The following is a 247,514-nucleotide window of genomic DNA, read 5'->3' on the forward strand; positions in this document are numbered from 1 at the left end:
AAATGCATCCCTTCCCATCCCTCTGCGACCACTGTAACCGAAGATCGCTTAACATTGTCGTGGTTCGCCTCTTTAAAGAGGCAAGAGTGTGCCTCCTTGACTTCTCTTTCATTGATCTCAGGTTGGTTTTGTTTTTGATTCAGTGTCATTTCTCCTCTTGTAGAGTTCACTTCAGAAAGTTAGATTTTGTTGTTGTTTTTTTTTTTCTCTCTTTCTTTTTTTTGAGCACTGAGGACGACTTGGCGGAAGTCCTAGTCGAAATATTTGCTTGATATTGTCAAACAAGCCAGTATCCAGGAGGAGTAGGATTTGAACTCCCCATATGTTTTCAAACTCGTAAGAACATAACAAAAATGCATATAAACAAGTTTATAATGCAGCTTTTAAAGTTTTCACCCCCCCCCCCCCCCCCCCGCGAGTGAAAGTCAAGGGTAGGACCCTTGGGTCCTACCCTTGACCCAAGATTTTATTTTATTTTTATTTGAGAAAAATGACAGAAACCCTTTTTTTTCTGCCACGCCTACAGGTCACAGCCGACATCGGATCTAGGTGTACGAAGACTCATTCGACGTGGAATTCTCCGAGTAATTTTCCTGGAGAGTTTCGTCGGAAAATCTTAACCCCCCGATTTTCTAGCTTAGAAAAACCCATTTCCCCATAAGAGCCCATGTTAATTTTTAAAATTCTTAAAAGTTATTTAAAAGTTATATTTATACACATGCAGGTATTTCGACTTCAAACATGCCCGGTTAGCTCAGTCGGTAGAGCGTGGGACTTTTAATCCTAAGGTCAAGGGTTCAAGTCAATTCTCATGAAAGACCTATGTGATTGTATGGATGAGTAGCGTTAAGGCCTCATTTAAGCACTGATCTATATTAATTACTAATGTAGGAAAACAATCTTCCTTTTCTCCTTGTCTTTTTTTTTGTGTGTGTGTGTTTTTGTGCTGTTGCATTGGTGATTTCTTTATATATATATATATATATATATATATATATATATATATATATATATATATATATATATATATATATATATATATACATACATATATATATATAATGAAAAGAGAAATCACCAATGCTACAGCACAAAAAAAAAAAAAAAAAAAAAAAAAAAAAAAAAAAAAAAAAAAAAAAAAAAAAAAAAGAGACAGAAGGAGAAAAGGAAGACTGTTTTCCTAAATTAGTGATTAATATAGACCAGCACTTGAATGAGGCCTTAACCCTACTCATCCATACAATCACATAGGTCAAACAGCATAACCACACACAATCAACCGTAAAGAATAATCCATGGACAGGCAGTCATGTCGTCAATAAGTATAAGTCGTCATTTACCAAACAATAGAAAAAATAACATAGACAAATAATTCAGAGGCAACACCCAACACAAGGGCTCATCAGGAGAATACACTGGCCTATATAGGGTTTCGCCACTCTAAATTCTCTACCCAGCATATATTGGGGGCCCAACCATATGGGCCTACCATAATATAAAGAAAGAAAACGATCAAAATGGTTTTTTTTAAGGCCAAACGAGAATACTGGAAACACACACAAAGCGAATATTTCGAGAGGACAACCACCTCTCTTCTTCAGCGTGAAAAAAAGGAAAATGCAGAGTATCCGCCGAATAGGCCGAATATCCAAGGAAATGCCCAAAATCCGCGACTTGGCGAATGACTTGCTTTATGGTTGTTAGGTATTTGGTTTTAAATCTTATAATTTTGTTTTTTATTTAATTTTACTTATCTTTTAGTTTTTATGGTACTTGGTATTAACCAAGTGACATATAGCGATCGCAAATTCTGTCGGTCTGTCTGTCGGTCTGTCTGTCCCGGTTTTGCTACTTTAGGCACTTCCAGGTAAGCTAGGACGATGAAATTTAGCAGGCGTATCAGGGAACGGACCAGATTAAATTAGAAATAGTCTTTTCCTCGATTTGACCATCTGAGGGGGAGGGGGGCTGGGGTCGGATAATTCGGAAAAAATAGAAAAAAGGAGTAGTTTTAACTTACGAACGGGTGATGGGATCTTAATGAAATTTGATGTTTGGAAGGATATCATGTCTCAGAGCTCTTATTTTAGATCCCGATACGGGGACATTGGGGGGAGTTGCGGGGAGGGAACCCAAAATTTTGGAAAACGCTTAGAGTGGAGGGTTAGGGATGAAACTCTGTGGGAAAAATAAGGACAAGTCCTAGATAAATGATTGACATAACTGGAACGGACCCGCTCTCTTTGGGGGAGTTGGAGGGAAGGGTTAATTCTAAGAAATTTGAAAAATTAGGTATTTTTAACTTACGAAGGAGTGATCGGATCTTAATGAAATTCGATGTTTGGAAGGATATCGTGTCTCAGAGCCCTAACTTGAAATCCCGACCGGATCCGGTGACATTGGGGGAGTTGGCGGAGAGAACCTAAAATTTTGGAAAGCGCTTAGAGTGGAGAGATAGGGATGAAACTTGGTGGGAAGAATAAGCACAAGTCCATGATACATGACTTGCATAACCGGACCAGATCCGCTCTCTTTGGTGGAGTTGGCGGGGGGGGGGTAATTCGGAAAAAATTGGTATTTGGAACTTACGTACGGGTGATCAGATCTTAATGAAATTTGATATTTAGAAGAATCTTGTGCTTTAGAACTCTCATTTTAAATCCCGACCAGATTCAGTGACATTTGGGGAGTTGTAGGGGCAAACCGGAGTTCTTGGAAAACGTGAAAATCGAGGTATTTTACGACTGGGTGATCGGATCTTAATGAAACTTGATACATAGAAAAATCTTATATATCAGATGCTCCATTTTCAATTTGAATCTGATCCGGGGACATAGAGGATTGGGGGAGGGGGCAAAAATCTTGGAAACCAGAAATCTTGGAAAACGCTTGGAGTAGAGGATCGGGATGAAACTTGATGGGAAGAATAAACACAAGTTATAGATACGAAATTGACGTAATTGGAACGGATCCGTTCTCTTTGGAGGAGCTGGGGGTTGTCAATTTGGAAAAATTAGAAAAATTGAGGTATTTTTAACTTAAGAACGGGTGACCAAATCTTAATGAAATTTGATATTTAGAAGGAACTTATGTTTTAGAGCTCTTTTTTCAAATCCTGACCAGATCTGTTGACATTGGGGAGAGTTGGAGGGGGAAACCGGAAATCTTGGAACACGCTGATAAACGTCGCAGATACGTGATTGACATAACCGAACTGGATCCTCTCTCTTTGGAGGAGTTAGGGGGTGGGGTTCAGTGCTTTGGCGAGTTTGGTCCTTTTGGACGTGCTAGGACGATGAAAATTCGTAGGCGTGTCAGGAAACTGCACAAATTGACTTTATAAAGTAGTTTTCCCCGATTCGTCCATGTGAGGGGCTGAAGGGAGAGTAAAAACTAGAAAAACTGAGGTATCTTTAACTTACTAGTGGGTGATCGGATCATAATGAATTTTGATATTTAGAAGCACCTTGTGACTCAGAGCTCTTATTTTAAATCCTGAACGGCATTAAGCCTCTGATTTTCCTTTTAAAGCAATCTATTGATTCTTAGAATTTTGCTAGAGCTCATACCATATGAGCTCTTGGCCCTTGGCTCTTCTGACCTCGTCACAAGTGCCATATTAGCTCTTAGCTCTTGTTTATTTTTGACATTGTCTTTCCGCGTTTGTTTTGTTTGTTTTTTCTTTGGCATTTTCCTTGAATAGAATATTTTGTTCGCGCTGATGAAAAGTGGCGGTTTCCCTCTCAAAATATTTGCTTTGTGTGTGTTTTTTTTAGTATTCTCGTTTGGCTTTAAGACACCTTATTTTTGATTGTTTTGTTTCTATATATATATCATATATATATATATATATATATATATATATATATATATATATATATATATATATATATATATATATATATATATATATATATATATATATATATATATATATATATATATATATATATATATATATATATATATATATATATATATATATATATATATATATATATATATATATATATATATATATATATATATATATATATATATATATAATAACAATATGAACAGAAGATTTATTGTTTTATTTTTGCAAATAAGAACTTTTATTTGGCGAATTCAGACTAAAAAAGAGGAACATGAAAGAATTATCTCCGAGTATATTTTATTTACAAATCAGTGTATATACATATAAATAAATTAGTGACACAGCAGTTTGGTCACAAATGTACTGTTCCATTCTGCTTCTCAAACTTTGTTCTTTCTTTTTCGTAGATCAAGGAGGATAAAGATTCTTTGCTGTCAATAACTGAAAAGGAAGGACATTATTTTCATATGTTCATATGGAATCAATACAAGGAAAAGACAGAAATTAATGTTCTCTTATGAACATAGACCAAAACCAAACCAAAGTTTCCCGGAGATAAAATTCCCCCCCCCACATAAAATTCCAGAAAATTAATTTCCTAGACTAAATATACTTTAATATTGAACTCTTCAAATGTTTGACCTCCCAACTTTAATGCAAATAACTGTGTTGTTTTTTCAAGAACAAAGTCAAATTTCGAAAAAAAACGCTAAATGTCGAGACAGGGCCACGACAACAACAAACATGATACATTCACAGATGAAACAAATTTTTATATAAATTTTCTTTCATTCGCGTTGTGCTGACTCATGTTCCAATCCACGTGTTAATATGTTTTATGCATTTGAATTTTGTAGTATTGTTAATATTAAGCAGTCTGAAGTATACGATAAAATTAATGTTTTACAGAACCACCAGGTCAAGATATTAAAAAGTTAACAATATTTAATAATTAAATTAAACATTTAAATTTAAATTAATTAAAACATTTAAATTAATAATTTAATTAAACATTTGTCATCAACATACTTCGTTTAACTTGCAAAAGAAACGTCTTACAATTTTTTAACAGATTCCACGCTTGCTCCGAGGATCTTCCCCAGCTGTGCACCATATTTCTCACAGTCTAATACCCACTGCGTATCCCTTATAAATAGCCTCATAAGGCCCGGGGTAGTGGTATCAATTGCAGGAAGATAAGGGGAATGCCCCCCCCTAAATTTTGAAAACTATGTTTTGGGTATGTTTGCTTAATGTGTTCTTTTTTTGTTGCTTCGAAATATAGATCGAAAAGATCTTCCCCACGCTATGTTTTTATGAATTGACGCCAATTATAGATGCAGAGATATCATTAAGATATCAGGGATCAAGGAGGACACAACGGAGATTCACAAGGAACGGCATAGACCCGAATCACTATCACACATGAGAAAAGCGAAATTATCTCTAGGTAAACTGAACCCTTTGTCAACCATTTACGTCTTATCTGCAAGAGTAATTTGAAATGCTTTACGTGACTTTTTTGGCATTAACTTAAGGATTTTTTTGTTTAAATTTGAAAGGAAGCGGTAGCATTAGAACTTAAAACGGACATAAACTATTTTGTAAATGAGGGATTTACCCCCTCCTCGATACGTCGCTCATCACGTTTAATCTTTTTAATTCTTCTAAAAAAGCCTCTCATTCTAATTAAACTATGCGTCAGAAGTCGTTCTTAAAAGATGGGGATATAAAGTTAAATTACAGCGTAAAGAACGAGGCATTGATCGAAATATTCTCTCATACGGAGTAATTTCTGTTCGTTTTAAGTTAAGCGTTGCAAAAAAATAGTTTTTTTTTTATGTCACTTTCTGATTGTTTTTCAAATAATGATGTGAAATCCTGCTCTGTCCTTATGGAAAACTCCCTCCCCCACGGAAAAAATTTCTTATGGAAAGTTTCTCCCTCCCCGGGAAAAATCCATCCTCGCTGAAAAGTCCCACGGAAAATTTCATGCGGAGGGTTCTGCCTGAGGAATTTTTCTTACCATACTTTTGGTTGAGAAGGACTTTAGTTTCTGACCGTTTTTCAAGCCATGCCGCAAACCCCCACCCCATGGCAAGTTTTTCCTGAAAATCTCCCCTCCCCAGTGAAAAGTTGATCTGGTGGAAAATTCCCACATGGAGAATTATTTCAGCAGAAAATTTTCCCCCCGTGGAAAATTCTCCAGACATTTCCAAACCTGCTGAAATTTTACCTGGACAGTTCCCGCTGAACGTCTCCACACACAAAATTGAGCCGGCAAAGAGAAATTAAGACAAATAAAAACAATTTTGTATATCAATTCTGGCAAATCCCCCCCCCCAGTTCAAAATTTCCCGTGGACAGTTTGCCTCCAGAAACTACCTTTCCCACGGAAAATTCTCCTCGTGAAAAATCCCCTAGCAGAAAATCCCCCCTAAAATTGTATAGCCTACTTCCAAGTCACAAATACTATGCATAAACTATGGGAGAATCTCATAACTTACAGCTCCTTCTCCAGGGGTGTTGGGGGGGGGGTCATGTTGTGTATGAAAGCAGAGTTATTGGGCGTTTCAAGAATGCTAAACAAAATGTCTATCGCAACTTTTTGATCAGAACACTTTGGAGAAAAAGGAGGTGGGAGGAGGCTAGCTGTCGACCAATCTTTTTGGTCACTGAAAAAGGGCACTAGAGCTTTTATTTTCCGTTTGAATGAGCCTTCTCCTGATATTCTAGGACCATACATGCCAAAATCCATTGTAACCTTTCTCCTCCACCTAATCGACTCAAAGCTTCACGAAGCTCCAATTTTCATTGTTATGGTCACCGACTGAGGACGTCTCTTCTTCGCTTGACCCCTGATAGATGACGAAAACGAAAAGCGTTATTTTTGGCAATCTATCATCCTTCATCCGTTAAACGTAACCTAGCCATATTAAACTAATCAAACTAAATTTTTGCACACTTTATTGTTTGATGGATCGGGGCTTCAAATACCTTAACCTTAGTTCGAAGACTCATTTCCCACTTTTCCAAACTTTTTGCTGCACATATAATCTGTCATCCACAGCTAAACTTCATTGAAGTTTAGCTTGGACAGAAAAAATTAAACTGTTCATTCATCGTCGCTTTAGGGCACTGCTCTCTATTTTGGTATTATGCCAAGCAATTCTTAATGACAGATTTAGGGACACTTTTAATGATTACCCTCCTAAAGGTCTAACTACTAATCCTACTACTATTATTAACAAACCACTGCAACACCGAGTCGTCTGAAGTCAACACAACTGCGCACGCTCCTCCTTTGCCGACTTTTGGACTTTCAGTTGAATTGATTGAGCTCTATACTACTATACTTAAAAAATTATGGATATCATTTTTTTTTACAGATACTCATAGTCAAAACAAGCCATCAATCTTTTTTATGACTGATAATAGACCAATGTTTAATCAGTTATCCTCCCTCTAAAAAACAACAACTTATTAACGATATTTTGTTCCAGAAATCGTGAGAGCTGACCCATTGCCTTGCCCTCCTTCCATGGTCTACCCCCCTCCAAAAAAAGACTTATTAACGATATTTATTCCAAAAATCATGGATAAGTTCTCTTCCCCAATTTAATCAAAACTTCCCTCTTTACCCCTCGCAACAAATTCAAATTTCCTTTAAATTCTCTTCCCAGTCATTCGGGAAGAATCCTTGTTTTCGTTTAGCCCCAGATAAACAGCCAAAAAATAACGATCTTTGATCCCAAAAACGTATTCAAGCAAGCTCAACCAGCATTTCATTATAGCCTTATAAAGCGGGATAAAACCAAATCTCCGCGCAACCACAAAACATTTCCATGTCCTAACCAACATTTTGTTATAGCCCTAAAAAGTGGAATAATACCAAATCTTCGTGAAGCTTGTTGTTTAATATATTATTAGTCAAATAGTTGCCTAAGACCATTCGTAGACTATTCCTCTTGAAAGCATATAAAAAATCTTCCTCTGCCATTCAAAGCGCCCACGTTTCCGAACCATGATTTGCCACAATCATTACCACAGCTTCCAGTATTCTGATCTTGCTTTGCAGACACGTCTTCCCATTCTTTTGAACTTTTTTCAGCTGTGAAATACCACCCTGGGCCTTGGCTATTCTGCTTTTAACATCTTCAGTGCATTCATTATGTTTATTAATCAAACAGTTCGTGGTAACAAACTGTAGTAAGGAGCGACCCGGCTCAATAGTAGCCAAAACTCTAAAAAATGGAATTTTGATACCAATAGTTAGATCAAAAGAATCGCATTTCAATGCTGATTTTAAATATATAAGTTTCATCAAGGTCAGTTATACCCATCAAAAGCTACGAGCCTGAGAAACTTTGCCTCCTTTTAGAAAATAGGGGGAAACACCCCCTAAAAGTCATACAATCTTAACGAAAATCACATCATTAGATTCAGCGGATTATAGAACCTTATTGTAGAAGTTTCAAGCTCTTATCTACAAAAATGTTGAGTTTGGCATTTTTTTCCAGAAGACAGATCACGGATGCGTGTTTATTTGTGTTTTTTTGTTTGTTTTTTTGTTTGTTTTTTGTTGTTTTTTTCCCAGGGGTGATCGTACCGACTGAGTAGTCCTAGAATGTCACGAGAGGGCTCACTCTAACGGAAATTAAAAGTTCTAGTGCCCTTTTTAAGTGATCAAAAAATTGGAGGGCACCTAGGCCCCCTCCCACGATCAATTTTTCCCAAAAGTCACCGGATCAAAATTCGGAGATAGCCATTTTATTCATCATAGTCCAAAAACCTAATAACCATGTCTTTAGGAACGACTTATTCCCCCGCAGTCCCCATGGGAGGGGCTGCAAGTTACAAACTTTGACCTGTGTTTACATATAGTAATGGTTACTAGGAAGTGTACAGACGTATTCAAGGTTTTTTCGTTTAGGGGGAGATTTGAAGGGGGGTTACGTGGGAGGATATTTCCATGGAGAAACTTGTCATGGGGGAAGAGAATTTTAATGAAGGGGGCGCAGAATTTTCTCGCATTATTTGAAAAAACAATTAAAAAATAAGTAAGAAAAGTTTTTTCTACTGAAAGTAAGGAGCAGCATTAAAACTTAAAACGAACAAAATCTATTACGCATATGAGGGGCTTACCTCCTCGTTATACCTTTACGCTAAAGTATTTTTTAGTAATTTCAACTATTTATTCTATGGCCTTTGTGATTCAGAGCTAATTCTTAGGGAATTGGGACAAAATTTAAGCTTTAGGGTAAAGAGCGAGGTATCGACGAGGGTTGAACCCCTTCATACACGCAATAAAAACATACGAATATAGAAGTTCGTTACGTAAATTAATTCGTAAGTTACGTATATTTTTTTACCAATGAAAACGTTTGTAAAAAATTAAAAGTTGTAGTTGCTTTTTTAAGTAATCAAAAAATTGGAGGGCAACTAGGCCTCCTCCCTCGCTCCTTTTTTCTCAAAATCTCCCGATTAATTGCAATTAATTAATATGCAAATTTCGTTTAAATTATTTATGTGCTGAGAGCCAAGATCGAAACATGCATTAATTCAAAACATCCAGAAATTAAATAAAAAAAACGTTTTTTTTAAATGAAAGTAAGGAGCAACATTAAAACTTAAAACGAACAGAAATTACTCCGTATATGAAAGGGGCTTTTCCTCCTCAACGCCCCGCTCTTTACGCTAAAGTTTCTTACTGTTTTAAAAATAGAGTTAAGAGAAAGAGTCAAACTTTAGCGTAAAGAGCGGGGCGTTGAGGAGGAAAAGCCCCTTTCATATACAGAGTAATTTCTGTTCGTTTTAAGTTTTAATGTTGCTTCTTACTCTCATTTAACAATCTTCTCGTTAAAAAGTGCGGTTCAATCCCGCTTTCTAGGGCTATAATGAAAGAAAGGTTGAGATGGTTAGAGCACGTTCTGCGGATGAAAAATGACAGATTGCCAAAGATTGTCGTTTTTCGCCAACCGCCTAGGGCTAAGCAGAAACCAGCTCGTTCTCGTCTGGGGTGGGTGGATGTCATAAAGAAAGATTTAAAGGAGACGGGAACTTCTTGGGAGCTTGTAAAGAGGGAAGCTTGGAATAGATTGGGACGGAGGAGGAGCGTGCGTAGCTGTGTTGGCCTCAGGTGGCTTGGTGCTGCGGTGAGTTGTTAGTAGTAGTAGTAGTAGATCTTCTCGTTACCTAACATCACCTCTTCACCTTCATTTATCACTGGTCTAAACAAGTTAGTCTCTTAAAGTCTCTAAGCCTCTTCAAGCCTATTTTTTCACTCTGAACTCTCAAATTTTAAAAATTGGCTTTTTTCCTAACATTTTTATCCAGGACACTCAAGTCATCTGCATAACCTAAGTCTAGAAAAGTTTCGCCTTCCTATTTGATTGCATACTCTCCCATAGCCTTTGTCGTGTTCCTTTGTACAAAGTCCATCAAAATACAACCCTGCTTAACTCTTGATTAGCTGAAATATCTCATGGACAATACTCTTAGTAGATAATAGCTGACTTTTTTCCGAATTGGGATTTTTCCAAATTTTTCCGAATTGGGATTTTTCCAAATTTTTCCGAATTGGGATTTTCCAAATTTTTCTGAATTGGGATTTTTCCAAATTTTTCCGAATTGGGATTTTTCCAAATTTTTCCGAATTGGGATTTCTTCAAATTTTTCCCAGTTGGGATTTTTCCAAATTTTTCTGAAATGGGGAGTGTTCATAAACACCAACTGTAATTCCCGATGACTTAGAAAAAACTTCTAAAACCTTGGTTTGAGCTAAAAGACAAAGCTTTGTTACTTCAGAATGATCGATCATCATCTGAAAAGGTGTTATTTTCTATTTAAGGGTCGATGGGGGGGAAAAAGCCCCTCTCCTCATGCGTGATTTGTCTAGCCACTTCTAAAAGTACTAGTTTTGAATCAAGAGCATCTTTCCAAGCTATAAATAGTTTTTTCTATTGGAATTAAAACGAAAGAAATATTTTATTTTAACGAACAAAAAGTTGTTGATTTAGCAAAAGTTTCTCGTGGCATTGATCAGAAAAAATGTTTAAAACTTAGAACAACTAAGATAGATAAAACTCAATCAAAAGACAACAAATGAAACTGCGGCCAGTAGAGTGAAAAGATGAAAGACTAAAACAACGAAGGTATTTCACTTGTATGTAAACTAGGTGTCCTCAGCACAAAAGAAACAAAGATAAAACAAAAATAAACTAAAAACAAGTAAAACCACGACCAATATCAATAAAATACAATTGTCGCAATCGATCCATGTGTGGAATAGAAGCTATTAGAGTCATCTCGATGATAACACCAAAGCAACTAAGTAAAAAAATGAAAAATTGAAATGAATAAAATTATTCTATTGCGGAATAATCCGTTTATTAGTTATTCTTGAAGCAATTCTTGTTGGTCTAGTAAGTAATCTCTTCCCCTGATGATTATGCGAAATATTAATTCCCTTATTGACTATTGGTTTATTTTAAATTGGGTCAATATTTAAACTACTCGAGTCTCTATTTATTGAAAGATTAGCAAACATATGTTTAAAACTTTACTAAATTTGTTTAGAACTTATTATTTTTTACCTTACTCGTCTTACTAGATTTACTTTAAAACTTACTGGTTTACCACTTACTAGTTTTTGGCTGCACAGTCAAAAGGAGTATTCAAGTGGAAACGAAAAAAAACATACGATTTTAATGCCTTTTGTTATATTTTTTGTAATGTAAAAAAGTAAGTAGTTGGATTAACGACACTTTGTTACTACTAAGGTCTTTGCACTGGCCATGTAGGTCCTTCGCCGGGTTCAATGTCAAGGTCCCGCTTTATCAAGCTAAGGTGAAACCTACAGGGCCACCACAGAACTTTTTTTTATAATCAAGTTCAATTGTTAAACTTTTTAACAATTTTTAAACGTTAGCTAAAAAAGCTTATATTTTACTATTTTTTTATTGCTAGTTTCCTAAAAATCACACAAAATATCGCATGACACTTACTTAAAGACAGGTTACACAAATCGGGCCTTAAATTTAATTGTCAACAGTGACATTATCTGGGTAGGTGCCGTCTGTCAGTATTTATACGTGAGAAACAGGATTCTCAACCATGATGCCCTTAACAAATAAGCATCAAAAAGACAAGATGTCGAGCTTAATTTGAGAATAGAATTAAAGTTTTAATTAATTAAATTTTAATTAAAATTAAAATTTTCAAATGATCACAAATAACTTCATCCTCGGCACTAAGGGCAAAATACGTGGACAGCAAGTTTGTTTTTCTTACTTCAAGTTTAAGCGAATGTAATTATTAATTTTTTAGTCACATATATAAGTATTATTCAATTACTTTAAATTATTTTAGCTTAAAATAAGAAAAAAATAGCTGAACATGTATTAAAAGCACAATTGGCTTTTTAAATAAGCGTTCTTTTTTCATAAGCTGGGTTGTGAACAATTTAATAACTTATTACAGAACTGTGGTCAAAAAAGGTAAGTAAACGCTCCACTTCGGTGTAAATACGTAATATCCATGATTAAAATTTTTGGTCTTCATAATGCCCTGCAACATACAGGTATTGATAATAAAGTGTCGATATTGAAAGAAAATATCGCATCGAGGGCCACGCCTAACTTTTTTAATGCTGATTTCATTTAGGCTTTACGTATGATGTCACGTTACGTAAGTTTATGTTACGCTATGAAAAAATCAAAATAGGAAATTGGAATTTATGGATGAGAAACTAATAAATTTTGAAAATGAATTACAAAAATTTCCCAAGAAAGCCTTTCACGCTTCATCTTGAATCACCATCTCAATTCTATATTTTGAATTTTTGAATAGTTTGCTAATGATCATTGTGGTGATTTAACAATACTACTACTACTAACAACTCACCACAGCACAAAACTGCCTGAAGCCAACCCATCCTCGCGTGCTCCTCCTCCATCCTAATCTATTCAAAGCTTCCCTCTTTACATCCTCCCAGGAAGTTCTCATTTCCCTTAAATCTTTTTTAACGAGATCCTCCCACCCCAAACGTGGACAATGTGCTTTCCCTTTAGCCTTGGGTGGTTGGCAGTAAAGGACAATATTTGGCAACCTGTCATTATTTCGCAGAACATGCCCTAGCCGTCTCAATTTTTCCATCATTATAGCCCTAGAAAGCAGGATTGAACATTCTGATTGATATTGGTATATTTATTTTGACATTAAACTAACATGAAAAAAGACCTATTAAAGTGTGAAAAGCTATAGTTGGCGTAATTTAACTACTTATCTTTGAATTTTACATATGTAGTGTGAAAGCAACTTCAGTGTTGCCGAGCTTAATGCATATTTTAACTTACTTGTGGTTATAGTGCTGCCATCTTTGTAATTATACATATTTTCAGACGAATTGAACCCAACTAAGCTGGTTGTTGAGACGGGATAAACCTCATTGAAGACTTTGTAATCCACCACATGACACTTCTTGTCCTTGCTCCAAGTAACCATATTTTTGAATTTATATCCCCACAAAATTTCTGAAGGGATATATGAGGATTTTGCTTGCGTTGCTGATCCTGTCGCCTCTGCAGTTCCCTCTAAAATTACGACGACCTCGAATTCTTCTTTTTCAAGATCTTTGGGAGAAATACGATAGAGTGGTGATGAGGGGGTTATTTTGTGAAATACTTGAATAGGCCAAACGAAGAAAAATGAGTTCCGTCCGTTTTCTGAGACTACCTCCAGGTCCTAAAAACATTCAGAATAATGAAGAATAAATGGTGATTCTGTAGAAAACTGAACTCACATTGGAGTACGCTTCTTAATAACCCTAGCATACACTTAGTCGTACATAGTTAAGCATGCATAAGCATATAAAAAATAAACATGTAATTACATACATCAAATCATGTTGATGCGTGTATGCCTTTTCTTGTGCAATGAAGAATAGGCTAAATAACTTTGAAACTTGGGAGCATATTTTCATTTACACATTTTTTTTTATTTTTACTTTTATCTCATTTTATTTACTAATTGATTTAACAAAACGAGATAACAAATGTGTGACCGAGTTCTCGTGCGTTGGAATGAAGTAAATAGAGGCACGTGAAACCAGGCAGCATAAGCGGGGGCTAAAGGACCCCGGGCTAAAGGAGGCTAAAGGCTTGAGTTCGTCATTGGTGAAGGTCAAAGGTGAGAGAGTGAAAACTTTTGTCTTTATGGTTTCGTTTGTATTTATACTGAATTATTTACACTGGAAATGAGATAATTTTTTTCTTCAAAAACAAGAAAAAAAAATATGCGCGCTGATTTTGGAATCTTGAGAATGGACATAAGGTATATAAATCCAAAAGGCCCTTAATAAAATGAAGTGAAAAAGCAAGGAATTCAATTATGACACCATGATACCAAAATTCAAGGACCAGAGGCCTTAGTTTAGACATCGGAAGGAGGCGACAAAACCTTAAAATGTAGGCCTTTTTCTAGAAAAAAGCTGGAAAAACCAGATTTTGCTAATGTTCATAGTCGCTGATAAGCCTAAAAGTCATATATATAATTTTTACACTTCTGGCGTAACAGCCAAAAACTGTTTTCTAAGCTGTTGAAAAAGGGAGGATCTGGGGAGCTCAGGAATTATCACGGCACGGCACGGCATGAAGGGTAGCTCTCAAGCTACCCTTCCCTTGAGAGCAGCTCAGTAAACGGTTTTGGCAAATATTTCAGAAGCTTGAAAATGTCAAAGGCGATTTTAGGCGTAATAGTTAGGATATGTATATAACTGCAAAAATTTATTCTTGGGCTACTTAAATTAATTATGAATAGAATATAAATAACTCTAATATAATATTAACCTATGACTAATATTAAAATTAATATATAATCATTAAAACCGTGATTTAAAATGTAATAGCTACTCAAATAGATTGGTAAGTAATAGAGTTCTCTTTTTTTACATCTTACGTATCTTACGCTACTTAAAATATAGATGGACCGTTTACTTTCTTGTCTGTTTCTTGTAATTTTTCTTGCACTTTTTACTAGTCTTGTACTTTTCACATATCTGGTTCATAATGACCAGGAATCATGTATCCCCATTTATTTTCTACGTTCTGATTCTGAGTTTATTCATTTAGGTAAGAAGAATGCAAAACACCCTTCGTGGTACTGTGCAGAAGTCTTTGATTCTGCTGCACCAATATAGTATAGAAATGGTCTATTATATCGTTAATAAGTAACACAGTAGTATTAGACAGGGATATTGTTTTTATTAAGTAATAAATAGTAAAAGAAAGATAGTTGCAAGGATTGGGAATATATTGTCTAGTGATGACACCGTAAACCAGAAAAAAGCTGGTGCTCCATTATGCTTAATGCTCTAATGCTATATTAAATCGTCAATACAGAACATAGTAATATTAGAACGTAATATTGAGTTGATTAAGTAATGAATAGTAAAAACAACATAGTTGCAAGGATTAGGAATATATTGTCTGGTGATGACACCGTAAACCTGAAAAAATATGGTGCTCTATTATACTTAATGCTCTATTATATCGTCAATAAACAACAGAGTAGTTTTAGACAGTGATCTTGAGCTGATTAAGTAATGAATAGAAAAAAAAGATAGTTGCAAGGATTAGAAATATATTGTCTGGTGATGACACCGTAAACCTGAAAAAATATGGTGCTCTATTATACTTAATGCTCTAATGCTCTATTATATCGTCAATAAACAACAGAGTAGTTTTAGACAGTGATCTTGAGTTGATTAAGTAATGAATAGTAAAAAAAAGATAGTTGCAAGGATTAGGAATATATTGTCTGGTGATGACACCGTAAACATGAAAAAAGCTGGTGCTCTATTATGCTTAATGCTCTATTATATCGTCAATAGGTAACATAGTAGTATTAGACAGTGATTTTGAGCTGATAAAGTGACGAATAGTAAAAAAACAATAGTTGCAACTATCAACAATATCCCAAGCACGATTGACAACTTCTGCTATTATTTTATTATTTTGAATTTTCGATTATTTTCGAATTATTTTTGGGAAAAATCTATGGCTTTCTGCAGTTCTGTTAAAATAACTAAATCAAAACCCAAGGTAGTTTTTTCTGGAGGCAACCTTGATCTAATTTTGTGCAGAGACGTATATAGGATTTTTAGCACCGGATGACATGTTGTTTTTATGCCCCCTCCCCATAATCACTACCAAAATAAAATAGGTCTTAGTACTAAAAAAAAAAATCTTTTCGGAATCCCTTAAAGGCTCCACCCGGGAACAGCCGTCCTTGCTTACTAGCTATGGTACTGTTTTAGTGGGTATAACTCAATAATGAGGGAGTTTAATTTTACATTTATATAATATGAAAAATTTAAAATATTTACTAATCCATTGATTTTTATTGAGATTAAAATTTATCTCAGTATTTGTTGCATTTTACCTAATTATCTGACTTAATTTTACCTAGTTTTAAACTACCCTAGCAATAGGAGTAAACAGCCAAAGACAGTGAAATTCAATTCAGTGGATATTTCGGGCCTATGTCCAACGGCTGTTTACAGCACAACACCAGAAATATATATATATATATATATATATATATATATATATATATATATATATATATATATATATATATATATATATATATATATATATATATATAGGGCCGAAATATCCACTGAATTGAATTCCACTTTCTTGGAAAAAAAAATCCCGTATTGTTTCTACTTTGTGTTTGTTTGATACGGAAGGGCAGTGTGGTCTTCGTCGCTATTTTTGTTGCTTAATTTGGTATTAAAGTATAATTTTTGTACCCACAACAAAAAGTATGTTTTCTTTTGTTATTCCTGGTCTACGTATAAGTGCTGAAGAGCATAATATCGACTATTGGTCGACTTTGTATTGCTAGCCCCAACAGGGCTTGGAATTTTGCTTGCTGCTGCCGTCTATTTCTAAATCAAACTAACGCTTATGTAGCACTTAAGTAGCAATAAAATACTGCGAATATTTGATGTTTTCATCAAATATTCAAATATTTTGATTAATAATGTTGCTCGTTAAATCATTCTTGTATAGAAAAGATGCGACCAAACTTCTGTTTCTTTTTCCTGCTGTGAATATTTCACAGAATAATAATTTGCGGTTAGTAGGAATAAAAAATCTCGGTTCAACTCTTTAGATTTTACTTTTTTACTTTAACTTTGCATCTTATTTCCGTTTTCACCTCTCAACCTTTCTTTTAAATAACATAAAAAAAAAAAATTTTTTAACTGAAAGTAGGGAGCGACATTAAAGCTTAAAACGAACAGAAATTACTCCGTATATGAAATGGGTTGTCCCCTCCGCAATCCCTCGCTCTTTACGCTAAAGCTTTTAATTGTTTTAAAAATCAGAATTGTGGCAAAGAGTCAAAATTTAACGTAAACAGCGAGGGATTGCGGAGGGGACAACCCATTTCATATACGGAGTAATTTCTGTCCGTTTTAAGTTTTAATGTCGCTCCTTACTTTCAGTTAAAAAAACTCGTTTTTTAAATGTAATTTCTGAACGTTTTTGAATTAATACATGTTTGATTTTGGCTCTCCACACATAAATTATTAAAATGAAATTTGCATATTAATTCCTTTTTTGGCTAAATGGCTTTCTCTTAGTTTTGATCAGACGATTTTGAGAAATAGGGGATGGGGAAGGAGGCCTAGTTGCCATGCAATTTTTCGGTTACATAAAAAGGCAACTATAAATTTTAATTTTTAACGATTCTTTTTATTAGTAAAAAATATACGTAACTTAAGAATTAACTTACATAACAAACTTTTATATTCTTTAATTTTTATTATGTATATGAGGGGGTTTGTACCCTCGTTAATACCTCGTTCTTTACACTGAATCGTAAGTTTTGTCCCAAATCTTTAAGAATGACCCCTGAATCAGAAAGGCCGTAGAATAAATAGTTGAAATTCCTAAAAATACTATAGCATAAAGAGCGAGGTATTTATCTCCTCCTAAATACCTTGCTCTTTATGCTAAAGTATTTTTAGAGCCCCTCATATGCGTAATAATCTCTGTTCGTTTTAAGTTTCAATGTTACTCTTTACTTTCAATTGAAAAAACTTTTACATATTTATTTTTCATTATTTTTTTTATAGTAATTTTAGAAAATCCTGCGCCCTTTTCATTGAATTTCAGTTCCCGATGACTTATTTCTCCAAGGGAAGGTCCACCCACATAGCCCGCTCCCCTCAGCCCCACCCCCAAAACCAAAAAAAAACCTGAAAAGGACTGTACACTTCCCAATAACCATTATTATATGTAAACACTTGTCGAAGTTTGTAACTTGCAGCCCCTCCCCCAGGGACTGTGGGGGAGTAAGTCATTCCCAAAGACATAGCTATTATGGTTTTTGACTATGCGGAACATAATGGTTATCTCAAAATTTTGATCCGTTGACTTTGGGAAAAAAATGAGCGTGGGAGGGGGCCTAGATGCCCTCCAATTTTTTGGTCACTTAAAAAGGGCACTAGAACTTTTCATTTCCGTTAGAATTAGTCCTCTTGTGACATTCTAGGACCCCTTGGTCGATACGACGACCCCTGGGGAAAAAAACAAACAAATAAACACGCACCCGTGATTTGTCTTCTGGCAAATAATACAAAATTCCATATTTTTTTTTAGACAGGAGCTTGAAAATTTTGCTATAGGGTTCTCTGATGCACCAAATGCGATGGTGTCAACTTTTGATGACAAAGACTAAATTTGATGAAACTTATACATTTAAAATCAGCATGAAAATCTGATTCTTTTGATGTATATTTTAGCAGCGAAATTCTGTTTTTTAGAGTTTCGTTTACTATTGAGCCGGGTCGCTCCTTACTACAGTTCGTTACCACGAACTGGTTGATATTTTACTTTACCCCTCTTTCTTTTAGATAAAGAAATCTAAATAAAAATAAAATTGAAAGCTCACCATTTATTTGTGACTACGATATGCATACAGACACGAAATTTTAATTTTTTAGCTCTTGTTATAAATGGTTCTTGAAGAATTTGTTCAGTATGCCCTCGACAGACATGCATAAAAGAGGAAAGGGAGGAGGGGAGCTTGGGACACCTCCCAAAATCCTAAATTTTACCCATGACCCTGAGTTTAGCCTTGACTAGATTTTGCCCTTAATTCTTGACACTGCAAGCGTTAACCCTTGTCCGTACGCAAGAAGATGGGGAAGGTGTGGTTGGGACCACTCCTAAAATCCTGAATTTTACCCTTGACATTGATTTTGTCCTTGAATGCATTTTGCTATTGACCTTTGACACTACTACGTAACACCCATTAGTGGTGAAATACGAATTACTGATCTATTCAATAAATTCCCTAATCCTATATTTTGGATTTACTGTTATCGTTATTGCTTCTGCAGCTACCGCTGCAATAATAATCCAAGACTTTTAATATCCCCAAATCCGAATACAAGGCAGAATACCGTACATGCCTGACCATTGAAACCAATATTTAACACCATATAGAACGGTGCATTTAGCACACTATACTTCTGTAGCACGATGCCCTTACCTCTTGAATAAATTCCATAGCCCCATTTTCTGGATTTACTTTTTTCCTAATTATCTCTGCAGTCACTGTTGCGTTGATAATCCGAGATTTTTTAATGTCACCAATTCTGAATACGAGGCAAAGGAAGCCATTTCTTTCACAAATGACAGCTTTTTTACTGAATCTTACTGTCTGGGCTCTATTCTTTGGTCTGGTAAGCTTTGCGAAGAAGACACCAACCATAATTGCCTGCAATAAAATTAAATAAAGTTAGTCAGAACTTCTGATATAGCCCTAATCATGCAGCTATTTTCTGGCAACTGAAGTCTCCTTGTTTTTATTCTCGTTTTACTCATTAAATTTTAACTGATGATAAATATTTATATATTCCCAATATATATATATATATATATATATATATATATATATATATATATATATATATATATATATATATATATATATATATATATATATATAAGAAAAAATAAGTTGTTTGTTTGTGTGTCTGTCTGTTGACTGACGTCATTATAAGGATTGAGCTGTATGTTGTCATGAAGTTGTTTGTTGACTGACGAAATTACAGACTGGGACACAAATGACGACCGGGACACTCAAAGAGAAATTACAGAGTGGGACACCGGGACACAAATAACAACCGGGACACAGGTAATATAAATGACGACTGGACACAGGGACACAACTACAACGGGGACGCCGGGGGCACAGAGGGGATATATACATGGCGACGGGGACACAGGGAATGTTTGATTAGCAATCACCATCAACAAAGCTCAAGGGCAATCATTAGAATAATGAGGTATAGATATGAATACGGATTGTTTTTCCCATGGACAATTATATGTTGCATGTTCAAGAGTCGGTAAACCTGACAATCTATTTATATGTACAGACAATGGGACAGCGAAGAATGTTGTATATTCGCAAGTTTTACGTAGTTAAAAACATATAGATATATCTATCTATATTCACAGGTGGGACACAGGGACACAACTACAATAGCGCGTAACTAATAAAGCTCGTAATGACTTACGCACGTGGGGGGGTGGCTTGGGGGCGCAAAGTGCCCCCGCCAACTAGGTGTTGGGGTGGTGTGAAGCGCCACCCCAACAGCTAGTATATATATATATATATATATATATATATATATATATATATATATATATATATATATATATATATATATATATATATATATATATATATATATATATATTATATACCCGGGTGATATCACCCGGGTGAGTAAAAAAGAAGTCCATTACCTCAACAAGAAGACCAGTCATTGCTTGACATGAAAGTATTATTATTGATGTCATACACTCATTTGTTGGGTATCTGAAACCGTAGCCAATTGTATGTTGTGTGGCAATGCTGTACAGCATAGCAGATCCAAAGTGATACATGTTCGCAACGCATGGTGTAAAATTCCCACTAATTTGATTCACTGAAAGAAAATAATCTCATATAATAATTACTGTAGAATGTAGCAAGTTTTAGAATAATAATAAAAATAAAAATCTACTTATGTGCATACTAATCATAATACAATTAGATATACCTTAATTAAAATTTAATTATAAAGATATAAGCTCTTATAAAAAAAATATAATTCTATAATCTGTTGGGTAAAATATAGCAAATTCTATAATAACAGAGTTATAATAATAGCAAAAATCTAAGTATATGCTCTAATTATAATCTAATTGCATAGCTTCTAAACAAAATCTAATCATAAAAAGCTTAAATATCTATAATATTACCAATACAAATCTATAATCTATAGATTATAGAAAATTCTGTAACAGCATAGCTATAATAGTGACTAAAATCTAATTATAAATTCTAAGAACAATCTAATAAAATATATTCTCTTAAAAATATAACTAAAAACACCTAAAAATTTTGTAATAAGAATAGTAACAATATGAGTCTATAGCCTATAGAATATAGCAAATTCTATAATAATTTAGCTAATAATAATAACAGCAATCTAATTACATATTTTAATTACAGCCTAATTAGAAATATCCTTAAAAAATTTAATCAAAATTCTATAATACTAATAATATAACTTTTACTTTATAAGCACCAGGAACTTTTTTGTTATACCCTACACACTATCTCAGATATGGTTTTAGGTGTGTTTTGGCTTTAAGTTGAAACAAACGATATTTTTTAGTAAAAACCATGAGAATTATATAATTTGGGCATAAATTTGTACATCAGGGGGAGGGGAGGCCATGTAAAGTTAAGTACTTAAAAAAATCATGTAAGTAAGAATTTTAGGATTTAAGACTACTTATATAATTCCTAAAAGCGCTTCATATTGCTTTACCCCTAAGCCCTCCTAATTTGTAAATATATAATCTTTTAAAGGCAATAGGATTACATTATTATTCAAATATATAATATAAAATTATATTATTATTCTTATCATAAAATCTAGATTATATATTTGAAAAGAAATTCAAATATATAGCCCAAGTTATATATTTCCCATGCCCCCATCCCATCAAATACATAAATTATAAAACTATATTATTATTCTTATCATAAAATTTAGATTTACCATTTTTTGGTAAAAAGCATAATAATTATACAACTTGGGCATAAATTTGTACATCACGGGGAGGGGAGGCGAAGTAAAGTTAAGTACTTTAGCAAATGATGTAAGTAAGGATTTTAGGATCTAAGACTACTTGTATAATTGCTAAAAGCACTTCATTTTGCTTTACCCCTAAGGCTCCCTAATTTGTAAATATATAGTCTTTTAAAGGCAATAGGATTACATTGAAATATATGAATAATAAAATTATGTTATTATTCTTGTCATAAAATTTAGATTATATATTTGAAAAGAAATTCAAATATATGCCCAAGTTATATATTTCCCGTGCATTTTACCAAATGTTATTCATTTGTTTTAACAGAATACCTGTAAACTGAAGTAGCCTAGTGCATCAGCTAAGAGCAATAGAGTATAACAGAAAAAATATATATAGAGTATAACAGAGTATAACAGAAAAAATCTGAAGACATCAAACTCTATACCAATTCTGCAATCCTATAAAAAAAAATAACATGTTAAATATAGCTCTGTCATGATGCCACGTCAGATTCCGGAGATCTGAAGTTATTAGAGAGTTATTCTTTTCTTAAAGTATAGTAGTTCCCAAGGCTGTATCCCCAAAGGGTTTGGGGTCATTATAGCCATAGAAAGGGAGATTGAATAATATTTTTTGTCCGGCCTACTTTTTGAGATACGGTCAATCAGCTGGGTAACCAAAACAATTCGTAAGCCATTTTTTGGGAGAACATCTAGGGAATCCCCCTCCATATTTTGAAGGGCCCATAATAAATAAGTAATATTTATTTATTACTGCTAAATTTTATTATTGAACAAACAAAAAGTCATAACACATTCAATTTTTCTTAAGTACAAATAATCAGAATAGCCAAGTAGGACTTTAGCCCCGTGTAAGCTTGTTTTTCTCCTTCTGAACGCCACAATAGCCCTTGATAGAGAACCAGGGATGTTTCTGGGTAATTTTCACAGATAGGAAAGGTGAGTTTCATTGTACCCCTTTACCCATTTTTACCCCTTTATAAAAGAAAGACAAAAACCCAGTTTTTAAGGTTTTTATCCGGTCTCCCACACTACTGTAATCTTAAAATTATAAAAAGGATCTTTGATGATTTGCTAAATGAATAATTTTTAACTCTTATTGATCAGTGACATTTTCAAATCGACGTCAATTCAACAATCCCTTGCTAATTTTGTTGACCACATTAAGGAAATACTGGACAAGCTTAATACTTAGCGGTGGTTTGAGTCTTGGGCACGGGGCAGCAGCCCCCCTCCCAGTTTCTCTGACATTTGACATTAAATTCATTTTATGTTGTATTTTTACACTCCTGTGGTATACCATCCCTGTCCCTGATTGTGGAACCTAATAATGCAACGATTTATCTAAGCTAGATTTAAATCCGTCTAAAAAAATCATTTGACCTTTTAATCACAATGCTTTTGTTGAGGAATTTATACATTGTTATACATAAGCATGTTATGTATTATGTAATTGTATAGAAACTTGACTTTTTGTGGGTTACCTCTTTATTATCAAATAGATCACAGGTAGTCAAATATCTGAATTCTTATTCGATCCCATCCCAGTCTAAAATGGATGGCCGAAGGTATTCTCCTAAGTCCCCACCTTTTTTTCAGCTATTACTAGAAACATCGACAAAAAACTTCCTGACAGATGGAATTTTGTATATGACCTGTTTGTTGCAGAAACATACTATGAAAAACTAAAAGAGCGACTCTTTCAATTATTATACAATTCCCTTGCAGTCCACAATGGAGTACCCCAAGGTACTCCCCTACATAATTCAGGCATCCTCAGAAACAGATCAGTTTCCTAACGATGTCTTTGCTTTTATGGTGCTTCTTTGCTCATTTTTCCTTTTTCACTGCCATTTCACTTGACTTGGGAAAATCGGCTCCAAATTGTCCCCCCGCCCCTGAGGATTTTGACGAAATGACGCCCTGACAGTCATCCTTTGCTTCGCATTCCACGCCTGTTCAACTTCCCCAGATTTCTCCATGTACCCATTTAGAGCTGAATTGACTTTGGCTGAGCCTACAGACTCACGCTACTGACCCTCGTTATAAACCCAATAACCAGCAACGCCAGGACTCAAACCCAGGTCCTCACGGACAAAATATTTCAAATCTAGTGTGTTAACCACTCAGCTGGGACGGCTCAAAAAAGAGGCCTTGGAGAGACAAGGTAGGGCATCCAAACCATACGTGCTAAACACCCTGGGGGAACGGATTTCCTTAAATCCCCACCTCTTTTTCTTCATCATATCCCTCCTGAGATTTCTGCGTCCTCTTTAAAATTACTTTCCGTTACAATTTGTTCTAATTTAAAGTGAGATATCCGTGTAAAAACCATCATCTAAAATGACAAATTCATTACTCAAGCTCCTTAATGAATTTAGCGTTATGTTATAATTTCATTATAATCTCAAATTATTTTTCATCCTTCTGAATTTATTGGCCGTTTTGCCATTTTTTTTAAGTTTTTCACAACAAAATGTTTTAAATCTTAATGTTTTTTTGCAACTTATAAGTTTCAGGCGTTTTAATCTGCAATATCCTTGATGGTTGGTTGAGATATGGCATAGCCCTTGGGGCGCTCACTTTTCAGAAATTATGTAGAAATTATGTTTTCATTACCACATAGTGCGTGGCAAGCGTCGCGAAAATGTGCCAAGTGTGCCGGAAACTGTGTCAACTTTAGTATAGGCTTCTTTAACCTTGGTAGAAATTATGCAGTATGGTGGAACTTTGTGGCATATGTGGTACTCTGAGATTTACACCAAAGTTGGAAGTATGCACCCCCTCAGCAGAGCCTAGAAAGGAGTAAATTTTTCATTGATTACAATTCTATGTTCGATAATTTGATTGCTAGATGTTATTATTGCTAAACCAGGGCTGCCAATTGGAAGGGCCATTGGACGTTCACCCTTCTGTATTTTTACTTCCCGTAATTTGGAACCTACCTTTTTTGGTATTTTCATTCAAAAATCGAAAACAACTAAATTCTCTTCATTTAAAAAAATTTAAAATTCCTGCCCCCTGTATTTTCGTGAATTAGTGTCCCTGTGTGCTATTTTTTGCTTTTCAATTGACAAAAACATATTAAAATTACAAAAGAAGCTTGTGTAAACATTTAGGATTGTAGAGTATGACTTATCTTAATTAGTTTATTGATGATACGTGTTCTAATCCAAGCAAACTTGTTCTTATCCTTCTGAAAGCCACAATAATTCCTAACAGAACATCTAGAGATGTCGTAACAAAAAGACAAACAATATGTTTACAATGGTTACTCTCCGATTATAAAGAATTTGATTGCGAAATTTTGCTTGAAATCAATTTTTATTCACTCAAATAAAAAAAAATAGAAGTACAATTAATTAGTTTATGACATGCTTTCAACTTTGCAAATTGTGTAAATAGTTAACATTTGGTAGATCAATGTAAAGCTAAGACCTGAGCACAACCTGTCAAACCTGTCAAAGTAAGAAAACCTGTCAAACCTGTCAAAGTAAGAAAACCTGTCAAACCTGTCAAAGTAAGAAAACCTGTCAAACCTGTCAAAGTAAGATAACCTGTCAAACTTGTCAAGAATTTAAAGCTCGGTCAGTCAAAGTAAGATTGTAATCCTTCTAAGTAACCAACCTTAGGAGGGAGAAACTGCCGTTCCCCTATGTGCAAGTAGATAGTTCCACCACCTGGTGTACATCTCGGGACGCCATGTGTGCTGCACGATTCTACCATAATTGGTACAGTTCCGCTGCGACTGTCACACTGCCCAAAACGCTTGGCATAGTTTTGCCACACTTGGCACATGCCATCTAGTGTACTTGATTTCTGTATAGGAAGCCAATTCGATAAAAATCACGTTGACGAATTCAATTAGGGAAAAAGTTTTGCCGATTGCAACAATTATATCACTACTTTTACTATTATTGGGTTATTCATAAAATATAATTTAAAATATAATGTAGCTAATAGCAGCAACTTATTTTGAATAAAACAGCCACCCCCCTGCAAACAGATTACAATATCTCAATAAGACGATGTAAGCTGGTCTAACATGTAAAACTTTTTTGGGTACCTTATATACCCATGCCTTGTATGCCTGAAGTACCAAAGAAATTAGAATAAACATAGTTTTACCTCCTGGACTGATCTTAGGGCAATTCCTACCTGATAAACGTGATTTTCAAAGGGATTTGTCTTGGTTGTTACAAAAGTATGCAATTTTTAGGTTAGTTTCATGTTTCTGTCAGTGTTGCCATGTTGAACCGTCTAAATTAATAAGAAATTAAGTAGTTAAATTTGGCAATGCTTTTCCTCTGCAAAAACTGAAACATTAGCTCTGTATTGATTCCCGAAGGTAAATACACCTTCAAGGGAAGGGAACACTTTCTTAAGGTGTTTGGTGCCATTATATTTTTAGTTTTTTTTTGCTGATTTTTAACCCACATTTATTTGTTTTTTAAATATGGCATCCGCTGCTACTAAAAATTACTTAGCTGCATATGGAGGTCTTTTTTATTCATAATTGATTTTTTTTTCCAAAAGTTTGTTTAAGATATAGATAGTAGCCAAGCTTTCCACTTAACCAATTAAAATTTTTATTGTCCTTTGTACTTTAAGAATAAAATACTTCTTATCCTGCTACGGCAAATTCAGGACAAATTTTGAAGAATTATGGCCTTTTGAAGTCTAAGCGAAAACCTATGGTTAATGCAAATTCATTGGGCATAGCCTTTCTAAAACAAAATTTTTTTTTATGACGATCCATATAGCAAAAGATTTTATACAAACAACATTAATATAAAATAATTAAAAATATAAAATAATTTAAAATAATATAAATATTATTTTAATTAATATTAAATATAAATATCAAATATAAAATATTAAATTATATTTCCTATATTAAATATAAATATTAATATAAAATAATTAATATAAAATAATTAAAAAGATTAATACATATATAATATATAAAGATTTATAAAAGTCTACAGAAAGATCTATATATAAAATGTTTCCCGTATTATTTATACAACTTGTTACCAAATATTTTACCACATATAAAAAACTTATACCATATAACAAAAAGATTTTACGACAAATTTGTATATATACTTCGTATAATCTTAAAAGGATTTAATACTTTAAATACTTTCGCGAGTCTCAGTGTCGGCGAAGAAAAAAGGCCCATTAGCATGTTTTCCCATAACCACTGGAACCTCCTAAAGTGTTTTTAGTAAATGGATTTTAAATATATAAACAGTTCAAAAAACTAATGAGTGGTTAGTTTAAAATAAAGAGAAAGTATACTCTTTTACTAATTGTTAATCAAAGCGCTGTCTATTCAATGTACATATAGCATAGATAATGGTATGCGTAATTTTGGTCCTGTCATTGCATATAACTTTGATTATACCAACAAGTGTGACTGTAATGTGTCCCGAGCATTGCACTTGTACTATTGACTGACTATCCCGGAGAAGCTACCAAGTCTGTTCTTTTTCATTTACCCTTTACACAGTATTTACTAATTAGTATAAACTAAAACAAGTATAAATTAGTATAAACTAAAACACAATTAGTATAAACACAATTAATTGTGTTAGTATAAACACAATTTTATATTTTCAATTTATAAAACTAATTGTGTTAGTATGAACACAATTAGTATAAACTAAAACACAGTACTTACTAATATATTCGTACTTCCCCTCTCGAAGTAAACTAATTCGAATAAAACTATATATTCGTACATACGTCTTTGAACGATTTGTCTGAGAGGCGACCCACGACAATGTTAAGCGATCTTCGGTTCCAGTGGTCGCAGAGGGATGGGGAGGGATGCATTTCGTAGCCCGAGCTCCAACTAAGAAACCTGCCAAATTTCATTCCCCTCCAACTTTTCCTTCATGGGGAAAATCTGGCCGAAAGTTTCAACCCGTCAACCCCAGCCCCCCTTTAACGTTGTCCGATCGGACTGAAATTCACAAATTAAGGTCCCCTAGGGCCCAGGAGCTTATCCACGAAATTTCAGCTCGATCCGATAACTCCTTCCCTGTTTTCCAGAAACCACGCATAGCCACTTAAAATTCATTTTTTTTTCCTACACGCCTACAGGTCACAGCCGACATCGGATCTGGGTGTACGAAGACTCATTCGATTCGCAATTCTCCGAGTAATTTTCCTGGAAAGTTTCGTAGGAAAATCTTAACCCTCCGAAAGTTTCGACCCCCCAACCCCCCCCCCCCCCCCCTTCTAACGTTGTCCGATCGGGCTGAAATTCACAAGTTAAGGTCCCCTATGGCCCAGGAGCTTATCTGCGAAATTTCAGCTCGATCCGATAACTCCTTCCCTGTTTTCCAGAAACCACGCATTAGCTACTTAATTACCGCATTTCTCTCCATAAGAGCCCATAAGAGCAAATTTTAGATTTTGCAGACCGTAAATACTTTTTATACTCTAATTTAGTTTTCTGTTTAAGCTGAAATACTACACCGCTACGTGGTCGTTCGCAAGAAACCCAAATACGTAGCCAAAATTTGGCTTTATTTTTAACTGATTTTAGACCCGGATCGCAAGACCATTCAGGCTTCCGCGTATTAAATTTAACACGTTCTTCGGGAAGAGCCACCCTCTCAGCTTCCTTCATGCAAGATATAATATCAAAATAATATTTATTCAGAAAATTCTTTTCATTTACAAATTTAGATCCAACCTGAAGTAGCTGAAAAGGAACTTTTATCCTAGACAAAAAAGCTGCAAGTGTAGAAATATAAAGAGCCCAATTAGCCTTATTCCAATTTCGTCTGGTAAACCATCTACGATTCCCACGTCTATTAGAACTATCTTGCGACAGAGAAATACCAAGCATGAAGGAAATTGGTAGGTGGTCCATATCGCTTTCTATTTCATGTACAGAAACAGTCGAAACAGATAAGTTAGGAGAGCAAAGAACATGATCCTTATTAGTAAGGCTCCCGGAATGATGGATGTAAGAAAACAGACGATTCTTATCCACTAGCTTAAACTCAGATAAAGACTCGAAAACATATCAGACCGAATATTTGAATTCAGTAAATCAGCATTAAAATCCCCGGCAACAACAAATTGATAACCGAGAGATGATGCAGATTCTGTCACTCTTTTCAAAACACTACAGGTCTTGGCAAACTTGTTCAGTGATTGAACCGACTTACGATCACAAGGAAAATACACATTTATAAGTATTAAATCGGCAATTTATACAGCCAAAAGGTTTTTGTCACTATGGAACAGCATAGGCGTCGTGGATGAAAGGGAGCTACGTCTCAGTATACATGCGAGGCCTCCGGAAGGTCTACCAAACGTAGATCTTGCAGCACTCACAAAAGTAATATGGTTTGCACTCCGTTTCAACAAGCTGGCATTATTTGAAGATAAAAGATGCTCTTGAAGACAAACGATGTCATAGTTGCTCGAAAGTTCGTCAATGATGTGCTCTTTTTGACGTTACTAATATATTCGTACTTCCCCTCTCGAAGTAAACTAATTCGAATAAAACTATATATTCGTACATACGTCTTTGAACGATTTGTCTGAGAGGCGACCCACGACAATGTTCAGCGATCTTCGGTTCAAGTGGTCGCAGAGGGATGGGGAGGGATGCATTTCGTAGCCCGAGCTCCAACTAAGAAACCTGCCAAATTTCATCCCCCTCCAATCTTTCCTTCATGGGGAAACTCTGGCCGAAAGTTTCGACCCGTCAACCCCAGCCCCCCTTTAACGTTGTCCGATCGGACTGAAATTCACAAATTAAGGTCCCCTAAGGCCCAGGAGCTTATCCACGAAATTTCAGCTCGATCCGATAACTCATTCCCTGTTTTCCAGAAACCACGCATAGCCACTTAAAATCCATTTTCTTTTTTTTCCTAGACGCCTACAGGTCACAGCCGACATCGGATCTGGGTGTACGAAGACTCATTCGATGCGGAATTCTCCGAGTAATTTTCCTGGAAAGTTTCGTAGGAAAATCTTAACCCCCCGAAAGTTTCGACCCCCCAACCCCACCCCCCCTTCTAACGTTGTCCGATCGGGCTGAAATTCACAAGTTAAGGTCCCCTACGGCCCAGGAGCTTATCCGCGAAATTTCAGCTCGATCCGATAACTCCTTCCCTGTTTTCCAGAAACCACGCATTAGCTACTTAATTAACGCATTTCTCTCCATAAGAGCCCATGTTCATTTGAAATTTTTAAAAGTTAATGAGAAGTTATATTTACACAAATGCAAGTGATTAGCTCGGTAAGTAGAGCGTGGGACTTTTAATCCTCGGGTCAAGGGTTCAAGTCCCTTACGGGCGGTTTTTTTTAACAACATCAAAATAAAAGTGTATAATTTTGATAACACCCGGACAGCTTATCAATTGAGAGATAAAAGAATATTAGCTTCTTATGAGCAAAAGAAACATTTCGGTCATTTTATCTATTTTTTTTCTATTTTATACAATGATTTAAAAGCGGGGGGGGGCGGCAGCCACCCAAGTTCCCCTCCTAATTCCTGTACGAGGAGTACAGGAATTATTAAATTACATCCACCATGGATTGTAGAAAAACGTACAGAAATAATATAAAAAAACTTCGTTTTCTTAAAGAGTTAAAGAGGCTGCGTCCCAAAGTAGAACGTTAAAACGTACAGGAATTAGAAGAGGCAGTTGGGGGGCTGCCGCCCCCCAAACCCCCAGCTTTTAAAGACTCTTTTGTACAGGTTTTTCTTTGTGGGGGGACTTCATTGTTACTAATTACTAGTTTCGGCGCAATTGTTCTCCTGTCCTCTTGTGTTTAACATTTTTCGAAGTTATCCCATTATTCATTCATTTCAATTTTTTGTTAATTAAAAGAGGGCCTTTCCGAAGCCAAGAGCGGGGGGTTAGCAAAAAACAAAAAACCTGTACAAAAGAGTCTTTAAAAGTTGGGGGTTTGGGGGGCGGCAACCCCCCAACTGCCTCTTCTAATTCCTGTACGTTTTAAGGTTCGACTTTGGGACGCAGCCTCTTTAACTCTTTAAGAAAACGAAGTTTTTTTTATATTATATTCAGTATAAAACGACCTATATTACTTACGACACGACTGCTTGTACATGGATTATTCTTTATGGTTGATTACATAAAAAAAAAATAGTTTTTTTTAACTGAAAGTAAGGAAAGACATTAAAACTTAAAACGAAAAGAAATTACTCCGTATATGAAATGGGTTGTCCCCTCCGCAATCCCTCGCTCTTTACGCTAAAGCTTTTAATTGTTTTAAAAAGCAGAATTGTAACAGAGTCAAACTTTAGCGTAAAGAGCGAAGGATTGCAGAGGGGATAACCCATTTCATATACGGAGTAATTTCTGTTCGTTTTAAGTTTTAATGTCGCTCCTTACTTTCAGTTTAAAAAACTAGTTTTTTATGTAATTTCTGAACGTTTTTCAATCAAGGCATGTTTGATTTTGGCTCTCCACACATAAATTATTAAAATAAAATTTGAATATTAATTCTTTTTTGGCTAAATGGCTTTCTCATAGTTTTGATCAGACGATTTTGAGAAATAAGGGGGTAGGGAAAGCCTAGTTTTCCTGCAATTTTTCGGTTACATAAAAAGGCAATTATAAATATTAATTTTTAACGAATGTTTTCATTAGTAAAAAATAAACGTAACTTAAAAATTAGCTTACGTAACAAACTTTTATATTCTTAAATTTTTATTATGTATATGAGGGGGTTTGTACCCTCGTTAATACCTTGCTCTTTACACTGGATTTCTCCAAGTCAAGATACCCCCCAATAGCTTCCTCCCCTCAACCCCACCCCCAAAACTAAAAAAATCCCACGAAAACGCTGTACACTTCCCAGTAACCATTATATAATAATAATAATAATAATAATAATTTATTTTTGACCCGCTACAAAAATTAAAGTCAATAAAAGAAACAAAACAAACACTAGACAAAACAGAAAAAACAAGAAACTAAAGCAAACGAGTAAGGCCTCCGTGGGCGGGCAGATACTTATAAGTAAAATGGGGTATTTTGCCAGCAAGCTCTGTAAGCTTCGACCTAATGTCCGGGAAAATATAAATAGATATGAGGCTCCTATTCCTATACCATGGAGGCAGAAACAATAGAAAACGGGAAAACCGGAAATAATAAGAACGAATTGAACTGATATCTTTTTTATGAAAAATAGGGTAAATACCAGAAAGAAACAAAACCGAATGATCTGTAAAAACCGAGTATAATTTAGCAAGAGACTTTCTATTGTATCTACCTCGGTTAGCAACAATTTTAGAGTAACTTAATTGGATTTTCTTCTTGCAATCAGCAACAGTGAGCGTCCGTGAGGATTTTAGAGTTTTACTAACGTTAATTCCCAGCCACCGAAATGAAGAAACCGACGGGATAAAAAAAGATCCACAGATTAGAGGAGTAGTGATATTGCTATTAAATGAAAGATATTCACACTTTGAAAGATTAAGAGAAAGTCCAATCGCATGAAGTTTAGATGCTACTGTTGAAACAGCGAAAGAGAGCCCTTTCTTAGTCCTACTGATCAAAAGAATATCATCCGCATAGGCAAGATAAGAAATATTTACAGAATTAAGGATGCAAGTAGGTGGGATAGAGGAAAGGACAGATGATATACAAAGTTTGAAAATAGAGGGGGAGAGTACAGCAGCTTGCCTGACCCAACGTCGTACTGGAGTTTTACTATCTGATACTCTCATATCCGTTTTAATCCGCAAAAAGGAATTTGAATACCAATATCTAAGAAGAAAATTACTGATATGTTGATACTGTGACTAAAAAGGGAAAAGATAGCTTGAGAATGCGTAACAGTGTCAAAGGCTTTGGAGAGATCCAAAGTACATCAATGTAACTCAAATCCCTTTTAAGTAGCCTCAGTAAGAACATTAGCCAAAACTCGATGAGGCAGCTGGCAACTTACCCCAGCTGAAAACCCAATCTGATTTTCACCAAAATATGCGGATGAAGTAACTAATGGGAGGAGAAGATACTTAAAAATTTTGCTTATATTGCAGGAAACCGTTATTGGCCTGTTAGATGCACAATCAGTCGGAATCTTTCCTCTTTTCAGGATCGAAGTAACTGTTCCACACAAAAAATTTTCAGGCACAACCGAGGTGCATAAGCACATTTGAAACAGAAGTTGTAAATGTTGCACTAGAGCTGGACAATCAACGTTTGGGGGTTTGACACTTATACCATCACAATCAATAGAGCTAGACTTAAGCTTTTTTATAGCTTGTGCCACCGAAACTAAATTAACTGGGAGGATCTGATTCTGGCGGAGTGATATGGGAAGCGCAGAAATAAGCAACCTCATAAAAGTAGCATGAACAAAATGGTTTATAGTGTTGAAAATCTGGTCGTAATATTTGCACCAAGCAGCAGGACTAATTGAGCTACTTGTTGATGAAGAGTCATCGATTTTATTTGAATTTACCACATTTTTCCAATCGAAATTACTTGACGGGAATTTGCAAATTTTAGATTTTGCAGACCGTAAATACTTTTTATACTCTAATTTAGTTTTCTGTTTAAGCTGAAATACTACACCGCTACGTGGTCGTTCGCAAGAAACCCAAATACGTAGCCAAAATTTGGCTTTATTTTTAACTGATTTTAGACCCGGATCCCAAGACCATTCAGGCTTCCGCGTATTAAATTTAACACGTTCTTCGGGAACAGCCACCCTCTCAGCTTCCTTCATGCAAGATATAATATCAAAATAATATTTATTCAGAAAATTCTTATCATTTACAAATTTAGATCCAACCTGAAGTAGCTGAAAAGGAACTTTTATCCTAGACAAAAAAGCTGCAAGTGTAGAAATATAAAGAGCCCAATTAGCCTTATTCCAATTTCGTCTGGTAAACCATCTACGATTCCCACGTCTATTAGAACTATCTTGCGACAGAGAAATACCAAGCATGAAGGAAATTGGTAGGTGGTCCATATCGCTTTCTATTTCATGTACAGAAACAGTCGAAACAGATAAGTTAGGAGAGCAAAGAACATGATCAATATTAGTAAGGCTCCCGGAATGATGGATGTAAGAAAACAGACGATTCTTATCCACTAGCTTAAACTCAGATAAAGACTCGAAAACATATCAGACCGAATATTTGAATTCAGTAAATCAGCATTAAAATCCCCGGCAACAACAAATTGATAACCGAGAGATGATGCAGATTCTGTCACTCTTTTCAAAACACTACAGGTCTTGGCAAACTTGTTCAGTGATTGAACCGACTTACGATCACAAGGAAAATACACATTTATAAGTATTAAATCGGCAATTTATACAGCCAAAAGGTTTTTGTCACTATGGAACAGCATAGGCGTCGTGGATGAAAGGGAGCTACGTCTCAGTATACATGCGAGGCCTCCGGAAGGTCTACCAAACGTAGATCTTGCAGCACTCACAAAAGTAATATGGTTTGCACTCCGTTTCAACAAGCTGGCATTATTTGAAGATAAAAGATGCTCTTGAAGACAAACGATGTCATAGTTGCTCGAAAGTTCGTCAATGATGTGCTCTTTTTGACGTGTTCCATTTATATTGTACGAAATAACCGATAATTTTTGTGACATCATTTTTTCATAGCGGTTGCAATACGAGACTTGAGCACTGGACATAATAAACTATATGAAGTATGAGAATCGCCGCAGTTTGCACATTTAGGTCTATTTAAACAGGGCGCATCTTTCGAAAAATGTGATTTTCGGCGCAGCGCGCACATTTTTCCACCTGACTGGTACAATCGTTGATAAAGTGATCAGGAGACCTGCACTTAAAGCAACATCGCGGTACACTTACGAAATCATAAATTCTGAAAATTTTGTAACCTATTTTTACTCCATTCTTCATAGCGTCACGTTTTGCAAACGAATCTGAAAAGTCTAGCTTGACAGTTTGGGACAAACCAATTCGGTTTGCGTCAACGACTCCTGAGTGCATTTTGAATTCGGAAGCATTAAATGACAGCGGGATTCCTTTTATTATTTCAAGGTAACATTTCTGCAGAATCTTCGTGCCAATACCCGAGACTACAGACTTCACAGACTCACAGAAATCAGAAGCTACCGATTTTTCAATGTTCACGAACAGTTTATCTCCCACCGGCCGAATACTAACAACCGAATCATGACCACTTAATTGATTGATAATGTCTTTGCGGCTTGTCGGATCTCTAGTAGATGGTGGCAATTTAGAGACAACAATAGTAGAGTGGTTATCGGCAGGTTTCGAGGTTCCAGGCTGTGGTAATGGCGGGAAATGGTTGGAAAACACATCAAACTGACTAGAAATAGTCTTTAGCTGGATACGCAGCTTGTTTACTCCGGAAAAGAGAGCAGAATAAGCAGTATCTGGTATCAATGGGACTTCACTAGGGTTTAATATACAAAATACCGGGATGTCGAAATCATCTGTATTGCCCTTCTTGATGAAATCCAGTATATCTCCTAAATGACTTAGTGGCGCTTTCAATCCAGTTCGCTTCTGAAATAAAGCATCTGGATACAGCTTGGACCCAAGCCACTTATTCGCATTCACAATATCATCGACGTCAAAAAATTCTGTACCAAACTTCTGAATCATCTCATCATCAATTCCTTTTTCAACATTTTGCTGAACAAAATTTAACACCGGAGAATAATGCAAATTGTCCTCATCACCTCCGTGTATGTTAACTAATTATAGCGCGCTCACAGTGAAATGCGTGAAATGCGCAGTGAAATAACTTGAATGCGGCTCACAGTGATTGCAATCTTGAATGCAAATTAAATCATGAGCGATGGAAATTAAATAATAAGCGAGGGAAGCGCAGTTTCTTGCTACCTGATCCCCGCAGTTTAAGGGAGAATCGACTCCCGGCAGGTACAACGGCCCTTGCGACAAGAAAACTCTCCTCTTCTGCTCGCTGATTATCGCATAATACGGCGCTACTACCGTTCCCAAAGTTAAAACCTTTTTCTCTCTTTTTCCTTCAGAAATATCGATCAATCAAAGTTCTAATTAATTCCTTTTTTATCTTTTTATCCAGCCATGGAATTGGTATAAACCAGTCAGACAAGTTTTAATTAAAACCAATCTTTTGCCAAATTTTTCAAAATCCTACTAGCTTCACTGGGATTAAAATTCAATATCCATAAGATCACTGAGAAAGCTTACTCGTTTGATTTCGTTCATAAATATCCGGTTTTGAGATAGTGTTAAATTGACCAGTGTTAAATTGTAGATCCTGCCAGTGTTAAATTGAAACTTCGGCCAGTGTTAAATATGTAAACACTGGCCGAAGTTTGTAACTTGCAGCCCCTCCCCCAGGGACTGTGGGGGAGTAAGTCATTCCCAAAGATATAGTTATTATGGTTTTTGACTATGTGGAACAAAATAGCTATCTCAAAATTTTGATCCGTTGACTTTGGAGAAAAAATGAGCGTGGGAGGGGGCCTACATGCCCTCCAATTTTTTTGGTCACTTAAAAAGGGCACTATAATTTTTCATTTCCGTTAGAATGAGCCCTCTTACGACATTCTAGGACCACTTGATCGATACAATGGCCCCTGAAGAAAACAAAAAACAAATAAACACGCACCCGTGATTTGCCTTCTGGCAAAAAATACGAAATTCCACATTTTTGTAGATAGGAGCTTGAAACTTCTACAGTAGGTTTCTCTGATACGCTGAATCTGATGGTGTCATTTTCGTTATTCTATTACTTTTAATGGTTGTTTTCCCCTATTTTTTAAAATAAGTAAAATGTTCTCAGGCTTTTAACTTTTGATGGGTAAGACTAAACTTGATTAAAGTTATATATTTAAAATTAGCATTAAAATGCAATTCTTTTGATGTAGCTATTGATATCAAAGCCGGGTCGCTCCTTACTACAGTTCGTTACCATGAACTGTTTGATTGTGTATTGCTATGCTGTTTGACCTATGTGATTGGATGCACGTGTAGGCTTGTGACCTCGTTCAAGTACTTATCTCTATTAATTACTAAAGCAGGAAAACAGTTACCCTTTCTCCTTCTGTCTTTTATACTTTGTATAGTATCTATTATTTATTACTCATTATATTTTATATATTATCTATTATGTATTATTCATTGTTTATTATTTATTATTATTTGTTATAGTTTACATTTTTTATGTTTGATTTTATGGTGTGCTTTTTTTTTGCGTTAGTGGTGTTCCACGTGTGATTTCTTTTTTCACTCTAAACATTTTTTTGCTCATAATTGTTTAGTATGGTTTCTAGAATATAATTCGGAATATAGATGCTATTGAAATAACTGAGCATTTTAGTCGCTAAGATTTCGAACTTTTTAGGAATGTTTGTCGATTGCCTCTTGTTTATCCAAAATGTAAAAACAAATATTGATTTAGGCTTAATTGAAATATGGGTAATATTTGCCATTTTAAATCGTGGTGTTAGTGACCTTTGCAGATGAGTACTATGTCGTAATGTAGACTTTAATTAAGATTACAGTATTTATAATCAATTTTGGACATGTGATTGCATGAAAATTGTGGGCTGTAATATTATAATCCTTCCAAGTATATATCAGTTTCGAAAAATAACACCTTGATATGTACAATTATGAAATGCACTAATGCCTGTTTGTAAGCTAAAGTAAAGAATTTAATTTAATTCAGTGAAAACTTTTATTGTGCTTAGAGCTTAGAAAAAGGGCCAGCGATTAAAGTTAATCAGTAAAACATTTTCCTCTCTTTTTAACATATTACAGGATATCAACAGCATAATCAACGCCCTGTATACTGCTGCTCTTCTACCCATTTAATGGCCAGGGTTGAATGAATCAGCAAAAGGTATTGATGGGACAACCCCATCAGTGACACGGTTCCACGTGAATGTGCTGAGAAGTTCCGAACAAGAATCGTTTTGGGTATGGGGCACCAGCATATATCCAAAGTATAAAATGCGGAACGCAAGTAACTTTATTCTCTACGATATCATTTTTTGATTCCATGAAGCTTTTTTTTAATTCGAAAAAGGAAAGAAAGCGACCGCAGACAGAACTAAAAAAAGACAAAAAAATTCAGTTTAGTTTGTTGCATGTGACCAAGGCTGTATCCAGGATTTCGTTTGAGGTTTTGTTCGGGGGTCGGTTACGCAAAAACTTCATAACACGCAGAAAAAATTTGGTTTTAAGCTTTTTTTTTAATTTCTGTTACTTTTTGTTACTTTACGAGTCAGAATTTTTTCGAGGGCCTGTAATCCCCCTCCTAGGTACGGCTTTGAATTTGGCTGATTTCATACCAAATATTTTTGTTAAAGTTCAGAATCCTCTCATATGATTTGTTAAGAAAGGGATGCTTACAAAAATTCATTAAATATTTCATAGATACAATTTTGACAAACTTATAATATCCCAACAATTTTAATTTTATTAACAGAAAATCCTTTTACTAATAATTACCACAAGAGTTTTATAATTTCATTTTTCCGTTTGATTTGTGTCATGATCTTATTTACCAAGGTACCTCTGCCCAAGGTATCTTTTAAGGAATATGTTTGTGTGTTTGTGTATATAGGGGAGGGGAAGGACTCATATTGCTGGTTTCCTGCTCTTCAACCTTACGACTCCCACAAACAAAATATTTATAAAATGAATACAAAGGAAAGAGCTTTGCCTACATGTCTATCCTCCACTTATGGGTGCCCATAAGCTGAATTTTAGGGGGGAGGGGCTTACCATGTTTAATCGGCACTTCCAATGCTGTATAACAGAAATGCAAAATAAAATATAAAATATAAGGCAGCGTCAAATAGCTAGGGGGGAGCCTCCCTGGCCGCCTTATGGGTGTCCGTGCCTAGATTTACTTTTTGTTTCTGGAAATGTTGATAGAACACTTGCTAATATGTATATATATATATATATATATATATATATATATATATATATATATATATATATATATATATATTTCTATTCGTTTCGTGTTTCATTTATTCTAGTTGTATGCTTGGTAGATTAGTTCATTCTTTTTTTTTCTTTTTTGGTTTAATCGAGTTCTTTACTTTTTTTTGAAAAAACTTATTTTACGAAAAAACGTCTTATTAATTAATATCATCAAGAGAATAGGCTTATTATGGTGATTACAAAGATGAAAAGATCCAATAAGTTTAGCATTACCCATCAAAGGCTACGAACCTGAGAAAATTTACTGGATTTTGAAAAAGATGCACCCCTAAAGATAAAAATCTTAATGATACAATTATACTATCAGATTTAACTTATCAGAGAGTCCTACTGTAGAAGTTTCAAGCTCCAAGCTGTTAAAATATGGAATTTTGTATATATTTTTTACCAGAAGAAAGATCATGGATGTGTTTTTATTTGCTGTTTTTCCTTCAAGGGTGATTGCAGCAATCCAATGATCCTATTATATCAACAGAGGAATCATTCGAACAGAAATCTAAAGTTCTAGCGCTCTTTTTGAATAACCATAAGGATTGGAGGGCAACGAGGCCCCCTCCCACGTCCTTTTTTCCCAAACCATCCTATCAATACTTTGAGATAGCAATCTTATTCAGCATGGCCGAAAGGCCCAATAACTATGTCTTCGGAGATAACATGACCCCCGACGGCCCCTGGGAAAAGGTCTTTGAGTTATAAAATTTGCAGACTATTTATGTATAGCAGCTTATTTTTTATTGGGGAGTATGCATACATTTTTCGGTTTTGAATTGTGTAAACTTTTTGCAAGGGAAATTTTCCAAGAGGAGTCTACTCCCTTCCATGGGAAGGGAGGCTTTTGGTGGTGAGATTTCGGGGGAATTTCGCAATGTCGGATTTTGCCAGAATTCTTATACGAATTTTTCTTTTTATTCGTCTTACTTTCTCTTTGCCAACTCAATTTTATGCGTGTAGATGTTAAAGGTAAATGGTTAATTTCCACCGGAATTGAATCGTCGACAAGATCTTTTCATGGAGGTAGAGCCGAATTTTTTAGAATCATTCGACAAACCATCAAAGGTAAAATAAAAAAGAAGTTTTTTGAACTGAAATTAAGGAGCAACATAAAATCTTAAATCAAACAGAAATCATTTCGCATGTGAGGGGGTTAGCTCCTCTAAAACACTTTAGTCTTTAGGCTAAGGTTTAAATTTTGTCACAATTCTTTAAGACCGGCACCTCAAAAGCAATGGTCATTTGATCAGAACAATAAGAAGCTTTTTAAAAGTACTGAAAAACCTTAGCATAAGTACCAATTGACCGACGTAAGTCTTACAGCAGTAGACTTAACGCTGTAAGACTTAACTGTAACGCTGTAAGACTAACTGTAAGTCTTACAGTTAAGCAAGGCTTCAGTCTTGAGCTCCTTAGTTGGGCGACTAGAACGCCGAAAATCATTAAAAATCTTATCACAACTAGATTCAATGTGGGATTGATGAGAATTTTTCTTAATATTTCGGTAAATCAAAAAGATTAAAGCCATTAAACTTTGTTACAAAAGTCTTCTAACCTTCAAAAAAATACGGTAATACTTGAGACAAAAGACACATTTTAAAGGAAACACTAAAAAAATTTTGAATATTAAAAAAAAAAAAAAAAAACAATCGTATATACTTACTTATCTCATCCCTAAGGTTGCAGTGCCTCACTTTACTTCTTTTCCTCTCCTGATTGATAGATATACCGCTTACTTTATACATTGCCATTATTTAGGAGGGTTGCTTGGGACCTGGGCCCCCCAAAATCAAAAATTCTATTTTTTTTTGTTTCGCAGTATTTCCTCTTCAAGTTATCGCATGATTTTTTAGATTGTTGGCCGTTATCCTAGTTTTTGCTATTGTTGAACCTCCTCCACCAAATAATACTGCATAAGTACTTACATTTGCACTCTCTATAGTTAATGGATTTTGAATTGATGGCTAGGTAGACCAAATCTTACAAACCAACCACCAGAGAAAAAAGAAGACCAATAGCTATCAATACAGCCGCTCGTCTCAAAGTCATCAGATGACACGTGAATTGGCGACTGATTGCAATCTACAGTTGATTAGTTGTGAGATTAGGCCAATGTGTGAAGGAAGCTAAAGCGACCAGTACGCACATCTAGTTATACTTATGTTTTAAGAAAATGATTAGACTTACCACCATCAGGGAGATTATCTGGTTCAAGGTCTCCATGCAAAAAGCACTGTAGCCACCAAAAAAACGCAAATGTGGTCCAAGAGAGAAAAAAGGAGAAAGCAAAAGCTCCCAGGGACCATCTCCACTTGGCGTCTACAAGGGTTGTAAATAAATCTGTAAATCTTCTTGTTGACAAATGGACTGACTCGACATTACAATCACCATTCTTGGATACGACGCGCATTGTGCTCGTTCTGAAACACAAACAATTATATTAAAAGAGGAAAAAGACAAAAATTGGCTCTCGATAAAAAGAGGGGCAATGAAATCAAACAGAAAAATTAGGGAAGAAAATCCAAGTTTTAATTGAAATTATCCTGAAATGAATGTGAAATAAGGCTATTAGGCAAAAGCCAAGAACCCTCGACTTAAAGTAGAAGGTACAGAGCGGATTTGAAGCGGATACAGCGGATTGAATGAGGAAAAATTGGTGGCACGTTTGAAGGTATATGAGATAGAGCAGTGGTTGAATTGGAGGTATGGAATATGGAGCCGTAGGCATGCGTGCATAATGGGTTAGGTTTGCCGTCGAATACCCAGAAAACCTAAGACGGCGAAGAGTCTGATCAAGATCTGATCAGGAAATCAAGGAACGGAGACAGAAACATATAAGTAGAATATATCAACGCACTACGAAAAGTGGAACATTTCTGAAAATTTTCAGTTTTCTGAAAATTGGGTATCTGAAGGTCACCCAACTCCTCTATTTAAATTCAAAATATTAAATAAAGTTTGCTGAGAAAGGGATTTTTGTCTTAAATTGCCGGGGCTAGACCAGTAAGTAATTACAAGACTAAATTCTATTAGAAATACACTATTTTTCTGGTAAAAGGTAAGAAAAATAAACAAAAATAGAACCAAACTGATTTAGTTCATTTTTCTTCTTAAACGAAATCGCATACTGTCAAAATACTACTCTGACTGATGAAAAATATTTTTTTAATAGATAAACCAAAATATCGCTTATTCTTTTCGATGTAAAGCGATAGACAGGACCTCCACACCTCCAGAAAACGTGTATTAAATAGTCAAACATCTTGTGACATTTGGTAAAAAAAAATTAGAAACTTTCCTTGAAGAAAAACATTTTTCAATCCTTTTTCCTCCTACTTATGAAAATTATGAATAATTTTACAGAATATCTGCCGGGGCCAAAGCAAGACCCTTGTCAGGATTTTTTTTTTGGGGGGGAGGAACAAAAAAAACCTTAAAGACGCATCACAAATCTGTTAATATGTATTTTCTGATAAAATTTGAGTCGGACAAAAAATTCAGGGGGAGGGGTAACCTCTTGTTATAGCCTTGGGCCTAAGGGATGCTGAAATAGAAACATTAAGCAAAAGTTGTACAAATTTTGGATTTGGAGGAAAATATTTGACATGTGTTTTTAGACTAAACGTTTTTGTTTTGTATTAAAATTTTTCACGTTTTTGAACTATACCATTTTACGTTTTAGAAGCATAATTTCAAATATTTAGAATTTATAATAAATCCCACTGAAAGCCTACGATAGTGATTAAAAAAAGATAGTCGCTCACGTGTCATTCAACTGAAATGAGAGTTACTGAATAACTGACTGAATAAGACAAGAGATGTTTTAAATTTTTATCGTTATCTCATTTTCTTGAATAAAAGCGTCGCAACATTTTTTTTAGCAAAAAGAACTTCAAACAAGAAGCAAAATATTTGCAGATCCATAAAGATATAAAATTCTAGATTGAAATTTGGGTTTTGGCTTAGTTAGTGGTAGTAAAAATTGCCCAATTCACTCTTTTATTTAATATTACCTAACTTTATTTGATAGCATGATTAATTAAGTGTTTATCAAATAGCATTAGATTGTAAAATTATTTCATCAGTTATTTGTGAAGAAAGGCTAAGGGAAAGCTTGTAAATATTTTCACTTTCAGGGTCCTCGTAAACACATTAATTGGCGAAGTATTTTCGCAACTACTTTTAATTTGTTTAGATCAAAGACTTTCGGCAATTTATACGAGTTGGAACTGGCGCTAGTGTTGACAATAAAACCGCCAGAGTCATCTAATATTTGGCATTTCTTGACATTTTTCCAAACTTCAGAATTGTGTTTTTTCGTAAACAGAGATTATATACTTATTACCACACTAATTTTGCCAATCGCTTTATTTAAACCATTTTTACCCAATATTTAAGCTGAAAAAATAAAAAAAAAACACTAGATGGTATTGGTGTTTTGTCCATACCAGTCTCCACTATTATAAGTGACCCGTACTCTTTGTCTGCATTAGGATTTTGCTACCCTTCTTGTATCTACCCGTATGTACTCAAGATGGTTGAGAATGAATCTCCCACTTTTCTGAATCAATTCGAAGGACCCACCGAGGATATTTAGAAATTCCTGTGTGAAAACACACGTTTTCGGCTGGACTCTCCTTCAAGAAAAAGTTCTAATGATTGGACTTATCTAAATGTTTAATGGGTGGGACTTAGCCTTGTCGATACTTAATCTATAGTCGATATTTAATCTCTGTCGATACTTAAAGGACTTAGCCTTAATCTCTGGTTGAATTAACGTTCTTTATTGGACAGGATGGATTCAGTTACATATTATTTTTCTGATCAGTTACATATTTATTTTGCAGATTTTTAGATTTTTTTTTATTTTGTTCTCTTGAATTTTTAATTTTAAGTCTACATTTCTTTTGATGTTTTCTGTTTTCCTTATCCTTTTTTCAGAGGCACCATTGGGGGGGGGGCCCACCCCAGATTTTCCAGGGGGCCCAAGCTTCCACCACAAAGGGTCCTTTGCCGGCCATAATAATCCAATATGTCCAACATAATCCATTCTGTCCAACTGATTTGAAATTATTGCACGCCTATTAACCAAAGAGCGTAATTACTTGACGACCCTTGGGGTAATTACGCTATTTGCTATTAATTATTGTAAACTTTGAAAGTAGGTCATTCAGCGTTTTTCTCACAGTTACTTCGTTATGCAAGGATTTGTAGTAATTATATTGATTTTAAAAATAGATGTAAAATCTTAAGCCAAAAATTGATATCAAGAGGTTTTTCTGCAAATAAATTAACTTGGCAATTTAAAAAATTTAGTTTTCATTATAACGAACTTTTAAATAAATATCAAAAGAATTATCTAGAAATACTTAAAGAAATTTTTAACTAATTTCGGAGGTTCGAGAAATGTTGTCACAGCGCCATTTATTTTGAATTGTGTTTCTAATTGAGCGGATTTTTGTAAAAAATTAGCGACATGGTAAAGATGAATTCTATAATTGTTTAATTCATTCAGGTTTTTTGCAATGTGTTAATATTTGTGATTTGGTAAAATTTATAATATTTAGTTTACCTATTGTTGCTAAAGGGAGGGATATATTAATAGGATAAGCTTGTTTTGGTTTTACTTGGTTGTTTTACATTTGCTGTTTTTTTTTCATAGGCATGTATTTTGGGGGTGATACCTGACGCGGGGATGCCATGGATATTCTGTGGTAGCCACAACACTGTGCTGGGTAGAGAATTTAGAGTGGCGAAACCCTATATAGGCCAGTGTATTCTCCTGATGAGCCCTTGTGTTGGGTGTTGCCTCTGAATTATTTGTCTATATTATTTTTTCTATTGTTCGGTAAATGACGACTTATACTTATTGACGACATGACTGCCTGTCCATGGATTATTCTTTATGGTTGATTGTGTGTGGCTATGCTGTTTGACCTATGTGATTGTATGGATGAGTAGGGTTAAGGCCTCATTCAAGTGCTGGTCTATATTAATCACTAATTTAGGAAAACAGTCTTCCTTTTCTCCTTCTGTCTCTTTTTTTTTTTTTTTTTTTTTTTTTTTTTTTTTTTTTTGTGCTGTAGCATTAGTGATTTCTCTTTTCATGATACATAATAAAATTTTCGATTTCTGTCAAATGCCCATTTCCTAGATGATTACGCGACACAAAGTGAGTCGGGGGGGGCCAAGATGGAGTTTATGCCCACCCCAGGTCCAAATGGCACCCCTGCCTTTTTTATTGCACTGAGGAACGTCTTTTTAATCAAGCAACGTGATTAGAGGGCTTAAATTGCATTAATCCAATTCTTGATTGTTGTAATATATGTTCGTTTTTGGTCTCATTTATCAATTGATAGTGATTTCTCTTTGTTTTAAGTTTGAATTATTTTTTTGAATTATTTCTGCAACGTCTATGGCAAAATTTTGTTCTTTTGCTTTTCTTTGAAGTAAATTTCTGTAGATTTTTTTTTTCTAATTAATTAATATGAAACCACTATTTTAGATCTATTTGTTAACAGGCCAGAAGCAAGCTAAATTTAAGCCATTCGAAATCATAAACAACAGATTGGTCGAAGTCCATTCTTCAAATGTTAGATGGTTTGTCAGTATTTATAAGAGCCATCCTCTTTTGGGTAAAACTAAATTTGAGAAGTTTTTCTATCCCTGAACTAGCTTCCGGAGGTCTATGGGATATAATTGATCAGGTTAAAGGCTGACCTATAGAGATCAAGTCGAAGTTCGCTTACAATTAATATATGTTCAACGCACTATTGGGCGATAGCCTAATTCGAATAAACAATATATTGATATATCGATATTTTTACTTTTGATAATCGATATATCGATTTTGATATTTCTGATCAGTTTCATGCTCATTTTAACTTAAGATTCTGCCAAAATTTTTCCAAATTTTGAATAAAATACAAAAAAAGTCCGTTAAGTGAATGAATATTCCGAAAACTCTGCTTTGGAATTACTCGGACTCAGGGTAAAGAAAAATGAGATACTGGCTATTTTTGGCTATTCAAAATCAGCCGTACATTAGCAGTTTCCCCTGAGAGTTGGTTCTGCCTTATAGCATTCAATTATTTTTGTTTCCACTCAAAGTATGGAGCATTATTAAAACTAAAAATACAGAAATTTTTCCGTACACGAGGGAGATAACCCCTCCTCAATACTTCGCTCTTCACACCAAAATTTGCATCTATATTTTAAAAATGTCCTTACTCTTTTTAAACGGCTCTTTTTTTCAGAAATGATTTGGGGATAAAGTTACAATTAGCATAAAAACGAGGTATTCAGGAGAGGGGCCCACTCTTCATACACAAGAAAATTTCGGTTCGTTTTATCTTTGGATCTTGCTCCTTACTGTTAATTGGAAAATGCCATTTTTTTATTTAATTGTTTTTCAAATCATGCCGGAAATTCTTCCTCCGTAGAGAATGTTTCCTGGAAATTCTCCTCACTCAATATCTCAATGGAAAGTTTCTCCTGAGTAACATTCGACCATAGAGAATCTCTTCCGTAAAAAACACCCCCCCCCACGCAAAAATCCCCTAGTCAATTTCAACTCCTTTGAAAATTTACAACACATGAAAAATTCAATTTGAAAAGAGAAAGTAAGTCAAATAAAAAGAAATTAATATAAGAATTCTGGGATATTCCCCCGTTTAATGATTTTCGTTTGAAAGTTCATTCTGGAAATTCCCTCCCCATGGATGTATCTCCTCTTGAAAAATCACCACTGAAGAAAATTCGCCCCATAGAAAACTCACCATTCAAAAAAATGTCTTTTTACTTCCCATGTAATCCATACAAACTATATATATATATATATATATATATATATATATATATATATATATATATATATATATATATATATATATATATATATATATATATATATATATACCTCAACTTTATATATATAAATTTACCTCAACTCTCCTAATTTTTGTCTACGAAAACATCGAAGAGAACATATTTGCCTTACCAACATAAGGCACATATGCCTTATGAAATATCTATTACCTATGAAATATCTGAATGGGAATCATAGCTCCTGATTTGTGAGATTTTGCAAGGAAATTTCCCATTTTAGCTTACAAATTAATCACAAACAAACCAAAAAAGATACCTGTCATAAAATATGTTCAAATGTCTTCCATATCTTGTTTTGATAATCAAATTCTTATTTCATAATTTCTTGGAAAGTATGTAAATACTGGAAGAATTGAACTGTTTACTTATAGGAGGACAGTCCAGCCACTTTTTTTTAGAAAGCAACCAAAGAACTTTTTTTTAATAATCAGACTTTCTATTCTGGTTCTTTCTTTTGTTATTGCGGTTTTTTGGGGGGTTGATGTCTTGGGGTATTAATATTGTATATAGATATAATTGTTTTATTCGTAATGCTTGTGGTGTCGAAGGGAAAATATTAGCCGTCTAGTTACGATGGTTTTATTGCAACAGTGTGTGTAATTTACATTCCTTTCTGACTAGCTTTTATTCTTCAGGTGGGGGGATGGCTAATCAGATGTTGCATTCTTTTTTTTATAATTGATTTATCTTTCTCCTACATTTCCAAAAATTCCGATGCCATACAAGGTATAATTTATAACTCTTATTCCGATACTTTGTTAATGCAACTATTTTAATAGCACAAACAACTCTAATGATAATACAAGTATACTTGCATATTAGTCTTCTATTTGAAAGTTCGATCTATATGAAAGAATGCGGTTTTTAACTTTCCCAGGATCAATGCCATGCCTGCATTATTGCCTTAGTGATGAAATTTCAGTGTCGGAAATGTTAGTTCCTAAACTGTGATGTTTCGCTGGGGCTGATTCGTCTTCCCTAAAGACCCAGTGTAGTTGACTTTCCAATGAAGTGAAGCCTCTGGGATTTCCCAGAAGTGGAAATTCTAGTATTTAAATTAGAAGAGTCTTATAAGCTAGAATCCACTTTAAAGATAGTCGGTTTGTAACTTACCTATGCCTTGCCTCGCTGAATTAATTATGTAAGGAATTTCAGAAGTAATAATCCTAGTTCCATATGATATTTTCTTAGCTATTCACAACTTAAAGAATGATCAGTTTGTAAGCCTCCTTATGTCTTACCCCGATCATTATCTTACCGGTGAAAATTCAATAGTAAAAATTCTTTGAAATTATAAAATTTTGTCAAACTATTTGCCACTTTAAAGATGGTTAGTTTGTATACCTGCTTACAGCTTATCTAGATTATTGCCTCTCCTAAGAAATATCAGAAGCTTAGATCATTTTTCTTAAATTTTTAGCTTAAAATAGAAATCCGCCGCTTTAAGGATTATCAGTTTGCAAACTTAAATGTTCCTCACCTGAACATTACCCTACCTAACAAATTTTATCAGTACAAATTTTGAGGGATTGTAATATTTTACTAAACTATTTGCCACTTGTAGGACAGTCAGTACTTACTCTCAGAGTAAGAACCAAAATGATAGAAGAGCCAAAGAAGAACCAAATGATAGTGCAATAAGCTTTACTTGGTCTTTATAAACTTCGAGAAAGTTTTTGACTCGGTAGATCACCAAACACTTTCTCAATACTACGGTATTCCTAATGAGCTCATTCGAATCATTGAAACCTTCTACAAAGACACATAATGCTGCATTCAGACAAGTGATGGGAGTACCCGTTGTTTTCGTATCATGACAGGAGTAGAGCAGGGCTTTGTGCTATCATCACTGTTCTTTAATCTTACCATCGATTATATTATCCAGATCTGGGACGGACATGGGATCCAATTGGGATCCAATAAGAGACTCACAGATTTTGATTCCACTGACGATATCAGTCTCCTAGAGTCTTGTAAACAGAAGCTCCAGCATTACTTTAGCCAATTCAGGACGCTGCCAAACCTTTTAGCCTTAAGATAAATGGCAATAAAACAAAAGTATGGCGAACACTGGATCTCCACTCGACTTACGATGCAACCAGACGGTATAGAAAGCAGTAGAATTCAAGTGCTCAGGAAAAACCCTCCACAACTCAGGATCGTGTCAGCGGGATGTCAAAATAAGGCCAGGCTATTGCGTCTCTCAGGAAACCGTCTCCAATTCGGTGCAGCCAGAAGTACTCTCTCTGACTCAAGCTGAAGCCGTTCAACAGCAACATCCTCTCTATGTTTACTATGGCTTTGAAACTTTGAAACATGTGTTTTGAAGCTTTGAAACATGTGTTTAAGGCGTATACTAAATATTCGTTGATCCCGAAAAGTAAAAAAACGCTACTATACGACAGAAAACTGTAACCACTGGTAACCAAAATGATCAAATATAAGAAGTGGAGATACCTCAGTCATATGATCCACCTGCTCGATACTGGACCACAGAAGGTCGTCGTTCCGTAGTAGGCACGTGGTACCAGAAAAAGGGGACGCCTCAAAACACCTTACTACGCAGCTACCAGGCTGACCTTACAATCCTTAAAGCCTCAATCCAACCTGTATGGCAGGATGTCTGGGCGGCCGCAGGGATGAGAGATGACTGGCAACTCCTCAAGGATAACCTTAGTGCCTCTGAAGGAACAGGAGGATCTATGGTCTAAGGTAAGGTCTAATTTATTTACCACCTAATAACAGTCTGATTGCAAACTTACCTATGCCTTACATTGAATATAACCTATGACATTTTCTTAGCTATTCACTAGCTTAAGGATGACCAGTTTGCAAAATCGCCTATACCTTTCCTGGGGAATTATCCTACCTATGAGACTTCAATAGTGAAAATTCTACGAGAGTGTAGCATTTTCTGAGGTTATTTGCCACTTTAAGAACGATTAGTTTGCAAACATATTCTTGCCTTACCTGAATCATCGCCATCGCCTTCCCTGAGAAATTTCGGAAGCCTAATTCACAGTTCCTAAATTTTAATTTCCTTTGAAATTCCCCGCTTTAAGGATTATCAGTTTGCAAAGTACCTTAACTGAACATTTACCTTACCTCTTAATTTTCATCGATGATAATGTTGTGAGAGTTTAAATTCTTTCTAAACTGCTTTCCACTTTAAGAACATTCAACTTGCAAACCTACTCCTGCCTTACCCGGGTGGTTGCCTTATCTATGAAGTTTCAGTAGTGGAAATCCAAGTTCTTAGAATTTTGAGTTTTCTTAGTTGTTTGTCATATCGAAGACAGTCAGTTTGAGAATTTCCTTATGACTTACCTGGTTCATTTCCTTACCTAAGAGATTTTAGGGGCATAAATTTGAATTCCTAAATTGTAACGTTTCCTTGACAATTCGCCACTTTAAGGATGATTAGGTTGTAAAGTTGTAAACTAGGTTGTAAACTCATGCCTTGCCTGGAGTTTTATCTTACCGATGAAATTTTGTCAGTGAAATTTTTGTGAGATTGTAACATTTTCCAAGGTTATCTGCAACTTTAAGAACGGTCAGTTTGCAAACCTACTCATGCCTTACCAGAATATTTGCCTTACCTATGGAACTTTTGTAATGGGAATCCTATGTCCTTATACGAAATATTTTTCTAAGCTATTTGCCACTTTAAGAATGATCAGTTCACGAACTAAAAACAAATAAATCAAAGAAGACGCAATTCAAAGTAAATGTTGAAGTGTCTTTCGTATCTTTTTGATAATTCACTCATTATTTCATAATTTCTGGGAAAGAAGGTAAATATTGAAATATTTGAATTGTTTACTCACAGGAGCACAGTCTAATCAATCATATTTCAAAATTTTTTGACGATATCAAAAATCTAAAACAAATAGTTTCTGGTAGAAGTAAAGAACTAAAACTAAGAAGTGGATTATTCTAATAGTAACCAAAACGCTAAAAAAGCAGCTTTGACAACAATACATACATTAAAGGAATGGATTTCCATGGTAACTCTAAATCTGTGAAGTTGATTGAATTTAATGTTACCTTCCAAAGTTTTCGCCTATGAAGATTTGCTTGATTTTCAATAAAGAAGGAAAACATCTCCAAACAGGCAAGTAATTTTGACAAAAAAAGGAAAAATACCATCAAATATATCGTATCACAGAATAATTCTAGAAAGGGGTTAAGCCCCTATTGATAAAATTGCCGAAATATTCCACATTCCCACCCCTCCCCGACAAAGATGATCACAAATGCGTATATGTTTTTTACTACCCCAGGAGGAATCATGTCGAATGACTGGTCCTAAGATTATTCAAACGGAAATTAAACTTTTAGCCTACTCATTAGGCAACAAAAAAGATTTGATTAAAATTATTGAAAAACTCTGTATCAAAAGTTCCATTTTTGGTGGCGGTATTGCGACACTGGGATGTACTCTTCGTACAGAGGTGTATAAGGGCCAGCTATTATAGAACAGGGTCGTAGATCTTTTTGTAAGTGGGGGGGAAAGTGTACCTGAAATCTCAATAACTGCCTTCTCCAAAATGTTTTAACTTTTTGTAAGCCTACAGGTAAACTTGGAAGGTGGTTTGTGGGTTCTGGAGGAGGGAATTCAATTCTAATCGCCCTTCACTACGGCAGTATTTTTGGAATAAGCCTGTAATATGTTTGCTATTGGGTGATAGCTCCCCTGTAATTCAAAAGAAATCTTTTGTCTAACGGAAAAGATAGAAACCATGTTCTTACCACCACAAAAGTTTGAGGGGTTGGCACATCGCTAGTGCCGCCAGGCCACTTCCCAGGAAGAGGAAGGGTGTGCTACCAGTAGCTTTGTTTTTACCGACATTTATATTGGAATTTTCCTATTTTATTGTGTTTTTCACGTCTTTCCTGTTTCCAACGACTATTTCCCCCTGATATGATTTTTGGCTTCGATTAAGAGGTCCCAACGAAAAGATTTCTTTTAACAACTCACCTGTAAAACTGTGGAAGTTAAGACCCAATAATACATGTTTGATATTGCAAAACGCCTACTAACAAACATTTTAAAGGATACCTTTTTTGGTGGGATGATTATCGTCAAAGTATTGTTACACGAGTATACGAATATTAAACCTGGATGTTGAAAAAGAACAGCGATATACATAGGGGGTAGTAAAAACGCTCACATCTGAGATATTCTGAGATCGAACAGATTTGGTCCAGTAAAAATATGGTTTTAAGCCAACATTTGAGCAATAGAATAGTTTTTGACAAAACGATGCTCAGACAAATTTTCTTAATAACATATCCAAAACCGGTCAACATCAACCGTACAGAAATATCCCCTTTTCAGTGAAAAGAGGAGAAAGGAGGGAGAGGAATCACGTGTTTAAAGTTTTGCAGTATTTTCTGGATTGAAATGTCGTTTCCTATTAACTCAAGTCATAGCTTAGTACCTCATTTCCACCCAAGCAAGGGTGCACTTGCTGATTTGATTTGTACTCTGTAAATCAATTGCAGGGGAAAGGGGAATCAAAACATAAGTTTGTGGAGTATTTGGCGGATTGAAATGTCGTTCATTATTAATCAATAGCTGGGGATACCAAAAATAATATCAGAATTGAAAAATTCCCTCACCTAGTGCAGAAAAAGTGCCAGAAGGGGTAAAAATAACATTTGTGGCACTAGAATAATACTATACACAATAAAAAAAATGGGGAAACGTGATACTAATTGGCATAAATTTCTGATTCTGATGTTATTTTTGGTATTCCCAGACTTGAATTAATAGCAAATGACCTTTCCAAAAAATATTGCAGAAAGTTAAATCCGAGATTTAATCCCCATCCCAGAAAAAAGGAGCATTTCTTCATGTTCGACTTTAGCTTATTTAACATATGCTATTAAGAAAATTTGTCTGAACAATTGTGTGCCAAAACATTTCTCTTGTTCAAATGCTGAGGTTAGGCCATTTTTTTTCTTGTAGTTTTACCGGATTAATTACAGTAACAAAGTGCAAGTAGATTGACCCTTGTCAAAAGAGAAACAATTTATTTCGTCTATAAGAGGGGCAGACCCCACCCTCTCCTTAACATATTTACTCTCCGTGCTAAATTTTGACTTTTTGCCCTCAGTTCCTTAAGAACAACTGCTCAAACACGAGGGCTGTTGAAATGGGATAAAAAGTACTTTTAAAGCATAGTGAAAGTTCGGCGGGGAGTTGAGGAGGGCACAGCTCTGCTTTTATATGAACAATCTCTATTCATTTCAAGTTTTAATGCCGTTCTTTACTTTCATTCGAAAAACTTATTTTTGTATATTTCTGTTTGGTTTTAATATAGTGCCCTAAGTTACTCTAAATATAAAGAGGACGACCGCCCCCTCAAATATCATTCCTAACGTCACTGTTCATTTTTTTAAAACACTGCTTCAAGAAATTATTGTATTGTATTTAGTGTATTTATTAGGGTGTTTTTTTATTTAGTGTATAGAAATTAGTGTATTTATTTAGTGTATTTTATTTTCGGACAAAAAGGTCGATTCTCCAAAATAAACTATCATCTGTATGTAAAAGTTTTTTTTTTGGGGGGGGGAGGTGCAAGGAGCGCACCAAAATTGTTTTCTATTCGTTTTTTACGTTTTTACGAGTCGAACAAATATTTCTGGGGGGGATCAAACTCCCTAAGCCCCCTGTTTGTGTGTCCCCCATCTAAGGAGGTCAAAAATTGTATTGATTACAGGGGTGGGGGAGAGAAGAGTCAATAAAAAAGCCCACACCTCGTTCCTGCCCACCCCCCCCAACATCAACTATGTACCTACCCCTGTCCCTAATCAAAGTCTCTGAATTTTACCTGTTAATCCTAAAAATCCTAGGAAAAAGAGCACTTTAGCTGAAATATTACTTTTTTGGCATAAAATTTAGGACTAGCCTCAATGCCAAGATTCTACAAAAAGTGCATATTTTTTAAACTGCTTGGATAAAAGTGGTTAAGAAATAATTGCTTTCCATTATAATCCGAAACGATGACGCAAGCTGTAAACAATCGGTCAGTATGCAATTAGGTATTTTGTTTTCTTTATGGCCTTTGTATTCAATTTAATCTTTTTTATTCCCTGTCTCTCTTCGTTTCGGTGCATAAAAAAACGTCTAAAGTAAACCCATCAATGTCTATAATATCTCGTAACATATTTGCTAAATACTTTATGTTTAGTAATTAATTTAATATTAATTACAGTAATGAAATGCTTTGTTGCATTTTTTAAGTCTTTAGTTACGAGACAATATTATTAAAAGAGCTAGAAAAAAAAAAAAAAAAACAGAAAAGGAAATTGACAAGCACGCTTTTGATCTTAACATGATTGTTCATTTGCATTTTTTTCACTTTTTGCACTTTTTTATTAAGTGCCAAAGATGTAAAAAAAAATAAAAAATAAAAGTTCCCATTTCTGGTCTCAAAAATTTAAAACCAGAAATGTTAGTCAGAACTCTCAGCGAACAACTAGTTATGGTCATCCATGGCCAACGGGATCACCTTTCCAAGGCATACCCTTTAACAACAGGGGCTCCTGAGGGAAACCCTTTCCGTTTCCAGTTAGTAGACACCCCTCCCCTCCCAGAGACCTCTAACTTTTACCCGTTTCTCGCTGCTAAAATTCAACTGCTTTTGAAAACTATTATCTGCCTGACTGTCCCATTGGCTGGGATCCACATGAAGTTGTTCATATCCCCTCAAAACCGTGTCTCGTACCTTCTTGCCCCAGTTAATCCTGAGATACTTAGTACTAATTGCCCTTGGAAAAATATCGCGGCTATTCGCAGTTGAAAACTGTCATTTTCAAAAAGATTTTCTTATATTTTTTTAAGTTCTGAAGTTTTGAGAGCAATACTATATTTTTGCCAATGTCACCACAATGAACCCTGAAAGTAAAAACCGCAACAAAGTCACCAAGTTTTCCCAAAATCTCATTCCCAAAAGTCAAAAATACTCCCAAAAGTCATTCCCAAAAAATACTACACATTTTTAAGTTGTTTGGTGCTGTAATTTGTAGCTATTTTTTGCAACACATATTTCTCTCTTCTAAATTTGGCACCCGCTATTAGTATATATGAAGTATATTTCGCCCCATAACTATATATGGAGTATTCTTTTTCATTAGGAGTAGAACTCCCAATTCTCCCTACGTTTTTAGATATATATAGTTGGGTAGGTTCTATCATAACCAATTAAAAAACGAGATTTGGTTATCACTATTCTTGGTACTTTAGACTTACTTTTTCGGAAATGGAAAGCAATTAGAGCCCAGCGAGGTTTCAATTTTTACTGCTACTGCTAATAACTCATTGCAGCGCAAAGTGGCCTCAGGACATTTTTAATCGTCTGATAAGGACGATTTTTAGCAATCTGTCATCCTTCATCCGCAGAACATGTCCTAGCCATCTCAACCTTTCTTTTGTTATAGTACTAGAAAGCAGGACTGAACCGCGTTTTTGTATAGCTTACTATTTGAAATATGGTTCGTCAGACGGGTGCTCAAATAAATTCGTAGACAAATTATCTGGGAAACACCAAAAAAATTCTCCTCCGTCTTTTGGGGCGCCCAAGCTACACAACCATACCCCACATCTGTCATCTGTAGCTTCCAACGTTCCAATCTTGGTTTGTTATTGTGGACCTCTAGTAGGCAGCCACTACCGCAGCAACCTATGAATTGTACCTATCAATTGAAGCTATCAACCTGATCGATCTCATTACTAACTGAACATCACCACTTCACCTTCACTTACTCCCAGTCTTAGAGACTTAGTTTTCTTAACATTAAGTGCCAGACCTGTTCTTGCCCCCTTATGTCTAAAAACCTAAAAAAATTCATTTAGCTAACATTTTCATCTAGCATAATATTTCATCTAGCTGTAATCATCAGCATGATCAATGTCTAGGATAGATTCACTTTCCCATTTGATTTTGAGCTCTCCCATAGCCTTTGCTGTGCTCATTCACAGAGTCCATCCCAAAAGAGGATAGAATGCAACCCTCCTTAACTCCTGATTCAATAGGAAACGTGCTTCTAACCTCATTTCCTACTCTAACTGCAGCAGGGATATTCTCGTATATAGCACTTATCACTTTAACGGATTTATGTGGCATATCCTACTAGGGCAGGACCTTTGCTAAAGCTCTTCAATCACCTGAATCAGACGCAGGATCTATAAAATTGAGGACTAAAAGTGTTTGAGAACTCAGGCAAAATATGAAAAAGACTTAAGTCCATCAAAACTATCAACACAAAACGGGATAGTTTAACTCCTGATTCAAGAGGAAACCAGCTATTAACCTCATATCCTACCTACTAAAAAACCTACCAGCTATTAACCTACCTTAACTGCAGTTGTGATATTCCCCTACATAGCTCTAATCACTTTAATGTATTTATCTGGTGTGCCATACAAGGATAGGACTCTCACTAAAGCTCTTCTATTCGCTTAAGGAAGTTTGAAAGCGAAACAAACCCATTATTCCATGAATTTTACTTTTGTTTTTAGTGTGTTTACACCATGAATTTGTGTTTGTGTTATGTTACACATTATACCGTGAATTCATCAACCAACATGAAGTTTACTTTTTTTCAAGATATGTTATGGATTTTGAAACAAAAGCTCATTAGGGGACACCATTTTATTTGAAAAACAAAGTACCAGGGGCGAACCCAGTGATAAATTTTGGAGGGAAATAGATATTTTGAATGAGGGATCGTAATATTGGCTAAAAAGGGGGTAGGAAAAAATAAAGTTTTTAGAATATAAGGTACATTCTTTATTGAGATAGCACTGTAAATATGCAATTATAAAATAAATAAATAAAATATTTAAAATAAATAAAATAAAATAAAATCAAGCTGTCTTTTTTTGATGCGGGCTAGTCTCTCCAAAATGTCTTCTGCATTGACTGGAACATCCGTGTGTATGGATAATAAGGCAAATTCATTACGCTCGCACGCAGCCGTAGTGACGAAAATTGTTGAACCAATGTTCAAAAATTGATGTTGAGTGGAGAAAATCATCACATTCTTTTAGCAAAGTATGACATATTTTGGTGCCAAGCTTCCCTACTGTATCCACATTCTCTTCCACATAGCTAACTCAGGTTGCAAGCTTCCCCTATAGCTGTCTGCATCAAGATAACAAAAAGTAAGTCAGAGTATCGGATAAATCCTTTCTTTTTATTTGTCAAGTGAAATACAGTGCTGAGGAAATAGGTATTACAGTGACTCCAGCAACTTCCTGTGACTAAGGAATTGCTGATGCAGCTGGGGCAAAAAGTGATCCATAAATAGGATAAATACAGAAAGCAAGTAATATGTTTTAGAATCATCTCACACTGCTGCGTAATTATTCCTATATGTTTTTTGGAGCTCATCTGGGCCCTCCAGTGCTGACTTTATCATCTTGACACAGTTCAACCCTTTCAGTAAAAAGTGGATGAAACATAGCTTCACTCCTCTCTCTCATGCCTCTAACTTTACTCCTAAGATCGTCTGAATGTTTGAGAAAGTATGCAAGGTCTATGGTTTGTGATTGCAAAGATGTCGAAAAATTATGTGACAGACTATACACTTTACTCATACTAACCATAGCTGCAACAAAACTGTATCTATCAATAGCAGATAGAAAAGAATAAACTTTGCTTGAAGATTCAGAATCTGAATCAAGATGTTCTTGAATTTCCTTCATAGGCTTACTGATAATAATAAACATCTCTTTAAACACAATGATTGCTTTTAAGTGCTCCATCCATCTATTCTCACAAATTTGTTTAATCCTATTCTTTTGGTCCCTGTGATGAGATTATTTGCTTGAATAAATTGTTTTGAAAATTACAGAGCGTTTTGGTGAAATTCTAAAGAAATTAATTACTTCTTTCAAAGTTCCAAGAAAATTTGTTATAACAGGTATGTTGTATAAATGACTCTGTGCTAAATTTAAGGAGGGACTTTCACAGTGAATATAGACTACCCGGGGAAAAAATTGACGGAGCATAGAAGCCCAACCTGGAAACTGGCTGCTCATAGATGGCGCTCTATCTTAACCTTACTCCTTGAGTATTTAAATTGATTCCTATTCCAATTAAGGTTTGTATCAACCAACCAAGGTCTGCCATGAAATAATTGTTTCTTTTTGAAAAAGTTAAAAAAATTTATTTCCGTTTTAAAATAATGGACATCTAATTAACAAGCAGGGGCGTAGAATAAAAAGCACTCGCGTGATTTAAATGAAATTCAACGATCTTAGGGACCTGAGGTTATAAAAGCACATGGCTTACTTGGCAGCAGCCTGGCATTGTTCCCAACTGCATTTTCACATAAACAAAAATTTTCGTATGGAGATCGTCACACATTGCCTAGGCCTACTTGTTGTGCATACATTTCTCTACGTCAATGGGAATAAAACTCGTAATGAATTTGGTTAGCTTTTAAGACAGTTATGTTTGAATTTATTTTATAAAATGAATAAATCATTTAGTTAATATCCTCATCACAACAAGATTTACAGCGTATATTATCCTTTTGATTTATAAGATTACTCAAGTTCCATAGGAACTTTGACCCTATAGGACAAATTTCCCAAATTTCAAGGGGATGTATTCCCGTTATCCACCCTGGGTTCGCCCCTGCAAAAGAACTGAATTTTTAAGGAATGAATAGACCTAAGATAATTTCAGGGGTAAAAAATGTTACACTACGATGTCATTTGATTATTTATTATGCTGTAATTTTTTCGTTTATTATGATGTCATTTGAGTTTTTGCTTATTGATTTTCACGGTTTAACCTGATAGCACTGACCAAAAGTTTGGTAAAAACTTTGGCCCAAAAGAATTTTTTAAGCGAAATTGTAGTTTTTAGGACTGAATAGACGTAAGATTTCAGGGGAAAAAAAATATTACATTGTGATGTCATTTGTAGTTCAAGATGTTATGCTGCAGTTTCTTATTTATATATTAAATTCAAGTTATAGCAAGCCAATATGCTAATAATTAGTACAATAATCTAATATGTTAAATAGGAAACCCCTCGATTACTATTTTTGAGGCTGTTTATCTCACACACTAAGTTCTTGGTTGTAACTCTTCCCCTCTTTAGTGCTTAAATGTGGGTTCTGGGTGGGTACGGCGTTCTGTTGAACCTCCTGGGAAATCAGAGTTTTGTTTCGCCTCTTGAGGCTCATAAGCCTAATTGACCTATTGGTGTATAAATTATATGCACAAAAATTAATATAATTTTTTTTTAATGTCTTCTGAAAATTACACCTGATATGTTTTTGCATTTATTCTACCGACGCTGGTCAGCCAATCAGATCATGATTCAGATCTGACGTATTAATATTCACAAAGTTGTTTCAGGAGGTGGGGGGAAGAGAGAAAAGCCTATTTTCTACATTTTCAAGAATTTTTGAAGTCTTAATTTTTCTGTTCATTTTACTATTCTAAGGTGGGTGGAGGTAAAAGCATATCTCAAAGAATAAAATGAAATGAAATGGGGAATGGCTAAGCCAAACGTGATAAGAAATATTATATATTTGAATTTTTCTTTTTAAGAAACCAGGTTGTTACCTATGACATAACCGGCATGAAACCCTATAAGGTAAATTTTTGTAATAATGATTTACAACATTTCGAATGACTATAGCATTGTAAGATTAAATATTTTAAATGCCACAACATGAGTGGTCATACTCTCAAACGTTAAAATTTTTGGAAAAACCGAATGATAATTAGCGCATTCTGATGATTCTAATATTAACAAAAAGAGCCTTTCGGGGAAGAAATGTAAATTTTAGACGTAAATAAATTCTAAGATTCACAAGGGCTAATAGTAGGGTCACGGGAAAAAACAGGGCAAATAAGGATAAAACTAACCTTATTCTGCTTATTGGTGATTATAGAGAATCCTGTTCATGAGGTTCTTCTATGTTGGAAGGGCATATCGACAATTATGAGAGAAGTCATTGGAACACAAACATTCAATCGACAAACCCATGAAGTCATCCGAGAGGCCCAAAAATGTTTACTCTGCCTTGGTTCAACACGTTAATGACAACTCAAACCGTTTCACCTTATTTATTACTTCCCCCCGTTATAGCCTTCTTCAAAGGCTTCACGTAGGTTGTCTGAGAGGAGGTTGAAATTAAGAAGTGAATCTGTAATTGAGTAGGGTGTAATTTCTTCAAAAACCTGGAGGGAGGGTTGGAGCCAATTTTGCCAAATCACAGGATAGTTTAATTTAATAAATAGGCCATAAATTAGCCATAAAATACAAAGGCAAAAGCATAAATTTAGCACAAATTTAGCACATAAATTAGCGCAAAGACAAAAATATACTAAAGAAAACTGTTTTGTTTCTGTGGATGCTTAAATTATGTAGGCCCATCTTAGTTTTGAAAATATTTCGGAAGACGCTAAATTTCAGCTGGTGGGGCACACTGGGGTCTGGGGAGTTGCCCCCCTCCTCCGTAGGAAATTACACCCATACCAAAGAGTTGCTCTTAATACAGATGCTGGGGAAATTTATCTTAACCTTATTTACGTTACTCATATTATTTTTTTTTTGTATTTTTCGCATTACCGTATTTTGTAACTTAGTAGAGATTCTGATACTTCATACCCGGACAAAGAGTACTATTCAAAAAATTCTTAAAATATATTCTTAAACGAAAGTTTGTTCTGTCATTTGACATCTGGGCTTATTATCTATTCCCCTTTTTACCGTTCATTAAGGGATGCCAATTCATAAGATATTACATAAAAAACTAGTTTTTTTTAACTGAAACAAGGAGCGACATTACAACTTAAAAAGAACAGAAATTACTCCGTATATGAAATGGGTTGTCCCCTCCGCAATCCCTCGCACTTTACGCTAAAGCTTTTAATTGTTTTAAAAAGTAGAATTGTGGCAGAGAGTCAAACTTTAGCGTAAAGAGCGAGGGATTGCGGAGGGGACAACCCATTTCATATACGGAGTAATTTCTGTTCGTTTTAAGTTTATTGTCGCTCCTTACTTTCAGTTAAAAAAAACTAGTTTTTTTATGTAATTTCTGAACGTTTTTGAATTAATGCATGTTTGATTTTGGCTCTCCACAAATAAATTATGAAAATGAAATTTCCATATTAATTCCTTTTTGGCTAAATGGCTTTCTCTTAGTTTTGATCAGACGATTTTGAGAAATAAGGGGTGGGGAAGGAGGCCTAGTTGCCCTGCAATTTTTCGGTTACATAAAAAGGCAACTATGAATTTTTATTTTTAACGAATGTTTTTATTAGTAAAAAATATACGTAACTTAAGAATTAACTTACGTAACAAACTTTTATATTCTTAAATTTTTATTATGTATATAAGGGGGTCTGTACCCTCGTTAATACCTCGCTCGTTACACTAAATCGTAAGTTTTGTCCCAATTCTTTAAGAATGACCCCTGAATCAGAAAGGCCGTAGAATAAATAGTTGAAATTACTAAAAATACTATAGCATAAAGAGCGAGGTATTTATCTCCTCCTAAATACCTCGCTCTTTATGCTGAAGTATTTTTAGAACCCCTCATATGCGTAATAATCTATGTTCGTTTTAAGTTTCAATGCTACTCCTTACTTTCAATTGAAAAAACTTTTCCATGTTTATTTTTTCATTGTTTTTTATAGTAATTTTAGAAAATCCTGCGCCCTTTTCATTGAATTTCTGTTCCCCCCATGGTATATTTCTCCAAGGAAAGATCCTCCCAAATAGCCCCCTCCCCTCAACCCCACCCCCAAAACCAAAAAAATCCCCTGAAAACGTCTGTACACTTCCCAATAACCATTATTGTATGTAAACACTGGTCGAAGTTTGTAACTTGTAGCCCCTCCTCCAGGGACTGTGGGGGAGTAAGTTATTCCCAAAGACATAGTTATTATGATTTTTGACTATGCGGAACAAAATGGCTATCTCAAAATTTTAATCCGTTGACTTTGGAGAAAAAATGAGCGTGGGAGGGGGCCTAGGTGCCCTCCAATTTTTTGGTCACTTAAAAAGGGCACTAGAACTTTTCATTTCCGTTAGAATGAGCCCTCTTGTGACATTCTAGGATCACTTGGTCGATACGATGACCCCTGGAAAAAAAAAAAAAAACAAAAAACAAACAAATAAACCACCAATTTGTCTTCTGGCAAAAAACACGAAATTCCACATTTTTGTAGATAGGAGCTTAAAATTTTGCTACAGGGTTCTCTGATACGCCAAATGCGATGGTGTGATTTTTATTAAGATTCTATGACTTTTAGGGGGTGTTTCCCCCTATTTTCCAAAATAAGGCAAATTTTCTCAGGCTCGTAACTTTTGATGACAAAGACTAATTTTGATGAAACTTATATATTTAAAGTCAGCATGAAAATCCGATTCTTTGATGTATATTTTAGCATTAAAATTCCGTTTTTTAGAGTTTCGTTTAATATTGAGCCGGGTCGCTTCTTACTACAGTTCGTTACCAAACTGTTTGATAAAACTGTTTGATAAGAAGAGGGCCAAGAACTAAATAAATATGTAAAAAAGTCATTTTTCAAAATACAAGGGAGGTGTAATAAATCGGAGGGGCGAGGGGTACTCCCACCCCCGATTGGTACCCCTGAGGTTCACTGTCGTTTATTATTGTCTTTTATCTACTTCAGTATTCTTCTTTTTTTATTGGGGACAAGGGCCAGAGATCTCATCGCAAGTATTTGCATTTATTTTTTTTTTCACGAGCTGCGAATTGTATAGTATTTCTGGTTGTCCTATTTTTAAGAAGTAGATAATTATATCTTCACAATCGAAATTTAGTTATATTTGTCACTCTTGCCATCTGAATACTAAGGTTGAGGCGGAAGTTATCCTTCTTCTTCACAGTCTAAGATTGTTTGTGTGACCCCGTTAGGTTGCACCACAGCTTGTAGTATCACGAATATAACTAATAGTATACAATATTTTGCTGTCCAAAAACCAAAACTTGAAGACTAAAAAAATTAAAAGTGTATACATTTTTATCAATTAATAGTGCAACAGAAAATCTTTAAACATCTTAAAATAAAACCGTGTATAAAGAGATCCTTGCTGGAATATTGATTTGTAATGTAATTCTTTTTTAATGCGATTATTTTCCAAAATGCTTGGAATTTAACAAAAGAAAACTCACTTCTTACTTACTTTTACGCATGTAGACAACGATTCACGTAGCACAGGTACCAACCTCCTGATTCTCTGCCTTCGGGAAAGGATACTTTTCGTGGTGGGGGGGGGGGAAATCATCTGACTCTTCCGACGTTTTTGTCCCAGATTTCTCCAAGCTATCATTGGAGCTGGGTTGACTCTGGTTGACTTAGAGACTTAAACCTTTGACCCCGTTCCAAATAAAGAAATCAGCGACACCAGGACTTGAACTCCAGCCATTACGGAGACAGTATTGCAAGTCTAGCGCCCCAACTGCAAGGTTCGGCTAGCCACTCCGATTGTAAACAAATTGAAATTGAAACTGAAACAACACAGTGAGAATTAGTTATAAATGACAGTGTTGCTGAGTCGAAGAGAAGATTATTATTACTGAACATTTTTGCAACTATTTTTCTAATATTAGTTCATATATTACACCGTCTGAATATTATAGAATCTCCTAATGAATTTCAGAGTGTAATAGAGAAGTTAAAAAGTGAAATTCCTTAGATCTAGGCGAGAGTTCCAATTCATCTGTTTTCAAGGGAAATTTTTAGTTCTTGTCTCCCTCTCCCTCCACCCTAAAAGAAATGTGTTTTCTTTGACAGGAGCAGATCCGAGTAATATTTCAACCATTGAACGCTCGGGCATGCAAGAAACACAGATATACAAATCGATTCGTTGTTCTAATATCGAAGAAGTGCCAGTTTTTTTTTACTATAGTTTTGTTTTCGAATGTCTGCTAATGGTAAGTGATGACCTGCTGTGACCTGCAGTGATGAACACTTTAAAACCCTTTTCACTACATTTACATAAATAAAATAAGATTTTTTTTCTTTTAATAAATCACAATTCAACACATCCTAACTCTCGCTGGGCCTTGCGTTATGGGTAGCTACAACAGTCCTTAAAAAAAAATCCCAAAATCAAATATTTCGCAATCCAGGTGAGTCGTATCCCCCTCTACATATAAAATAAACTTCACTAATTAAATTAAATTTCAAACAATCATAAGGAATTGACTTCAAATCTAAACTCTATAATTTAAAAATTCATAGAAAAACCTATGATATTTCTACATTCCCTAAATATATTCAATCTTAAACCCTATGTAAAAATTCTAATCAAATGTCGAACTCTAAATTCAAACACCTCATTAAAAGTTAGAAATATTTAACTTATATTTTACAAGGGTATTAAGGGAAATTTCTCCTTAATACTCCTAGTCGTTGTAGTAGTAATAGTAGTAGCAGTCAGAAATAGTAATAGTAGCATACATATAGTATCTTATAGTTGGTTAAACATATCCTTCAACATGCACTGAAAGTTTCAATTTTATGCTTTAAACTGTTCCTGGAATAAAGCTGTAATGCCCTTTCAACAATCTGCTTCAACATTCTGTGCTTCGATTTTCTTCAAAATCTTTCTCAACATTCCCCAAATTTTCACCGCAATGCGATTAGCTTCAGTAATACTAGATGCAGTACTCGTAATAGTGCTACTACAACAGCTTGTAGTAGCAGTAACAGTAGTGATAGTAGTAGTCTTAGTGGTAGTAGTAGTAGTAGTAGTCGTAGTAGTAGTAGTAGTAGTAGTAGTAGTAGTAGTAGTAGTAGTAGTAGTAGTAGTAGTAGTAGTAGTAGTAGTAGTAGTAGTAGAAGTAGTAGCAGTTGTAGTAGTAGTAGCAGTAGTAGTAAGCACATTGTGCCGTTAGATTGGTTCAAAATCCCCCTAAATATTCCCTGAGAGTTTCATCTTCATACTCTTAGCCTCGGTAGTTGTAGTAGTGATATTAGTAGTTGAATTAGCAGCAATAGTACTAGTAGTAGTATATAAAGAGTGTCTTTTGGTTTGTTCTGATAAAAAATTCCAAGTTAAAAAAAAAACATGTATAAGCCCCCAAAAAATTCTCAGTCCCAAAATAATTTTATGTTCCGAAAATTCTGATTCCAAAAAACATTCAAGTTCAAAACAATTGGGGGGGGGGGCAGTGAAGTGGGATATGGGTCTCTGGATTAGCTATATGGGGACTCAAACTCATGCGCAAGCCCGGTAATGGAAAACCACTGCGCTCAGGACTATTACATTAGGAGAAGTGCTTATGGGCGTGGTCGGACGTTTGAATAGGATGCAATTCATTTCACTTAATTGTTAATTCATATGGTGATATCTGAGGGTTTTTGTCGAGTACAGATAAGGCTCATAAAACCTGGTCTAGGAAGTGCTTATAGATTTGGTGGCCTTTAAAAAGGTCATTGAGTAGGAATGGGGGGATGGGAGACTTAAAAACATCTGCTTCTTATCATCAGTCATTACTCACTTAGTTTGGTCCCAATTAATACCACTGGTTTCGTTCATCTTCTTCCTAGAACATCTTTTGCACATTCCGAGAAGGAATTTGTGTAGGAATCCATGTCCTAAAAAATCGTATCTTATCTTCGGTGCTATGTATTCTATACGGATATACAGGACAGATGAAATCTTCCAAATTGAATATGGGAATGTTTGACATGCACTTTTCAATTAAAAGTTTATTAGTGTTTACGTTACCCTTTACATATAGGACTACCACTCCAAAAAAACTGCATATTTCTTTTACTTCCTCCTAAGCAACATTTAGTTCCTTTCCCCCTTCATAGAATGGGGGAACCACTCGGTCATAGAATCCCAGTCAGTCCATATGGCGTAATGTAGTACCACACGGGTCTCTCTATTGTAGACATGCATATTGTGACTGACTTACCATTTATAGCAGGAAACTTAACAATAAAAGTCCATATCAGCAATAAAAATGCAGAGTAAAATATTACACCACACGAGGATTTCTTTAAACCAATGTATTCACGATCGGAAATACCAAGCATCTTTGAAACTTCTGTGATACCTTGATCGAACTCAGTTTACCAATTGATAATAATTTGCCCAAATTCCCATTCTTCTCTGTCAAATATATTGGCATTCAAATTTATCCATCACAGGAGGCCTTATGTAAGGTATCGAGTACATGGCCGCTTATATTCGTTGCATTGTTTCAGCAAGAAATGAGAACTGGCAATTAATGTTTCCAGTAAATATTCTCATTACCGGAAGGTGAGATAACGCCATGTGTGTCGCAGGAATGGTGAATATAGTGACTGGTAATATTTGTTGAGGCCCAATGGGAGAAGTGGCCGGTAATATTCGCTAAATTCCCAGGGGTACTGGACAGTATTATTCGTTGGCCCCATACTAATAATGTGTCATAGCAAATAATTAGTTCTATTATCCAGACTAACCTGAAACTCAGGATCTATTAATTAATAGTTAGGCTATAGAACTATTAGTTCTATAGCCTAACAATGGTTTAGTTTAATCATTCTGTATTAAGATTATTTCTCAGAACTGTTTTAATGATAGTTTGTCATTCCAAAATCATGAAACTCATTTTGCTGGAAATCTTGTTGTCCCGCATATGAGTGCAACCCTGACTGGTTTTTGCGGTTTCCCTACCAAGCTTTCTGGGCCTGGTATATGGAACCTTATCCCAGAAAGTATTAGGGTGGCTGATCACCCAGGGTTGTTTAAAAGTAAATTAAAGAGGCGTTTGTTTGGTTGGCGCTCATAGTTTTTTTTTTAGTTTTTATTATAGAATGGCTGAAAGGGAAATTAGTCATATTTTCGGTGTTTTTCTCTCTTTAATTTTGTTTTTTACTCATTTTGTTTAATAGCTAAGGGTTTTGTGGTCACAGCACTACAAGTGCTTTGAAGTTTTTTTTTCGGAGTGGGGGCTATTTGTGATTTAGTTTATGTTTTTTTCGTTTGTAATAAATCAGATTAAACTAAAAATAGGTTCTGAAAAAAAGCGTCAGTATTTGTTGGATAGGTGAAACCACCTCCAGTGGGCAGTCGCAGACTTGTCAGAATCTCCTAGTGCAGAACTGAAATTTGTACCTGCAATTCAGCTGGTAAAGTAGCTGGCAGAGGTATATTGGTAATTCCATAAATTCCACGGAATTAGAGTTTCAAAAGGTCCTTGGACTGTATTTTTATGGTAATCGTATATCTAGGTGATTCACATCAACTAAATACCTTTGATGACGAAGTTAACAAACGGATATTTGCGTGAGTGGTGAGTAAACAATGGTATTTTGCCTTCGCTTCCTTTCAATACTATTGACTTTTTAACATGCAAGGACAGATATTAAGGACAAACCCTATAAAAACTAAATGCAATATCCAATTTGTATTTGCAGTTCTTAAAATCTCTGCGGGATAATGATCACCATTGCGTAAGTAAAATCACTTAGTTAAATCCTAGCTTTCATTCAGTAAATTTAGCGTCAAAATTATCAATGGGGGAGGGGAATAGGGCAAGGGGAATATGGAATCTCTCAAAATATAGGGAGGCAGTTGCCGTCCCTCCAATTGGAACTCCAGGTTGACCTCCCTTGAATATCAAAAGGGATTGGAAGCTCAAAATTTATTATGATTGAAAAACTTGTATTTGAGAGAATATATATCTTCTGATATCAGAAGATATCAGATATATCAGATATATCTGACATATCTGATATAATCAGACACATCTGATTTCTCTGATTTCAGCTGCAGTACTTCAAGATGTTTTATGTGTAATTGTTTGTAAACTTCATCCCCTGCAAATCAATTTGCAGGGAAAATTTTGCGATCAATTTTCCAGGGAAAATTTTACACTGGAGGGATTTGATAGAGATCCTATACGAAATTCTTTTCAATTGTCTTACATTCTCTTTGCCAACTCAATTTTGCATGTGGAGATGCTCCGGGGGAATTGTCCGGGGACTATTTTCCGCGTATTTTGATTCCCGTGATAACATATCCACGGAAGGAGGCATTTTTAAGTGATTGAGAAACTGATTAGAAATTAAAGTTTTTTTAAATGAAAGTAAGCCAAGGAGGATTTTTCAGGCTGAATCGTACGCAAGAGATTTTACAGAGGGGGGGATTTTTGGCGAGGATGGAATTTCCTGGAGGAAAATTTGACACAAGGGATGCACTTTACGTTGGATGGAATTTTAACGGTGGAGCTTTCCGTGAGGAAGGGGGGGTGGGAAATTTCATAGAGGGCGATTCATATTTACCGGCATTTTTTTAAATGATCAAAAATTAAATAAAAAAAGCAAGTATTTCTTAACTAAAAGTAAGGAACAGCCTTAAAACTCAAAACGGACAGAAATTATTCCGTATATGAAATTTCACCCTCTTCTCAATACCTTGCTATTTACGCTAAAGTTTGACTGTTTATCCCAATTTCTTAAGAACGGCTACAAAATTTAGGGGCCCTTTAATTAGAATAGAAAGCTTTTCAAAAAGAGCTAACAACTTTAACGTAAACAGCAAGGTACTGAGGAGGGGGCAACTCTTCATATTCGGAATAATTTCTGTTGGTTTTGAGGTTTAATGTTGCTTCTTTGTTTTTTTAAATTCCTTCCCGATCTCCGTGAGGCAATGTTTTCTTTTTTCTCTTTCTTTCTTTGTTTCTTTCTTCCTCTGTGAGAGTTATTGAAGTGCAATTTATTTTTGATTTATTATTAAAGGAGACGTACGAGTTGCCTCTGTGTCTCCTTTGTACCAATTTTGTTTTTTGGTTAACAAAGTTAAAGTCAACAATTCAACCTTTTTTTATTTAATCAGAAGAAACATCATGGATGCGTGTTATTTTCCCTTAGGAGTATTTGTATCAAAACAATGATTCTAGAATCTCGGGAGAGGGATGATTTGGATGTAAATGAAAAGTTTTCATGCCCCTTTAAAGTGATCAAAAAGATTGAATAGTAACCATCCCACTTCCCAAACCCAATTTTTCCCAAAATCATCCGATTAAAATTTTGAGTTACACTGATTTACGATTAAACTCCGATTAAGAATTTCCAGTTAAAGATTGGAGGACAACTAACCCCACCCCCTCCCATTTCTATTTTCCCCAAAAATCATCCATTAAAATTTTAATATACCCATTTTGTTCAAAATAGTTGAAAAGTACCAAAACTATGCCTTCGGAGATAACATGACCCCCTAGTCCCTAGGGATAGGTCTTCAAATTGCAAAATTTGCCCAATTTTTATGTATTTTATTTGTTATTGTGAGTTTAGAGGCATTTATCAAGGGGAGACTTTGTGCTTCAGGTGGGTTTTCGAGGGGATAATTTCCCGTGTGTAGGGAATTTTCTGGGGATTAACTTTCCAGGGGAAATTTTATACTGGGGGAATTAGACAGACTTCCCGTACAAAGTTCCTTTCATTTGTCTTACTTTCTCTTTGTTAACTCGATTTTGCAAGTGGAAAGTTCCGGGGAAATTATCCATAGGAAATTTTTAACGTGTTTAGATTTTCGGGACCACGGAAGGGGGATCTTGGGAGTGACCGGGAAAACGATTAGAATTGAAATTATTTTTGAAATGAAAGTATGCTAAGGAGAATTTTTCAGGCTGAATCTTCTGCAAGAGATTTTACAGAGGGAAGGAGAGGGATTTTCAGCAAGGATGAAACTGTCCGGAAGAAATTTTACGAAGATAGGTGTATTTCACGTAAGATTAACTTTCTACTGAGGAGTTTCGTGTGGGGAAGGATTTTTCATGGAGAGTGAATCAGATTTACTGGCTTTATTCGTAAAATGACCACAAATTAAATAAAAAAAAATTCAACTAAAACATAAAGCAACATGGAAACTCAAAATGAACTGAAATTATACTGTATATGAAGGGTTCCCCCTCCTCAATACATTGCTCTTTACGCTAAAGTTTGACTGTTTGTTCAAATTTTTTAAGAGCGACTCCTGAAACACAAAGGCCGTTTAATTGGAATAGGAAGCTTTTTTAAAACTGCTAAGAATTTTAGCATAAAGAGCAAGGTATTGAGGATGGGGGCAAACCCTTCTTATACGGAATAATTTCCGAATGTTTTGAGTTTTAATGTTTCTCATTACTTTTAGTTGGAAAAGTTTGTTTTGTTTTTATCTCTAATAAAAATCACGTTATCGAAGGGTATTTAGTTATGAATTTCAAAAGAGCACAATTTCAAAAATGTGTTTAACCACTAAAATTATTTCAAAATCGCAATCTTTGCGTTCTAAACACAAAGCTTGGCAGCCCATAAGGAGGGACGGGAGGAAAACTGGACACCCAAATCCCGCATCAGAGGCTGGATTGAGGTAAGATAACTTATCTTAGAGATGTTTTGGGAGCTACCGAATAAGAGCTTACGTAGAGAGAAGGGTGCATTTATTTCGCTGTACCCATAATATGTTGAATTTAAAGATGGTATCTGTAATTTATATTTTGCATAAAATTCCTCTAGTTTTCGGGAGTCTTTCCTCTCCCCCCTCTTCCGAGAGAAGTCCCTTGGCACATGCTGGTCTTCGGTTCACAGGTCTTCCCCTAAATTTTGGAACTCTGTAGTTACTATGGAGATGGTACACAATCCTCTTTTAGGTATTTTCAAGTAGGGTCTTTTGTTGTTAGATTCACCTTAAAGGAGATTAACCTTAAGCCTCTCAAACACTTTAGAACCACTTTGAACAAAATTGAGGAGAGTGTTTTCTTCTTAGATTCGTTAACTTGAACAAATAGGCTGAAATTAATAGTAGTCTGTCTGGTGCATTGACAGAAAATTTTTTTCAACTTTTAGAATCAATTTCCCTTGTTTTTGTATTCGTGGGGGCTCGGGGCTATAGTTCCCTTTTCTTTCTTCCTGTCTAAGATTAGAATACAGTTGTAAATATCTTTATATCAGCATTATATTATTCTCTGAGTGCAAATCACGTAGGTTAGTGATTTTGAAATTATTTTAGAAATAAAAGGAAATTCGTAATTCTACCAAAGTTTTATTTCCCAATAACTTTTTTTCAATTGTACCAAATGTATATAAATATCGCGCTTACCGCGGTCGTTTTCAAAGGGATTAATTACTACGAAGAAACCGAAGAGGGGCTAAGATAAAGAAAATATTGCCAAGAAAATGGCAAGATCGTAAAACTTCTAAATTTTTTCAACCTCCTCATAGATTTAATTGATTTGTTCAAGGCTCTATTGAAACTACAGATTACGGCTTAAATATTAGTGAGCCCCCATTGGGAAAGGAGCATGGTAAAGAGTGGAAGGCATTTTCTATAAAAGGGATGATCAGAGAGATTAGGAGGAGGCTCAATCGGTTGGAATTATCCCATTATTATTCTCCAAGGGGGAATATTCCGGGGAGAAATTTATAAGGAGGGATTCTCGAGAAGGATTTTCAGAGGGATTTTAAGAGCAATTTCTGAGGCAATTTAAAACGGAGAGGGGCTAATTGTTTTTCGATGGAGGTTTTTTGGGGATGGGGGTGAATTTTTCAGAGAAAATACACTGAACCTCGACTAGAAATTGAAACTGATACTCTCTTTTGTATGGTAGAAAATTATTGGATCAAAGTAAAAGGTGTGCTTCTTTTTAAACTGTATTTTTAGGCAGCAAAGTCAAAATGCCAGGGGCCACTTGAACGGTTGCCATAGTTGCCAGGGGCCAACTATCATAGGCCACTTGAACGATAACATAAAAGAAACAGACAAGCGTTTCCATTTATGTTACAAGCACGGAAGATGAAATAGCACATATGGATCCTGAAAAGAAAAAAAATTGAATATACTACCCACAAGGTTATCAAATTCGTCAGGCTCATCCAAAAAATTATTTATGGTAGGTGGGAGGCTGTTATCTACGGTCAACTCTAAAACATAGATGTGTAATAGAATTGGCTATATCATGGTCACAGTGACACTTCCAACCCCGCGAACGAACCACGGCCCATAGTAACCAAACATTTAAAATAAGGTTTAAAAAAAATACTAGTTAGAAAAAATATGTCATTTGTAGCTGATTCAGGAATAATTTTAATAGCTTTTAATACTTAAGTGACATTTTGAAAACAAATATAAAACAAAAGAAATGTATATAAAGAAAAAGAAATAATTAATATTATACAAATAAATAATATTATAATATTAATAATATAAATAATATTATAAAGAAAATAATATTATAAAGAAAAAGAAAAATAACTTCCTTGCATCTCTATTTTCTTGTTTTTTGTTTTTTTTTGTTTTTTTTAATGCTAGGGGTCGCTAGAACGTCAAAGAGAGATTATTCAGGACTTATTTGAAAGAAAATTGCAATATATAATGCCTTTTGTAGTTCAAGTTCTTCAAATAATTTATCCGTTTACTGGCTGTTCAAGTTCAAGTTCATTTATTTATTAATCGCACATACATGTATATATATATATATGACATAGGCCCATGGGGAGACAAGCTCGAAAAAGTAAATTCCACCTCAAAATGTAAATTCCAGAATTACCGTTGAAAACTCCCTCAGAGTTCACCGAACAATTCCTAAGCTTTGGGAAGAAATTGCGGGAAAGCTCGGGTTCCATATGTATTATATGATATAAAATGTATATTTTAATGTACACTGCAGTACAAAGCTGCCTGAGGCTAGCTAGGCTATGCAGCTCCTCCTACTTCGATCTGTTCCAAGCCTCCTTCTTTACACCCTCTCAAGAAGTTCCCCTTTCCCATAAACCTTTCCTTACGACTCCAGCCCATCTATTAGGGAGCAACCTGCTTTTTGTTAAATTTTAAATGGTTGACATGTATGGACAAGATTTGACAATCTCATCCGCAGTTCGTGCCCTAGCCATCTCGACCTTTCTCTCATTATCGCCCAAAATATAGGGATTGAACCACCTTTTTTAGAGTTTAATGTTTGAGCTACGGTCAGGCAGTTGGGCACCCAAAACAATCCCTAGGCAATTTCACTGGAAAACATCTGGCAAATCTTCCTACTTTTTTTTGTAGCGCCCACACCTCAGAGCTATACTCTACCACTGTCACCACTGTAACTTCCAATTTTCTAATCTTAGTTCACAGACTTGTTACCCAGCCTCACCTTTTTACACCTTTAACATTTTCATAGCTCATTTTTTTCTTTGTTTTAACTGGAAACTTACAATGATTGAATTCATGTGGCTGTTTGACGTGACGAATTCTAATTATTCAGTTTTCAGTTGTATAGGTTTCTTCCAAATAAATCAGTTTGAAGGTTTTCCGGAGAATTTCCTCTTCAACAGATCTATCAAAACCTTGTGGCAAATTCTCAGCTCACCAAATCTGTAATAAGACAGTTAGTACGTTAAGCTGTTTAACATTGTTTCAGTTGCTTCTTTTTCAATTTTGTATTGGTCTTTATCCCTTTAATATTATTTGGGAATTCCTTTTCGCCAACCTACACCATCCAAGGAAATTTATCAGAACCAGAAAAACTTCAGAACATCAAACAAACTTCGGACAAAATTTTTAGCTTTGGACTTTTTTAACAAAAAAAAACTAATTTTTTTTTTAATTTTTAACAAGACTTTGGACAAATTTTCAAAATCTGGTATTGATTTCAACGTCAAAAACTCCAACCTAATCGTTTTTAACAAGAAAGGCCTACTTTGTGATGAAATTGTATTTGGAGATTGAACGATCAGCCCATCTGCCCAAATCGCTTATATCGGCATTCCCATTAGAAATCTCCCACTCACCATCTCCTAAAAAATACATAAGACGCCGCATAGCTGCTTTTATGCTCCAACAATCTGAATTTTTTGTCTTTTAATTTTTTTTACGTTACTACCGCTTCCATTGATACTATCCTGTATTGATAGTTTCTGTACAATTGATAATATTTTCCATTGATAATCACTTTATAGGGCAGTGTTTAGACTGTTGCTAATTCTAGGACCCGAAATCTTATACACAAAATTTTCCTAAGTGAATCGATTCTAGGGACTACATAGCCCATCGAATTTATCATCTGACGATGATACGCCCATCCAGTTTTGTTATTCTTATGAATTCAGGACTTTGGCTATTGAGGGGTTAGAGGCATTGAAAGAGCGGAGATTTAATTCTATTTTTCTTAGGTACAATTCGATCTTCCTTCCATGTATAGAGGAATATTGCTTTGGTGCCATCTACACGTAGCCTAATCACCTTTATTACTTTTTGTCAGCATCGAAATATAAGCAAGTAATAGTACAGGCAGTATTTTTGTCTCGTGTCACAGCATGCTGTCTATATTACCTTATTGACTTTCTTGAGCTTTTTCTTTTGAAAAAAAAACTACCTGGAATCCATAATAGACTCCTTTCGGCTTCTAGAGGGTTTCTTCTAAATACACAGTTAATAAATCAAAAACACATACAATTATCAAATAAACAAGAAGGTTCTTTTTTTATTTTTATTTTATTGTTTTTTTGCTATGTCAATGGTAAGGAACATAATACTCTTGGTTGACATCAAGCAAACACAATGACACAAAACAAAAGGATATTAAGAAACAATGGAGATGGAGGGATTGTGGGAAGGAGTGTGAGTGATTTACTCCCTTCCCTCCCCTTTATAAGGCCTCCCCATACAAAAATAAGTTTATGTCTCGGTGTCTCACTGTATGAACTAATTTTGTTACTATTTTTTTTAGCTTTCTGATATTGACTGTTTCATTTACAAATTCTGCTCTACCTCCACCTCGAGACCCTGAGCCAGATGCCGTAACCATTGATGCTGGCCTACTGACAAGTATTACCAAAGTTAAAGAAGGTCCTAAAAGGGAAGAAGCAGGCCCAAAAACACAAAACCAGCAAAACCCAGCTTTTAACCCTAATTTCAATTCCATTGGAACTTTTCCTACCGGACAAGGAAACTTTGGAGTCCCGACGCAAATTGGACCTCAACCAGGATATGGAGGATTTCCTGCTACTGGGGGGCCAACTGGTAATGATTTTCACTGTATTTAGTATATAAGTTAATTGAATCGAAACAATTTACTTTAATATATATTCAACGGTATAAAACACTATTTACACTATCTTAATTTACCGTGTACAGCTACACTGGTCGTGGCACTTACAGTTTTTAGTTCCTATTAAAGCCAATACGATGAGATGGACCTAAAAATACTTTTTAATTCCATTTTTAACTTTCTGTTTATTAGCCTAACTACTATGGACGCGTGAAAAGGATAAACCGCGGTATAATTAATGGCTCTTGGAAATTCACATAAATTTTACTTAGCTCCCATGATGGAATTTATATTTAAAAACTAAATAAAAAAGGGTATCCTTTCAAAAAATACAACAAATTATAATGAATACAAAATAATTTATATTGTATATATAAATTTATACATAATAATTTTATATTTTTAATAAAATGTGAAAACACTAAAAATATTCTTTCAATAAGTAATAAATAATAATATAATAATAATAAATATATAATAATAATACATATATAATAATAATAATAATAATAATAAAATAATAAATAATAAATAATAATAATCAATAAAACAAACAATCAGTCGTTGATGTAATCAGCCTGATGTTATTTGGTGTTTGGTATTGGCTGATGTAATTATATTTAGCTTACCATATCTAATTTGGATTTGAGGATACGCAATACGGATACAGATTTTGGGATATGCTCACTCAAGTGATTTTTGGTGTTATCAAAGGAAGTTCCTATCCAACTCTTTATTTATATAAATTGTATATTTTTGCATATTTTTTTAGATATACAATACATGATTTATTTGTTAAATACTGTTATTTTATAAAGTTTTTCGATATTTTTTAGAATTTCTTGAAATCTTCACAGCATGGGCGCCATTTTATAAGTGGCAACACCTATAGACATGTATGTCTGTAGTGTTCACGTAAAATGTAGTGTACATATTAAATTTAAACATAAAGTGTATATATGTGTACATATATTGTGTACATGTAGAATATAAATAAATCGAAGCGTATATCAAAGCAATAATAAAGAACAGGATTCAAACTAGAAACAGTTTCAGGTGCAGCCCAGATTATCGTCAAACCCACCAATAAAATCAAAGTTAAGCTTGACTACAGCGCCAATTATGTATGCTTTTCGCAATCTCTCGAGTTGAAATTCGATCATTTTTTATATATAAGATTCTTGTTTGACCATTCAGATTCAAGATTTAAGACAAACTTTTGATAGACTAAAAAAACAGAAGCTTAGAATAGCAATCTCTATCTGTAACAAAAATATGATAAAATTATAAAAATAGTTCTGAAAAAAATGCACAAATCATGCTAGAAGACTAATTACTTCGGCTTTATGTCGGCAAAATTTTACACTTTTTGTGAAGATAGGAAAGAAAGCTATTTTTCAAGATTTAGCGGGATTTTCTTGGACTTTTTTCAATGAAAATGCTACCATTACTAATAATTGAAGTACATGTAAATCTCAGTATTTGTCCATTTGCAATTGAAATAAAATGCTAATATTGAAAAAGAGGTAAACCTTTTAATTAGACAGTGAACTTCGGGAAAAAAAATACAAACAGTTGAAAAAAGAAAGAAGGATGAGCCACTTTTACTCCCAAAAAATTCCCAAAAATTGTTTGAATCTGAACAGTCCGACCACATACGCAAATCCGAGTCTTAGCACATACGAGTCCAAATGCACCCGAGTTCGAGCACATTCGTCAATATCTAAATAGATAAGATAAGAGCTAAGACTTATTCACGTGAATAACTCAATATTAGAATTTATTCACCAATACAACTTGGAATCAAAATACTCGTTTCCCCCTTTGAAATGCTCCATTGCCAGGAACATTAGGCGAAGATAAAAAAGAAGAAAAAAAGATCAATCGCCAAACAAAAATTAAGATTAATAAAAGACCAGGCCATGCCTAAAGTCTGAGAGCCAAAGCGCCGAAAAAGCCAGCATAAGTAATAAAATTAACAGTCAGGGTACATCAATTCTACAGAGGAAGAAAAAAATAATAAACCTATTGAGTTTGATTCTTAACTAAACGATCCTTAAGAATATTTTTAAAAGTCCCAAACGAGTGTCGCCCCTCTGTACTGAAAAAGGTAGGGAATCCCAAACCTGTTGACAAGCAATGGGGGGATTAAAATCTGACCGTACGGTAGGGGTAGAAGGAATGCAGATGCAGATATTATGTGAAGAACGAAGGGTATATGGAGCTGAATCAGAAGTAAACTGAAGAGTTCTTGAAGAAATTTTTGAAGATTGCCATGAAGTTGATAAAAGACAAAAGAAGCACAAGGAAGAATATAGATAGACTGTATGTTCGGTAAAATCTTCAATAATTAAGTAAAATCTTCAATTGTGTGTTGGAAAACCACTTTCATTATTTATATGTTCTTGCTATATTGAATACTAGATACTTTTGGCTGAGCCATTAAAGCTCAAAAACAATGAAAACGAATAATTTTTGGCCCTTGATACTTTAAGCCAATGATTTAATAACTAGTGGGAACTGAAAAGAATGGGCTTAAAAGTAGATATCCAAAGCCAGGTTCAATGTCTCTCTTTCTTCTTTCTCTTCTGGTTTTAATTTCATTTTCATTGCCCCTGGTACTTTAAAGGATTAATAGGTTATATGCAACATTACAAGTGTGCAAAAAAGTTCAGATAAATTGCTGCACAGAAAAGTAGAGCTAAAAGTTCTTAACTCCTTGAATACTGCTTGATCAGCCTTAACCATTCGACGCTGTGACGTAAAAACAAAATTTTTTCTTTGCTTCTTTGACATCCGGATATTTCAGTATGAATGGGTGATCTTTAAGTGTATCCCTTAAGAAATTCCATCTGGCGTCAAATGAAAATCACGACACTCCTCGACTGGCGTGGGAAGATGAAGTCAGAAAAGACTGGCTTTATTGTTTGGGATTGGGTCGAATATGTTTTTCATGTTTTCTTACCGAAGATCACTTTTGGCTCTTAAAAAGGGAACTAGAACTTTCAATTTCCGATCAAAATAGACCCCTCTAAAGATTATACAACCACCCTTTCCATAAAAACCTCATAAACCCTCGAGGCATTACTTAAAACACATGCTTCCGGGCTCTGGGGGGGTTCGTCAACCCCAGAATTTTTGTTATCTGATCTTTGAACTATTTTTTATCAAAATCCCACCTCAAAATTTTTATCAGATGCATTTGGTGAAAAAAGGGTGTCAGGGAAGTCAAAAAATGAACTTTTTAATACCAAAAACAACCTTTTTTAGTCTTCAAGGTATACAACAGGGTTTTTGCTATGTATTAGCTGTATGGTAATTTCGAAACCCCAAATTCCTTTTTCAGTTGTTTATTTTGCTTTATTAGTTTTTAGAGGAAATATGACTTTCAAGAAGTGTGACCATGACACCTATGGCATAAGCATGTATGACCGGTATGGTCAGGACAAGTATGACCTTGACATGAGCTATCGTGAAGGGCAGTATAAATATTTAGTGGCAGTGTTATGAAAGGGTATAAGCAACCTGTTTGCATTTGATAATTCTGAATTAACTTTCAGCAACTTTTTCAATTTCGGGATTCAAGTTTCAAAGTGATTAGCAACCATGTCCTTACAGCAAGAGGCACTGGGAGCAACAATTCATCAATTAAGATGAGTTAATTTAGATAAATATAATAATAACACATTTTCACAAAATAATCAACAGCATAAACTCTAAATAACTAAGACAGATATCGTTTCGGAAAACCGAAACAAAAAGCTTATCTCAACTTATTTTATGATGACATAAAAGCTCCATTCGAAGAATTTTGAAAAATTCCAGTATCTAAAAATCATGTGTTCATCTTGAAGCTCCAAGTCTTTTTCAGGCTTTTTATCGCTTCCTAAGATTTTGTGTTCTGTATTCACAAGATTTTTAAGATAACATTGGCAAGTTTGTGTATAGATGGCTCGTGCTATAAGGGGTCTATCGAAATACAATTGAATGAAAATATTTTCTTTGACAACACTGCCTTTTCGATTATAATTAATAGGAAGCAAAATTTTTAAAAGCGGTTAAAAATTTTTTATTTTATTTTTATGAACCCTCAAAATTTCTGCTTCATATCCTGAAGCCTTTATAAATGGGAAAAAAAGTAAAGAAAAAAGTTTTCTCCGTATTTTTTCCCTTATCATTTTTTTATTCATAAAGGCTGCCGTGTGTGAAACCAAAGTATATGTTTCATTATCATTTGTAAAAATAAAAAAGCCATACAAAGTTAAAAATTCTATCTTTTTTCAATATTAATTGCTTTTTAATTCCAATTTCTTTTAGTTTTGAGCTTTGGGGAAATTCCGTATTAACGATGGTTTTTAATGCCCTTATTAAGAATTTTGGGCACTTTAGGGTTGAGTAACATGAATTAACTTCCCAATTCCTCTTTGACGGGCACATTTTTTTATATTTCCATTTAACATCAATGTTATTATCAAACGTAAATATATTTATGTTAACTTCCAAGAAAACCTAATTCTAAAGAACTGACAGGATATAAAGAAGTCTTTACCGTCATTCTCCTCAAAATATTTCCATAAAATTTGTCATCCATTTCAGTGAGTTAATTAAACTTTAGAAAGAACATAAATTCTTAGTTTTAGTATACTATCAAACAGTTCGTGGTAACGAACTGTAGTAAGGAGCGACACGGCTCAATAGTAACCAAAACTATAAAAAATGGAACTTTGATACCAATATCTACATCAAAATAATCGCATTTTAATGCTGATTTTAAATATATAAGTTTCATCAAGTTTAGTCTTACCCATCAAAAGTTACGAGCTTGAGAAATTTTGCCTTATTTTAGAAAATGGGGGGAAACACCCCCTAAAAGTCACAGAATCTTAATGAAAATCACATCATCAGATTCAGCGTATCAGAGAACCCTGTTGTAGAAGTTTCAAGCTCCTATCTACAAAAATGTGGAGTTTTGTATTTTTTGCCAGAAGGCAGATCACGGATTCGTGTTTATTTGTTTGTTTGTTTGTTTTTTGTTTTTTTCCCCAGGGGTGATCGTATTGTCCGAGTGATCCTAGAATCTTGCGAGAGGACTCTTTCTAACGGAAATGAAAAGTTCTTGTTCGCTTTTTTAAGTGACAAAAAAATTGGAGGGCACCTAGGCCCCCTCCCACGCTAATTATTTTCCCAAAGCCAACGGATAAAAATTTTGAGATAGCCATTTTACTCAGCGTAGTTGGAAAACCTTATAACTATGTCTTTGGGGACGACTTACTCCCCCACAGTCCCCGTGGGAGGGGCTACAAGTTACAAACTTTGACCAGTGCTTACATATAGAAATGGTTATTGGGAAGTGTACAGACGTTTTCAGGGGGATTTTTTGGTTGGGGGAGGGGTTGACAAGAGGGGGATATGTTGGGGGAACTTTCCATCGAGGAATTTGTGATGGGGGAAGAAAATTTCCATGAAGGCAGCGCAGAATTTTCTAGCATTATTTAAAACAAAAACAATGAAAAATAAATATGAAAAGTTTTTTCAACTGGAAGTAAGGAGCAGCATTAAAACTTAAAACGAACAGATATCATTACGCATATAAGGGGGTCACCTCCTCCTAATACCTCACTCTTTACGCTAAATTATTTTTAGTGATTTAAACTATTTATTCTACGGCTTTTGTGATTCAGGGGTCATTCTTAATGAATTGGGACGAAATTTAATCTTTAGTGTAAAGAGCGAGGTACTGACGAGGGGGTGAACCCCTCATATATGTAATAAAACATGAGATTACAAAAGTTCGTTACGTAAGCTAATTTATAAGTTACGTTTATCTTTTACTAATAAAAACATTCGTAAAAAATAAAAAGTTCTAGTTGCCTTTTTAAGTAACCAAAAAATTGCAGGGCAACTAGGCTTCCTCAACCGTTCCCTTTTTTCTCAAAATCATTCGATCAAAACTATGAGAAAGCCATTTAGCCAAAAAAATAAACTTATGTTAATTATTCCTCTGCGGAGAGCCAAAATCAAAACATGCATTGATTCAAAAACGTTCAGAAATTGAATAAGAAAACAAGCTTTTTAGCTGAAAGTAAGGAGCGACATTAAAGCTTAAAACGAACAGAAGTTACTTCGTATATGAAATTGGCTGCTTCCTTATCAACGCCCCGCTCTTTACTCTAAAGTTTTTTACTGTTTTAAAAAGCAGAGTTGAGAGAAAGAGTCAAACTTTAGCGTAAAGAGCGGGGCGTTGATGAGGAAGCAGCCCCTTTCATATACGAAGTAATTTCTGTTCGTTTTAAGTTTTAATGTTGCTCCTTATTTTCAGCTAATAAAACTTGTTTTCTTATTTAATTAATTTAAGGACGAATGCAATGAATGAGAACAGCTAAAGCAAAGGGTAGGAAAAAAAATGTCTGAGGTAATGAAGAACTAAAATGAAGCACAAGAAGAGCTGTGGCTGGAAGAAATTCAGTAACAAGCATCAAAACGAATAGCAAACAAAAATAATGGACAAGAAATGAAATATTATATACACATACACATACACACTATTATACTATTTATATATTTATATATTATATACTATTTTACTACTATACATTATTTTTTTATTATATATTATTTTTTTATTTTATTATATATTATTTTATTATTATATATACTATTTTATTATATTATTATATACTTTATATATTATATATTATATACTATTATATTATATTATATACACATATAAGTAAATATTATATACACACTAAAAATTCAGGAGATGATACTTTCTGCTCATATGAATTCATATGAAGAATTCATATAAAGAGCCAAATAATGTCAATTTTTTAAGACTCGGCAGGCTTTAAGACAGAAGGCTATTTTAAATTATTATGTTCAATAAGATGTTATCAAACAGTCCATGAGGACAAACTAATAGTAAAGAACCACATTAAACTCAAAAAAAAAAAAAATTAACAGTAACAAATATATCAAAAGAATCTCCTTTTTATAGTAATTCCGAATCTACAAAACTATTCGAATATAATCTCCTAACCGAGTCGTTAGAACACTGGACTTGAAATCCTGAGAAAAGAGCCTCGAATCAAGGTCTCGCTGGTTATTTGGTTTGGGACAGGGGCCATTGGTGTGACTCTATAAGCTCAGGCCGAGACGAACCAGCTCTAAATGGGTACCTGGAGAAATCTGGGGGAAAACACGGGAAGTGTCGGGTGATTTACCCTCAACCAGGCGTTGCACTACCGGCCGAAGGGGGTGAATCAGGAGATCAGTACCTGCGCAACATTTACCATTGGTCATAACGCGAATAAGTTTTAAGTTTTCAATAGATATAATATGAATTTTATATTTATGATAAATATAATTAAATATTTTTATTAAATTATAATTGAATATAATTATAACAAAGCATAGTTAGATTATAATTAAATATAATTAAATAAAATAAATATAAGGGATGGCGTCTTGGTGAAAACTGCAGCATCATATTAAGCACTTCTATAAATACTATTGTGGAGATCCTAAGTACCTATGTAGAACTTTCAACATTTTTGTCCTATGTGACTAAATTATTACAATAATTTATTTGTAACCCACGAATAAAAACAGGAGACAAGCGGAGTACAAAGAAAAAAGAAAGAAAAAAACGCAAATACAAAAACTCTGCAAATAACCGAAAAGCGGGGTGATCCCGTGGTGTACCCCGAGCTTGCCAGGGCTGACTTTAGCAACTTAACTTGAAGTAACTCAAGATTATTTGTTACATCAGGTGCGATATAACTATGAATATGTTTTTAGTTCTGAGTACGTGAAGGCAAATAAAGAAGGAACTTAAGATAACGAATCTAATATGAGCATAGGCGCCTAACGTCCTGGAATTTTAGCAGACTAAAAACACCAAGAGGAAAAAGCCCAACATGATAACAAAAAGTTGAGTACAACTTAAATAACGCTTTCCACTTTTTAAGCGTTTTTTCTTTCTAAATACTTTCTCATGACACTTTTGAACTTCACCCTAGAAAAAAACATTTGTTACAATGCCTAATCAAAAAGTTTTTGAGGTCCAAAAAGTCATTAAAAGTCCATCATGTTAAAAACAGAAAAAAAAAATTCTTCCTGAACTTAGACTAGATTTTTAGGATATGTCACCGATGTCTGTTCGGGAAAATATTATAAGGGATCATATCTAGTAAAAAGCCTAACATTGAAGCGATGTATTCAAAAGACCAGAAATACTAAAATAGTAATGCCTGAAAAATAAAATAAAAAACTAATATATAAACTTGAGTATAAAGTAGGTGAAAATTTTTTTGTTACGATGACTATTCATAAATTTTGGACTTCACTACATGATACTAAATAGCAAAAAAAGAAAATATTGTTTCTGAATCTAGGCCAGTTTCTTAAGATGTTTAACGGACGTGTTCGAAGGAAAATGTCGTTAAAAGGGATTTTACCATCATGTTCTTCTTCTTCTTGTTGGATCTTTTGGAGATACTAATGGGTAATTTCAACCTAATTCCAAGTTCCTATGGCAGGTAGAACTAAACCCTGGGCCCTTTTATTGCCAATCAGAGACCAATCAACTCCGTCACCACATGACAAGGGATTCAATTTAGTAAGAGGCTTAATATTCAAAAAATTCACCAAGACTAGTAATATTTAAAAACAATATATATATAAATAAATAAAAAAGCAAATATGTGTCCAAATTCTCTATAAAATAAAAAATAATTCTTTTCCTCCCTACCGGAAACACTAAAAACGATCCTGCGAACAAAAATAGGAGAAAAACTTGAGCTGCAAATATGCCTCTCTAAAGGGGTATAGGGGTAAGACTCCGGCGGTGGCAATTCACGATAATTAAGAAAGGAAAAAAATTTTCAAGATCTAGGGTGTGGCATAAATTTGCCATTTTTTCCAATTTTTCAGTGAAAATAAAAAAAAACCTCAATGAAAATAATCAAAAAACATATTTTTCAAAATTGAGGAGAAAGGGGAGGAGAACACATCTGTCCAAACCCTGGGACTTAGATGAGATTCTTGGGATGCTAGTAAATTCTTAGTGGTAGAACTGATTCTGTATAAATTGAGGGATGAATATATTCTTTTATCAAACAGTTGCCTCTTAGAATTTAAAATCTGTCAAAGAATCCCTTTAATTCCGTTTTTTTTATAATCTAAAATTTACAAGTTAATCATAAGATACTAGTACAATTTATAATTCTTTTTAAAAGGGTTGTCTCAATGAGTTTTTGACCCTCAACATTTTTTGGTTCACTGAACCAAAGAATAGTCGCCAGTAACCCATTAACCCAAGTGCTTTACAATTTGGTAAAATCATGCACATGAATCTGGGAGGATCTTTATTAGTATTTTCATTGAAAAATACCTCTTGTTTTGTCTTTTCACTGTAAAAATCAAGACAACAAAAAATTAATCCACCTAATTCTGAAAAAAAATACTTCCCCCCCATTCCTGTAAATTTTCGTGAATTATCAACCCTTTTAGAAATTGTCTTTAATACATGGGAACATGAAGAACGGGAATGTTACTAATGGGTTAGTGGTTACTGGTTAATGGGAACACGAGAATGTTCCCATCTACAAACATTTAAAAGTTAATGGGTTACTGTTTAATGGGAACATGTGAATGTTCCCATTTACTAACGTCTGCGATCCTGCCCTATTTTAAATCACAGAGCAATAAATATGATATGATATTCAAAATGTTAGTATATTTACGAATTTAATGACTGTAAATTGAAATATGTATAATAAAATTTCCCTCCAGGTCAATTCCCTCAACAACCAGGCCAGTTCCCACAACAGCCAGGCCAGTTCCCAAACGACCTTGCTCCAGACGTCGTGGCTTTTACCGCTGTCAGGGCTTCAGATTTTACGAGGAATGCCATATCTCAAGTCCGCTTCGATGTCACCGTAACTGACATCGGCTATGGATGGCTTCCAGATCGAAGTGAATTCGTGTGCTATTACCCTGGACTTTATTTTTTCACATTCTCTGCTCTGTCACCAATCGGAAGGCAGTTCAAGTAAGTTGATTCTTAATGCTATATATATATATATATATATATATATATATATATATATATATATATATATATATATATATATATATATATATATATATTTAGGCAAAGGTTTATATTAAGGTTAATCTCCCTAAACACATTGCATTCTTAATATTTGTATACTATGAAAAGAGATCCTGCTCTCTAAACCGACACGTCAGCAAACAATTTTTTGCTCAAAAGGTCTTTGAAAAAAATCCAAAATTTGGCCGGTTTATTTTTTCGGATTTAATTCCCAGGAAAGAGAAAGTTCGTCCAGAATGAGGCAGACTCCGATCAGGACGGCCGTAACCTCATGTGGCGAGTGGAGCCAATCCCGGGAAAATGAGTACCTAGGTTTAACCTAGCTCTAATCTGATTCAAGGCCTAGAGTCAGTTGGGCTAGCGAACCTCTACCCGAAAATTAAATGCTACGAAAAGTGACAACATAGTTTCGGACCCGGATTCCCTTTTAAGATCTCGACCACCGCACGACAACGGACATGCTGACGAACTCAGAAGGACCGACAGACTAAACCTTATGGACAAATGGGGATACGAACAGCCACCTGGAATGTCTTGACTCTGAATGCACCTGCGTCAAAGAACCTACTCTCCAAAGAACTTTGAACTCTGCGTCAAAGAACGCAAGAACAAAGTGTCAATTGCGAGTCTTACAGAAAACCTGTCTTACCGGAAGCGGAGAAGAGTGAATAGGTAGCAGTGACTCATTGCTCTGATCAGGAGGAAGCACGAGAAGGAATGGCGTTGGCTTTGCACTAAATAGCCTTACAATGACGGCCTTACTTTTACACGAAGCTGTATCTGACAAATTAATGAAGGCCCACTCGACACAAGCATGGCAATTTTTTACTGTTTTAAAAAGTAGAGTTAAGAGAAAGAGTCAAACTTTAGCGTAAAGAGCGGGGGGTTGATGAGGAAGCAACCCCTTTCATATACGAAGTAATTTCTAGTCGTTTTAATTTTTAATGTCGCTCCTTATTTTCCGTTAAAAAAACTTGTGTTTTTATTTAATTACAATTAAGACTCCTGCAGGGCCTGGATAAAAGCGACGGAGTCGAAATTAAATTTAAATTGCAGCTTTTTTTATTTAGTATATCCCAAGCTTTTCAGATTTTTTATTGGAGTCGTTAAAGTTATAAAGCAAAGTATCTATTTATAAAACAAATTAGTTTTTTTTTTACTTTGTTTCTGCTGCTCTACGTAACCCCACTTTACACCCCCTGGCTGGAAACATACCCGAGGCTCAGACGGATCAGACACACTTTAGATTGACTGCTGAGAGAATCATATAATAATGACTAGGATAAAAAAAAGCAAGAAAGGATGGCTTACTCTAAAACAAGTCCCTTAATTACTTATAAATTATAAGTAATTTAATTGGATTAATTGGATTATTTAATTTGGATTAAGAATTTAGTTTAGTATTTAATAAGTAGCTGTCTTAAGCTTCATAATCAGGAGGGGGAGGTACACCACAGAAGTGTAAAAATTTAGAATATAAGTATTACCCGCCTCCTACCAAGGTCTAGAACCGACAATATATCTGATTAAAGCAATGAGGTGAATAACCATTGCGTAAAATAAAATAAAAAATCATGAAATTATTTTTATTTGTCTTCATTTCTCCTTGCCGACTCAATGTTATATGTGGAGGTGTTCTGGGAATATTGTCCAGGGAAATTTTCAGCAGGGTTAGAATTGTCTGGAAGATTTTTCCGTCGGAGGGAGGATTATCCGTGGAAAATTTTATGGTGAAATTGTCCACAGAAGCCGTTGTCAACTGGGAGGGGGAGATTCCTGTTTTGTTTAGATTAAGAATTTAACTTAGTATTTCATCAGTAATGGTTTTAGGCCTCATAATAGGGAGGGGGCAGCGTACACCACAATAGAGTACTAAATAAAATAAAATCGACCCCCCCCCCCTGCCAAGACTTGGAACCGTTAATATATTTGATTAAAGCAATAAATCTAACCATAATGTAAATTTGGGAAAAGTTATATGTTGAAAAGTGGAAGCTACAGTGATGACAGTGGTCAAATATGGCTCTGAAGCATGGACACTCCGAAAAGCAGATGAAAATTTACTAGATGTTTTCCAGAGAAATTGCCTACGGATTGTTCTGGGTACCCGGCTGACTGACCGTATTTCAAACAGTAGGTTGTACGAAAAGTGTGGTTCAATCCCGCTTTCTGGGGCTGTAATGAAAGAAAGGTTGAGATGGCTGGGCCACGTTCTACGGATGAAGGATGACAGATTACCGAAGATTGTCCTTTTTGGCCAACCGTCTGGGGCTACACGGAAAGCAGGTCGTCCTTGTCTGGGTTGGGAGGATGTCATAAATAAGGATTTAAAGGAAATGGGAACTTCCTGGGAGGGTGTAAAGAGGGAGGCTTTAAATAGATTAGGTTGGAGGAGGAGCGTGCGTAGCTGTGTTGGCCTCAGGCGGCTTGGTGCTGCAGTGAGTTATTAGTAGTAGTAGTAGTAGTTATATGTTCCTAAATACAACTCTTTTAATTTGTCTTACTTTCTCTTTGCTGACTCAATTTTATATGTGGAGGTGTTCCGGGGACATCACCCGGGGGAATTTTCACCTGGGATTGTGTTGAAGATTATCGGAATTGTATGGAAGATTTTCACTTGGGAGGGGGGGATTATTCATTGGAAAAATTCTTCATGGGGAAATTGTCCGTGAAAGTAGTTTTCAACTGGAAGGGAGGATTTCTTTTTTGTTCGAAATATGAACTAAGTTTACTATTTGACCAACAGTGGCTTTAGACCTCATAATCTGGGAGGGAGGGGGGAAAGGTATATCAAAGAAGTATAAAGATATAAAATACAAGTGCTTTCCCTCCCCCTACCCTGACCTACAGTGTCAACGTATTGGATTAAAACAATGAGGGTACCCATGGCTTAAATTAAATACGAAGTCCTAGGGGACGAGATAGGAGTAGTTATTTTGCAAAGAGCAGCCTGTAATGGAAGGAAACAACCAAAATCTAATTTAAGGGTAAACTAGGCTTATTTGGGTGGTATGCATCGTGTACTGTATGGGTAGCAAAGTATGTAAATTGAAAAATAGTAGAATCATCCTCCTAAACATAATTATCTTTGAAACAGTTGAAGGGGACAAACAGTAACCGAGGAGAGTGGGAGAGAGATAATAGACCCGAAAAAAAATAAGTTCTCACACCGTCCCATACCAACTGAAAACTCTTGAGGCCAATTAGGCCAGAGCAACCAAATACATAAAAGTCCAAAGGATTATATCCGATCCTGCATCAAACAGTTCTTGGTAACAAACTGTAGGTAAAGAGCGACTCAGTCCGACAGTAATAGAAGCTCTGAAATACAAACTTTTTATAGCGATATATATAAGAAAAAGTGGAGTTTTTATGCTGATTCCATATATATATAATACTATTTAAGTTTAATATGACTTGTTTTTCAATTTTTTCCCCAATTTTTTTTATTCTAAGGCGTAAGCGCCATTTTATGGAGGACACACCCACAAGGTGGCAGGGGAACCGGCGGTTCAGTCTGCCTCTGAACAAAAGTGAATTATATTTACAACCCGGGTGGCCTAGATAAGAAAAAAATGAATATTTCATTTTTTTTTCAAGAAGAGAAAGGCTATCTTCTAGTTATTTTTCTTCTTTTTGCTTCAGATTATATGATTTTATCTATTGTCAGATAAAATTCAGATATATTCAGGTTTGCGGTGCTCTATTTTACTGCTGTGTTATATTTTAGACATTTGCATTTTATATTGGACTTCATATTCAGAGTGCCTGATCTCACGTGGTATACCCCTCATATGAACAAATAAAATTTGATAAGAACGCAATTGACAACCATGATTTGAAAAAGCAAGAATTTACTCATGAACTCAGTTGCTTTTTCAGCCCCCCCCTTCCCTTCTTTACACATAAATGGTTCTTGATAATTATACTATTCTGAATACCGTCGTTTTATTGAAGGCTGAGACTCAAGTGTTTTATACAAATTGAAACAGAACTGTTTCAATTTGAAATTAAATAAAAAAAACTAATTTTTTTAAGCTGAAAGTAAGGAGCGACATTAAAACTTAAAACGTACAGAAACTACTCCGTATATGAAATGGATTGTCCCCTCCTCAATCCCTCGCTCTTTACGCTAAAGTTTGACTCTTTGCCACAATTCTACTTTTTAAAACAATTAAAAGCTTTAGCGTAAAGAGCGAGGGATTGCGGAGGGGACAACTCATTTCATATACGGAGTAATTTCTGTTCGTTTTAAGTTTTAATGTCGCTCCTTACTTTTAGCTAAAAAAATTAGTTTTTTTTTATTTAATTTCTGAACGTTTTTGAATTAATGCATGTTTGGTTTTGGCTCTCCGCACATAAATTATTAAAATGAAACTTGTATATTATCTCTTTTTTTGGCTAAATGGCTTTCTTTTAGTTTTGATCAGACAATTTTGAGAAATAAGGGGCGGAGAAGGAGGCCTAGTTGCCCTCCAATTTTTCGGTTACTTAAAAAGGCAACTAGAACTTTTAATTTTTAATGAACGTTTTTATTAGTAAAAAATACACGTAACTTAAGAATTAACTTACGTAACAAACTTTCGTAACCTTATATTTTTATTATGTATACGAGGGGGTTTGTACCCTCGTTAATACCTCGCTCTTTACACTAAATCGTAAGTTTTGTCCCAATTCTTTAAGAATGACCCCTGAATCAGAAAGGCCGTAGAATAAATAGTTGAAGTTACTAAAAATACTTTAGCATAAAGAGCAAGGTATTTATCTCCTCCTAAGTACCTCGCTCTTTATGCTAAAGTATTTTTAGAACCCCTCATACGCGTAATTATCTCTGTTCGTTTTAAGTTTCAATGCTACTTCTTCCTTTCATTTGAAAAAACTTTTCATGTTTATTTTTCATTGTTTTCTTATAGTAATGCTTGAGAACCCTGCGCCCTTTTCATTGAATTTTTCTTCCCCCATGACAGATTCCTCCAAGGAAAGATCCTCCAACATAGCCCCCTCTCCTCATCCCCACCCCCAAACAAAATAAAATCCCCCTGAAAACGTCTGTACACTTCCCAATAACCATTACTATATGTAAACACTGGTCAAAGTTTGTAACTTGCAGCCCCTCCCCCAGGGATTGTGGGGGAGTATGTCATCCCCAAAGACATAGTTATTATGGTTTTCGACTATGCTGAACAAAATGGCTATCTCAAAATTGTGATCCGTTGACATTGGGAAAAAAATGAGCGTGGGAGGGGGCCTAGATACCCTCCAATTTTTTTGGTCACTTAAAAAGGGCACTAGAACTTTTCATTTCCGTCAGAATGAGCCCTCTTGCGACATTCTAGGACCACTTGGTCGATACGATGACCCCTTGGAAAAAAAAAATAAAATAAACACGCACCCGTGATTTGTCTTCTGACAAAAAATACAAAATTCCACATTTTTGTAGATAGGAGCTTGAAACTTCTATAGTAGGGTTCTCTGATACGCTGAATCTGATGGTGTCATTTTCGTTAAGATCCTACGACTTTTAGGGGCTGTTTCTCCCTATTTTCCTAAATAAGGCAAATTTTCTCAGGCTCGTAACATTTGATGGGTAAGACTAAACTTGATGAAACTTACATATTTAAAATCAGCATTAAAATGCGATTCTTTTGATGTAGCTATTGATATCAGAATTCAATTTTTTAGAGTTTTGGTTACTATTGAGCCGGGTCGCTCCTTACTACAGTTCGTTACCACGAACTGTTTGACAAATTGTTTCAAATTGTTTCAATTTTTGTTCAATTTTTTGTTCAATTTTTGAACAAATTGAAACAAATTGAAAAAGAAGAGTGGGTAAACCATGTTAATAAAAACTATACATCGCATCTATAATCTAGTGAATCTATCGCATCTATAATATATATAATCTGAAGAAAGTGAAGAAAATGAAAATGTGAAAATGAAGAAAGATGCACATGTAAAGCCTCTAAAAATAGAGCATACAAATATTTCTTTACATGGGGCTGAAAAATAACTGAAGAGGAGTGTAAGGCCGATAATTTGAAATGTTTGTTCCACAAAGGTCCCGATCACATCTTTGTAAATTATGTAAAGCGCAATGATACTTGCCCCTAAAGAAGTCAGTTACCCAAAAGCTTTGTTGAAGATCATTGATACAGCTTACCAGAACAGGTTCTCCAGGATGTGAGAGATGGGGTGTAGAATGTGTGCAAGAAAGGAGATTTACCAGAACAGGTTCTCCAGGATGTGAGAGATGGGGTGTAGAATGTGTGCAAGAAAGGAGATTTGCTCCTTGACGATGTAATACTTCAGCTACTTGAACATCTTGAAAAAAGAAAAGAATTGTTACTTAGTAATATGCAGAATAACTGTAGAAAACACACTTTGCATGCAGACCCGCTATAACAATCATCTACCTTGCCGAAAACTGCCACTCAACCTTGCCGAAAACTACATGTTAGTAGCTACCAAGTTTTGTGGAGACAAGCAAATTAGCAGGTCAATGCGAGGATCATATCATGCCAGAATCGATGGTGCATCCTCGTCCTACGCACTTTGTCCAAATTGACAAACCTATACGTGAAAAAAGGTATTTAACCACACTCAAAAAATATAATATATAAATTCTGTAGTAAAACTGAAAACCACCGAGCGAAATACAGGCAAAATCTGATACGGTACAACATTAATACTGGAGGTAGATTCAAGGCTAAAAGGAAATGCAACCAAAAACTCTCTCTGGGTAACTTTGATTATGGACCAAGATACAATAGGCCTGTGTCTAAAGAGTAGTGAAACCTCTTTGAAAGATCTGTACAAGAGAATCAAAGGTCAATTTTCCTATGAAAACTGGATATATTAAAGAAGCAATGGAATAACAAGCACAAGTAACAAGTAACAAAGAGTAACTTGTTAAAGTAACAAGTACAAAGTAACAAGTACTCTCACAAAATAGCTCCGCACAAACAATCATCTAAAACTGCACCGATTGTGAAAGATATTAGAAATGGCGGTTCTGGTTACCACTCAACTACCATGCTGACAGGTTGTCGGTTAGAATCTGTTGCTTTAACAGCAGACGAGAAAAAAGTTGGCGCACAAATTATGAAAGGTGAAGATATTGGTCTTTTGGCTCAGTTGACATGCCAGTTTTTTGGTGGTTCATTAGATGGGATTTTACCAGATGGAACACCAATAAACGTCAAGACCGTCCACAACCTTCGAGAAAACAAAGCCATAATTGATGCAGCCCGTAGGTAAGGTCTTGTCACAGACGTGTTTCTGCAGAGCATCGGCTTGGATATTAAACTCAAAACCACTCCAAGCCGAATTTAAGGATAGCTTCAAATTTCAAATGAAGAAGAGTGTTGCCTGCTTTTCATAGCAACGAGAAGGACTGGGAAGTCCTTACAGTTGAATGCAATAGAGAGCATTGGGCCCAAGTATTTCCGAGCCTTCTAAGCTTTTGGAAAGAGTGTCTTCTACCAGAAACTGTTGATTCACACCTTATTAGAAATCTAGAGCCCAGGAAACCAATTTCTGTTGGAACGACTATGAATAAGGTGGGCTATAGTAGCGGTAAGAGGCAGATTTGAATCCAAACAATACAGACCGTAAAAAAACAGAGGGAAGAAGATTTAGGAGATAAAAAAATTTCAGGTTATAGTATGGCTCTATAATTTTTGTTTAAAAACCTGGATAATTTTTTTTATTACTTTGTATTGACATTAATTGAAAGAGTTTCAGTGATTGTCCAAGCGTTGGCAGAGTTTTCCACTGCTAGATCGTCAGTTTTTTTTAAAAAATATTGGAATGCAACATAGATTTTTAAAATCTTAAAATTAAAACATAATGTCATAATTTTCCAATCATCCGTAGTTTATGTAATGCCTTTGAACCGAAAATTTTTGTACGGAGTGGATGTGGAGGTGGATTTTCAATTATAAGGATTGAATATTATAATTTTCAGTCTAGCACTGAGGCCATTTCGACCTTTCAAACAGTTCGTGGTAACGAATTTTTTTTAACAATTTTTATAACAATATTTACATCAAAAGAATCGCATTTTAATGCTAATTTTAAATATATAAGTTTCTTTAAGTTTAGACCTACCCATTAAAAGTTACGATCCTGAGAAAATTTCCCTTATTTTATAAAATAGGGAAAAGGCCCTTAAAAGTCATAGAATCTTAACAAAAATCACACCATCAGATTCAGCGTATCAGAGAACTTAACAGTAGAACCTTCAAGCATGAAGCTACAAAATGTGGAATTTTAGAGGCTACAAAAATGTGGAATTTTAGAAGCTAAAATTTTAGAAGCTACAAAAAAAATTTAGAAGCTACAAAAATGTGGAATTTTGTAATTTTTGCAACATGACAGATCACAGATGCGTGCTTGTTTGTTTGTTTTTTGTTTGTTTTTTTCCCCAGGGGTGATCGTATCGACCCATTGGTCCTAGAATGTCGTGTGAGGGCTCATTCTAACGGAAATTAAAAGTTGTAGTGCCCTTTTAAAGTGACCAAATTGGAGGGCGCTTAGGCCCCCACGCTCATTTTTTCCCAAAGTTACCGGATCAAAATTCTGAGATAGCCATTTTATTCAGCATAGTCGTAAAACCTAATAACTATGTCTTTTTGGACGACTTATTCCTCCACAGTTCCAGTGGGAGGGGCTGCGAGTTACAAACTTCGACCAGTGTTTACACATAGTAATGGTTATTGGGAAGCGTACAGACGCTTTCAGGGTGATTTTTTTGGTTGGGGGAGGGGTTGAGGGGAGGTGGTTATGCGGGGGATCTTTCCATGGAGGAATTTTTTACGAGGGAAGAAAATTTCCATGAAAGGGGTGCAGGATTGCTTAGCATTTTTTTTAAAGAACAAGGAAAAAAATATGAAAAAGTTTTTTCAACTGAAAGTAAGGAGCAGCATTAAAACTTAAAACGAAAATAGATTATTACGCATATGAGGGGTTCTTCTCCTCTTACATACCTCGCTCTTTATGCTAGAGTCTTTATGCTAGATCTTTAGTAATTTCAACTATTTATTATACGACCTTTCTGATTCAGAGGTCATTCTTAAAGAATTGGGACAAAACTTAAGCTTTAGTGTAAAGAGCGAAGTATTGAAGACGGGGTGAACCCCCTGATATACGTAATAAAAAAAATACGAATGTAGAAGTTCATTACATAATCTTAATTCGTAAGTTACGTATATTTTTACTAATAAAAATGTTCGTAAAAAATTTAAAGTTCTAGTTGCTTTTTTAAATAACAAAAAAATTGGAGGGTAACTATGCCTATTCCCCCGCTCCTTTTTTCTCAAATTCGTCCGATCGAAACTATGAGAAAGCCATTTAGCCATAAAAATAAGTTTATATGCAAATTTCGTTTTAATTATTCATGTGCAGAGAGCCAAAATCAAAACATGGCTTGATTTAAAAACTTTCAGAAATTAAATAAAAAAACAATTTTTTTTTAGTTGATAGTAAGGAGCGATATTAAAACTTATATAAGGGGCTGTTCCCTCCTCAACACCCCTCTCTTTACGCTAAAGTTTTTTACTATTTTAAAAAACAGAGTTGAGAGAAAGAGTCAAACAAAGAGTCAAAAAATTAAACGCTGATCTACAAGGGTTTCAAACCCCCTCCCCAGGAAACTTGACAGACTTGCAAATTGGTCTTTAAAATGCAGGTAAAAAAATTTATTTGCGACCGTTAGCTAAATTCCACTGGAGGAAAACCCCCCGATTCTTCATTCTTTTGGTACCCTGTCAACAAAATTCTCTTAGCATCCCCCCTCCCGAAAAGAAATCCCAGGTACGGCTCTGATTTAAGGTCAAATCTGATTAAGAATAATCAGAACGAACTATCAGCATCTCATTCTGTTCTTGTCAGATTATATTTATTTGATTATATTTTCTGATATATTTAAGAATCATGATTTATTTTATTCTGAAGGTTTAATCTATCTAGATTTTACAATTGTTCAACTGTTTTCTTGGATAAGTCTAGCAAAATTAATAGAGATATATCGTCGGCTTGCGGTGACAGTGAAGGGTACTAAACTAAAGCCTTTTCTTGTTCCTGATTTTCTGATTCCTGACGGGTCAGATTCCTCATTTTCAGCAAATTCATTTTATTTAGATGACGTAATTGTTTATCTATTTCATAGGATGAATCTGTACAAAATAGTCAGGATATGGCATCGGATCGTACGACAGTAATGGCTACCAAACTGGAGCCAACACGTCTGTTCTTATTTCTGGTTTTGTACACATTTATCCTGGTATTAAATAATCAGGATACACTGTCAGCTTTTTCAGAACAATTATTTTAGCAGTTTTCATCACATTTTTGATTTTAAGCACATTTATTTTATTTACACATTTATTTATTTATTGCTGCACATTTTTCGCTGAAATTTTTGCTGCATATTTATTTATTTTTTTTATTGCTGTACTTATCAATTTCAGTAAATAAATGGTCTATTCTGACCATATATTCAATCAATAATTTTATAGGCTGAACCTGGTAAAAAATAATCAGGATATACTTTCAACTTTTTTTAGCACATTTATTTTAGCAGTTTTCAGCACATTTTTTATTTTAAGCACATTTATTTTATTTACACATTTATTTATTTATTGCTGCATATCGATTGCTGAAATTTTTGCTGCATACTTATTTATTTTGTTGATTGCTGTCATTATCAATTTCAGTAAATTGATTAAATAAATGGTCTATTCTGACCATATATTCAATCAATAATTTTATAGGCTGAGCCTGGTAAAAAATAATCAGGATATACTTTCAACTTTTTTAGCACAATATTTTAGCAGTTTCTGCACATTTTTGATTTTCAGCACATTTATTTTATTTACACATTCATTTATTTATTACTGCACATTTATTGCTGAAATTTTTGCTGCACATTTATTTATTTTGTTTATTGCTGAAATCATCGATTTCAGCAAATTGATTAAAAATATGATCTATTCTGACCATATACTTAATCAATAATTTTATAGGCTGAGCCTGGTAAAAATAATCAGGATATATTCTCAATTTTTTTTAACGCATTTATTTTAGCAGTTTTCAGCACATTTCTGATTTTCAGCACATTTATTTTATTGAAATACTGTAATTATTTAACTATTTCATAGGATAAATCTATGAAAAATAATCAGGATATGACATAGGGCTGGATGACAGTGAAAGCTACCAAATTGGAGCCAACACGTCTATAATTATTTCTGGTGTTTAGCACATTTATTCTATTCTGACCATATATTTAATCAATTATTTTATAGGCTGAGCCTGGTAAAAAATAATCAGGATATACTGTCAGCTTGGGGTGACAGTGCAGGCTACCAAACTGGAAGCAACACAGCTATTTTGTACCTGCAACAAAATGATCGTGTCTCATTGGTGTTGCAAGAAGGGTCAATTCATGAATCGACAGTTTTTGGCAGAGGTTATACAAGTTTCAGCGGTTTTAGGATAAAATGAGGCCTATCACCTCCAGTGCATTCACGATCTCGAATTGCTATTAATGTATTTTTTATAAACTGCTATTTAAGAGTTAGATATCAATAAAAAATATTTTGGGAATTTTGTTGCTAGTTTGTTGTACTTATTGAACTAATGCTCGGAGAATAAAAAAAAATCTTATAATACATCCACTGTGTGTGTCTTTGTGTTTGGCAAATTCTAAATAACGGTCCAGAAACATATACAAACTATAAAATATTATAAACATGAAAAGGCAAAAGATAAAAAATAACCACAGAAGAAATCGCCTTCCCTCTACCCAACGCTAATCTAAAGGAACCACCAACGAGAACAGGAGCTATGAGCTCATATGGCACTTGCGACGAGACAAGAAGAGCTAAGAGCCAAGAGCTCATATGGTATGAGCTCTAACAAAATTCTAAGAATCAATAGATTGATTTAAAAGGAAAATCAAAGGCTTAATGCCGGTCAGGATTTAAAATAAGAGCTCTGAGTCACGATGTCCTTCTAAATATCAAAATTCATTAAGATCCGATCACCCACTCGTAAGTTATAAATACCTCATTTTTTCTAATTTTTCCTCTCCCTTTAGCCCCCCAGATGGTCGAATCTGGGAACCGACTTTATCAGGTCAGTTTGTGCAGGTCACGGACAAGCCTACCAATTTTCATCGTCCTAGCACGTCCAAAAGCACCAAACTCGCCAAATCACTGAGCCCCTCCCCCAACTCCTCCAAAGAGAGCGAATCCAGTACGGTTACGTCAATCACGTATCAAGGACATTTGCTTATTCTATCCACCAAGCTTCATCCCGATTCCTCCACTCCAAGTGTTTTCTAAGATTTCCCCTCCAACTCCCTCCAATTTTCAAAAGATCTGGTCGGAATTTGAAGTAAGAGCTCTGAGACACGAACTCCTTCTAAATATCAAATTTCATTAAGATCCGATAACCTATTCGTAAGATAAAAATACCCCGATTTTCACGTTTTCCAAGAATTCCGGTTTTCCCCTTCAACTCCCCCCAATGTCACAGGATCTGGTCGGAATTTAAAATTAGTGCTTTAAAGCACAAGATCTTTCTAAATATCAAATTTCATTAAAATCTGGTAACCCTTTCGTAAGTTAAAAATACCTCAATTTTCAAAATTACCCTCACAACTTCACCAAAGACAGCAGATCTGGTCCGGTTATGTCAGCCACGTATCTTAGACAGGTTTTTATTCTTTCCATCCAGTTTCATCCTGATCTCTCCGCTTTAAGTATTTTCTAAGATTTCCGGTCCACCCCCCACACCCCAATGACGCTGGATCCAGTTGAGATTTAAAATAAGAGATTTGAGTTACGAGGTACTTCTGAATAGGAAGTTTCATGAAGATCCGATCACTCCTTCGTAAGTTAAAAATACGTTACTTTTTCTAATTTTTCAGAATTAACCCCCCCCCAATAGAGCGGATCCGTTCTAATTATGTAAATCACGTATCTAAGACTTCCGCTTATTTTTCCCACCAAGTTTCATCCCGATCCCTCCAATCAAAGCGTTTTCCATGATTTTAGGTTCCCCCAGCCCAAACTCCCCTCAATGTCACCAGATCCGATCGGGATTCAAAATAAGAGCTTTGAGACACAATATCCTTCTAAATGTCAAATTTCATTGAGATCCGATCACCCGTTCGTAAGTTAAAAATAGCTCATTTTTTCTAATTTTTCAGAATTCACCCCCCCCCCAGCTACCCCAAAACGAGCAGATCCATTCCGGTTTTTTCAATCATGTGTCTAGGACTTGTGCTTATTTTTCCCACCAAGTATCATCCCGATCCCTCCACTCTAAGTATTTTCCAAGATTTTAGGTTTCCCCCTGCCAACTCCTTCTCCAATGTCACCAGATCCGTTCGGGATTTAAAATAAGAGCTCTTAGTTACGAGGTCCTTCTAAATATCAGATTTCATTGAGATCCGATCACCTGTTCGTAAGTTAAAAATACCTCATTTTTTCTAATTTTTCAGAATTACCCCCCCCCCCCTCCCCCAACTACCCCAAAGAGAGCGGATCCGTTCCAGTTATGTCAATCATGTATCTAGGACTTGTGCTTATTTTTCCCACCAAGTTTCATCCCGATCCCTTCACTCGTCTTTTCCAAGATTTTAGGTCTCCCCTCCCACCCACCCCCCCTCCCCAATGACACCAGATCCGGTCTGGATTTAAAATAACAGCTCTGAGACACAATATCCTTCCAAATATAAAATTTAATTAAGATCTGATCAACCGTTCGTAAGTTAAAAATAATTCAATTTTTCTATTTTTTTCCGAATTAACAGGCCTTCCAATCCCCCCAGATGGTCAAATCGGGAAAACGACTATTTTGAATTTAATCTGGTCCGGTCCCTGTGACGCCTGCCAAATTTCATCGTCCTAGCTTACCTGGAAGTGCCTAAAGCAGCAAAACAGGGACCGACAGACGGACAAAATTTGCGATTGCTATATGTACCATAAAAAATAACAAATATTAGCCTAAAAATGCGCTGTTTTTTGCTTTATCAATAAAATTTCATGAGTTTTTACACATGAAATTCATAAAAAAAAATTACTACTGTAAATTAAATTGTGTTCACGACACAAATTTTCCAGAAGAAAAGATGGACCTAAGGAAAAGCTTTGGAATTTTTGGGTTTAGGCACAACCTTTAAGAGGAAGAGAAAGAGAGGGAGAGGAAGGAAGTGGGGGGGGGATTAGAATATTTTTCCTCCAGGTAAGTATTAGGAAAAGCATGCTTTGGACACTATTTTCAAAATTTCTGGAGAAGAAGGGGTCTTCAAAATAACCTCAGCTCATACAACAAATACCTACACTCAGCCAGCGTTGCCAAAGCGGTGCGATTAGAAATTATTGGTGACATACAAATTTCTTGGTACATTTGGGTTTTCTGACTCAGATATTTGTTCAAGTTTTAGCTTATTGAAAATTTTCTTCTTGCTAAGGCAAGTTTTCAACCTACTGTTTAGATGATATACGTTAATTTTTCGTTGTACAGTTTCATTCGGAAAACTGGCACAGTTTATTTAAAAGCGTTGGCAACACTGCACTCTACATCTGTTGCTAAAAGCAAAATATATTATACAAATATATTAGCAAGACTATGGAATGTCTCATTAATATATATTTAGCAATTTTAAATAATTGATCTAAATAGCTGGTCTCTAAAAAGGCTTACTGCCTAAATAAATGAAATGAAATGATAAAATATCCCCAGTTTAAAAGTATTTCATGTTTTAAGTTTTTTATGCAACGAATATGTATTGACATACAAGTTTCAAATTCCAGTTATTGCCACAAGCGAAAAATGGAGTCGTACTAGGGCGCCACATTACAAAAGTAAAAAAAAATGAAAAGAAGTAGATAAGTTTCATTCTGTTTTTGATTTCCCTTAAAATACAAATGGCTGTGGTAATTGTGGTAAATTTTAAATAAGATTGGAAAAAATTATAAAAGTAGTTATTTTACTTAACTATTTAAGCCAACCAAACACAAAAACTGTAGAAAAAAACACGGAGCACAGGAAGAAAAAATAAGCTTGAAGAAACTTTTAAAAAAGACAAAAAAACATTCTTACTAGAAGACATAATTATTGTTCTTTTCTGTTTATTTTACAATTTATATTACGTTTTGTTATGATGTTATAATGTGGGTTATAAATAAATTATTATTATTATTATTATTATTATTATTATTATTATTATTATTATTATTATTATTATTATTATTATTATTATTATTATTATTATTATTATTATTATTATTATTATTGTTATTATTATTATTTGTTTTTTACTCCTACCTTCCCTGCTTCCCTGGCCATGGATCCTATGGGGGATATGCTGTTCTTCGTGTAATCTGTGGTAATTTATTGTTGAATAAATTAATTCTTAACTCCGATGGGTTTGTCCAAGTCAGTCTGGTTGACCAGGGGGAAGCTTTTGCAAAAATGGCTGGTGGACTGGTTCTAACTGTGGTTCCTAATTGTATTGATCATCTCGCGACAGAAAATTGTGAACTCCAGAGTTGTGACTGGCAACTCTGAAAAGATAAACCACATCCCATTATATACGTCCTGAGACCGTACTGGTTATGCATCACGTATGAAAACAAGAAAGGAAATAATAAATGAAAAGAGAAAAATCAAATAGGTGAAAAACGAGAATTTTGTCAGCCAGTAGCAAAATATGAAAAACAAGCAAATATTTCGACAAAGACCTCCGCCAATTCGTCCTCAGTGCTCAAAAATAATAAAGAAGAAAAAGAAAAAAAAGAAACAAAGAAGAAACAAACAACAAAATCTAACCTTCTTAAGGTCATTCTCCCAGGTTGAAAGCCAATGCCATTTTCTTATAGCAGTGAAATGTGTATTACCAACAGACACAAGCAGATTCTTTGATGAAAAAATTACTGTGGCTTCACTGAAAGCTTCAACATGAATAGGCCGAACAAATTTGCATTTTTTATCTTTAGAGCTTCATAAAAAATTAATTAGTGGGGACACCTCTGATTTTTAAAATTTATTAGCCTCTCGATTTGCCACAAGATTCCAAAATTTTTGGCCGTGAATTTTTTTTTATTATCATCAGTTTCCTTTAAAATTGGCCATTTAAGATATTGTTTCTTTACTATTTAAAAGGGTTGTACTAATCATACAGCCTTGATTTTTGTGTCGTTTTGTAGATCTTATACCGATAAATAATCCCAAAGATTCTTAAGTTTTAGTTATGAGAGATGATTTTTAAGCAATAATTCTTAACATTCAAGATTTCCTCCTTTCTTATTGGCTTAAGCACTCCTTGAGGGGTTTGCCAGAATATCATTAAGAATGTTGACATCTCCCTAGCATTACGACCAGATTTGAAAGGAAGTTGAAAACATGTATAATTGGTAACAAGACCCTTCTTGTTACCAATTGGTAACAAGGTATCTTGTTATCAATTGGTAACATTTTTACCCTTCATATGAATAGGAATTTGTTAGGTTACAAAGCAGATAACATTTAGGCTTTAAAAGTAAAGAAACACCGATTGTAGGCCTATAAAATGTATGAGCATTATTTTAAAAAGAACAATATTCTTAAAAACACATTATTTTAAACACTATTGGCCTTTAAAAGTAAAGAAACACCGATTGTAAGCCTATAAAATGTATGAATATTATTTTTTTTAAACGGTATTCTTAAAAAAACATTATTTTAAACATTATTGGTCTTTAAAAGTAAAGAAGCACCGATTGTACGCCTATAAAATGTATGAATATTATTTAAAAAAAAAATATTATTTTTTAAAAAACGTAATTTTAAACATTATTAGCCTTTAAAAGTAAAGAAACACCGATTGTAGGCCTATAAAATGTATGAATATTATTTGAAAAAAAAAACATTATTCTTAAATACACATTATTTTAAACATTATTGGCCTTTAAAAGTAAAGAAACACCGATTGTACGCCTATTAAATGTGTGAATACTATTAAAAAAAACGTTATTCTTAAAAAACATTATTTTAAACATTATTGGCCTTTAAAAGTAAAGAAACACCGATTGTAGGCCTATAAAATGTATGAGCATTATTTTAAAAAGAACAATATTCTCAAAAACACATTATTTTAAACATTATTGGCCTTTAAAAGTAAAGAAACACCGATTGTACGCCTATAAAATGTATGAATATTTTTTTTTTTTAAACGGTGTTCTTAAAAAAACATTATTTTAAACATTATTGGTCTTTAAAAGTATTAAATAAAAAAAACAAGTTTTTTTAACTGAAAATAAGGAGCGACATTAAAACTTAAAACGAACAGAAATTACTTCGTATATAAAAGAGGCTGCTTCCTCATCAACGCCCCGCTCTTTACGCTAAAGTTTGACTCTGTCTCTCAGTTCTTCTTTTTAAAACAGTAAAAACCTTTTTTAAGGTTTTGGGGAGTTGGGGGGGGGGGTTAATTCTGAAAATTAGAAAAAATGAGGTATTTTGAACTTACGAAGGAATGATAGGATGTTAATGAAATTTGAAGTTTGGGAGAATATCGTGTCTCAGAGCTATTATTTTAAATCCCGACCGGATCCAGTGACATTGAGGGGAATTGGGGGGGGGGCTTAAAATCTTGGAAAACGCTTAGAATAGAGGGATTGGATGAAAATTGGTGGGAAAAATAAGCAGAAGTCCTAGATACGTGATTGACATAACCGGAAAGGATCTGTTCTGTTTGGAGGGTTAGGGGGGGTGGTTAATTCTGAAAATTTGAAAAAAATGGGGTATTTTTAACCTACGAAGGAATGATTGGATCTTAATGAAATTTGAAGTTTTGGAGAATATTGTGTCTCAGAGCTTTTATTTTAAATCCCGACCGGATTCGGCTATATTGAGGGGAGTTGGAGGGGGAGCCTAAAATCTTGGAAAACGCTTAGAATGGAGGGATTGGGATGAAACTTTGTGGGGAAAATGAGCACAAATCCTAGATACGTGATTGACATAACCGGAACGGGTCCACTCTCTTTGAGGAAGTTGAGGGGAGGGTTAAATCTGAAAAATTCGAAAAAATGAGTAGCAGACCAGATTAAATTAGAAATAGTCATTTATCCGATTCAACCATCTGTTGGGAGGGGGAGGGGTCGGTAGTGGAGGGACGGTTAATTCAAAAAATGAGAAAAAATGAGGTATTTTTAACTTACGAGTGGGAGATCAGATCTTAATGAATTTTGATATTTAGAAGGACCTCGTGACTCAGAGCTCTTATTTTAAATCCCGACCAGCATTAAGCCTCTGACTTTCCTTTTAAAGCAATCTATTGATTCTTATAATTTTGCTAGAGCTCATAACATATGAGCTCTTGGCTCTTCTTGACCTCGTCAAAAGTGCCATATGAGCTCTTAGCTCTTGTTTTTGGTGAATAGTATATAAATACAAGTAGTTTCAAAAATTTATTAAATACTCCTAAGGGGTTTCCTTCCTCCCTTACCTGTATTTATGGCTCCACGGCAAGATTTATGTACCTTCCGGAACATATAACTTTAAATGAAATTAATTTAATAGTAAAACTATTAAATTCCGCAAAGATTTTCCCTAGTGTTTCTACTTTATGTTTGTTTGGCGCTGTAAAAGGCTAAAACCTACTGAGTCATTGGCGCTTTACAGAAAATTATATGTTTCTTGAACTGTCTTAGAGACTACAAATAAAATCAGAATGTGTATGATATGTAATGATATCAGATCATGCATGAATGATAATCAGTTTAAGGTTTATTTTGCTGTAATTTTATTTTAATTTTAAATGCTGTAATAACCAGAACAGAAAATATTTGTCATATTATTCGTTATCAGTGAAGCGCCAATGACGGATTAGTCTTTGAACTTTACAGTTAAGGAAGGGGGTAGTATCCAAACTCTTGTTTGTAGTGAAACTATATTTGTCTTGAATGGTCTTGGAAAGAATTAATAAAATTAATATTTGTATTTGTGAAAATATTTGTGATATAATTCGTTTTCAGTAAAGTGCCAATGACTCAGTAGGTTTTAGACTTTTACAGCGCCAAACAAACACAAAGTAGAAACACTAGGGAAAATCTTTTCAAGACAGTGGAAATCGAATTTTTGGATATTTCGGCCTTATGTCGAAGGGCCGTCTTTAGCACAATACGAGAAAGAAAAAAAATATGTATATATAAATAAACTTACATTAAAATTCGAGAATTAAAACTAATACTGTTTTTAAGAAAAACTTTTTTAAAACAGCCCTAGCATCCTTACTTCAACGAAGTTCAACAAGCAACAAGACTGACAAATGCAATGAACTAAGATGATAAATTCACTCAAACAAAATAGAACAAAATGATTAAATGCAAGTTCTCAAAGCCAAACTTGCGTTTTTGGCAGCTTGCCTCAAAGGTCGTTTTATAACTGGTTCAATACTATAAATCGGTTTAGTAAAATATTTTGTTAGATCATTTTTAATTTAATTTGAGTATAAATAATTTAGAGAGTATTCCCCCAAGTCTCTGTTCAAAGAAATATTTTATTTTTTTTTATTAATTTCGATTGATTCCCGAACCCACCTGTTTTATCCCCAAATGATTACTGATGAGTGAAAATTTTTCAAAAAGTATCGTGTGGGAGGTATTATTAAATATATGCCAACCTAAAGCAGAATCAAAGGAGTTGTTGGAAATATTTGGAATTAATGCCTTGTCTATGTCTTTTTTATGCTAGTGCAGCCGTTTTTCTAGATTATGATGGGTCCTTCCAACAAAGTAATTTCCACAGTCATAAGGTATTTGATAGACCCCTCTCTGGGCGAGTAACGTTATAGTAGAATATAATACTTTTATTCATTATCAAGATACATTTTCAAACAGTTCGTGGTAACGAACTGTAGTAAGGAGCGACCCGGCTAAATAGTAACCAAAACTCTAAAAAACTATTTTAGAGATTATAAGCTGAAAGCTTATCACTTAAAAATTTAATTCTACTTTAATTTTTATGTTTATTTTCAATGTTGTAATAAATAAAAAAGAAAATATTTGTGATATAATTCGTTTTCAGTAAAGCGCCAATGACGAAGTAGGTTTTAGACTTTTACAGCGCCAAACAAACACAAAGTAGAAACACTAGGGAAAATCTTTTCAAGACAGAGGAAATCGAATTTTTGGATATTTCGGCCTTATGTCCAGGGGCCGTTTTCGGCACAATAGAGAGAAGGAGGCAAGACCAAACCTCTTGTGCGTAGTGATTTTTGTTCGTTTCAAGCTTGATTTGTATATTAAATTTAACGTTTCGCTCGTTTTAATATTCATTTATTCATCTATTGTACGTACCTATTGTACGTACGTTTGCTGTGATAGTAAGTTTGATTTCTATTCGTTTTTGGTTTCATTTATTCTTTAATAGTAATTTCTTGTCGTTTCTAGTTTGAATTTTAACAGACATTTGTATCTGCTGATCATAAGCTTAATATGACCTTTACTTTTCTTTGAAAAGCATCTTTTTCAGATTTGTTTTTAAATTAGATCAATAAATTCTCAGGATTTTTATTGGATAGGTTTGGGAAAAAAGGGTGTAGGCTAGTTGACCTCCGACCTCTTTTATCTTTTAAAAAGTGAACTAGAACTTACAATTTACAATTAAATGTATCCCTCCGATGTTTATACAAGCAGCCCTTCTGTAGAAACCATATATACTCCAGTGAGTAATTTTCAACGCTTGATCCTGGGCCCTTGGGGTTTTTTTACACCCCGGAGTTTATTGTATCTAATACTTGAATTAAGATTAAAATTTGTGTCATATGCATTTGCGGAAAAGAGAGCGCGGGGGCTCTTTGCCCTTGATCACTATTAACTCCTAGAAAGTACTCTATAGCTTCCAATATTTAATTGAATGAGCCCCCTCCGAAGTTTATGTGACCAACTTTTCCGTAAAAACCTTATATGCGTGCAGGGCATAAGTTACAAGCCTTCCCCTGGGCTTGGGGGGGGGGGTGTATTTTGATCCCGAAGTTTTGTCATCTGATCGTGGGAGCGTTTTAATTGAAATGGCTATCTCAAAATTTTGATTGGATGCATTTGGGGAAGAGAGGGTGATTGTGGGGAGGGGGGCATGCATGCCCGCCGATCACTTTTGATGATTCTTAGAAATTTCAGATTCCAATCAAATGAGTAACATCTGATGCTTATATGACCACACCTTACAAAAAACCTTACCTGCCCCCGGGACAAAACTTAAAACACTTCCCCCGGGCTCTAAGGAGTTTTTTGACCCCTTATATTTTGATATTTGCACTTTAAACTATTTTGAATGAAATAAATATCACAAATTTTGTTCTGATGAATTTGGGAGGAAAGGGGCTTTGAGGGGCGGGGGGATAGCTGCCCTCCGATAGCTTTCCACTCTTAAAAAGGACAATAAACCCCAATTTCCAAGTGAATGGGTGCCCTCCATAGCTTATACCACCATCCCTTCAATAAGAACCTTATATGCCCCGAAGGTATAACTTACAAGTCTCTGGACTGTTTTAAACGAAATAGCTATCTCAAAATTTTGATTGGATGCATTTGGGGAAAAGAGGGTGGTGGTGGGGAGGAAGGGGCATGTATGCCCACCGATCACTTTTGATGACTCTTAAAAGTTAAATACAAATTTCAAATTCCAATCAAATGATCAACATCTGATGTTTATATGACCACGCTTAACAAAAGGCTTTATCTGCCCCCGGGGAAAAACTTAAAGCACTTCCCCCAGGCTCTAGGGAGTTTGAAACTCTAAACTATTTTGAATGAAATAGATATATCACAAATTTAGCCCAGATGAATTTGGGGGAAAAGGGGTTTTGGGGGGATAGTTGCCCTTTAATCACGTTTGACTCTTGAAAAAGGCAATACAATTCCGATTTATAATCGAATGGGCCGCCTCTTAAGTTTATACTAAAATCCACTCAATAAGAGCATTATATACCACGGAGGCATAACTTACTACTCTTGGCCCCTGGTTCTGCGGTGGGGCTGTGTTATCCCTGGAGTTTTTCTTATATGATTTTTGGTCGGTTTTTAATAAAATTGCTTCTAATAAAATATTCGATCAGACGAATTTGGCGAAAAGAAGGTTGGTGTAGGGGTGGGGGTTAATTGCCATCGGATCACTTTTGACTCTTAATTGGGGCACTAGAAATTTTGATTTACAATCAAATGTGCTCCCTCCAAAGTTTATGCTACCATACCTTCCACAAAAACTTTATATGACCCCAGGGCATAATTTAAAGTATTTGCTCCCAGATTCAGGTGGGATGTGCTATCCATGGAGTCTTTGTTAAATGAACTGGTCTATTTTGAATAGACTGGCTCCATAAAACAAATTTGATTGGACACTTTTGGGGCAAAGAAGGTTGGTGGGGAGGGGGCTAGTTGCCATCAAATCACTTTTGACTCTTAAAAAGGGAATTAGAGCTTTCAATTTCTGTTCATCTGAGTCCCCTCCGAGGTTTATACGACCATCTCTCAAAATTTATATGCCCCCAGGGTATAAGTTACAACCCTTACCCCAGGCTTTGGGGGTGGGTGGTTATGTTGACCCCAAAGTTTTTGTTATCTGATCTTTGGACAATTTCGAACAAACTGGCAATAACAAAATTTTGATCGGATGCATTTGGGCAAAAGAGGGTGTGTGTAGAGGGGATAGGTGCCCTCTTGGGGGATAGATTCCCTCCCCCGATCCCTTTTGACTCAGAAAAAAGTAAATAGAACTTTGAATTTCCAATCAAGTGAGCCACCTCTGTAGCTTATGCGACCTCTCCTGCACAAAAACCTTATATGCCCCCGTGGCATAACCTAAAGTATTTAACCCCCCCCCCCCGCTATGGGGTTTGGAAGACCCTGGAGTTCTTAATAGTCGATACTTGAACTATTTTTAATAAAATGGCTATCTCAAAATATTTATCGGACGGGTTTGGGAAATAGGCATTAGATGGCGCTAGTTGCTCATCGATCTCTTTTGACTCATAAAAAGTGAGCTATAACGTTCAATTTCCAGTCAGATGAGCCCTGTGTGAAAATTATACGAGCATTCCTTCTATAAAACTATGTATGCCGCAAGGGCATAACTTACAACGTTGCCCCCGAGCCCTGGGGTTTATTTTCGACCCAAAAGTTTTTGTTACATGATCTAGTTACCCTCCGATCTCTTTTGACTATTAAAAATTGAACTAGAACTTTCAATTTCCAATAAAATGAGCCCTCTCTGAAGTTTGTACGAGCATCCCTTCTACAAGAACCATATATACCCACATGGCATAACTTAAAACGCCTTCCCTCGGACCCTGTGGGTTTCTCTTGACTTCAGAGTCTTTGTTATATGATCTTTGAAATATTTTCAACAAAACGGCTATCTCAAATTTTTATCGGATGTGTTTAAAAAAAGGTGTGTGGGGGTTAGTTGCCCTCTGATCACTTTTGACTCTTAAAAAGGGCACTAGAACTTCTGATTTTCAATCGAATGAGCTGCCTCTGAAGTTTGTACGATTACCGCTTTCATATGATGTGCCTCTGGAAAAAATATTAATAAAACATTGGATCCGTATGACTTTTACTGTAGGCAACCCTGTGGCGCTGCCTCTGATATCTATATATATAAAAACTAGCTGTTGGGGTGGCGCTTTGCACCACCCCAACACCTAGTTGGTGGGGGCGCTTCGCCCCCCCAAGCCCCCCCGCGCGCGTAAGTCGTTACGCGCCATATTAGTTACGCGCCATTGTAGTTGTGTCCCTGTGTACCACCTATGAATATAGATAGATTTATATATGTGTTTTGAACTACGTAAAACTTGCGAATATGCAACATTCTTGGCTTTCCCATTGTCTGTGCATATACAAAGCCTTATGTACTTATAATGACGTCATATGCAAACGCTCTTTTTACAACACAAATTTTACAACACACATGGGGGGCGGGGTAAGCCCCTGCGCAAGTAAGTCGTTACGCGCCATTGTAGTTGTGTCCCTGTGTCTCACCTGTGGATAAAGAAATATATATGTTGGGGTGGCGCGAAGAGCCACCAGCTAGTTTCAGACTATATATTTCAGTTAGACATATTTCAGTTAGGAAGCTGTTCATGTTGTTGTTCGCCTATGTCTTCAACAATTCTATCGAACTTGAAATGTGTTTATCCAAAACGTCCGTCTTTTCTTTTCCTGACATTGGCGTTGTTGATGCTGTTGTTCATCAGGTAAAAACACGTTTTTTTTAACTGAAAGTAAAGAGAAACATTAAAACTTAAAACGAACATAAATTATTCCGTACGTACAAGGGCCTCTCCCCTCCTCAACGCTCGACTCTTTACGCTTAATTTTGACTCTTTCTCACAAATCCACCTTATAAAACAGTTAAAAACTTTAGCGTAAGGAGTGGGGCATTGAGGAGGAGACAACCCCTTTCATATACAGAATAATTTATGTTCATTTTAAGTTTTAATGTCACTCCTTACTTTCAGCTCAAAAAACATTTTTTTTATTTTATTTCTGAATGTTTTTTAATTAATGCATGTTTTGAATTTGGATCACCGAACATAAATAATTAAAACGGAATTTGCATATTTTCTTTACTTTTTTCAACTAATAATAACCATATAATAATGTAAGTCTGATTTTTGTTCTAGTTGTTCAAGAATGGCTTCTGAATCTCAAAGGCTCTTTAATTAAAATAATAACCTCTTTTAAAAGTTTAATAAGAAACAAGAGCGTAAAAGCGACCTATTGAGGAGAGGCAATCCATCTCATATGCGTAATATTTTCTGTTCGTTTTAAGTTTTATTGTTGCTTCTTATTTTCTTTTTGAAAAAAAACTTGTGTTTTATTTTATTGCTGATCATTTTTTTAAAATTTCCGGAAATCCAGCTGTCCCTCCATGAAAATTTCCTTCCCCCAAGAGAAATTTCTCCATGGAAAGACCCTCCCACGTAACTTAAGTTAGTGATATTTGTGGAACTAATATTGTAAGGTATAGTAACAAAACGCGAAAGAGGTCGAAACTATTTTTATGAAAATGAAAGTCATTTTCAAATGACTGAAATGAATGATAGAAAAGATCTCTCAAAGATATATGTAATAATTTATGTTCGTTTTAACTTTCAACGCTATTCTTTACTTTCAGTTGGAAAAGTTTGTTTTTTCTTTTATAACAACAACAAGTCGTGAACATACAATATCTTCTGTTTATTATCACATAAAAATCATAGTTATGAAGCTGCTCAAGGTAAAATTAAATGCCAAGATTGGCTCAAACAAATTATTGCTAATATCGGAAATTATTTAACAAAACTTGGACTTTAGCGTAAAGAGCAAGGTATTGAGGTGATGACAAACTTCCTCATATACATAATATAAAGGGGTTCGCCCCTCGTAAATGCCTCGCTCTTTACGCTAAGCTTCGAATTTTGTTCCAATTCTTTAAGAATGACCCCTGAATCTCAAAGGCCGTTTTATTAGAATAAATAGCTCTTTTGTAATTGCTAAAAAAAAACTTTAGTGTCGAGAGCGAGGCATTGACGAGGGGACGCACCACCTCATGTACTTGTTAATTTCTGTTTGATTTTAAGTTTTAATGTTAGTCCTTAATTTCTTTTGAAAAAACTTGTTTTTTTATTTAATTTCTGATTCTTAAATGAATAGTGCTGGAAAATCCATTCTTCCCCCATAACCCTCTCCCCCTACCTTTCCCCTCACCAGAAATAATTCCCCCTTAAAACGTCTGTATACCTCCCAATAACCAATACGACACTGACGAATTCTAACCTTCTTAGGTGAACTGTACGAGAGGAAAAAAGACACTGAATCAAACAACAAAAACCAACTTGAAATCAATGAAAGAGAAGTTACCAATTAGATTGAATGAGTATCCTTCAATTTCGGATTTCATCGGATTTCAATTTCGGATATGCGGACAGGTTGTCTTAAATTAGACGGGGCGAAAATATTCATAAAATCTTTTAATATTAAATTGTTATAAATTGGGCTTAATGAAATATCTCCCGTGTTTCTATATATAGTCAAATTTCTATTTATATGTTTTTTTTTCATCTCAATTGCCTCTTTAAAAGATTGCAGTAGGCCATTTGCGGTAGATATTAAAGTTACCTCTTCAAAAGTATTAAATAAAAAAAAATAGTTTTTTTTAACTGAAAGTAAGGAGCGACATTAAAACTTAAAACGAACAGAAATTACTCCGTATATGAAATGAGATTTCCCCTCCTCAACACCTCGCTCTTTACGATTAAGTTTTTAATTGTTTTAAAAATAGAATTGTGGCAAAGAGTCAAAATTTAGCGTAAAGAGCGAGGGATTGCGGAGGGGAAAACCCATTTCATATACGGAGTAATTTCTGTTCGTTTTAAGTTTTAATGTCGCTCCTTACTTTCAGTTAAAAAAAACTAATTTTCTTATTTAATTTCTGAACATTTTTGAATTAATGCATGTTTGATTTTGGCTCTCCGCACATAAATTATTAAAATGAAATTTGCATACTAATTCTTTTTTTGGCTGAATGGCTTTCTCTCAATTTTAAACAGACGATTTTGAGACACAAGGGGTGGGGAAGGAGGCGTAGTTGCCCTCCAATTTTTCGGTTACTTAAAAAGGCAACTAGAACTTTCAATTTTTAACGAACGTTTTTATTAGTAAAAATATACGTAACTTAAGAATTAACTTACGTAACAAACGTTTATATTCTTATATTTTTATTATATATATGAGGGGGTTTTTCCCCTCGTTAATACCTTGCTCTTTATACTAAATTAAGTTTTGTCCCAATTCTTTAAGAATGACCCCTGAATCAGAAAGGTCGTAGAATAAGTAGTTGAAATTACTAAAAATACTTTAGCATAAAGAGCGATGTATTAATCTCCTCCTAAATACCTCGCTCTTTATGCTAAAGTATTTTTAGAACCCCTCATATGCTTAATAATCTCTGTTCGTCATAAGTTTTAATGCTACTCCTTACTTTCAATCTGGCAAAAAAAAAATACTTACTTTTGCTATAAGGTTCTCCAAGACGCTGAATGCAAAGGTGTGATTTTTGTTAAGATTCTATGACTTTTAGGGGATGTTACCCCTATTTTCCAAAATAAGGAAAATTTCTCAGGCTCGTAACTTTTGATGACAAAGACTAAATTTGATGAAACTTATATATTTAAAATCAGCATGAAAATCCAATTCTTTTGATGAATGTTTTAGCATCAAAATTGCGATTTTTAGAGTTTCATTTACTATTGAGCCGGGTCACTCCTTACTACAGTTCATTACCCCGATGTGTTTGAAACCAAATGGTCAGGATTTACGTATATATGCTATGCTAGAAGTGAATCAAAGTTGTCATTTTTATTTTATTATTTGATTGATTGAAAAAAGTTGATTGATCGATTATTTTCAAATTTCAGGGACTTATCTATTGAAATTTTGTGTTCATACAATCGTTTCCCAAGTTGTTGATGGGTCCTGCCAATGTAAAAATTTCCACATGAACACGGGACTCAGTAGACACAACTACAGAGTGTTCGTTTTACAACTACACGTTACTACTACGTTACAACAACTACACAACAATAGTATCCGTTTTATCCTTTCCCGAGTTGAAAAAATGTTCAACTTTTTGTTCAGTTTAAACTAACCTCAAGAAACTGAATATTAACAATTTAATATTAAAAAACTCTATGAATATTCTCGCCCAGTCTAATTTAAGACAACCTGTCCGCATATCTAATGGAATCCGAAATTGTAGAAAGGCGAAATCTGTTGCAAGGCAAAGGATACTTATTCAATCTAATTGGTAACTTATCTTTCATTGATTTCAAGTTGATTTTTGTTGTTTGATTCAGTGTCTTTTTTCCTCTCGTACAGTTCACTTAAGAAGGTTGATTTCGTTGTTTGTTTCTTCTTTGTTTCTTTTTTTTCTTTTTTCTCTCTTATTTTCAGAGCACTGAGGACGTCTTGGCGGAGGTCCTTGTCGAAATATTTGCTCGTTTTTCATATTTTGAATATTTGCTTTGAATATTTGCTTGTTTTTCATATTTGAGGGAAGTAAAAAAGTAAGGAAGTTAACTAAAAGTAAAGAGCGACATTAAAACTTAAAACGAACAGAAATTACTTCGTATATGAAAGGGGCTGCTTCCTCATCAACGCCCCGCTCTTTGTGCTAAAGTTTGACTTTTTCTTTCAACTCTTCTTTTTAAAACAGTAAAAAACTTTAGCATAAAGAGCGGGGCGTTGATGAGGAAGCAGCCCCTTTCATATACGAGCTAATTTTTGTTCGTTTTAAGTTTTAATGTCGCTCCTTACTTTCAGTTAAAAAAACTTGTTTTTTTATTTAATTTCTGAACGTTTTTGAATCAATGCATGTTTTGATTTTGGCTCTCCGCAGAGGAGTAATTAAAACAAAACTTGCATATTTATTTTTTTGGGCCAAATGGGTTTCTCATAGTTTTGATCGAATGATTTTGAGAAAAAAAGAGCGGGGAGGAAGCCTAACTGCCCTCCGATTTTTTGGTTACTTAAAAAGGCAACTAGAACCTTTAATTTTTTACGAATGTTTTTATTAGTAAAAGATATACATAGCTTATAAATTAGCTTACGTAACGAACTTTTGTATTCTCATGTTTTTATTACATTTATGAGGGCGTTCACCCCCTTGTCAGTACCTCGCTCTTTACACTAAAGCTTAAATTTTGTAACAATTCATTAAGAATGACCCCTGAATCACAAAAGCCGTAGAATAAATAGTTGAAATTACTAAAAATACTTTAGTGTAAAGAGCGAGGTATTAGGAGGAGGTGAGCCCCTCACATGCGTAATAATTTATGTTCGTTTTAAGTTTTAATGCTGCTCCTTACTTCCAGTTGAAAAAACTTTTTTCATATTTATTTTTTAATTGTTTTTTTTAATAATGCTAGAAAATCCTGCGCTCCCTTCATGGAAATTTTCTTCCCCCATGACATATTCCTCGATGGAAAGCTCACCCAACATATCCCCCTCTTCTCAACCCCTCTTCCAACCAAAATATCCCCCTGAAAACGTCTGTACACTTCCCATTAACCATTACTATATGTAAGACCTGGTCAAAGTTTGTACCTTGTAGCCCCTCTCACGGGGACTATGGGGGAGTAAGTCGTCCCCAAAGACATAGTTCTAAGTTTTTTCGACTACGTTGAATAAAATGGCTATCTTGAACTTTTTGATTCCATAAAAAAATTAAAATGGTTACCACGAACTGTTTTATTCCAGAAAAAATTAAATTCCGTGATAACAATTTATTTGATTGGAATCTGAAAGAAAAATTAGCCATCTCTAACTAGGTGTTTTTTTGGCTAAACGGTTTTTGAGAACATTTTCGTTAAGTTTAGACTACTATAGGCCAAGATTCACTCTTGAAAATGTCCCAGCTCTCACTGCGACAATGATAGAGAAAATTAAAGTCTATGTGCTAGCGAAAAGCCAGTGAGGAGACATCTATCTTCTTATGACTATTAAACTTAAAAGGAAAGTTTTCCAATGAAAAGGAAAAGAAGAATTATGAGTTTCTAACAAGCAATACCTAGTTTATTGTTAGAGCTGACGCTTATTAGAGTCTTTTTATTTCTCAAGTTTTTAGCTTACATAAACTGTTATTAGCTATTATTATTAGCTATAACAATAACTTATAATTATTTTTTACTATTATTATCATTATATTGTTATTATTAAAATTATTATTATTATTAATATTAAATCTGCTTTCACCTGATTTCGAACAGATCTTAAAATATGATTTCACTATTGATTTTGCTCACAATATGTTCAGTCTTAGTTTGACCACAGTATATATTTTTTGCAGTATCAATATCAGCAAAAATTCTTTAAAATATCTGACAGTTCATGTGTGACGTCAAAAGCAACACACGGTAAAAACCGAAAAGAATTAATTCTATGCTTCTGTCTTTTTGTCTGAAGTCAACTTTTAAGTATTTTCACCTGGAGCAAATGCTCCAGGAGGATTTACTCCTGGAGAAGCTGGCAGATGGATGAGTCTCAGGTGACGAGGATGAGTCGCAGGGGTCAAGGATGGCACTCGGATGATTTTGCTAAATCTGCTTTCAGCTACCCATGATTCAAAACGTGGAGCGTAGGCCCCATCGGTGGGGCATGGCAATATTTTGGGGGGTCACGGGTAGGAAGTGCATCTTTCGGCTGACTATACTTAAGAGCCACAATTTTGAAACATTTGTTGTATGAATCAGGTCACATTCGTACGTATTTAGAGAGAAGAAAAGATAGAATATAATATTGCAATGACACATAAATTGAATAAAAGCTATTGTATTCAGACAATATTTTTCCTTGGTATAAAATGTGCCTAGAGGACAACCCAAAGAAAAAATACCAAGCTAATGTCCTTTTAAACATCCTTTAGCCAAATATATGTAAAGTTTTGAATAACAAAATTTAAATATCATGCTGGGGGCATCGGGATTTTAAAAATGTCTAGGTGGGGCATGACCCAAAATCGGCTGGGAACCACTGAACTTGACATATATTGGACACATTACTTTCTGTTTTACGAAATTAAGCAAGGGTGTTTACCAAAGTGCGTTAGCCCCAGGCATAAGCAAGGCACGAGCTTATTACAGCAGCAACTATTAATATTCTCAAGCGCGGATGCAAGCCAAGTTTTATGGAAGGGAGAGGGCTTGCTTCCAAATAGGAGGAGGTTCAAATTTTGAACTTATGTTTGTGTGGCTTATAATACTATGTATTGTTTTTTGAAGAATTTTTGGCAAGATTAATAAGCTTTGTAGCTTTGTGGCTTACAATACTATGTCTTGTTTTTTGACAGATTTACCCTTGAAAAAAGCATAAAAAAAAATTATTATTGCCATGCTAATTTTGATATATTTGGGGTTATGCATTGAAAAACAATGGACGATATTTGTTTTATTTGGGGACTGGTTGCCTCTTCACTGGAACTATATCTGTACATAGTAGCTGTTGTAAACATTTCAAATTGCTTTCAGTCGTAAAAGAGACGAGGAAAATGCATTTTTAAGTATTTCAGTATTTAAAATTTCATTAAATATTCAACTTCAAATATTAAAAATTAAATATCAATTAAAAATTTCAAATATTAAAATATATCATTTTTGAGTATTTTAAGTATTTCGGAGATGTAACGAAATGAATTAAATAGATTGTACGAAATTTCAGTTTTATTAGAATCATCTTCTAATCTATTTGAGATGAATTAACTAAAAATTGAAGACGGCTGGGTTTCATCTCTCATTTTTCTCCATGCACTATTGGTTTTTTCTCTTGTCTTTTTATTTTGTCTATTTCATTCTAAGGCACTTTATATTTCACAGATCTTGAAGAATGTTTAGAATGATTGTTCTTACTACAAAATTTGAATCAAACTTACTATTTGCAGTTCTGAAGATCTGCAAAATATTTGTTCCACAAAGTTCTGCATTTTCAACCTAAATTAAGCCTTTTTTCGGTACTTGTTAATTAAACGGAACACACCCAAGAATTACGCTTAGGTTAAATCTCAGAAAACCGGTTCCATAGCAACAAAGGAAAGTGACAGCCAACCAGCCCCCTCAAGTTTTTGTTCGACTCGTAAAAACGTAATAAAAACGAATATAAACATATTTTATGAATTTTTTGAGGTTTTTTTGTGCAAAACTCCCCTCCCCCCGATAGAATACATTGGACTTGTTTAATTTGGACTATATTTTTTCACATTATGGGGGATGTTACAATATCTGTCTACTAAAATCCTAACAGAAATTATTAGCTATGATTCTAAGCATTCTTTTAAAAACCGTTAGCTAACATTGCTAGAGAATTCTCAAACAAAATGAATCACTGCTGGAAAATTTGAAATACAATATCCAAAGCTGATAATGTACGTAAGTAGGATGGCTAGTTTCTATGCCATAAACGTTGATAAAAAAATCTGTGATTACAGTTACTTCTTACAGTTAGAAAATTAATCTGTTGCTTTTCTACAAATATCTTCATACACTGGCTAGCATTATATGCTGTACTGAATAAGGGCTAAGGTTGGGCCGAATTGAATTTGCCGAAGTTAACAAAAGACCTTCTTACCAAAATTGCGTTTTACCATATTCCATATACACGATACACATCAGCATTTACACAAAAACGCCATACATAAAACGTGATTCATAAAATCACTAGACTTTAGTGATTTTCCTCAATGATCTTGTATATATAAGATTTACGTTGTAAATTATATTCATATTTATATTATACATATATATTTATATTATATTTAATTTTGATATATAGCTTGTGATTGCATTTACTTCTTTCAGTTAGAAAATTCATTTATTAGTTTTCCACAAATATCTTCATACATGGGCTAGCATTATACGTTATACTGAATAAGGGCTAAGGCTGGCCTAATTTAAATTTACCAAAGTTAACAAAAGACCCTTTACACCAAAAATGTCCTTCACCATTTTCCGTATACACAACACACACCAAATACAAGAAAAAGGCCAATAATAAAACGTGATTCAAAAAATCACCAGATTTTTAGCGATTTTTCGGTTGATTTAGTGATTTTCTTCAAGAATCTAGTGATTTATTCGTAAATTTAGTGATGCTCTGTTTAGGCAACGTAAGAAATCACTAGAAATAGTTATAAGTCACTAGGGGGTGGCAACTTAGTCTTTGCCCTTCTATTCCACTCTTCCCACAATCAGTCAAGCTCTGTTTTAAGATATTATTTTGCGTTAGCACCTAATTAATAAGTCTCTTAAAATTGTTTGTTAACAATTTTGCTATTTTTGCTAATTTTTTGCTATTTTTGCTAATTATTAAAACTATTTTGCTAATTAAAACTATGTTTGCTATTTTTGCTAATTTTGCTAGCAACACTTTTCTTTACAAAGCTGACAAAATAGTCATTGAAGATTGTTGTTGGTTAAAACCTAGATGACGGAAAAATATTTATTTTTAGGTTTAAGCTAGGAATTCCATAATTAGTTTTATTTCAACTACATACACATATATACTTTTGTATACATTACTTAAAAGCTGAACTTACATTTTTTCTCCTAACCTTTTTGAATCTAATTATCGTTCCTTTTTATAAGTGGCCAGAGTTTCATTTAAAAAAGATTCTATAAGTCTCAGCCTTGTGAAGTGTGGTCAAGAACAGTCGAGATTCACACACGGTAGGTCTTCCCACCAATAGAATCACTATTATTGTAGATAGCGCTGGAAACGGCAAGAATTTTGAAAATTTTTCATATTCCAGTCAGAATTACCCCTAGGAAGTTAATAATGGCCAAATCCAAAATAATGGGATTTAGCATTTATTCCATTTCCATTATTCCATTTCAGCACCACCATGGTACTAGAAATCTAGAAAAGAATAGAGACAGAATTTCATTGTTTTTTTTTTTGTTTTTTTTTGTTTGTTCAATCTAAAATTAGCGTGTTGGATTATAAACAACCACGAAGTTTTGTGAAATGCAGCGTCTGTTCTTTTTTACATTTTATGACCTCATTTTCGTGTAAAAATTGATTTCAATAATTTCAAATTATCCATAATGAGGAAAAAAGAGTACGATGAATCCAAAACTAATGGCTGAAGTTGTCTTTGCTCATCCCCTCTATTCATATCATGTGACCCAAAATCCGTGACAAATAAAATAAATTCAATCCAATGTAAAACACAAAATTGACATTGATTGTTGACAACTAGCCGTATCCCAGGTTACTTCTACAAACCCCCAACCAGGAATGCCAGGTTAATTCTACCCCCTTCCAGCGTTTGTGGTTATGTGCTAGGATGTCCATCTTGAGCCAAAAAATTAGGAAGACTCTTAACGTTAAAAATTATCCTCAGCAAGTGCATTAAGTATAAATACTGGTATAATTTAATATCTTGAAACCTCTTTAACCTTTGGATTTTCCAGAAGCAAATCCTGAAATATTACTAAGCAACTCTGTTAGCAGAACCTATTTTGGATTTCTCCAGAATTGGGGGGTAATACAGACACCACTTTCGTAGCCTGAAAAGCGACTTAACAAATGTGTGCTGGACTGTGACTGTAAGGTGTGAGCTGGATTTTCAAGTTTTTCCTACTTATGACAAATTTTGACAAAAATGGTGATGGGGCACGATAAAATTGGTCCCAATATTGAATAGTAATTAATAAAATAGTAATTAAAATCCAGTTACAAGTCATTTTTAAATTACAAATCAGTGAAAACTGCAATCTATTGCAGTTATGATGTAACTATCATTTAATCGCCACCATTGCTACTGACAACTCACCGCAGCAGCAAGCCGCCTAAGTCCAACACAGCTACGAACGCTGCCTCTCCATCCCAGTCTTTTCATAGCCTTCCTCTTTACACCCTCCAAGATGTTCTGATTTCCCTTAAATCTTTTCTCACGACTCCTCCCGCACCATTCAGGAGCGACCTGCTATTCGGCTGAAAAGGACAATTTGGCAATCTGTAACTGTCATGCAATTGTAGTTATGTAATCCTAATTATTAAATTCTAATGTTCTTCAACTACAATTAATAATTAGTTATTAAAGTAGTTACCAATTTTAATCAGTAATTATGATTAGTAAGGTTGAGAAACTAGCTTAGTAATTTATTTAAGTAAATACATGTCTGCGAATCCTTAAAAAAATTTTCCAAGAGAGAATTACCCTGAATTATTTGCTTCTTATAAATCCTTCCATTTTTTAATTCCATATTTTAACTTTTTGAAGGTAAAATAAAAAATAATCCTGTTGACTTCAAACTGCTGGTGGCCTTCTCCTACCGCGTCAACTTATTTTCATAAAATAAATTTTCTTAAAATATATAAAATATATAATAAAATAAATCTCCTTGCGTACAAATTTTCCAGAGCTAAGATAAATAACAATAATAATTTATTTTTGCCCGCTCATACAAAAAAAGAGAAAAGCGGAGTAATACAAAAGAAGAAAAGGAAAAAACAAGAACACTCAGCATCAAAGAACAAAATTAAGTAATCACTTCCTCATTCGTACTCGTAGATCAGGTGTAGAGGCAAAAACCCAAACAATTTTTCCAACACCCTTTTTTCTGCACTTGTTTCAGTAGACAGCACAACAACAAATAGGCTCACCATATTTTGATATCTTAGAACAAGTGTGTTTCTCTCGTAGAGCGGGTATCGAAGCAAAAACTTGAGATATTTGCAATATACAAATCGAAGTTTTAGTCTGTCAATTTGTGTGAACCATTACCATAGCATAATATCAGGTGATATAGATACTAAAATAATATAGATAATATAAATCAGGTAATATAGATAATAATAATCAGGTAATAGGTAAGCTAAATTTCAGAGAGACAAGCTTCCAGTAACTTAAACGAATACTCTTGGTAATTTTCTCCATTATTAGTAAACGAAAATTTCTGACATCATGACCGTACGTTATTCCCAGGTACTATATGGTATTTCCAGAGACAATTTCATTTGTTCAACCTTCACATATGTAGGGCACTGCTTTGCTGCCTGATTGCTTAGGGACAAAGCTCCACAAACTCCATCTTTACTGCGTTGACCCTTAGACAGATACTTTTGTAACCAGTTATCAGGTGTTCAATATTTTCTTGTAGAGAAGTTAGGTTGCAGCTTAACATGAGCGGGTCGTCAGCATACGAAAGCAGGATGAAGTTGCATAGATTGATGCTGAATTCTCCTGCAACATTTTTGTTATTCCTAATGTCAAGGTATTAAAAAGGACGGGCTTAATACAAATCCTTAACGAAGACCTCGAACAAGTCTAATCGGTCTGCTCAGGTGATCCCCTGTCAGTCTAACTTTCACAAAACTGCCAGAGTACCAGAAAGATAAGAGTGCTACGACATGAGCATTCACACCATATTCGAGTAATTTCAGAAACACCTGAGACTGCACAGCTGAATCGAATGCATTTAAGATGTCTACACTGCACGTAAAGAGTAAGGATCCTATTTTTTTTAGCTTTGTCAGTAGCTTCCCTCAAAAGCCTATGTATAAACGTGCAACTCAGGCTCTGACGGAATCCAAACTGATGATAACCCAATCTACACTTCCCCGAGATTTCTGGAAGGAGAAGTAAATCAAGGACCTTACTGAGAACACTTGAAACGGTATTGGTCTATATCCTTTGCACTGATTTTGGTTTTTCCCTTTTATGGGGACATTTCACAGAACACCAGCATAATTTGAACTGGGAACCACATCACAATCGACACACATCCGGAACAGAAGAGTGATATGCTCAAACAAGAGGTCAGTGCCATGTTTTAAATTATCCAGATAAATACCATTAAGACCAGGTGCCTTTCCGTGTTTTAATTTACAAACTGTTTTAGCCGATTTACAGCCGATTCAGATATCATAAATATTTTCTTTACTTTTAGCAAGGTTTTGAGTTTTTTCTTTAAGCTTTTATCACAATGCCGTTCAAGCTTGGGGTCTTTGGAATCAAACACTGTAAAGTAAAACCTTAACCACTCCTCTTCCGGAATGTCAGATGAGCACGTTTTTCCACTGGTCTGGAATCTCTTGAAGAACTTCCACATAACTTTCGGGTTTCCCCATCACTTTCGGCTCTGAAACCTTATCAGTTTTTTCGCTTTTCAGTTTTTCCGTTGGATCTAGGCAGTCCTTCTTTGTGCTCCAAAATAGTTGGAAGATCACTCCAGATCTGGGCTTATCGGATTCCTTCCAGATATTGTACCACAATTTAGCACGTTTTTTCGATTGCTTGAACAGGGGACACTTGTTACAACCTGGTTTTTGAGAACCATAACGGACGTTACGACAGGACTGTAACGAACGTTACGGCTAATTTTCTGCGGTTTTTATGGCGTGGCAAATTTCTTCACAAAAGACGTTTAAAGCGACCGAATCTTGGACACCGTGTGCTAGTAGCCGGTAGTGCACTTTAACTTTTCTCAGGATTTCATCGCAGGTATGTGGATACAAAACCGTGTCAATTTTTTCCAACTCTGATCTTATAAAAGTGTTTTTTGGTTTCGCAATTGGCAGTAGATTGCAATGGAACACTAAAAGATAGACCTAAATGGTTGCTACAGGTATGGTCAGAGTTAACGCTTATATTTTTCATGAGTGAAAAGTTTGCTATCACTTGGTCAATATTACTCGCAGAGACACTATTGTGTATAAATGTAAAATGGTGATCTTTATCACAAAAGGATATCCCATCTGGGAGTGCTGGTAGAAGGACGTCCTTTAGTTTACCAGCTGTTGCCGATTCTACAGAAGAGTCTGCTTAAACGGCTACACGCTTCGGTATAGTGTTTTTCAGAACGATCGTTGTTCAGGTTTGTTGGAGGAAACACATTGATGAGGAAGAAGCTAGTAGACCCAACAAATTCCAGAGGAGTGTAGAAGTCACGCGACTTGTACAGCTTACAGGGGATGTGGTCGTCGACTATAATAGCAGTGCCGCCACTAGGTCTTCCACGCGTAAATAGTTGTTTTGCTTCATGTATGAAAGCTGATTTGCACAGAATGGACTGGAACAGAGCAAAATTATCCTTGGTAAGTAGATGCTCTTGCACACAAATTGTATTATAATCCTAGCAAATTCCATTAAGGTAGCTTATTTTCACAGCGTTATGTCCGTATATGATTCAGCAAAAGACCTTTAAATTGTTCATTTTCAGGGTTGACATACTTTGTTCATGGCTTTTTCAGCGGCTGGACAGATCGGGCTATAGCTTAGGTGATCATTCTTTCTGTTGGGACAGAGGACGCACTTGACATTGTTCGATTTACTTTGTGTTTCCTTTGTCGATTCATTGGGCCCTGCACAACAGGGGCAGCAGGATTGATTGCCGCAGTCTCCAGCCAGGTGTTCGAAAAACTGGTACCTGAAGCACCTTTTCAGGATTTCTTTGAACGTTGTTATTTTGAGGTGAGTGCATTCAAAATAGATACCTTGCCAGATAGCCCTATTACGTGAAGATGTATCTGCAAAACGAGTCGAACTGTCTGTGAACTGCCATATCTTTTAGCTTATGTGACATGGGGGTTACCTGCTATAATCTCTTCTGGGGTAGTACCTGGCGAGACGAATTTTGCAACAGCCATAAACTTTTCTCTCTTGTATTTCACTTTAATGTTAGACATCTTTGATAACAACTCGCTTAGGGCTTGGGGAGCAGAGTCCATTTTGATATAAGCCAGTTGGCCAGACTTTGTCTGTTGAATCTTCTGCACATGTTCAGGGGTTATAAGCTCCTCGATAAAGTTCTCCACTAAGGAGAACCCAATTGAGCGTTTTTACCTGTGCTGGGGTGTGGGGGCCATTCGGAAGTCTGGGGTAGAGCAGCTTTGCGTTAGTCAATCGTTATTTCTAGTTTTTGACACACTCGTTTCCACAGACTGTCATGGATGTGATCACATCATCCGGGATACGGGGGATTTCAGAGACTTTTCATATCATGAACCTGATTTCAAATTCACTGTTATTGAGTAAAGTTTTCATCATATCATACATATCGCTGAACAGCACATCACGGCCAATTTGATACCTTCTTTCTTTTGCCAGATTTTCATTATATGTATTCACAATATTATTCAGCTAATCATGGACTTCAAGAATTTGTTCACGAGTAAAGAACTTGACGCTAGTGCTGATTACCGAATCTTTTGTAATACCCTGATGTCTGAAGCATGTTTATACGAAGTTTAATACCGGCAAATATATATACCGATTAATTGTCATCGCCGACAAATCACGCAAGTAAATCCGAAATCACCAAAGAACAAGGGAAGTGTATAGGCCCCCACACATTTCCCCCGCAATTTACGGGTAACTGAATACCGGCGGTTACAAAACGCATTTGCGGGGGGCTCCTTCCCCTCTTCTGATTGTTCTCAGTAAAATCAGACCCACCTTACTCATATGGTAGCAAAGATGACGCTATATGAAATTAAGAAAATTGATGTTATGCCAGTCTGTATCAGAAAAGATGAAGCTAGTAAAAATACCCAGAGAGAAAGAGCTATACAAGGAATTGGAGAAGTTCTCTCAGATACTAATTAGCTAAGAATCTGTCTTTAGGGTGTAGAAATCAACATGAAAATAACCTCAAAGTAATGCAGAAGTTTTATCCCATTAACGGCAAAAATGCAAGCTCAGCCACAATAAGTTTTGATAAGGATTGCCGAATGTGGTGAGACGAGGCTGTAAGAAATGATTTAAGGGGAAATTGGAATTTATTGGAAGGGAATAAGAAGGAACACTTTGAATAGATTAAAAATTCAAGCTAAATGTTAAATTAAAAAGCTTAAATTATAGGAATTCCAGTTTAAATGACGTCATCAAGACCGTATCTTGAGGGGGGGTATGGGGTTTTGAAACTCCTAAAATCCCCTAACAAAAAATATTCTGGATGTGGCTCTGGACGTCATGACTGGCAAAGAGCCAGCTTTAAATTTTAAGCAGAATATGCACTGCTATGTGTATAACCTCTGCAATTTATCACTCCAATTTTCATAAGAGGCTAATATGATAAATTGGAAAAGAAAATATTACTATGCTAAGAAATACCAGTTGCCAATGGTGTATCCAGGATTTTTGTTTTGGGAAGGGGCATTTTTTTTGGGGGGGAGGGGGTCACACCAAAAATTCAAAAAAAGCACAAAAAATATGTATATATGTTTTTCTTTGTTTTCTTTGGTTCGGTTACGAGGTTTAAAGTTAGGGGGCTCAAAACCCCTAAGCCTCCATTTTACCTCCCAAATTTTTGCGGTTCAGACCCCGTAACCTCCCCCACGAATGGGGCCTTGGCAATTGCGTTAATATATGCGTAAGTATTTTTCAAAATGAAATACAAAAGGAATATTTAATTTTTTAGAAATATCTTCTAATATGTAGAATGAGTTTTAAAAAGTAACTTTGTAATTAATAGTAATTTTAAATTACTTAATTATAGTAAATACAGTTATATTCAACTATTACCTGTGAATAGTTATAGATTATAAGTATCATAATAAGTTTGTAGAAATGTTGTTATTTCTAAGATAATAATTTTAAATTATATTTTTCTGTTTATTATTCGAAATTTGAGTGGCCAAAGAGAAATTCCTTTACAGATATACCGATTGAGAAAGTTACTAAATGAAGACAACAGTTGTGAAAGAGAAATGTTGCTTCATATTACATAAAATTAAATAAAAAAAACAAGTTTTTTAAATGAAAGTAAGGAGCAACATTAAAACTTAAAACGAACAGAAATTACTCCATATATGAAAGGGGCTTTTCCTCCTCAACGCCTTGCTCTTTACGCGAAAGTTTGACTCTTTCTCTTAACTCTATTTTTAAAACAGTAAGAAACTTTAGCATAAAGAGCAGGGCGTTGAGGAGGAAAAGCCCCTTTCATATACGGAGTAATTTCTGTTCGTTTTAAGTTTTAATGTTACTCCTTACTTTCATTTAAAAAAAACTTTTTTTTTTATTTAATTTCTGGACGCTTTTGAATTATTGCATGTTTTGATCTTGGCTCTCCGCATATAAATAATTAAAACAAAATTTGCATATTAATTAATTGCAATTAATCGGAAGATTTTGAGAAAAAAGGAGCAAGGGAGGAGGCCTAGTTGCCCTCCATTTTTTTATTACTTAAAAAAGCCACTAGAACTTGTAACTTTTTACAAACGTTTTCATTGGTAAAAAATATATGTAACTTACGTAACGAACTTCTATATTCGTATGTTTTTATTGTGTATATGAGGGGTTCAATCCTCGTCGTAACCTCGCTCTTTACACTAAAGCTTAATTTTGTCCCAATTCCTTAGGAATGGCCTCTGAATCACAAAGGCCATAGAAAAAATAGTTGACATTACTAAAAATACTTTAGCGTAAAGAGTGAGGTATAACGAGGAGGTAAACCCCTCATATGCGCAATAATTTTTGTTCGTTTTAAGTTTTAATGCTGCTCCTTACTTTCAGTAGAAAAAACTTTTCATGTTTATTTTTTTATTGTTTTTTTTTAAATAATGCTAGAAAATCCTGCACCCCCTTCATTGAAATTCTCTTCCCCCATGAGAAGTTTCTCCATGGAAATATCTTCCAACATAACCCCCCCCCCCACAACTCTCCCCACTAAACCAAAAAGTCCCCCCGAAAACGTCTGTACACTTCCCAGTAACCATTACTATATGTAAACACAGGTCAAAGTTTGTAACTTGCAGCCCCTCCCACGGGGACTGTGGGGAAGTAAGTCGTCCCTAAAGACATAGTAATTAAGTTTTTCGACTATGGTGAATAAAATGGCTATCTCAGAATTTTGATCTGGTGACTTTTGGGAAAAAAATGAGCGTGGGAGGGGGCCTAGGTGCCCTTCAATTTTTTCGGTCACTTAAAAAGGGCACTACAACTCTTGATTTCCATTAGAATGAGCCCTGCCGTGACATTCTAGAACCACTCAGTCTATAAGATCACCCCTGGGAAAAAAAAACAAACAAAAAAACAAACAAAAAACCAAATAAACACGCATCCGTAATCTGTCTTCTGGCAAAAAATGCGAAGTTCCACATTTTTCTAGATAGGACCTTGAAACTTCTACAATAAATCTCTCTGATACGCTGAATGTGATGGTATGATTTTCGTTAAGATTGTATGACTTTCAGGAGGTGTTTCCCCCTATTTTCTAAAATGAGGCAAATTTTCTCAGGCTCGTAACTTTTTATGGGTCTTACTGATCTTGCTGAAACTTATATATTGCAAATTAGCATTAAAATGCAATTTTTTGATGTAGCTATTGGTATAAAAATTTCATTTTTTAGAGTTTCGGTTACTATTGAGCCGGGTCGCTCCTTACTACAGTTCGTTACCATGAACTGTTTGATACAGGGGGAGAATTTTATCAATTAAGTAATGTTTAGAGATCTGGCAAATACTGTCTCCAGCTGATGCATCCGTTTAAGATCAAGGTAACATCTATACTGTCATATAAATCCAAACTCTGGAGTCTGGAGTCTGTTTAAAGCTGCACGGAAATGGTTGCTTTGGCTGGAGAATAATAGCCAGCTAAAAATATTTGCAATAGGCTGTACTGACAGAGTATCTAACACCCATATTAGGTTTCTCACAAGACACCCAAAAAACCATCAATAAAGTCTGATGAAGGAGACAGTGGCACTGGGGACACATTAACCAAATAAGACAGGAATGACTTCAGAATGAGGTGACCCCTATACTCTAACGGAAGAGCGGTAGAAAATGGAATCTGATTGGTTGTTCCCCAGGAGCATTAACAGCAATAGTTCTACATTCCTCCCTAAACGAGCTGCAGACACAACCTCGGGATCACCCGACGTGGAAGTCAAGTTTTACTTCCCTATACACCACTTGGCATTAAGAATAGGCCAACTAAGAATAGGCTAAAACAGTAAGAATAGGCTATTCCAAGGAAAAATTCTTGTTCTGAGAATAGGCTATTCTAAGTAGTTACCAATTCTAAGTAAGAATCGGTTAAATTACTTCACGTGTTTCTTTTAGCTTGAGTTTTTATTATATTACTTTTTAGGCATTAAATTGAATGGCTCCTGGCTCTCATAAGAGATTAAGAATTTGATGAAGTTTTTCTGTCTTTAGGCTTAAGTAGAACCAGATAAATTAGTAGATAATTAAGTTTATTAGTAGATAATTAGTATATAATTAGTATATAATAACCGGATAATTAAGTAAAGTATGACAGCCAGGTAAGTTCAACGTTCCAGGTCATCATAAAATGACACGAGCTCTCCCACGTGTCTTTGATTTCAAAAATTTCGTCATTGATAACCTGAGCACCACCTGGTGTTGTGGAAAACTCTTCTTGATATTGCGTGACGCCAGCTAGCGTCAGCTACTGACGCTAATTAGTGAAATTCCGAAAATTCTCTACTGTTGATGGCACTGAGATCGTCGCTGTGTTAAAGACTTCTTAAGATTTTCCTATAGCTTTTTATATTTGTCGTTTTTTGTTTTTTGATTTTGTTTGTGACATCCCTTTATGTACAGTCAATGGCATAGAAATCCCGAACTTCAGGCAATGACAACACAATCTTAAAATTTCTTCATCTAATTCACCTTTTTATTGAAAAAAATTGCTAGATGGTAGGCGACCGTTTTCTGTTTTGTTTAAATAGTATTGTTAAAATAAGTGACTATACTTATTTTGATGTATCTTATTAGCATAATGTACAATGCTGATATTATAAGCCTAGCGTATTAACTATGAAGTTAGCTGTTTTTTCATCGTTTGCTGCCTTCTCGGACATAGAACCCCCTCCCCCTATATTTTATGTATGGCATTTCCATAACGTCTTTTATTTTCTCCTTGTTTTCTTTGTTAGTGTTCCCTCCAGACAACTCACCCAATAAGTCCCACGATTTGAAAACCTTTTAAATAAGCTTTTGCACTTTTCATTTAGCACACATTTTTGTTCTATTAAGTAAGCGAATCTGCTGAATTCTAGGTGACAGTTATTCTTTTTTTCGACTTTTTTTATTTTAAACTTATGAAGTTCTGTAAGTTTCCTCTCTTTCTTGCTCTATTTCTTGGCCATCAAGCTTTTTTGGGGAGGGGGGCTTTACGAACTTTTTGCCGCTGTTGGTGGTAATTATTATTTAATAAATGTCCCTGAAATAAGAATTTTTATTTTACTGGAAGACGTTCAATTTGATTATCCTTTTTTCTTATGTTTAATTTAAAATTAACATGAATTTCAATACTAAAGTACGTAAAAATGTATTTTCAAGTAACATGGAACACACTGGAATAAATAAATAAATATTATCTAAACTTAGTGATAATTGTCAACTTCGTTGGTTTCTTCTTCTATTCTGCCCAATTCGCGGTCGATAAAGTTCAAGAACGAAAATGGCTCGGTTTCACAACTCATTCGCCCGCAGACATTGCCATCTTTAACACCCATGCGGAAATTAACCAAAATTTTCCTCAAATACGGGGGTGTCATCGGCTCTAGTAATCTAAAAGAAGAGTTTCGTCAAATTACTTTAGTTTAAGGCAGGGTTACCACCACTAGTGATTTATCACTATTTCGAGTGATTTTGTATATTGCCTAATGAAAAAATTACTAAATCAGCGCATAAATCACTCGCGTATTGAAGAAAATTACTAAATTAGCCAAAATGTTACTAAAATCCAGCAGTTTTTTGTTCACCAGGTGTCAACCCTGGTTTTAGGACAAAGCACTTCGAATCCGTACAAATATTCAATAGCAGCTTACTTAATATGAATACATCGGCTGCAATAGCTTTTAACATATGAAAGAGACATGAACATATTGACTTCAATAGCTTTGAATTTTTGAATTGCTCTAGTTTAGTTGTCTGCTACATGTTTGGAATCAATATAACAAATACATTCCTTTAATTCACAATTTTGCCATCGAAATTCTGTATTTTAGTGTTTCGGTTTTTACTGACAAGGGTCGCTCTTTACTTACAGGTTTTGATAAAGTGTCCTTCCCATTACTTTTATTTTTTCCATCCCTTCCCATTACTTATATTCAATTTAAAGAGAAAGAGAAATCTCAAGATGAAATGATACTCTGTTGAGGCTATAACAGGGGCATCAATGAGGGGTGGGCAATTATCAATTTTTAATTCCCCTCCCTAAATAGATTAAAAAGATAATATTTTTTTGGCAATTTTTACTGAAAAATTAAAAAAATTCTCTCCCAAATTTTGATAAATATTTTTTTGTATTTTGGAAAGGCATATTAAACTAAATAAAAAGAATCAAAAACTGTAACTTTTAGTCTTCAATTTTCTACTTTTCTAGGAAGGGCTTTTTGTAATAGTCTCAGAAAATGAAGAAATGCCTTCCTTTATTTGATAATTAAATTTGATAAAGGTTTGTTTGATAAGTAAAAAACACGTATAAAATGTTTTATGTTTTAGTGATCCATTTTCGTCATGTTTTGGGCGCTAGGGCCCTGAAAAAAGCACAACTCTGATTTTCCTTGACGACCTTTTTCTGTGCATCTGTGATTTTATGTAAAGTATTAGCTAGAATTATCATAACGGTTTTGGAATTTAGAGTAACCAGATATGAGAAAGTCAACATTATGACGCAAAAATTTCAAACTCTTACTTTCATAATGATATTTAACTTGAAGCGGTACTATTAGAATAGCTCCCTATGTAAAGTGTTTTTGGTTCTAGAAATTTGTATCATTTTTATTTATTTTTTTTTTTTTAATATATAAAACTATTATAGATGAGATTAAAAAAACGTAAATAATAATAATCATAAGACTAAATTGTAAAATCATATTATTTTACTAATTATATTTACTTATAAATATTTAACTAGCTATATAATTATCGATACATCAAGTATATTTATAACATCATATTTATGCAATCAAATTAAATTATTTAGAATAAAACTATAAATACAGTTTTAAATGAAATAAACAAGATTTAAAAATGAAAAAAAATATTGCCCAAATATAAATTTAAAATTATTTTTTGCTTGTCCAGAAATCAAATGATTTGAGTCAAAACGATTTCCTTTGGAGGAGCCTGATTATTATGTATGATTAAAAATAAATTCACACGAGCGTCATGGGTGGTCAGCCGACTAAAAAGGCAAAAAATAATGCATACACTTGTGTCAAAATTTTGAAAACCTAACGGAAACAGATGACTACTATTACACAGACAGATACGCAAATAGATAAATTTATTTAAAAATTAATTAAACATTAAATTTAAATAACAAAAATAAAAAGATCATCGTACGCAAAGCTTTATGGCTAAGAATGCGGAGTGAAACTAAAGAAGAAATACTTATGAAAATAAACTAAAAAGACAATTAATAAATTAAACAATTAACAATTAATTAAACTAAATAAACAATTAAATGAACAAAATAAAAAATGAATAGTCGAGTTTAACTTCAACCCAACAGAATTTACTTAAGAAATAATCCCAATTGCCATACCCTCAAACCCCTAAAGACTAGAGTTTCCACTTTACTGAAAACGAAATATATTTTGAGTATATTTTTGTTGTTGTGAAAATACGACAAGCAGCCACCCAAGCCAGAGTAAAGTGCAGCGCAAAAAATAATTTACTCATTCTTTTTCATTTTGGCCAAAAATGATTCACCTTGGAAATGTAATAAACAAAATATGAAAAATCACAATTTTCCTGAAGGCACCAAACGGGTGACACTTTTTAGCTGTCCAGTAGGCTATTAGCTGGCCAGTAGGTTAATCTAAGCAATATTACAGGCAGTCAGAAGATTAAAATCCGATTTGACTGATGCAGTGATATTGTAAGTAGGAAAAAAATTGTAAGTAGAGGAGACAACTTAGTTGAAAAATTGCGAAATATTTAAGTCAGCGTTGCCAGACTTCAAAATATCTATCAGCAGTGAAGACCATCTTTTTGACATTAAATAACAAACTAGCTCATCAGCGGTAGCATCTTTTGTCTGGATTACATAGAAAAAACTAGTTTTTTAAACTGAAAGTAAGGAGCGACATTAAAACTTAAAACGAACAGAAATTACTCCGTATATGAAATGGGTGGTCCCCTACGCAATGCCTTGCTCTTTACGCTAAAGTTTTTAATTGTTTTAAAAAGCAGAATTTTGGCAAAGAGTCAAACTTTAGCGTAAAGAGCAAGGGATTGCGGAGGGGACAACCCATTTCATATACGGAGTAATTTCTGTTCGTTTTAAGTTTTAATGTCGCTCCTTACTTTCAGTTAAAAAAACTAGTTTTTTTTATGTAATTCCTGAACGTTTTTGAATTAATGCATGTTTGATTTTGGCTCTCCACACATAAATTATTAAAATGAAATTTGCATATTAATTCCTTTTTTGGCTAAATGGCTTTCTCTTAGTTTTGATCAGACGATTTTGAGAAATAAGGGCTGGGGAAAGCCTAGTTGCCCTACAATTTTTCGGTTACATAAAAAGGCAACTATAAATTTTAATTTTTAACGAATGTTTTTATTAGTGAAAAATATACGTAACTTAAGAATTAGCTTACGTAACAAACTTTTATATTCTTAAATTTTTATTATGTATATGAGGGGGTTTGTACCTTCGTTAATACCTCGCTCTTTGCACTAAATTGTAAGTTTTGTCCCAATTCTTTAAGAATGACCCCTGAATCTGAGAGGCCGTAGAGTAAATAGTTGAAATGACTAAAAATACTATAGCATAAAGAGCGAGGTATTTATCTCCTCCTAAATACCTCGCTCTTTATGCTAAAGTATTTTTAGAACCCCTCATATTCGTAATAATCTCTTTTCGTTTTAAGTTTCAATGCTACTCCTTGCTTTCAATTGAAAAAACTTTTCCATGTTTATTTTTCCATTGTTTTTTTTATAGTAATTTTAGAAAATCCTGCGCCCTTTTCATTGAATTTCTGGTCCCCCATGACATATTTCTCCAAGGAAAGATCCTCCCACATAGCTCCTTTCCCTCAACCCCACCCCCAAAACCCAATTAAGCCTTTTTCGGTACTTGTTAATTAAACGGAACACACCCAAGAATTACGCTTTGGTTAAATCTCAGAAAACCGGTTCCATAGCAACAAAGGAAGTGACAGCCAACCACCCCCCCCCCCAAGTTTTGTCCGACTCGTAAAAACTTAATAAAAACGAATATAAACATATTTTTATGATTTTGGTAAGTTTTTTTTGTGCAAAACTCCCCTCCCCCCGATAGAATACATTGGACTTGTTTAATTTGGACTATATTTTTTCACATTATGGGGGATGTTACAATATCTGTCTACTAAAATCCTAACAGAAATTATTAGCTATGATTCTAAGCATTCTTTTAAAAACCGTTAGCTAACATTGTTAGAGAATTCTCAAACAAAATGAATCACTGTTGGAAAATTTGAAATACAATATCCAAAAACTGATAATGTACGTAAGTAGGATGGCTAGTTTCTATGCCATAAACGTTGATAAAAAAATGTGTGATTACAGTTACTTCTTACAGTTAGAAAATTATTCTGTTGCTTTTCTACAAATATCTTCATACACAGGCTAGCATTATATGCTATACTGAATAAGGGCTAAGGTTGGGCCAAATTGAATTTGCCGAAGTTAACAAAAAACCTTCTTACCAAAATTGCCTTTTACCATATTATACACGATACACATCATCATTTACACAAAAACGCCATACGTAAAACATGATTCATAAAATCACTAGACTTTAGTGATTTTCCTCAATGATCTTGTATATATAATATTTATGTTGTAAATTATATTCATATTTATATTATAAATATATATTTATATTATATTTAATTTTGATATAGAGCTTGTGATTGCATTTACTTCTTTCAGTTAGAAAATTCATTTGTTAGTTTTCCACAAATATCTTCATACATGGGCTAGCACTATACGTTATACTGAATAAGGGCTAAGGCTGGCCTAATTTAAATTTACCAAAGTTAACAAAAGACCCTTCACACTAAAAATGTCCTTCACCATTTTCCGTATACACAACACACATCACCAAATACAAGAAAAAGGCCAATAATAATACGTGATTCATAAAATCACCAGATTTTTAGCGATTTTTCGGTTGATTTAGTGATTTTCTTCAAGAATATAGTGATTTATTCGTAAATTTAGTGATGCTCTGTTTAGGCAACGTAAGAAATCACTAGAAATAGTTATAACTCACTAGGTGTGGCAACTTAGTCTTTGTTTTAAGATATTATTTTGCGTTTTCTGATTTTTTAATTCTTTTTAATTTACACCTAATTAATAAGTCTCTTAAAATTGCTTGAACAATTTTGCTATTTTTTTTGCTATTTTTGCTAATTATTAAAACTATTTTTGCTAATTAAAACTATGTTTGCTATTTTTGCTAATTTTGCTAGCAACACTTTTCTTTACAAAGCTGAAAAAATAGTCATTGAAGATTGTTGTTGATTAAAATCTAGATGACGGAAAAATATTTATTTTTAGGTTTAAGCTAGGAATTCCATAATTAGTTTTATTTCTAGTACATACACATTTATACTTTTGTATACATTACTTAAAAAAGCTGAACTTACATTTTTTCTCCTAACCTTTTTGAATCTAATTATCGTTCCTTTTTATAAGTGGCCAGAGTTTCATTTAAAAAAGATTCTATAAGTCTCAGCCCTGTGAAGTGTGGTCAAGAACAGTCGAGATTCACACACGGTAGGTCTTCCCACCAATAGAATCACTATTATTGTAGATAGCGCTGGAGACGGCAAGAATTTTGAAAATTTTTCATATTCCAGTCAGAATTACCCCTAGGAAGTTAATAATGGGATTTGGTATTTATTCCATTTCCATTTATTCCATTTCAGCACCACCATGCTATTAGAAATCCAGAAAAGAATAGAGACAAAATTTCGCTTGTTTTTTTTTGTTCAATTTAAAATTAGCGTGTTGGATTACTCAAACCAAGAAGTTTTGCGATATGCAGCGTCTGTTTTTTTCCATTTCTCTGGCCTCATTTTCGTGTAAAAGTTGATTTCAAAATTTTACAATTATCCATTATGGTGAAAAAAGAGTAAGACGAATCGAAAACTAATGGCTGATGTTGTCTTTGCTCATCCCCTCTATGCATATAATGTGACACAAAATTAGTGACAAATAAAATAAATTCAATCCAATGTTAAACACAAAATTGACATTGATTGTTGACAACTAGCCGTATCCCAGGTTACTTCTACAAACCACCAACCAGGAATGCCAGGTTAATTCTACCCCCTTCCAGCGTTTGTGGTTATGTGTTAGGATGTCCATCGTGAGCCAAAAAATTAGGAAGACTCTTAACGTTAAATATTATCCTCAGCAAGTGCATTAAGTATAAATACTGGTATAATTTAATATCTTGAAACCTCTTTAACCTTTGGATTTTCCAGAAGCAAATCCTGAAATATTACTAAGCAACTCTGTTAGCAGAACCTATTTTGGATTTCTCCAGAATTGGGGGGTAATACAGACACCACTTTCGTAGCCAGAAAAGCGACTTAACAAATGTGTGCTGGACTGTGACTGTAAGGTGTGAGCTGGATTTTCAAGTTTTTCCTACTTATGACAAATTTTGACAAAAATGGTGATGGGGCACGATAAAATTGGTCCCAATATTAAGTAGTAATTAATAAAATAGTAATTAAAATCCAGTCACAAGTCATTTTTAAATTACAAATCAGTGAAAACTGCAATCTATTGTAGTTATGATGTAACTATCATTTAATCGCCACCATTGCTACTGACAACTCACTGCAGCAGCAAGCCGCCTAAGTCCAACACAGCTACGAACGCTGCCTCTCCATCCCAGTCTTTTCATAGCCTTCCTCTTTACACCCTCCAAGATGTTCTGATTTCCCTTAAATCTTTTCTCACGACTCCTCCCGCACCATTCAGGAGCGACCTGCTATTCGGCTGAAAAGGACAATTTGGCAATCTGTAACTGTCATGCAATTGTAGTTATGTAATCATAATTATTAAATTCTAATGTTCTTCAACTACAATTAATAATTAGTTATTAAAGTAGTTACCAATTTTAATCAGTAATTATGATTAGTAAGGTTGAGAAACTAGCTTAGTAATTTATTTAAGTAAATACATGTCTGCGAATCCTTAAAAAAAAAATTCCAAGAGAGAATTACCCTGAATTATTTGCTTCTTATAAATCCTTCCATTTTTTAATTCCATATTTTAACTTTTTGAGGCTAAATAAAAAATAATCCTGTTGACTTCAAACTGCTGGTGGCCTTCTCCTACCGCGTAAACTTATTTTCATAAAATAAATTTTCTTAAAATATATAAAATATATAATAAAATAAATCTCCTTGCGTACAAATTTTCCAGAGCTAAGATAAATAACAATAATAATTTATTTTTGCCCGCTCATACAAAAAAAGAGAAAAGCGGAGTAATACAAAAGAAGAAAAGGAAAAAACAAGAACACTCAGCATCAAAGAACAAATTAAGTAATCACTTCCTCATTCGCACTCGTAGATCAGGTGTAGAGGCAAAAACCCAAACAATTTTTCCAACACCCTTTTTTCTGCACTTGTTTCAGTAGACAGCAGAAGAACAAATAGGCTCACCATATTTTGAGATCTTAGAACAAGTGTGTTTCTCTCGTAGAGCGGGTATCGAAGCAAAAACTTGAGATATTTGCAATATACAAATCGAAGTTTTAGTCTGTCAGTTTGTGTGAACCATTACCATAGCATAATATCAGGAGATATAGATACTAAAATAATATAGATAAAATAAATCAGGTAATATAGATAATAATAATCAGGTAATAGGTAAGCTAAATTTCAGAGAGACAAGATTCCAGTAACTTCAACGAATACTCTTGGTAATTTTCTCGATTATTAGTAAACGAGAATTTCTGACATCATGACCGTACGTTATTCCCAGGTACTCTATGGTATTTCCAGAGACAATTTCATTTGTTCAACCTTCACATATGTAGGGCACTGCTTTGCTGCCTGATTGCTTAGGGACAAAACTCCACAAACTCCGTCTTTAGTGCGTTGACCCTTAGACAGATACTTTTGTAACCAGTTATCAGGTGTTCAATATTTTCTTGTAGAGAAGTTAGGTTGCAGCTTAACATGAGCGGGTCGTCAGCATACGAAAGCAGGATGAAGTTGCATAGATTGATGCTGAATTCTCCTGCAACATTTTTGTTATTCCTAATGTCAAGGTATTAAAAAGGACGGGGCTTAATACAAATCCTTAACGAAGACCTCGAACAAGTCTAATCGGTCTGCTCAGGTGATCCCCTGTCAGTCTAACTTTCACAAAACTGCCAGAGTACCAGAAAGATAAGGGTGCTACGACATGAGCATTCACACCATACTCGAGTAATTTCAGAAACACCTGAGACTGCACAGCTGAATCGAATGCATTTAAGATGTCTACACTGCACGTAAAGAGTAAGGATCCTATTTTTTAGCTTTGTCAGTAGCTTCCCTCAAAAGCCTATGTATAAAAGTGCAACTCAGGCTCTGACGGAATCCAAACTGATGATAACCCAATCTACACTTCCCCGAAATTTCTGGAAGGAGAAGTAACTCAAGAACCTTACTGAGAACACTTGAAACGGTATTGGTCTATATCCTTTGCACTGATTTTGGTTTTTCCCTTTTATGGGGACATTTGACAGAACACCAGCATAATTTGAACTGGGAACCACATCACAATTGACACACATCCGGAACAGAAGAGTGATATGCTCAAACAAGAGGTCAGTGCCATGTTTTAAATTATCCAGATAAATACCATTAAAACCAGGTGCCTTTCCGTGTTTTAATTTACAAACTGTTTTAGCCGATTTACAGCCGATTCAGATATCAAAAATATTTTCTTTACTTTTAGCAAGGTTTTGAGCTTTTTCTTTAAGCTTTTATCACAATGCCGTTCAAGCTTGGGGTCTTTGGAATCAAACACTGTAGAGTAAAACCTTAACCACTCCTCTTCCGGAATGTCAGATGAGTACGTTTTTCCACTGGTCTGGAATCTCTTGAAGAACTTCCACATAACTTTCGGGTTTCCCCATCACTTTCGGCTCTGAAACCTTATCAGTTTTTTCGCTTTTCAGTTTTTCCGTTGGATCTAGGCAGTCCTTCTTTGTGCTCCAAAATAGTTGGAAGATCACTCCAGATCTGGGCTTATCGGATTCCTTCCAGATATTGTACCACAATTTAGCACGTTTTTTCGATTGCTTGAACAGGGGACACTTGTTACAACCTGGTTTTTGAGAACCATAACGGACGTTACGACAGGACCGTAACGAACGTTACGGCTAATTTTCTGCGGTTTTTATGGCGTGGCAAATTTCTTCACAAAAGACGTTTAAAGCGACCGAATCTTGGACACCGTGTGCTAGTAGCCGGTAGTGCACTTTAACTTTTCTCAGGATTTCATCGCAGGTATGTGGATACAAAACCGTGTCAATTTTTTCCAACTCTGATCTTATAAAAGTGTTTTTTGGTTTCGCAATTAGCAGTAGATTGCAATGGAACACTAAAAGATAGACCTAAATGGTTGCTACAGGTATGGTCAGAGTCAACGCTTATATTTTTCATGAGTGAAAAGTTTGCTATCACTTGGTCAATATTACTCGCAGAGACACTATTGTGTATAAATGTAAAATGGGGATCTTTATCGCAAAAGGATATCCCATCTGGGAGTGCTGATAGAAGGACGTCCTTTAGTTTACCAGCTGTTGCCGATTCTACAGAAGAGTCTGCTTAAACGGCTACACGCTTCGGTATAGTGTTTTTCAGAACGATCGTTGTTCAGGTTTGTTGGAGGAAACACATTGATGAGGAAGAAGCTAGTTGACCCAACAAATTCCAGAGGAGTGTAGAAGTCACGCGACTTGTACAGCTTACAGGGGATGTGGTCGTCGACTATAACAGCAGTGCCGCCACTAGGTCTTCCACGCGTAAATAGTTGTTTCGCTTCATGTATGAAAGCTGATTTGCACAGAATGGACTGGAACAGAGCAAAATTATCCTTGGTAAGTAGATGCTCTTGCACACAAATTGTATTATAATCCTAGCAAATTCCATTAAGGTAGCTTATTTTCACAGCATTATGTCCGTATATGATTCAGCAAAAGACCTTTAAATTGTTTTATTGCGTGACGCCAGCTAGCGTCAGCTACTGACGCTAATTAGTGAAATTCCGAAAATTCCCTACTGTTGATGGCACTGAGCTCGTGGCTGTGTTAAAGACTTCTTAAGATTTTCCTATAGATTTTAAGATTTTCCGACATATTTGTCGTTTTTTTGTTTTTTGATTTTGTTTGTGACATCCCTTTATGTACAGTCAATGGCATAGAAATCCCGAACTTCAGGCAATGACCACACAATCTTAAAATTTCTTTATCTAATTCACCTTTTTATTGAAAAAAAATTGCTGTTTTTTTTTATTGAAAAATACATAATGTACAATGCTGATACTATAGGCCTAGCGTATTAACTATGAAGTTAGCTGATTTTTCATCGTTTGCTGCCTTCTCGGACATAGAACCCCCTCCCCCTGTATTTTATTTATGGCATTTCCATAACGTCTTTTATTTTCTCCTTGTTTTCTTTGTTAGTGTTCCCTCCAGGCAACTCACCCAATAAATCCCAAGATTTGAAAACCTTTTAAATAAGCTTTTGCACTTTTCATTTAGCACACATTTTTGTTCTATTAAGTAAGCGAATCTGCTGAATTCTAGGTGACAGTTACTCTTTTTTTCGACTTTTTTATTTTAAACTTATGATGTTTTGTAAGTTTCCCCTCTTCCTTGCTCTATTTCTTGGCCATCAAGCTTTTTTGGGGAGGGGGGCTTTACGAACTTTTTACCGCTGTTGGTGGTAATTATTATTTAATAAATGTCCCTGAAATAAGAATTTTTATTTTACTGGAAGACGTTCAATTTGATTATCCTTTTTTCTTATGTTTAATTTAAAATTAGCATGAATTTCAATTCTAAAGTACGTAAAAATGTATTTTCAAGTAACATGGAACACACAGGAATAAATAAATAAATATTATCTAAACTTAGTGATAATTGTCAACTTCGTTGGTTTCTTCTTCTATTCTGCCCAATTTGCGGTCGATAAAATTCAAGAACGAAAATGGCTCGGTTTCACAACTCATTCGCCCGCAGACATTGCCATCTTTAACACCCATGCGGAAATTAACCAAAATTTTCCTCAAATATGGGGGTGTCATCGGCTCTAGTAATCTAAAATAAGAGTTTCGTCAAATTACTTTAGTTTAAGGCAGGGTTACCACCACTAGTGATTTATCACTATTTCGAGTGATTTTGTATATTGCCTAATGAAAAGATTACTAAATCACCGCATAAATCACTAGCGTATTGAAGAAAATCACTAAATTAGCCAAAATGTTACTAGAATCAGGCAGTTTTTTGTTCACCAGGTTTCAACCCTGGTTTTAGGACAAAGTACTTCGAATTTATACAAACATTCAATAACAGCTTACTTAATATGAATACATCGGCTGCAGTAGCTTTTAACATATGAAAGAGACATGAACATATTGACTTCAATAGCTTTGAATTTATGAATTACTCTTGTTTATTGTCTGTTGCATGTTTGGAATCAATATAACAAATACATTCCTTTAATTCACAATATTGCCATCGAAATTCTGTATTTTAGTGTTTCGGTTTTTACTGACAAGGGTCGCTCTTTACTTACAGGTTTTGATAAAGTGTTCTTCCCATTACTTTTATTTACGAGCAAAGTCCTTCGAGTCCAGGTTCAATCTCATTTTAGAACGGTTTACTTTCCATGAGCATATCGCTTGCAGTAGGTTTAGGCTTATGGCTTAGGCTTATTGTCATCGAAATTCTGTATTTTAGAGTTTCAATTTTTTTGACAAGGGTCGCTCTTTACTTACAGGTAATTATAATGAGCGGTTTTGATAAAGTGTTCTTCTCAATACTTTTATTTACGAGCAACGACCTTCGAGTCCAGGTTCAATCTGATTTTAGAACGGTTTACTTTACATGAACATATCGCTAGCAGAAGGTTTAGGCTTATGGCTTACTCTAGGTTTGTTGTCTGTTAAATATTTGGAATCAATATAAAAAATGCATTCATTTAATTCACAATATTGCTATGAATCAATATAAAAGAACATTCATTTAATTCACACTATTGCCATCGAAGAAATTTGTTACATTATGGACAATCGTTACGGACAAAACTTGTTCCGTAAAATTACATAACCTGAAAAAGCGTAAAGAGAGAGGGATTGCGGAGGGGACAACCCATTTCATATACGGAGTAACTTCTGTTCATTTTAAGTTTTAATGTCGCTCCTTACTTTCAGTTAAAAAAATTTGTTTTTTTATTTAATTTTCACTAAGATTCTGTGACTTTTAGGGAGTGATATACTTTTTTTCGAAAATCGGGCAAACTTTCTCAGGCTCGTAACTTTTGATGAGGAGGACTAAACTTGCTGAAACTTATATATTTGAAATTAGTCTAAAAACCAGATTCTTTTGATGTATCTATTTGGTTTCAGAATTCCGTTTTTAGAGTTTCGGTCGCTATTGAGTCGCGTTGCTCCATATTTACAAAGTTCGCTAGCACGAACTGTTTGAAAAGAGTATAAATTACTTTTTTTGGAAAGAATGAAATATAGGTTATACATATCTTGAAGACCCGATAAAATTAGACGAAATAAACAAAGCGAACTGACTATCTTAGTCTATCTGTTTTAATGCATCGTATGTTCAACTTAAAGAGAAAGAGAAATCTCAAGATGAAATGATACTCTGTTGAGGCTATAACAGGGGCATCAATGAGGGGAAGGCAATTATCAATTTTTAATTCCCCTCCCTAAATAGATTAAAAAGATAATATTTTTTGGTAATTTTTACTGAAAAATTAAAAAAAAAATCTCCCAAATTTTGATAAATATTTTTTTTTGTATTTTGGAAAGGCTTATTGAACTAAATAAAAAGAATCAAAAACTGTAATTTTTAGTCTTCAATTTTCTACTTTTCTAGGAAGGGCTTTTTGTAATAGTCTCAGAAAACGAAGAAATGCCTTCCTTTATTTGATAATTAAATTTGATAAAGGTTTGTTTGATAAGTAAAAAACACGTATAAAATGTTTTATGTTTTAGTGGTCCAAAAATAATTCATCCATTTTCGTCATCTTTTGGGCGCTAGGGCCCTGAAAAAAGCACAACTCTGATTTTCCTTGACGACCTTTTTCTGTGCATCTGTGATTTTATGTAAAGTATTAGCTAGAATTATCATAACGGTTTTGGAATTTAGAGTAACCAGATATGAGAAAGTCAACATTATGACGCAAAAATTTCAAACTCTTACTTTCATAATGATATTTAACTTGAAGCGGTACTATTAGAATAGCTCCCTATGTAAAGTGTTTTTGGTTCTAGGAATTTGTATCATTTTTATTTTTTGTTTAATATATAAAACTATTATACATGAGATTAAAAAACGTAAATAATAATAATCATAAGACTAAATTGTAAAATCATATTATTTTACTAATTATATTTACTTATAAATATTTAACTAGCTATATAATTATCGATACATCAAGTATATTTATAACATCTTATTTATGCAATCAAATTAAATTATTTAGAATAAAACTATAAATACAGTTTTAAATGAAATAAACAAGATTTAAAAATGAAAAAAATATTGCCCGAATATAAATTTAAAATTATTTTTTGCTTGTCCAGAAATCAAAAGATTTGAGTCAAAACGATTTCCTTTGGAGGAGCCTGATTATTATGTATGATTAAAAATAAATTCACACGAGCGTCATGGGTGGTCAGCCGACTAAAAAGGCAAAAAATAATGCATACACTTGTGTCAAAATTTTGAAAACCTAACGGAAACAGATGACTACTATTACACAGACAGATACGCAAATAGATAAATTTATTCAAAAATTAATTAAACATTAAATTTAAATAATAAAAATAAACAGATCATCGTACGCAAAGCTTTATGGCTAAGAATGCGGAGTGAAACTAAAGAAGAAAAACTTATGAAAATAAACTAAAAAGAAAGAAAAAACGACAAGCAGCCCTTCAAGCCGGAGTAAAGTGCAGCACAAAAAATAATTTACTCATTCTTTTTCATTTTGGCCCAAAAAGATTCACCTTAGAAATGTAATAAAAAAAAAATGAAAAATAACAATTTTCCTGAAGGCACCAATGGTTGACACTTTTCAGCTGTCCAGTAGGCTATTAGCTGGCCAGTAGGTTAATCTAAGCAATATTACAGGCAGTCAGAAGATTAAAATCCGATTTGACTGATGCAGTGAATGGAAAAAATGAGGGAAAAAATTGTAAGTAGAGCAGACAATTTAGTTGAAAAATTGCGAAATATTTAAGTCAGCGTTGTCAGACTTCCAAATATCTATCAGCAGTGAAGACCATCTTTTTGACATTAAATAACAAACTAGCTCATCAGCGGTAGCATCTTTTGTCTGGATATGTTGTTTTCTCTGACTACGCTAGCAATCCTTTCGAGTGTTTCCCAAACTTTTCCAACCACAACCCAGAACAAGGTTTAAGTTTTTTAACGATCAACCCCAGATAATTTTGTTTTATATATGGCACAGATTTATGCTTTGGTAAAAATCCAGATGTTTGTTTGCTTGTTTCGTACACATAAATTTCATAATAATTATATAAGAAAACCATAATAATTAAAAAATCAACAAACGTATCTATTTAATGCTTTTAAATACCTAACACATTAGAAATCAATTCTGATTGTTTGAACCAACTGAATAGAAACTTCTTTGAAATTAGGAAAAGAGCGATAGTTGAATTATTAATTTAAAAGACTTCCACGTGCAGGCTTCGGTAGTAGTAGTCGCAAAAAAAAAGAAAAAAAAATATGGGCTAGAAATCAAGATAAAACAAGCTAAAAAAAAATGATTCCATCAGTTTATCATCGGCTTGATTTATCAAGTTGCCTGGGTATATATACACTTTTTTTAAGGGAAGAGGGGTTTCTATGAGTGTTTGAGGGGTGTGTTTGAGGCTCGTAGGGGGTCTTCAGGACAAAAGGCATCGTGGAGCCATTCATAAGACGGCAGACTATGCCGATTTTCAATCCATATAATTTAAGATCCCTCTCTCTATTCCAACCGAATATTGAAGTAAAACAAATTGAAAATGTTCTTCACGAACCTACGGCAGATAAAACATCTTGCCTGAAATTTTGCGTAAAGTTCTAACTGCGATGAATACTTTATTCAAAGGGGGGGGGGTACCTTTTTTGGATCCCCCCAGACATTCTCGCCGACTCACAAAAACGTAACTGAAATGCATACAAACAAATTTCTGAAGCATATTTAATTTTTTTTTTGTTATACAACCCCCTCCCAAACAATACCCCCATCAAGCCCGTACAAAAATCCTGGACACTCTCTTGATTACAATCTTGTATTTTAGTTCTTAAGTAGAAAAATGTGAAAAACAGCTAAACATTCCTGTAGTTAGCTTACAATAGAACTATGTAAACTAAAAATCAAACAATTTTTGTTTTAAGCTTTCCGAAACCGTTGACTAGTTATTGTCTGTTTTCAAAACACAATTATATAAAGTGAAAAATATGAATCCCGATTACAATGAAAACAGTAACTTGGATTTTAAATTTCAAAACTCATGTTCTCGTCATGACTGGCTGGTCAAGTAAAAATACAATTAAAAATTATATCTTTGTGAAGTCATGCTGAGTATGGCTTTCAGAACTGGAGTAAATTCGTGGTCAATTTAAAGATTGTACAAAAAAGATAATGCTTGAAGTAAAAAAAGAAAAAAAAATCAAACTTTAAAATCAATGTTGTGTGCAATTCGAAAATCAGGAATATTCTATTTTTAGAAGGTTCATCGGACATTTGAACCTCGAGGTTCCAGAACAAGGTAAATGAATAGTAACATATGAAATACCTTTATGTGCCTGGCACTGTGACTATCGGAATAAAAAAATTCTTTTAGTAAAAAAATTAAAACAACTTCACGTCAAAATTGTACAACTTCCCTCTACCTGGTGCGCCATCTCGGAGCGCCATATGTACCACACAGTTCTGCAATTCGTGCTGAAGTTATGTCTTGTATGGCACAATCCCCACAATACTTGGCATAGTTTCACCACTCTGGGCACCAAGAACGTATCCAGGATCTATGTTCGAGGGGGGGGGGCATAAAAAACCAAAAGCCATATCAAAAATTTGTTTACAGGCATTTTTATTATGTCTCTACGGTTCGGATAAAATCTTACGGGGGGGGGGGACTTAAACCCGGTAACCCTTGATACCGCTTCTTTTTAACGAACCATCTGATATAGGTAATTTCTCAAAGCCAGTGACTCCTCGGTTTGATGGAACGACATTTCAAGATGTGCACCAGATAGTGAGTTAGCAGTCTCTCGAGCTGTTCACCAATAGACACCCAGGATTCGGTTTTACATTATAGTCATGCTGTGTAATCTAGAGTAAATTCGTGGTTAACCAATGATTATATTAATAACAATTCTTCAAGTTAAATCAAATTCAGCATTCAATCATATTCAGTTATATCGTTCACTTGATGGAACTAAATAAAAACTTTGTATTCAGTTATGTTAAAAATAGAGTCGTATCCAGGATTTTTTCCAGGGCGAGGTTTACAAAAAAAAAACTTAAAAAACGCATCAAAAATACGTTTATATTCAATTTTTTTCCTTTTTGACGAGTCCGACAAAATTTCGTGGGGAGGGGGGTCGTATCCTCTATTCTCCCTGTGGATACGGTCTTGGTTTAGAATATTAGTCATATATAGTTGTGTATTAATATTTATTCCAGTTATGTTTTACTCTTAAATTTTTTGACAGTTTTTTCTTCATTTCCACTATTGTTCCTTAAGATATAGTTTATCTAACTTTACCCAGCTATACATTTATCCACTTACATTTTATCAAATATATTATATTTAACTTTAATCAGTATTGTCATTATGTTCAAATGTTTATTTCGATATTGCAACATAATAGTTTAATTAAAAGCTTTGTTTTCTAGATTATTTCTTTAATTTTTTTGTCTTTGTGATGAGGAAGAAATTACTTTTTTGAAAAATTTCCGTCAATGTTACAGTGATTCTGTTTTACCACAATTTTGTTGGAATCATTTTTAGTTCATAAAAGAGTTTTGTAAATGAAATTATAACGAGAAGAGAGATTTATTCTAATTTTTAACCAATCCAGACTAGCTGTTTTGTTTTGCGAGTATTCACTGAACCTATGCAAGTTGAGGAAGCCTGGAATCTCAAAACAGTGATATATATATATATATATATATATATATATATATATATATATATATATATATATATATATATATATATATATATATATATATATATATATATATATATATTGGTTTGTCTATTTTATGTATGGTAACACAACAGCTCTTCTATCCTGAATTTCTGATTATAGGCTGAATTTCTGAATTTTGGTATGACTAAGCTCTATTAATGTTTAGCTTACTTGACAATGCCACCAACGGGGGTTCCCCAGTATCCTCCAATAATATCACCAGCTTCACAAGTGAATCGTTCGACACATTCGTCTTCTTCGAGAGATGCCCTCATGTAAAGAACCATGATTCTATCTAACATTTTTGCCATAGGCCTCATTTCAGGCTCATTCATTCTTCGAAGGCTCTGAATAAATATGCCCTCCAAGCCACTGAAGATGAACATTAGTCGGCTGATATAATTTGATAAGAGAGATTCGGCTGAATGCATAGCACGGCCAATAAACCCATTATGCTTTTCAACTAGAAAACATTTAAACAATATAAATACGCATATAAGAACGTTTAAGTATGTAAAATATAAAATTGAAAAGATATAGCACCAGGCCACTGTCCTGGGTTTATTTTCGGTAGGGTTAAAAATGCATCAAAAATTTGTTAGCATTAGTTACTTTTTTACGAGTTGGACAAACATTTTTTGGGTGGGGGGAGGTCATATTACCCTAGCCCCCCACCTCCTCCCCCAACATACAAACTGAATACGGGCCTGCGTAGAACCAGAATTTGGCTCGAGAAAATTTGGTCGCCACACCTTCTCCCCTTCCTAAAACCCTAATGTTCTTCTCTTAAAACTTACCCACAGAATTTCTTAATTTATTAATTAGCAGCAAGCTAAGTAATTTATTTGCTAAAAATTAATCTGAAGTAGATCACTTGATAATAATACATGGGGGGGGGCTCAATAACACTCGAGCTGCCACTCCTTCTCTAAATAATGCTTCAAATATAAGCAGAGGTGCACTAGAAATAAAAACTTCAAAAAACAAATTAAAAACCTATTTACATAAACTTTTTTTGGGTTTTTGACGAGTCAGGAAAAAATTTCACGGGAGGTCTCACCATTGTGTTTTTACGAGTCAGAAAAAAATTTCACGGGAGGTCTCACCGTTGGGTTTTTACGAGTCAGAAAAAAATTTCACGGGAGGTAAGACCTCCCTATCCGTGATAAGATTTTGGCTGCCACGCAAAACCACGAGAGTAAGCGAGTAAAACTAAACAGTTAAATTTAGAAAAACCCCATCATTAGAAATTCAAACAGTAACAAATGTACTGTATACCAAAGTCAATGAAACTTCTGACTTGCAATCCAATGAGCCCCTTCCGAAGTTTATACGATCACCCTTTCTATATAAACCTTATACGCCCCAGAGCATAACTTACAACCTTTGCCTTGAACAAAACGGTTATCTAAGAAATTCGATTGGATGTATTTGGGGAAATGGTGGGCGTGGGAGGGGTGTTAGTTGTCCAACAATCATTTTTGTTTAAAAGGGAACCAGCCCTTCTAATTTACAATCAAATGAGCGCTTTTTGCAGTTCGTACAACAACCCCTTCGATGCGAAGTGCCCTGATCTAAAAGAAAATAAAAAACGCAAACCAAAAAAGAAACAAAATACATTGTGCCCACATCGCTCTTTTACTTAGGCAGTACTATTGCGCTGCCTATGATTTATTTATTTATCTTGTGATACATTGTGAGTATTATCTCCAAAGAAATCTTCTTGGGTTGTTTGGTTCTAAATATTTTTAGCTTAATTTTCACAGTTTTTTTACCCAAGTTTCTTTTTTTTAATATGGTACCCATCACCACCAAAAACCCTTAACCGTGTAGATAGATACATTTATATTTTCTTAACAAACAACTCGATAACACAATCACGAAATAAAATTTGCAAATATTAGGCGCTTCTATTCGATTAAGCACACAAAATAAAAAAAATACTGACAGAAATAGAAAGAAAACAAAAGAAATAACAGAATTTTTTGGGGGAGGAGGTCAAAAAACTCTACCCCGCAGCAAACACAAACTGAATATGGAGTTCCCTAGAACCAGAATATTGTGCAAGAAAATTTGGCCGCTGCACTCTCTCCCCTTCCTAGAACCCCGATGTTCTTCTTTTAAAACTTTGCCTACAGCATTTCTTAGTCATATTAATTAGCAGCATGCTAAGTATTCTTAGCATGTTTTGACATGTCTTAGCATGTCATTCTTAACATTATTCTTCGGTTGCTTGGTTCTATACATTTTTAGTTTGTTTTTCACAGTTTTTTTTTACCCAAGTTTCTTATTTTTAATTTGGTACCCATCACTACCAAAAACTCATAACCGTGTAGATAGATACATTTATTTTTTTTTAACAAAAAAAAAACTCAGTAACACAATCACGAAACAAAACTTGCAAATAATAAACTATTAATCGATTAAGCACACAAAATTAAAAAACAAGTACTGACAGAAATAGAACGAAAAAGAAAAAAAAAGAACAGAAAAAAGAGAGCAGCAAAAGCCAAAGAAAGAAAAAAGAAGAAGAAGAAGGAAAAGAAGCTCATTCACAAAAAACAAAATGACAACTGATATGTAAAGTGTATAATGTCATATTTGAGTAGCTTGTGAGTGGAGGTCTTGTTATTAAAAGTTGAATATTTGATTTTTTCCCAATTTATTAAGATATATATTGTTTTAGATATTCATAGTCCCCATTTGCAACAAACAGAATCTAAAGCTGGTTCACACAGCCAAGTTTTTGTCTAAAAATTGCTGCTCTTGCGTTTTCTCCCTGTAGTTTTTGCTGTGGGTTCATGTTTTATAACGGTTCGACGGCTTCACTAAAATATTTCAGCTGAGCAGTTGGAAAATGCGTCCTCAAAAAAAAAAAAAATTGAATCAATTCGTCATTCTAGTTTAGCAGTTTGCGCTTTAACAGATAGAAAGAACAAATTCGGTTTGAACACTTCTGCATTTTTACTGCGTCTGCTGTGCGTAAGGAGCTTTGCACCAAAAAAAAATATAGCTGGGCTATCTAGGGACGCTAATACACAAAATGTGGCGGTGGAGGACAAAGATTACTCATTTTTTTAATGAGCATACGAAAAGATGTTTTTCAAATCTAAGAGATCGTTTTTTTTAATTTGTAAAATAATGATGCCAAAATAGATATTTTTTTAATCTAGGGGAAGGAGGGAGTTGCCTCATCCCATATTTGTGCCCCTGGTGTAAACCCAGATAAATGAATTTTTTCCGCCTTTGAAGTCGGTAAGAAATTACAGGGTTATGCTCTTTTTCAAATAAAACTAATTTAGAACTAGCAACTTTTTACATTAAATAATTAATGACAAGAATAGTGACATTATGATGAACAGGTTTTTTTTTTCACAAAGTTCACAGGTGCGCATAAACCTTAGCTATTGCTATAAATCAGATTAGGGTAACGGTTGACTTCAAAAATTTCACAATTTTTGATTGCTTAAAAAAGTCGATGTTGGTCGTATTTATGACTATTAAGTCCGAAGTCATGTCACTTGTATAAAAAGGGCTAATGAGATTAAAAATGACCTGTAACGGATATTGCACTTGGGGCACTAGCCCATTCAGCTTGCGCAATAGGATGAAAATAAAACTGGAAGTCAGTAACGTTTATCTGGTTTACACACCTCTGAGCTAAATTTGGTTGCTAGAAAGTGATCTGTCTCATATAATGATAGTGGCCCAAATTTACGATTAAGCCAAATGGAGCAATAACCTTACACCCATCAGTACTTGGTGGCTTGGCGAATTTTGCCTCATACCTTAATAGTAAACAACTTTGTTGAGAGTTGGACGAGGGGTTGCCGAATTCCAAAAACCGTGTACACCCAGCGGTGCACGCTACTTAAGGCAAAACTTTGCCACGCTTAATGCGAAGAAGCGTGGCGTAGCATAGGTCTGCCACCCATGATTAAACAAATGACAGTCAAAGAGGAGCACCGGACGGTGGATAGTGTGTGATCTTTGAGGAGGGGTGAGGAATCTATTACAATAACCACACTTACTTAAGCTTTTGTAAATATCTAAAAAATGGAATGGAAGAAAAGGAAAGAGATATGGAAGGGAAGGGAGGAAAGGAAAGGGGAGGAAAAAGAAGAATGGGAGATATTGGTCAGCAAGATTTTTGGAAAAATCGGAGAACGAACACTTATGAAACTCTCATATTTGAAAATACAATATTTCGGTCAGTTCGGGTATATACGTTAGGAGATATAATAAGTCGACGAGAAACGATTCGAGAAATACGATTAGTCGATGAGAAATAGTGAAACGCTTGTGGACACGCACAAACTGGGATTCGAACCTCTTATTTGATTTGGAATCTCGTGTATATATGGCAGCTATAATAAATTTAAGGCCATAATAAAGAAATTAATACATTGTAGTACTGTTTAGAGATTCCCACGACCCCCCTGGATTCAGGGGTTAAGGAATCTCTCTTATATTGTGTAAATAATTACTTCAATCAACTTTTCTTATATTGTGTTTTTTTTTTACTTACCACTTCGTCCTGAAACTTCAGCAACTTCATTTTTATCTTCATTTTTATCTTCGAAAGGCTTGGCAGCAGCAGTGCACGCTAATAAAACCAAAATGAAACAACCTTTGTGATACTTCATTTTCTGCAAAAAAAAAATAAATAAAAATATATTAAAATTGAATAATGAAAACTTGGTATGACTCCAGGTTGTGTTTCCTGGACATCCGGCACAGTTACAACCAAATCGACTTTTTTTTTTTACTTTGCTCGAGAAACCGCCATTCACCTTGAACGTTTGGGGCTCCTAGTAACTTACTATAAGCCCCCCCCCCCCATTTCGTTAGCATCTCAAAAAATTAAAAGGGTTTGTAACAAAATCTTAACGGTTTTTCTAAAAAGCAAGAATAATAATTTATATTTAACTACTAAGATTTGTCTCTGGTTACACGAAGTAACTATAAAAACCAAGGCATCTCCAGAAAGAGTTTTATCTGGGGGGGGTAAGTAGTCTACTACATGCTGATTTTTTATCCGTATTTAAATGGGAGTAATTCTTGTTGTTCTCTATTGATACGATTCATAAATGTTATTTTGTTTCCCTGGGCCACGGTTCGGTCCCCTCTCTGGTGGCGTCCACATAGCTGGTATTGATGGCGAGAAAAATAACTGATATTTTTTAGTACAAATTATAATGTTACAGTTATCTATCAAAAAAGTAAGCCGCAAGGTCAAATGCCTCACTGCAACTATGATGGAACTTGGGGTAGGAATGGGGAGCATGTGATGAATTTGTTTGGTCTCAGCAAAATATATAATGTTATTATAGCTACAGGACGCAAAAATAAGCACCAGGTAAGGAAAAATAAGCACCGGGTAAGGAATTTTAAACGTGCTATAGAGTCGTTTTTTGTATGTAAAACCAAGGTTTATAGCCCGTTTTCTTAAATTAAACAAACTGGGTCGATTAAAATGGGCATGTTTCCAAAAATTTTATTTCTTCTTAAAATAAACGGTAGTCTTCTTTTTTAGATGACAGCTTTTAATAGTGACTTACTAAAGCACCAACCACCTTGAGGCCAATACATCTATACACGCTCCTCCTTCACCCCAACCTATCCAGAGCATTACTCTTTACCTCCTCACATGAAGTTTTAGCTTCCCCTAAAACCCTTCTTATGATCTCTTCCCACCCCATGTAGAGGCATCCCCGATCTCTTTTCTTTCCCCGATTTCTTGGGCAAACCGTAATGGTATTATAATACTAGCCCGAAAACCTATGACTTGTACTTCAAAGGGTAGCTCCAGGGGCGCAATTTGCTTGCAGGGCGGTAATTTATACCCCTTTCCACCTCTCTTCTCACCCCATTTTGAGGTATCTCCTATCTCATTTATTTCCCCAATTCTCACTTTTTTTCTTTTTAACCTTAAAATGAAGGATCCCTATTTCTGTCATAATTGTTTTTATTTTTTTAGATAGCTAGATAGATTTATTTTTTTAGATAGCTTAGATAGATATTTTTTAGATTTTATTTTATTTTTATTTTTTTTAGATATTTTTTTTAGATATTTTTTAGTACGTCGAATTTTCATTCTCGGTCGCCTGTTGCACACTACCCGGGTTTCCGGATATTTATTTTTAAGTAAAATTTGACTTCTTATTAAGTAATATTCATCATAGAGCATAAATCTAAAATTAAGCTAATTAGTTTATTGGCAAAAATTATTTTATTGTATAAAATTTAGGTAACAAAGATGAAGGACATCAGCCTAACATAAGCAAACGAAAATAAAACTTCTGAGTCAATGGGCATTATTCCTAAAGTAATCCTTCCAATAATATGATGAATTGTAATACTCATCATAGAGCATAGATCTAAAATTAATTTAGTTTTGTTTCTTTGCGAAACTTATTTTATTGCATAAAATTTAGGTCTTAAAGATGAAGGACATATAGCGTAAAATTAGTCAATGGCGAATCCAGGAGGGGCCTGGGGGAACCTCAACCGCAAGGTTTTTTCTGCCGCTCTCATTCCGTATTTGTTTCCATCTTTCAGTTTATAATAACTATTACATGATAACTATTATGGAAAACATCTAGTTTATAGTACTTTAAAACACTTGGTATTTTTGTTAAGACCTTGTTTTTTAACTTGATCATTAAGACCATCGTAAAATTTCAACTGATCACATTCGCATCTAATTAAACCAATCGAGACGGGCTTTATGGATCATTATTGACAACCCATTTATCACACTGAACCTTGCCGATTGCTACGCGTCGTAAAATTATAGCAATCGTTTAGTGACAGAAAATCTTTCAGCACGATTTATGACAATTAAACATTTAGAAAATAGGCCATAATGTCATGCATTGTTAATGTTGTCATGCCACGTTAAAACGAATATAAGTGACTGAATCGCACAATTTTTGTCAAGAAATCTCCTTCAAATCTGAAGTTTTCATTTTCAGGACTACTGGTTTAAGCTATAGAATGCAGCCAAAAGTTTGATTTACTAATCTATCAGCCAAGACTTCCCCTCCCCCTTTGCAGGCACATGCAGAAAGGGGGGGGGTATATAATGAAAAAATAATTGGTAATTTTAATAAGAAGTAGCCTACACAGAAACTGGGGAAAAAGATTGGATTTCAGGAAGTCCATTGTCATATGCAGGATTTTTTCGGGGGAGGGGGGTTACAAAAGCATGTTTTTGGTGAAGGGGGTTGCAAAAAAAGTTTTAAAAACGCATCATTTTTTTTTATTTTAATTTTTGTGATATTTTCAAGAGTAGGACAAACGGCCTTGCCCAAGTCCTTTCTCCCTGCGTACATCACTGCCCCATTGGGTTCGTGTCGGTCTGTCTTACACTGTAAGCTTCAGATCTGTAATTAACAACCATGGAAATTTCTTAAAACAGAAATAAAACACTGTTTGCAGAATATTACTTAGTGGGCTGGTTTGGCATGGATAGTGAATCAAGTTGTTTTTTGGGAAAGATTCTTGAAAGACAGAGAAGTCCAAATTTTAAACATACCAAAATTTTGAACCGATTCTGAGCATAACGTGTATGTTTGACCTAACAGAGAGTGCAAGTATGGCGTTCGTAAAAGGGTAGGGGACACTTTTTTTCCTCACCGTCCTGTAAAATCAAGAACCTATCCAGGATTTTTTCGGGAGGGGGGAAGGGTTACAAACAAACTTTAAAAACACATCAATTTTTGTAATATTCTTTTTTGTTACGTTTTTAAGAGTAGGGCAACCCCTTCTGGGGGGTGGGGTTAAACTCATAACCCCCTTGGATAAGAATTTGTGTAGAATATTCATTTGTAAAGCTATATCATGAAATGTGATGATTCGATCGCTTTTAGCACGTTGCTGCTGCATCTTCATCTATTTCTCTTGATTTTTGCATAATCTAAATAAGTGCTAAATAGTTTGGGCTAAATTGGAAATTCCCTCATTTTGGCCAAATATGTAAGAGGCCAGATTAAAAAAAAAAAAAAACAAAAAACAACAACATGAATATAGGAACATTTCAAAAATCCTTGGGATTTAGGTGAAAACATGGAAAACCACTGCTTTGTAATTCCTAACAGACGTTCTCAAAGGAGGATGCAAACATCCTTGGAGGGAGGAAGCTGGACAGTGGCATCAATCGACGGTGTCATTTTTTTTTCAAAATCTAGAGATGATAATTTTGTTTTATTTTGAACTTTTTTCAATGAAAGTACCAACAAAATTCTAGCTTTCAATGAAAATTCCCAAAAAAAATTTTTTCAAATGCAAGAGGAGGACAAAAGAGTCTGGCGGGACTATCCCCTTCCCAATTACTCTTGAAGGTGCAGCCTAAAGCGTAATGATCACACCAATTTTATTGTGGCCTTACTAGATCTTCATATATTATTTTGAGATTATGCCCCCCTCCCAATTCCCCCTAGTATTCGTATTATCTTGTTTGTCAAGTTTTTCAAGTTTTCCATTGTCAAGTTTTCCCCCTTTTCCTTCTTTCTTCTCCTTTTTGCATAATTAAACTACAGAGGTGCTCAATTCATTATAAAAAATGGTACAGTGTCCCAAAAAGAGCGCCATACCTGAATATACTTTAAGTCAAATGTATTTGTACATTGATACGTTGATACGAATTTTTTACGAATACGAGATTTGTACGTTGATACATAATTACAGTATCAACATAATCCTTTTCATCAGGCATCTATCTCTATTTTGCTATATATGAAATGTAAAGGAAGCAAACAAAACACACCCTCTTCAGAAGATATTGCAATTATGCGTGAAACGTAATATCGGGCGCATGCCCCCTCCCTTCCTTGCTAGCGCCTACAGCCACTTATTTTGTCCATGAAATTACATGCCAGAGAAAATTTGCTTGATCTTCTATAAAGGGGAGAACATCCCCCAAAAGTCTTGGCATCCTAGTGAAAATCGCACCATCGTATTCAGCGTATCAGAGAAACATACTGTAGAGATTTCAAGCTCTCATTTGCAAAAAAGTGGAATGTTGGTACGATTACCCCCGAGAAAAAAACGCATCAGTGATCATTCTTCCGGTAGAAAATACAAAATTCCCCATTTTTGCAGAAGGGATCTTGAAATCTCTAAGGTGGGTTCTCTGACACACAGAATATGATGGTGGAATTTTCGTTAAGATTTCGCAAATTTTTGGGGATCTTTCACCCTTTATCAAAAATCAGACAAATTTTCTCAGGCTATATTTCATTGATAGAGTAATTGCCTGATGGGCTAGCATGTGGAGGGGGGAGAGGACATATGCCCGATGTTCTATCTCACGTATAATCGCAATATCTCTTGAAGAGAATGGCGTATTTTTTTCGCTTGTTTCAAATCAACAAATTTAATTTATAGTAGATATAAATAATAAGTTAATTAATAGTGAAGATGCTTTCTCAATGGCTTGTCTTAATAAATTATTAAAAATGGCTTAATGAGCAATTTTTTAAATTAATCTTGCATGACCTTAGAGACGGTTTGACCTCCCTGTATTATTAAGGAGATTATTTTTATGTTATTATACATAATTACCGGCACAGTGATTATTAAATTATTCATATTATTAAGGATAACATGTAATATCCTTAATATTAAATATTATCCAAGAGATAATAAGAATGCTAGGGGGAAGGGGGGGAGGCGTCATTTTTGGGTCAACCTACATATGAAGGGTATCCCTCATCAATATAAGCTGGAGCAACAAAGAAACTTTTGGAGCTCTACATACGTCAAAAGAATACAATTTCATACTGTTTTCAGACGTAAAAAAAAAACTATTAAAATTTTATGTTATCAACCAAAAGCTAATAACTTACTAAACTTGAAATATATCTTGAAGAGGGCAAGACCCTCCAAAAGTGGCGCGATGATGATCAAGACTAATGCAGCAAATTCAGCATATCTGAGAACCCGAGGAGGAAAGTTTTCAATTCTGTTTCTATAAGACAATACTATGTGTACTCGTCTTGAAAAGGGCAGTTTCAGCACTTATTTTTTTCAGGGGATTTTCGTATTAAAAATGCTGCTTTGAGATATTTTGAGAGGGCTCATTCGAAAAAAAAATTTGCCACTTTTTTTTATCTGAAAACAAACTGCGTCGGCCCAAACAAGAACATTATATCTATTCTGATAAAGCCCAGGAGTTTACAAATATTTAAAATCTTCGTATTGAACATATCGGCTTTTAAGTTTCCATAAGCAAATCATTGGGCTGAAAGAAATATTTGAAACACAATTCTTAACTATTTTACAAACACTTATTTTTGAACGATGCTTTTTGTAGAGATTGATTTATAAAAAGAAGAATTAAACAAGAGTCAGCATCCAAATGTGTAAAAATTTTTGATCGTGCTTTTAGTTTTTTGTACCCCCCCCCCCCCTGAATGTAAATCCTGGGTACGCCTTTGCATACAGTCAGCGCAGTAACCTCATAAAATGAATAGTCTAAGTATTTGCAGAACAATAGCTGAGACTACAAACGGATTTTATTAAGATAAGTTGAGGAGCAACAGAAACTTGGTAAATTTGCGAATTCTTGCTCTTTATTCATGATAGTGTTCACTAGTTGGTCGAAAAGACAGCTTGGCTTCCCACTAGCTTTCTTTTTTACTGTAAACAGAGGCGTATTTTTTTCAAAATCCTTGGGGGGGGGAGTTGGAGACAATTCTAACAAATCAAGTGAAATCGACAGTGGAAACTGCAAAATCTGTCATATAGTAAAGTAGAGGCAAAAATATACAGAAGAAAATGGACCTGTTTCTGTGTATGCTTGAATTGCGGAGGCTTAACCTAGTTTTAAAAAGATTTCTGAAGAAATGAAATTTCAGCTGAGGGGCCAAACAGGGTTCTAGGGGGAAACTGAGGTCTGGAGGGGAAGCAGTTACCCCTGCTAAATAGCAAATTACGCTCTTGACTGTAAAACATGGGTTCTCGTCAGTGTATTCGTTGGGGGGGGGAGTTGTCCCCAATAAGTTTGAGAAAAAATTATTCTATAGCTTATGTCCCTTGACTCTCCAGGTATAGATCCCTCTCCCCTTCCCCCCTCCAAATAAGAATTCTGGAGCTATACCTTTGGTTCTCGTAAATAGTAGTCCAAGCGAGTATTGTACAGGCAAACCATTGGAAGGGTACCGGAAGAACTTTTGTGGGGCGGGAGGAGAGTACATTTTAAGGTTGTATGTTCCTAGTGGTTTAAATATTCACGTTAGAGGATAATTCTCCTATGTTCTCCTTTGTAAAGGTATGCGTATACTAATTTGTCTGGTAACGAAGTACCCCTGAAGTGCAAGTGTGAATTTCACAAATGGGCGGTGGTGGGGAAGAGTAAATAGATCCTATGATTGAATATTTCTCAATCCCCCCTCTGTATAGGTATGCGCATAATGATTTGCTACGAAGTGAATGCTTCTACTTTAAGAGGGAGTTTCACTATGGAGGGACGGAGTAAAGCTGTTCTTCCAGTTGTTTTTTTTTATAATAAATACCATAGGGTAATTCCCCCAGGTTACGCTTTTGTACAGATATGCGTATAACGATTTGTTAGGAATTTTAATAGCCCCAGTATTGTACTATTGTTTCATCATAAGAGAGATGGAACAATCATCCACAGTTATTGACATCCAACAATTAGACATCCAAACAGTTATGATAATAGAGGAATAATGGAGGAAATGAAGGAATAATTAAAGTTAAATTACAGTCACTTATTACGCATTTTAATACCAATCAGGACGATGGAATCAGAGCATGCGTAACAGAATCAGCAAATTATATTCTTCTTTTGGCAGATAGCTTTCACATCCTGCTTATAGGGTATTAGTATTTTGCTATGATGACATTTCCTATGACGAGTATTTTGTTATAATGGCATTTCCATATCGTCATAGCAAAAGTAAAACATTACACTTAGTGTTTTATAAAAATGAATGAAACATAAAAGGGATGGAATTTGAATCCACCTTCTCCAAATATTCTAACGTAACTCCTTTGGAATTACTACAGCAGGTCTGAGAACTACCATGTTCAAAGTATACCTGATAACATTCATTAAAGTACCAAGGACACCAAAAATAAAAACTTGCCTCCCCTGTACCCCTCTTAGGTATATCTGTATATACCTAAGAGGTCTATTTAGGCTTATTCTATTCTTAGATCTATTCTATATAAAACGCGTTTTACGAGATTTTTCTTTTGGTTACTTCAAAACTCTATACTTTTTAGGGCAGTCTCATAATTTTCGTTAGTTTTGCAACGCTGAATGTTGACTGCCAACGAAAACTGTCATGTTGAACACTTTATTCGCGCACCATGGACACCAAAATGAACCATTCCCCGTGGACCTGTGTTAGCTCTATTCATACTTGAAAATGACGATTTTCCAAGTGGTTGCGGTTGTTTCAAAATTATGTATATTTTAGGGTACTCTCATATTTGTGCTCGTGTTGCAACGTAGAACCGTGAGACTATTAATCAGTAAATTATGTTCTACTTTTCTGTGATGGCTTTCACATCCTGCTTTGATTCGTATTTCGTCACAGTGACATTTCGATCTGGTCACAGCAAATGCAAATGTCATATTTGGATTTTATATAACTATTTGTTAAAATAGAAAACGTTAAGCACAATGCTTTAAAAAAAAATAAGAACAATTACAAATTCCAAATAAGAAACCAATCCCAAAATAAGAAACCAAAATTAAGCAAAATAAATGAAAACGAAAACAAAAACATAAACATCAAGGCCGTAACAAAACGGGTATTAGGGGGGTTTAACCCTCCCCTGAAATGTTCGTCCGGCTAGTAAAAATTTAACAAAAACGAATATAGAAAAATTTTGATGCTTTTTTAAAAGTTTTTTTGTACCCCCCAAAAAAATCCTGGATACAGCTCTGATGCACATATTTGACACCCTACTTGGTAATAAACTGATTTATATAAAACCATGCATTGAACCACCTACGCTTAACTATTTCCATATTAGGTTATTCTACCATCTTCAGATAGTGTTAAAGTTTGACAATTTTGACACTTTTTCCCCTTTCAAATTTTCCCTTCATTTCCACATCTTGCGTCAAATGAACAGCTTAGGTTATATACGTTAATTTAAATACTAAAAACTAACGTATATTATTCGTCGACGAGGGTGGCTACCACCCCACTAGCTATCTTGTTCTTTATGCTAAAGTTTCAACTGAAAAATGTGAGTGAATATAATATAGATTTAGCTTTCTAAGTAACGTCATATACTAAGATTACTATTAATAATATGATGCTATTATTATTACTAACCACTCACAATATGACCATGTCGCTTGAAGCCAACACAGTTGAGCAGACTCAAAACTACACCAAAGTCTATTCAAAGCTACACTTTTTACCAGTGACGTCATAAGACACGCTTAGAATTACCTCCGTAAGAACTTCCAAATTTCTTGGCGGTTTTAACCCCTCTGACGTTCTCGTTGGCGTGCTGTCGGCAAAAATGGACTATGCCCTTTGGCCAAAAGTAGTTTGAATATGGATTAAGGTTCTGGTGATCCCAAGCCTTTTTTTAGAAAACGGGCATTTTGGACGCACTTGTTTATGCAAATTCTGGTGTCTGTATACCTCAATGACGTGCCTGACTCGTATTTTTATTGGCCAATTTTTATTTTCTGAAAAAGGGTAACGTCACACAAAACCCGTGGGTCGTTCCTGTTGGCATGTCTAAAATACTCTATTCTGCTGAAAGAATACAAAATGAGGATCTGCTGAACCCAAAGGCCTTTTTTAGAAAGTGCACATACTGGTTATACTTGTTTATTCAAATTTCCTTGTCTCTGGATCTCAATTGAGTGTCTGATTTCAGAAAAAAAAGAAACTGTCTGACTTATTTGTTTCTTGCAAAGTCAATTTTCGGCATATTTTTGCCTTGGAATGCCATAATTTCACATAACACTTATTAATAGAGAAATGATTTAAGCCTTAAAAAACTTAAATTGAACATGGACTTTATTAAATGATTTAAATGTGCGGATTTTAGAATTAAGCGTTTTTGCATAATAGTATTTTAGGCAGTAGCATCGATTGAGGGAGGACGCACAGTGAGTAATCCCCCCAATATCCCCTCCCCTTGATTTTGGAAATACTTTTTTTGTATTTTGTATAAAAAATGGCTTTTTGATATTTTCACTGAAAAATATAGAAAAAAAACAACAAGATTTTGAAAAAATGTATTTTTGCCCCCCTCAAAGTCCCATGAATTGACGCCACTTATGTTTGGTTTGTCTTTAATTTTTGGGGTTTTAGTTTCTCTTCTTTTTTGTTCTACTTTTTTTTAGCTTCTCCCTGTTTTCGTTTCTAAAGTTTTCATCCATGTGAAGGATGCCTCGAATATACGAAAAAACATCTATGTTTTTTTCCTTTTCTCATCCCTTTCACTAAACTTATATCCGTCTCTTTGTCAGAATTTGTTTTCTTTTTTTGACGTGTTTGCTCGATTCCGCATTGTCAACACATTTTTGTTTATTTTTTAACCACTAAATTCTTAACCAAGCGAAAATATTTGGTGAATATTCTTTCATTTATTCTGGCTTAATTTTTTCTTGTTTGTGCATCTTATTGGTCTGTTTAGGTTTATTTCAAAGGATTACTTCATGTACTGAAGACGACTTGGCGGGATTCCTTGCGAGATCCTTGTCGGAATATTTGCTTTTGTCCTTTTCGCTTCTTTTCTGTCCACTGGCTTATATCACCCTTGTTTTCTCGGCTACTGAATTATATTATTTATACTTTTTTTGTTCTTTTCTCTTATTTAGAGTAAAGAGAGAGATTCATCGTCCGGCCAGGACTTAGATTTGCTGTCGCTGCTGTGGATTTTTCTAGGGACAAATGGGTTGGTAATGTGTCATGCCTTCCAGCCCCCAAAGCACTCCTAAATTATTGCGTCTTGATGATCGTCTAAATGCTCCCTTATTGCATCTTGACACGTCTATAGGTGGCTTCTTGATTACTAATCTATAAGTAAGGGCAAGACTAGGCACTGACGGATCCAGGGAGGGCTGGGGGACCGCAGACCCCCCAAGATTTTTCTAGCACCCTCTTATCCTATTTTTTTTCTTTTTCACTCTTTTTTCTTAAAATAAATTTGTCAATTTGGTGAATTACTGGCACCTTTGTCACACTGATCCCCCCCAAAAAAAACTTTTGCGCATTGGCGCCATTGTCACATTGGGCCTCGCCCAAGATTTCACTCTAGATCCGCCCCTGAGACTAGGGGGGATATCCCAAGAAAAATACTGAGCAGCAAATGTAATACCAAGCTCTGATAGAAGACGGCACATTAATCCCCTCCCAACTGGTGAGTTGAGCCCCTGCCTTTGGAAAAATCCCTGGCAATAACCATGTAGTTTAGTTTTCTACATAATTTTGCCAGATTTTTGTGGCGTTTGAAAACTATGCAGATTTATAAATCTTGTAGCACAAGTGTTCATAAAACAATGTCTTCATTTTTGAAGTCCATTATGGCAGCTATCTTCGATTTTATAAAATGGCTGCCATGAAACATATTTCTGTCTTTGCTTCTAAATAACCTTGAGCTTTAAATTTAAGCGCTTACTGCCATTTTTATAGCCAAGAAAGCCAATGGTATTATGCACCAAACATCAACGCTTTTAATTCTAATAGTTTGTGAATACGGATGGTGTTGCAATGTTTGTCTGCAACCAATATAATAATGAAGACAAACGTATCTTTTGGCACCAATATCCACCGGGCACCACCTGGCACCAGTACCAGGCGAAATTATCTTTGGTCAGCTTTGAATGTTACCAAATGAAGAGTTGCCTACATTTTATATTTCAGTAACTTCTGCACGAATGTTTCTTAGTTACAAACTTGGGAAATAAATTCCCAAAAAATAAATCCCAAAATCGGTTCGTCTTTCGTGTTGCATAGTTACAAATTTGGAAAATAAATTCCCCCCAAAAAAATTCCCAAAATTGGTTCGTCTTTCGTGTTGCATAGTTACAAATTTGGGAAATAAATTCCCAAGCAAAATTCCAAAATCGGTTCGTCTTTCGTGTTGCATAGTTACAAATTTGGGAAATAAATTCCCCAGAAAAATCCCAAAATCGGTTCGTCTTTCGTGTTGCATAGTTACAAATTTGCTTCTTTTGGAAAAGAAAAAATAGGTTGACTTAAGGCCCATTCCCAACGAGATTTTACAAATACCAAGATTAAGCTAGCTCTAATTCAGGAATAAGTTGAAGTCAAAGCTGATTAGGTAGCGGACAGAAATGGATCGAGCCAAAACTAAAGTTCAATCGATTTGAGTTTAGTTCAGCCCGAACCAGTGTTGGTGTTCTTCTTCTCGTTTGGATTGCTGTGGAGACGTTTTTGCATTACCTAGCAAAAACAAATTACGGAGAAGTCCTATAGTGGCGCAGTGGGTTTACACACTACAGTACGCACTACAGGGAATTTGATTCCAGTAATAAAATTATGCGAAAGCGTCTCCACATTAATCCAAGCAAGAAGAAGAAGAATATGAGGAAGTTTTGTTCTTCGTCTTTTTTTTTGGTTATTTGGAGGAGTAAATGCATAATCTTCATGCAATTCCGGTAAACTCCAAAAAAGTAAACTCAGCAATAGCAAGGCAGTGCAAGGCTCGGAATTTGATTCCAGTGATGAGATTAAGTGAAACCGTCTCCATATTAATCCAAACAAGAAGAAGAAGAATAAAAAAAAGCATGTGGATAAATGTTATTCTTCTTCCTTTTTTTCTTTATTTGGATATGCTAATGCATAGTTTTCACGGAACCAGTAAACTCAGCTGTAGCAAGACACTGCAAGACTCGGAATTTGATCCCGGTGATGAGATTATGTGAAACCGTCTCCACGTTAATCCAAACAAGAAGAAGAAGAGTAAAAATAATCATGTGAAGAAATGTTATTCTTCTTCCTTTTTTTGGTTATTTGGAGATGCTAATGCATAGTCTTCATGCAATTCCGGTAAACTCCAAACGAGTAAACTCAGCTGTAGCAAGGCACTGCAAGACTCGGTATTTGATCCCGGTGATGAGACTATGCGAAAATATCTCCATATTAATCCAAACAAGAAGAAGAAGAATAAGAAGAAGCAGGTGAAAAACTGTTATTCTTCTTACTTTTTTGGTTATTTGGAAATACCAATACATTGTGTTCATGCAATTCCGGTAAACTCCAAACGAGTAAACTCAGCTGTAGCAAAGCACTTTAAGACTCGGTATTTGATTCCGGTAATGAGACTATTCGGAAGTGTCTCCACGTTAATTCAAACGAGAAGAAGAAGAAAATTTAGGAATTTGTTAAAAAAGAAGTGAAATATTTGGAGGGGTTAGAGAACCTTGTTAGAGCTGAAGAACGTTCGTACTACAAGAGAAACAAGGACTGTGTGGGATGTGAGATTAGGACATACACGGTATAACTACGGTATTTTACATTTCCGCGTTTAATTTATCCATTGGGAAGGGTATAATATGATCAGTAGCATCAGCAAATACTGGGTTTCGGAGTGGGCTCAATTACAGTATCAGTAAAATCTCATTGCGAAACATTTAATTAGCCACCTCATTCTTATTCTTAGGATAGTTATTTCATACAAGAACAAAGCAAAATGAGACAAGCAACAGTTTGTTCCACTAAAAACACAAAGAAAAAGTTTAAGTTAACCGACTTGACTCCTGAACTGCTAAGTTTAATGCACAAAAAAAATCAGTTACGAAATCTATTTTTTTTAATATCCTTATGAGAACAAAGTTGTGTTTTCAGGCAAAGGTTTGAAGCGTGTTTCGAGCGGGTTGGACAAATCACAGCTTAGATACCAATACCAATACCCATATTGGTATCTAAGCTGTGGGACAAATACTGCTTTCAGGTTCTTCATATTCAACCCAGCAAAACTTTAAGGTGTTTTCATCTTACGGGCTCCAAGCGTGTTGGACACAAGTTCCTCAAATTGTAGCGCGCCAGAATAGTATCAGGCGTTGAGATGACATTCACCCTTGTTGAACACAACACTCAAACGATAATCTGCACAACCCGTGTCAAACTCCGTGTTGGATGTGGGTGGCATGAAAACAAGGCTCAAAAAGTTAACCAACATGACTGCTGGACTGCTTAGTTCAATTGTTAGCACACAAAAAGATAAGTTGCGGTATCCGTTATTATTATTATTATTTCTATTAATAATATTAATTTAAAATTAATTAAAAAAATAATTAATTAATTACATTAATATTAATTAAAAAAATAATTTTTAATTATAAGAACAGGAAGTCAGCAGTGCTGACGATACAATTTCAAGGAAGTCAAGTCCGTAGTCTTGGCTCCTCGACCGCGCAGTCACAAGTCGAATTAGGTCCACGGGAAAAGGGTTGGCTTGCCTACCAAATAATTTGCTATCCATTTCTTCTTTTCTTTTTAGGGTAATCCCATTACCAAATGAGATCTAGTAATATCATCGTTATGCTCGTATAACATCACTAACATCACTCGAATAACAAGAATAACTCCAAATAACAATTCGAATAACAATTCACTCACTCATTCGTCAAGTCGAATGACTTGGCGATAAAAATATGCGAGATTCTATAATTGACATAGGGACAATCTTTTGGATCGTGTGGGAGCACCACTCAGAGAAAATATAGGTGGGGGAATATGAAGGTCCTCTTGAACCATTGCTGGGCGTCAACATAACGATACAATTGATACGTTTTTGTACAGACACGAGTAGCAAGCCCGTCGCCAGAGTTTGTCATATTGGAGTTTGATTCCTGAACCCGTTATTACCGGGTAAGAGAGAATCTCTTACCCGGAGATTCGGGTAAGAGAGAATCAAACTACTGTGCTGCCACTGGGTTTTGAGGGAGGGGATGAATTATTTAAAATCGTAGGGTGGCAATATTTCTTTTCCTTCAATTTTTACTGGTTTAGTGACTGAGCTCATCGGAAAGAAGCAATATAGAATTTAGATACTTCAAATATTCTAATATACTCACCTATGTCATTCCTAAAAGCAATTCACTCTACTTTACCTCCAACCCCCCCCCCGACCAATGTGAAAAAATTATGTTTTTTTATGAATCTTTCCGTTGCCTGATACCAACGTCGTTGCTTCGTTGCCGCTACTTTAATTTAAAGGAAAGAATTACGTATGGAAAATTCATGAAGAATTTGGGCTATATATATTCGGGGGAGCGGGTAAAGTAAAGTGAAGTACTTTTAAGAATGATATAAGCAAGTATATTAAAATATTTAAAGTAGTTTCCAGAATTTTATAGTGTTTCCTTCTTAGGTGTTCAACCACTAAACTAGGCTTTCGATTTGTTTTCCGCACAAATACTAAAAAAGCGGATTTTTCAAAATCCACCCGCAATCGGCGTTCGGAGATAGTATAGTTACATATCGATGGGGGGAAAATGTTTACAAATTAAGCATGTTGACTTTCATGCCGTAGAGAATACTCATTCGACTCAGCCCCAAGCAGTGATGCTACCCTTATTGATTTATCACTATTTCTTGTGATTTATTACATTGCCTAAACTAGGGAATCATTAAATCAGCGCACAAATCACTAGACTATAGAAGAAAATCACTAATTTTTTAATTTTTTCCGCCGAGGGGCAACTCGGCCACTTGCCGAAAATAAAAGCGGATTTTTCAAAATCCACCCGCAATTGGCGTTCTGAGATAATGTAGTTACATATCGATGGGGAAAAAAATGTTTACAAACTAGGCATGCTAACTTTCGCTGAGTCATTCGACTCAGCTCCAAGCAGGAACGCCACCCCTATTGATTTATCACTATTTCTAGTGATTTTTCTATATTGGCTAAACTAGAAAATCACTAAATCAGCGTATAATTCATCAGATTATTGAAGAAAATCACTACAACAAGCAAAATATCACCACATTTTGTGATTTTTCTCACCGGACGGCAACTCTGGCTCCTAATCCGCGGCACAACAGGCCTAGTTGTGACATCGGAAAAAACATAAACTTACCTAGGAAATAATTAGCTATCCAATGTAACTTAAGATAATAGTAAGTGTTGACAGGGCTGCGTGAGGTACGCAACTGGTGTACGATATAACCAAACAGTTGACTATAACAAGTTTTTGTCCCGGTGAGTGAAAACCGTGCATAAGTGGTAAAACAACCTTACGAATTGGAGAAAATAATTCGGCTTTGTGCCATGTCATCCGATAGTGAAAATGGTCAATCCTGTGATAAACGCGACCTTGACGAATTGATACAGGAAGTATTTATAATTATAACATATTTGTGGATTTGTACTATTATTGAAACTTGTTTTTATTACTATTTGTAAATTAGCCTTGGTGTTTTAAAATCAAGGGGCTACGCAACGCCCGTTTCAGGCTTACTCTATTTGTCTTACTGTCATGAAGGTCGCATATTCTTGAAAACCTGAGGTGATTTTCATGGGGTATGCTGGCATATGTATAAGGGTCGGGGGGCTTCAACAATCTGCCTGGGGATAGGAGACAAGCATGAAATAGATGTTGTTTGACCTGGAAAGTTCCGTATTTCTCCGAAGTATGTTAAATTTTTGAATCTTATGTGTATTAAGGGCTTTTAGGGTCTGGAGAGAAATCTAGTCTATCGTCCTCCCTTGTGAGTGCTTATGAGTGCAAGCTATAAAAAACACTAAAAAAAACAGACACATACATGGAGATCCATTTCAGGGGTAGGGCAAATACCCCGAAAAAGGCAAATTTAAAACATGCGAACTATGAAGATCTCGGGGAAAGATTAATTCTACTTGTCTTATGTCTAAGAATAGGTGCTTCTTATTAATAACGTACAGAATTATACCAAGACATATTCCATGTGTTCAACGCTAAAATGTACCTACAGAAAATTGTCAAGAAAACAATGGGGCACCCACTTTCAGAAATAACGCAAACCAGGAGACCTGTGCCAACTGAGGTGGAAACTAAAAAAACATGGCAGAAATTGTGCCAAGCATAGCAGAAATCGTGTGGCACTTATGGTTTTCTGAAATATATACTAGTGGATAGTTGACGTACCCTCGTAAGAAAACGTCTTTGGTCGTAGTGATGTAACATCCATTTTCTGAATTAAAAACTGTAATAACAAAGAAGTAATACTTTTCAGTACCCCATTCAGTACTCTGGACTTGTGTCTTATAGTCACCACTCTCAAGTTCTATCGAGAAGTAAAGTTTGGTTAATACTAATGAAATAAAACAAAATATGATAGAAATAATACTTTATCAACAAAACTATGAAATCTACAGCAAAGAATTATGGAAGGGGGCCGCCCAAACCGCATTATATTAAATATGTAACCTAGCCAAAATAGCAACTAAATATTTAATTAAAAATAGCTGTAATGTACTTTCCCACCAAGCCGAAGCTAATATTCTCTGGTATAAAGACCATAAAAACCAGTTATTGTCTCATGTTCGCCATATAAAATCTTGAGTGTGGTGGCTATAAGCCAAAATTACCTGCAATAGGGTAATAGGTGCGACTGTGACAATTGCGTCCCCTTTATCTAATGCATAACTATATAAGAAAATTTGTACAGCACCAAGATCTTTCCCGCGTGTTCTACACTAAAAGGTGTTGTAAGTAAATTACCAGGATAACATCTTTGGTGATAATGGGGCAAAATTCATTTTTTGAACGAAACACTATAAAAACAAAATAGTCCCCTAAAATACCGAGCTCGATGGTGTGATCTCACCTCTTTTTGGGACTTTTTTTTCAGTATTTTTAAAACAAACCATTTTCTCAGTGAAGTAACTTTTATTTGCAATTTTGTACTTTATGAAACTTCCATATTTGGAATCACCATAAAAATCCAATTCTTTTTAAGTATGATATACACACTATTCTGTTTTGTAGTAGTTACTACTAACAGGAGTCGCTCTTTATTTGCACTTAGTTAACACGAACTGTATTTTTGTATCGGATTAACGACTCTTCTTGACTACTAAGGTCGTTGCGTCGGCGCTGCAGTGCCGTGATCTTTGAGTCCGATCTGGTCTCTGGGTTCTGTTTTACCAAGGTGAAGTCAAACCCGCTGCACAACCACAGGACTAACACGAACCGTCTGATTGAATATAACACATTTTAATGTTCCAGCCCAATATTTTGGCTTGAGGTCTCCACTCGTTTCACTTTTTATCCTTTTGGTCTTTTTTATTTTATTTTTTTTTCGGAGCTTTTTGTTGGTCGGACTTCCTTACAGGTCCAAATAGATCAATAGGTCATCCCAGTAACTAAAGCTGAACGCTTAAAATGATTAAATAAAAACAAAATTAACTGAACGTAAGGAGCGATATTAAAACTTACAACGAATAGAAATTACTCCATATATGAAAGGGGCTGTTCCCTCCTCAACGCCTCGCTCTTTACGCTAAAGTTTTACTCTTTCTCTAAACTCTCCTTTTTAAAACAGTAAGAAACTTCAGAGTAAAGAGCGGGGCATTGAGGAGGGAACAGCCTTTTTTATATACGGAGTAATTTGTGTTTGTTTTAAGTTTTAATATCACTCCTTACTTTCAGTTAATTTTTTTTTTCTATTTAATTTCTGAACGTTTTGAATTAATGCATGTTTTGATTTTGGCTCTCCGCACATGAATAACTTAAACGAAATTTGCATAATAATCTATTTTTATGGCTAAATGGCTTTCTCATAGTTTTGTTCGGACGATTTTGAGAAAAAAGGAGCGAGTGAGTAGGCCTAGTTACCCTCCAATTTTTTAGTTATTTAAAAGGCAATTAAAACTTTTAATTTTTTACGAACATTTTAATTAGTACAAATATACGTAACTTACGAATTAACTTACGTAACGAACTTCTATATTCGTATGTTTTTATCACGTATATGAGGGGGTTCCCCCTCGTCAATACCTCGCTCTTTACATTAAAGCTTAAATTTTGTCCCAATTCCTTAAGAATGACCTCTGAATCACAAAGGCCGTAGAATAAATCGTTGAAATTAATAAAATCACTTTAGCGTAAAGAGCGAGGTGTTAGGAGGATGTGAACCCCTCATACGCGCAATAATTTCTGTTTGTCTTAAGTTTTAATGCTGTTACTTACTTTCAGTTAAAAAAACTTTTTCATATTTATTTTTTCATTGTTCTTTAAAAAAATGTCTAAGAAATCCTACACCCCCTACATGGAAATTTTCTTTCTCCATGACAAATTCCTCCATGGAAAGTTCTCCCCCCACATAACACCCTCCCCTTATCCCCTCCCCAATACAAAAAAATAATCTTCCTGAAAGCGTCTGTAACTTCCCAATAACCATTACTATATGTAATCACTGGCCAAGGTTTGTAACTTGCAGTCCGTTCTACGGGGACTGTGGAGGAGTAAGTCATCCCCAAAGACATAGTTATTAGGTTTTTCGACTATGTTGAATACAATGACTATCTCAGAATTTTGATCTGGTGACTTTGGTAAAAAATGAGCGTGGGAGGGGGTTTAGATTCCCTCCAATATTTTGTCACTTAAAAAGGACACTAAAACTTTCAATTTCCTTTAGAATGAGCCCTCTCACGACATTCTAGGACCACTGGGTCGATACGATAACCCCTGGGAAAAAGAACAAAAACAAACAAATAAACACGCACCCGTGATCTTGTCTTGTGGCAAAAAATGCAAAATTCTATGACTTTTAAGGGGTGTTTCCCCCTATTTTCTAAAATAAGGCAAACTTTCTCAGGCTTGTAACTTTTGATGGAAAAGCCTAAACTTAATGAAACTTATATATTTAAAATCAGCATTAAAATGCAATCCTTTTGATGTAACTATTGTTATAAAAATTCCGTTTTTTAGAGTTTTGGTTACTATTGAGCCGGGTCGCTCCTTACTACAGTTCGTTACCACGAACTGTTTGAAATTGAAAACGAAGACTCTTGAAACCAATCAGACAGTTTGTGGTAACGAACAGTAAGTAAGGAGCGATAAGACTCGATAGTAACCTAAACTCTGGGTAACATAGTTTTGATACAATGGATACATCGAGAGGCTCATAAGATCCAAAATCAAAAGTTCTAGTGCCCTTTTGTGACCAAAAATATTGAAGGGAAGCTATTTTACATCCCTTTTTCCCTAAGTTGTCTGTTCAAAATTTTGAGAATTTTTTCAGCAAAGTCGAAAGATCTAATAATTTGACCCCACACAGCCCCCCTGGAACGGTCTGCAAGCTACGAACTTTGCCCATTGTCAAAGAGTTCGTGGTGAAGAACTGTAAGTAAGGAGTGACCCGGCTCAAAAGTAAATGAAAATCTTAAAAAAGGAATTTAGATACCAAGAAACATATGAACAGCTTCGGATTTGTATGCTGATTTCCACTATATTTTGTTTCATTAAGTTTCGTCTCACCAATCAAAGATTATAGCCCTGGGAAAATTTGCCTGACTTTCGAAAAAAGGGGGAACACTTCCTAAAAGTCATAGAATCTGAATGAAATTGACACAATCAGATTCAGGGTATCAGAGAATCCTACTGTGGAGTTTTCAAGCTCCTATATGCGAAATGAGGGATTTTGTATTTTTTGGCCAGAAGAAAGATCACAGATGCGTGTTTATTTGTTTTTTTTTGTTTTTTTTTCAATTGGTGATCGTACCGACCCAGTGAAATATAATATTGGGAGATGGCTCATTAAGGGAAATTAAAAGTACTAGTGCCCTTTTTAAGTGACCAAGAAACTCAAGGGCAACTAGCCCCTTTTTCTCGAAATCCTCTGCTCAAAATTTTGAGAAAGCCATTTTGTTCAGGTTAGCTGAAAGGCTGAATAACCATGCCTTTAGAGATATCATGACCCCCAGAGCCCCTGGGAAAGGTCTTTAAGTCATAAAATTTGCCCATGATTTACGTATAATATTTGCTATTGGGAAGTATGCATACTTTTTTTCAGATGGGGGGGGGTTTCTGCTGGTGGGATTTTTCACGTGGATAATTTTCCTTGGGGAGGGAAGTTTCCTGGGGGTTAATTTTTCAGGGGAAATTTTATACTGGGGAAATATGCGAGAATTCGAATACAAAATTCTCTTTCCCGAATCACTTTTAAGCCTGCAGAAGTTAAAGGTAATTGTCCGGGGTAAATTCTCACTAGGATTAAATTGTCTAGAGAATCCGTGGGGAAGAGGGATTTTACCGTGGAAGTGTAACCAGATTTCTTTACATTATTTAAAAAACGATCAGAAAAAACTAGTTTTTTCAACAGAAAGTAAGGAGCAACAATAAAATTTAAAGCGAGCAGAAATTATTACGTGTATGAGGGGGGTTGCTCCTCCTCAACATGCCACTCTTTACGCTAAAGTTTGAATTATGTCCCAATAAGATAATTTTTTAAAGTACTAAAAAATTTAGCGTAAAGACAGACGTGATGAGGAGGAGCAAACCCCTTCATATACATAATAATATCTGTTCGTTTTAAGTTTTAATCTAGCTCCCTATTTCGGTTAAAAAACTTGTTTTTTCATTTAATTTCCATATAGTGTTCGCTATTGGGAAGAATACAGATATTTTTCTGGGGGAGGGGTATTTTCTGGTAGAGAGGGGGAATATGTGGGAGAATCTCTCTACGGAGGAATTTTTTGTGGGGAAAAGGAATTTTTCACGGAGGAACTGGAATTTCCGGCATAATTTAAAAGACGATCTAAGTAAAGAGCGATGTGAATACAATGTATTATTTTTTTTATTATAGACCACAGCACTTCTTATAGAAAGATTTGCTGTAAAACTTTGAAAAGAGCTTATTCGATTTGAAATTGATATGGCTACAGCCCTTTTCAATCGTCGAAAATGATTGGAGGGTGACCAGCCCCCCATGCAATAATTTCTACAATATTTTGGCTGATAATTTAGCTTAAAGGTCCGGAACTTATGTCTTTGTGGATGACAACCCCCCAAATCCCTCACGGTAAGGGTTATTAGCTATGCCCTGGGGGTCATATGAGGAATCGATATAAAGAATGGTGTTATAAACTTCGGAGTGGGCTTATTGGATTGATAATCAGAAGCACCAGTGCCCATTTTGACATTCGAAGGAAATTGAAGGACAACCAGTCCCCTTCCCCATAGCCATCGTTTCCCCAATAACGTAAAATCAAAATGTTGATTGTACGTACAATCAATAGCTATTTTCTTCAGTGTAGGTGAAAGGTCCATTAATTATGTCTTTGAGGATGACAATCCCTGCCCTCAACAGCCCTAAGGGCAAGGAGTGTAATTTATGCCCCGGGGGTGTATAATGCATTTACAATAGGGCGGTCGTTTAGACTTCGGAGGGGGCTCATTGAAGTGGAAATCTGATGTTATTTTGCCCTTTTTAAGGGCAAAATAGTACTTCAATACTACTTCAACTACCACCACTACTACTACTATGACACTAATCATTTACAATATTGAGAAAAAAATTGTATTAAATCAAAATACACCATGTGCATGTACATTGTCAAAGAGCGAATCATCAAGAATTAATTTGCTTATTAAGTCTGAAATTTCAGAGAATGGTTAAGTGCAAGATCATCTGAGCAAAAGGTAATACGTGCACGCTAATACTAATACTGTTATCACTGCTATATTTACTACTATTACTTCAACTACTACTTCTATTACAGCCTCTTGTTTAACTTACATGAATTGATGAGAGGGAACACATGAATTGTTTCATGTTTTACATGAATTCATGTTTTACTTGAATTGTTCAACTGCATTGAACATGACCATGGTTGCAGCACTAGCTGCAACATAGTAAAAGGCAAGCTGCAGCCCATAGTAATCAGAAATTAAAACATACTTTTTGAATTGAAAAAAAATCTATTTGATGATATTTTTTTTTCAAGTTTTAATAATAAAAGTTTATTGAGAAAACAAATTTTCTATTATTTTTTGAAAATGAAGATCAAATCTCCTCGAAAATGAAAAATGCACCAATGGAATCATCACGGTCGAAAACCTTCAACTGAAAGATTTGAAAAAAAAAGAAAACCACTTTTTTGCATAGGTAGTCTATTTCTATTTCTGTACATTTTTAAAGTCTGCTAGCGGACTTTCGCAAGGTCGTTTAATGGCTCATTTAAAGGCTACTGCTCATATCTACGTGCTTTTTATTAATTAAATAAAAAAAGTTTTTTTTCGACTGAAAGTAAGGAGCATCATTAAAGCTCAAAACGGACAAAATTATTACGTGTATGAAGGGGGTTGCCCCTTATCAATACCTCACTTTTTATGCTAAAGATTGAATTTTGTAACAATTCTTTAAGAACGACTCCTGAATCACAAAAGTCGTTTAATTAGAATAAATAGCTCTTTTAATGGTACAAAAAAAATAAGTTTAAAGAGCGAGGTATAGACGAGGGGGCAACATGTCTCATATATGCAATAATTTCTGTTTGTTTTAAGTTTTTATGTTGCTCCAGTTGAAAAAACTTTTTCCTTTTATTTTCACATTCTAATCGTTTTTTTTAATAATGCGGGGAAAACTGGCTCCCCCACCATGGAAAATTCCCTTCCACCATGAGAAATTCCTCCATGAAAAGATTTTTCAACGAAACAGCCAGACCAGCTCACACCAACCAGAAAAATCCCCCTGAAAACATCTTTATACTTCCCAGTAACCAATACTATATGTAAACAATGGACAAAGTTTATATTTAGCAGCCCTTCACGCGGGGACTATGGGACGTTAAGTCATCATAAAAGACAAAGTTATTAGATTTTTTGGATATGCTTAAGAAATTGCTGTCTCAAAATTTTATCGGGTGACTGTGGGGAAAAATTATCGTGGGAGGGGGCTTACTGTCCTTCAGTATTTTTGATCACTTAAAAAGAGCACTAGAACTATTGATTTCAGATCAAATGAGCCCTCTCTTGATCTTTCACGATCACTGGTTCGATATTATCATCCCTGGGAAAAAATCAAACAAACACGCTTCCGTGATCTTGCTTCTGGCCAAAAATGTGCAAATTCCACATTTTTGTACGTAAGAGCTTAAAATCTCTCCAGTAAGGTTCTCTATTATGCTGAATCTGATGGAGGTGATTTTCATTAAGATCACTGGATGTTTTTATTGAGGGGGGGGGAGGTTCCTCTCGATTTCCAAAATTAGCCAATTTTCTCAGGCTCGTTGCTTTTGATGGGTACCGTTAAAATGATGAGTTTTGTATATTTTGAATATCCATCAAAATTTGATTCTTTTGGTGTACCTATTGTTGTCAAAACACTGTTTTATAGAGTTTCAGTTACTTTTGGGCCGCATTGTTCCTTACTTACAGTTTGTTACCACAAACTGTTTCATCCATCTTGATAACACTAAAATAAAATGCAATTTTTGACAAAAACTACATTTTGGTGTAAATGCAATTTGCACCAAATGCAATTTGACCTTAGATATATGTAAGGTCATACATAATACTAAAATTCTCTAAATAAAGAGTTTGGTTGCAGCTAATTTTCATGTAGAATGATTGCCTTTTTGATTAAGTAAATATGAACAAGTCTTTTTTTAACTAAAGTAAAGAGTGAAGCTATGTAGCAGAGCAAAAAACAGAAAAAAGGAAATTACAATGAACAATTAACTAAAAGATAAAAGAAACAAATATTGGACTTAATAAAAAATGAAACTAATAATGAATTTATAACGTACCAAAAAATTATTCAACTCGAACAAAACAAAAATTGCTAGATATATAAACAGTTGTCTCCTTCTTGGGACGATTATACCGTGACTGTCATTCGTGACCACTGTGTCACCGTGACCACTTTACTGAAAGCAATGTATATTTTAAGCGATTTCTTTTTTGCCTTTTTTACCTTTTTTTCTTTTTTTTATAGCACCGAGAAGTGAATAGCTTCACAAAATTTCTTGGAATTAATGAAATTATATTTTACAATATCAATGTCGTTCCATCAGGCTAATATACACTAGAAGTTCCACTTACACTTTGTTCAGTCTAAAAAAAAAATTTAATGCATAAAAAGCTGAATAAATTTGTCATCACAAAACTTCACTTCAAAGAATGGATTTGATTTATTCAAGAATTAAAACTGTTCATTTTCAAATGTAAGTTAGACACCATTGCTCCACGCCTATTTACCATAGTTCTGCCCTATCCATAGACTTTCCATCAAAAATTAAATGAAATCATTTTTATACAATTTTGACAAAGGCTTATGCCAGCTTTGCCTCTCACTCGGACTATCTGTTTTGGCTTTTTCTCCAATTAGCCATGGCTCTTAGCTTTTTCATTACAGTCCGCCAACTTCATTTTAATTCAATTGCATAAAAGAGTGCACAAAGAGTGTATTAAAATGCATAAAAGAGTCGAATAAACTTGGCATCCCAAAAGTTCACTTCAAAGAACAGATTTGATTTATTCAAGAATTAAAACTGTTCGTTTTCAAATGTAAGTTAGACTCCATTACTCCATACCAATCTACCATAGTTCTGCCCTAGTATAGATGGCTGCTAGACTATCTATCAAGAAATTAAATGACATCATTCTTATACAATTTTGACAAAGGCTTATGCCAGCTTTGCCTCTCACTCAGACTATCTGTTTTGGCTTTTTCTCCAATTAGCCATGGCTCTTAGCTTTTCCATCACAGTCCGCCAACTTTATTTTAATTCAATTGCATAAAAGAGTGCATAAGGAGTGCATTAAAATGCATAAAAGAGTCGAATAAACTTGTCATCCCAAAACTTCACTTCAAAGAACAGATTTGATTTATTCAAGAATTAAAACTGTTCATTTTCAAATGTAAGTTAGACACCATTATTCCATACCAATCTACCATAGTTCTGCCCTAGTGTGGATGGATGATAGACTATCTATCAAGAAGTTAAATAACATCATTTTTAGATAATTCTGAAAAAAGCTTATCCCAGCTTTGCCTCTCACTCAGACTATCTGTTTTGTTTTTGTTTTTTTTTCTCCAGTTAGCCATTGCTCTTAGCTTTTTCTCCAATTACCCATGGCTCTTAGCTTTTTCATCACAGTCCACCAACTTCATTTTAATTTAAAAATTTGATTTCATATGAAATCGATCAAAAAATAAAAGAATTTAGACACAAAACTTACTTTTTTAAATATGTAGCAAATATTTTCTTTTGTGTGATCTTGATTTTCTTTGAAATTTTAGATTTCAATTATTATAATTTTATTTGCTAAATAGTTTAAAAATTGATTTGGTTTTTGTTTGTTATAACATCAGTAATAGCGCAACAAAGAAAAATGACATTCCAGGATTAATCAATATTTACGAAAAAATGGTGCTTTATTTCCTTTTGTAAATTCTAATCTTTCCTTGGCGGAAAAGAAAAAGAAAAAGAAAAGGAGACAGATCGGTATTACCCACCAAAAAAGTGATTTTCAAAAAGTGAAAAGTGATGTCGTGTGAAAAAATGATTTTTTCTCCGGTTCAGGGGGGGAGGGGTAATTCTGTTGTATCAGGTTTTACACCATAATGATTCTAATAGTACACTTTCCATTTCAATCGGGCGCCATTTTCGAGGGGTTTCAAAGTCTTTTGATTTTCCTATGAAAAAATTTTCACAGTAACCTTTTACTGTTAAGATTAACCAGAATTCCTGTTTCAGCTTCAAATGGAAAATTTTCCTCGTTAGATACATTTTTACAAAACGGGTTTTTATGTGACTTGGTATTAACCAAGTGACATATAGCAATCGCAGATTCTGTCGGTCTGTCTGTCGGTCCCTGTTTTCCTACTTTAGGCACTTTCAGGTAAGCTAGGACGATAGAATTTGGCAGGCGAATCAGGGACCGGACCAGATTAAATTAGAAATGGTCGTTTTCCCGATTTGACCATCTAGAGGGGAGTGGGGGCCCGTTAATTCGGAAAAATAGAAAAATAGAAGTATTTTTAACTTACGAACGGTTGATCAACTCTTAATGAAATTTGAATTTTGGAAGGACATCGTGTCTCAGAGCTGTTATTTTAAATCCTGACCGGATCTGGTGACATTGGGGGTGGGGGTGGGGAGGGGGAAACCTAAAATCTTGGAAAGCACTTAGAGTGGAGTGATCGGAATGAAACTTGGTGGGAAAAATAATCACAAGTCCTAGATACATGATTGACATAACCGAAACGGATCCGCTCTCTTTGGGGTAGTTGGGGGGGGGGGGGTTAATTCTGAAAAATTAGAAAAAATTAGGTATTTTTAACTTACGAACGGGTGATCGGATCTCAATGAAATTTGATATTTAGAAGTATATACTGTCTCAGAGCTCTTATTTTAAATCCCGACTGGATCTGGTAACATTGGGGAGAGTTGGAAGGGGGAAACCTAAAATCTTGGAAAACACTTAGAGTGGAGGGATCGGGAGGAAACTTGGTGGGAAAAATAGGCAAAATTCCTAAATTCATGATTGACATAATTGGAACGGATCCGCTCTCTTTGGGGAGTTGGGGAAGGGGGGTAATTCTGAAAAATTAGAAAAAATTAGGTATTTTTAACTTACGAACGGGTGATCAGATCTCAATGAAATTTGATATTTAGAAGGATATCGTGTCTCAAAGCTCTTATTTTAAATCCCGACCAGGATTTAACTATTCCTATGTTAGTCGGAATGTCTATATTAGTCATGTCTATAGTTATAGATATGTCCTCGGAACCTATTCAAATTGAAAATGGAGCATCTGAGACATGAGATCTTTCTTTATATCAAGTTTCACTAAGATCCGACCACCTATTTGTAACTAAAGATACCTCAATTTTCACGTTTTCCAAGATTTTTGGTTTCACCCTCCAACTCCCCCAAATGTCACTGAATCTGGCCGGGATCTAAAACAAGAGCTCTGAAGCACAAGATCCTTCTAAATATCAAATTTCATTAAGATCTGATCACCCGTTCGTAAGTTACAAATACCAATTTTTTTCTATTTTTTTTTCCGAATTACCCCCCCCCCCCCCCGACTCCCCCAAAGAGATTGGATCTGGTGTGGCTATTTCACTAACGTATTTTGGACTTTTGCTTATTCTTCCGACCAAGTTTCATCTTGATCTCTCCACTCTAAGCGTTTTCCAAGATTTCCGCCCCCAACTCCCCCCACTGACATTGGATCCGACCGGAATTTAAAATGAGATATCTGAGTTACGAGGTCCTTCTAAATGAACAATTTAATTAAGAACCGATCACTCCTTCATAAGTTAAAAATACCTCATTTTTTCTAATTTTCAGAACTAACCCTCCCCCTCCCAACTCCCTCGAAGAGAGCGTGTTCGTTCCGGTTATTTCAATCATGTACCTAGGACTTGTGATTATTTTTCCCACCAAGTTTCATCCCGATCCTTCCACTCTAAGTGTTTTCCAAGATTTTAGGTTTCCCCCTCCAACTCCCCCCATTGTCACCGGATTTGGTCGGGATTTGAAATAAAAGCTCTGAAACACGATATCCTTCTAAATATCAAATTTATTAAGACTGGAATAGCCGTTTGTAAGTTAAAAACACCTCATTTTTTCTAATTTTTCCAAATTAACAGCCCCCCCCACTCCCTTCAGAGGGTCAATTCGGGGAAAAGACTATTTTTAATTTAAGCTTGTCTGGTCTCTGATACGTCTGCAAAGTTTGATCGTCCTAGCTTATCCGGAAGTGCCTAAACTAGGAAAACTGGGACCGACAGACCGACCGACAGAATTTGCGATCGCTATATGCCACTTGATAAATACCAAGTGCCATACAAATTTCGGAGAGCAAATACTAAAGATTTGGTCAGTTAAAGAAATGATCAAACCAATTTTCACTTCGCGAGCGTGACCGGAGTTAAACGACAAAATCTATTGTTATTCGTCCCTTTTCTGTAAATTTCTGTCAGTTTCCCATCCTCTTCTAGTTCAAAAGTAAATTTAAAATCCCCCCCCTAAACCATTAAGATGTTTCAAAAGTCCTTTTAATTCTTCCTCCCGATAATTCCATACTAAAATTATGTCATCCATATACCGGCCCCAAAAATTATTTTTGAAAATACACGAATTTAACGCAATTGTTTCAATATTTTATTTTTTGTGTGGGATAATAGCAAAATAGAATAAAAAATTCGAAGTGGAAACACCGATCAGCATTCTTTAGCAGCACATGAAAATGCTAAGCTGCACTTTGCTGCAGTTGAAATGTAATCGTTTTTGTGGGGGTAGTTTCAAGTCTATCCGGCGTAATTTCCTTAAATCTGTGCAATTTTTGGCAAGCTAACAATAAGAAGTACATCAAAGAGTATAGGTGACTTATAAGTGGGAACTAGCCCTAGTGTCAACAAGAAAAATGCCATCTAGCATTTGGTAACATTAGTTATTTCTGTGGTACTTGTCTGTAACACAATATAGAATTACGCTGTGTAAAATCTGACAGAAACCGGTTTGCCTCTCTCGGATTGGCTATGATTCGCTTATTTTATTATATTTTCATCATGTTTTGGTATATTTCATTAGGGTTAACCTAACTTCACTTCTTGGTTGGGTTTCGCTTAACAGACAAGTACCTTTTTTCGGTATAAATACAATTAGTGTAAAATAAATTCCGTAGCAATAAGTCCGTGATCCCAGTTAATGACGAAAACCGATTACAAACCTTGAAAAATCACCAGGTTTCTTCAAACGCTATATGGCTTTGAATATTTTTTTTTGTCACCACTATTGCTAGTTTCAAATATTAAAAGTTACCCGCGCTATTTGAAGTATTTGTTTTAGCTTTCCATTAAACTAGCCAAGGAAAGAAAATTCTTGGGTTATGCTTTTCCAATCGACCAAAAAAGGGTAGCCTATGAGATTTGCCAATACTAGCCTATATTCAAAATACAAATGAGAAGAAAAGCCAGAAAAGAGAAATCTACATGGTCCGGCTAGATACAAGTTCCCATGATGCGGACATTTTAAAAACAAGTTCTTGCGAAATTCAGTCACTTTTTTTTTCAAAATCAACAAAATAATACATTCCTTGACATTTGATTAATCTACTTAGTAATCAGCCATGTATTTATTACATTTGGACAATAACTGTTCTTATGTTTAATTGTGGCCTTATAACCGTACGTGGGGTGTACCATAGCGACATCTGCTTGGTTCAAATTGGACGTGGGCTGCGAAATATAGTTCACATTTTGTAGCCTACATTTTAAGGTTATCGCGCTGTCCGTGGGATTTGACAGAAGATTTAAACCATATTTACGCGCGTCACAAGCTTCCGCTTTTCCGGAACATTGAGCGTTTTTGAGCTGATTAATCTGTTATGTTATCCTCTGTGAGAATTAAATTTACTTTGAATGTTTTCAATTTATCTCTATTTTATACATCTATTTAATTACTTTAATAATCTTTACATCTATTTAATAATTAATAATGAAAGTAGTTTTCCGAAAATAAATTTTTCAAAGATAGATAAAGAGCCATATGAAAGTATAAGAAGTCCCCAAATCTTTATGTTTCCTCTGATAGTTTCACCTATGGGAGAAAACGAGTATTTTCCACAAACAGAGAAAATATTTTCAACTCCAATTAATCTTCAGTGTATTCATCACTAAAATTTTCAAAATCAAAACTACTACCACTAACAACTCACTGCAGCACCAAGACGCCCGAGGCCAAAACAGCTATTCACGCTCACCCTCCATCCTAATCCACTCAAAGTCTCCCTCTTTAAATCCTCCCAGGAAGTTCCCATTTCCATTAAATGGTTCTCTACCACATCCTCCCGTCCCAACCGCGATCAAAACTTTCCCTAAACGGTTTGTCAAAAAGGAAAATCCTCGACAAACTGTTATCCTACATTCGTATAGACGCACCCTAGCCCTATCAACCTTTCTCTCATTATAGCCCTAGAAAACAGAATTGAACCATACTTTCTATACAGCCTACTGTTTGAAATAGGGTCAGTCAGCAGGGTACCCAAACAATCCGTAGACGATTTCCAAAACATCTAGCAAATCTTCGTCCACGTTTCGGAGCACCCATACTTCGTTTTGTTTTTACATAATTGCATGGTGGGTAAATCAAAGCGAAATCTGTTTGGTCCAATTTAAACGTGGGACCGTGAAATACAGTTCACTCAATTAGCATATATTTTAAAATAATCACAAAATCCGTAAGGTTACTAGAAATCGTAAGGTGTATCCACACTTGTCGCCAAAAAAGCTTCCATTCTTCTGGTTTATTGAACCTTTTCGCGATTTTTTAATCTCTAATACCAACAGACAGGGATTAGATTTATTTCAGTTTTTTTTCAGTGCGTCACGGGAGAAACATGATACCTTTCACAACTGTTGATCAGCGATCGCTAGCTCCGAAGTGGCAAGAGTAAGGAACTTTAAATCTTTTCTGGGTATGAACATTATGAAAAGGGACAGACATGTCCTGTAAAAATTTCTAAAACTTCCAGTAGTTTTCGGAAATAGCAAAAACTTTTTCCTAGTGATGTATAGAGAGTCAAAACAAAACAATCCCAGCTTGGAAAGTAAGCTTTTTCACAAAATTCTGATTTTTCTGGCTGTTGTCCAAAATTTTTAATTTGGTGTCATACTGTGTTTTAATTGAGCAATGTTATGAAACAAGATCGTATGAATTTTTTTATATGCAAACATGGTTGGTTTACTTAAGTAATTTCCAAAGTTGGTTAGTTAAGTTAATTTCCAAAATGAAATTAATAAAGAGATTAAAAATAGATTAAATAAATTCACTAATGGCAGCTCTTTAGGTCTTCTAATTGTGATTATTTAGGTTATTTCACTTGTGACTTAGAAACGAGTGGGTCATTTGGATTTTGCCGAATATCGGATTTGTTTGGATATTGCCAAACTAATTTTGTGTCCAGTGCAAAATTTTTTTAACCTTATTTTAAGCATGGCTAGTGTGTGAGCGAACTCCCTGAGAGTAATCTTTCTGCCAATTTCCTGGCTCCTTTATGCCCTAGGTTGAAAAATTACTTTTCTAATGATTGAAGAAACAGGCGTATTCAGCGCCCAATAAGGGACCTAGAAGTTTGGAATGTAGAATTATTAACAAGAACTTTTTAGACTTAGGCTTAAAAATATTTTAGATAAAGTGTTCAAGGAAAAGCAGTGTTGTATTAGGAAGAAGAAAGGATGCGTCTACAACATTTTCACTCACGGATTAATAACTGAGAAGTGCCAAACGCCTTTACTTCCCAGTTTTGTAGTTTTAAAGTAGGAAATGAGGCAAGTTGCTGGTTTCGCATTAAATCAGGATTTGACCACGGTTACGTTCTATCCCCCTTGATTAGATGGTTATTTTAATGGATTTTTCCCAAGCTGAACAGCAAAGGCAATGGGAGGACACAGAGTTGATTGCAGAAGTAAAACTCACGTAGACTCAAATAATACTGAAAATTCAAGCATTTTAGATGAAAATATTAGCAAAATGAATAAATTTTTAGAAGTTTTTAGGGTTCGGGGTTCAAGAATAAGCTTGAAAGTTAATATTAATAAGACCAAGTAGCTAAAACTATTAATAAGTGAAGGTGAAGAGCTGATGCTGGGTAATCAGAAGATCAATCAAATGACAGCTTCGCTTACCAAGGTAGTATTATTATTAAATATGAGCCGTAGTGACGGCCCTATGGATTCGTCCGTCCAGTACCACCTTCGAATCCCATTACCAACACCTTTTTTTAAACTTCTTCAAGACACATTTGCATGTTACGTAATATGGAATGTTTTCTAGCAGATGCATGTGCATTTTATGTCATAGGGAATATTTACTTTTGCATGTCATGTTTGCGTGTTACATAATAGAGAGTGTTTTTCTTTAAAAGCCTATAAGGGCCAGGGAAAAACCATCAGGATCCGTTAGTCAAGATGCAAACACTACCTAATAGTTTCTTTGATTCTTTCAAAAACGTACGAGACCCCGCCAAGTCAAGATTTCCTTGATTCTTATGTAATAAGGAATCTTTGAGTCCGTTAGTCCAGCGGGGAAGTCTCGGTTGTAAAAACAAATTGACCATTGTTCAATATTTACAGGCGAGGGTGATATAATCGTACGTGAGTTGCTGATTTGTTTCAGATTGAAAAAGAGTTCGGTGTGTCAACATCGAGGATATAATTCTCTAGTAACGGATAATTTCACTCTATTGGATATTGAAGGCGCACGTAGTGACGAAATGAAACCTAGAGTGCCTAACGCTGCAGTAGAAACTACAAGGAGTTACCGACTAATCTTAGAATGTAACCAGATGTTTGCGTGATACGTTATATCAATAAGCAAATTCAAGTCGGAAGAACAGTTATGCTTTTTGGCAAAAGTGAATAAATGCATATACGAAGATTAAAAGACGGATTAAATGCATTAGTGAAATATATTGAAAACAAAGACATGAATCAATCTATAAAAAAGGAGTAATTTCGTTACTTGCGAGAAAGAATCATTGTTAGTCTGTAATCCGTAGTGAGAGTGTCAGGATTAAAAATGACTGGATTTGAGAACAAAAAAATCATTCAACTTTGTAAAAATGGCTAATTTTAAATGATGAGTTTCAAAGATTGTCAGTCCAGAGGAGACTTATCGCTCAGAAAATACTTAACGATAGAATGAGAAATGAGTGTCCATCTTTGGATTATTGCATGAAACTTTTACATCGAGATCCAGATGCAATTACTTGATTTATTGATATATTCATTGAAACAAAACAAAATGATACTGTGGTTTTGCTTTTGAACACTATCTATACAGCCATTAGAAAGGCAACAACAAATAAGTGGACAATATTGTCTAAACAAGTTTTGGGACGTCACTCAATTACTCCTCCTCCTAGAAGAGATCCATGTTATTGATCGTGAGTAAGTTTATTTTTAGCAGTAAGAGAGTCAACCTTGAAAAAAGGTTTTACGCATGTCCATTATGTTTGTATACATTGGGCAGCTGGTCATCTTGTGAGAATTGTAATATTATTGATGAATATAACGAAAAGTTTAGATTATGCGATCCATGTAAATTGCATAGAGGATATGTAGTGCAGATTAAAGACTGTAATTCCTGTCTTGAACTTGCTTGTGATTCTCTCACTTGAGGTTTCCTATGCTCCAATTGTCAATAAGATAAATGTGATCAATGGAAAAACACTTACCCAGGCGTGATTGAAAAAAACTCTAAACGTGATTCAAGTTTATTTTTAAGAGACTGGTATCGTTGTGGTTTTAAATTGCTTGGGGAGGACGAACCTGGCTTAGGCTTCAATTGCTGGAATAACAAGATACTCTTGTTTTTAAAAACATCGCTATGAAAATACCGGCTAATCTGATTATAAACCTATTGAGTTTTATTTGGCTGTTACAGAAATTGATTCTTTATATGAAAATTTTTTATGCAGCATTACTTCAAATAAGGAAATTGAAACACTTGAATTTTGCAATATATATTGAAATAGAATTATTGACTTTACGAAGAGATATAATAAAAATGAAGTTATATTATGTTGTAGAAAATGTGACCCTAACTTTGCATCCCAACATGAAACAAGTCGAATCCTTACGAGCTGCCGCCACTTATCATTAACGATTGTTGCCTATACGCGGAAGAAGAAATTTATAGGATACAGAGTTTGTGCATACAAGTTTTATTAATAAACATATTCACAAACATTTTTAAAGCACTTCACTCTTAGGTCCCTGAAGTTTATATTATACAAGTAAGAAACAGTTTTTTCTGCTAAAATTTAACCGTCATGGATTCACACCATAAATGCTAAGAAATTCACTGTAAGTATATCCGCGACATCAAAAAATAAAGTATAATAAAAGCATGAAGACCACAACTTTTGGTTGATAATATTGTACTCGCATCCGATTTCTAATAATAGATTTTCCACGTTGCTCAAGAAATTTTTTAATATAAGGCATGTAGAACGTATACGGCAGGCCAAGAGGCTGAAAAATTCAATATTTTTCACTGTTTGAAAGATGCAGAGTCAATGCCCCGTCTTTACAATTGATGCGCTACATAATGTATACAATTGTATATTATTTTTATTAACAATGATAAGAGTATTGTTAATCATTTGAAGACACTCGAGGAAATCTGAGGATATACAATAAGATTTATATTTGGAATCATATTAGGGTTATATTTACACTGTTACATCAAGTGTAGTGTCAACTACTTATAGCAAAATTGGACGGTACAAGTTATAGTATTATATCTTAACATTCTTTCTTAGCATTATCTCAGCATTATGTCTTAACATAGGGAGGCGGCCATTGATGTGTATTAAATATCTTGTCATTTTCCCAACCGTGTGTAAATCATTTAGTTGGTTTCAGAATCAGCTTTTCTAGGATGAAGACCAAGTGCGACATCAGATGACCAAATTTTTGCTGGGGTCGGGAAAACAAGAGCGTTAGGTGTGGTTCCTTCTTCAAGTTCAGGATCCTGAAAGTAGCTCCTCGGTCCTTCCTGTGCAAAATCGATGGTCCTTGAGTTGGTAACTGAGCAGGAGTCGATGATAATAATTTCATCACAAAAAATTTTTTCAGCTGGATTTGACCAGATTCCTGCTAAATTAACTTTTGAAAAGTCTATGCTAAAGGGTCTGCTAAATTTCCTGAAAGCAAAGAAGTTGTTTCATCGGTGCCAGTCTGGCTTTCAGTAGAAGTGCTCAACAGAATGCACATTTAATGCGGTTTTTCATTTATAAGAAAGTCTTTAGACTACGGCCTTATCCCAGGGGCAGTACTCTTTGATGTGAAGAAAGTTTTCGACAGCTTTACGCACAAGATCCTTCTTTGTAAGCTTTCGTAACATGGTTTCCGTGGAGAAGAACTGTCCTGATTTTTTACATTCCTAACTGGCCGATCCATTTCAGTTAAAGCTTCTGATGAGCTTCACAAGGCCCAGTTGAACTTCACAAGGCTTGTGAAGCTGATGAGCTTCACAAGGCCCAGTTGTGTGTGTGTGTGTTGCTGTCCCATTGTCTGTGCATATAAATAGATTGTCAGGTTTACCGACTATTGAACATGCAACATATAATGGTCCATGGGAAAACAATCTGTATTCAGATCTATACCTCATGATTCTAATGATTGCCCTTGAGCTTTGTTGATGGTGATTGCTAATCGACCATTCCCTGAGTCGCCATCGTCATTTATATATCCCCCGGTGCACCCCGGCGTCCCCTTTGTAGTTATGTCCCTGTGTCCCGGTCGTCGTCATTTATACTCCCTGTGTCCCGGTGCTTTGTTGATTGCTAATCGAACATTCCTTTTGTCCCGGTCGCTTTCTCTTTGAGTGTCGTCATTTATTTAGATTGTCAGGTTTACCGACTCTTGAACATGCAACATATAATTGTCCATGGGAAAAACAATCCATATTCAGATCTATACCTCATGATTCTAATGATTTCCCTTGAGCTTTGTTGATGGTGATTGCTAATTGAACATTCCCTGTGTCCCGGTCGTCATTTATGTTCCCAGTATCCCGGTCGTCATTTGTGTCCCAGTGTTCCCCTTTTAGTTTTTTTTATTGATTTTGACCTTTTTTTAGGTTTTTTAGTTTTTTTCTTTTTTCTTTTTTTTTAAGTCTTTATCTTTTTAGTTTTTTTATTTTTATTTATATTTTTTTAGTTTTCTTTTTCTCCTTTATTTTTCAGTTTTTTCCTTTTTTTAGTTTTTTTTTCTCTTTTAGTTCTTTTAGTTTTTAGCTTTTTTAGTTTTTTTTAGTTTTTTAGATGAAATTTTTTTTTTTTCTTTTTTCTTTTTTTTAGTTTTTATCTTTTTTATTTTTTTTATATTATTCTTAATTTTATTAGTTTTCTTTTTCTCTTCTATTTTTCAGTTTTTTCCTTTTTAAATTTTTTTTTTTAGTTTTTAGTTTTTTTAGTTTTTTAGTTTTTTTAGTTTTTTTAGTGTGTGTGTGTGTGTGTGTGTGTGTGTGTGTGTGTGTGTGTGTGTGTGTGTGTGTGTGTGTGTGTGTGTGTGTGTGTGTGTGTGTGTGTGTGTGTGTGTGTGTGTGTGTGTGTGTGTGTGTGTGTGTGTGTGTGTGTGTGTATGTGTGTGTGTGTGTGTGTGTGTGTGTGTGTGTGTGTGTGTGTGTGTGTGTGTGTGTGTGTGTGTGTGTGTGTGTGTGTGTGTGTGTGTGTGTGTGTGTGTGTGTGTGTGTGTGTGTGTGTGTGTGTGTGTGTGTGTGTGTGTGTGTGTGTGTGTGTGTGTGTGTGTGTGTGTGTGTGTGTGTGTGTGTGTGTGTGTGTGTGTCTGTGTGTGTGTGTGTGTGTGTGTGTGTGTGTGTGTGTGTGTGTGTGTGTGTGTGTGTGTGTGTGTGTGTGTGTGTGTGTGTGTGTGTGTGTGTGTGTGTGTGTGTGTGTGTGTGTGTGTGTGTGTGTGTGTGTGTGTGTGTGTGTGTGTCTGTGTGTGTGTGTGTGTTTGTGTGTCTGTGTGTCTGTGTGTGTTTGTGTGTCTGTGTGTATGTGTGTGTTTGTGTGTCTGTGTGTGTGTGTGTGTGTGTGTGTCTGTGTGTGTGTGTGTGTGTGTGTGTGTGTGTGTGTGTGTATGTGTGTGTGTGTGTGTGTATGTGTGTGTGTGTGTGTGTGTGTGTGTGTGTGTGTGTGTGTGTGTGTGTGTGTGTGTGTGTGTGTGTGTGTGTGTGTGTGTGTGTGTGTGTGTGTGTGTGTGTGTGTGTGTGTGTGTGTGTGTGTGTGTGTGTGTGTGTGTGTGTGTGTGTGTGTGTGTGTGTGTGTGTGTGTGTGTGTGTGTGTGTGTGTGTGTGTGTGTGTGTGTGTGTGTGTGTGTGTGTGTGTGTGTGTGTGTGTGTGTGTGTGTGTGTGTGTGTGTGTGTGTGTGTGTGTGTGTGTGTGTGTGTGTGTGTGTGTGTGTGTGTGTGTGTGTGTGTGTGTGTGTGTGTGTGTGTGTGTGTGTGTGTGTGTGTGTGTGTGTGTGTGTGTGTGTGTGTGTGTGTGTGTGTGTGTGTGTGTGTGTGTGTGTGTGTGTGTGTGTGTGTGTGTGTGTGTGTGTGTGTGTGTGTGTGTGTGTGTGTGTGTGTGTGTGTGTGTGTGTGTGTGTGTGTGTGTGTGTGTGTGTGTGTGTGTGTGTGTGTGTGTGTGTGTGTGTGTGTGTGTGTGTGTGTGTGTGTGTGTGTGTGTGTGTGTGTGTGTGTGTGTGTGTGTGTGTGTGTGTGTGTGTGTGTGTGTGTGTGTGTGTGTGTGTGTGTGTGTGTGTGTGTGTGTGTGTGTGTGTGTGTGTGTGTGTGTGTGTGTGTGTGTGTGTGTGTGTGTGTGTGTGTGTGTGTGTGTGTGTGTGTGTGTGTGTGTGTGTGTGTGTGTGTGTGTGTGTGTGTGTGTGTGTGTGTGTGTGTGTGTGTGTGTGTGTGTGTGTGTGTGTGTGTGTGTGTGTGTGTGTGTGTGTGTGTGTGTGTGTGTGTGTGTGTGTGTGTGTATGTGTGTTTATTTTTTATTTTTTGGCATTAAGCTAATAGGCCATACTTAATCACAAGGCCTATTTAATCACTTGCGTCAGATCCTTTGGCGAAGTCTCTTCGGCCTTTTTTGTGGTCTTAAATATGAGACAACTATATTTATATATTGAAAAGCGTTTTCATAAGTTTATATTTTGTCATAAAGTTGTCATAAGTTTAAATTCTCTTCTTGCCAATCTATTAATAGGCATACTTAATGATTGAGTCCTAAATTGTTCCGCTTGCGCAAGACTTGTCGCTGAAATCGATTTTGCTTGGGAATGCAACATCAATTCACAATGTTTATTAGCCCTTTCTTATGAGAGTGACATATGTTGTATTAAAGACAGACCGGCAGGACGGACTCGCAAAGAATCTTCCTATACCTCCCATGTTAAACATTTGGAGTTTGCCTGACGTTCCTGAATTAGTGATTTTGGCGGTTTTTATGTCAATAGAAGTAAAAAAATCTGGTGAATATTTTGGCATAATCAAATCTTAAAGCGGACAATTATTTTTTTTATAATTCCAAAATAATTATAAAACCTGTTTCGGGTTTGCATTCTAGATTGCTATGCTTGACATTGTTGTTGTGGGGTATCAAAAAATAGAGCAAAAAATTTTTTATTCATCAATAAGAAACTTTTTTCTATAATATATACCTCCTGGCTGCAGTCCCTTCAAATACTTTACATATTTGTGTTCCGAAATCAAAATTTCCCCTCAAAAGGTTACATTGAGCTGTAATCGGAACATCTAAGAATGCAAAAATTACACCAAGGGGCTAACCACTCGGATTGTTCAGGAGAGATTCAGTCAAGCATTATTTAGTTCTAACCTGTTTAAACAGAGTCTAGAGAAGAAGTAAGGTGCAGACACCAAACTGCCGGTTAATGAATATATAAGAAAATTGTATTGTATAAATAATTAAGGATAAGCTGTGTCTAATCCTAGAGATAAATTGAACACAGCACAAGGGCCGAATAAGAAGCAATGGTTTTATTTTAAAAAGATTGATCTATCGTTTTGGTTTAATTGAAATAAATTCAGGATAAATTTATGTATTGTAGTATAAGTACAATTTTGCATAATCTTCGAACTGAAATAAGAATTAAAAATATATAAAACAAGCTAATTAATAACTAATGAATGAAACAAAATAACTAATGAACGAAACAAAATGTCCCCAGAATATTTAAATTTGTTATAGCAAGACCCGAGTCTTGCTGTAGAACTTCCAAAGCAAACTACAAAAGCAGTCAATGACCAGTCTCAAGTCCAAGGCCTTTCCAAGAAACAATCCAACCCCTTGGTAAATAAACCCCAATAAAAATTACCCATACTAAAGCAGTCAAATGACCAGTCTCAAGTCCAAGGCCTTTCCAAGAAACAATTCAACCCCTTAGTAAGTGAACCCACGGTCAAAATCCTAATAAAGTTCTTATATAGTTTTTGTTATTGACCACAGTAACATGAGAAAAAAAAAAGAAATATGCGAGGGCTCCATTTGCCAAATGTGCTGGCCCATCGTGAAAAGTTGAAATTAAATTATCGGGCTAGAGGCAGACCGCGTTTACCAAAATATATGTTAGAAGACTTAACGGATGCTTCTGTTCACGACGAATCAAGTTCCGAAGGAATTGGAACAAATTCCCCTTTTGTGTTGAAAGTTATCACTTCTGGAAGAAATTTGGGGTCAGACCTTCTAAAAGGCTCACGCTGGATTGTGGATCTGCCTTACCTTTTTGAGAATTATGAAAAGCTCGTGATTCGCCACATGTAAGTTTTTTTTTTGTCTTTCATTTTACGTCATTGATTTACTGCTATCAAAATTATTAGGATGGGGAATTATTCTGGGTTGCAATTAATACAACTTGTACCTTATTAATTCTTGATAATTGTCTTTTTTGCTATAGAAAAAGAATGTTCGATAACTTTTAAAGATATTTTCATCCCAAAACAACAGAACACTCCGACGGTATCTACTTAGGTTGGTTTAATTTCACTATTGTTGGTTTTATCAACAATTTAAAGCTTATATAGAATAGTCGGCAGTTGTTTCGCTATTTTTTTAGCAATCTCATCTTCGTATTCAAGTTCTGGCTCTTCTCTTGTCATATTTCACGGGTTATCTATCACATTATTTTCAAATTACGGTTTAGACAAGACAAGATTTATTTCTACAAAACGGCTATCACGAGCCTAAAAGGGTCGAATTCACATTTTAGTGTTCATAAAAAAATAAAAAAAAAATGGTGAATGCCAATCAGCAATAAATATCAAACCAGTTTAAACTCATAAAATTGCAATCAGTAAAAAAGTTAAACCATAAAAAGTCGTAAATTGAAACCGGGAAAACAAATTTAAACAAAATGATAATTTAGTTTACCTTGCAAGAATTGCAAAGTTTGCAGTTGCAAAACAAGCATTAAAACTACAAGTTAAAAGTGGAGCGATAAGAGCGAAGGGTTGGTAATTTAAAATTTCAAATATGTGAAGGATGAACGTTCTTCTATATCTTTCAGTGGAAACTCTTATTTGGGCAAGAAGGGGGATTTTTGTTGAATTAGAACGTGGGGCAGTGGCGAATGCAGGGGGCACCCTCCCCCTGACATAGTAGTAGATTTGTGATTGGGACCGCTTGCTCTGGTTCTTTTAGGGACGAATTTTTTTTATTTGGTTTTTAATAGTCGAGTTTTTAGTAAGTTTTTAGTTATTAAGGCTGTTTCTTTTTGCGAACAAGTTTGAAACAAGGTTTCAGTTACTTTTTGCAGTCTCTATTAGATTTTTATTAATGACACATGTCCCCAAAAAGTATTTAATTAAATTTAAGTTTATCAAGGGGATCTGTCCGTATTACCACAAATGCCAACTGGGAGGCGAAAATCTTCATTCGTAAGAAGGGGAGATTTAAAATTCGGACTTAATCCGCTGCTAATAGCAACAATAAGAAAGCATTATATTTCTATTTCTTTGTTCTATTTTTCCTGCTACACCACCAAACGAACTATTACTTAATGTTTAATCAAAAATTAGTTCCAAAGAATGTATGATACCAAAATATGGTACTAATTTTTTTTTTTTGACAATACAAAGTTTAAGTAACTCGCTATAGTCGCCAGAAGTGCAAATGCTAAGAATTATGCAGAAAAGATTTAATATATTATTTTTTTGTAGAGGGTGAACAACCTTTTAATTGTGTTTTGTGGCGAGGTGGTTCTTATAAACTTACTTTTTTTGTATCAATATTTCTAATTGACTTTAATTTCAATAGAACTCATCAGATTTTATATTAAATTAAAGTCCATGTCCACTACCTACCCACGACTTAGAAATTGTTGCAGTTCCCTTTAAATTGCTGGTATTTCTTTGTCCACAAGTTTATCGGAGTAACCTTTCATGTACACCCCCCCCCCAAAAAAAAAAAATCCTATATCCGCCCCTGACGTGGCGGGTGGGTAAATATTCACTAGGGAAAGGAGAAGTAGTACAAGGGTTATGCACGATATTGTTGGCAAAATAATAAGGAAATTTGTACTCTCATTTCCTTAAGGGTGACTAGATTTGCTCTCCGAAGAAGGGAAATGTAAGGCCCTTTACCCTGTTTGAAAATAATTCTTAGACACGTTTTTTGAACTGCCTCTATTCTGTCCCACAATTCATTGGACATGCCAGAATGGCAAACAGAGAAACAGAAAAAAAAAACACAAAAAAAAATGTATTAATCCAAAAACGTTCAGAAATAAAATGAAAAAAAAATAAGTTTTTTAACTGAAAGTAAGGAGCGACATTAAAACTTAAAACAAGCAGAAATTACTCTGCATATTAAAAGGTTTTCTCCCTTCTCAACGCTCTGCTCCTTACGCTAAAGTTTTTTACTGTTTTAAAAAGTAAACTTGAGAAAAAGAGTCAAACTTTAGCGTAAAGAGCAAGGTGTTGAGGGAGGAAAAGCCCCTTTGATATACGGAGTAATTGCTGTTCGTTAATTTTGCTCCTTACTTTCAGTTAAAAAACTTCTTTTTATCATTTTATTTCCAACATAAAGCGAACTTACCAGTAGAGGTAATTTCGAACAGTTCGTGGTAACGAACTGTAGTAAGGAGCGACCCGGTTCAATAGTAACCAAAGCTCTAAAAAACAGAATTTTGATATCAAGAGTTACATCTCAAGAATCGCACTTTTATGCCGATTTTAAATATGTGAGTTTCATCATCAAGTTTAGTCTTACCCATCAAAAGTTACGAGCCTGAGAAAATTTACCTTATTTCCAAAATGGGGGAACCCCCCTAAAAGTCATTTAATCTTAAAGAAAGCAACACAATCAGATTCAGCGTATCACAGAACCTTATTGTACAAGTTTCAAGCTCCTATCTACAAGAACGTAGAATTTTGTATATTTTGCCAAAACACAAATCCCAGGTGCGTGTTTATTTATTTAATTCTTTTTTCCAAGGGTGATTGTACCGACCCAGTGGTCTTAAAATTTTGCGAGAGGGCTCATTCAAATGGAAATGAAAAGTTCTAGCCCCCTTTCTAAGTGACCAAACAAATTGGAGGGCACCTAGGTCCCCTCCCACGCTCATTTTTTCCAAACGTCGTCCGATCAAAATCCTGATATAGCCATTTTATTCAGCATAGTTGAAAAACCTTATAACTATGTCTTTCAGGACGACTTACTCCCCCAAAGTCCCCATGGGAGAAGCTGCAAGTTAAAAACTTTGACCAGTGTTTGCACATAGTAATGATTATTGGGAAGTGTACATACGTTTTCAGTGGGATTTTTTGATTGGAAGGAGGGGTTGAGAAGAGGAGGTTATGTTGGGGAAACTTTCCATGGAGGAATTTGTCATGGGGAGGAAAATTTTCCATGAATGGGAGGGGGCAGGATTTTCTAGCATGATTTAAAAAAACAATGAAAAAATAAATATGAAAAAGTTTTTTCAACTGAAAGTAAGGACCAGCGGTAAAACTTAAAACGAACAAAAATTATTACACATATAAGGGGTTCATTTCCTCCTAATCTCTCACTCTTTACGCTACAGTATTTTTTTGTAATTTCAATTATTTATTCTACGGCCTTTGTGATTCAGGGGTCATTCTTAAGGATTTAGGACAAAATTTAAGCTTTAGTGTAATGAGCGAGGTATTGAAAAGTGGGCGAGCCCCCCTTATATACGTAATAGATACCTGCGAATATAGAAGTTCGTTAGGTAAGCTAATTCGTAAGTTACGTATATTTTTACTAATGAAAACCATCATAAAAAACTAAAAGCTCTAGTTGCCTTTTTAAGTAGCAAAAAATTGGAGAGCAGCTGGCCCTCCTTCCCCGCTCATTTTTCTCAAAATCGTTCGATCAAAATTATGAGAAAGCCGTTTAGCCAAAAAAAACAAAAATTCAAATTTCATTTTAATTATTCATCTGCGCAGAGCCGAAATCAAAACATGGATTAACTAAAAAACGTTCAGAAATTAAATAAAAAACGAATTTTTTTAAATGAAAGGAAGGAGTAACATTAAAACTTAAAACGAACAGAAATTACCCAGTATATGAAAGGGGCTGTTCCCTCCTCAACGCCCCGCTCTTTACGCTAAAGTTTTTACAGTATTAAACAGTAGATCTTTTAAATTATATTTTTGGTAAAAAATAAGGAGAGGGGCACATTTGAAGGAAGGCCTAAAAATTCAGAAAATAACTTAAAACAACCATAAGTAGCTACTTATACTATTCCTAAGAGTGAATGCTTTTCTATACCCCACCCCTCGCCCCTCTTTAAGCGACAGTTTATAGCCCACTATATATTTCCCCATTACATTTTGAAATAGCCCCACTTTTTACTTCTGTATTAATTTATGACGAAAGCTAATCAATCGGCGGAAAAAATGAGTCGCGCTATTCTGAAATAAATAAAAAAAACAAGTTTTTTCAACTGAAAGTAAGGAGCAACATTAAAACTTAAAACGAACAGAAATTACTCCGTATATGATAGGGGCTGTTCCCTTCCCAACGCCTTGCTTTCTACGCCAAAGTTTGACTCTGTCTCACAACTCTCCATTTAAAAAAAAAAAACTTGCCATTTTGAAAAACAAAAAAATATACTATGACGTTTAGGGGTGTTTCTCCTTATTTTCCAAACTCGTAACTCGAAGAAGAGGGGGATATGTTGGGGGAACTTTCCTTGGAGGAATTTTTCAAGGGGGAAGAAAATTTTCATGAAAGGACCCCAGGATTTTCTAGTATTATTTAAGAAAAAACAATGAAAAAATAAATATGAAAAAGCTTTTTTCAACTGAAAGTAAGGAGAAACATTAAAACCTAAAACGAACAGAAATTATTAAGCATACGATAGGCTCACCTCCTCCTAATACCTCGCTCTTTACGCTAAAGTATTCTTAGTAATTTCAACTATCTATTCTACGGCTTTTGTGATTCAGGGGTCATTCTTAAAAAATTGGGACAAAATTTAAGCTTTAATGTAAAGAGCGAGGTACTAACGAGGGGGTGAGCCCCTTCGTATACGTAATAAAAACATGAGAATACAGAAGTTAGTTACGTAGGCTAATTTGTAAGTTACGTATATCTTTTACTAATAAAAAGATTCGTAAAAAATTAAAATTTATAGTTGTCTTTTTAAGTAACCAAAAAATCGGACGGCAACTAGGCATCCTCCCCCGCTCCGTTTTTTCTCAAAATCATTCAATCAAAACTATGAGAAAGCCCTTTAGACAAAAAAATAAATATTAAAATTTCGTTTTAATTATTCATCTGCGGAGAGCCAAAATCAAAACATGCATTGATTCAAAAACGTTCAGAAATTAAATATAAAAAAAAACAGTTTTTTTTAACAGAAGTAAGGAGCGACATTAAAACTTAAAACGAACAGAAATTACTTCGTATATGAAAGGGGCTGCTTCCTCATCAACGCCCCGCTCTTTACGCTAAATTTTTTACTGTTTTAAAAAGTAGAGTTAAGAGAAAGAGTCAAACTTTAGCGTAAAGAGTGGGCCGTTGAGGAGGAAACAGCCTCTTTCAAATACGGGATAATTTCTGTTCGTTCTAAGTTTTAATGTTGCTCCTTACTTTCATTTAAAATACTTGTTTTTTTATCTAATCATTAAAAAGTACGGATAAAGGTTCTGAAAGAATGTCTGAAAAGGCTTTAAAGGATTTGAGAAATAAACTAGCTAATTTGATCCTCCTAACTCATAAAAGCATATTGGTATTTTTAATCGTACTAATAATAACTTTGTGAATTACTCGAATAAAAATTTAAATGATAGTTGAGATGCAACTGAATTTAGGGCACGGATTTTTACTTTGAATTTGATTTTAGGGAGTCAAGTGAGACTTAATTTTTCTTGGAATTTGGTTAGTAATTTCCGTTGGAATTTGGTAAATCGACACGGGTCTGTTTAGAGGGCATTTCCTGTCATACCCCAAAGGATTTTGTAAAGTTTTGAAATACTTGGCTTTCCTGATTGGTAGTTCCAGGACAGTTTTTGGCTTGGTTACATGCATAAATAAAATTGGGTGGTTTAATCTGACAATGAAATACAACAAACTTTCGGTTAGATCGTATAATTTCCACTTCTCACCCATTTCTAGCTATATTTTATATTTTATTTAATATTTTATTTACCCTACATTGCTCACTACTCTATATACTACCTATCCTTTTTGAAGCTATAGCACTTTCCTTTCTACCAATACAATAAAATCGCTACTTTACTATTTTACTTCCTCACAACCAATTAGCATTTTATTTACAGGTGCCAAGACATCAATTTGGTTTCAAATATGATGTTTTCTAAAGAACATAGAGCTGGATTGCGCTCAAGACTCATCTTCAAATGCGAATCATGTCATGAGGAAGCCACAATTCACACAGAAAAACCCCTTGCTCCTAGAAAGCTTTAAAAAAAAGACTCAACGAAAACCGTAGTCAAAAACGGAAAAGGACTGATTTTGATAGTGTGAATACTATCAGAAAGAAATACAAAACAGAAACAGGAACAGTAAGTGTCAACAAAGAGGTAGTGGTTGGTGCAATAAATGGTGGAATGACTCACGCCCAGGTTCAAGAACTTTTCTCTACCATTGGAATAAATACCCCGTCTCAAAAAGTCTTTACGAAATTTGAGAAAGAAATTTGCGTAGCATTGGAAAAAAGTTCTCTATGACTATCTTATCGAAAATGGGAAAACCGAGCGAAGGATGGCACTGGAAGCAGGTGAGAATATTCACCCAAATGGAGCTGTAGAGACATGTGTTATAGTTGATGGAAGCTGGTGTACACGAAGTTATGGGAATAGATATCGTGCACTCTCAGGCTGTGGAGTAGTGATAGGTTTCTATTCGAAGAAACTCTTAAATCTAGGAATTAGGAACAAATATTGCTGTACTTGCGTGAAATACAGGCATCAAGCAAATAGATCTGTTGCTGAACATACATGTTTTATGAACTCGCAGGGGCCCAGTACAGGTATGGAGTCAGATATATTAGTTGACGCATTCCGAATAGCAACATCCATGCACAATCTAAGATATACTCGATTTGTTGCCGACGGCGATTCGAGTGCCCATTCTGAAATTATAGCAAGGGTACCATATGGCAGAAATGTAGAAAAAATTGAGTGTGCTAATCATGCGTGCAAATGCTTGAAAAAAAGACTATATAAGAAGCAGCATGAAAATGCCGAATGCAGAAGATTTCTTAGTGCCGCAATAATAAAGAAAATGTGTGATTTTGCCAGAAATGCAATTGTATTTGCCACCACAGAGAAGAAAAGCATGAAGGATCTCATCAGTGCGCTGAAGGCAATTCCTCTACATTTTTTTCCGTGGCGACCATAGATTTTGTCCTACACGCTGCTCGTTCTCCGGGAAAGTTCTACAGGTCAATCCTGAAGACACCCCTAGCAACATCTTTCTCAGCCATGTGTATTCAGCCTTTGATACGCTGACCAGAAGGGCTCGTCTACTGATAGGAAACCACACGAGCAACCTGGCAGAATATTTTATGAGCATAGTTGCAAGGCTATAGGTGGCAAAAACATCATGGTTAGCCAAAGTGCGCGATATACCACCCGTGTTAAAGCAGCAGGAATCCGATTTACGAAAGGTCACTCAGCTCGCCTTGAAATATTTCGAAGAACTGTAGGATCTACACCAAGTAGGCAGTTGAAAAAACTTGCACAACAGCGGGCCATGACTACTGCTCGACGTAAAAAACTGTCTGCTAGAAAGCGCCTTTTCACTAATGCTTCCACAAAACTCCCTTCAAAAGAAATCAGGGAGCCAACCAGAGCAGACAAAACTACGGCTCGAACGCAACTGCTCCGGATCTTGATTGCAGTGCGCTCGAAATTGCAAAAACAGATTTTTTGACTCGTCTCCAATGTACTGCAACAGAAATCCTCAGTATCGAAAAAGCCAATAGGCTTCAGAGAAATTCTATCGATAATAGCTGGATAGAATACAGAAAAAACAGAATAAGAGCTTCCGTAGCTGGTGCTGTTTGTAAAAGGCGGTTGAAGACCGTGGGTTCATTAGTTCGGCAGCTGCTGTATCCCAGAAACCGCCAAACAAAGGCAATGGAGCATGGTCAGATGTATGAGCCTGTAGCTATTGCAGCTTTTGCAAAGAAAATGGGTTGCATTGTGAACTCTACTGGGCTTTTCATTCACAAGGAATATGGGTTTCTAGGGGCCAGTCCAGACGGGATAGCAATTTTTCCTTCGGGTGAGAAGGCTCTTTTGGAGGTGAAGTGCCCTTTGACAGCAAAAGGGCTTACATTGGAAGAGTGGATAGCGCTTAAAAAAATACATGTCTAGAAAAGAAAGTTAATAGTGAAATAAAGCTGAAAAGAACACATGACTACTATTACCAAATTCAAATGCAATTGGAATGTTGTGACATTGATTTTGTATACTTTGTAATATTTTTAGGGGAAGAGGAATTATATTATGAAAAGATTGGTCGTGACCGTGAATTCTGGTCTAACAAAATGCGGCCAAATCTAAAAAAATTTTATTTTGAGGCACTGTTACCAGAAATTGTCGATGGAAGGTTGTCAAGAAGTAAGGAGATACGAGAACCGTTTATATAAATCCAACTGTGCTAGGTATGGGTAGTTATCACGTGTCATTACAGTCTTATCCGAATACAAATTCAGATATACAAATACTCAAGCAACAATCGAACTTTAGAATATTTTTTAATGAACCCGTATGGATAAGCTAAATAAAAAGAACAAGTTTTTTTTAACTGAAAGTAAGGAGCGACATTAAAACTTAAACGAACAGAAATCACTTCGTATATGAAAGGGGCTGCTCCCTCCTCAACGCCCCGCTCTTTACGCTAAAGTTTTTTACTGTTTTAAAAAGTAGAGTTGAGAGAAAGAGTCAAACTTTAGCGTAAAGAGTGGGGCGTTGAGGAGGGAGCAGCCCCTTTCACATACGAAGTAATTTATATTCGTTTTAAGTTTTAATGTTGTTCCTTGCTTTCAGTTAAAAACAGGTCTTTTTTTTATTTAATTTCTGACCGTTTTTGAACTAATACATGTTTTGATTTTGGCTCTCCACAGATGAATAATTAAAACGAAATTTCATATTTATATGGCTTTCTCATAGTTTTGATAGAATCACTTTGAGAAAAAAGGAGCAGGGGAGGAGGCTTAGTTGCCCTCCAGTGTTTTGGTTACTTATAAAGGCAACTAGAACTTTTAATTGTTTACGAACGTTTTTGCTAGTAAAAGATATACGTAACTTACGAGTTAGCTTACGTAACGAACTTTTGTATTCTGTTAGTGTTAAATTTTAATGCTGCTCCTTACTTTCAGTTGAAAAAACTGTTTCATATTTATTTTAGCATTGTTCTATTTTGAAGTAAGGCTAGAAAATCCTGCACTCCCTTCATGGAAATTTCCTTCCCCCATGACAAATTCCTCCATGGAAAGTTCCCTCAACATAACCCCCTGTTCTCAACCCCCCCCCTCCCCCCAACCAAAAATCCTCCTGAAAACGTCTGTATATTTTCCAATAACCATTACTATATAAACACTAATCAAAGTTTGTAACTTGTAGCCCCTTTCACGGGGATTCTGGTGGAGTAAGTCGTCCCCAAAGACACAGTTATAAGGTTTTTCGACTATGCTGAATAAAATGGCTATCTCAGAATTTTAATCGGGTGACTCTGGGAAAATAATTAGTGTGGGAGGGGCATAGGTGCCCTCCAATTTTTTTAGATAACTTAAAAAGGGTACTATATACTTCATTTTTATATATAATTCACTTATATATAGCTTCATTTCCGTTGGAATGAGCCCGCCCGGAACATTCTAAGACAACTGGTTCGATATAATCACCCCTGGAAAAAAAAATCTGCATTTTTGCTGATAGATGCTTAACACTTCCACGTTAGGGTTCCCTGATAGGCTGATTCGGATGGGTGTAATTTTGGTTTTATTACTTTTATCGGGTGTTTCCCTCTATTTTCTAAAATAAGGCAATTTTTCTTAGACTCGTAATTCTAAATAGGTATCTCATATATTTAAAGTCAGAATTAAAATGCGATTTCGTTCATGTAGCTATTGGTATCAAAAATTCGTTTTTTAAGAGTTTTGGTTACTATTGAGCCGGGTCGCTCATTAGTACAGTTCGTTACCACGAACTGTTTGATAAAATGAAATAAATTGGTCACTTCGCTGCGAGCAATTATTTAAATTATATTTTTCTAAATAGGTCTGCATGAAGTAAAAACCCGAAAATATGTACTTTTTATTTGTAATTTCCACAATTTTATACCGCGTCCTGGCAAATAATGATGACCAGAACACAGGCACACACGCAGGCGAGGGATTCACCCACCTTAAATTTGTATAATGCTTAATTTTCTCAGCGAAAAAATGTTTAATTTTCCTGTGTTTTCCTGGTATTTCTTTCGTGAGAGTTGAACCCCCCTCCTCCAAAAAAAATCTCGAATAATAATTTCTCTAATTTTCTCCTCGAATAATAGTTCTTTTCCAAATAAATATTCCTATTTACTTGTCGAATTACGAAGAATGACAATACAATAATCGTAATTTTCAGTGAGAAACCCCTTGAGTTTAATGACAGCAGTGAAATCTGATAACCTTGAGTGTTTGTGTGATTTGCCGCGATTGAAAAAGAATTGAACAGGCAGTATAATTTCTGGAGGAGCGTCCGGCCTTAAGGTTGTAAGATAAAGTGCACCCAAAGCTTATTTCATTGATGGACAGAATTGGTTATAAAATATACCAGAGAGCCAGAGACTGACACGTTTATAAGAATATTTTTTCTGAGACGAGGGGGGTCAATAATAGAAAATACATTGTATTCGATAGTTTGGATGAAAATGCCCAGAAATATAATAAAAGTGAATTTCACCTGGAGCCTGTGATCCCTCTTCCTTGCTTACTTATCAAACAGTTCGTGGTAACGAACTGTAGTAAGGAGCGACCCGGCTCAATAGTAAACGAAGCTCTAAAAAACGAAATTTCGACGCTAAAAGATATATCAAAAGAATCGGATTTTTATACTGATTTTAAATATAAAAATTTCATCAAATTTAGTCTTTGTCATCAAAAGTTACGAGCCTGAGAAAATTTGCCTTATTTTGGAAAATAGGGGGTAACACCCCCTAAGAGTCATAGGATCTTAACGAAAATCACACCATCGCATTCAGCGTATCAGAGAACCCTTCTGTAGACGTTTCGAGCTCCTATCTACAAAAATGTGGAATTTCGTATTTTTTGCCAGAAGACAAATCACGGGTGCGTGTTTATTTGTTTTTTTATGGCACTTGGTATTAACCAAGTGACATATAGCAGTCGCCAATTCTGTCGGTCTGTCTGTCTGTCTGTCTGTCTGTCGGTTTGTCGGTCTGTCGGTCTGTCCCGGTTTTGCTACTTTAGGCACTTCCAGGTAAGCTAGGACGATGAAATTTGGCAAGCGTATCAGAGACCGCACCAGATTAAATTAGAAATAGTCGTTTTCCCGATTTGACCATCTGGGGGGGGAGTGGGGGCCCGGTTAATTCGCAAAAAATAGAAAAAATGAAGTATTTTTAACTTATCAGCGGGTATTTGGATCTTAATGAAATTTCATGTTTGGAATGATATTGTGTCTTAGAGCTCTTATTTTAAATCCCGACCGGATCTGATGACATTGGGGGGAGTCGGAGGGGGGAAACCTAAAGTCCCGGTTTTGCTACTTTAGGCACTTCCAGGTAAGCTAGGACGATGAAATTTGGCAAGCGTATCAGGGACCGGACCAGATTAAATTTAGAAATAGTCGTTTTCCCGATTTGACCATCTGGGGGGGGAGTAGGGGCCGGTTAATTCGGAAAAATAGAAAAAATGAAGTATTTTTAACTTATGAGCGGGTGATTGGATCTTAATGAAATTTGATGTTTGGAATGACATTGTGTCTCAGAGCTCTTATTTTAAATCCCGACTGGGTCTGATGACATTGGGGGGAGTTGGAGGGGGGAAACCTAAAATCTTGGAAAACACTTAGAGTAGAGGGATCGGGATGAAACTTGATGGGAAAAATAAGCGCAAGTCCTAGATACATGATTGACATAATCGGAACTTATTTGTTCTCTTTGGGGTAGTTGGGGGGGGGGAGTAAGTCTTAAAAATTAGAAAAATGAGGTATTTTCAACTTGCGAACGGGTGATCGGATCTCAATGAAATTTGATGTTTAGAAGGATATCGTGTCTTAGAGCTCTTATTTTAAATCCCGACCAGATCTTGTGATGGGGGCGGGGAGTTGGGAGGGGGAACCTAAAACTTGGAAAACACTTAGAGTGGAGGGATCGGGATGAAACATGGTGGGAAAAATAAACACAAGTCCTAGATAGATGATTGACATAAACGGAACGGATCCACTCTCTTTGGGGTAGTTGGGGGGGGGTAATTCTGAAAAATTAGAAAAAATGAGGTATTTTTAACTTACGAACGGGTGATTGGATCTCCATGAAATTTGATTTTTAGAAGGATATCGTGGCTCAAAGCTCTTATTTTAAATCCTGACCGGATCTGGTGACATTGGGGGAAGTTTGGGGTGGGGAGACCTAAAATGATGGGAAACGCTTAGATTGGAGGGATTGGGATGAAACTTGGTTGGAAAAATAAGCAAAAGTCTTGCATACGTAATTTACATAATTAGAACGGATCCGCTCAATTGCGGGGGGGGGGGGGTAATTCTGAAAAATAAGAAAAATAGCGTATTTTTAACTTACGAAGGAGTGATCGGATCTTCATGAAACTTCATATTTAGAAGGACCTCGTAACTCTGATATCTTATTTTAAATCTCAACCGGATCAAATGTAATTGGGGGGGGGCAGTTGGGGGGACCGGAAATCTTAGAAAATACTTAAAGCGGTGAGATCAGGATGAAACTGGATGGGAAGAATAGAAACCTGTCTAAGATACGTGACTGACATAACTGGACCGGATCTGCTCTCTTTGGTGGAATTGGGAGGGGGGAGGTAATTTTGAAAATTGAGGTATTTGTAACTTACGAAAGGGTGACCAGATCTTAATGAAATTTGATATTTAGAAGGATCTTGTGCTATAAAGTTTAACTTTAGGTTCTGACCTTCTCACAAGTGCCAAATGAGCTCTTGGCTCTTGGCTCTTCCGACCTCGTACCATATGAGCTCTCGGCTCTTCCGACCTCGTCACAAGTGCCATATGAGCTCTTAGCTCTTGTTTTTTTTTCCCAGGGTTCATCGTATCGACCACGTGGTCCTAGAGTGTTGCAAGAGGACTCATTCTAACGGAAATGAAAAGTTCGAGTGCCCTTTTTAAGTGACCAAAAAAATTGGAGGGCACCTAGGCCCCCTCCCACGCTCATTTTTTTCCCAAATTCAACAGATCAAAATTTTGAGATAGCCATTTTGTTCCGCATAGTCGAAAACCATAATAACTATGTTTTTGGGGATGACTTACCCCCCACAGTCCCTGGGGGAGGGGCTGCAAGTTACAAACTTTGACCAGTGTTTACATACAGTAATGGTTACTGGGAAGTGTACCGACGTTATCAGGGGGATTTTTTTGGTTTGGGTGTAGGGTTCAGGGGAGGGGGCTATATGGGAGGATCTTTCCTTGGAGGAATATTTCATGGGGGAAGAGAAATTCAATGAAAAGGGCGCAGGACTTTCTAGCATTACTATAAAAAAAAAAACAATGAAAATATAAACATTAAAAAGTTTTTTCAATTGAAAGTAAGGAGAAGCATTAAAACTTAAAACGAACAGAGATTATTACGCATATGAGGGGTTCTAAAAATACTTTAGCATAAAGAGCGAGGTATTTAGGAGGAGATAAATACTTCGCTCTCTATGCTAAAATTTTTTTTAATAATTTCAACTATTTATTCTACGGCCTTTCTGATTCAGGGGTCATTCTTAAAGAATTGGGATAAAACAAGATTTAGTGTGAAGAGCGAGGTATTAATGAGGGGACCAACCCCCTCATATATATAATCAAAAATATAAGAATATAAAAGTTTGTTACGTAAGTTAACTCTTAAGTTACCTATTTTTTTTACTAATAAAAACGTTCGTTAAAAATTAAAAGATCTAGTTGCCTTTTTAAGTGACCGAAAAATTGGAGGGAAACTAGACCTCCTTCCCCAACCCTTATTTCTCAAAATCGTCTGATCAAAACTAAGAGAAAGCCATTTAGCCAAAAAAAGAATTAATATGCAAATTTCATTTTAATAATTTATGTACGGAGAGCCAAAATCAGACATGCATTAATTCAAAAACTTTCAGAGATTAAATAAAAAAAACAAGTTTTTTTTAAATCAAACAGTTCGTGGTAACGAACTGTAGTAAGGAGCGACCCGGCTCAATAGTAACCAAAACTCTAAAAAATGGAATTTTGATACCAATAGCTACATCAAAAGAATCGCATTTTAATGCTGGTTTTAAATATATAAGTTTCATCAAGTTTAGTCTTACCAATCAAAAGTTACGAGCCTGAGAAAATTTGCGTTATTTTAGAAAATAGGGGGAAACGCCCCCTAAAAGTCATAGAATCTTAACGAAAATCACACCATCTGATTCAGCGTATCAGAGAACCCTACTGTAGAAGTTTCGAGCTCCTATCTACAAAAATGTGGAATTTTGCATTTTTTGCCAGAAGGCAGATCACGGATGCGTGTTTATTTGTTTTTTTGTTTTTTTGTTTTTTTGTTTTTTTTTTTCTTTTCCCCAGGGGTGATCGTATCGACCCAGTTGTCCTAGAATGTTGCAAGAGGGCTCATTCTAACGGAAATGAAAAGTTCTAGTGCCCTTTTTAAGTGACCAAAAAAATTGGAGGGCACCTAGGCCCCCTCCCACGCTAATTATATTCCCAAAGTCAACGGATCAAAATTCTGAGATAGCCATTTTATTCAGCGGAGTCAAAAAACCTTATAACTATGTCTTTGGGGACGACTTACTCCCCCACAGTCCCCGTGGGAGGGGCAACAAGTTACAAACTTTGACCTGTGCTTACATATAGTAATGGTTATTGGGAAGTATACAGGCGTTTTCAGGAGGATTTTTTTGGTTTGGGGGAGGGGTTGAGAAGAGGGGGATATGCTGGGGGAACTTTCCTTCGAGAATTTGTAATGGGAGAAGAAAATTTCCATGAAGGGAGAGCAGGATTTACTAGCATTATTAAAAAAAAAACAATTAAAAAATAAAAGTGAAAAAGCTTTTTCAGCTGGAAGTAAGGAATAGCAATAAAACTTAAAACAAACAGAAATTATTACCCATATGAGGGGCTCACCTCCTTCTAATACCTCGCTCTTTACGCTAAAGTATTTTCGGTAATTTCAACTACTTATTCTACGGCTTTTGTGATTCAGGGGGTCATTCTTAATGAATTGGGATAAAATTTAAGCTTTCGTGTAAAGAGCGAGGTACTGACGATGGGGCGAATCCCCTCATATATGTAATAAAAACATGAGAATACAAAAGTTCTTTACGTAAGCTAATTTATAAGTTACGTAAATCTTTTACCAATAAAAAGATTCGTAAAAAATTAAAAGTTCTAGTTGCCTTTTTAATTAACCAAAAAATCGGGGGGCAACTAGGCTTCGTCCCCCGCTCTTTTTTTCTCAAAATCATTCGATCAAAATTATGAGAAAGCCATTGAGCCAAAAAAAAATATGCAAATTTCGTTTTGATCATTCCTCTGCGGAGAGCCAAAATCAAAACATGCATTGATTCAAAAACGTTCAGAAATTAAATAAAAAAAACAAGTTTTTTCAACTGAAAGTAAGGAGTGACATCAAAACTTAAAACGCACAGAAATTACTTCGTATATGAAAGAGGCTGCTTCCTCATCAACGCTTCGCTCTTTACGCTAAAGTTTTTTACTGTTTTAGAAAGAAGAATTGAGAGAAAGAGTCAAACTTTAGTGTAAAGAGCGGGGCGTTGATGAGGAAGCAGCCTTTTTCATATACGAAGTAATTTCTGTGCGTTTTAAGTTTTGATGTCACTCCTTACTTTCAGTTGAAAAAACTTGTTTTTTTTATTTAATGAAAGTAAGGAGCGACATTAAAACTTAAAACGAACAGAGAATACTCCGTATATGAAAGGGGCTTTTCCTCCTCGACACCCCGCTCCTTGCGCTAAAGTTTGATTCTGTCTCGCAACTCTACTTTTTAAAACAATAAAAAACTTTAGCGTAAGGAGCGGGGTGTCGAGGAGGAAAAGACCCTTTCATATACGGAGTAATCTCTGTTCGTTTTAAGTTTTAATGTCGCTCCTTACTTTCATTTAAAAAAACTTGTTTTTTTTATTTAATTACCTAAAGGAATGAGTTCAAAGGATGGTAATTGGCTGTGTTATTTCAAAAGACGTTTTACGCCATTTTTGTAAGAATTAGATTCAAAACCCATCCTCGATAATCAGGCCAATCGACTTATCCAAGCCCCTCGTCTTATCTTCTGTTTTTTGGTCTCAAAATATATAGAAATTTCTGACTGTGCCTAAATTCTACCTGTCTAAATTTTTCACAATTAGCCCCTCTATTTCTCTATATAATAAAAACAAAAAAAATCGCACAAATGCTTTATCACTTTATCCAATCTCCTGAAAAATTTACATTATGTGACATAATCTTTTCAGAGTTACTGCAGCCAAAATCTATATAAGAGGCATGAAATAGAAAATGCAATTAATGCACCTAGGAAAGGGTACTTAAAAAACACCTTTACTTGGCACAGCATTCCCAGGTGTTTTTACCCAATTTTCCTTATTTTTTTTATTACGGAGACAAAATATTTGATATTGTGTCTAGGTGTCGGATTGCGGAAAGAAAGTAAACGGTGTTTCTTTGGAATGTATGGCAGTAGTTACTTAAAATTTACAAAATTTTTGCAGAAACAATTTTACAAGTAAGATTAGAATTTTAATATGCCTCTCGTTGCGCAACTTTACCGTGCACGGAGCAGAGAAGAAGTGTGTAGTGAAACTGTGGAATTAGTGGCGGAACAGGTGCACTCCGAGAAGTAAACTAGTTGGCGGAGTCTGAACAACCTCATAATCACTCATATTGTTTCTTATGCTGACTTAGTAAATTAATTATTATTTTTTGTAAGATATGTTCTGTGTTTCATGACTTATTGTAATTCTTCATCACTACTGTTCAATAAGGAATTGCAGTTATATATATCTGTTCGCTTATTATATCATATTGCATTTTTTTTTTCTTATTGTGTTTCTAGCCTGTAATGTGTCCTTTTAGAGGTACAAAATATTCTTAGAAATATTTATCAGCATATAAGCTGCCCTGTGCTTGTGCTGTGTGATTACTCTTTGCTTGGTCATACGAGACTCGAAGTCAGTTTCAGCTGCAGGATCGAAGTCAGTCTTAGCTGCAGTATTGAAGTAAGTCTCAGCTGCAGCATAGAAGTCAGTCTTAGTTGCAGTATTAAATTAGGTCTCAGCTACAGCATCGAAGTCAGTCTTAACGGCAGCAACGCACCACATGTCTCTGAATTTTATTCCTGGTGATGAAGTTATGCGATGGAAGTTATGCATCTGGTTTGCCCGTCCATACAAGAAGAAAAAGCATCAGGGTAAGCAAACAATCTCCCTTCCTTTTAGTTTTAAAGGTTCTATGGGGCTGTAAAGGGCTATTGTGATCAAACAGCACTAAAGAAGCAAAATATTTGTGCTCATGCAGCAATTACCTTTTAATTACCTTGGATCATAACTGCCAGCGATAAGGACGAACTCCGTAAACACCAGTCAGTGACGAAGGTTGCTCAGATCGTCAACAATATTCCGGCTTGTGTACTGTGGCCTACTACACCAGTTCTTGTCAATTCATAACACAAGAGCTTCAGCACTGGAGACGAAACTGTCGTCTCGCTGAAGGAGTTCTGACTGAGGCTGAGGCCAACTACTCTCTTAGAGAAGAAATGTTTTCGTAGCCTGGTGTTGGAACACTTCCTATATAGTTTCACGAACTGGACGGGTGCTTTTGAGGAGCCGTCTAATTGAAACAATATTTGGATGATATCTTCATCCAATGAGGTCGTCAATGCATCACCTAGCTGATATCATTCTTTGAGAATGATGAGAATGATGGAGTAATTTCAGTTTCTGAAATTGAAATCAGATACGATGTGCAATTAAGGCCTTTTATTTGTTTTGTAGGTTGCCATTGGACTGACTCCAAAGCTACTTGATCAGACTTGTATGTTAGAACAGCACCGCACATTCAAAATTCCAATATTGGTTAAGTTAAACCCTTCAGGAGCTTAGTGATTACTGCTGGTGATCTGCTGTACCACGATCTCTTTACTATGCCAATGGTATAGTAAAGTGCCGACAAAGTAAACATAACAATCGTGTGAGAAAACAAATACAACCGTGTGAGAAAGCACTTCAAAGCTCGTGCCTTTTAGTAGTCAAAAGCACACAATGATAAAGTGACTGTTCATAAACTTTTTCATCAGAAGTTTTTTTTTTAGTTTTTCATTGGCTAAGAAAAGGAAATGCGAGGAACGACGTCACAAAAGTAAACTATTAAAATTATAGTCTGCTTTTTGACATTGAAGAATGAACGTACGTAACCCCCTTTTTTTTCTCGTTCATAATATCTTGTCACCGAGACAAAATCTGAAATGAAAATTTTGGCAATTGAACAAGCATTTAAATAAATAAAACCTTATGTAAATATAAACAAATATTAAGTAAATACAATCTGGCTCTATTGAATAAAATAATGGTAAAATGGGGATTTTAGTAATCAAAAGTACCTATTTATAAAGTAACTGTTCGTGGACTTTTTTATTGACCTATCGGTCGTGTTCTGATTTCCAGATGTGTTGACTGTTACATCGCAGGAAAAGATACCTATACCGAAGTATGTTAAGCTAAATTTAGAACTTCAATTGTTTATGACCATTTTGCATGCCATTCGTTTCTATCCATTATAATTGCGTCGGTCTTTTGACAACCCAATCATTTTTTCTTTGCAACTTTATTGCGCAACATCTTTTATTCTTTTCTTTTACCAAGTTATTTTGCCTGTATAGGCTAAAAAGGTCTCTAAGTACATTTCTACAATATAATTATTTTATTTTTATAAATGCTTAGGGTTCTTTTTTAATCCATTTTAATTAATTTAATTCATAATTACTTGTCAACTGAATGTCAGTGTTGCCACTTTACTTTCTGAAATTCAATAGCATATCAAAAGAAAATCAAAGACGAAAAAAAAGTACTATCTTGTGTAGTTGGTGATAAACTGACAAAGGAGTACTAACTAATTGTATAGAAATTGGACATTTATATAACAATTACTTTTTTCAAAATTTTTTAACTTAAAAAGAAGTACAAAATACTGATTACTTAGATTTACTCATCAGTCACTATTTTTGAAAAAAATGCGCCGAAAAACTAAAAATGTGCTGTGTACGACAACCCTGGTACAATTGAGGAGATTGACCAGGGTGAGCCACAGCGTTGCCAATACTCTAAGGTAAATTGTCAGACTTAATCACCAAATTGTATCAGAATAGATTCTTTTGGTGCAATTCTGCGTCAGTTTCCATTTCCCAGACACAAGTACTAGAACCAATTGAAAAGCAAGCACAAATTCATTTTTTACTCATGCCTTCATTTTCTTGCACAAAAGGTTCCACTTTGTGCAAGTTACTTTATGTATTTGGGTTCGACAAAAATCCTGTTTCTTGTGTTTTCATCCTTGAGATTTGAGTGGAGGACTTTCAAAAAATTCTAAAAAAGCATAACATTACTAGGCGAATACAACCAAAATGCATTCAAATATATTAGGAACTTTGGATTGTGCCATAAAATGTTGAAATTTGCTTACGCAAAATTTTTTACTTCGATATTTTGCAACCTCAAAAGCCATCCGATCAGGTAATTTGACTTCCTAAAGATTAACGCTATACAATGAAATTGCTCTGGCGGAGGGTTCTCCAATTCAAGCGCAGGGAGACCGTTATCCAATTCTAATGACATTGCGAGGACGGGTGAGTTTTGTTAGATAGCTAATGTTGCTAATGAGAACGTTGGCCATTGTGTTTTGCAAGGAGTGAGATATTTGGTTTAACCTAATAGATAATCTGAGACCAGGGCCTCTAAATTGTACGGAAATATGCGCTTTACTAAAAACTGTGAACCAAAACAAAAATGGCGCTTTAATGACAATAACAAAAATACATATGACCGTGGATAGTCTTAATTTAGTGGATAGCTGAATTGACATATACTGATATTTGTTCCTTAAAATTTTGATAATTTCTTATTTATGAAATTAAAAAAAGTGAAAATATTTCAAGCGTATGGGGGTTATCAGCCCTGCTCATGTTAATTTTTTTCTTTCTCATTTCGAGTTTGACTCGGCTATTTATTGTAATTCCCGGTCGTTTTGATTTTCATTTATTTATTGATAGTGATTTGTGGTAGCTGGAAGAATATTTGACGTTAATTTTGTTCATTCTTGGCTTAATGGACCTATTTACTTTTCTTTGAAAAACTTGTTTTGTGGAGAAAATTTCAAAAATTAATTTGTTTTTTTCATTGAACTGGAAAAAATAATATTTTATATCTTTTCAGTTTTGTTTCTATAAGAATCCATAGTATGGGTTGCTATTTGTATGTTGGAGAAACTTTTTCAATAATTTTTAATCCTGGCACAAACAGTATTTTTAACTTAATTTTATATCTCCTGAAGTTGACCTTAAAAATAAAACTTAATATTATTCCCAAAAGATTCTATCTATGCTCTTTGACAACCTGGATATACTTACACTCTTTTATTTATTGAAATTGTAAGAGCAGAAGTAGTAATAGTAGTATCCTCAAAAGTTTCAATTTAATACCCCAAGTCGTTCCCGATATATTGCTGAGGTGTCTTATTGGCAATCATATTTATTTTTAAGTGAAATTTAGTTTTAGAGCATAATGGGCCAATTTTATAATTATGTGTGTGTGGGGGAGGGGGTTGATATGTCTAATATCCCTAAAGGCATAGTTGCTGGACCGTTTTACTAGGCTGAACAGAATGGGTGTCTCAAAATTTTGACTGGACGTGTTTGGAAAATGATGGGACTTAAGAGAAGGGCTACTTGCCCTCCAACCTCTTGTTACTCTTAAAAAGGCTACCAAAACTTTTAATTTTGAATTTACTCAGCTTTTTTAAGAGTTTCAATGATATTTCCTGCTATTATAGATTGGTGATGCCTATGATATTGCTTATATGCCCTTTCGAAAACCTGCATACATACAGTTTTTTTCCTTTCATTGAAGCTCCTAAGCATTCCCTAAAAGTTTTATCTTAATATCTTTAGCGTTATTAGTTGCATTAACTATAGTATTAGTATTAAAAGTATGCATAAAGTGCATTCTGTCTAGTTTGAAGTCCCCCACAACTTGCCCTTAAAGGTCTAAATTGATGATATAATTGGTTCTTCAGATATTGCTTTGTCACCTTTTTGAAAGCCCACATGCTCATGTTTTTGTTTTTGTTTTGTTCAACATTCGCCTAAAAATTGCTTAAAAGCTTCACTTAATACTCTTAGCTTGCGCAGTAGCAATAATTGTATCAGTATTAGTAGCAGCACCCGCATAGCACCTTTGGTTTCTTCAACATATCCTTCAACACACGTTGAAAGTTTCAGCTTAATACAGACCATCAACAAGTCCTGAAGCATTTCTGATGCGTCCGCTTGACAACATGTGCGGGTATAGTGTGTTTTGATTTTAGTTCCATACAGTTTCTATTTATATTAAATTTTCTGCCTTAATATTCTTAGTTTTAACAGCAGTAAGAGGGGTAGTAGCTGTAAAACTAATTGTAGTAGCCTAAGCCTTAGTGGCAGTAGTAGTAATAGAAGTAGTAACAATAGTAACAGTATCAGTAGTATGAGCAGAAGCAGTAGCATTAGGATGCAAATACTTTCATTTCCTTGGTTCAACATCCTTCACAACAAGCCCTGCTAGTTCCAACTTCACACATCAAACTGTTCCTATGACATAGCTGTCACACCCTTTTGACAAACTGCATACAGAGGGTGTCTTCTGATTCAGATAATCTCCCCCCTTAAAATTTCTTGAAAATTTCAGCTTCATACCCTTAGGGATAGTTCTAGTAATAGTCACAGCAGTAATATTGATAGTACTAGTAATAGTTTGGAATAGGGGTAGCACTGCTAGCAGAAGTAATATTAACCTATTGCCTTTTGGTCAGTTGAACATCTCTCATATCATATCCTGGAAAGTCTCAACTCAAATACAATTAGTCATTGATAGTCAATACAATTAGTCATTGATTATCAAAAGGGTACAACACAGGAATAACTAAGTAAATTAATTTGGACCATTCAGGAAATGTTAAGGGAGATAATCAAAAAAGCAATATTTGCATGTTATCAATATTGATACAACTACTGCCACCACTACTACTATCACACTGCTCTATTTACAGTATTAACGTGAAATTTGAGCTAAATTAAAAGACGCTATGTGCATGCACATTGCCAAAATAGCACATTGCTGATATGTTCATAACCTTCATATATCTTTTGTTTTTATAATGATATAATTTGATATATTTGACCATTACGGGAGGTGGGGGTAAGGCATTCGGACAGCACCATTTAACCTAACGTTAAACTAACGACGTGAAAAAAAAAATACTAATGCCAAGAGAGCAATGATGCAAGTGTTGTTTTTACCCCTTTTTGACCCCCCTTTTACCCCCTTGGAAGCTATATAAACATTGCTGATATGTCCTTTTGACAATCTGTATGCTCATATACTTCTGGAAATTTTCATCTCAATGCCTGCAATTAGCCCTACAATTAGCTGCAATAGAAGTAGTAGTAGTAACAGTGAATCTAGCAGGAACAGTAGTATTAGCAGCAGTGTACATATATTGCATTTTGGTGAGATAATGTTCCCCTTTAAGTATTCTCTGGAAGTTTAAACTTAATACCCAAATCAGTTCTTGAGATTTGCTATTTTGGCAATGTGCATGCACATAGCGTCTTTTAACTTAACTTAAATTTCACAGTGTAAATAGAGCAGTGTGATAGTAGTAGTGGTGGCAGTAGTTGTATCAGTATTGATAACATGCAAATATTGCCTTTTTGATCATCTCCCTTATCATTTCCTGAATGGTCCAAATTAATATACTTAATTATTCCTGTGTTGTACCCTTTTGACAATCCGTATCATAACGTGTTTTTATTTAGTTCAACACTCCCCCCAACACCCTCTTAAAAGCTTGCCTGAATACCCTTCGTCCTCTTGGAAAGTAAAGTTCAAACATGCATACCTATTTCTATAGCATATACTATGTGTATATGTTATTGCCTAACTTACAACCCTAGTCCTGAAAACTGTGGGGAGGTTGACATCCCCAATACAGAACCTGTCAACAATGCTGAACAAAATAGCTCTCTTGGAAAATAGCAAAAATGGCTTTGGGGAATGCTGACGTCCCTCCGTTCACTTTTGACTCTTAAAAAGGGCACTAAATCTTCCGACTTACTATCAAATGAGCTCCATCCGATCCATAGTTTATATAGCTACCGTTCCATAAAAACCATATATGCCCTGGGCATAGCTTAGAACACTTACCCATGGGCTCTGGGAGATTGTGTCAACTCTAAAAACATTGTTATAAGATTTTTGGACTATTGGTAAAAAAAAAATGGCTATATCACAATTTCAACTGCATTTGTTTTGGAAAAAATGGATGTCAGGGAGGGGGGGGGCTAATTGCTCTCTATCATGTTCGACTTTTAAATGGGATATATAATTATATATTTCAAGTCTAATAAGCCTCTTCTAAAGTTCACCCGACCCTCCTTCCATACAAACCTTATATACCCCTAACAACCCGTACCCCTAGACTCTGGGAGATTCTGTCTATCACAAAGGCCATATTATATTATCTTTGGACTATTTTGAACAAATGACTATCTCAAGGTTTTATCAGATGCATTTGTGGAAAATAAAACGCACGGGGGATCACTGTCCCGATCACTTTGACTCTTAAAAAGAAAACTAGTACATCTGAATTCCAATCAAATGGCTCCTCTCTGGAGTTAATACGATCACCCTTTCCGTAAAAACCTTGTGTGCACTCAGGAAATAACTTAGAACCCTTTCGCTGAGGGCTCTGGGTGTTGAGTGTCATCCTCAAAGACATACTTTTCCAGACCTCAAAACTACTCTGAACAAAATACCTATCTAAAAATTTCAACTACATGTGTTCTGGGAATGATTTGCATGAGGAGGGGGGGCTTAATACCCTGCAATAAATTTCTCTATTAAAAATTTCCTTTCAATTTCCAATCGAATGAGCCTTTTTTTAAGTTTCTTCTACAACAAATGGCCATCTCAAAATTTCTATCAAATGCATTTTGGGAAAATACGAGGTGTGTGTGTGTGTGTGCAGAAGTATCCGCCCGCCGATCACTTTGAACCTTAAAAAAGATACTAGAACTTCAGATTACTAATCCACTGTGCCCCTCCAAAGCTTATACGACCAACCTTTTTATAAAAATCTTATATGCCCCCAGGGCATAACTTACAACCCTTGCCCCGAGGGCGAAGGAGGAGTTGTCATCCTCAAAGACATAATTTCTGGACCAGGCTGAACAAAATGAACGTTTCTAAATTTTGATTGGATGGGTTTGGGAAAATAGTGGGTGTTTGAGGGAGGTTAGCTCCCCTCCAATCACTTTTGACTATTAAAAGAGGCACGGGCCCCTTCCATTTCTAATCGAATTAACCTTTTTTGAAGTTTCTACGAAAGCAAATGGTCATCTTAAAATTTCTATAAGTTACGTTTTGGGAAAATACGAAGTGTGGAGGGGGAGGTTATCAACCCTCCGATCACTCTGAATCTTAAAACGAGCACTAGAACTTCTGATGACCAATCCAATGAGCCCCTCCGAAGTTTATAAGATCACCCTTTTCGTATAAACCTTATATGTCCTAAGGGCATAACTTACAACCCTTGCCCCGAGGGCTGTGGGGGTTTTCATCCTCAAAGACGTAATTTTTATACCTTCTAACTACGTTGAAAGAAACGCCCATCTCAAAATTTGTATTGGATGTTTTTGGAGAAATGTTGGGCGTGGTAGGGGGGTTGGTTGCCCTCCAATCACCTTTGACTATTGAAAAGGGAACTAGTCCTTCAATTTCTAATTGAATGTCTCCTTTTTGAAGTTTCCCCGGCAACTCCTTTGATACTAAGTGCCCTGGTCAAAAGCCAAAAACAAAAGGACAAATAATACGCTGTGCCCACATCGCTCTTTACTTAGGCAGCGCCATAGCGCTGCCTATGATACTTTGATTGTCACGGTTACAGCGACAGATGCAACCTAGTAAGGAACGAACCACTGCCGATAGTGACCAAAATTTTAAAACACTTTTTTAACAAAACTATCGAGTGAGAAAATTTTACATTTGAAGCTGATTTAGGAATGATAACTTTGGTTTTGATAAATCTAATAAGTGATATTTTGTTGCAAAAACAGTTATGTGAATTTGGAAAGTTAAACAGAAAAATTTTGAAAAATGGTGTTGGATCGAAATGAAAACTGCACCATTAGAATTACCATTATCGAAAACCTCACATAGGAAAGTTGTAAGCCCCCCCCCCTCCACCTTGAACAGCAAAGAAATCAGGTTAGCACTGTACTCCTTTTTTATCCTTTTTTTATTCCTGGCTTGTGGCGAACTGGAACAATATAGAGCTTTTTTGAAAGGAAGTTTAAAAAATATAGTGCCTTGTGTAATTAACAAAAGATAATGTTATAATAAAATGCGATTTTTGACCAAAAAGAACTGTATTTTTATATGCACGATGATATAACACATGCAACTTTTGACATGGGACCCGATACCCCTATGTATCCCGATATCCAAATCAATTAATCTAAGTATCCCTAATGTCCCAATATCCAAATCAATTAATTGATTTTGTTATCTAATTTCCTTCAATGTCGTCAACTACACTTTAAAGCGATACTATATATGGTAGATAGGAACCATCAACGACGTCGTATTAGAAGACCTGACTGACTCTGTTACCTGACGTCGTCAACTACACTTTAAAGCGATACCATATATGGTAGATAGCAACCATAAACGACGTCATATTAGACGACCTGACTGATTCTGTTACCTGACGTCGTCAACTACACTTTAAAGCGATGCCATATATGGTAGATAGCAACCATAAACGACGTCGTATTAGACGACCTGACTGATTCTGTTACCTGACGTCGTCAACTACACTTTAAATCGATACCATATATGGTAGATAGCCACCATAAACGACGTCGTATTAGACGACCAGACTGATTCTGTTACCTGACGTCGTCAACTACACTTTAAATCGATACCATATACGGTAGATAGCAACCGTAAACGACGTCGTATTGGACGACCTGACTGATTCTGTTACCTGACGTCGTCAACTACACTTTAAAGCGATACCATATACGGTAGATAGCAACAATAAAGGACGTCGTATTAGACGACCTGACTGATTCTGTTACCTAATGTCGTCAACTACACTTTAAAGCGATACCATATACGGTAGATAGCAACCATAAACGACGTCGTATTAGAAGACCTGACTGATTCTGTTACCTGACGTCGTCAACTACACTTTTAAGACGACAGCATTCATGGTAGGTTACGACCATAAATGAGTTCTTATTAAAATTTAAAGTATAACACGAGCATTGAGCTCCTTTGCTCACTTATATAAAAGGGAGAGGGGTACATCCTCTATTAAATAATTTCAGTTTTTGCTCTTCCATAAGAGCGAAGAGTTTCTTTAGTTGAAATGGCAACCCTCATATTTTGTTAATCAACAATTATCAAATAAGTCAATTATATCTAAGTAAAAAAAGGGGACCCTAAGCATCTATGAAAGACGAAAAAAAAAATTTGCAAAAATCTATACGGAGACCTTCCTAGCATAAATAGGCAAAATAACTTGGTAAAAAAAAAGTGTTGCGCAATAAAGCTGTAAAAAAAAATATTGGGTCATCAAAACAAACTGACGCGATTGCAAACTCTGTTTAATAGATATATTTTAATGAATTGACACGGTTAGCATGCAAAATGTTCATAAATAATTCAAGTCCAAAATCTAGCTTAGTATAACTTGATATATGTATCTTTTCCAGTACTGTAAAAGCCTAGACATCTGGAAACCCAAACGCGACAGTTAGGTCGATGAAAAGGCTTATGAGCAGTTACTTCACCAGTAAGAAAATAGCAATGTAGGCAAGGTCGTTTTCAGGGAGTGTTAAGGGGTTTGACCCCCCCCCTACGAAAGTTTTTCGACTCGTAAAAACGTAGCAAAAAGGAATATAAACAAATTTTGTGGGTGTTTTTTGAAGTTTTTTTATGTATTTTCCCGGAAAAAAAAAATCCTGAATACTGCCCTGGATGTAGGCCAGTTATATTCTCGGATGTTTTTCTGGCTATTAAGAACACTACCCTTCCATGAATTTATTCATTAAATCCAGATTATATTTACTAAAAATTTATTTACATTTTATTCATTTATAAGCTTGTATAATGACACAAGCAAAAATTATTGCAGATTTTATCCCAGTCGAATCGTTTCATCAAAGTTTTTTTTTTTACGTCAATCGTAATATTTTTTTTAGCCAATAAGATTACACCTTGAGAGCCTGTCAGAAAGGGAAGATAGGTAGTCCCACCCTTTTTTACTCATTGTTATCGAAGAAACAAAGCTACGTGGGCGACTTTAATTCTCGGAAGGGCTCTTGATAAATATGAAACTGTTCTACAAGAAACCTCAGCTGCGGTAGGGCCTGGAATTGTCAGGAAATCGAGTATTAGCACCTCCAAATGTTCAAACAAGAAGACCGTGTTGGCAGAGGGGATTGATCTTTTTTTGGCAATTCAGGGAAGGAGCAATATCCCAGTTGTCCCAGGTCCTGGAATTACACGGGAAAATTTGATATTATTATATTTTTTTTTATTACTTAGAAATGGGCTACAACAACACAACGGCAAAATCTTCATGTAAAATTAACACACAAAAAATGAACATTACTACATTGCTTTCACATCAAGTCCCGATGCAAAAATTAGCGTCTCCAGGTAATCAAACAAGAAGAGGAAAATTCGTTGGTTGCCACAGCATAATAGTGATGGCACCTTCTCTTTAATTCGGAACTCTTCTTTATTACTTTTTCCTTGCGACTTTCAAATGGTGCTTTTAAGCTGAAATGGCTTTTTACTATTTGTGGACACAGAGGATAAAGATGTTTGCAGTGATTCACTTCTTGGCAATACAGGGTCCGGTCTTTGATCCAAGTTGCCACAGGTCCTGGAATTGCATGGAGATAATGATTTAGCGTCTCCAAATAATCTAATTAAGTAGAAGAAATCATATACCCTTTTCGAATTCCCACATCAGTTTAAGCCTCAAACAACCACCATCAGTTAAAAGCCTGACTGACCACGCCCTCACAACCAGCATTGTACTCAAAACATACACTATGATGTTGTTGTTGTTTAGTTGACGTTTGAGCGAATCAACTGCTCATATACGTGCGATCCTCTTTTGAAGTTTGGGCTTATGAACCCACGTCACTTTGAAAAAACACACAAATAAAATGTTGGCACAGGCCACGTCAACACTTAAGATATCTTGGGAGAGTACTAGGACGTTATACAGAGTGTTCTTGCTTAAATCACTGGCACTAGTATGTAGATCACATCTCTATTCTGCTAATATTGCTTAAAATATCTGTGAAAAGAAACATACTCAGACTTAAATAAGGCTAAAATCCAAGAAGAAATAAATAGATAAAAAGGTCAATACAGTAAAAATAGAAGTTAATGCAGTTACTACAATTAAAGCATCTATAAAAGGAAACATAAATATGAAATAGAAAGGTCAATACAATGAATATACAAGTCAATACATTATAACTTACACCATAAAAAGTTACACCTTAAATAGTTGGAACATGATTATCCAGTGCTAGGAATTCTAGGAGCCCCAACAAGAAAACGCTTTTAAGTTGCTTTATGTAACAATTCAGCGCACCTCATATAAATAGAGAAAAAGGACAGGGGTTAAAGTTTTTTGACTGAAAAGCCAATAACTACTTAGAGAAGAAGAAGAATTCCGAACGAATATCTTGAACTTCGGTGCTGGCTCTAAAACTCAAATAAATGTTAATGAGAATGGATCCGGTGTAAGTGAATTCATTTTGAATGGGCCTTTAGTAACGCATCTTGTATTTATCGCGCTTGCGCAAGAGCGACTGATCAACTTGATGAACTTTGCCACACAATTCCGAATGAATTACTAACGGAACCATGCTAATAAACCCTATTTTCATGGTAAATTAGAGTGCCATCTGTTGTACTGTTGCAGGATCTAAGGTTGCGAAATGAAGTGCAATCCTTTTATGTTCTTATGGTTGCATTTTTTATGGCCACAGATTATGTTTTTTAGAGCCCTACATGGGGCGTCAGAAGCTATATGTCAGCGAAGCGATAATAAACTGGTTATTTTGCAGATACTAAATAAAATGACTTCTGGAATGCAACCACAAATCTAATTTTACAATCAAATTGTAAGATATAGTGCAAAGAATTTATATGCTCTAGTGTGGTAACTTGTAAAGGTCCAGACACGGGTAACTTTTTTCGGCAGCGATTTCAGCAGCAAAGTGGGAAAATGATAGTGGTACAAGAACAGTTCCCTCTCCAGGGCAATAAACAAAACATCTAACCAATCAACTAAACATGGCTCTAAAACTAAATATCATGGACACCAATAGTCAACTATAGTTTATCAATAGTAGCATAATTTATCTCATCTTATTTTTTTTATTTTTCAGCTGAAGAGAAGGAAACGATTGTGGATTGAGACACCTCAGGAAGAATATTTTTTGAATATTTTGTTTTGATGATCACGATGAAATTCAATAATATTTCGGTAAATCGGAACAAAAAACTTTTCAAATTAAAATCGTTGCCATTTCCTTTGCATTTCTGTGTGGATTTTCCTAGAAAAGCTACGTGTGTCCGACCCTTAAGAGTGGAAACTGGAGCTAGTATATAATAGAAAGATCACTAGCGCCATTTAACCTTTGGCAAGTATTTCTTTTGTAGCTCGCCCTAAACTGCTTTACAGTTTTTATATAATTTAAAATGTAGGAGAGGATAAAAAAAAGAAGAATTATGTTGCCAGCAGGAGATCTACCAACTAAAAATCAACTAGTCCTTAAGTACGAATTAAAGACAGACAAGGGGAAGGGATCCAAGCAACCAATTCTAGAGGGGAGAGTTGATATTAGAGGTAAATTTAAGCCCTATTCAGAGCTATTTCTGAGAGACAATCCCTCGTGTCTTGGAGCCAAGACTGCACATTCACACCACCGTAACAATACGTGGCTGGCCCACCCTCCTAGTAAGCAATTTTAGAGGGGGTTTGCTATTAGAGATAAGTTTGATCCATTATGAGCTATTTGATATTGATAGTATATTTAAGCCCTATTCAGAGCTATTTTTGAGAGCTTTTAATGAAAATGCCACGTTTCTTTGAGCCAAGACTATGTATGTTCACGCCACCGTGACAATATGTGGCTAGCCCATTGTAACAAGCTCTTTCTTGCCACAATCGTAAAACAGTACAATACTACAAAAAGTAAAACTTTTTTTTACGAGCCCTGCTCTCTGTTGGGGGTTAATGTTTTTTGTATTTGTATTTATATATGTATTTATCTATGAATAAAATTTAGCTTTCAGAGGGGGAGGATTATTATGAGAGATAAATTTAACCAATATTATGATATAAACAAAAAAATAAAAACTTATAGAGTATAAAATATAATCGAAAAGGACCATGAATTAAAGAAAGGTGGGGGTCCTATCAACCAATTCCAGGGGTGAGGGTTGATATTAGAGGTATATTTAAGCCCTACTCAGAGCTATTTTTGATAGCTTTTAATGAAAATACTGCGTTACATTGAGCCAAGACTGTGTGTATTGACGCCACCGTGACAATTTGTGGTTAGCTCACCCTAGCAAGAAATTCCAGAGGGGGAGGGTTGTTCTTAGTGTTAAATTTAAGCAATATTAAGAGGCATCTCTGAGAGGCTCTAACGAAAATACCTCGTTTCTTTGAGTTAGTGTTAGATTTAAGCTCCTCCACCGCCGATAAATTCTTATAACACCATTCATCTCAACTTTAAGCTGTAGAACAAGTTAGTCTAAGCAATTCACGCCATCATGACAATATGTGGCTCGTCCGTGGCACCCTGTGATACATATTATAATTCGTAAGACATTTTTGCCAGAATCTTTCTTGATCAAATATGATTTAAATACAATGATTCATGTTTTTACAAATCATCCCCAACATGAAACACCATATCAATTCACACCACCAAGTCACACTATTACTGACCCTCTGGCATCCTCTGTGACCCCCTCATCATTCCTAAGACATTTACAGGATATTTTCGTGTTAAAATATCATGTTTTAAATCCATTGGTTCATGTTTTTGCAACACAAACCACGGTAATACACCATCCCAATTCACGCCACCGTGCCAAGCAGTCACTGCCACCCTCTAACTTACTCTGGAACCCTCCCCCCATTATTCCTAAGATATTTTGGATTTTTTCTTGTTAAAAATCATGCATTAAATAAATTGGTTCATGTTTTCGCCACCCAATCCTCCGTGATACGCTATGTTATTTCATATCACCGTGCCACTCTATTACTTACCTTCCGTTACCCTTTAGCACCCCTTCTTTATTCCAAAGATCTTTTCTAGATATGTTCTTGTTAAAAATCTAGCATTAAATCCATTGATTCGTATTTTCGCAAGCCAATCCGTGACACAACCCTCCAGCAACCCTCATCAATTCTAAAATATTTTGCAGATGTTTCCTTATTAAAAATAACGAATGAAATCCATTGGTTCATGTTTTCGCAACCCAACCCTCCGTGGTACACCACGTTAATTCACGCCACCCTGTCACACTACAACTAGCCCTCTAGCACCCCTTCATCATTCATAAGACACTTTCCAGATATTGCATTGTTAAAAATCATGCATTAAATCCATTGGTAAATATCGAAGGAGGTTCATTCAATTCGAAATTGAATTTTTTAGAGCTTTTTTGAGTCTGAAATGATTGATGGGCAACCAGCCCCCCTCCCAAGCCCTTTTAGCTGCCATGTCCCAAAGACATTCGATCAAACTTTGAGACAGTCTGAAAAAGGGTATCTCAAATTGAAACAGAGTTCAGCTGAAACGTGTTCTCTTTTATAACGTTAATAAATCCAAAATTGTTGGGATTTTCAGGAATGAATTTCAACTTATATTAAACTGTTAATCTGTATTTCAATAGTTCTTTTCAGTAATATTGGTTGTTATAGTGATATTTTGTAGTTTATGCTATGGTAAATAAAATACAGAGCTCGGAAAAAAATTGTTCTCAGTAAAATGCAAATTATTTTCTGATCTTTGAAAGACACATTGGCATCAGGCCTATTCCTCTTTGTTGTAGTTCCTATTCCTTTCATGTTTGACTTGATTATTTATTGTAATTTTTTGTTTTGGGCTTTATTTATAATGTTTGTGATTTATATTTGTTTTACGCTTGAGTTACAATTTGACAGTATTTCTGCCCGACTTAAGTTTAATTTAGCTCTTTACTTTTCTTTGAAAAACTTCTTTTGTGCAAAAGTTTCTTTAAATTATTTGTCTTAAAAAAAGAAATAACATATTTTAAGCTTTTATTTTATCAAGTAATTTTTACTCAATTCATTTTAAGTTTTAACTTCATTTCAACTTTCATTTAAAAAACGTTTTTTTTTTGAAACTTAATAATCAAAACTATCAAGTTTAGTTCGATCAGTTCAAGTTAAATTTAATATGACTGGTTTAAACAAAAGTATGGTTAAAACTAAGCTTATTATTGCTCGTTCTTACTTCCTGTCTTTTTTTTACAATTTTTGCTAGCTCATTTAGTCCCCTTTCATAATTTTTTTCTTATTCTAACATACTTTCAAAGCCTTTATTCTATGTATCATGAATAAGCTTGAATTACAATTTGGCAGTAGCTCTTTACTTTTCTTTGGAAAACTTCTTTTGCGCAAAAGTTGCTTTAAAAAATTTGTCATAAAAAAGGAAATAACTTATTTTGAAGCTTCTATTTTATCAATTAATTTTTGCTCAATTCATTTTAAGTTTTAACTTCACTTCCACTTTCATTTAAAAAACGTTTTTTTTTCTAAACTTAATAATATAAACTATCAAATTTAATTTGGACAGTTGAATCAAATTTAATATGAAGACAAATAAATTTTTGAAGACAAATAAATAATTAATAATAAATAAATAATTAATAAAAAATTTAATACGAAGACAAATAAATAATTTTGTTTAATATTAAACAAAAGTATCGCAACGGTTTCCAACGAATTCTGTCAAAAAGTATAAACTTATTATTGTTATTATTATTGCTCTTTCTTACTTCCTGTCTATTCTTACAATTTTTGCTAGCTCATTAGTCCACTTTCATAGTTTTTTTCTTATTCTAACATACTTACAAAGCCTTTATTCTATGTATCATGAATAAGCAAAATATTAACAACCGCAATATTACTTACTATTTATTTTTGAACTGTGACTGAATAAACGTCCTTCCTTTAATTTAACGTTAAATTAACTCGTTTAGATGGATTATGGCCATCCGTAATTTGCCATGGTTGACATTGTGCCACTTTCTTATGCAAAAAAAAAACGAAAACAAAAAGAAATGAAATATGCTTCAGAGAAAGTTGATATTTCAACTATATAGTTTTACAACAATGTTAAATATCTTAAAAGTTTGGACAAAATTAATTTGAACCCAAGCCCGCGTAATTTATTGACATCAATAGGGGGTAGGTGCTGACGCCCATAAATTTTTATTCTCCCTTCATTTCCCCGCACCCTCGATCTTGAAAAAAAATACCACGTTTGCGGACTACTTTCATTGAAAATACATTTTTTGGGATATTTTCATTAAAAACGGTAAATTCACCCCCGCCCTCCTTGCCTTATTTCTCGTGAATTGACATAACCGCCGTAATTGTGTGAAGCTACACAGGGGACACAAATAGAGGGGGCGGCTAGTTTCTCAAATTACATATTTTTGGTATTTTCATTGACAAATAAATCAAACACCAGAATCGTCTCTCTTAATTTTGACAACTATATTACCCCCCCCCCTTTCAATGTTTCATTAATTGAAGCCCCTAGAGAAAAAAGGCACGCTTTAATAAGGAAGATTCTGACAAAGAGGTGTCCTGGGATCAAGGGAGATCCATCGAGTCTAGCCTAAAGGAGAAACTTTCTAATTTGTCCATGAAAATGTTTTCAAGGCAGTTTTTAAGTCAAATTGTACTAACCAGAGCTAAGAGATTATGCATCTCCTGCATCGAACAGTTTATGGTTACGAACTGTAAGTAAAGAGCGACTCGGCTCAATAGTCACCGAAACTCTAAAACACGGAAATTTAACATCAATAGATAGATCAAAAGAATCAACTTATGATGATGATTCCAAATGTATAAGAGTCATCAAGTTTATCGTTACTAATCAAAAGTTATGAGCCTGAGAAATTTTTCCCGATTTTGAAATATGGGGAAACACCCCCTAGAATTAAAAGAATCTTAATGAAAATCACTTCATCAGATTTGGCGCACCAGAAAACTTTACTGTAGAAGTCTCAAGCTCCTATCTGCTAAAATGTGGAATTTTCTATTTTTGCTTGAAGACAGATCACGGATGCTTGTTTTTTTGTTTGTTTTTGTTGCTTTTTTCCAGGGGTGAATGTATCAAAATAATGGTTTTAGAAGATTGGGAGAGGGTGTAATCGAACGGAAATTAGAAGTTCTGGTGTCCTTTTTAAGTGACCAAAATATTGGAGGACAACTGGACCCCTCCCACATTCTTTTTCCCCAAAAATTTATCTGATCAAAATTTTTAGACAGCCATTTGGTTCTGTATAGCTGAAAGATCAAACAATTATGTCTTCAGGTGTAAAATAACCCCCAACAATCCGTGGGCAGTGGCCTGTAAGTTATGAAATTCGCCCGTTGTTTACTTATAGTATTTCTTATTGGGAAGTGTACAGACATTTTTTGATGGGGGGGGGTGATTGCGGTGGATTTTTGTAGGAAGAATATTCCTTGGGGAGGGAACTTCTGGGGGCTGAATATTCCGAGGAGAATGTTACGCTGGGGAGATTTGACAGAATTACTAAACGAAATTCTTTTTAATTGTCTTACATTCTCTTTGCCAAATTTTTCATATGAACGGGGAATTCTCCAGGGAATTTTTCCGCGTGTTTTGATTTCCGGGAAATAATTTCAACGGAAGGGGGCAGTTCTGGAGTGAAAACCTACTAGATTTTAAAGTCTTATTCAATTGAAAGAACACAAAGGAGAATTTTTCAGGCTGAATAGTCCGCAAGCAATTTTACCCAGAGGTAGGATTCTCAGTGAGAATGGAACTGTCTGGAGGGAATTTGAAAGACGGGAGGGGGGCACTTTACGTTGGATGAAATTCCCACGGAGGATTTTTTAGTGAAGGGGAGGGGTTATAGAGGGTGTGCCAGATTTACCGGCATTATTTGAAAAACGTAGGTTGTTGAAAAACGCTCAGAGATTCAATAAAAAAACAAGTTTTTTTTTTAACTGAAAGTAAGGAGCGGCATTAAAACTTAAAACGAACATAAATTATTGTGTATATGAAAGGGACTGTCCCGTTCTTAACGCCTCGCTCTTTACGCTAAAGTTTTTATTATTTTAAAAAGGAAAGTCGTGACAAAGAGTCAAACTTTAGCATAAGGAGCGAGGCACTAAGGAGGGTACAGTTCCTCCTATTTTACTGAAAACTGAAAATGCTTAAATTTGCAGAGAATTAATATTATGTACTAAATAAACTTGTTTTATAGTCGATGAACGACTGTTGAGAGCCAGATTAACTTGTCTTTTATTTTATGCTGTGCTTTCATTAAAACGCTAGTTTTTCTCAATTCTAAAATGAAAGAGAAATGTCAAAAGTAGTTTATTTGATCTAGTTTTGTAAATATATATTGCCTAAATTGTAAAGCAGCAATATTATTTTGGCTTAAGTTTCCATTTTACTTTTTGCTACATCAGAAAAACTTCATATCTTTTGAAATTAATGAATTAAGCGACGGAAAATACAGCTTACTTCAGCTTTTCAGGGAATAAAAATTTTAGGACTAAATTTACTGAATTTGTGGCCAGTGACAGATTATTGACAGCCATATGAATCAGCCATATTAAATCCATATTAAAAATAAACTTATTCTTATGAAAAAATATCCTGAAATATATTCCCTGTCACCCTTATCACTGCTATTTTGGAGTCTACCCCCCTGGAAAATTTTTGGCCAGTTCCCTTGCTATGGGAGGCGCCTTTAAATGGTACTGTGCAAAAATTTTATGTAAGGTGATGATAATACCTGTTTTAGTCGTTAAATATTCAAACAATCTCTTTTCTTACTTGTTTTGGGGGTAAAAATTTTCATATCAGTCATGTATCTTATTAAAATTAAAATTCGGTTTACATTTTTATAACATGTAGCGGTACAATTTTTCTTCGCAGCAGGTTGAATCGAACAAGGATAAAATTCAATGAACTTAAATGCTAATTAAATTGTTGATAATAATTTAGTTTGAACTTTTGAGGAAACATCAGATTCACTATGCTGGTTTGCATATTGCAATATGCGTATACACCAATATGTGTTTTCATATTGGTGTTTGCATTTATAGTTCTGTAATAGTAAAATCTTTTATTTGCTTTTTATATTATGGCATGGTATTTTTTTCTTTTTTGAATTAATTGTGTTGGTTGACCAACATAAGTTTATTGTAAAATTGGTGTAAAAAAGTAGCCAAATTAAAAGGCATTTGCTTTATGTGGGCAATAGCACACTAATTTTTTGAGTGGGAGGCTAGTAATAGTTGATGAAATAATAAGCGCCCATAAATTTTTCGAAAATTTAGGATTTCTTCGGAAGGACGGGCCTAATAATAAAAAAAATTATAATTTGTAGGAAAAGCGCCAAGAAGTTTGTAAAAAATTTTAGTGGGGGGTCCTCAACTCCAAACCCCTCCCTCTAGTTCGTCCAAGGTTCCATTTCTTTTTGCTTATCTGTGACATTTCCATCTAAGCAGCCTTGTTACGGATAAAGTAAAGCATTTAAAGCAGGTCCTCCAAAATAAAAAGAAAAACTGTTTTGTTTACCACACAAAAAAGTGGCACTTATATACAGCACTATTATATTAATAGCGGTGACATCCAAAAATTCGTTAAAACACTCAATCAGACTACTGCATCCTCCATTTAGTGGAATAACAATCAGAACTTGCCCAAATCAAACAACTTGGCATATTAATTAAACACAGGATATACTTTTTACGGTTGATATCTAAAGCCAGTCACGTTGGAATCTAAGGTTCAATTCCCACCCCAGCAGCAATTTTAGACAATTATGGCTAATTACTAACTTGCCTAAAAATGAATATGACACATAATGATACATAATAACATATATCACAAAATTCAATTTTTTTTGTAATTTTTTGATGGTCTTATAAAATAAGGTGATTTTAAATGCTGAAAGCAACAGATTCAAACTTCACATGAGACAAATAACGGCTTTTTCCAACGAAGAACTTAAAACTCCAAAAAAGGAAAAAAACAGAGTACAATAAAAAAAAATAACAAGTTAAAAAGATGGAAAATAACCACGAAAAAAACACAATAGACAGAACATCACAAATGACAAAAAAAGTTCTTAAGTGAGTTGTATAGACCCAAATGGTTTCGCGTCTTCCGTGCTAGGTTAGACGCAAGTTCAGCTATCTCTGTCGGTGTATGTGGCAACATATAATTGCCGACAAATTTTCAGTCACTGTATGACCGAAGGAAGTACATTAGGTACTCAAAGTACTAAAATAAATAAATAAATAAAATATATTTATATATATTTTATAATATATATAATATATATTTTATATAAATATATTAAAAAAAATTAAATAAAATGAATAAATAATCTATTTTCAGCAATTGTGAATGTGTGATGTGGTGAAAACCTCTTGGAAAAGCAATTTCCGGGGAGCAGTAGCCCGAATAGGGTTAACCCGAATAGTTTCATTTCTCTTGCTTTTGAATAGTTAAGTTTTTCTTCATCGCTCTCTGCTCAACTGCTTTCTTGCTTACCTTAACATACAGTCATTTTGTGAGGCTGACATTTTGAGCTCGAGCTGTGCAGTGTATTGCCGAGGTTTTTACCCAGGTACAATCTAAATATGCAAAGCTTCACCTTGAAGACTGAAGTTTCAGTATTTAACTGGAAGTCTCCACAACGTATTCTTTAACGGAATTAAATAAAAAAAACAAGTTTTTTTTTAGCTGAAAGTAAGCACGGATATCAAACTTAAAACGAGCAGAAATTGCTCCGTATATGAAAGGGGCTGTCCCATTCTGAACGCCCCGGTCTTTACGCTGAAGTTTTTTATTGTTTTAAAAAGTAGAGTCGTAAGAAACAGTTAAACTTTTGCGTAAAGAGCGTGGCTTTGAGGTGGGGACAGCCCCTTTCATATACGAAGTAATTTCTGTTAATTATTTATTAACAGAAACTATTTGACTCTTTGTCACAACTCTACTTAAAAAACAACGTAAAACAATAAAAAACTTTAGCCTAAGAGGGAGCATTGAGGAGGGGACAGCCTTTTTCATATATGTAATAATTTCTGTTTGTTTTAAGTTTTAATGTCGCTCCTTAAATTCAGTTAATAAAAACTTGTTTTTTATTTTATTTCTGAATGCTTTTGAATTAGTGCAGGTTTTGATTTTGGCTCACTGTACATGAATAATTAAAACGAAAATTACATATTAATTTAACTCTTTTGGCTAAATGGCTTTCTCAAAGTTTTGATCTGACAATTTTGAAAAATAGGGCGGGGGAGGGGGTTTAGATGTCCTCTAATTTTTTGGTCACTTAGAAAAGGCCATTAGGACTTCATTTAAGAAGGTTTTTATGAGTAATAAACATACGTAATTATAAATTAACTTACGCAACGAAGTTCTATATTCGTATATTTTCATTACGTGCGTGAGGGGGTTTACCCCCTTGTCAATACCTTGCTCTTTACACTAAAGCTCAAACTTTGTTCCAGTTCTTTAAGATTGACCCCTGAATCACAAAGGCCAATTAATTAGAATAAATTGCTCTTCAGAAATTACTGAAAATACTTTAGCGTAAAGAGTGAGGTATTAAGGAGAGGGTGAATCCCTTCATATACGTTACAATTTCTGTTTGTTTTAAGTTTTAATGTTGCTCCTTACTTTCAGCTGAAAAACTTGTTTTTTTATTTAATTTCTCGTTGTTTTCTTAAATAATACTGGAAAATCAAGCCCCCCCTCATGAAAAATTTCTTCCCCCAGGATAAATTCATCCATGGAAAGATCCTCTCACGTAAAAACCTCCCCCAGACCCCCATCACCTGAAAAATCTCCCTAAAAATGTCAGTATACTTCCCAATAACCAATACGACATGTAAACAATGGGCAAAGTTCATAACTTACAGCCCTTCCCCGGGGAACTGTGGGGGGATTAAGTCGTCTGCAAATACATAGCTATTAGATTTTTCTAATATGCTGAACAAAATAGCTATCTCAAAATTTTGATCCGGTGACTCCGGAAAAAAAATGAGCTAGTTGACCTCCAATTCTTTTGGTCGCACAAAAAGAACACTAGAACTTTTAATTTACATTAGAATGAGCCCCCTCGCGACATTTTTGGAGCACTGGGTCGATACGATCACCCCTGGAGAAAAAAAACAATCATCCGTCATCTTTCTTCTGACAAAAAAAAATCCACATTTTTGCAGATAGAAGCTTGAAACTTCAATAGTATTGTTCTCTGATAAACTGAATCCGATGGTGTGATGTTAATTAAGATGCTTTGAATTTTTAGGGGGTGTTCCCTCTATTTTCGAAAATAGGGCAAATTTTCCCAGGGTTGTAACTTTTGATGAGTAAGGCTTATCTTGATGAAACTTATATATTTAAAATCAGCATAAAAATTAAATCCTTTTGATGTATATATTGGTATCAAAATTCCGTTTTTTAGAGTTTCGGTTACTATTGAGCCGGATCCCTACTTACTACAGTTCGTTTCTACGAACTGTTTGATTAGTTACAGTCCGATCCCATTTTACCAACAGGCTAAATACCCGGGTTGGAATCTGATTTTAACGAGAATGTTCAGCTTTTTTTCTATTAGAACTGCCCACACTTGCAGTGGCGCATTGGTCTAAATTTTCTGTACCAGTAGGCATCTGAATGTGATATTTTATATCACATTGGAGAAAATTTATATCACATAAATTTATATTTATTAAATTTATATTTATATCACAAGGAGAAACATTTGGTTGCCACAAACGCATTTAATAGGCATTTAGCGTTTAATATAATTTAAAGTGGGTAAAGGTTTAATTCTATTTAAAAAGAAAATTAAAAAAAATTATAATCCATAAAATTGAATAAGTAATATTTGAATATTTTAATTTTGTTTTCATTTCAATGCCGTAATGACTGGAAAAGAGAATATTTGTAATATAATTAGCTTTCAATGAAGCGGAAATGACGCAGTTGGCCTAAGATTTATACAGTCAGGGAAAGAGGTATTAGTTAAATTTTTGTCTGTAGAGAAATTAAATTTTTTGTGAACGACTTTGAGAAGAAATAAGATTAAACCAACTATTTCATATATAATTGCATCAGCTGCTGAAAATTCCATTATCTCAAAATTTAAATTTACTGTAATTTGATTTTTATTTTAAATGTTGCAATAAGTATGTAAGAAAATGTTTGTAACATAATTCATTTTCAGGAAAGCGCCAATGATGCAGTAGGTTTTAGACTTTTACAGTTAGGGAAGGAGGCAGTACCCATACTCTCGTTTGCAGTGATTTTTCTTCGTTACAATCTTGATTCGCATGTTTAATGAAAGCTTTATCCGTTTTAAGATTTATTTGTTATATTAGTGCATGCTGTATGTTTGTTTGCTTTGATTTTTTATTTAATTTTTGTTCGTTTTGGGTTCCATTTATGCTTCAATAGTAAAATATTTTTGTTCGTTTTAAGCTCAATTTGCATATTCAATTTTAGCTGAACTCGTCTTAAGATTCATTTATTCATTTATATTAGTATGACAAAATAATAAAAACGAAAGCAATACAAAACCGGAAGAATGGAACAACAAGAACTGTGCAAGAAGAGATAAGAAAACTAGAAACAATATTCTTTAAAGAAAACCAAAAACATTGACCCCCCCTCCCATAAAAAAACCAAACCAAATGTATACAAGCCACTCCAACCCCATCCAGGTAGTAAGAGTCCAGCCTAATACAGGTTAGATTTTAATTACTTTTAGTTTTATTGACGAGAAATTTTGATTTTTCTCTTCACCTCTTCACTTGATTAGTTACGATTCCTTTTTTCTTATTGTTGACGTTTCTGTTTTCTGGTTTTTATCGGCATGCCTCGTTTGACGCATCTAAAGATATTAGCGGTCTTTTTTTTATCTTTGCTTGTCCTTTTACTGTGACCAGCGTTTGCCCTCCTAGAAAATTAACCCTCAGAAAATAACCCCTCACAGAAAACACCCCCTCCTTTTGGAAAAAAAAACACGGAAAATAGCTCCCTCCCGGAAAATATCCCCCCGCGCAGCTGGGGGTGATAAAATGGACTAGAACTCTTCAATTTTTGATCTGTGATCTGTGGTGGAGGTGTGGATAAGAAAGGGGCAATCCACCTCCTGTACGGAATAAATTCTGGTCATTTTGGTGTTTTATGTTATTCTTTACTTTCACAATAACAGCGTATACCACAAATATTCCCAGAAATCATAAAGAAGTAGATATCATTTTCATATTTTTGATGCGTTTTTTAAAGTTTCTTTTGTACCCTTCTCCCCCTTAAAAACCTTTGCGGGAAAATACTCTTTTACTAGATTTTTGCTGGGAAACTTTTGACGGAGGGGATTACCGGCATGATTTTAAAACAATCAGAAATTAAAGTATTTTTCAAATAAAAGTGCGCAAGAAACCTTTTTCACCTGATTTTGTCCGCTAGATAGTTTCTGGTTTGAATTTTTATTTAGAATAGAAATGTCTTGGGAGAATTTTCCTGGATGGGGGGGGGGTATTTTTACGGGAAAAGAGCTTTCCACAGTGGAATTTTTCCGTGGGGGAAGAATTTTTTTGGAGGAGAGCCAGACCTCCCGGTATTATTTAAAAACGATTAGAATTTAAATTAAGAAAGTTTCTTTAACTGAAAGTAAGGAGCAATATCTAAATTTCAAATGAATCGAAATTAGTACGTATACTTTAGTAGAGTTTAGTATATAGTATACGTATATAAATTAGTATAGTTTAGTATGCAGTATACGTATACTTTTGTCTCAATCCTTTGAGAGTGACTCCTGAAACAAAATGGCTGTTTAATAGGAATTATTTAAAAAAAATACTTTCCGAAAAAAATTCTTTCTAAAGAAAATTATAGGCAATATTAAACTTAAGATCAGAAGAAATAGAAACCTACAATAATTCAAACTCAAAACATCCGAAAATTACTATCAAAGAATAAATAAAACCCAAAACGAATAGAAATAAAATAAACAATCATAGGAAAAAAAAATACAACAGGTACTAACATATATGAGTATATAAATCTTAAAACGAGTAAAGCTTAAGTTGAATATATAAATCAAGCTTAAAACGTACAAAAATATCTTGCTATTGAAACGTAAATGTAACCTAAAACGATCAGAAATTAAATAAGCAATTATTGCAAACAAACATACAATAGGTACTAGTCCTTTTTGGGGAGAGTCCTTTTCATATACAGAATAATTTTTGTTCGTTTTAAGTTTTAATCCCGCTCTATACTTTCAGTTAAAAAAAACTTCTTTTTATTTAATTTCTGAAAGTTTTTCAACTAATGCAGGTTCAACTTTGGCTCACCATACATAAGAATTAAAAAAAAAATGCATGTTGAATTTGGCAGATTTATTCCGTATATGAAAGGTTGCCCCCTCCTCAATACCTTGCTCTTTACCCTAGAGCATTTAGCACTTTTTAGAGACCTTTTTATTCTAATTAAACGGCCCACGTATTTCAGTGGGCTCTGTTAAAAAATTGGGACAAACATTCAGACTTTAGCGTAAAGAGCAAGGTATTGAGGAGGGGCAACCCTCATACATCAAATGAATTCTGTTCTTTTTTCAAATAACACCGGTAAATCTGACTCACCTTCTATAAAATATACCCTTCCCCCTTACGGAAAACTCCTCCGTGGAAATTTCATCCAAGGTAAAGTGAATCAACCGTCGAAGCGTCAAAGTCCCTCCAGACAGTTTCATTCAAGCTGAAAATCCCCCTGCCTGTAAAATTACTTGCGGAGAATTCCACCTGAAAAATTCTCCTTAGCGTTCTTTCATTTGAATAAGACTTTGATCTCTAATCGGTTTCTCAATCACTCCAGAAATGCCCCCTTCCGTGCGAATTGTTTACTGGAAATCAAAACGCCTACAAAAAACCCCTAGATAATTCCCCGGAACAATTCAAGATGAGGAATTTGGCATAGAAAATGTAAGACAATTAAAAAGAATTTCGTACAGTAATTCTGTCAAGCCCCCCCCCCACATTTGGGAGGAAGCCCAGTTGCCCTCCAATCTTTTTGGTCGCTTAAAAAGGGCACTAGGACTTTTAATTTCCGTTCGAATGCACCCTCTCCATATCTTCTAGGTCAATAGTTTCGGTATAATCACCCCTATGGAAAAGCAAAAACAAAAAAACAAAACATAAAGAAAACAAATAAACACGCATTGGTGATTTGTTTTCTGGCAAAAATAGCAAAATTCCACATTTTTGCAGATGAAGCTTTAAACTTCTGCAATAGAGATATCGGGTACGCTGAATCTGACGGTGTGATTTTCCTTTAGATTAAATTTTAGGGGGAGTTTCCCCCTATTTAAAATCAGGATAACTTTCTTAGAGGCGCCATTTGGGGGGGTCAGGGGTGGGAAAATGCCCACCCCAGATTTTCAAGGGGGGGCAAGCTTCCACCACAAATGACCCTTTTCCGGCCATAATTATCCATTATGTCCAACATAATCAGTTCTGTTCAAATGATTTGAACTAACTGCACTCCTATTAGCCAAAGAGCGTAATTACCTGACGACCGTTGGGGTAATTACGCTATATATTATTAATCATTGTAAACTTTGAATGTAGGTTAGATTCATAATAAAAGTCTCAAGTTCTGTCAAATGTCCCATGCCCACCACAAGATTTGGCCCAAATGGCGCCTCAGTTCTTAGGCTTGTAACTTTTGATAGGTAGCATTAAACTTGATGAATCTTATGTATTCGGAATCAGCGTAATAGTCTGACTCTTTTGATGTATCTGTTGATATTAAAACTCTGTTCTTTAGAGTTTTAATTATTATTGAGCCGAGACACCCCTTACAAAGAGTTCATTACCATGAACTCTTTGACTAATGAATTCCATTTTTAGTAGAGCGGCAACCTTGCTAGCAAAAAAAAAAAAAATAATGCAAAATTGTCTTAGTCAAAATATTTGGTCAAATTTTAGTCAAATATTTGGTCAAATTTTGCAAAAAAAATTAGAAAATTGTGATCAGGGTCTTATCTCATTTTTTTGGGGGGGGGGGAAGGTGTTACAAGAAAAATATTATAAACCACATCAAAAATTAGTTTAAATGCATTTTTGTTACGTTTTTAGGAGTCAGACAATCATTTCGGAGGGTGGGAGGTTCAAACCCCTCTCCTGGATATGGCCTTGATGATGGTATAGATTTATGGTTTCGATAATCATCTTATTCTAATTCTTCGAGAAAGATGCAATTCTGCGCCAGCTTTGAAAAAGTGCCAAGACAATGATTCATATGCTGCTTACTCTCATGTAGTTTGCTTATATATCGTTCCAGGCTAGATGTATCAGCAAGAACTGTTTGGTGTATGGCTATTGTGATTTGATTTTGTGATATATATATATATATATATATATATATATATATATATATATATATATATATATATATATATATATATATATATATATATATATATATATATATATATATATATATATATATATATATATATATATATATATACAGAGATAAAGGTACCGGATATGCAACTGGGCCCTTATTCAGTTTATACACTTGGTTTATCTTTCAGTCAAGCCTTGCCTGAATGACTTAGCTGGTGGCTTCGATGGGATAGCTCCTATGTGGAGGTTATTCCAGATAGATTTGTAGTTTGTCTCCGGAATTTGGATCACGAACATGAGACAAAACCCGCTTTTCACGGTGATAACACAAGACAATTAGCTTCGGCTCGTTGAGAAAATACATAGTAGCTATATTTTAATTAAATATCTAGTTGGTATTTTGGTTTGGTTAGTTTCGTTTAGGTTATGTATTTAATATGATGCGCTCTGCCCCTCCTTCTATAATTTTTTGTTGTAGTTTCACAATTTTGCTAATAAAGTACTATATTTTCGTCATATTTTGATTCATTTCCTTAACATTAACCAAACTTCACTTCTTGAGTGTTTCTCGTATAATACTTAAGTACGAAAGCCAATAGTAAGTGCAGTTTTAATTACCTTTAAAAAAAAGGCTGGTATCTGTTGCGAATTGTCGCGGAACTGTAGTTCACTCATGGTCTCGTGATAGGTGTTGCGCAAGCCCATATTACCGTTATGCATGGCCTATAAATCAAATGACAAGAAGGATTTTGAAACTTTTGACAAATTGTTTGACATAGATATGCCTTTTAAGAACAAGAATCGTCATGCAGAATAGACTATTCATTGAAACAGTGGGCATTTATTTTATTTTCTCCGTGCGGGAAGGAAGGACAGAGTAAATCCTCCATCCATCCCCCTTTGGACTCCCGTGAGGTGTACAGCCCATTCATAGGTTAGGTTTGAAGTATTTTTACTAGGCTTCTCCATTAAAAGCCTTGAAAACGCCCAGTTTTTACTAATAAGACTGATATCATACAGAATGGCCTGTATCCACTCCAACCCTCTCCATAATCGCAAAATTATGTGTTTACTTTACGAATATAAGATCTAAAGCCGAACTGTCTAGCCAAGACAAGAGTAAGAGAGAAAAATCTCAAGAAAAAAAAAATCAAAACAACACGTCTATGGCCAGCGCAAGAAAAGAAAAGACGAAAAACACGACAGACATTATACCTGAATAAAACTAGGTGTCTTCCGCCCTAAACCCAATTAATACCCAATATACCCAATTAATAGAGAAAATATAAATTAATCCATGAAGATTAAAATTAAAATAAAATGAAAATTCAAATTTAAAAAATAAAAAAGAAATATATACATATATAATATATATATAAATATATATATATATATATATATATATATATATATATATATATATATATATATATACATATATATATATATATATATATATATATATATATATATATATATATATATATATATATATATATATATATATATATATATATATATATAAGCATGTGGTTTGCGTTCCCGAGCTCAGCTGACATGTAAGCTTTGGAGTTTTTTCAGCGATGACCTCCAGCGTTTAGACATAATGACATAGTCGATCATCTTATTTGTGCAACCGTCATTACTATACCGTTTGTACTGGTGGATGGTTTGGGGTTGAAACTAAGTACTTGCGGTTACAAGGTAATGGGATCGGGATAGTTCAAATAGGCGAAGGCCTTTGTCGTTAATTGGGTAGGGAGGGACAGGGCTAATTTTGGCATGCCAAACACTCCTATCATCACGCACTGTTACGTTGAAGTCACCAAGAAGTAAAGTTATACCTGGGGGAGGAACTGTCGTGTGGCATCTGGTCATAGCATAATAGAACTCTTCCTTGATTGTGTCGTCGGAATCGTTGATTGGGGTATAACATACGACAATAGTCATTTCCCATGTTTGTGTCCAAAGTGGGCCGTCATTTTTCTATCTGATACGGCTTTGTGCAAGAGTTATGTCTTTCTTGCAAGACTAATTAGCGCATTTCCACCGCCATTCCTTCTCATACTCCCTCCAGACCAGAGCATCGAGTGATTATTGTCAATTTTCTCTTTTCCGCTTCCGGTACGACGGGTTTCTGTGACACCCGGAGAGTAGGCTCTTTGATACGGGTTCATTGAGAGTCAAAACGTTCCAGATAGCTATCCGAAGCCCCTCTGGTCCAGGCGATTTAGTCTGTCAATCTTTCTGACGTCGTCAGCATGTCTGTTGACGCGCGATGGCCGAGATCTTTAAAGGAAGTCCAGATCCAAGGCTATATTGTCACTTTTTGTTGCAATTCATTTCAGGTGGAAGGTTATTAGCCCAACCGACCCTGGGCCTGGAATCTGATTAGAGCCAGGTTAAACCTGGGTACTAAGACTCGTGGGGTAGGCTCCACCCACCATAAGAGGCTGTGGCCGCCCTAATTGGAGGGTTTAGCAAGGGGAAACCCCCTGTCCAGTGGCACAGGTCAGCAGACAGAATCTGCATCATTCCGGACGTACTCCATCACCTCCCCCTCCAAAAAAAACCTTTGTTGGACAATACTTTTGCTGGTTTTCTGATGGGAAACTTTTCCACCTTGAGGGGATTACTGGCATTATTTTAAAAACAATCTGAGATTAGTCTTTTTGAAATAAGAGTACGCTACGAAAAAATTTTCTCCCGAGATGGTCCTCAAGAAATTTTCTGGGTGGAATTTTCAGCTAGAATAGAATTATGCTGGGGGAATATTTCCTGGATGGGGGGGGGGTATATTTGCGTGAAAAACACTTACCACAGAGGAATTTATCCGTGCAGGGAAGGAATTTTTCAAGGAGTAGGGGCCGGATTTCTCGGTATTATTTAAAAACGGTCAGAGATTAAATTAGAAAAAAAAGCTTTTCAGCTTAAAGTAAGGAGCAACATCAAAACTTAAAACGGACAGAAACTAGTACGTATATAAAAGGGGTTGCCCATCCTCAAGACCTTGCTCTTTACGCTAAAGTTTTGACTTTTATGCCAATTCTTTAAGAACAACTCCTGAAACACAATGGCCGTTTGATAAGAACAATTAGCTTTTTTTTAAATTCGTCTATTGTTAAGGAGAGGTGCTAGATCTGTGTATAGAGAGGAGGCTAACATACCGAAAGGAGTGCACTTCAAAGGCCTATTTTTCTCATTTTCACTGAGCCTTCAGATGCAAACTAAATGATTGTTTGGGACTTGTTGTCTAATTTTTCTTAGTTCCCACGTATATTTTCAGTCTACACCTTGATTATTGGTACTGAGACGGTGGAAAGGGGGGTAGTAGTGTCCTAGTAGCTACAAAGTTAATTCACCTTATTTTAATGAAAATGTGTACAGTAAGGTATAATTTCCAATAATCTGTTATGAAAGAGTGTCGGTGAGTGCAAAGTAGGGAGAGGGGAGGCTGCCTGAAGCCACCTCGAGGGAGCCGGATTTTCTGTCATGATCTGATTAACAATCAGAAGTTTAAATTAAAAAAAAATCAACTGAGTGTACTGAACAGCATTGAAAAAATCCATATATAAGTTGGGCTGCACCCTCCAAAAAACCTTGTTCGTTAAACTTAAAGTCTTTATTGCTTTGACAAAGCTTATTATTCTAATTAGACGGCCTTAATGTTTGTGAAGCCTTTTATAAAGAGTCAGTGAAAAAGTAAAACTATAGCGTAAGGAGAGAGGGGCTTAGAATGGGGAAGCCCCCATATATATATAAAGAAAATTTTGTTTGTTTCAAGTATTAATATAGGTCCTTTCTTTTGGTTAAAAACTTGTTTTTTCTCTTTAATTTCTTAAAAGGGTTACTGTATTGAATATTAAAAATATTTTGATAACAAATACTAGGTTATTGAATATGGGGAAACGATGGACGTGGGGTAAGGATAGATGCCCTCTTATCGCTTTGACTCTTAAAAATGGCAAAAGAATCCCTGATTGCCAATCCCTTGATGCCTATATGGCATAACTTGCAACCCTTGCCCTGAAGGCTTTGAGGGGGGGGGGAGTTGTCATTCTCAAATACATAATTTTCGGACCTTTTAGCTACGTTGAACAAAATGGCTTTCTGAGAATTTTGGTTGGATGTGTTTGGGGAGGGGGCCGGATGCCCTCCAATCCCTTATGACTACTAAACAGGGCGTTAATCCTTTTGATTCCCAATCGAATGAACCTTTTTCAAAGTTTTGTACGACAACTTCTTCTATGCGAAGTGACTGGGTCTAAAAAAACAAAAGAGTAAATGAAAAATACATTTTACCCACATCGCTTTTTACTTCGGTAACGATACTGCGCTACCTATAATTAACGACTTAAGGTACGTTTCGATGACTCATGGGCAGCCAGACCAAAATGAGCAAGGGGAGTGCCCTCGTACACACTCTTTCAGGGATTGATATGGCACATGGAGGTCAGGGGATCTGGAATCTTTCAACGACGTGCCCCTAAAAAATTCTTAACGAAACTCACATAAGATTCTTTTGTAAAAACTAATTTTAAAAAAATTATTTAATTTTTTTAAGAAAAGTAAAGGGCTTAATAAAGAAATAAAGTAAAAAAAAAGCTGTGGAGTCTAATAGAACAAAAACAAAAAGATATATTTTTTTTCTTGGAAAAAACTATGTTGCAGAAATTAATTTTGAAAAACTTTTTCCACTAAACAAGTTTGTCAAAGAAGAGTAAGAGCTCCATTAAGCCAAAAATGAGTAGAAATAAATTCAAAAAAAAATTCAAGTGTAAAACTTAAGCGTATTTTTCGGGGGTTATTTTCCGGGGGAGCGGTATTTTCTAGGGGGTAAACGCCTAGAACCGGTGCACTTATAGGCATAAGTGCACAGAAACAACAAAGCTGAGGTTTTTTGGGCTTGTCACAAAATCATAACCTGCACTATGCATGTTGTGATTCGCACAAAATTGCAGTATGCAGTCTATGCACTATGTGCATGCCGGTTGTCGCTAAGACGTTTCAGCAATATCTCAAGAAAAAGTGAGGAAATTAAGCTGAATCTTTTAGGGCTACTACTATTACTACTTCTGTTCTTACTGTTGACTAAATCAAAAGTGCTTAATCGTACCAAGGTCTTCAAAATAGCCTAGATTCTATGTCTAGGAATAGAATAGGGTTTTAAGTTTTAATTCTCAGGGAAAGTTGAGGAGGTGGAAAACTAAATGAGAAAATACAACGTGAGCCTAAATTTTCAAAAGGGTGTATTTTATTGATAATTTTTGAAATTATTCTGAAAAAAAAATACCTTTTTAATTTTTTCTCTTTTTTAACTTTAAGAAATCCAATATTATTAGGGTTTTAATGAATTTACCAGTAGGCGAACTAAGCACAGACCTAGTGGCGCACAACCCAGGGGATGCAATAAATTATCCCTGACTTTGTTTTTTTCTTGACAAAAACTGGACTAATGTAATTTATCGTCAAAGTGCCAGGTGCACTCCGCCGCAACTCAGCCTATTCACAGAAAAGTGATTTTAAAATAAAACAGCAATTCTACGGCCACTTATTTACTGTCATATGTTTCCTAAGAATACCTGCTGAGAGTTTAGTATCACCTCGGTATCTCGTTCATTACTTTTGGCCAATCTTTTGCGCTCTGTTAATTGCTTTCACTATTCCCGGATTTTCAGGAATAACCACGAAAATCTCGCAAAAACGGAGCGGCAAAACGCTTGGCCCTCATCCCTTCGTGCAGATTAAATAAAAAACAAGTTTTTTCAACTGAAAGCAAGGAGCGGCATTAAAACTTAAAACGAACAGAAATTACTTCGTGTATGAAAGGGCTGTTCCCTTCTCAACGCCCCGCTCTTTACGCTAAAGTTTGACTCTTTCTCTCAACTCTACTTTTTAAAACAGTAAAAGACTTTAGTGTAAAGAGCGGGGAGTAGAGGAGGGAACAGCCCTTTTCATATACAAAGTAATTTCTGTTCGTTTTAAGTTTTAATGTCGCTCCTTATTTTCAGTTAAAAAACCTTGTTTTTTATTCAATTTCTGAGCGTTTTTTAGTTAATGGATGTTATGATTCTGGCTCTCCGCAGATGAATAATTAAAACGAAAATTGCATTTTTTTTTTTTTTTTTTTTTTTTTTTTTTTTTTTTTTTTTTTTTTTTTTTTGGCTAAATGGTTTTTTCATAGTTTTGATCGAAAAAATTTGAGAAAAAAAAAGAACAGGAGAGGAGGCCTAGTTGCCCTCCAGTTTTTTGTTACTTAAAACGGCAGCTAGAACTTTTAATTTCTTACGAATGTTTTTATTAGTAAAAGATATACGTAACTTACGAATTAGCATACGTAACGAACTTCTATATTCGTATGTCTTTATTACATATATGACGGGTTCGCCCCTCGTCAGTACCTCGCTCTTTACACCAAAGCTTAAATGTTGTCCCAATTCCTTAAGAATGACCCCTGAATTACAAAGGCCGTAGAATAAACAGTTGAAATTACTAAGAATACTTTAACGTAAAGAGCAGGGTATTAGGAGGAGGTGAACCCCTCATGTGCGTAATCATTTCTGTTCGTTTTAAGTTTTAATGCTGCTCCTTACTTTTAGATGAAAAAACTTTTCATATTTATTTTTTCATTGTTTTTTTTTAAATAATGCTAGAGAATCCTTTGCTCCCTTCATGGAAATTTTCTTCCTCCATGAGAAATTCCTCCATGGAAATTTCCCCCCAACATAACCCCCTCTTCTCAACCCCTCCCCGCAACCAAAAAGAATCCTCCTGAAAACGTCTATACACTCCCCAATAACCTTTAGTATATGTAAGCACTGGTCAAAGTTTGTAACTTGTAGCCCCTCCCACGAGGACTTTGGGTGAGTAAGTCGTCGCCAAAGACATAGTTATAAGGTTTTTTGACTATGTTGAATAAAATGGCTATCTCAGATTTTCAATCCGACGACTTTGGGAAAATAATTAGCGTGGGAGGGGGCCTAGGTGCCCTCCAATTTTTTTAGTCACTTAAAAAGGTCACTAGAACTTTTCATTTCCGTTAGAATGAGCCCTCTCACAATATTCTAGGACCACTAGGTCGATATAATCACCCCTGGGGAGAAAAACGAACAAACAAATAAACACGCATCCGTGATCTGTCTTCTGGCAAAAAAATACAAAAATTCCACATTCTTGTAGATTGGAGCTTAAAACTTCTACAATAGATTTCTCTGATACGATGCATCTGGAAAACACCCAGGGGGTGTTTTCCCCTATTTTCTAAAATAAGGCAAATTTTCTCAGCCTCGTAACTTTTGATGGGTAAGACTAAACTTGATGAAATATACATTTTTACAATCAGCATTAAAATGCAATCTTTTGAAGTAACTGTTGGTATCAAAAGTCTGTTTTTTAAGAGTTTTGGTTACTATTGAGCCGTGTCGCTCCTTACTACAGTTCGTTACCACGAACTGCTTGATATGGTCCCAATGTTTCTTGGGACCATATCTTCGATACCAGGCTTGTGCGAGAGGGAGGGGGATTGCTCATGAAGAGTGGTACCACCCTCCCTGTGAGCTCGACATTTTATGCAGCGGTATTGACTCTTTTTCAAAGCTCTGGTTTGAATAAGAATATGTGTAGCGTTTTGTCAGTGGGCGGGAGAGTTGCATTAAAACCAGGAATTACAAAAGCGATTCCGCAATCAATTGAAGATGATCAGAGAAAGTTTTCCTTGGCCTTGAAAAATTTGTATGAATTTTAAGGTCGAAGATTAAGTACGGTATTTATAATTTCAAGCTCTCTAATTGTGTTTTTCTGGATCATTGGTTTTATTTTATTAATTATGGAAACGAATGTAAAAATGCGCAAAAAAATAGTCAGAGGCGCGTGAACGGAATTGAGGAAAATTTATATTTTTCTGAGGAAGACAAACCCTGATCATAAGTGGATAACCAGGTATCACCCTACGGTAAAGCAGCCGAAGTTCTTCCGAACAGTCCAATATTGCCAACTAGGAAGCTGCCCCTTGGGACATCAAAATTAAATGAACAATTCTAAATATTTACAAAAACATTTTGGACTTTTTTCCCTTTTTGCCTTTGTACTGTACGTATGGACACTTTTCTAAGATATTCAAAATTTCCGAGAGCCTTAGCATTATTGCTCTGGAGATATGGAGGGCTAGGATGGGATTGGGTATATCATATCATTGTTCTTCTTCTCTTGTTTTGGTTTTTAAATAAGGTATGCTAAGGAAACCTCAATTTCCCGAGGGGAGAAACATCGATTTTTGAGTCCCCTCCTCGATGAAGTAGAAATTTTACTTTGAAAAATGTGTGCTTTTCGACTTGAAAGGACTTGAAAAGAACCTTTTCCATAGTTGCTTACAATAATAATTATAATAATAATAATAATAATAATAATAATAATAATAATAATAATAATAATAATAATAATAATAATAATAATAATAATAATAATAATAATAATAATAATAATAATAATAATAATAATAATAATAATAATAATAATGATAATAATAATTATAATAATAATAATAATAATATAAAATAGCTATAATAAAATATAATAATAGTATAAAATAGTAATTACTATTATTGTAATAATAGTAACAGTGGCAAATAATGACAAGTAGTACCACCTTAGGGTAAAATAGCCAAAATTATAGGTGACAGTTTAAGGGTGCCAGTTGGGAATTTACCCCTTGGAAGACTAAATATAAACTTACAATACTTCAAATAGCTTTAAGACTTTTTTGGGTTTTGAGTGTTTCTCTTTTCACCTTTCCACTGTACCGATAAAGAATTTTCTAAAGGTTATACCGAGGGAAAATGTCTGGCAATCTCATTCCTATTGCTCTTGGGAGATAAGGGTAGGTGGGGTGGGCTTGGGTATATCATACCACTGCTCTCCCCCTCCTGTATTGGTTTCAACGCGTAATTATATAAGCAACATCAGTTATTTTCACTGGAAAATTTGTTTGACAACGAATTTTTATGAGTGAGAAAAGTTGAGGCCCAAAAGCAGGCAAGTACACTGCATTTTTTCTGAAGGGGGCTGGGGGAGGGGGGTAGTAGGAAGGCCAAAAATGAAAGGTAAATCCTGTTAGATAATTTGAATTACTCAAATTATTATAATTACTAATTATAGAAATGCTCAGAAATTAAGGATAATTTAATATTTCTGAAGGTCAAGCCCTGCTTATATCCCTGCCTATAAGTAATCTTACTCTTTTTTTCTAGTGTTATCTGTTTGTCTTAAGTTTGACTTGCCTGAATCGTTTAAATATTCTAAATTTGTGTAAATCTTTACTGCTTTAGGATTTATTTGATTATTTATACAGGTATTTGTTATCTTAATATATTACGTGATTATTTATTTTGGTTTCCGTTCTTTTTGGGTTTCATTTATTCATTAAAAATTATTTCTGTTTGCTTGAATTACTTTTGAATTATTTCTGAATTACTTTTAGACTGCGTTTCTAATTGTCTTGGCTATTCCTATGGCTCTTTACATTCCTTTGAAAAATTTATTTTTTCAATCGTTTAAATCATTTAGGATTTGTTTAATCATTTATACAGGTGTTTGTTATCTTAATATGTGACGTGATTATTTATTTTGATTTCCGTTCTATTTGGGTTTCATTTATTCATTGAAAATGTAGTAATAAGTATCTGATCTCAGTTTCTGACATAAGATGATCACAGACCTTGAAAAAATGCCAAGTTTCGCCAAAAAATCGCCATACCAGATGGCGTTGATAGTTTTTATGGCACTTGGTATCCACCAAGTGACATAACATATAGCGATCGCAAATTCTGTCGGTCAGTCTGTCGGTCTGTCCCGGTTTTGCTACTTTAGGCACTTCCAGATAAGCTAGGACGATGAAATTTTGCAGCCGTATCAGGAACCAGACCAGATTAAATTAGAACTTGTTGTTTCCCCGATTCGACCATCTGGGGGGTGGGAGTGGGAGGACGGTTAAATCGGGAAAATTAGAAAAAATGAGGTTTTTAACTTACAAACGGGTGATCAGATCTTAATGAAGTTTGATGTTTGGAAGGATATCGTGTCTCCTAAAATCTCGGAAAACGCTTAGAGTGGAGGGATCGGGATGAAACTTGATGGGAAAAATAAGTACAAGTCCTAAATACGTGATTGAAATAATTGGAACGAATCTGCTCTATTTGGGGGAGTTGGGGGAGGGTTAATTCTGAAAAATTAGAAAAAATGACGTATTTTTAACTTACGAAGAAGTGATCGGATCTTCATGAAACTTCATATTTTGAAGGACCTCGTAACTCAGATCTCTAATTTTAAATCCCAATCGGATCCAGCGTCATTGGGGGGGGGAATCTTAGAAAATACTTAAAGCGGAGAGATCAGGATGAAACTGGGTGGGAAGAATAAAAACAAGTCCAAGATACGTGACTGACATAACTGAACTGGATCCATCTCTTTGGTGGAGTTGGGGGGGGGAATAATTCGGAAAAATTATAAAAAATGAGGTATTTGTAACTTACGAACGGGTGATCAGGTCTTAATGAAATTTGATATTTAGAAGGATCTTGTGCTTTAGAGCTTTTATTTTAAGTTCCGACCAGATCCTGTGACATTGGGGGTAGTTGGAGGGGGAAACCAGAATTCTTGGAAAACGTGAAAGTTGGGGTATTTTTATCTTACGAATAGGTGATCGGATCTTAATGAAACTTGATATATAGAAGGATCACATGTCTCAGACGCTCCATTTTCGACTCGAATTGGATCTGGGGACATAGGTGGTTGGAGGGGGGAAACAGAAATCTTGGAAAACGCTTAGAGTGGAGAGATCGGGATGAAACTTGATGGGAAGAATAAGCACAAGCTCTAGATACGTAATTGACATAATTGGAACGAATCCGTTCTCTTTGGAGGAGCAGGGGGGTTAATTTGGAAAATTAGAAAAATTGAGGTATTTTTAACTTAAGAACAGGTGACCGGATCTTAATAAAATTTTATATTTAGAAGGAACTCAGACCTCAGAGCTCTTAAGTCAAATCCCGACCAGATCTGTTGACATTGTGGGGAGTTGGATGGGGAAATCGGAAATCTTTGAACACGCTTAGAGTGGAGAAATCGGGATGAAGATTGGTGGGTAGAATAAGCAAATGTCTTAGATACGTGATTGACGTAAACGTACTGGATTCGCTCTCTCTGGAGGAGTTAGGGGGTGGGGTACAATGCTTTGGCGAGTTTGGTGCTTCTAGACGTGCTAGGACGATGAAAATTGGTAGGCGTGTCAGGGAGCTGCACAAATTGACTTGATAAAGTCGTTTTCCCCGCTCCAAACATCTGGGGGGCTGAAAGGAGATGAAAAATTAGAAAAGAGAGGTATTTATAACTTACGAGTGGGTGATCGGATCTTAATGAATTTTGATATTTAGAAGGACATCGTGACTCAGAGCTCCTATTTTAAATCCCGACCGGCATTAAGCCTCTGATTTTTGCTTTTAAATCAACCTATTGATTCTTAGAATTTTGTTAGAGCTCATACCATATAAGCCCTTGGCTCTTCTGGCCTCGTCACAAGTGCCATATGAGCTCTTAGCTCTTGTTTTTTCTGCCAACACTAGCGCCAGTTTCAACTCTTATAAGTTGCTCATACTCTTTGGCATTGGACTTTGACGAACCTGGACAAGAAATGTTTTAATAATTTATGTATATTTTTTTCCGATTTGAAAAATGGCTTAAGATTCAAAAATTCGGTAGATTTCTGTTTTTGAAACCTACTTTCAAGAAAAAGAGGTATGAACTAAATTTAAGAGCAAAATTCTTTTTTTGCCAATTTTGCTTAAATGCAATTTCTTTGGTCTCTATGAATGAAAGTTAATTCTTAAATATCTATTTTGTCTGGTCAATTATTAAAATTATTATTATATAATTATAGCAAAACTTGCATGATTGTAAAATATGCTGTGTTTAAAAAAAAACATTGTGCTCTTATTAATTTGAATTTATAGCAAAAAGACTTCGCGAATCCTATGTGGAAGCATTTAAACTTATTGAGGAAATCAAACAGTTCGTGTTAATGAAATGTAAGTTAGGAGTGACCCGTCTTAATAGTGACTGAAACTTTTAAAAACAGAGTTTTGATATCAATAGATATATCAAAAGAATTGTATTTTTATGCTGATTTCAAATATATAAGTTTCGTCAAGTTTAGCATTGCTCATCAGAAATTACGAGCCTGAGAAAATTTAACCTATTTTGAAAAAAGGGAGAAACGTCCCCTAAAATTCA

At 35.1% G+C, this 247,514-nt stretch overlaps 3 protein-coding genes and 2 long non-coding RNA genes across 10 annotated transcripts; 2 read left to right on the forward strand and 3 right to left on the reverse strand.

The window, feature by feature from the left end:
* Window positions 1–4,139: 4,139 nt before the first annotated feature.
* Window positions 4,140–53,884, reverse strand: LOC136040252 (G protein-activated inward rectifier potassium channel 2-like). 5 transcript variants are annotated; one of them, XM_065724469.1, is made up of 6 exons: window positions 53,756–53,884; window positions 41,217–41,449; window positions 20,695–20,876; window positions 19,430–19,657; window positions 13,216–13,603; window positions 4,140–4,300 (listed from the first exon to the last, which is right to left on the reverse strand). In XM_065724469.1, the coding sequence occupies exons 2-6, from the start codon at window positions 41,437–41,439 to the stop codon at window positions 4,212–4,214; spliced, it is 1,110 nt and encodes a 369-aa protein (XP_065580541.1). In that variant the 5' UTR covers window positions 41,440–41,449; window positions 53,756–53,884; the 3' UTR covers window positions 4,140–4,211. The 5 variants fall into 5 exon arrangements, with proteins under 5 accessions (XP_065580541.1, XP_065580539.1, XP_065580540.1 ...); XM_065724467.1 differs by having other exon boundaries at window positions 53,807–53,832; XM_065724468.1 differs by lacking the exon at window positions 53,756–53,884 and adding an exon at window positions 50,516–50,653.
* A 13,212-nt stretch (window positions 53,885–67,096) lies between these two features.
* On the forward strand, window positions 67,097–96,666 carry LOC136040254 (complement C1q-like protein 3). Of its 2 annotated transcripts, none has more exons than XM_065724472.1 (4): window positions 67,097–67,220; window positions 74,622–74,914; window positions 84,738–84,996; window positions 96,366–96,666. In XM_065724472.1, exons 1-4 carry the CDS (start codon window positions 67,186–67,188, stop codon window positions 96,562–96,564), a joined length of 786 nt encoding a protein of 261 aa, XP_065580544.1. In that variant the 5' UTR covers window positions 67,097–67,185; the 3' UTR covers window positions 96,565–96,666. The 2 variants fall into 2 exon arrangements, with proteins under 2 accessions (XP_065580544.1, XP_065580545.1); XM_065724473.1 differs by lacking the exon at window positions 67,097–67,220 and adding an exon at window positions 67,281–67,380.
* Window positions 96,667–100,563: 3,897 nt separating this feature from the next.
* Window positions 100,564–127,901, reverse strand: LOC136040222 (uncharacterized). Its single transcript, XR_010620643.1, has 2 exons — window positions 127,825–127,901; window positions 100,564–100,637 (listed from the first exon to the last, which is right to left on the reverse strand). It is a non-coding gene; the product is annotated as an uncharacterized LOC136040222 (long non-coding RNA).
* Window positions 127,902–139,633: 11,732 nt separating this feature from the next.
* LOC136040255 (uncharacterized) lies at window positions 139,634–166,243 on the reverse strand. Its single transcript, XM_065724474.1, has 4 exons — window positions 166,095–166,243; window positions 150,564–150,684; window positions 146,207–146,498; window positions 139,634–139,894 (listed from the first exon to the last, which is right to left on the reverse strand). The coding sequence occupies exons 2-4, from the start codon at window positions 150,679–150,681 to the stop codon at window positions 139,708–139,710; spliced, it is 597 nt and encodes a 198-aa protein (XP_065580546.1). The 5' UTR covers window positions 150,682–150,684; window positions 166,095–166,243; the 3' UTR covers window positions 139,634–139,707.
* A 40,543-nt stretch (window positions 166,244–206,786) lies between these two features.
* Window positions 206,787–220,080, forward strand: LOC136040217 (uncharacterized). The gene is made up of 2 exons (XR_010620641.1): window positions 206,787–207,612; window positions 219,937–220,080. It is a non-coding gene; the product is annotated as an uncharacterized LOC136040217 (long non-coding RNA).
* Window positions 220,081–247,514: the final 27,434 nt, after the last annotated feature.

The sequence above is a fragment of the Artemia franciscana genome, chromosome 20 (genome assembly GCF_032884065.1).
Source record: "Artemia franciscana chromosome 20, ASM3288406v1, whole genome shotgun sequence".
Lineage (NCBI taxonomy): Eukaryota > Metazoa > Arthropoda > Branchiopoda > Anostraca > Artemiidae > Artemia > Artemia franciscana.

Bases quoted from the DNA above. Each gene is read 5' to 3' on its own strand.
- LOC136040252 (XM_065724466.1), bottom strand. The intron at 13,604-19,429 runs GTAAGGGCATCG...GAATGTTTTTAG, and splicing joins CTATGGAATTTATTCAAGAG to GACCTGGAGGTAGTCTCAGA. The intron at 4,301-13,215 runs GTAAGTTAAAAT...CTTCCTTTTCAG, and splicing joins TGGCAGCACTATAACCACAA to TTATTGACAGCAAAGAATCT.
- LOC136040254 (XM_065724472.1), top strand. From the start codon at position 67,186: ATGACGAAGTTAACAAACGGATATTTGCGTGAGTG. The intron at 67,221-74,621 runs GTGAGTAAACAA...TATTTTTTTTAG, and splicing joins AACGGATATTTGCGTGAGTG to CTTTCTGATATTGACTGTTT. The intron at 84,997-96,365 runs GTAAGTTGATTC...ATTATTTTATAG, and splicing joins CCAATCGGAAGGCAGTTCAA to GCTGAGCCTGGTAAAAAATA.
- LOC136040255 (XM_065724474.1), bottom strand. From the start codon at position 150,681: ATGAAGTATCACAAAGGTTGTTTCATTTTGGTTTTATTAGCGTGCACT. The intron at 146,499-150,563 runs GTAAGTAAAAAA...AATGTTTTCTAG, and splicing joins TGAAGTTTCAGGACGAAGTG to TTGAAAAGCATAATGGGTTT. The intron at 139,895-146,206 runs GTAAGCTAAACA...CTCTTATTTTAG, and splicing joins CCCGTTGGTGGCATTGTCAA to ATTACTAGAGCCGATGACAC.